The following is a 277028-nucleotide window of genomic DNA, read 5'->3' on the forward strand; positions in this document are numbered from 1 at the left end:
AGGCAGTAGCCAAGGAGCAAATGGCTCAGAAGTTCCCAGAACTGACGGAAGACACAGAGCCTCAGTTGGAAGAGGCTCTCGTGTGACACTCCCTTCTGTTTTGTCACCCCTCGCCACGCGGGCCACTCCTAGATAGCAGAGTGAAGCACTGAACTCAAAGCTAAAGGAAAACCCCGAGTCAGTGACGCTGAAAAGAGAGGCTCTTTCCGAGGGAACCACGGCAGTGCAACAGAGGCCAGAACAACAGGAAACAACTGCTCCAAAGAGCTGAGGGAAAGAAGTCGGTCCGGGGGTCTGCCCCCCAGAACACGGGGCTCAGGAGCAGGGCCGAGAAACGAGAGGTGGTGTGTCGGCTGTTTACATGCTGAAGAAGTGCTCAAGGGTGCTGGGGAGGGACAGCATAGAAGATACTAACTGCTGTGTATAAAGCAGATACACGGCACAGCACAGGGGGCCACATGCAATGCCTGGGAATAGCCTGTAACAGAAGAGAACCTGAAAAAGAACGTGTGTGTGCGTGACTGACTGAGTCACCGTGCTGTGCACCTGACACTAACACAGCACTGCACATCAGCTACACTCTGATAATAATTTTAAAAAGGAAAGAATAAAAAGAAAAGAGAAATCTGTCCTTTCTTGGAGAAAATTGTCCATGAGGAAGCGAGGACGGAAGGAGCAAAGCTGACAAGAACTCTGGTGAGCAGGCGGGCATCTGGAAGTGAGCGCCAGCTCTCAAAACAGGCAGTAGCAATGATGTCAACCTACCTGCGAGTTTTAAACAATAACCCAAAACACTCCACTAATGCACATACGTGTTACACTAACAACACACAAAACTAGTGTTGGGAGACGTTCAGAGCAGGGGAGGACAGTATTGAAGTTGAAATTAGAGCGCAGAGTCCAGACACGACGGAGCCCTCGACGGGAGAGGCGAGAAACACACAACCTCCAGCCCACAGAGCAGGTGAAGGTGTCGGGCAAGGACGCCAGGCTGAGCTGCTGGTAGCCGGTGGGGACCCGGCTTTCCACCAGCGTAGCAACACCTGTCAGAGAAAGCCCCACCCTAACTCCCCACCGCCCTGGGCAGAACTAACCACTGACTCCCTGCTCCGAAGTGCCTTGGAGCACCTCGGAGAGAAAGGGCAGAAATGTCTGGGAAATCTGTGTCAGCCACCTTCCAGGGAGCCCGGATGAGCAGCACAGGGCGGGGGCTGACCCCCATTTCTGTTCCCTCCCTCGGTGGCCGGCCCACCCCTCTCTTGGGGGCTGCCTAGGGCCCCCAGCACTCTCCACCCTGCTCAGGGACCCAGTGCCTGGGAATCAGAGGGGCTTCTGCTGCTTGGAGATGGAGACAGACTCTGAGGATGCTTCTCCCCCCAGCCCAGCCTTACGTGGGAGGGACTCTGCCTGCAGGCCCCCTTCTCTCCTTCCCTGGCCTGCTCCCCACCCTTGGCTGTCCCCTGGGGGCACTTTCTTCAGCACAAACCCTCCTCATCTCCCTCAGCTTCCTGCCTCACCCAGACAAGGCCAGGCCCTTGGACAGGGCTCAGGTATCCAGGCTCCTCTGGCCACTGTTGGACTTCACTCCAGCTCTTTTGTCCCTGCTCCCCCTCCGCCCCGTCCTCGCTTCCTTGTCTTTTCTCTGCGGAGCAAATCAGCTGCCACCTTCCAGGGCTGGGCTGGGAGCAAGGACGCCCAGAGTCGGCCACTGAGCAGTCAGGCCCTGGTTAAATCCTTCCAAGTCTCCGGATTTGTGTTCCTAATTCTTTCATGGGAATCGCACGGTCGCCTGACCCCCACAGGTGTTCCGTGATCGGCTACACAGAACAACAGACACAAATGCACTTTGGAAGAAGGAAAAGCCAACGTAGCGTCGGCATTCCATCTGGGGGAGGGACGTTCCCCAGCTCCCTCCCCCACTGCCCGTCGCGGGGGACGCAGGGGTGCTGGTCTGGCCCCCCTGTGGGGCTGGGTGCAGTAACAGCGTGCAGGAAGGATTAGCCGCGTGCCACCTAATTCCTGTTAATCAGGATTGCAGGCAGCTTGTGCTTGTAAGTAACGCTGAGCCGCTGCCCGGCCCCCAGGCCCCCAGGCTCCCAGCCCCCCTTTCCCTTCCCCCCCCCACCCTGCCGGCACTGTCATCCCCACGCCCACCCAGCTGAGTGTCCACCCCCTGCACGCTCCCTCCAGGGGCTGTTTCCCCGACGGCCCTTGGTCGGCATGTCTCTGTCCCTTGCTTCCACCTCGGCACTTGGGTGCTTCCGTCCCCTGCAAGTTCTCCCGTTTTCTTTAAACCTCACAGACCCATGCACGTGACTTCTGTTCTCGAAGCAGCAAACACCCTGACCCTCGGCTGACCGGCAGAGGCCAAATCCAAAAGCCCCCCTTCCCCGCTCCTGGGAAGGGCACCCCCCTCACACTCTCCCGACCTCACAGAACATTCTGACCCCGAGACGCCCTGCCCTCAGAGCTGAGGACAGACTCTCTGCTTCTCCTCCTCCACGTCCGCCTCCCCATGCTGAGTGTGTGACACAGAATCGAGCTTCCCACCCAAGGTCGAGGGGGTCCGGCCCTCATCCTGTGTGGGTTTGTATTCTAGTCCGCATCACGCTGGGTGTGCCATGTCAGTGCGTGCGTGTGTGCACCGGGCGTGCGCCCACCTTTCACGTGGAGAAGTGCCTACAAGGCAGCCATCACATCACTCCGTGTGGAGCCCCACATGCGGAAGTGTGGGGAGGTGATGTGGGGGGCGCGTGGCTGGCGTGAGCACAGACGTGTGTGCACAGATGTGTCAGAGCCGTGTTTTGCAGAAAGCTGTTGGTGGGGCAGGAAAATGACATTTGTAGAAACACATATTTAACCACAGAAATGAGCTGAGGTGGGAGAGATGTTCGAAGGTTGGGTTTCGGATGAAAAATGGACAGGAAGTTCTCTTGTGCTTCTTAGAAGGATCAGAACCCTCTCCCGTGATAGCCCCTTAATATGACTGATTCTGGGGCAGCGGCAAACATCCAGGGTTTGGCTTCCCCCCGAGAATTGGCTTTGTTTCCAAGAAGCTGGTAAGATAAAGAAAAAGCAGCTGTGCCCTGTCCCTTGGCCTCTCAGGCCCCAGGGACACACGCGCAGATCTCCTCCGGGTCCCCGACCACCACGCTGGCCCTCCCGCCTGAGGGGGCTCTCAGAGCCCGATCCCACCGCCCAGTCGCGACGGCTTGCAAAGGAGAGCGGGGAGCAAAGAGCAGCCTGGCCTGAGCGCCCCCCACAGTCTGGACCCCACTGCTGAGCCCACCCACGGCCCAGCCCCCTCTGGCCTGCTGTCCAGCCTGCCCGGCCGGCAGGGGCGCAAGTGTGGGAGCAGCGGGCCAGCCGTCCTGTCCTCCAGCCGCGCGGCACCACCTCGTGGCCACCCTAACCATCGCAGCTCCTCACGCCCACACCGGTCCACACTCAGCTTTAAAGGCCTGTGCTGACCGTCGGAGGGAGTTCAGGTCCGTGGAGCTTTTCCTGGTCTTCCCGATGGACAGCGCCCTGGTCCTCCCCCGGACCCTCCCTGGGGCCCCGGGCCCCTCTCTCGGGCAGTCCTCTCAGAACGTCCGAGGCCTCGCACCTGTATGCCACGCCCCTCGCAGGTGGACCGCTCCCCAGGCAGGGCTGCGCTGACACGCCAGGTAGCCCCACCTCGCTGGCGCCGGCCGCTCTGCATGTGGCGCAGAACCCGCAGGGAGTGACGTGGCTCGTCCTCCTCTTCACGTCACAGCAGAGAGGCGACTTCTCCCCTAAGTCCCCAGGAACCCCCGCCCACCCCCACCTCATGGTGCTTCGGGAACTTGGATTCTTTTGTCGCACTTAGTGCACCAGGTGGCAGCCGCCTCCTTACCTGCCGTTCTCACCCACGACGTGACAAACTCCTGGAGGAAAGATGAGCCTTTCGGTCGCCGTGGCCTAGACTCTCCAGGGCAAGTGGTGGCAGCTCAGCAGCTGGCGGGGGGCATGGATGGAAGCGGGGCCAGGGGGTGGGGGCCTTGAGAGATCCCTCAACACTCTGATACGTGCGCTGACCATGGAGTTCTGGGATGTTTTTGGAGGGAAATTAGCCCCAGCCACTTGAGAAGCAACACGGTGCTCTCGGCAGGGGCAGGGGTGGCTGGCCTTTGAAGGGACAATGTCTGCTCCCACGCGGTGGGGAATTTCGTGTTCCCCAGGCTCAGCCTGGCCCAGGACTTGGCAGGATCTCTGGGGCGGTCGTGTTCGTCACCCAGCCCGGGTGGGAGGGTGGACGGGTGGGAGGGGAACCGTTTTGGGAAAGATGTTGGGGAGTGTGTGTGTGTGTGATGAGTCAGGGCCACGGAGCCAGGAGCCTAATCTCTGCTCCCCTCTCTGTGGGGGCAGTTCTCACCCCTCAGAGGGGGTGGAGGGCCACCAACTGTCTTTGGAAAGTTTTCTTAGTCATAGCTTCTACCAAGTCAGCTGGAGCTTATGTAAGTGGGCCTTCGTTCTGCAGACGACAGGGCCCGATGGGTCAGAACGTCTGCCACCCCCACCCCAGCAGCACCTGCCTGTTCCAGCCCCTCGCACCCACCCGGTCAGGGGCTGCCCCTGCAGAAGTAGCACTCGGACGTCTGCGCCGACCAGGAAGGGGCTTAGGCCACCCTCCTGGGGCCACGGGGACGCCTGCCTTCAGCTCCTGCTGGCCCAGCACCAGGCAGGGCAGTGAAAGTAAAGGGGACCCCCAGAGCCCTCCGACTCCTGCACCCGCCTGAGTCGGAGCAGCGGGGACCCCAGGCGGGCCCCGTCTCCCCAGGGCGCTCGCTCTCCGGAGACACATACAGCTTGGGACTTCCTGTCTCCTCCAACCCCAGAGCCAACGTGTCCGTCGCGCCCTGAGTCCTGTCAGACACGGCCCCAGACAAGGCCTGCAGTGGCTGTAAACTGAGGGAGGGGAGGGGGAAGCAGGGGTGCCCTGGGGAGGCAGCGGAGTTCAGGGGCCTGTGGAGCGTTTGGGCCCTCCGCAGGCTTCCGCAGGGCGGCCGGGGGCGCTGGGAAAGCCTTGCCACCCTCTGCTCCTTGCTGGAAGGGAAGTGCTCTTCCTGTGCCTCAGGCCCAAGGGGCTGGGGCTGGAGCCTTGGGAGGAGGTGAGAAAATAAGGAGGGGTTTGTGTGGGGCCACACCGTCAGGCCCCCCCACAACCCGCACGCCCTCCAGGACAGGGGGAGTGACGTTAACCCAGGAAAGGGGATGAATTTCCTGACGGCCAGGGTGGCTGCTCTGGCCCAGTGGCCTGGGCGGCACCAAAGTTCTGGAAAGCACATTACAAACTCAGGCCTCTAGACAATGAGCACATCCTGGACAGAGTGAGGCCTGGCAGGAGCCTCCAGCCCCCTCCTCAGTGCGAGGGAGTTTCCTGGGGCCAGAGGCCGCTCTGAGGCCAGAAGGAAGGACCTCGAGGGGCCTGAGATTGGGTGAGACCAGCTGAGAAAGCGACTGGGGCCGGGTGGGGGTGGCTGTGAGATGGGGGCTCCCACGCTGGTGCCATACTGATCATACTGACCCCCAGATTCCTGGCCACGCTGCGAGGCACAGCTGCTGCAGGGGGCATGGGGACACCAGCTCCCCCTCTGCTCCGGGGCCCGGAGGCAGGGGGGACACACGACAGAACTTACTGGGGCCCCTTGAGTGAAAGCTGGGGAGCCCCCAGAAGGGAAGGCAGGGACAAGGGAGGATTGCAAAGGAGGGAGGAGGGCCTGAAGTTCCCTCGACACTGCCGGGTGCCAGCCGGCTGCAGCCTCGGTGAAATTCTGAAGGGAGCTCCCACTCCCCGTCCTGGGCTTGCGGTAAAACCAGGGTAGGATCTGTTTCTACCTGCATACTCTGAGCCCCCAGTCCTGGAATTTCGGGCCCTCCTGCCTTCTCTGCATCTTGGGGACACAGTCTGTTAGGCTACACAGGGCTTGGGGAGGGGGTCCCGGAGCCCAGACCCAGGGCGCTCCGCGCTCACTGTGACCCACGTCCACGCGGCGCGGTCCTGGCTGGGTCTGTGTGCAGGGTCAGCCTCCTCTGGCAGCCTTCCTTCCCGGGGAGGCAGCCGTCCCTGCGTCTCTCTGGCCCTCGGAGAAGCTCCAGAAGGCGGCGGGGTCCCTCACCGCTCCGCAGAGGAGAGAGACTAGACAACAGAGCTGAGGTTGCGCCTACAGACACGGGGGCCCGGCCCGCCTGAGCGCTCCCGTCCCCACGACGCGGCCACTTCCGGAGGGGAGGCGGGTGCTGGGCTTCCCTCTGGAGGGTGTGCGGTGAGGACCCCGGGAGAGGACGTGTGGACAGCCATCTCGGCTCTGAGCTCTCGCCAAATGTCAGCTCTGGTTTTCACACACGACCGACCTCACGTGTCTGATCCTGTCTGTCCCAGACAGACTGCGAGTCCCAGCAATGCCGGCCTCCTGCTTCCGGCACCAGGAGCAGCCCGTGCTCAGCCCCACGTCTTGCCCATAAACGTCCTCCCACCTCCTGCACAGCAGGCGCAGCCCCCACCACCGAGGCCTGGCGGGTGCCGCCTCCTTCCCAGAGCCTTCCCTGAGCTGCTACCCCGCCCGCCTCTCTGCCTCCTGATTGCCGTGCTTCCAGCCGGTGCCTTGAAGGGTACCGTTGGAGTCACAGAATGATGGAGCCTGCCTGCTGGAAGAGCCCTTACGGGGGACCCTGTCCGGTGCTTTTAATCAGGGTGATAGGTAAGTAGCAAAGGATGGACCAGCATCCTTGGCTGCTCCCTGCAGGCATCACGGATCTGCCTTTGAATCCTTCCCAGCACCGTGCCCCGGGCTGCTGGCACCGGCCCGTCAGAAGTTCTACTGCCGTCTCCAACCCCGACAGCCAGAAGTCACCTGCTTCGGGCCCCAAGGCCCTGGCCGTGGCCCTGCTCTCACCCTCGCTCCCATGCCACACCGCTCCCCCTCTGTCTTCGGCTCTTCTCTGCCCACCGTCCTGCCCTCCCGATGAGGAGCGCGATCAGCTTGTGAGGGTGCGAATGACGGTGTCACCTGCCCCTGCCAGGGCCGCACAGCCCTGCCTGCCTGCTGAGGGCGTGGCCGCGGGGCCCTCCCCATCTCCTCCACCTGTCTTCAGCGCCCAGGTGAAGGCGCAGGGGGACTGGGGCTAACGCAGCTCAGTCTTCGTGCTGGTCCAGCCCGCCCAGGCTCTGGGTCCTCCCCTCCGTCCTCAGCAGGCCAGAGCTCCCATCACCGAGAAGCCACAGACATGCTGGGCGTCGGGGCCCAGAGCGGGGCTCTTCCCTGGGCCGCTTGTGTGCGGAGGGGCCTCTGTCCCCATCCGCCCGAGGGGCTGTAGGGAGAAGCAGGGAGAGAGCAGATGCCCAGCCCTCCGGCCCCGAGGCCTGGGGAGGGGTGTCCTGAAGGGGGTCCCGTGCCTGCGGGCAGAGTGGGAGGCATGGAAGGAGGGGGCAAGGCTGATGCTCAGTTTGCTGGAGGTACTTTTGCCCCACCTGGACTCCTGGAGGCCAGACAGTCTTTCTCCACCCCATCAGAGGCCTCAGGGACCCCTGACCTAACCCAGGACCCCTCCCCAGTCCCTCCCGGTCCCACGGCCACCCGGGCCCCTCTCACGGCGCCCTGCTCACCTGCAGGTCTGCAGAGGCTCCGAGCTGAGCTCTGCTGTCACGTCACAACTTGGCTGAATTTTCTAAGACTTGGATCTCACGGTGTCATTCCTGCCTCAGACGCACCGTCACCTGGCAGGAGGAAGGCCAGCTCCTTGCTGGGGTTCTCATCCTCTGCACCATTTGCCTCTCAGGTTGCGTGACCCACCGTGTGGGGCATCCTGCGCTCTGAAAGGTGTTAGCGGCACCCCTGGTCTCTGTCAACCACACACCAGTCACCCCCACCCCCTGCCCCGGTATTGCCACCAGAATGTCTCCAGACACTGCAAAAATGTCCTCTGGGGGCACAGTCGACTGAGAACCACTGCTTAGCCGACGACATCAGTGAGTTAGTGCACATCAGGCCGACGACAGACCAGTGAGTTAGTGCACACCTCACTCTTCCTGTGGGCCAGTCTTCAGAGCATCCCTGTTGGGGTGGCCTGTGGTGTCCCCACTTCATAGACACCTAGGAGGTGCCCCCTGGGGAGGCATTCAGATCTGTCAAGAAAGCCAAAGGGTTTTCCCCGTGTTGGGAAAGAAGAGAGGGTGCTAACTCAAAACGTCTTCTCCTCGAGGCCAGGCTGCAGAGCCAGAGACAAGGCGGGATGTGAACACAGACCACCTGCTGGCAGACTCGACCTCCCCCCAAGTGCCGCTGCCTGCAGCCTGTCCTCCCGCCACCCACATGCACGCACCACCCGCGTGACCGCCTGCAGTCCCCAACCCCACACACGGTGCGCCCGGGCGCCCACCTGGGAGGTCTGCTGGTCACTCGATTCCTGGCAGCCGCGCTGCCCTCTGGTCTGCAGGAAAGGGTAGTGACCCACCGCCGGCGCGGTGCAGGCTCGGACACAGCTAACCGTGCGGGACTGACCAGTCTGGGGCTCTGCCCTCCGTGTTGATGAAGGTGCCTGTGGAGAGGATGGAGTGGGTGGGGGAAGATGGTGGCCCCTCTGAGAGCTGATGTCCGGTGTGCACTGGACACCAGGAGCTACGGTACCTCGGGGCAGGCAAGCTAGACACAGTGCCCCCTCCCGGCTGATGCAGCCTCTCAGGGCACCAGCACATGAGGCTGGGTTTTGGCTCCTCCCTGGGCCGGGGCCTTGGAGCTGGGAGGGAACCGCAGCCTCGAGGATGGGCCCGGGCAGAGCTCAGGGTGCCTGTCAGGTCACCACGGAGACCCCAAGCCAGCTCTCGGGCAGTCAGCTAGGAGGGGCGTGCAGGTGTCAACATGCATGTCCAGGTGGGAAGAGCGGCAGGTGACCAGGCCTGTGTGCTGTGACGTTGCGAGCGTCTGTATGCACATGCGCACGTCTGCACTGATGCCAGCACACGTGTGCACATGTATAGTCCTATCAACATAGAATCTGGGCCCAGGGACCCGTGGGCATTGTAGAACCCTAGAGAATGCAGTCGGCCCCCTGCCCTGCTCCCTTGTGGAGGGAGGGAGGGAAGGACAGTTTGGGAGGCCTTCACTGGAAGCCATGCTGGCCTGTCTTTGCAGGGCCAGCCTGGAGGCAGAGAATCAGAGAGCCCCTCTCCTCCTCCCCTCTTTTTGGGTGGAAGGGTTGGAGGTCACAGGAGCTCTGGGCCCCTGCCCAGCCTCTCCCAGCAGCTGCTGGCCCCACAAGCCCAGGCCCAAGCTGGCCCCGGGGGCCTGGATGGCTGCATGATTTGAGGTGGGGTCTCAGGGCCAAGGTGGTGGGTGGGAGAGGCGGACGGAGATGAGTCACAGACCCCCATTCTTGTTCCCTGAGGACGGTCGGAGCAGAGAGGGCCCTCCTGACGTGCTGTCGGGCTCTGGGGGGAGGGTGGCTGGGCAGAGAAGACGCAGAGGCCAGGGCCACTCCCCAGGGCAGGGGCCCGGGACGGTGCCCAGGGCTGCTGGGGCAGCGCGAGGCCATGTGGCCCAGGCTGGGGGCAGAGGCCACACGAAAACGCAGGGCTTCACACCAGCCCCTCGGAGACTCTGCGGGGGGGGGGGTGCAGGGGAGCGTCAGGGGCCTCTGCGGCCTGGGGCGCCCTCGCCCGCACACCGCACACTCACCAGAGGAGGGCGCCTGGCTGCACACCCCAGGCCCCACGTGTGCACTGTCCGGGGGCCCGGGGTTCGCCTCTCAGCACAGATCCGCCTCACACAGGCACACACAGCCCCACAGGCCTCAAATTCCTCTACATCTGAAAAAGACAAGGGGAAAAAAAGGCCAAGAGACAAGAGGAGATAAAAATAGCTGAAAACAAGCTCTTTGGATCAGAAAGTTCCCTTCTTAGTGAGTCGCCAGTTTTCCAGACTGAGCGCACGCACACACACGCACGCACACACACTCCCCATAAACACAAACATGCAATTGTGCCTCCAAGTCGCGCGAATCCCCACACAGACCCTCGGTCTCATGCTCTGTCCTCAGGGGTGAAATTGTCCTCCAGGGCGTTCTGCGGGCCTTTGGGGAGCGGTCTCATCAGGGGCTCAGCGGGCACGGGCCCCACCCCTGTCCCTGCAGACATCTGGTCACCTGGCCCCCCTGCCCAGCATCTCTGACTCCCCTGTGCTTCCTGGGCCCCCCTTGGAGCTCACACGGAGGGGCGGTCTCTCAGGCCCGCTGCTCCCCTCAGGAGGCCAGAGGCCCGAGGTCAGACAGCCCCCTGCCCAGGCTCTCCAGACCCACCACACCATGTGGGGGAGAGGAGGCAGTCTGGACGCCGTGCAGGATTCATGACCGCGTTCCGTCAGTTGCATTAGCGGCTGTGCGGGAGGACGTGCGTGCTCTGGCCTTAGACGAGGCAAGGCCGACAGAGGCGCCCATAGTGGAGACAGCACGGGGCCCCTCCCTTCCCCACCCTCTTGCTGACACCAGGGCTTTCTCTGCACAGCTACCCACTGTCTTCAGCGCTGCAGGTCGGCCCCGCCCCCCAGGCTCTCCAGACTCCTCCAGTGTAGACAGAGCACCGGGAGGCAGCCGTCTTCCAGGCCCCATGGCCTCTCTCCTTCTCTCCCTCCTTCCTTCTCCCCCTCCTCTCCTTCCTCCCTCCCCCTCCTCCTTCCCTCCTCCTCCCCCCCCTTCTTTCTCTCCCTCCCTTTATGTCCATCCTCTCTCCACCTCCACTGGGGTCTGTGAAACCCAAGTCTGTTTCATTCCAAACATCCAAGTAACTCAGGTTCTGAGGGGCCCTCCCACCTGTTCCAGGGGCATGGCCCCCTGTTCCTCTGAGCTCGGGGTCCCTAGAGCCTACGGGCCATCATGTCCCTGCACCTTTTCAGGAAACCGGGCAGTGGTGGGGCTCCAGTGGGAATGGGGCAGCCAGAGGGGACTCACCTAACGCTGCCAAGCAGACCTGGGCCAGTGGCTCAGGGCCTGGGCCTCGGGACACTCAAGTGTCCAGGACTATGCCATCTCCCCTGGGGCCCCTCTGGGACCCTGTGTCCTCTTCCTCAGCCCTTTGTGCCTGTGCGGCCGAGGCCTCACGGGGCCTGGGGTGGGCTCTGCATTTGGGCTGCGGCCTGGGGTCCGGGCCCACCTTCCGTGGGTTTGGTGAGTTCCCGCCGCTGGGCCTTTGTCTCTTCAACTGCTGAAGCGAATGATCCTCTCACCACCTACATCCCAGGGCATGTCTGTGTGCCTCAAACGGTGGAGCAGCCACCTGCATGCCAGCCCACGGCCCAGCTTTCCAGTGCCTCCTTCCCCTCAGAAGTGCAGCGGGAGGAGCCAACCCCTTCCCCGGGGGACTTCCTGGAGCCGGGGCCAAGCAGCAGGACCGTGTCTCCGGCCTCCCCCGGGCTGTGCCCACGAGGCCAGTGTTGAGTCTTGCCGACCTCTGTCCCTCCTGCCCGAGTCCCTGCGCAGCTCCGGCCCAGCCTGTGCTGGACGCGGGCAGAGAGGAAGCTATTTTTAGCTGCAGACAGAAGCAGCAGCTGTACCGTCAGGCTCCAAAGGAGGGTCCAGCCTGAGGGAGGGGAGGAAGGGGGAGCTTGGCTCCTGTCCCCCTCCTCAGAAGGCGCCCCACTCCAGGGAGAGCTGCCCTCCTGGTGCCCCCCCCCGGCGTATTATTCAGCAGGGGTGTGTGTGTGGGGGGGGGGTTCTTAGCAGCTGAGCTGCAGAGGAGGCAAAGTGGAACATGGAAGGAGGGTCAGGCCTGAGGTGGAGGGCCCGGGTCGGGAGTTAGAGCTGGTGTCCTGAGGCTGGGTCCATGCTGGTTCTCATCAGATTCAGAAATCTTCTCTCTCAACAGCCGAGAACTCGGACTCCAAGGTCCGGGGGCCCAGCCGCCCCTGCTCCCAGCCGCGCCCCCTTTCCATCTGCAAGCCCCCCAGGGTCTTGGGCAGTGGCAGGGGCAGGGGTGCGGGATGCCGCACAAAATGGGTCAGGAACTCTGGATTTACAGTTTGGATGGACGGCCGTGGTCTCCCCAGGGAGAGCAGACTCTCACAGCAGACTAAGGGTCCTGGGAACCGGCATCAAACCATAAACTAGCTCTCTCCTCTCTTGTATCAGGGCCTCCTGTACTGTAGCTCTTGTCATGGTTGCCCTCCGGGCAGGGTGGGCACGGGCAGAGAACTGCCCAGACCAATAAATTACTCACACTGTCATTTGCCCTGGGCTGCCCCAGGCCCTCGGGATCCCTCAGAGCGCACAAGGGGCCAGAAACGTAGCCTTGGGGAGCTTACATTCTGGAGCTTAGACGCTCTGTCCTATTGAAAAATACACACTCATCACCCAGGGGACAGCAGCCCGACCCCCTGACGTCTGTAAACGCTGCAAAGGGCGCAGCAGCCGGCTTCTCAGGAGCCTGACTCCTGACGTTTCCGGGCAAGGATCCTCAACCTTTCACGTCACGCACCTCTTTGTAGATGGATTAAAGCTGTGAACTTCCCTCTGGAAGAAAGGCCAGAGCACAGACGCTCAAGAGTCTGCCTACGATCTGAGGGCTTACGAACCGGGAAGTGACGTGAGACCGGGTGCTCAGAGCCTCCCTTTGAAGATTCGGAGGCAGCTGCTGGGCTGGCGGCGAGGACGACGCATCGTGCGTCTCCCAGCGAGGCTCGCAGCTGAATGTTAATCACAGCGTTCCGCCAGCGCGGATAGCGGAAGTGGGCCGCCGGGCGCAGGCTGTCCGGCCTTCGGAACAATCCCTAAATTCTACCGACCTAGAGGAAACACGTTTGCAAAAATCCTAGCGTGCTATAATCTTGGTGTAGCCATGAGTAGCTCTGGGGCCTGGAGGGGACAGTTCCTGGAATCACCCTGGCCTGGAGCCTCTGGCCCAGCCTCGCTTCAGCGGGGCTCAGGGGCTCAGGTCTGACAATGGGACTAGAGCCCCCAGGTGCCGGGTGGCAAGATCTGCTCAATCCAAGTCCTCCTTTGGAATCCATGCCGCCTTTTCCTCCCTCTCCGCAGGCCTCCTCGGCACTCCCGGCTGGCCGGAATTTAAATGTTGTTAGCTCTCATTGATGGGCCCAGGGCCTCTGCGGACTTGGGGGTGCAGTGGAGGTGCTGCAAAGCTGCGGGGGCCCAGGCGCACCTGTCTTTCTGTCCTGGGAGGAAGACCCCCTGAGGACCCCAGGAGAGGAGAACAGGGGGGCCCTGGTCCAGCATCTTAGTGGCAACGCGGGAAATGCCCTCGCCCGCGGGTGCTAGCCCCGGTCCACACTTGCTCACCGGTGCCCACACGCAGGTACATGCCTGCACACCCAACGCACCAGGCCATGTTCACGGGCCCCTGCACGAACCTGCCGGCAGAACGCCCTCCTCGCCGTGACCTAGCAGATGCACACAGTCCCTGCTCACCTGTCCGCAGGTGCTTCTCCCTGTCCTGCGTCTGCTTGGCGTGTAGGCCGTGTGCACGCTGTGCGGTGACCCCCAGCTCACGCGTACACTGCTCCTAACTCACCTGGGCCCCATGCAGGGCTACAACCCACCTGCCACAAATTGCCCCACCCTCCTCCCTCCACTCCTTCTTGGAGCAGCCATCCTGAAGAGGGACTGTGTCCTCCTGCCAGCTGGCCTCTTCCCTAGGCGCTGAGTATGGGAGCAAGGAGCCTGGGAGCCTGGCTCTCTGCTCAGCCGGCTCAAAATAAGTTACTCTGCTCATTTATCTTTGCACAACCTCACGTGCCTTGTGAGGCCACCAATCAATGATACTCAAACCCGGCCTCAGTTTCCTCATCCATGAAATGGACGAAAACACCGTCTGCTTTAACTTCATCCTGGCAATGTTACTGACAGGTAAGAAATTGGCCTGAGAAGTGTGATGCTCAGAGTACGTGGGCTTTGAGGGCCACTGGTTTCAAGTGTGAAGTCCAGTCTGAGAGCTGGCAGAGGACGAGTAGCACCTTCTGGTGTCGGTGGGTCCCGGAGCTGGTCTTGCCAGGGCCCCTGGTCCAGGGCTAAGGGAACCAAAGCAGAAATTTCACTCCTGGTCATCCTTCCCTCCTGCTACTTCGCCCTCATCTTTGCTCCTGTCCTCCCCAGACACATCCTGGCCACGGAGCCAAGGGCTCAAGAAGGGCCAGGAGGGCCTGGCATTGAGCCCAGCGTCTGCCCTGGCATGTGGGCTCCCATGGGCCTGGCTCCCAGCTCCCGAGGGCCTGTGCTGGGAGTGCTCCTCTCTGCTCCTGGGCCCGGGGCTGTGCCAAGCAGCCAAGTCCAGAGCAGGAGGCCCTGTGGTGTGAGCGTCTCAGACTGGCTGGGGCTGTTCCTGCAGCTGGGCTGTCCCCGCTCCAACAGCACCGTGACCTCCAAGATGGGTGTGGGAAGGCTGTATTTTCTCCTAGTCGGGGTCCCCAGGGCTCCAAGCCACGGGGGCTGGTGCAGGCTGGGGTAGCCCTAGAGGAGGGTGGGCAGGATGCTGGGACCAATGCAGGCTTTGGAAGGAGGCCAGCAGCAGGCCTCGAGCTGATTTTGTCCTCAGAAGGATGTGAGGGGTGAAGGGGCCACCTCGCAGGAGGGCTGTCTGGCCCTGGGGCTTAGAATCGTCTCAGGCCCGGCCCGAGCCTTTATGGCTACGGCTCAGGAATAGAGGGCAGCTCCTGTCTGCCCGCCACTCCTCCCTGCAGCACTGCTCAGAGAGGAAATTCCGCTGGGGCTCCTGGTGCTTTGCAGATCAGAGGAACATTTCTGGACTTGCTGTGGGGAAAGGGAGGCTGAGGCCGGGGTTCCAGGAAACGAGCTCCTGGCAGCTGGCCAGGGGCCTTGGGAGGACGAACATGGATGCGGTGGACGAGGCCCCAGTGAGCCTGCTGCAGGGCTGAGCCTGCGTGCCCCTCCTTCCTCCCTCCCTCCTCCGGCTCTGCAGCTTTCCGCAGGCGGCCTGGAAGCCTCGGCCGGCCGGGGTTGGAGCTGGGCTGACAGGGCTGGAAGCGAGCTGGTCTGGGGGTGGAGCCTGTCAGGTCCGCAGAGCTCCAGCTGGCTCCGCCCCTTCCCTCCCGGAGCTGAAAAGGATGACATCACCCGACCGAGGGCTCCAGCGGATGGGCTTCAATGGCAGGGAAGCCAGCACCGCAGCGCTCGAGGGCTTCCTGGGCTTGCCAGGCCCGGCTCTCTGCTCCTCTCCAGAACCCCGCTCAGCTCGGGGTGGGGGGGGGTCTCTGCTCCGGGGTCCCGAGCCAGCACCTGAATACTCAGACGTCCGAGTCTGGGACTCGGTTCTCCCACCAGAGATGGACCCATCCGTGGGCATCCCTCCTGAGCGCTCCCCAACCCTGCCCAGTGCGACTGCTCCTCCGGCACCGGTGCCTTGTGGTCCTGGGGCTCCACGGAGAGGGCCGGGTCCCTGGACCGGGTCCCTAGCCCCGGCCCGGCGGCAGCCAGCCGCAGCCAGCCCAGTCCCCCTGCCCACTGGGTGCTGGTGCTGCCTGCTTGCGAAGCATATGCTCGGCTGGTCGCTTGGTGTCTGCTGTTTACCCGTCTCTTCCCACTTAACTTCTGTTCCCGCCTGGCCCATCTGGCTCCTGGTACCTGTCTTTCATGCGTGCGCCTCCACGAGACGCTGCACCCTCACCCCGCTGCCCTGCCTCCTCCACTCCCTCCCTGGGCCTGGTGCACTCCGGGGCACTGCAGGGGCCCTTGACACTGGGTGTAGGGGTGGTGAGGGATGACCTTGGGGAGCGAGGTGGAGGCGGGTGGGGGAGGGCAGCATGAGTGGGGCTTTGGCCTGGGAGTTGGGCTGGGTCTGGTGGGAACCTCCTTCCCCCCAGGTCCTTCTGAGCTTCCTCACCAGAGGGCTTCCTTGGGCTGGGGGCCACCCAAATCAGAGCCACTAAGATACCTCTCTGTGTGCAGCAGCAGCAGGAAGGGGACCCGTGAGGAGCAGTGGGAGAGAATGAGGCCGGGGAGGCCCAAGGTCCTCCTGACCCAGAACCCAGGACACTCAGCTGCACCCGTCCTGCTGAGCAGGCGTGGCCCTGAGGTGGCAGGAGAATTGGAGAATCTGCAGGAAGGGGTGGGCCTCCCCCGGCCCCCAGAGCAATCCCACCCCAGCCCAGCGCAGACTGGGCACCAGACTCCATGCCCCAAGTCACCCCCGCCTGGCCTCCCCCAGCTCGCACACCCGTGCCGCGGCTCACACACCCCTCCGGCGCAGCCCACTTCCTCCCGGTTGAGCTGTGGCTGCTGGTGGCTTCCCTGGGACTTGCAGGGGCTGATAGAGCCTGGAGGAGGGCAGAGAAGGGGCAGGGCTCGTTCACCTGCCCTAGATCTGGGTCCCTCCTCCAGGCTAAGGCTGGCGGCCAGGAGGCTGCGCTGGGCCGGAGTCAACAAGGCTCCACCACGTGCTCCGGACATCGGCTGCTCCCTGGAAGCATCTGCTTCCCTCAGAAACCGCGGGGCTTGGCTGCCAGGCCTCGCCGCACGCCCGGCTGGCTCTGCTGCTCCATCTGCCCGCTCCGCCAGCTCCTGGCCCGTGCCCTCGGTCTCCTCACTCCTTCCTCCTGAGCCTCACTTGTCCTCCAGCCAGGTTCATGCCCAGTCCCAGGGCTCACGCCCCTTGGTCTCGGCCCATGCTCCCTCCTGCCCCTGGCTGTTTCGCCCGCGCTCAGATTCCCTCATACATATTCAGTGGCTCCTTGAGAACCTCTAGGTCATTCTCTGTGCCAAGAGCCCAGAGCTGCTTCAGGAATAAGGAGAAGCTCATGCTCTCACTGTACGTCCCTGTCTAGGTTAACCGCCTGGCCGGTGCAGGCAAGGCGGCTCACCCCTCCGCCCAAGCACACTCACCCATCGTCTGCCCACCTGGGGCCAGCGCTGTGAGGGGCACAGGCCGGGACACCGAGGTCAGCAGACAGGCAGCCTGAGCACCTGGGACGAGGCTCCCCTCGAAGGTCTGATGAGCTCCGTCCTGGACACAGACGTGGGTGCCCCGGGTCTGATCCTTTAGAGATTTACAGTCCTTTTACATCTGTCCTCCTGTCCCCTCATCTTGGGGGAGGTTCGGACCAGGAGGCCTCCCAGCACCACTAACCCTCGAAGAACAGCTGGATCCGCCGGGCTTGGGGTCTCAGCCCTGGACTGTGGCAGGTGAACAGACAGAAAGATCCAGAAAGACGTGGGAGTGGCTGTGCAGGGAGGAGGGGGTGAGACACTGAGCCTACCTGGGCACACGTCCCCCTGCCGGCCTTTCGTCTCCTTTGTCTGCCTTCCTGTCGCCCGGCCTGGAGATTCCTTCTCCGCCTGCCTCCAGGGTACCTGTCTGTCTTCCCCCCACACCCTTGGAGTCTGCCCCTCCTCTGCCCTGTCTCTCCTCTGTCTTTCTCCTTTCTTCACTTCTCTTCGCCCCGACCGCCTCCTCGTGAGCTCCTCAGCGTCCGTCTCTCCCTGACAGAGTAGCCCGTGCAGCCTCCAGGAGGCCGGACGTGGCCCAGGAGCAGGTCCAGGTGAGAATGGACGGCTGGGGTGGGGGCCATTCCTCCCCCATAGCTCCCGTCTCTGGTGTAAACCCCCAGGGTGCGCACCCTGCACCCCTCTTTTACGAGCCGTCAGCTGGGCCCTCACCCGACGTGCACCGGGCAGGCTGCTCCCCAGACGTGTGGACTCGCCTGGAGACCGTGGTGGGGCCCTGGGCAGCTGTGGAGCAGGCAGACCCCTCTGTTCCAGGGAAACACCTGACACCCCCCTGCCCACACAGCCTCCGTCAGCCAAGGAGAGCGGTTCTGCCCCGAGACCCCCACCGCAGCCTCCCCAGGGGCTTGTCTTCTATTCCACACCCCGTACCTCCTCGTTTTCACATGGGAGCTGGGCCAGCGTCCTGATGTTTTAATTTTTCTTCTTTATTTCTGTCCAGGAAAGAAAGCAAAACCCACTGTGTCTCAAACACTTGATCCACCCCCGCCTCCTCACCCCAGAGATTCCGTCGGTGTGGTCCTCGGGGGGGGGAGGGGCACCAGTGGCCCGTGGCCCTGTCATCGCCCCCCCCACCGCTGACCCCTGCTCTCACTCCCCTGCAGTGTAAGAAGATGGACTGAGAGCTGGGGACTGGGTTCTCCCGGCTACTTGCCCTGAAGCCGCAGGTGATGTGACATTTTAGGAGACCGGAGCGGCCGCAGCCGGGGAGAGGCCACCGCCCCTACCTCCCCATGTGGAAGTTCCTGAGGGAGGCTCTTGCACTGCAGGAGCTCGGGAAGTCTGGCTCCACGGTGGGTCTGGGCGGCCCTAAGTCCCCCTGAGCTCAGGTTCCTATCTGTGAAGGGGGAGCAGTCATAATCCTGTCTCCCTGTGTTTTTGAGACAGTTAAGTGAGTAAGTACCAGGGCAGGCTCTGTGTAAGTTACACCGAGCCCTGAGAGCTGTTACTGACGGAGTGGCATGGAGTGCTGAGATGGTGGGGCCGCAGGGGAGAAGGGGCCGCGGTGGGAGGGGGGCCACAGGCAGCTCTGGGCCCCTGAGCTGAGCAGGCCTCGGGGAAGGCAGGTGGCCATCACTTGTCTGGACAGGCTTGGCCAGTGCGTCACAGCCTTGAAGCCCCCCCTTGGCTGCAGAGGTCACACACCCTGGTCTGGAGGTGAGGCCCTGGCAGGGGGGCGGGGGGTGTATTGGAGCCGTGTAGCTGAGAAGGCAGGAGGCAGGCACAGAAACCATGATCTCTCTACGGAGTTAACAACTAACGTGGGTACAGCAAACACTAAGGGCATCGAGACACCCTCTGTCCGCCTGCCGTGCGTCGTGTTTTCGTGGGGCTGCGCGTGCCTCCCGGACAGCCCTTGTCGTCTTGGGTCACGGGTCTGCAGCAAGCCTGGCGGGCACATCCGCCGAGCACGTGGCACCCGACTGAGTGACCGGAAAAGGGCAGGAACAAAGACGGAGGGAAACAGAAGGAGAGGCGACTCGATGGCGTGTTGGGTGGGAGGCCTGAGCTCGGGGCTTCTGTGCTGATTGGGGCGCAATTTAAATTCGACTTCCTGCCTGTAAAGAAATCACACCAACAAACCAACTGCCTCACATGCTGTGTAGCTGGCAGGTGTGGGTAGGATGGGCCGGGGGTGGATGCACTGCTGGGTCGGGATTGGGGGAGGAATAGATTCAAGGAGCTGCAGAGCTGAGACAGCAGCACAGAACGTCAGGATGGGCCAGCTGGCCTAGCGACCACAGAAGGGGACACTGAGGCCCAGACACTCGAGATCATCCAGCGTGTTGGTGGCAGAATTGGGAACAGCACACAAGTCTTCTGAGCCCTCATCTCGAGCTCTTCCCAGGCCCCCAGACGGCCCCCTCAGAAAAGATTCCAGCAGGGGACATGAGGCCAAACACAGGCTGAGCTTGGTCTGGCATGGAAGGGGGACCAGACGGAGGCAGAGGGAGCCCATCCCAGAGGGAGGGGAACACTGAGGGCACCCCCACGGCGATCCTGGCCCAGCTGTGGATGTGAGGCCTTCCCAAGGAGGCAGAGGTACGGAGGAAAGCTTGGAGAGCCACGGCCTGCAGCTTGGGGTGGAGACCTTGTCTCCAGGCCCTCCTTTGCACTCAGGCTTGGTGAGGACCCCAGTCTCCCCGCTGCCCTGGTCTGGGGAGGAGATGGGGCGAGAGCCTGTCTCTGGCTTCTGCTTGTCGGCTGAGACTCCCGGTCTCCGGCTTGGATGGAGCCAGGATGGTGGGAAGAATGGGAAGAGAAGCAAAGGTCTCTGGACGATGACGGACCTTGTGTGAGGCGAGGGGCCCTGAGGAAGAGGAGGCCACGTGGACTCCCAGCCAAGGGGCCAAACCGGGGGTCTCCGTCTTCAACAGCCACGAGGAGCAGCGTTGTGTGTGGGAGGTCAGAGAACAGAACAGAAACCGGGCAGATTCGGAGCCAGAGATGCCTGGGCTGAAGTCCCGGGTCAGGTTACCGACCTCTGTGAGCGCCCCGTCTCACTCCATCATTTGGGATGTCACCACCAGCCCTGAAGGGGCCCTGTGAAGGTCAGACGAGTGAAGGCAGCAGAATCCCTGCAACACAGCAGTGGCCCCTGCAGCTCGCCCCCTCCTCCCATAATCCCCGAGGGCAGCGCCCGGCGGCGTCCGGGAGGGCTTGTTCGTGCAGCAGAGGGCCGCACGGCTCCTGTCCAGGGTCCTCTCCTGGAGTGGCCGCTGGGCCCCGAGCCCTGGGCACAGATGAGAGCCCCACACGGTCGTCTGCGTGTTTTCAAGGCAATGATGCAGAGTGCTGAGCGCAGTAGGTCCTGGGGTTCAGAAGAGACGGGGCTGCTGGCCGAGGCAGGGTCGGGGGAGCACTTTGGCCAGGAGGGCCCTGAGCCCCAGGGCTGGCTCTGAGGGGCTCGCCCTTGTCTGGACAAGTGAACAGATCCCAGCCTCACAGCCGTGTCCCTCTGCTCCCTGCGGACTTGCAGGCAGACAGGGCGAGTCCCAGGCTCGGCTCCACCTCTTCCTGGCGGCACAACATGGTCAGTGATCTGCCCTCTCTAAGCCTCGGCTTCCCGTCTGGGAAAGAGGACAGGGGCCCACTCAAATGAGTGACTGCAGTGGAGCCCAGCGTCCCCGCGTGTCCCGATTGGCTCTGCCGGATGTGCCCCACCCGCCGGCCACCGGCTCGCTTGGAGCACAGCCAGTAGGTCTCCCTCCTCGACGAGTCCTTGGGAAGGAGCCTGAGCTCCCCAGGAGGAGGGGCCGAGCCCCTGGAAGGGGACAAGCATCCTGTGTCCCAGGATTGGTCCTCTGCTTGGGGGCCCATCTCTGGTGGCTTGGCCTCCTGGGGACCCTGTCCTGCCCTCTGCCCTCTGCCCTCTGCCCTCTGCATCCAGCAGGCCCTTCACACCCCAATCAGCCACTTGGGGAGAAGAAGGAGCAAGCAGGGGCTGCGGAATCTGTCCAGGTGCGAAGAACAGTTTCCCAAGCCCGCCGTTGTCATGGCGGCCAGCTGGGAACACCGTTTCCAGGGCCCGAGGTGCTCAGGCCTGCATGGGGTGGGGGGGCTGCCCTCCTGGGCTGCGGCCCCCTTGCCTCCCCCTACCCGGCCTCCTGCTCCTTGGCAACCACTGTCACTATTGCCATGGCAACCACGCTTTGGCTTCTGCTGCGGGGGGGGGGGGGGCGGGGACAGTGTCCAGAGGAGACTGGGGGAGGAGGGAGTGTGTGCGTCAGACAAGGCATGAGGGTGACCACAGGCTCTTTCCTGATGATACGGAAATGTGGCTCTTGAACTTGGAGTCGGACGGTCACCCTGGACTTCTAAGAACATGTTTGTATGTTTTGGTGTATGTGGATTTTTCTGCGGAATGAGTGTATAGTTTTCATCTGACTGTCAGCGAAGGCTAAGGTCCCCAGTGGGTAAGATCCATAATTACACGGCCATTTGCTTTCAGAATCAGAATTATCTGAGGGACTGGCTGATCGGGAGGCTTGAGAGATGCGGACAGAGGAAGGGGTGAGTGCAGGTGAGGGGGCGGCAACGGCGTGCAGCCTGGGGACCCCAACAGCATCCCAAGACCCGCTGTCTGCCCCGCTGTGGGCCTCTGGGACTAGGGGCTGGAGTCCTCCTCCCGAGGCCACCCTAAACACCTGCCCTAAAACTCCGCCTGCAGCTCTGCCCGGGGTCACTACAGACCCCATGCCTGCTGTGCCCAGGCTCCGAGCGCGGTGGTCACACACACTGAGCACAGTGCCCGTCACCCCCACACCAACTGGGAGGAAATTCTCTTACTGCTGCCTTTTAGGGACGAGAATGTAGAAACAAGAGCCGTAGCAGCCAAGGTTATGGGTGAGGGGCAGCCGAGTGGAGGGTTAGGGCAGGGACCGGACCAGGGCACCCACCCGCCCCAGCCTGCGAGTCTGGCCCAGCCTCTGCTCTCTCTGCACAAGCAGGGTCCTGATGAGTCCTGCCTGGAAGGACAGGCACGAGAGTTAAAGAGGAGGCGAACCGCACCTACGGTCAGAAGAGCCAGAGTCAGAGTAGGGTCTGACCATGGCTCTGCCTGGTTCTGGAGCCCAGATGCCACCCCGTGGGGTTTTCTGGGCTCACCACTGTCACGCCGGGGCCGAGCCACGCCGGGTGCAGTCTCCACCCTCACTGGTGCTGCATTGTTGAGGAGGGTTCTTGTAGCCTGACCCACGCTGCAGAGAGGCACCCTCACTGGCACCCAGAGTCCTGCTGGCAGCTCAGGGCAGGGAGCCCGGTGTGGCACCCCAGGTGGGTAGGTGGCATGGTGCCTCCCGGTACCATGAGCCTGGGTCAGCTGCCAAGGTGTGGGTGCTTGGGAACTCCGCAGAGGGAGGGAGCAGGGGGCAGCAGGGGCCTGGTTGCCCCAGGCTTCCTTCGCAGGTAGAAGGGAGGCAGGTATTCACAGGAGGCCAGAGAGGGGAGTGGGGGGGGGGGCTGCGGGGGAGCCTGACACACCCTCTGGGGCCAGGCAGGCTGTGTGGCATCCTCTATAGGAAAGGTGATGGTGGAAATGGTGGCTTTATTCATCTCCGCTGAGGAGACACACAAGGTCCCATCGGATCTGCTAGTGGAGGGTTTGCAGTCCGCTGCGGGCCCCTGGGGGAGCAGATCCACGTACCCCTTCCCCCTGCACCGAAGGCACGGAGCTGAGAGCAGATGGTGAGGCGGGGGGGGGGGGGCTCAGCCTTGAGTCACCTGTCTGTCCGGCTTCCTTTCTGGGCTCTGGCAAGTGCAGAACTCACCAGCATCTTGGACAAACAGGCAGCTGGACGGCTGGAGGCGAGGGTCAGACAGCGGAGGTGACGCTGCGAGTGACTCGTGCGCAGTCAGGAGCCGTAATTGGAGGTGATTCATCTGCGGAGGAGAAACCCTGGGAGTCATCGCTGACTCAGGCTGAAGCTGCCTCACCTGCCGCACCACAGGCTGGTCGAGGAGGCTGGCGGAAGAGGGGACTGACTCAGAGGCACTTTAAAAAGCAGCGTTTCTTGGGCGGCTTTGATCACAGTTTCCCCTAATTTCCCACTGGTCATGCGAGGAGGCTGGGGGTCTTTTCTGAGGATGAGGGGCAGGGCCCAGCAGGGACACTGTCCGGGCCCCGGACAGGCAAAGCAGCGATGTGCCCACATCAGAAGTGGGGGTCCGGGGACGCCTGTGACGTGGGAGGCTGGCGGGCCGCACAGTTAAGGAGACCTGGCTGTGAACCCTCGCAGGGGACCAGCCTCTCTGAGCCGGTCTCCTCACCTGTAGGGAGAGAAGGGAACGCCCACTCGTGGGGACCGTGGGGACCGTGGGGACCGGCTGCAGAGCAGGGAGGGCAGGGGCAGCACCGCGCATGTGCCTTGAAAGAAGCAGCAGTGACTTTTCTTCAGACTCTCGTCCCCGTTCCAGACAGAAGTAAGGAAACCTGGCGTCTGGGACCAGGTTTACAGTAGCATCGTGGCCACAACGGAACCACGAGGTGGGTGACGCGAGATGCAAACTGCCCCAGAACACAATACATATTTAATGAAAGAGGCTGTGTTAACACCGGCAGCCACCCCTGGAGAAGGCTCGAGAGGTGCACGTGTCTTGAGACGGCCGGTTGGCTTCTGAGGAGACCTAGGTGGTCCTGCTTCTGTTTTGGGCTCGGGGTCTTAGAAACTGGAGGTCAGGAAACAGTGAGCACCCGGAGGGGCAGAAGGTGGAACGATCACGACGCCAGAGCCTGGAGGACTCGTCAGTGCTCCTCTCCGGCCGGGGCTGTGACAACTTACGCCTTGATAGAGGGCCTCATTCTTTCTTAACTTTTCTTTACCCCAGAGGAGAAGTAGGAAACCCCGGCCAGCAGGAAGGAACACGAGGGTCTGTGGGGCGGCCAGAACGCAGAGACGGATGACGTGAGCTGCAAACGGACAGAGTCAGGGAGGCCACTTCCTTGACCGCCCAGATGAGCCCAGGGCCCTGGTGAGGGGGTCAGGGCTCCGCAGGGCCCACGCAGAGATGCTCCCTGGTCTGGGGGTGTCTCTGGGCTCTGTCCTGCCTGAGACCACCCCTGACCACCTGACTGTCCTGGGCCCTGTCGCCATGAGCTGGCCTGTCCAGCAGGTGCCTGTAGCTCCCGACAGCCTTCCTCATTCCTCAGTGTTTGCTATGACCTTGGGAAGAGCACAGGTCACTCTCTGCAGGGCGGTCCCTTGGCAGGTCTGGGCCCCGGGCCTGTCTGAATTCTGGACAGACTGCATCCAGAGCACTCGACCAGCACAGAGCCCTCCAGGCAGGAAGCTGTAACCGTCAGACTGGAAGCCAAGCAACCAAGATCCCAGCGCTCACACCTGCTGGCAGGAGGGGCCTCCAGGGGCCCAGTTCTTCCCCCCAAAGCCCCCTCCTCACACACCTCTACCAGCGCAGAGAACACGGAACCCTCCCCACTTAAGTGCAGGACGGCAGCTGCTGGCCGGTTACTGCATGGACCACAGCGCTCACGCACAGACAGAGCTGCTGACTTGGGGAGGGCAGAGTGAGACGGAAGAGGAAGGTCTCGGAGCCAAGGTGGCTCCTCTGGGGAGAAGGTGGCTCCTCAGACGAGGGGTGAACGTGCTGTGTCTGCCCCATGCCGAGATGGGGAAGAGTCTGAATGGGGTTCCTCGCTGTGCCCCCAGCACGACGGAGCTGAAGGGAGACCAAGCCAGCCGCGGTGTGTCCCTCCGCCTGCCGGGGCTCAGAACACGCCTCCCTTGCTGGAAGGATCTCCACGTCCATCCTCTCCTTAAGTGCGATGTTGGGATGTTGGGTCTCTGTCCTTGTCCTCCTCGAATCCACTTATGGTGAATTTCTGCCACAACCAGACCTTTGATGAATCTGACCACAAGGCATTTAAGATGCAGTACTGTCCTCTGGGGGCAGGAGCCGACAGGACAGCAGGTGGGACACAGGCTCACACTTGGGTAGGGAGCTGGAGTGGCAGGTAGACTCAGAACATACCCTTGGGATTCCAGACAAGGGAGCTGGCACCTTCGAGAGGAAGTGGTCTGTGAAAGACCGTGCTCATAGGTGGAGGAACATGGCTAAACTCAGGTGGTCCGACTCCCGGGCCTCCCACTGCTGCTCGGGCCCATCTGGGCGGGGGCTCCACTGGTGACATGGCCCACAGTGCTGGTGGGTGTGCTCAACCCTTTGTCACCTCCACCCCCTCAGGCGTCCCTCCCAGGTGTTCTGAGGTCTGCCCTGGCCTAACAGCCTTGGGGCAGAGGGGGGACACCCAGAGGGGTGACACTTTGACATGGAGCCTGGATGAGCCCCCCCCGACTTTGCATGACTCAAAGCTCTGCGTGAAGTCATGCCTTCCCTGCACCCAGGGTGGCTCGTGGCTTTCCTGGTGGCGGCTGTCACTCCCTTACACTTGGACTAGTCATCGCCACCCTCCCACAGCTGATCCCAAGAGTGCTACCCCCCGCCCCCACGGTGCCTCCTCCTCCCCACGTGCTTCTCCACTCTGCACTCCGCACAGCTGCTCCCTACCCCCAGACATGCTCCCCCCCGGCTGGGAGCGCACAGGGGGCTCACTGCCCAGAAGTGGGGCCCCCTCCTCTGTGGACCAGACCCCCGCTGGCAGCGTGAGCAATTCTGCACATGATCAGCAAACGTCGGTTGCACACCTGCCCTGTACCGGGCACTACGCCAGACGCTGGGTGTGCATGTCGCATAAAACAGGGTCTCTGCCCCTGTGCACTGCTCAGGCAAGTGAGGAGGCCACCAAGTGAACCAGTGACGGACCCACGTGGGCCATAACGGATCCAGACGAAGGGAGTTCAAAACAAAGCGGGGGGGGGGGTCAGGCCAACCTGAGGTAGGAGAGGTCCAGAGAGGGTGGTGCTTGCTGGACCACTGGAGGGTCCCCGGGTAACCTGCACATGTCAGGCTGAGGGGAAGGGCCTCAGGGTAGGCTGCCCCTGCCCCATCCGGGAGAAGGAAAAGGCCATGAGCCCTGGGCAGGGGTCCAGCCTCCTGGAAATCTCTCCACCCAGCAGATGGCTGGGCTCCTGGTGACCGGCCTTTTCCGGGGGGAGGGTGTCATGAGGGAAGGGCCCTGCAGCAGAGAAGGTCAGCGACGCGGATGTGGGCCCTGCTCCGCTGTGCACCAGCTGTGTGAATGTGGCCAGTCACTGACCTTGACCTCACAAGAGACAAGAAGACTGAACCTGACAACCTCTCAGTCCCTTCCGGCCCCAGAACCACAGCTCCCTCCAACACACTCCAGAAAACCAAACAAAAGCAGGTAGGGGTCGGGGGCCCTAAGACCTCCTCCTAGGGCAGCAGATCCAGGGTCATTGAAGACGGCGATGAGGACTGGCCCTTCCTGGTGGGCAGACAGGGCGGGAGGGGAGGAGAGGGCTCGTCCCCTTGTCCGGCAGGGGATGAGCAAGAGGACACCGGGGAAAAATCCCGCCACTGACTGAGCTGCCAGCGGGAACCCCTCCTGTCACGACGTTTCACTCCAGCGCCTTCATGTCTATTATTGCACCAGTGGTTTGTTCCAAAAACAAGCTAAGCAGCAAAAGAATAACCGGCTCCCGGGGGAGAGGTCTCTTCCCCAGCCCCCTGCAAGCTGCCTCCCAGCTCCGGGCGCCCACTCTGGGGGGAGCAGGCAGGCGCGGCCGGCGTGGGGTGTGCAGCTCAGGGTTCTGTCTCGGCGTCTGCTCAGGACCCCAGGCCTTCTCAGTTCCCACTGCATGTTGTCCTCTGACGGACTGGAAACCTGGGTAAACGTGCTGTTCTCGGAGCTGTAGTTGGCTCAGCTCTGAACCGGGGAGGAACCCAGGGGAAGCGAAGACTGGGGTGCTGGCCAGGTGATGGGTTAGATCGCAGCCGTGCCCTCTGTCTGCCGCCGGCAGCTCTGAGCTGTGCCCCTTCGCCCAGGGCCATCGCAGGCCCCTCCTGCAGGCATCGCCCCCAAACCGCGGCTTCCACGGAAGGCCCGGCCTCGGGACGCCTTCCGTGTGGTTGAGATGGAAAAGCCTGGGGTTTAAAACACCCTCCCGACAGTCCTGTTGCTTGGCCTCCTCTGATCGAGCGGGCAGGCCGGGCGGGGGGGGGGGGGGCGTGGGCGGGGCGTGGGCGTGGGGCGGAGCGGCGGGGCGTGGGCGGGGCGTGGGCGGGAAGGCGGGGCGTGGGCGGGGCACGCGGGGACGGGAAGGCGGGGCGTGGGCGGGGCACGCGGGGACGGGAAGGCGGGGCGTGGGCGGGGCACGCGGGGAGGTCCAGTTCTGGTTCCATCGATTGTAGCTCCGCATATGCGCGCTTATATTCTCGTGATTTAAAAGATACGGCCCACCTGTAGTTCACGCCTTTCTAGGGAAAGAGCAGACTGACACACAGTAGGTTTTCAATAAACGCCGCATTTTGTAACTGCGGATGATCAGACCCCAGCTTCAGGACCTGTGGGTCTGCTAAAGCACTAGCTTTGCGAACCGTCAGAACACGGGGCTCAGAGTCTCGGGCAGCTTCCTTACAGACACGCGTGGCTCAAGTTACGACATTTAGTCTTCAAGACCCTTTAAGCCGCGTGTCCAAGTGGACGGTCTACACCTCTCGCCAGTCGGTCCTCACTTTTCGACTTGCCCGCGGCAGGTTGGTGGTCACGGGGCTCAGGTCAGAACACTGACCCCAAGTCACTTTCTCTCCAACACGCCCTGATTCTTGGTCAGCAGACGGAGGCGGCTGTTCCCCGACAGTTCGGAGACCTCTGTCACGAATCAGGAGACCGAGGCTCCGGAGGAGAAGGCAGCTTCACCAAGTTCAAACGCGCAGAGAAGGGCGTGCAGACATTCTAAGAGCACCAGGCTGCCGGGCCCTCCGGTTCTAGAGCGGACGGCCGCCCCCGAGCCCCGCTGTTGCCGAGTCGCCTTCCTGCCGGGGAGGAACACTGTCGTGGCCGCACCCTGCTGGCAGCAACGGGCCGCCGGACGCCGCTCTCCTGGGGTGTGTATTGTACCTGCAGGGGTGGGAGCCACCAAAGGGAAGGCCCTGCAAAGCAATGAAATGGCAGCGAGCTTCGAAGAGGGAAGAGGGCTTTCTGACCACCCAGAAGCCAGTCCTGCGCTTGCACGCTGTGTCACTAGCACCGACCTTCTGCCCCGACACCATGGAGCTGAACAGAAGAGCGGCTGAACAGCCGTCAAAGGAGAGGGAAATTAAGACACCAGCAAGGGAGGGAATAAGACAGCAGCCAGCAAAACAGACAGAAGCAAGATGTGTGTCCAGGTGGCGAGAGGCAGGGACACCTTTCTGTGACAACCGAGTCTGAGGTGACGGAGATGCTCAGAGAGGCCGGTGGCAGCAGCCCCGTCAACAGGGAGCGTCTGGTTAACGGGCACTTTATCCCGCCCCGTGACTTGGGGCCAGCCACATGGCTAACATGCTCCATGGTTCTGACTTTTTAACTTCAGCAAGAGAAGGCTGACCAGAGAAGAGGCCACAGGGAGGGCAGACCCACCCGCTGGACGCCCGCCGTTTGGCACATGGGAAAGCGGAGTCCTCGTAGGCGAGGGTGGACACGCGTGGAGCCCAGGCATGATGCTCTCTGACCAGGCTGTACACTCAAGCCTGAGCCGATAGACTTGCTCCAAGGACACAGAGGGGGGATTTCCAGATGATGAGGGCAACGCAGAACAGGCACTTGGCACAAAGGGGACAGGTGTCTGAGACCCTGCAGGCTTCCAGCCCAAGGGACTGCTATGTGTGGGGGTGGGGGTCCGCCCTCCTGCCATCTGCCTCGTGTCCAAATGCACACTGAGGACCCGGCAGGAGTGCCATGATGGGGTCTCCTGCGATCTGTCAGGAGCAGGAAAAAACACTGCACATCTTCCTCTGACATAATCTTCTCTCTTCCTTGGACAGGCGTCTGCACAGGTCCCCTTCCAGCCCCTCCAGGTCCCCAAATGGGCAGCTTTCTCAGAGGAAGGTCTTGGTTCTCCTCCCATATTTTCTTCTCTCTGTCCCCGCAGCCGCCACCCTCTCCTCTAACCCCCGCCAGGTGGGTTTTCTGAGAGCTCACATTCTCCCTGGCCGTGGTCTGCTCTTTGTGGGGTCAGAGGAGTCCAAGGCTGCCGTGAGCGACTGAGAGAACCGACTTGCCAGGCACCAGTGGGGCAATCTCACCGACCCCAGGACTCACCATTCAGAAAATCAAATGCTTCTCAAGCTGGTTAAGACCTCCAGCACGATACAGGGTCCGAGGCTGGAGGGGTCTTCAAGGTTTTCACCTCGACGCCTTCTCTGCCAGGAGAGGAGCCTGAAATCCAGACGCAATAACGGGTTTGTCACTTAAAGTCACTCCTTCCTTGATGTCCTCCCCCCAACGCACCTGCAGTTCACCCCACCCTCTCCTTGAGGTATAATGGCTGTGAGCTGTCTCTTCTCCTTCTCGGCTCCCGCAGGGGAAGCTGGTGTTAAGCTTGGTACGTGGAAGACCGTCCAGGCGCCTCTAAATCTCCTGAGACAGGGCGCGTTCTCCTAACATCAGCCAAGTCTGTCCAGCTATCTTCCACTTGTTTTGCTGCCGTGTTTCCTAAACGGTTTCAGTAAACAGAGAGGAAAGGGGTCCCAGCCTCGTGCATTTTCCATGGGTGTCAAACAGGCAAGGCCACAGCAAGGGTGGACTCCGCCTCCAGTCTAGTGCCCCTTGCTGAGCTGACGTATGAGAACTTCCCCACTCATAAGCCATCTGCGCAGCCCCCTAAAGTCAAATGAAGGTGGTTAGTCTTTTGGAGAAATGACTCTTTGCCTAATGACAGAAAAGTAATATCTCTAAAAGCTTTCTCTTTCATTTCATGCCAAGGCTCAGGTTGATTTATAGGGTAAAGCCAGCCTGGGCTTCTGGCACCCACACAAGGCAGAGAGGAAGGCTGGGACAAGAACAAGATGGAGACCCTCGTGGGCGGGGCTGTAGAGTGAAGATGCTGGGGGCGGGTTTCGGGGGAGCCCCCCGTTTTGTACTATGTGGTTCTCAACATGTGCCCATAAGCATCTTGAAAAGCATTTGAGAAACTGCTAAGAAGCCAAGCTAAAAATACCACGGAACAGCGCGACCAAGGAGAAACACAGAGGGGGTGTGAGCCCCCCTGAAGGGGTGGGACTGCAGCGCTGCGCCAGCCTGCAGCTCACACCTCGGGCTCTCACTGGAGGGAACGGAGCCGTCAGTCGGTCTGGCCAGCTGGGAGGAAGGCGTCTGTCTGGCTTTAGACCCTTTATGTTTGAATCGTCCAGTACGGTCGTGCATGAGAGTCTAGCAGGCATCCACCTCGTGCCCAGAATTAAACGTGTGGAACACACCACTTGTAGGGCACACGTGTGTGAGCTCCGACACCCCGTGCTGCCCTCCCCCTCGGCGACGACCATAGCCTGGCTGAGATGGCTCCCGGCTCTCTGTCCACCCCAGCTTCAGGGCCCTACTTCTTCTCACACTTAATCAGGCGTCTCTGACGAATATTTTCTCCTGCCTGCTTTTCTAGTTACGAACCGTCTGTTCCTAATTATTGGGAACATCTCGCCATCGGCACACCTCTCCCCACCCCCAGGGCTTCCGTCAGGGGTTTTATGATCTTGGGGCAGGAGGGTCCCTGCCCTTAACCTTTCCACTCCAGGTATCGCTGAATTTCATTAGCTTTCCCCCAAGTTTCTCTTCACTCGAGAAGCAAGGGTTGGGGAGCAGAGGAATGGCGAGCAGGGGGACAGCCATGCTGTCTTCCCGAGGGTCCTGTTCACCATGTTGATGACAAACGTGCAGAATCATGTACTTTTTCACATTTTAAAATAACAGTTGTTGCTTGAGCCAAAGACTTGACTTTGAGGAATCAGTAGTCTGAAGACAGTCATCATGATGCGGGCAACCATCCACAAGACAAAGAGCAAAGTTTAAAAAAGTAACAGGAGACATTAAGAATTTATATCATGCGCAGCTCAAGGTAAGTGCGTGTGTCACTCTGACATAATTTGTTTAATCTGTCCTGGCTGTTCCCTTAGGAAACCCTCCCTCCCTCATACCCTAAATTATTTTCAAAGACTGTTCCTTTCAGAGGACAGAGGTGCAGACCGTGTGGCCGCTGATTTGTCAGAGGTGCCCGTCAGACGCTGACTTGTCATTTGTGGGAGATGCACGGAGCGGGAGGTCATGAGGGGGCTCGGGAGAGCTGAGCACTATTGATGAGCTGTTGGGCAGGTTTTCAGAAATGCAGATTACCCGTTTTTGTTTGTTCAGCCTTGGCCCATTTGTATAATTTTCCTTTTGAGCCGTATGGGACGACCCCGTACACCGTGGGGGTGGTCCCCCTTACAAGCGGGCATCTAAGTTTTCCTTAGGGTAGGTAGGTTTTGCTTTATCTTGAAACTCTGAGGTGCTTCACATTTTGTGAGTGGAGAATTGCTGAGTTCACTGGGGGCTGGAATCCTGGGGCCAAGATCCCCGTGGGGCCCTGTGTGCCCCCAACCAAAGCGGGTACAGGGAAGGAACTGAGCAGACTCCCTCCCGCCCAGCATCCCAACTTTTTCTTGAAGATTTGCTCTTTGGGAGGTCCCTCTAAGAGCCAGAGTGCCTTGTCCATGAGTTGGACTGAGAGCTGAGCCCCGTGAAATTCCAGCACGCAGTCACTGCAGCAGGGGGCTCCGAGAGAAAACGGGCACACAGAAACCCGCCCAGCCTGAGGCGGTGTGTCGGGGTCCGCTGGGGGGTGAAGCCAGCCTGTGGGCCCTGCGTGTCTGCAGGTGGGGCTGGCCAGGGGGCAGTTCCGGGCTGGGACCACAGGGAACTGGGCAAGAGGGGCCGAGGAGGGAGGAGGGGACAATGGGCCGTGATCCCTGGAACAGAAGCACCGCGTCCTCCCTCACCAAGAGGGTACACCTCTGGGCCTCTCCTTGGCTGAAGAGGATGGTTTGAGGTGTTTATTTCAGCCAGTGAGCTGCTTCGAATGACTTCTCTGAGACTCATGTTCTTTTTCCTTCTGAAAACTGAAAACCGCCGCAAATACTCATGCCCTGGGCTCTGTGCTGGGTGCTGGGTTCTCCCATAAACACTTTTTGTGTGACTTCCTCAGCCCTTTTGTCAAGGAGGTCCCATTTTTCTCCTCCCTACAGATGAGGAAACTGTGTCTCAGAGAATAAGCATCTTATCCCACATCCAACAAAAAAAGAGCAGAAATAGGATGTAGACTCAGGACCACCTGACTGACTCCATTCGAGTGTGAATCCCACTGAGACGCCCTCCCCAGAAACCATCGTTTGGCCGAGTTCCCAGGAAGGAGGTTCTTCCACAGGAAGCACGTGGAGGTGCGAGTACGTCGGGACTGACGCAGCTGGAGGCCACGGTCGTGGGGGGGCACAGTTCTGGGTGGAGCAGCGCTCACTGAGCAAGTTCGCCAAGGACCACACTCTCCTTCCGACGGGGCCAAGGGGGACAGTGCTGCCAGCATCTCCAGTTTACAAAGGAGGAATCCAGCAGACAAGTTACATCAAGTAACTTCTAAAGGACATGCAGCGAAAAGATGCTCAGCTTCACTGATCATCAGGGAAACACAAATCAAGCCACAGAGAGGTGTCTCCTCACACCGGTCAGAACGGCCACTACCGAAAAGTCCACAAACAATAAACACTGGAGAGGACGTGGAGAAAAGGGAGCCCTCCTGCAGTGCTGGCAGGAGTGTAAATTGGTACAGCCACTGTGGAGGACAGTATGGAGGTTCCTTAAAAAGCTAAAAATAGACTTACCCTGTGATCCCGCAATCCCACTCCTGGGCATGTATCTGGAGAAAACTAATTCGAAAAGACACACGCCTCCCCCCCACCTAGTGCTCACAGCAGCACTACTTGCAACAGCCAAGACACGGAAGCACCTAAATGTCCACCGGCAGATGACTGGATAAAGGAGCTGCGGTGTATTTATATAATGGAATACTACTCAGCCTTAAAAAAGGATGAAATGCCATTTGCAGCAACATGGATGGACCTGGAGATTGTCCTACTGAGTGAAGTTAAGTCAGCTGGAGAAAGAAAAATACCACATGAAATCTGAAAAGTTATACAAATGAACTTATTTATAGAACAGAGATAGACTCACAGACATAGAAAACAAATGTATGGTTACCAAAGGAGCAGGGGAGGGATAAATCAGGAGTTTGCGATTAACAGATACACACTACTATACATAAAATAGATAGACAACAAGGACCTCCTGTAGAGCACAGGGAACTATATTCAATATGTTGTAATGGCCTCTAATGAAAAAGAATCTGAAAAATACATATGCACAGCTGAATCACTTTGCTGTACACCTGGAACTAACACAACATTGTAAATCAACTATATTTCAATTAAAAATAAAGTAATTAATTAAAAAATACAGGGCATGCAGAAGTGAGTGGTGGAGTTGGCCTCTGAACCAGGCAGCACTCACTACTCGAGGCGGCTGCACTGTCAGAGGCAGGTCTCCAGAGCTCACGTGTGGCCTTAGTGATCTTAGTACCTGGGGCAGATGTTTTAAATGGCTGCAAATTCTGTTTCCCCACCCCTCGAATAAGGGCACGTCCGTGATTGTTTAAACCAACAGATTCTGGGGAAAATGATGCCAGCTGACACCCAAGAAAGACCAGGGCATGGAGCAGCGTGGCTTCTGCCTTGTCCACCAGGCTGCTACTTCTTGGAGCCTGGGGTCCCTGTGTTCTCAGAAAACCAGGCCAATTGGGGAGGTGGCGTGCAGGTGCTCATGGGCAGGGGTCCGCCAGCGAGTGTCGCCTCAAATGTCGTGGCTTCAGTTGACATAAGGCCCTAAGGGAGACCCCTGCCGTCTCCGCTTCCCTGACCCCCAGAGAAGCTGTTTCCAGCTGCTGTGCTGGCGGGCGTGGTGGCTGCCTCTGGCTCTGGCTGCGTGTCCTTGCTGACCCCTGGGGCTCGGCCGCGCCTGCCACAGACGCCAGCTGGGTGGCCTCCTCTCTGTGTCACCTGTCCAGGCTTCTTGCCCGTTTTTCTTCTGGGGTGGCTGCCTGTTAAGTGTTCTTTAAATAGACATTTTCTAGCGTGAAGTTTTCTTAGGCTATGCGTGTATGTGCGTGCGTGTATATTCATGCCCTACGTCAGGGTAGGGGGGCCTTGGCCTGGCCATCGGGTAAGGGGGGAGAGGCTCAGGGACCCCCTCCCCGGAGGGGAAGATGCGCAGCCCCCCCTCCTGGGGGGGTCGTGCTGGGGGATCCAGTGCGCACGGAGATGGGATGGCTCTGCAACAGGGTGAGACCCCCCGGGGCGACACTGTCCACGCACACAAGTAGAGCAGAGCTGGGCGCTCCCTACAGCTCTCGGGACAGTGGCGAGGCCCCGAGTCTGCCTCGGGTGGGCGTTGAGTGACTAGAAAGGCAAGGACCCAGAGGCTAAGACCCTCCTGTGGGCCCCCCATGACTGGGGGTGCGGAGGCAGTGGAGTTGGGAAGGGCTGGGGTGGCTTCTCCAGGCAACTAAGACGTACCTGACAGACAGGGACGGCACACGCCCCTCTGCGGGCCGAGGGCTCCGGGAGATGCTGCTTCTCCGCCCTCGGGACTCTCAGCTCTTCCTTCCGCAGGGCCACTGTCTGCACAGTGTGACTTTGCAGACATTCGCCCTGACCCGCCTCGGGCCTGAAGGCGTGGGAGGCGGTTGAGAAGCTCCCCCAGGGGGTCTGTGGTCAGAGGTCCCTGCAGGCTTCCCGGATCTGATGACGTCACTTCCTGGCGACAAGGTCCCGGCTGCCCGTCCATCTCCGGTTGGCCTTTTCCGCCCACTTCTCCCTCGAGGGACAGAGCCCGGTTCTGAGCAGATCAGCCCTGACTTTGTTGAGCATCAGGGTAACCAAGTCAGCACAACCCATGATCTCTGTCCGAGTTCAGACGCACTCCCCAGGGAGCTGGGGGCCGGGTCACTCCTGCTCGGTGCCATCACCCGGGCGGAGGGCAGTGCCTGAGGCAGGTCCCGTCCCCCATCCTTCCTCACCTTCCTCTGCTTGGGAACTTCGGGACGGACCGGGAGGGGACAGAAGAGGCTTCGCTGCTGTCAGCCTCTCAGACAGCCCCCCATCCCCAAGGCAGCAGCAGCCCTGCCACTGCCTCTGGCCCCGTCACCGCTCCATCCTGCCTTCACTCCCTGCACCCGGGCAGGCTGCTAGTGGCCAGACCACTGCCTGCCTCCCTAGCAGGGGTGGAGAGTTGGTGGTTTCTGCGGCTTCTCTGATCTTGTCTCCGTGGACAGCTTTGTTCCTTCCTCTCTCTGTCTTTGGTCAGAGTTGCTGCCCAGTGTCCCCTCTGCAGCCTAAACTCAGCTCTCTCTCCAGCCATCTGTGTGGTCCTTGTCTCCAGTCTGGCCCCCAGTGATCCACACCTCCAGGACCCACATCCTTCGAGGTCCCCTCCCAATCCCCACCCTGACTGGACGGCCAGTCGGAAACTGCAGAGCTACAGAGGGCGGCTTCCAGGACAGCAGAGCGGGTATCTCGCCCTGCTCCCTCCTGGGAGAGCCTGTTGCCCTGTAGAGAGGTCCACCAGGGCGAACTCCTGCCAGAAATCAGGCGACCTTTCCGGACAGGAGACTGAGCCACCTGGAGGGGGTCCTCCTGCCCCAGGCAAGCCTGCAGGTGGCGTGGCCCAGGCTGACACCTGCCCACAGTCCCGTGGACTCCCCACGCCGGGACCCTGTAGCCAAGCTGCTCCTGGATTCCTCCTGGGTCCACAAGTGGTGTTGAGTGTTTAAAGCCACTGTTTCCGAGTGACTTGTTAGCAGCCGGTGACTGAGTTTCACCCTCCCAGCAATGTCTTTCCACGCAGTCAAGCCTGTTGCTAAATCAGAGTTCCTCTGTCCAATCAAGTCAAAGAAATGTTCTTCTCACTTACTTCAAGGGCCTCGCATAGTGCATAGTGTTTAAAATTTGGAGCTAATGCCAGTGTGACCGGCTGGATTGATTAAATCAACGGATTCCAGTGTCTGTCAAATAAGGGGAGATGGTGTTACTGCCGAAGTCAAAACACAGTGGAACTCGTTTGTGGATACCTTCATGTGATTGACGGGGAGGGGAAGTCCGGTTGCTACCCCTTATTGCTGGACTGACGTTCAGAATAACTGCTCTCCACTAAACCCACACCACCTGATGACGGTCGTGACCTGCAGGTGCACGTGGCATCGGAGGATGGCCAGTTATGAGTAACAGAGTGCCGCTGGTGGGCTCCGTCAAGGGCCCCCTCCCGTGAGTGGCTGCACCTGCACCTAGACCGTCACGCCGCCTCACTGTCTCGGGGGGGTCAGCCCTGGGCTGGTCCTCTGTTGTCTGGAGCGCGGCACCGTGGGGTCAGGGGTGCAGGTTCCCAGCCCTCACTCCTCTCATCTAGATGGATTGTGTGGCTTCCATCACAAAGGAGAGGAGATTCTAAGAAAGAGGGAGTGAAACTGGTACCAACCTAGGGCCTGGAACTCTGTAATCAATAGAAACTGATGGGAGGCCAGACGAGGAGTTTGGGCTCCTGCCGCCGTGAGGGGGCGAGAGCAGGAAATGGGTGCCCTGGTTCGCTCCCCGAGGTGGGCAGGCTGGTCCCTTAAGTGGGGTGAGGTCGGGTCTGCCCGCCGCCTGGCGGGGCCGTGTGCAGGGGCACACTCAGAGCCCCCTGCCACCTCAGCATTGGCCGCTGGTCTGTGGGCTTCACGTGTCTTACTGTCCGTCCGTGCCCCCGACGGCACACGGTGCAGTTATTTTCAGTCCCTCGCGGGTTCCTTGTGTTCTGTTCCTCCAGAAGGCGTTTGCCAGGCGCAAGCTCTGCAGGCCAGGGGCCCAGGTCCCAGCCTGTCTCAAAACCAGGATCCACTCTGCGGCAGACGCGTTACTTACAAAATTGCACTTCATCGTCAGAGCGACCTCGTGAGACGGGCTGTTCCTGCCTCTTCACAGATGGGAGCCAGGGCTCATACCCTTCAGCCACCCCCCACGTCCACAAAACGAGTACATCACGAGACCATCACTCTAATTCGGGGCTGCGGATTCCAATCTTCCCTCCGCCACTGTCCCCAGGGTCCACGGTGGGGAAGGTGACCTTGAATCTCCTCGACCAACTCCACCAGCTCCGCGAGGAGGCGGGCCTGAGAGGCCACGCCCCTGGTCCTGCGAGCTGGCTGTTAGCGTGCGACCCGGTCTTGGGCTCTGGTTTCTTTTTCTCTTCAGGCCACCAGGTGAGAGTGAGATGGACTGTGTTCGCCCCTACAGCTCCTGGAAAACCACTCAGCTCACGGGCACTCGATGGGTGGCTGACCAAGTTTACCCTCGTACTCCAAGGAATCCCCTTTGTTAAAAGAAACAAAAATATCGCCCTATTGAAATGGGGGCGGCAGCATTCTAACTTCCCTGATGCCCTTTGCACCGAGGGGCACTGGGCCGTGTGCGCCACGCAGCCGCCTGTCCCCGGAGGGGCTGCAGCAGACTCGGGGGCCCTTCTCTGATGACAGCGCTGGTTTAATTATAATCCCGAGTGTAAATCCCAGTTTGCTTACATCTCCAGGATGTTTCATTTCAAATGTGACTTTACAGCTCCTTCTCCTTCTCTCATTTCTCTTCGTGCCATAAAATATTTGCATATTTGAATGTCAGATTTTCCAAGTGCTGGAAGCAACAGGCTCTGCTATGTTCTCGAGCTATTTTGTGCAGCAGCGTCTGTCTTGTTTCAGCAGCCACCAGAACTGAGAAGTGACCCCAGAGCAGCCTGCCAGGAGGGAGCAAAGTGGGGTCCAAGGGGCTCCTCCTAAGACAGACCCCTCCAAGGCCGGGCCCCCAGCCCCAGGCGGCTTCAGAGCAGATGTTCCCCCAGCTTATTGTTATTTATTTATTTTTTCAGAAAGTCAGATTACCAAAAGAAATAACAACTGAATGACGGCCACAGAATGTATCTTTGAAACTTGCTAGACTAATTACAGAGGCTCCAGAATCACTTTAAAAGCGACACACTTTGTTTTGCAATATACATTCTTGTTGCCAATTTTTTCTTTTTTTATGATTTCAATCAGAATCCACCTCAAGCTGGATGGTGGGCTGCGGGAGAAGTGGAATTTGGACGGAATACTCTCACGAGGGCAGTGCGCTTCAAGGAATTTCCTGGCTTTTTTCTGTATGTGGAGTGATGTCAGGAAACCTTTCCTACAACATTTTCTCAGAGTTTTAAACAGCTTCCTTCTGAAATGATGCCTTTTGCTCAAGCAGTTATAATGGTAGCTGCCTCCACGTGCCGGGTGAAGCCGAGTGCAAGCTTCACGGCTCCCCGGGTGGTAGGCGTTCTGATTACCTGCAGGTATAGGTGAGCAACTGAGGCTCAGGGGGGCTGTTTTCCAAAGGACACAAGACGGAAAGTGGCGGAGACTGCGTTTGTCGTGTGCGCCGTGTTATTGTTATTTGTAAAGAAACCGTGGCAGCAAGATCTACTCATTTATCATCTTGATGTTTGAACGCTCCAACTCTGAAATTTCTAGAGGACTTCCTAATAATTTCCAGAAAATATGGTTTTCTGGTTAATATTTAATCAAGGAAATAGGATTCTGGCTTAAAACAGAGAAATGCAACTGCTCTGAAGTCACACCTGCTGGAAACATTTGTTCACGTGACAAAAATGTATTAAGTACCTACCGTGTGTCAGGGGCCGTGGTCATCGCTGGGGAAATGGTTGTGAGCCGGTAGAGCCATTCTGGAAATTCAGAATACAATACTGAGCGCGATGAGTGGGTCCAGACGGCCGCTTGGGGCTGTTCTGTCCGTCTCATCAGAGAGAATCTTTGACCCTAATCGGGGTTGTTCTTGGAATCCGATAGGGGAGCTAGTGAATCCAAGCCTTGCTCTTTCATTCATTTATTCATTCAGTTATTTATGTAATTTATGTTTATTTAGTAACTAGTATGTGCCAGCGATAAATCAGGTGAAGTTCCTGTTCTCACTGAGCCAAGAGGGGGACGATAAACATGAACAAATAAACATGCAAAAATACAGTCACGACTTAGCAAGTACTGGGGTTGGGGGACCTCTCGGAGGAATATTTGAGCCTGGGGGCTGCTCCATGTGATTGTGAAGATTGTAGGGGGGGTCTGGTGAGTGGCAGCCAAGGGCAGCCTGCTCCCCAGGCTGAGGGCCTGCAGGCCCAGCACAACCCAGGGTGGATGCCTCTTAATCACACTGTTGCCCACGGGCAGGTGGCCCAGAGGAGGTGCCGGCCAGGTGTATGGCAGGGTGACAGGTGCCTGGAGAACAGGGAGCAGGATGTAAAGACACTGAAGAAGGAGAGGTTGGAACACGCGTGGAGACCAGGAGGGCAGCGTGGACGCACTTGGAGCGGAGCCTGGCCAGCCACACCCGCCCTGGGACTCAGCCTCCAGGCAGTGAGAGCTGACCCCTCTCAGCCTCTCTTCCTTCATTAAAACAGAGGTTAATACTGTGTGTTTCAAGGGTTTTTTTAAAAAAAGGGTTGGTCAAAGTGACAGGTGTCAGATTCCCGTAAGCACCTCCCTCGGCGCTCTCTGCGCAGAGCGAAAGTAACGGCCGACATTCAGGGGCGCTTTCTGTGAGCTGGCGCGCTCCTGACGGGCATCGCGAGGAGTCCCACCTCACAGGCGAGGGGGCCAAGGCCCAGAGAAGCTGAACACCGAGGCCACCAGCTTCTAGGGGGAGGGGCCGGGGGAGGGCGGAGTGGAGCCCTGTGTCCAGGGATGGAGAGTGTGTGTGTGGTTGTGTGTGTGATTATGGTTGTGTGTGTGACTGTTGTGTATGGTGGCTGTGTGTGTGTGTGTGTGATCTCACCTGCTGGCCTCAGCCTGTTGATAACCAGCGCTGTGGCCGGACAGGCCCCTGTGGTTCTCATTAATGGCAAGATGCCCTCGGCACGTGCCCCTGGGGCTCCTGTCTGCACGTCTTGCGAGCAGAGGCGCTGACCCTCCTCCAGACGACCTCTGCCTGGACGTTTGTGGAGCAGGAGAACCTGGGTGGGGGAGACGGTCTCCGCCAAGTCCAGTCAGGGCAATGTCTCCCAGGACGAAGGGCAGGCAGCCGAGAGCCTACCATAAGGACCCCGGTTTCCTAACTAGAGGCTCCTCTCCGGGAACTCACCACCCGAGCGGCTGCCACCCGCCCTTTTCGTGCCGTCCCGTGGGAACCGGGGCTTGGGGCGCGAGCACTGATGCTCTGGCCACGGCTACTGCTGGGAGGGGTGATGTCCTCTGTCTCCAACCAGGGGCCTCGTGTCTTCCACCAGCATCCACAGGCCAGCAGCAGGCTACCTCCCGAGCTCGCTAGTGGGTAAGATCTCAGACCCTCCACGGTTCTTACCGATAGAAGCTTCCGCTGTCTATGGGAAGGTTCTTGTAAATAACCTGCTGCCGCCCTGAACCCCACGGGTCAGAACCGGAACCGTCACCCTCCCTCCTGCTTCTGCCCGTGTCTCTTCTGTCTCTCTCCCTACCACGTCCGGCTCCTCATCACGTCCATGGTGACTTCCTCTTTAAAATGTCACCACATCCACTGCTTCCTGCTCCGTGAGCATCCAGGACCCCCAGAGCTGGGCCACCATCAGGCTGTCCTTTCTCCTCCCAAGCAGGCCCGCGGTCACCCTCTCGCTTGGTCCTGTTTATGGCTCCAGACGGTGGACACTGTTTCCCCACGACTGCTTTCCTCCCGCACGTGGCCGCAGACGGTCACGAGCACTCTGCGCAACACTTGAGTGAATGTGACCTCACCACGGGCAATGTGATAGTCAGCGTCGTGTGTCGACCTGGCTGGGGCACAGGGTGCAGACAGGAGCCGGACATGGTTCTGCAGAACATCTGATGATTCCGTGAGGTGTCTGGGATGAGAGTAACATTAAAATCGGTGGACTTAGAGCAAAGCACATTGTCCTCCACAATGTGGGTGGGCCACGTCCGATCACTTGAAGGCCTGGCTAGAACAAAAGCCTGACTGCCCCTGGGCAAAGGAATTCTGCAGCAGACAGACTTGGACCTGAGCTGCAACATTGCCCCCTGGGCCTCCAGCCTGCCACCCCACCCTGAAGCTGTTGGACTTTCCAGCCTCCTCCATCACATGAGCCAATTCCTTAAAACAAACGTCTCCCCCTCTGTGTATACACACCTGGTTGGTCCTGTTTCTCAGGAGAGCTCTGACTAACACCAGTGAGAATTACTCCCGTTTTACAGACAAAGAAGTTGAGGCTCAGGTTGAATTGCATATTCCTTGTCGGTTAAAAGACTCAAATTCAGGTCTTCCCGGCTTCAAATCTCCCAGGCTCCTGTAAATGCCTGCTACCTCTGTCCCTTTTGGCTCTGAAGTTTTCAACGGTTTTTCACCTCTTTTGACATCACATCAAAATATAACTTCTCCTTAACGTTGAGGTTCTTCACGACATAACTTTGTTTTCGCCTTTCTGGTCAGGTAGTTTGCCTCGGCCTCTCGGGCACCTGGGCAGTTCCTGGGGAGGCAGCAGAGTTTACACCCTCAACTGAAGAGAAACAGGTCATCCAGCAGGTTAAAGGGATAATGAGAAGTTAAGGATATAAATCTGCTTTGCAAATAGATGAAAGGAAGATGCCTCTTGGACTAAACAGGAGTTTGACTATCAGATCCCACGCCAGTGGTCTTGTAACCGACGGAGAGTAAAGGGCTGGCTGTTGACTGGAGCCAGACGACGCCCGGGGGCCGGTCGTGTCCAGGAGGCTGTGCGGTCCTCAGCTGACCCACTGAGCTGGTGCCCGCTAGCTCGCCTGGCTCTTTACAGTTAAATGAACTGATGAAATAGAACTATCGCCTCAGCCCCCGTGGCTGCTCGGAGGCCACACCTGGCTGGCGAGTGGTCGCCACACCGACCACGTCTTGTTGACTGTCTCCGCCACCGCAGAAGGCCCTCTCGGGCAGCACTGAAGTGGAGGGGCCAGTTCCAGGTACAAACCTCACTGCGCCTGCCACACAGCTGGTTAGTGACCGAGAGAAGGCCAAGTTCACACGAGGCCTCCAGGACAGAGAGCGTAGGCCCTCCCATCAGGAGGATGAGGGAGGAATCCCTGTGACTGAATCTGGGGACTGCGATGCCTGTGGGCCAGAGGGAGCGGTCCCTCCGTCAGCTTGGGGGTGAAGAGCCGGGCATGTGGATGGTGCCGGGGCTGCGTGCAGAGATGGTCCCACCTGCATCCGTACCCGGGGGCCTGCCCTGGGGGGGCCTCAGCCAGAAGCTACTTCAGGCTGGAGCCCTGGGGAAGCCTTTGCTCCCAGCTGCCAGGTGGTTTCAACAAATGCGTTAAATACACTTGATAAAACTTTATAGATCAAATGAAAAGATGGAATATTAGAAAGACTGCGATCTGTACGGCAATTTACACTCTTCATTAGCGTGAGCTGCTGTCGTACAAACGAGCTACACCCCGACACAGAAAACTCACTCAGCGGGGCGTTCATAGGCCTGATGTGATTGTAAAGTACAGGAATCTCAAACCACGAGGGCACGTGGAAGTGCCGTCCCTGAGCAGGGTCGCCCCACCTGCAGACGCTGGAGGAGAGCCCTGGCTGCTGCTCCCGTTTCTCCCCAGCTGCTTTCCTCCCACAGCTCAGGAATTCCCCTTGAACAGTTCCAGCCTCGTGTCAACAGACCTAAGGCAAAAAGGTAAGTGTTCACCCTCCAGGGACAGCGCAGAGGCCAGATCCGCACCGGGAGGCGGGAGGCGGGGGGCGGGGGCACAGCGGAGCAGACTGAGCCCCGAGGTGACACCTGGGGATCCCCGCCTGCCTGGGGCTCCTGCCAGGAGAACAGCTCCAGGGCTGACCCCCGAGGCAGGCGAAATCCTGAGACAAAAGCCTTTGTCTTGGCACCTCCTTCCCCTGCCTGTTTTTCCTTTGTCCCCTGTTCTGATCAAATGGGTGAGTGGTAATCCTGCTGTTACCCTCCTCCCAGTTTGCATATTAATAACAACATTCACAGGTTTAACAAGAAGCTTCCAGAGACAGTGCTGAGCCAGAGGCAGGGAGCAGACACCTGAGTCCAGCCGGGGTGACCAGCTGGGGAGCGGTGGCCCCTCACCCACACGGCTGAGGCCTCTTATTGGGAACTTTGTCCTGTGTGACCCCCCGTCCTCTGCACACAGCCTGGAACTGGGCTCCCAAGGGTGCCATCGGATGAGAGATTTGCCAATGCGCCCAAGACTCAGCCGATCTGAAGTGCAGGTGGCCGGCAAGGAGACACTGGGATCAGGTTAGAGGTCACCAGTGGGGTGGTCTGCTGCTGGGCCTAAGCGGGTTTGTGCAAGAGGCAGGCTGGGGTTCCGGGAATCCGAGTTGGAGGAGGACAGTGAGGAATCAGGTCCAGACAGAGCAGGGGCTGCGGGAAGCGGGTCCTGTGGTGCTTCCATAGGGACAGCTGGCCCTCGAGGGCAGAGTCAGGGGGCAGGGCAGACTCAGTCAGCCCTGGGCTGGCGGGTGAGGGGCCCTGGGGCAGGTGGGGCCCGAAGGAGCCCCGGTGGGCCATCGGCTCCAGGAGTCAGCCACGGGGAGACTGCCAGGGTCTGGGTGGCTGGGGCTGGGCTGGCAGAGCAAGAGTAAGTGAGGGTCAGTCTGGGGCAGGGGCAGCAGCACTCTCGTGGGCTGAGGCCGAAACCCGTTCACACCCCCCCGCCGGGGGACACGCAGGGGCCAGGCTTTCCCCCAGGGACGCAGGGGCCGAGGCTGCTTTGCCCCACGAGTTCCAGAGCCCACGCTCCCTGGCATGGGGCCGGCAGGGAGCTTCGCGTCTTTCGGCTCCCAGCACAGAGTCCAGTCGCGGTCTGATCCATGTCTCTTGAGCTCCCGCTATGCTCTGGGAACTCAGGGGAAGGTGACACGATGATCCTGTCCTCACGAGAGTAGAGAGAAAATAATGAAGCTGGACGCGGTGGACACGGCCACTTCTTGGGATTCCTGGGAGCACAGCGGACGCGTCAGGGAGGAGGGACCACCTTGGACAGGGAGGCGACACCTGAAGGAACCGGCCATGCGGCCACCTGGGCCATTTTTGTCACAGTCTGAAAAAGGGCTATTTACCTGACATTTCATTTGTTTACAAACACAGCGGTAACAAAGTCCAAAAATACACATGTGTATCTTGCATTCACGCTCAATCATGACGCAGTTGGACAGTGGGCGTTTTTTTAACCCCCACCATCACCACCATCAGGTCTAGCTGAAGTGACCGAGCACGGGGGCAGGCGGGGGAGGGAGACGGCTCAGCAGAGAGATGGTGAGGACAAAGTTCCTAGGCAGCAGCGAGCTGGCCGTGTCTGAGGAGGGGAAGGAGGCCAGCGTGACTGTGGCTCTGGCGAGGGAGCTGCATGGTGGGGGCGGTTATGGGCAAAGAGGCTGGTGCATATCAGTCCAGAGTTTCCTAAAGGAGCACTGTTGGCACTGGGGGAGCAGCATGGGTTACAGGCGGCAGTTAGCATCTCTGGCCCTGGCCCACTGACTGTCCGTAGTGCGTCACCTCCCGGGTCTTTCTGACAACCCAGAACCTCCAGTGCCCTTCCATTCCCACACCCTGCCTCAGGAGCCACTGGAAGGTAAGTGTACCAGTCAGGCTTCCCCAGAGAAACAGCACTGGCAGGCGTGTATAAAGGAAGAGGTTTGCTGTAAGGAATTGGCTCGTGCAAGTACGGAGGCGGACAAGTCCCCGGATCAGCAGTCAGCAAGCTGGAGTCCCAGGGGAGCCGACATGTGAGTCCCAGTGAAGGATGGCAGGTTCAGGGCCTGGAAAGTGCAGATGTTTAGTTCAAGTTCAAAGGGAAAGACCACTGTCCCAGCTCAAGGCTGCCGTTAGGAGGCGTCCCCTCTTACCAAAAGGCACAGCCCTTTTGTTCTATTGAGACCTTCAGCTGATTGCATGAGCCCACCCACCTGGTGGAGGGCCACCTGCTTACTCAGTCTGCAGATTCAGATGTTAGTCTCATCCCCAAACCTCATGGACACGCCCAGAAAAGTGGTGTCCAAATACTGGGCACCCTGTGGCCAAGCCAGTCGACACAAAATGTGAGCATTAGAATCGTGGAGGGCCCTGCTGCTCCCCCTGCGCCGGGGCCCGAGTGGAGCTGCGCTTGCTGGGGTGAATCACGAGTGACTCCAGCAGAGGCCGCCTGGGGAAAGCAGGAGGTGACCGTCCCGAGGCATTAAAGGTGCTCCAGCACACCTCGTGGTGATCAGATGGGAAGAAGAGCTGTAACAACCGCTTTTACCAGCAAACCCACGGACGTGATCTCATTTCCCTCCCAGGCCCTGGAAGCTGCATTACTGTTGCTGTTTCACAGGCGAGAGGACAGCCTCAGGCGGGGGTTTGGCAAGCGCGCACACACAGCCGTGCTGCAGCCAGGGCTGGGCTGGCGCAGGTCTCCCGCGGCCGGTGGGCGCTCAGGGTGAGGGTGCGGCTGCGGGGGGCCACACGTGGGGAAGGCTGCAGAGGGCGAGGGACAGGCGTGCGGACACTGCGGGCAGGAGGACGTCTTCAAGGACGCGGAGGCTGCCGAGCTTCGGAGAAGTAGCAGAGCTGTCAGTGCCAGGGAGAGCCTGCTGGCGGTGGCAGCTGGGGTCAGGGTGACTCGGGGAGCAGAGACCAGACAGTGTGTGAGGAGCAGCCAAACCTGTCACCTGGAGCCTCGGAGGAGGCGGTCAGGGAGACAGAAGACGGAGTGGGGGGACACGGGCAGCGCTGTCTCGGCAGCCCTTCCCTGGGGATCCGCCACGGGGCCGTGCATGGAGAAATAGGGCAAGCTCAGGCCGCGCGGGCTCCCCAGCTTCTTTCATGAGTCACTTCATGTTGGATCCTGGGTGTCGACCCTGCCTGGCACCCACGGCATCTGATGCCTGCTTGCTGGGGGTGGGGGAGGGTTCACCGGGCAGTGGAGCAAAGAGGAGGGAGGGGTCGTCCCCGGGGCTCACTGCGTGGGGAAGGGGGCGGCTCACCACAGGCCTGCCCCGCCCGGGGACCTCAGCCAGCCATCCCAAGGGCAGGACTGTCTGTGTCTGGGAGCAGGTTCCTGGTCACAGCTGAAAGGAGCCACCCACAGCATAGGTGGGGAGGCAGGGGCCAGGGTGCAGACAGGCTGGTCACGTGCAGAACAGAAGGAAGAAAACCTGGAAATCTGGAGAATGGTGGACTTTTCTCCCTGCAGAGGCCTCAGGGCGGCCTGGGTGGTGGGGACACCGGCTGGGTCAGGCAGCCTGGAGTGAGGCTGGGTGGGACTCGGACCTGTGTGCCCTGCAGCATGGACCGCGGGGCTCGCTGGCGGCTGGCTCCTCCCTCTGCGCGTGGCCCTGGCTGCCGCACCCCCCACCTTTCTGAGCCCTGCTCGCAAGCGCGTACGTGAGCCCCCTTGTCTCCCCCACAGTGTCCATCTCCCCAGGCCCAGTTTTCCCGTTACAAAGCGTTAACAGAGCCGCAGTTGGATTGCGACCTGCTGCAGCCCCTCTGGGGAGTTTCTGACCAAGAAGCTGCACAGAGACGTCCAGGATTTTCTCCTCCATGGACCCCAGTCACCACTTCCTCTTCCCACCTCTAGAGGGGAAAGCGCGGCTCAGACAGGGACAGCCCAGACGTCTGCCTGGGCCAGGCTTCGGTCAGTCAGCGGACTGGGTTTTCTGAATCTCAGGGGTTGGGAGGCCCAGGGGCTCCCGGGGCCCACGGTCTATCCCACTGGGGAACGGTCCCCGGGTGCCGAGGCAGGAACGGCCCCTGCTCTGCGGTGAGGAGAGCGGTTCCTGTCCCGGTTTTCCCTCCTAGACTGGTGACTGGCAGACCTGACGCATCCCTTCCTTCCTCAGTCTGCCCCCAAAGTGCGGCAGGTGGGGCGGTAGCGGGGCCCCCAAACGGGGGCCCTGGGCAGGCTGAGCAGGTGGGTGTGGGGGACACAGGCCACCCTCACCTGTGACAAACCTGGGGGCCGGGGGGCCACTTTGAGGCCCCCCTGAAGTGCTGAGGTGTATCCACGTGAGGCCCCCCAGCTGGCGCGGGGTCCTCTGAGCCTTGAGGAGGACACAAAGGAACCTGGAAACCCAGCTGAACATCCCATTTGAGGCTCCTCTTGGCTTTAGATGCAGATCTGCAGAGGGGGGTCCAGGTGCGACTGCCGTCCTGATGGAATCTGTCGAGGTTCCTTTTCTGACCCCAGCCCTCACACGGGGCTCGAGGCCGCTGTGACTGATGGAAGGCTCCCTCGGAGAGGGGAGAGAGGACCCCAGACCCCTTGCACAAATCACGTCCCCATCAGTGGAAAAGAGCACTTGCCCGCCGCCTTCACAGGCTCCAGCGAGAGAAGCGAACGCGCCTCCGAGCGTCTCAGAAGCGCTGCCAGGGGTGCCGGCCTCTGCCCTGCTGCACGCACCTGCGCCTGCAGCCTCCTCTCCCGCTGACTGCATCAGCCCGCTCACCCATCAACTGCTTCTCCTCTTAAAAATTAATCGGTTATTCTGTGGAGGCATCACTGGCACGTAACGTTGTACTGGTTTCAGGGCACAGCCTAGTGGATTGATACTTGGCTACTTTGCAAAGTGATCAGTGCTGGAAGTGTGCTTCGCGTTTCACCGCACGTCTCTACAAAGAAGCTTTTTTCTTGTGACGGGAACTTCGAAGATTTACTCTCAGCCCCTTTCGGATGTGCAGCGCAGGGCCGTGCTGAACCTCACATCCCCAGGACTTGCTTGTTTTGTAGCTGGAACCTTGCGCCCTGGAGCCTCTCTGCCCTGCGCCGCCCCTGGCAACCACCAGCCCTCTTCCGCGTGTGTGAGCTGCTTGTTTCTGGAGTCTACAGTAAGTGCCCTCATGCGGCACTGTCTTCGTCTGCCTTACTTCATCTAGCACAGCGACCCGGAGGACCGTCCACGTTGCTGCGAACGGCAACATTTCTGTCTTCTCATGGCTGCATGGTATTATCCCGTCGTGCATGCCCCTCACCTTCTGTATCCACCCACAGGTGGACCCTCGGGGTGCTTCCATGTCTTGGCTCTTGCAAATAAAGCTGCAATAAACATGGGAATGCAGATGCGTTTTTGAAGGAGTGTTTCTGTTTCCTTTGGGTAAATTCTCAGAAGTGGAGCTGCTGAATCGTACAGCAACTTTATTTTCAAATTTCTGAGAAACCTCCATACTGTTTTCCACAGTGGCTGCACCAAGTTCCGAGCACACAAACAGTGCACGAGGGTCCGTTCTCCACGTCCTCGCCCACACGTTTTTCTTGATAAGCCCCTTTCGGTGATAAGGGTGAAGGAACCGTGGGCAGAAATAGCAGGGCCTCTTAACCTAGATTCCACAGGATGGACATGAGGCACTTCCCCAAAATGGGGAAGGAAGAGCTTCTTAATAGCAAACCGACGGGGAAAAAACTTAAGAGTATATTGTTTGATTTAACCTGCATAAAAAATGGGCCTCTCCAACTTGCTTTTTTTGATTAAATATAACAAACATTTTTTCCTTGTCAATAAAAAAAAACCCTTTGTTATCAGTTAAAAAAAACCAAACAAACCAATGGGGTATTATCAGAGCGTAGGCCCCGGTTCCTTTTCCCATGAAAAAGTCCCAGACAGGACCCCCCGAGATGCTCCCCGTCCTGCCTGACATCTGTCTGCTGGTCAGGAACACCCTTGTTGCTGAGGGGAGCCAGTGCCCACCTCCGCCACACCTGGCCTCCCACCGAGAGGACTTACCTGCCGGCCGAGTCTGAGGGGCCCGGGGGCTGGACTGGGAACAGTGGGAGGTGGGTGGAGGTCCCGATGGGACGCAGGGTGTCACCCTCGTTTGGACGGGCGCAGCTCTGTGCCGCTCTGCACTCGTGGGATGCTCACGGGGTCTGAGGTGCTGGGAAGCGGCCGCCGGTGGCTGGGGACCAAAGCTGTTCTACAAAGGATTAATCCAGGTCACCACCCAGCAGGGTGTTCATGGCCACTTCCCCAGATTCTAATGTTCTGTGTTTATTTTCTAACTGGATGTTTATTACTCTCTGCTCCGTCCTTTCTATGGTAAAGAGGGGCTGGGAGCTCGGAGCTCTGATGCCCTCGGAAACACCCAGTAAGAAGCCTCCGGGACAGCCCTCCGGTCCACTTCATTCCCTGCCCTGTCCCAGCAAGTCCCAAGTAGAGGAGGTGTGACTGCCTCTCGTCCTCCGACGTGACGTCCCAGGACCCAGACACTCTTCCCTTTTGTATGGTTTCCTTCTGAGCGGCACCTCCTTCAGTCTGCACAGCAGGGAAATTAAACCGGTAGACAGGAGATTGCCCCAAAACCCCAGCTGTTTTCTGTGCCTCCGGTTGACACAGACTGTGAGAAGCAGCCTTCCAGGAGCGGGAAGTGGCTGGTTCCCAGCTCCTGGCGGGTGACCAGGGAGGCTGCAGGCCCTCCAGTGCCTCCACCCTAAGGCCACTTTGTTCTGCCCTTGCCACCAGCCTTTACTGACTGTCTGCTGAGTGCACTGCGCTGGGTCTGGAACCTTTTGTTGGGGTGGGGCAGAAAGGGTTGGCTGTCTCTGCCCCCTCCTTTGGGCAGCTCCACCGTGATGACATGGGAAGTCCCCACAAGTCTAGGCCAGCATTCTGCTACTAGGGCCATGAGCCGAGCCGTAAAGCCGGCTCCGAAACTCTGGAAAGAACCCAAAATGCCCGTTAGAGGACTGTTATTACGTTGGTGCCTGTTGTAACGATGTAAGTCTGAGGTCTTAATAAAATCCAACATTTTCCAATTAGCTGTTGCTTAATTAGCATCATGAATATTCAGAACCTCACGCCCTGTCGCAGCCTCTCCCCTCCCCCCCAAGTCTCCCCCAGCCCAGCCTGCTCCATCAGACTGGACTCGTGACCTCTGGGGATGGGAGGTGGCAGCCGCAGAGCTCAGAGCCCCTGGCCCCCGGCAAAACCGGGAGCAGGCAGGACTTTTGGGGTCCCGGCGCTCCCAGGGCCGAGGGTTCAGGCTACCAGATCTCCTCACTTGGGAAAATGCAAAACAATTGTTTCCTTACTTGCCATGAAGCCTATGAAGACGGTCACTTCTGGAAAAGATCATCCTGTGCACTAGAATGCGTGGGCCCTGAAGCACAGGCTGTTGGAGCAATTGGAGGCCTGGCTGCTCCTGCTGCTGGTGGTTCCTCCCTCACTCCCTCCCTTCCTTCCTTCCTCACTCCCTCCCTTCCTCCCTTCCTCACTCCCTTCCTCCCTTCCTTCCTTCCTCCCTCCCTTCCTTCTTTCCTCCCTCCCTTCCTCCCTCCCTTCCTCCCTCCCTTCCTTCTTTCCTCCCTCCCTTCCTCCCTTCCTTCCTTCCATCCTCCCTCCCTTCCTCCCTTCCTTCCTTCCATCCTCCCTCCCTCCCTTCCTCCCTCCCTCCCTCCCTTCCTCCCTCCCTTCCTCCCTTCCTTCCTTCCATCCTCCCTCCCTCCCTTCCTCCCTCCCTCCCTCCCTTCCTCCCTCCCATCCTCCCTTTCTCCCTTCTTCTCCCCCTTTTTAAAAATTAGCCCCCGAGCCCCCTGGAACCTCAGTGTGAATACCAGACACAAACGGCCCAGCCCTGGTGACCGTGTGGTCCCGGGTGGGTGCGTTCTGACTTCTCCCCCGCCCTCCGGTCAGATCACCTCTGGGGTACCTTCTGGAATCTAAGGAGCACAGTGGGCAAACATTGATTTTTAGTCTTTCAAATTTGTTTCTGCAAAGAAAATGGAGGGCCGTGGAGGAGAGTTCTGTTGCCCAAGATCAAACAGGCCGTCGGAACCGAAGGAGGGACGGGGACTTGGCCTGGCAGCCACCTCGTCCACCATGCCTCCTAGGCCACTCAGCTTGGGTACCAGACAAGAGCGAGGGCATGGCCTCCCACTCCGATGGCCCCCTGTTAGAAAGAGGACCACAGGCCACGTCACCAGATCGGGGCTTAACACCTCAGTCAGCTTCAACCTTTCCAAGGAGTGGAATCTTGAACTAGTGGGTCTGGAAGGAGCTGGTGGGCACTAGGGAGGTGGTCTTGCCGGAGAGACCCCTGCCGCCCCGGCCGCTGCAGGAAGGTGACCTTGCCACAGACAATCTGCTTTTTGCAGGAACAACTTCCTTGTCCCACCCCCTCAGCCTAGAAAAACGCTTCATTTTGGGCGGCTCCTCGGAGCTCCGGTCTCTCTGCAGAAGGAGCGCAGCTGGCTCACGAGTTGCTGAATGGACAGCGACCCAGCGGGGTTCTGTCTTGACCACCCCTAACTGCACTAGCACTGTCTCCTTCCCCAGACCGCTGTGTGTGGGGGGAGGGGAGGAAAACCCTGCCGGGTCCTGGGTCCTCGGCCCCCAAGCCCCGCCCAGCAGCCTCTCGTGAGGAGGCCCGTGCGTGCGTGCGTGCTGCAGTGGCTGTAACTTGGGCTGAGCCTAGAGCTAATTTCCCAGGGGTGCATGCAGCTTCTTAATGTTGGCTGTCACCGGGATGTAAAATTGTGCTCCACCAGCCGCCCAGCTGACTTTATTCAGATACATCTAATGTGACAATTTTGTCAAAGCTCGTTTCAGAGAGCTGTTTTGACTGGGTGTTAACGCAGCCTTCCTAATCAGCCAGCCGCCACATCTGACCCCCACTCTAGGAGTGAGAGGGGAGGATTTCTCCGCAGGTAAAGATCTCCGTCCCCGGGGGTGACCCCTCGGTGGCAGAGGCAGATAGGACAGTGGGCTGAGCCCCAGATCACCTGGGTCCTGCCCTCCCTGGAGATCGGCAGCCTGTGGGCTCAGGAAGAGCCGGCTGACAGCTGAGCGGCGCAGGTGGAACAGCCCAGGGCTGGAGTCTGCTAATGAGGGTGCTGGGGGCCTTGGATGTGCTGTGAGAAGCCGCAGCCCAGAGCTGGGTCAGGAGTGAATCAGCTGGAGCCAGCATCTTCCCCGGCCGGGGCCTCCCAACTGCGCCAGGGCTGACAGACACACTTAGAGCCCCAGACGGCTCCCGGTGTGGCCATGTCCCCACCTCCCCATGCACCTGAGCTCTGGTTTCCTCACCCGCAAACCTGCGAGGCTGGAACACGATACTGCAGTGTATGGGCAGGAGACCCAGGAAGGCCGTGGCTCCTGGGCGGGCCTGGATCCGAGCCGGACGCCTCCGTCTGTGTGGACGTGGCTACGTCTCCTCTGCCTCCCCCGCTCGGTGGACGTCGTCTCTAACACCCGCCTGGCTCTCAAGCTCTCTGCGTAAGAGTGGGGGACTTGTCCTTTGCACTGGGTCCCACTGCAGAGTCCTGGGCAGCCGACTTAGCAGGAGGCGCTCAGCCGGGACTTTAATCTTCTGTAATTTGAACCAAGTTCTCTGACCAGTGGATCTCGTCTTCTGAGGGAAGCTGACCGTGAAGGGACCAGTGAGGACTCCGGAGCACCTGCCGCCTGCAGGCCCTCCCTGCAGCTCGTGCCTGCGTCACATCCGAGCTGAGGCCCCTGGGCCTGCGCCTCGTCCACTCACACTGCGAGGATGTGACGGAGCTCAGGCTGGGGCCACCGTCCAGCACCAGGTCCGGGCTTGTCCACTGCACCATCGCCAAAGTGAAGGCACCGGTTCAACAGCCCCCACGGCTCTGGCTCCGAAAACCGGCAGCTGCTGTGTGTGCAGGGTCCCGGGAAGCATGTGTATGTGTGTGGGGGTCTCCCTGCTGCCCTGGGCCGGCTTGCTGCGGGGTCAGAGGCTGGCACTCTCCTTGCCCGGATGTGGGACGTCCCACGTCGTCTGCGTCTCAAAGGGTCTCCTCTTCTCTCCAGGCTGCTGGTTATTGATGTTTATTTTTAACTTGCGTGTGATTAAGATGAATCAGAGCCCTTTCAGCTGCAGATGGTCCTAACGGGGGCGTGGGGGTTTTGGCCTGGTCCGCTTGGGGCTCCTCTCTGTCCCCGTCCGGGTGAACCGACTCTGGCCACTTCTGATGCCCTGTCCTGTTCCTGGGCCCCCCGGCAGGGCCACACGAGATTCTTTGATCCCGTCTGAACGCCCGGGTACCCTCTCTCCCCTTCCTCTGCGCCCCTGGGTACATCCATGCTGCTGCGGGCGCTGTGTCTTCACAAAGCAACAGTTAAAAATAAAACTCAGTAACCGCCAGATTATCAAGGGAGGATTAATTCAACTTTTGTAAATGCTAATGAGATCTGGAACCCTAGCCAGCGGTGCCCCTTCTGCCCGGCTCTGGGAGGGCTTAACGAGGCTCGCTGAGGTGGGGGGGCTGCCAGATTCTCACCCCTGTGGCCTGAGCCTGAAAGGCCGGTGCCCCCAGGATTTGGACTGCGTCTGACCCCTGGCATCTCCCTGCTGACGCGCTGGCTCAGGGCCCTGCTGGCAGTGTGACCAGAATGCCGCTTCCCTGGGAGCAGAATGGTCTCTTGGGTTAGGACCCGAGAGTCCGGACTGGGGGCTGTGTGGAAGGCTGAGTGCAGCCGCAGTGGGGCCGGGGAGGCTGCCCAAGGCTCCCTCTGTGAGCACGTGCTCACTCTCCCCTAAGAGTCTTGGCCTGAGTGTCTTGCCCACTTCCCAGCCCGGCCCCTGCCCCACCCTGCTGGCCCTTGCTGCCCTTCTGTTCTGCTCCACAGCACCCAGCATCTCCTAGGACCCCACACCGACCATCCCCAGGGGTTACTGTTTGGTCGAAGTCGCCTAGTCATGTGACGTGCTGGCCCCTGAGGGACCCCGGGCCACGCTCACTCGGGGAAAGTCGTGGAGAGTCAGGGTGTGTGTTTCCCTCTCTCTTCCTCGGCCCACAGTGTGAGGCGGGAACGAAGGACTTGTGAGGTGGGCCCGAGGGCAGGGAGCGCGCTCCGGCCACCCCTGGGAACGTTGCTCAGCAGACAGAGGAGGGGCCACCGGTGCAGAGAACAGGTCGGCAACTCACCAGACGTGCTCGGTGGAAGCCAGTCCTGGAGGCTGCGAACCCAGTGATTCCCTTTGTTGGACGTGTGGGAGGAGGCAGCACGTGGTCGCCAGGGGTGAGGGGCTGGTGAGGGCTTGAGTCGGAAGGGAGGAGGGAGTTCTGGGTGGCGGAGCTGCTCGGTGACCTGCTGGTGGTCCGATGGGTAAAAATTCAGAGAACTACTCACCAAAGGGAAAAAGAGCACGTTTCTGCTGCACAATCATTAGAGGGTAAGTAAGAGTATCTTTGAAAGGGGACGGGTGGCTTTATCCTGGGGCACGTGTCCTGGGATCGCCCACCATGGCCACCGCCCCGGCTGCTGGCGCTTGTGGCTGAGCGATGGGCGTGCCCCTCTGCGCACACCCAGACACGCCGTGGGGTCCGTGGGCCGGCCCGAGAGGACGGCGGGGCTTTGATACCAGCAGTGCCTCCTGGACAGACCATGTTGTCATAAGAAGGAAACACGCACACCGTGAAAGGTCTTTCTTTGCGAATCTCTCTCCTGGCCTCAGACCCAGCTGCGCGTTTCCCGCTGTTAACAGATCTCAGCTCCTTCCTCTCCTCTTCTCCCCGATGCTGCTGCGGCTGCGCTGCCTCAGCCTCCTGGCGGCCCTCGCTGCCCGACGGAGCGGTGGTCTCGGTCACCGCTGGGCCAGCCCGAGACACAGCCAGTAGGAGCAAGTGGGGTCCCATCCTAGAGGAAGGCGGGTCCTCCGTCTTTCTGCTCGGCAGGTCCCAACCGTCCCAGTCGCCGTGCTGGGCGAGGGCCCCTCCCAGGCTCACATCTGGCTCTTTTTCCTCCAAACCTGCTTCTTCCGCCAACCAAGTCAGGGCCACGGGAACCATCCCCAGGCCTCGCCTCTGCAGCCACTCCGCCTGGCTGTCCCCACCCTTGTGTCCCACCTGCGACCTCACTCAGATCTGCCCTTTCCTCTCTGTCCCCTGCCGTCACCTCACAGGTGGCACAGCCTGTCCCCGGGACCCCGGCCCTGGACTCCTGTGTCCCCATGTTCCGTCTCCGGGGTCTGCTTCCTCCGACCCCTCCCCGTCCCCTGACACCGCCGATGCCCCACTTGCCTTGCCACAGAGTTCCGAGGGAAGCCTCCCCGCGTCCACCTGCCTGTGGGACGGAAGTCAGCTCTTTCACAGAGCCCAGCGCACCCGCAGCGCTGGCCCCCCTCCTGCCTGGCTCCGGACCAGAGCCCTGAACGCAGCTTGCCCCTGAGGCCACCCTGGGAACGCACGGCGGCCGCCCGCCCTTGAGAAAGCCCGGCTTTGCCCCACCCCTGCTCCCTGCCAAGGGCCACGGAATTGACCCTGTCCCCCTCTGGGTCCTTGTTCCACGTTGTTCATCACAATGGGTCCCTGGTGCTGCTGCGGGGACCTGGGCTGAGTTTACAGAGGGCAGGACACAGGGCGGGACGGGCTTTTGTTTCTCCTAGAACCCCCGGCACCTGGCGGGGGCCTCCCTCGGCGGGGAGACTTTGATGCCTCCAGGTTTGTAGAATCCAGTTGAGTTCTGTTGCTCAGACACCATCATTTTCTGAGGTCTCAGCATGTGTGTGCACGTGTGTGCACGTGCCGTGCAAGCGTGTGTGTGTGCGCACACGTGTGCGTGTCTGCATGCGTGCGTGTGCATGCACGTGCATGTGCGTGTGTGGGCTGGAGCCGGAGCTGGGGAGTGAGAGGGCGAGCGTGTGAGCGTGCGAGGAGAGACAGCCCTTCCTCACTATCTGGCCCCAGCTCTCCCACGTCTGCCCTGTAAGCCCCCTGCTGTCCCCCAAGGTGTCGGGTGTCTGCTCACCTCCCTCCAGCTTTCCTGCTCCGACTCACAACAGCGCAGACAAAGGGAGGGCCGCGCCCAGACGACTGCCCCCTGGTGCTGCCTGCCAAGGCCCTGCGACCCTCAAACCCGCAGCCCGTAGGCGCCTGCCTGCTCCTCTTCAGGAGACAAGGTACATCCCTTCCTGACGTGTGTTTGCCTTCCCCCCAAAACACTCTGATGCTCACGTCTATGCCAGCTCTTGGGCGAGGGGGAGCCCCGGGAACTCTGATTCAGACGCATTCGGAATTTCCTGACAGAAACTATAAGGAAGTTCTCCCCACCTGACACAGGTCTGTGAGCCGGACGCCCCAGCCTCTCTGCAGAGCCAGCCTCTGCACATGTGTTCCGCCTGGAATGTTCTCCCCCTCCCCCCACAGGACTCACTGCTTTTCTTTGCTCAGGGCTCTGCTCACGATCCGTCTCCCCGCCAGCCTTCCCTGACCCCTTGCCCGACCGGCACCTTCACGGCTTCTCCGCGGCACCTGGTGGGGGTTTCTGCTTCACGCTGGGACCACCGAGCCTCTCACACACGTGTCGGATGATTTGTTTATTGCTTTCCCACCCTGGGACGTCAAATCTCCCGGAGACCAAAGATTTTGTCTGCCTCTGTTTACTCTGACAGCCCAGAGCCCAGATCAGCTAGTGGCGCCCATGACGGTCAGTTTTGTGTGTCCACCTGCCCAGGGCATGAGGCCAAACACCAACCTGGATGTTGCTGTGAAGCTGTTCTTAGATGAGATCAACATTTAAATCAGTGGATTTTGAGTAAAGCAGATTATTCTTTATCATGTAGGTGGCCTCATCCAGTTGGCTGAAGGAAGAGGAAAAGACTGAGGTCTTCGAGGAAGAGGGGGCCTGCCCACAGACGGCCCCGGACTCGAGCCGCACCGCCAGCCCCTGCCTGGGTCTCTGGCCCGCTGCCTGCCCGGCAGACTTTGGATTTGCGAGCTCCAGCCTCCTTGCAAAACCCCCTCTCCATATCTCCACGTCTCTATTTCCATGTCCATCCGTCCATCCCTCCCATTCACCTGTCTGTATTTCTGTACACTTCACACACGCCCTGTTGAATGAATGAATGAATCAATGAATGAGTGAACGAGGTGTGAGCCCCGAAGGGAGAGGCTTTATTGCATTTCTAAGGAAATATTGGAGACCCTGGGTCCCCCGAGGAAGTAGAACAAAGCAGCTGGAAGGAACTCTGCTGTGTGGACTTGGAAGGATGGGGTGACCTGACAGACTTGGGGGCAGAGGCTCCCCCCACGCAGGACTCTCTCAGATTCTTGAGTGAGGTCCACGTGGAGGTGGAGAGGGCCTTGGGTAACAGCGATGACCTAGAACCTATGTATTTTGACTCAAAGAAAATGAGGCATTTTGACATTTCTTGAACATCTATGTTGATGGGATGAGGTTTCCTGTTTTTCCAGGTTTTGAGTATCAGCTCACAGCGTGTCTGCGAGAAGCTGCGTCCATCCCTTCATTGGTCACGTGTTTCCTGAACACCTGCTGTGTCCCTGGGACCGTCACTGCTGGGGGTGTGTTGGTTGTCTCTGCTGCAGAACACGCCTCACCGAAACACAGTGGTTTAAAGTAACCACCCCGTTTATTATGCTGTTGGCCTCTGAGGATCAGGAGCTCCTGGGCGGCCGGCTGGGTGGTCCTGGCCTGCGGTCAGCCTGGGCTGCCACCACATGAAGGCTGGACTGGGGCCGGAGGCTCTGCCTCCCAGGGGCTCAGTCACACGGTTGCCAAGGACCCTCCACAGGGCTGCCCAGGTGTCCTCGCAGCACGGCAGGGCCTCGCCTGAAGGAGAGCCCATGGCAGGGGCCACACGCCCCAATGGCCCAGCACTGGACTCCCACGGCACCCCTTCCAGTGTTCTGTTGCTGGCGTGGGTCAGCCCTAAGGAGGTGACTATATAAGAGCCTGCAACCGGGGCCAGGTGCACCGAGGGCCACGGTGACGACTGCCCACCCTTACGCGAGCTCACAGGGCTGACTAAGCCGAGCCGGGCCCTGCAGTGCTCGCGTCCTGACTAACCTGGTGTGGGCCGGGCCCAGCGTGTGCCCGCGGCATCTCCAGATGACCCACCCACCCGCCGAGCCCTCCTTCCTGTTCCTGGGTCATCCTGCCACCGGTCCCGCCGTCTCCGCGGGACGCCAGCTTCCATGACAGTTCAGCACAGGACACGGTGCTGACGCCTGGGCATGTCCTGTGCCCTGGTCCCTCAGTAGGTGAGCACGGGGTGGAGGGACTCCTGAGAACGCGTGCAGGCCCCAGGCGAGGGGGCCGACCTGGAACAGGGCAGATGCAGGGAGTGACGTCCTCTCCAACAGCGCCACCAGGCCCGCCCACCCCTGGGCACGCGCCCCTGGGTCCTGGGGCCCCGTGGCTGCACTGTGTTCGTTTGCACCTCCTTCCTCTCGGTCAGCGAGTGAGTGCCCCCCGGGGGGCACTTGCCCTCTCTAAGTCCAGGCACCAGGGAGACCCAGCTCAGACCCTTGAAGGACTGGTCTGACTCCTCACAAGGGGTCGCGGACCCAGACCCCTCACCGCTGCGTCCCAGGCCTGACGAGCACCAGGTGGGGACTTGGCCTGAGCTGGGCCGGCCACGCAGAGGCTGAGCAGACACTGGTTAAAGGAGCCCGGAGAGCCTGACGGCGGGGCTGCGTCTGATCCCAGAGAGGCCCAGCCGAGCACCCCTGCCCCCTGGACCCCAGCAAACCGTCAGAACACTCATCTCTTCTGGGCCTTACTTCGTCTCCTTGACCTTTTTCCACCTGAGGGGGCGAAAGGGGCCAGTGGGTGGCAGGGACTGGTGGGTCCGAACTCTGGCGTTGGACGTTGTTTGCTTGGAACACAGACCCGAAAACTGCCCTCTTGTTACCAAACGAAGTCCATGTGCCCGCTGCACAGTGAGGCCAAACAAACCGAGACGTCGGAGCTCGGGGCAGAGAAAGGTTTGCCGCAGGAGGATGAGCAAGGAGGGTGCGCGGCTGTGCCCAGAAAGCCGGCAACTCCCTGACGGCGTTTGGCTGAGCCTTTGGAAAGGGGGGGGCGGCCTGCGCTCAGCTGCGCACGGTTCTCAGATGGCTTGGTGCTGCGGTAACAGGGGCCAACGGTGTCAGTCCTTGGGCACCAGTAGGTCGGGGGCCACGTGCTCACCGCCATCGGCAAGTGCTTCATTTCTTCCATTTGGCGGTGGTTTCAGCGTCTGAAAAACTCAGGGAATCTGCACGAGGTTCTGTGATCTGGATCCTCCAGGGAGGAGCTGCAGCAGAGGGTAGGGGCCCTGTCCCGGGAGGCCCCCCAGGCTCCTGCTCGGTGCGCACTGGCTTCACCTGCAGGGAGGGGTGCTGAGCCCACGCTGGCCCGAGGCGGGCAGGGTGCGGGCTCAGGGAGAGCAGGTGTGGAGCCCAGGACCCAGGTGGCACCTCGTCGCAGAGGAGAGAAGCCGGGCGGCGTGCACCGTTACCTTATGATTAACGTGTAATAACACAGTAGTCACCAGGCGCAGCTGTGTCCCTGCAACGCTAGGCTGGAAACCCCCCCCCCCCGGAAACGGCACCAGAGCCTCCGCGGCACGGGCAGTCAGCTTCTCACTGCTCGCTCAGGTGAGGGCGGGGACCCTGAAGACACAGGAGCCGCCCGTCAGGAAGGCTGACTGGCCCTGGGACCCTGGCTGGCAGCCCACGGAGGCGCCGGGGTTTCTCCGCTCCATTCACGTGTACGCAGGGAAGGCGATGGGTCTCCCTGCGCCGAGGACAAGGGCGGTTTGGGGCCAAGGGGCTGCAGGTGTGATCTCTCCCTGCCCAGCCCCATGGGAGTCCAGGGCCTAGGACCTTCTTTCTCTCCCACTGGTGACCCGTCCTGGCCCGGGGGCTCCTGGCAGCGGCCTTGGGAAGAAACGCTCTGATCTCACGGGGTCCTTGCTTGGCTTCCCTGTGCTCGCTGGTGAGGTGGGTGTAGACCGAAGACACCAGACTCTAGTCTGGGCTGCAGAGGCCGCTGTGGGTGTAGCCCCCTCCCTGGGCTCTGTCCTCCACGCGTGTCTCCGCAGGCACGCCCCAGGTTCGGGACGGGGGTGAGGACCACAGGATGAGGAGTGTAGGCTCCCTGGACAAGCACCGCCTTCTGTCATTGTGACTTGTGCGGAGGGCGGGACATTTCGCTTTCCAGGAGGCAGGGGGCCAGCGGCTTGACCTCTGCGTGGCCTCGGGGGCCACCAGGTCGTCTGCATTTCCAGTTTTCATCAATGCGTGCGACAATGGCTCAAGCGAGAAGTTTTCCGAGCGGAGCCAGCACGGGTCCTCCACCAGCCGCAGCACCTGGGGGTTGAAGAGGGAAGTGGGCGACGCTTCGCCAGAGGACGCGAGGGACACAAAGGGCAGAGGGCACAGTCCAGCCTGGGAGCCGGGCGGACCGCACGTGTGCACCTGCCCTGCCCCGGAGCTGCCCCCACTTCCAGCAGTTTCTCCCTCACCGTACGGGGAACGCGCTCGGTGCTGCAGGCTGGGACCCCTTCTCCACGGCCGGCCCGGCGCTTGCCCTGTAAACCAGAGCTCGTCTGTTTTCTGCCTCGCGATGCAGCCGAGGGAGCTGGGGCCACGGTCTGCTTGTCTCCTTAGGAATGGGCGTGGGACGCCCGCCGGGGACCCGGGGCTCCACCACGTGGCATCCAGGCTCCAGACCGAGTCCTGGGGACCTGCTGCTGCCACGTGCTCTTCTCGCCAGAGGAGTTGGTCCTTTGGGCCAGTTCCACTCTGAGAAGACTTACCACCTGCTTGCGCAGCTCTTCCTGCTGCGGTGACTCTGGTCTCCTAGAAGTCAGCTGTAGGGGGCGCGGGATTCCTAGCTTTGGAGGTGACAACATCAAGCAAACCAAGACTGGAGATTCCTCAAGGCAGGCAGCACCCAGTCCCTGGGACACAGAAGCCCGGACATCAGGTCGCCCTGGCGCCGGCGCTCCTTCCGGAGCGCGAGGATCCAGGCTGCCCTGCAGGGTCCCGGCTGTGTCCTCTCTCTGGCAAGGGCCAGCTCGGCTTGTTCCTTCTGGACTCAGCAGTGCTGGGGCCTGACCCAGGCGCTACCATCCCTGCTGGCTGTGTCTTTACAGGGCCGCCACCACGTTGCCGACTCTGTGCCTTCCTGTCCATCCCCGGCTTACGTAGGGGACAGACCCCCCGACAGGCTGGTCCAAAAGAGGGGGTGCCAGGCACTCCCTCGCCTCCTGGGAAGACGCTAAGATGGGGTGCCTGGGAAAACGTGCCCTCTTCCCCCCGCCGTGCCCTTCGGTGGCCCACGGCCCCCCCTCACTGTTCAGAATTCACCACAACCCAAACGACAGGCCTCTTGCGGCAGGTGATGAAAGTCACACCCTGCAGCCCGACAGCTGTGAGCTCAACTGCGTCTTTGTTACGACCACAGAGTCTTGCCCGCGTGGCTCAGGAGGAGGGCCACCGCGCTAGGAAGCTGCTGCCTTTCCCGTGAGCGCATCCTCCAGGAACCCGCAGTGCACTGTCGCCTGGTGCCTCTCACAGCCCCTATCTCGGGCTGCTGCGCCCACCCTGGCTGCTCTGCTGGAGCAGGGCTGCGGCCTCCCCTGCCTGGGGTGACCGGCTGCAACGCTGACCACACAGATGGCAAAAGGCCAGCCCTTTCCTCTAGGCGGGATTCATGCTTGGGGACGATGGGGAGGGGGCAAGCTCTCCTGGCTCCCTCCCCACCAACCCTACCTCCTGCACGTCTCTCAGGCTCCTCCTGGGGGCCCGCCCTCAGTAAATCCCCTGCACGAGAACCCCACCTCAGGCCCTGCGTCCAGGAAGCCCAGCCTGAGGTGGTTCCCCCGTGTGTGTGTGTGTGTGGAAGGGCTGGAACGGGACTCAGATGAATTCAGTCTGCTGAACACTCTCTGTGGAACACGTGGAGGGGCTGCGGGAGAGACTGGCACAGAGCAGAGGCCTGGATGGGACAGATCGGGCGACCTTGGGAAGGGCACACACACCGAGAGTCTGGAAGGACGAGTGATGCAGAGGAGTGCGGGCAAAGCAAAGGGGCGCGGGGGACTCGCCCACGCTTGTTGGGTGAGTGCTGGAGCCGGGGCCTGAGTCTGTCTGCCCACCTCCCAGGGCCCCCCTCCACATGCCCCGATCCCACGGTGGGGCAGAGCCCACGCGAGGCTGCATGGACACCGTGCCAGGGAAACGGTTTGCGCGCATTAAATACCTGTTGCCATGAGCCGAGTCCAAAACTGCCCTTAACCCAGCATCTCCTTGTTTGCCATGGTGCAGAGAAGGGCACTGTCTCCCCTTAGAGGCTCCAAGCACAGAGGGGGCAGTGCACAGACGCGGGGGCTCTCACTCTTGTTGGCAGGGCAGCAGATGCAGGTTCAGTGTTGAGGCCACTAGAACACCCCAGGACCACGCGGAATGTGGGCGCTGCATCTCGGAGGCTGCTGGGGGGCTGAGCCCACTGAGGTCAGAGCTGCTGCTGGCCCCGGAGAAGCCTCTGGACACCCGGAGACGGACCGTAGACGCCGGGGATCAGACGGTGAGATGGAGGGGCTGCGGTTCTTCCAGACGTAGAAGATGAAGAGTGAACACTGGGAACTCCTGCGAGACTGTGATCCCGAGGCCCAACGGCGGCCAAGGCCGCAGCGCCACCACCGGCACGCCGCTCATCTTCCAGACCCTGCGCAGCTGTGCGTGGTGGACGGGCTCTCGCCCATGCCCGGAACCACCGCATCAGGTGGTGCGGAGTGTTTCCAGCCGCTCCTATGGGGGTCGAGGAGGCGGGACGGCGAGGGGGGTCTCCTACAGGCTTCCTGCTCCCTCAGACGGACCCTCTACTGTCTTGTCTGCAGGTGACCATGAATGGCAGTGACAGCCAGTGGGGCGGGGGCCGCGGCCTCAGGGAGGGGCTGGGAGGCTCTGTGTAGGTGAGGGTGGCAGTGACCACGCAGAGGAGGTTTGGGCCACGTGGAGGTCATGAGCTCGGAGACTCGCACCTCACGTGCTAAGGGCCGGCTCTAGGCGGGGCCACGGTGTGGGGCCACGGTGCTCAGGCAAGCCCGGCCCTGAAACTCAAACCCCTCATCCGCCGCAACCCTGCCGTCTCATTCTGTTTGGGGGGAAGCTGAGCCCTCTGTCCCCTAGGAAATTAGTCAACAAAATGAGAGACAGAACCCAGGTCAGGCTTCCTCCAGAGGCTGAAAGCATCTTGGACTTTGTCAACATCGGCTCTTGCACAAGAGGGGGTCAAAATCACCTGCCCGTTCTTGCGAGGTCAGACTGCCCCGGGTCCTGGTCATCAGCCTCTGCGTGGCGTCTGCTCTCGGGAACTATGACCAGAAATGTGAACAGTGGTCCTTCCCGGAAGCAGCTGCAGTAGAAGGGCCAGCTGTTTATAATTGAAACGGCATTCTTCCTGCTTTGTGCGAATTGGTGGACATCCTGGCGAGGACGGTTTTGACTCTGTTTTGAGAGAATCTGAGAGCTGTTCACCCCGGGGGCTGGATGAGGGCTTGTCATTTCCCGAGTGTCCAGTGAACGGGCTTACCCGACAGTCAGTTTTTGAGAAAGTCGTTAAGGAAAGGCAGGCATTGAGAGGACGGGGTGGGGTGCCTCATAACACCTGGGAGCTTTTCTACTTCTCTGTTCTGTGCTCTGTGACTTGACCCAGAGGTGGACCTGGCCTAGGGGCCCAGGGGTAGGGGGTGCATGGGTGAGCGTGACCACGGTGGTGGGGCCATGCGGTCTGAGGCTTTGTGCATCTGCCTGGGCCGCCCCGAGTGGGGTCCCGCTCCGCCCCCCTCTGCTCCGCACCGGCCTTTCTCTTTCCATCCCGCATCTGAGCCTGGCCGGAGTGGGCTGGTGGCGTCGCTCTGCTTTGGCTTCTGGGAGGCTTGGCTCCTTGCTTCCTGGTGTCTGGGCCGCAGGTGCAGGTGTGTGCCAGGCTCCACTTAGGATGTGTTCAGCTAAGTCATGTCGGGCTTGGTCTGGTGAAGAAGGAGCAGGCTTTCTCCAACCCCGGCGGGATTAGCAGGCAGGCACATCCCGGAGCAGAGGGGGCCCCGTCCCACAACGCCCAAGAGCGGCTTCTGCCCGAGGTGTGCCGTACTGTGGGCTCAGCGCACTGGGACTCCGGCCCCTGAGTGTGCAGCCGGAGGGGCCGGTAAGGAGCCAGAGTCCCGCTCACCCTCGGCCAGAGCGTGCTTTCCATGGTTCCAAAGTGCCCCTTCTTCCAGCCAATGGCGAGTGCATGTGCCCCCTGGGAGTGTGTGTGTGTACACGGGTGCAGAGTACCCAGCAATGGGCCTCGGACTATGTGTGTCCACATGCAGACAGCTACGTGTGGCCCCTGCCTTTTGTGCACATTCTCATCCATGTGCCTTCCCGGGCACGCGTGTGTGCATGTGTGAGCACATATGTACAGTGTGTGCATGCGAGTGGTGTGTATGTGTGAGCACGTGTGTGCAGTGCGTGCATGTGAGAGCATGTCTGTGTGAGCGTGCGTGTGAGCACGTGCAAAGTCTGGGTGGGCGGGCCTGCTGGGCTTTGCCTCAGGCCGCTGGCTTCCTAGAGTCTGGATTGTTCTCCCAGTTCCGGGTCGATGGCGCTGATCCAGGAGGAGTGAAGGATCGATTGTAGTTTGGTTGGAGGGCTGGCGCCAGAGTGTGTCAGAGTCATTAGCAGCAGGAGCTAATGGGGGGCTGGGGGCCTGGGGGCAGACTGGGGCGAGCCGGAAAGGAGACCCACTCCAGGGGACCCGAGCGATTCTCCCTGGAACCCTGGAAGCCTGCGAGCCTTCCTTCCGCGCTGGGCTCAGGACGGGCTCTGGGGTGAGGACGCCGCTGGCAGCTTCCACGCAGTCCCCTCCGCACGCAGGCATCACTTGCATAACAGCAAAAACACATGTAACTCATTCGAAGCTTTCCAGCAGGTGGGCAGAGGGGCGGAGGTGCTGGGGGGCGTCTCCGGCCGCGAGTAAAGAGCGGGTGGGGTCACTTGAAGCCCAGGCTGGCCGGCTCACTCACTGTGCGGCCCCCTCACAGTGCCTCCAGCCGCCCCACTTGGGGGGCGTGCCCTAAAAGCCTTGTTCTTTGGAATTTAGAGGAGAACCTGCTGCATCCTTCTCATGCAGGAGGGGGTCCAGCTGAGTTGAGGGGGACATGACAGGAGACGGAAAAGGAGCCTTTGCCACATGGCCAATGGTGCCAGGCTCTCAGCCATTCCTATCAGACGCCTGGCTTCACGCTGCCAGCTTCAGGGGCACAAGGAAAGAACCCTGGCCCAGTGATTATCAGCCAGGGATGGGGGCCTCTGGGGAAGAGTCTGGGAAGAAGAGGAGGGTCGGGAGAAAACAGGTGGCGGTGGCGTGAGGGCTGTGAAGGACCTCCGCCCCTGCCAGCGACTAGTGTGTCTCAGGTGGAGCCACCTGAGGACGGGGACCTCCAAACAGACGGGGCTCTTCCTCAAGTCTGTGGAGCGATTCTTCTCTGAGAGGCCGAGAATTTCCTCCAGGATGAGTGAGGCTGAGGATCAAGGCATGTCTGGGGGCCTCCTTTTCCTGAAGTGCTTGGCAGACAGAGGTCCTGGTCTCTGTGTCCTACCCTCTGAGACAGGAAGCAGTGAACGGGGGCCCGGGACTCGGTGGGGTAAGTGAGCGGCCCACCTGGCTTCCGAGAGGAAGTTTGGCAAGGCTGGGGCTTGCACCACCGGCTCACAGCCTGCATTTCCAAGCAAGTCAGTGCTCCCTGCAGACCAGTTGGCTCCTGGCTGGAGGTTCACGGGCTGGAACCCAGAGCTTTGCCCCCCCGGGGGCTTCCTCTGAGGCATGGCAGGTGCAGTGCGGGGGCCTCCCGGGCTTTGGCTCCTGTGGTCCCCACAACAGCCCCCAGTGGCAGGTGACTTATCCGCTGTTGATAAGACCCAAAGGCAAGGAGTTGGGACTGGAATGTGTCTGACTGCATGCTGCTCTGGCTGCAGCTCAGGGAGGTCCAGGAGCACCCCTCACACCACTGACCACAGCAAAATGCCTCAGATCTGTCGCTGGCTTGTCAGACAGTAGAGAGGAGGAGGGGGAGGAGGAGAGCCGACAAAGGAGGCAGAAGTCCCAGGCCCCTGGTCCGAGACCCGCCTGGGGCCTCTGTTGGCAGGTGGAGGCGCTGTCCGCAGTGCTGACGCTGCAGCGGCCAGTCCTCAGACAAGGGACGCCCACGTTGCTCAGAAATTGGGATACTGTGCTGGCTGGGAGCACCTAGTCTCCTGGGCCAGGGCGGTGGGGGTGGGTACTGAGAATTCCCAGAGAAGCACAGAATGTGCACGTGTGTGCACACGTGATGTGCGGCTGGGCCACGTGTGCCTGGGCGCCGGCGTGTGTCTTGGCTGCATCCATATGTATCCCCGGGGTTCTGTGTGGGGCCGTGTGTGTGTGTGAAAGCGTGTGGGTGGGCAGGTCTGTACGCGGTGGCGCAGCACCTGTCTGCGCGGGCGGTGAGAGCGCGCGTGTCCCTGGGGTGTGCGGTGTGGGTGGGGTGAACTGCAGTGGCCGGGTGAGGAGTCTCATGGGCTGGGCTTCCTCTCTGCCCTGCCCTTAGCAGGTGCACAAGCACACCTGTCCCCAGGCACACAGGTAGCCCAGAGCATTGCGGGGCGCACTCAGATGTGTGTGCAAGCCTGCACACGCGCTGGAACAGGAGCACACACGTCCACACCTCTGAAGGCCCCGCTGGCTGGAGGGCCTGCCTCCGCCCTCTGTCTTCCCATCCTGACCTCAGCATCCGTCTTCTCTGAGCCCCCAGTCTTTGTCTCTCGGGAGTGGCTGCTCTTGGCCTGGGACTTGTGGAGACCCAGTCACTGGCTCCGCAGGACACAGAGGGGAGGGCCACACTTTTCCTCCAGAACCAAGACCTTTCTCATTAGTACCAGACCTGTTACAGGAGGCTCCTGCTGGCGCCACCTGCTGGTGGCCGTGACCCAGCATCTGTAACAGGTCGGGTTGGGGAGCTGGGCCCCTGGACACATGAACTGGGGGAAGCCTGGGCCTGCCTGGACGCCGGGCTCAGGGTGAGCCTGGGCAAGGCGGGTTTCACTGGCCAAAGCTCCCTGGGGCCTGACTTGGGGAAGAAGAGAGGGCGGTTCTAGGGCCACCACGCTGGGCGTCCTGTGATGGGAAGGCAGGAGCTCCTCGCGCCTGGGGACCACGGGTCTGGTGTGAGCCTCGAGGGGCAGGGACTGTGGCACCCACCTGCCCACGGGGCAGCTCAGGAGGACGTGGCCCCTGCGGATGTGGGTCCGACACGTGTGTGGTCGTCAGAAGCCATCCTGCCTCGTGAACATGCCCCGGCGTCCCCCGCGTCACGTGTGTGATTTTGCATGTGAGTGGTGTGTGCACTGTGTGTGTGTTTGTGGAGAGATGCGGGTTCCAGCCGTACGCACACGCCCTGTGATAAAGCGGTCTTCCCCTGCCGAAGCCCTCACCCGAGGCAGGGCCTGAGCCTGGGGCCACCCCAACGTTCCCCCCGGGAACTCCTGACCCACCCTCTGTACATGCTACCTAATTTTCAGTTCTCCTAACTTTCCCCTTCTCTCCCTTGGTGCCCTCTCCAACACCCACTCCACAGGGGGCGCTCGGGCTCCAATTCCGCGTGCAGAGGCCTCCCAGCCCATCAGCTCAGGGATCTGACGGCAGCAGAACCAGCCATGGACCCCCTTCCTGCCTGCCGAGGGCAGACAGCCTGCTGCTGCTGAGAGCAAACCACTGCTCCCTGCCCCCTCCACCCTCCAACCCCGCAGTGCTCTGCAGGGCGCACGCCTCAAAGAGCCTCCACAAAGGACAGCAGCCCAGGGCAGAGAAACAGAGAAGGGCCCTTTCTCCCCACAGCAAATGCTCCTTTCAAACAGCCCCCAGCCCTGGAGTGGCGCACAGACTTCGTGCCCCTCGTTAACCTTGGGAAGCGGCCAGGGGGGCAGCCGTCAAGGCAGCCTGTCCCTCCGGCCCCCCACCGCACATTCCTTCTATGGGCGCATTGTCCTGTGTCCCCCACGAGACCCTCTCAGTGCCCCACTGGCCTCCTCCCACTTCTGCCCTGGGCTTCCTTGGCACGTGACCCACCCCCCACCGCCCCGCCAAGGCCATGGGCTTTTCCTAGTGGGTTTCCTAGAAAGGGAGTGGGGAGGGAGCTTAGCTTCTAGGCCCTCAGCAGTCGACGCTCTGGGCGAACTCTCCTTCCCCACACAGCACCTATCACTGCTTCTCTCTCCCACCCAGCTCCCGGGGACACACGCCTCTCACGCACACAGCAGAACCTCCCGTGTAGCGGGGCCTTCCCGGGTTGGGCAGTCCTGTCTCCTGTGCAGACAAATCTTCACCAGCTCACATTTTTTCCTAGTTTCTAACCAGCTCCAAACAGACATCGGGCTGCAGGCAAGGTTAGAGGTCCAGCACCACCTTCTAATTTTAACCAGAGCAGCTGCAGCTCAGCTCTCCGCACTGGGCTCCGGGTACACCTTCTGTGCGCGGTGCCTCGCCAGCACCCGCCACGGACTGGCCACTGTGCCGGCCCCTCGGCTCTCTCTGCTCTTCTGGACAACCCTGTCGGCTGTTAACTGTCCTGCGATGGCAAGGACGTGCCTGCATTGTTCGTCCTGCCCCCAGTGCAGTGCCTGGTTCACAACAGGTGCTCAGCACACATTCGAGGATGCCAACTGCTGATTAAACAGGTGGATGTTTACAGAACACCCAGTGAAGCTTAGGGACACCGCACAACTTTCTTAAGGGTGCCCTGTCGGTGAGACGGGGCAGGCAGGGGTGGGACTCAGGCCTCCCTACTGCGAGTCCAGCAAGTGCTTCTTTACATCATATTTACCTTGTGTCCAAGCACCATGGAAACTTGTTGCTGTGGTACCCTCTGGCATGGATGCTTTTTCCAAGAATAAATCGGGTTCTGTCTCCAGGCTCCCCATACCACTCATAGCCAACAAGAGGAGAATCAGGAAGGGGAGGAGGGAGCAGTAGGGGTGAGGTCTCGGGGTGGGGGAGGGGCATGGGGCAGGGGTGAGGTGGGGGGCTGTTGAGGGAGAGGCAGCAGAGAATAAAGGAGACTGGAGGCGGGGAGGGCGGGGCGGCCGTCTCCAGCTGACCTCTGACCTCCGGCTCCTGTCTGGTCCCCAGCCCTCCACCGGCTTCCTGCACCTGGTGGAGCGATGCTCGTGCCAAGGCTGTGGGGAAGGGCGGGGGCGTGGGATAAGGATGCTCCGGGCATCTCCTCGAGCTCCCACACAAGGCCCTTTTGTGTAGGGGCCGAGAGGGAGGCCTGGGCGTCGGCCGTGTGCCAGAAACAGACCCGCTCAGGCCCTCCAGCTGTGGCTCCTCGCCCGCCCCGCCGGCCCCTGCCCGTCCAGCTGTGGGTCCAAAGCAGAAGCACAGCCTCCCCGCTCCCCCTCCCCTTAGCCCCTGGGTTTTCTCCAAGCCCAGAGGGGCCTTCCTCTCTGTCCTGTTCTCACCTCTGCCCTCCTCCCCTCCCTGACGAGCCCCAGGTGCACACTGTCACTCCTACCTGCCTGCTCCTCCTCCTTGCCTTCCCGGGGAGACCCCATCCCCCAGTGCGGCCCCCGCTGTCCCTGGGTCACGGACATGCCCGCTGTCACCTCGTCACCCCCACTGAACACCCACCGCCCGGCAGGCGCGGGGTCCGGATGGCAGGGAGCGAGGCAGCCCAGCACCGCCTGTCCCACAGGGCCTGTCTGTCGCTGGTCAAGCCCACTCCTCACTCCCACCACTCGGCTTCTGCAGGCTCGAGCCTGGGCCACGGCCTCTCCCAGGCCCCCCGTCGACAGGGTTTGCCAAGTGTCCCTCAAGTGCTCGGCCTGATCCTCCCACTGGACGCTAAGCTCTGGGGACAGCTGGTGGCCCGTCCCTCTTCTGCCCTCCTCCTCAAAGGTGCTCAGCGGCTGCTTGTTACTGGAGAAGCCTTCTTCCGGGGCCTCCTGAGCTCAGGTCCTTGACTCTCTGTTTTCTCCTCTCCAGACGGACTTGTTCTCAGGCTGGTTCCCCATAACTGCCTCGTCCTCTGCCCACATCAGCCTTTCGCCGATGTCAGTGGAAGCCATGACTCCGCGTGGCTCTGCGGAAGCATCTACGCGGTACTGGAATGCCTGGTTATCAGCAGTCTCTGGGGCGAGCCAGGTCCAGTTCCCTCCTGCACGACCCAGGAGGGGCACAGAACCCGGCTGCTGCGTGAGGCCGCCGGAGAGTCTGAGGCAGAGGCCTGGCTGTGAAAACCTTCAGATTCCTCCCCTGCAGACCTTCATTCCACTGCTGCCCACTGTCCTGTCTATAGGTGGACAGAGTATGACCCAGACCCCCACCTTGCTAGGTGGGCTCAGCAGGGCCTGGCTCCTGGCTGTCCTGAAAGCCGAGTGTGCGAGTGGGACTGCAGCTGTCCCTCTGCTCTGGTGCCTCGTTACTGGACCTCAGGCCCTGGGCAGGCAGGGCCGACGCAGGGGGGGGTCAGTCCTAGGGGTCCCGTGAGTCACATTTCCTTGTGAGGGATGAGGGGTTTCTGAGGAGGGGAGGCTGTGTGTTCCTGCAGGCACTTCACAGGGACGGCTGTCATCCGGGCTCCTGAGCGCTGCAGGGTGGATCTGATGCAAAGCAGGGACCTCTTTTCTGTGTTCTTGGACTAAGCCACAAAACCACGGAACGTGTCTTGTTTGAGATTGTTCAGAGCTGGCTGGGAAAGCCAAGAAGAAGGAGGGGGGTTGGTAAGGCTGGGGGCTGGCATCTGGTTTTCAGACAAAATCATCCTACATCGTGGGCCCACGGTCTCTTGGGCAAGATTGTGTTCCCTTTCCAGCCAGACAAGAAATGAATACAGTTTGGTTAAAATTCCAAGAACTGGCTTATCAATTGATTTCTATGAAAGATGCCTCAACATGTCTTTAAGAACTCTGATGTAAGGCTCAGCACGAGAGGATTCTGCTCTGCAGACACATGGCCCGGCTGTGGGCGACGGTCACCATCCACCCTGCACGCGTGGGCTGGCCGTGCGCTGTGCAGCAGTGTCGTGCTTGGAGATGGTAGGGTCCTGGCGGACCCTCTCCCAGGCTTGCGGAGTCATCTGGAGGCGCTGTCGTAAAATCACCCTCCATCTCCAGGCCAGGTACCACCACCGTGTAACCAAGACAGCCTGTGGGGGAAACCGTGACCGAGTAGGGGAACACTGGATGTGCTGGGAAATTTGAATCATAACAAGGTTTGAGTTTTCATAAGAGAAGTCTTCAGCATGTATGACTGAAGCACCGAAGGCCGACACAACATTGTAAACTGCCTGCACGTCAATAAAAAAATTACATATACAAAAACAAGTCTCCAGGGATTTATTTTTGGGCAAAGTGCACTGTTACAATGGCTCTTCAGGCCCAGAAGACATCTGACCGGGACGGCAAGGTGCCTGCGAAGCTCTGTGAGCATTTTGAGCTGAGATGGAACATTCTCCCGATAAGAAGATTTAGAATCCTGCACGGCTTTCCTTCACTTCTCCTGCATGAGATTTTAAGATGAGATATTTATACTTTGGAAATCCAATTTCCTTTGTTTATTTTCTTCTCTCTTCCCAAGTTCCTTTAAAACATGCTGACTGGTCTCTGGCACAACGAGAGAAAAGAGGGTGAAAGGATTTGCTTCACAAACGGGCTAGGCGTGTAACGTGTGCGCCCACATCCCTGGGTGCCTGGGACCAGGGGCGGCAGCCGCGTGCCTAGGACCCAGATGCCATCGGGCTACAAGCCCTGTCTTTCCGGGGCTCTCCTCTAGAGTTCACTTTCTGCCTAGAGTTTGGAGACTGTTTTCGTGGTACATCGTGTCATCCCACAATGGCTGCAACATCGCCTCCCGTCCTCCAAGCGGACACGGCTCCCGCTGAGAGGTGGGGGTCTCTGTTCTCTGCCTTGGAATCTGGGCAGCGCTCTGGCTCTGGTGGAAGTGCTGCTACGTGCCTACCGGGGCTCGGACACAAAGGGGGACATGCCTTCCTCCACGTTCTGTGGCGATGCTCTTGGAACCCCGCCACCATGCTGGGAGGAAGCCCGAGCCTCCTGCGGAGAAGCCACATGGAGAGGAGCTCCGGTTCTCACGGCCAGCGGCGCTTGCTGGCCGTGTGAGTGAGCCATCCCGAAGGCACAGTGCCCACCCCCAGCTGGCCAGATGTCACATGAATTAGACACGCTCTGTCCCCACCAGCCCCGGCCCAGGTCACAGATCTGTGAGCAGGTAAATGACTGTTTAAGTCACCCTGTTCTGGGTTGTTTATACGGCAGGATAACGAACAAGGCTCCCTAATTACAGAAACACTGAACCCCCTCTTTGGTGCCCATGCGGGTAGGCTGCTTCGACCTGGAGCTGCTCTCTTCCTCATAAGCAGCTGTTCCGACGACTGTCCCAGCCTGGATTCTACAAAGAGGTCTGGACCTCCGGGGAAGGTGGAAGTGGCAGAGCGTGAACTACTGGCTCTGAGTCCCGCCTCTCAGTGGGTATGAGGCAGGCGTAAGTCTCTGTCTCCTCTCCTCCTCGACTCGAAGGCTCTGCCAGCCCTGGTCCTCCAGGGGTCCAGGGTGGGTGGCTAGATGTGCTTTTACATGGAGTGACCGGCAAGACTAGGATTCTGGATTTTCAAAAAGCAAGAGGGATGACACATACACCCTTGCTGACGCATACACCTGCACTTACTAGAGCCGGTGACGACCAGTCAGGTACCCTGGGAGCGGCTCCCGGGATGGGCTCCCCTTCTTCCCCCTCTGGGACAGGTGAGGTCCATGCCTGTTTTGGAGATGTCACTGGATGTGTCCATGACCGGAAGGGGCTGCCATCCTTCCTGGGTCCAGAGGTGGCCATATGCCAAGAGGGGAAGACTTAACGGGTCTCGTTCCTCACGATGACCCAATACCGTATGTCTCCTTTCAGCTGCTGTGAAACCAAACTGAGACGTGTCTGATGGTGTTACTGCTTTTCCCTTCGTATCTCCAGTTTTTTTCCTTTCCACTGCATTTCCCATAGACTTTTCTGGAAGAAATGAGTCTCCTTTTTAGATCACTCTTTTGAACCCCTTCCGAACCCAACTCATGCTCTTAAGCTCTTTGTGTGTTTTTTTTCCTTCTAACCTGGCAGTGTTAACTCTCCCCGGCAGAAACCACCACACCAACCACTGCCCCAAGTGGGACAGCACAGGGGCCAGCATTATGGCCCTGGCAGTGGGAGCGGCCCCCTTCCTGGTCCTGAAGGCCTCCAGAGGAGCATTCCTCCTGCACAGGTGCTCCCCTCCTCTGCCGTGTTTACACCTAACAAGGGCTCCAGACGGGGGCATCAAGCATTTTCCTTCAGGCCGGTTAGCTGCTAGGAGGTTTTGGAAGGAGAACCTCGTGATGGCCAGTTCTGCAAGGGTCCCAGAAAGGCTGAGCACCCCAGGACCCCCGGAAAGTATGCAAATGTGTGTGCGTCTATGTTGAGGGTGGAGCTGTTGTTCTGGGACATACTAGTGGGGACCAGCCCACCAATGGGGGCCTGGAGCTTCCAACTCACTTCACATCCCCAAGAGAGGCATCCTGGCAGAGTGAGAGACCTTGAAGTGATGGCTCAGGGCGAGATGCTCCTGCACCCTGAGTTATGCCTGGTCACCGGAGTGGATGGGAGGGGCACGAGGTCATTTAAGCGTTCCTGTCCTCCAGATTACACCCAGAGGCTAAAACTCTACCAGTGCATTTGCTGCTCTGTCTGTGGGGCGCAGGGGATCCCAGCTTTCCATCCCCTAGTTGGCGTGTTCGTGGGTTCGTGTTTCAGGGAAGGCTGTTCCTCCCTGGTTCAGGCCACTCTTGATGCATGGGGTGTGTGTGTGTGTTTTCTCAGAAGCAAGTCTCCTTCTTTTCTTTCTTTTTTGGGGGTGGGGGTGGGGAGATTCCTGTCCCAGAGCCAGTGCTTTGTGCCCAGTGTATGTTTCTGGAGGGTGAAATTCCTGAGTCCCCTCTGCTGCCCTCTGTCCTCCCGCCTTGGCCAACAGCCCATGGGAGGGAGCTGTGCCATGGTCACTACCGCTCTCACTCCTTGAAAGAACAAACATCTTCACTGCAGCCTCAGAACGCTGGTGTGAGGTGACTGTAGTAGATGTTTCCATGACATTCGTTTATTTCTTCTGCAGCTACAACTGCACTGGGGGAAGGGATGAGGAGAGGCTAGACTGGAGGGGCTGGGAATTCCAAGACCTTCCCAGTTCCTCCTCGTCTTCTTCCGCAGCAATAAGAAGCCCACCTTCCTCTTCCCCTGGGTAGCTCCACCCCAGACCCCTACACTGCTTGCTCCCCAAATCCATCCTGCTTTTGAGCTGCAGAGGTGGGGCCCGGCTCCGAGGCAGGCAGGGAGGGGTGAAGGTGGGGGGAGGAAACTTGTGCTTGAGGAGGCGGCCTTTTTAGGAGAAGAAAAAACACTTTCACTGCTCAAAGTTGAGATTTAGTGCCGATGAGCGATCGTGACCCGCACTGGGGGTGGCAGTGCGCACACGTGTGCTCCCGAGGGGGTCTGTGACACTCCCTGCAGCTGAGCCAATGACTCACCCCAAATCTTAGCGACTTTTAGAGGTCATTTTAGTCATCCCCCTGCCTTCGGGCTGGATGGAGCTTAACTTAAGCTCACGTTTGGGTGGAAGGGGGTGCGTTGGGGGGGGCAGTGGCCGCGTGTGGAAGAGGGGCGGGGTGGAGGCAGCGCTTGACCTCTTTGAAAAGATCTCCAGCGAAGGACGTTCCCAGCTTCCCCAGGCTGCCGTTCCCGGGTTTCCCCATCCCTGAATCAGCACTGGTCTCCCGGGACGGCTTTTTGCCGGATGAAACCGGATGCCGGGTTCTAGAGGTGGGCGGGGCCGTCGTCCCCTCAGGCCCGCAGGGTAGCCGAGACCCTGGGGTCCCGCTAGCCAGCCCGGCGGCCACACTCCCTCCCCCAGAACTTGCCATGCAGCGGGAGCAGGGAGCCGCGCGCAGCGGAGACGCGGCAGCGCCTTCTCCCCGGCAATGCGCATGACTCTGCGGCTCTGGGCTCGCCACACGTCAACGCACCTTGAATGGGCTCGCCCCCCTCGCCGCGACGGGCAGGCGTCCCGGCCAATCGGCCCCCGGGCTCTCGGGCCGCGCCCAATGGGCGGGTGGCGGGGGCGGGCCCGGGGCGGTGCGGCCGGGCTTCTCCGCGGCGCTGGCTGCGCTCCGCCCGGGCTCCAGTGCAGGTGCCGCTGCGCCGGGCGGGAGGCTGTGCGCCGAGCCGAGCGGAGCCGCGGAGGGATGGGGAGCGGGCCGCCCGGACTGCAGGAGCCGCAGGAGCCGCAGGAGCCGCGGAAGCACCGGCGCGGGGCGTAGGCGGCGCGGGGCACTTTGCGATAGGATGAGGCTCCTGGCTGGCGCGCGGTAGTACTATGATTTGGTATGTGGCCACTTTGATAGCAAGTGTGATCAGCGCCCGAGGTCTTGCGGCTCAAGGTGAGTTGAAGTGCAGCGTCCCTCCCCTGCGCCTCCCGGCGCTCCCGGCTCCGTCCTCCCGCCGAGCCCGCGCCTTCCCGGCTGCGCGCTGCGGACGTCGCGGGGAGGGCGGGGGCCGCGGTCGCAGCCGGCTGGGAGGGCCTGAGCCCGGGTTGCCGGCGCTCTGGAAAGGACGCCTCGGGATCCGGGCCACTTCGCCCACCTTCGGCCCCGGGGCTTGGCGCAGGGTGCCGCGCCCGGAGCCCTTCGCGGGCGCAGCTGCCGCCTCCTGCGCTGGGGAGGCGGCGGCTTTCGTAACTCTGCCGCCGGGGAGTTTGCGGGTCTTCGGGCGGCTGTAGCACGCTGGAGCCCCGCGGAGCGCCACCGCTCCGCAGGCGAGTCCGTGCGAGGCTCGGCAACCGCGGCTCGCGGTCGGGGCTTCCGGCTCCAGCTCGCGTCCCCCTGGACCACACATCTTGGCAGCTGGAGGTCGGATCCCCCTCGCAGGGCGGCGGCGCGCGCGAGAAGAGCTGGTTCAGCGCGGGGTCCCTCGGCCCGCCCTGCCCGCGCCAGTCTCCGCCGCACCTGAGCCCGGCCGGCAAAACTTCCTCGGGAGCGTGCCGCAGCCGCGCCGGCCCCACTTGCCCTCGGGCCACGCGGCATAGCTGGCCCGGGGCGAGGGCGGAGGAGAGGCTCCCCCTTGCCGCGTCTCGGGCCCGAAGGAGGTGTTGCTCTTTCCATTCTCTCGGTCTGAGCTGGGAAAGAGGCAAGAGGGAAACCAGCGAGTTGGGTGATGCGCGCGTGAGCGCGCGGGCTTTTGCTTTGGAGACGGCACGGCGACCTGCACGCCTCTGTGTGGCACCCTGGCTCGGCCCTTGTATGGAAGTAGGAGCGGAGCCTGGAGGTGCCAGGACCCTGAGCTCACGGTTCTCAGCGCGCAGACACGGCTCAGCTGCGGCAGGTTCACGAGGCCGCGAGGGATGGCTTCCGGGGAGAACCGCTCGTGGTGGACGTCAGCAGGGAGGACCCGCAGGGAGAGAACCCGCTCCCAGCGGCGCTGGCTCAGAAGGGTCCTCGCCTCACCTTGTCTGGGGCTGTGTAGGGGGAGAGGAAGTGATTTTGGAAAGTTTCTGGAATGGAATAGTCTCCCTGCCATCTGAGGGTCGTGAAAACAGAACCAGAGGAAGGTGAAGGGAAGGGTGATTTTGTTAAATGGTACGTGACCTGGGTGGTTTAAAAACTCTCCATCAGATGGAGAAACTGAGATCAGAGTGGCCACAGAAGCTGGGGGAGTGGGGGTGGGTGTGCACTGGGCTGAGTTGTGCTGGAGAATCTGCCTCCAGCCGCAGCCTCCCCCTTCCTCTGTTCCCTTGTAGTCTTCCAATGCCTTCATCTTCCTCCCCTCCAGTTTTTGGTATGTTCCTGCTATGGGACTGTCGCTGGAAGCACAAAGGGATGTGCTGGGATCTTTGAATAAAGAAGAGACACTGAAGGGAGGCTCTGAAGTGGCCCCCAGACCTGAGAAGTCAGGGTGAGGCGAATTGTCTTTCTGCAAGTTTTAAGAGCAGAATAAAGGAAATGGGTGTATGTTACAGCAGCTCACGAAAGGTCCAGGCAGAGGAAGGACTTCCCAGCATCGAAGGGAATGCCTTCTTTCTGGGTATGAGGAGCCCTTCTGCCTGGGTGGCTTGCCGTGAACCTCTGCCTGCCACCCCTGTGGGTCTTAGGGGTCTTTGTAGCCCGAAGGGGCTCTGTGTGTGGTGGTGAAGGACCTGAGTCCAGTCACATGACTGGACTCAGGTCCTGGCTCTGCCACTTGCTGGCCTGTGACCTTGGACATGCTGTTTAGCCTCTCGGATTGTCACTTGCCTCATTGGGGGTTAATAGCTTGTAGGGTTTTTTGTGAGTATTAGTGCTGTAAAGAAAGGGGTTCTGTAGTGAGAGCTCGACAACTGCTAACATGATGGTGGTGGTTTCACTGTTTGGGGAGTTCCAGGCCCCTTCCCAGTTTCTTTCCCTTGGGCCGGTCAGGGCACTGGGGGCTGGGAATGCCTTGGGGGAACGTTCAGATGGTTACCTGTGTGGGGAACCAAGTTTGCTTTCATGAGCTGACCTTGCCCAGGGTGCTGGCTGCTTGGAAATCCTTGGAAAGGTCTGTGACACCCGAGCGTTGTCAGTGGCTTCCCTTGTGGGAAGGATGCAGGGAACCCAGGAGACTAGCAGCCAAACTGCAGCCTCCGAAGGCGGGGTACAGGCTGCCTGCTCACAGGAGAAGCGCCAGCCGCGTTCGGACACTGCTGCTTGGAGTGAGAGCTCAGCTGTTTTCCGCCTGGCAGAGGTGACTTCCGGGAGATTCCTGAGGGGAGGGACTTTGCGATGCCGGAATTGGGGTTTGGCTGAGCAGGGGCTGCTCCAGCAGAGGGATGAAGCGTTGGGACAGAGGGAGAGGTGGGCTTTAAACACTTGTGTCCGGGGGTGGTAGAGCGGTTGGGAGGGTGTGCGTGCAGGAGAGCCTAGGAGGCAGTGATCCCAGACGTTTGCTGAACAGTCTGGGGAGGACCCTGGGCCTCCTGTAGACCACAGATTTTGTACCTGGATTGTCGCAGGCCCCAGTGTCCTCTAATGAAGTAGGGTTCTGACTCCAGTCCTGCTGGTAGCTGGACCAGTGCCCTCTACTCTCTGCCTGGCCGCGAGCCTCCCTCCTTCCCTTTGGCAGTGATGACGGGAGGGAGGAGGTTTAGGCCTGGAGGTTGCTGGGGAGACCGCAGGCAGCCTCTCAGCTGAGAAGAACTTGGCCCAGCGGTGGCCAAGGGGCACCTGTGTGTCCCCAACACACCCGCCGGAGGCAGCACACGCCCACCCGGGAGAGGTGAGGGGGGTGTGTGGGAGAAAGCAGCTTCCAGCGGCTGGCCCCAGGCACAGCGGGTGCTGGGCTGGGAGCTGCCAGGTCCCGAGGCCCGTGGTTTCACATCTGCGGCTCTGAGACAGGAAGCTGGGGTCTGGTTCCCGAGGAGCCAAGGCTGCCTGGGAGGGAGATACTGCAAGCCTGCAGGGCTCTGATGCCCTCTGTCCTGGCTCTGAGCCCTGCTGGTCTTCCCTCTGCGCGCCCCTGCCCCCAGTCAGGGCAAGGCTCTGCTCCTCTCCTCCCTCAGATCTACCCTCCTCAGGCCTGGGAGGCGCTGCCCTCACAGGCTCGTGGGCTGAGCACTGAGGGGGGACACGGGCTCCAGAGGGAGTCAGGCCTGAGGCCGGTTGCTGTCTCTTATCCCTGAAGGTCTCCGTCTGCCCTGCACATCCCAGGCTGCACCCAGGGTCTCAGGGAGACCAGCTTGGGTAGAGCAGCTTGTGTGGAGAATGGGTCTGACTTGTGGAAAGAGCTGTCTCTGGTGCGAGGTGCTGGAGGGGCCAGCACACGCCTGTACATGTGTGTGCGTGTGTGCATGCATGTGTTTGCATGTGCACGTGAATGCAGCAGACGGGGGACCCTGAGTCTCCAGCTCGAGGTGGGGCATCACCCCGGTCCGAGTGCTGAGGGCCGTGGGTGGCAATGAGACTAGACTTGGAGCAGACGCCTGGCTTTCCCTGTGCCCTGCTCTGTATCTGAGCCTGGGCAGCACCTAAGCTCCCAAAGTTGCAGACTGAGGCCAGGGCACGAGTGGAAGGGCATCTGGGCTCCCTGAGAGAAGGCCTCCATGAGGGGCATGCACACACAGGCAGAGGCCCAAGGATGCAGAAGACAGGTCTGCGTCGCCGAGGTGGGCTCCGGCCACGGCTGTCCGTCAGCCCAGACTCCTGAGTGGGGAAGGGCCGGGTCCCTGGGGAGGTGGGAGAGGGTGCCGGGGTGCCGAGGCGGCTGTCGCCTGGCCCGCCGGGCGCTGCCCGAGGCTGCTGACCTACTTTCCTTAGGAGTCTTCCTGCTCTTCTGTCCTCTTGCGCGTGAACGAGCAGGAGACAGCGAGCAGAGGTGGGGCCCCGGAAGGGTTGTGGAGAACAGTTCTCCGTGGGCCAGGGCTTTGCGCAAGGTGCCAGCCAGCCTGCCTGTCCTCCTGAGGAGAGCGGGGACTCGGAGGTCCCCTCAGCACGTGCCTTTACCTGGGTGCCCCCCAGCTCCCTCCTGGCTGCCCCCCCGCCCCGTGAGGTGAGCCACTGCCCTCATTCCCGAGGCCCCACTCTGAGTAAACACATGCTTCGATCCCCTACTGGCTTCTGTCTCTCTGGTACCTTATTTGCGCCCCCCCCGCCCCACTGCACTCGCACCTGCTGGGACACAGGGTCCAGGCCTGCGCCCAGGTGGTGGGCAGGGTGGGTGAGGCTCTGCCTTTCTGCCGAGCAGAGCGGAGGTTGAATTACTGGCTGCTTCCTGCCAGCGGCTCCTGGGGAAAGGGCTGTTGGAAACACAATCTAGCCGAGAGCAAATTAAGGTTGCTAATGGCATTGCTGCCTCTGCCTCGTGGGCTGCTGGGCCTGGAGGGTCAGGAAGCAGAGGGGCCCACAGAGGAGGGCCTCGTGGTTCCACACCCTCCCCCAGGGCCGGGCTGTTGTTTCCCTGCTCACCGGACCTCTGACTTCTGGCCCAGAAGGGTTTGATGGGGAGACGGAGGAAGGTGGGGACTTTCCTGAGGACCAGCCTAGGCTGGGTGTGGGCTGGCTGGAGGCAGAATGCCGGGTGACCTCTGACCCACCTGTCTTCTGAAAGGAGAGCCAGGGTGTGGCCCGCTGTGGACAGGCTGGGCTGTGTCTCCTTCTCACACTCCGCTGTGGACGAGGGCTCGGGGCCTGCCCTCCACTCCCTCCGCACCCCTCTGGGTCTGCGCCTCCCGGGTGGGGGTGGGGGTGTCCGTGGGCGTGGGCTCCCTGGAGTCTCCTGGAACCCCCTGGCTTGCCAGGGAGAGGATGGGGAACTCGGGGGCTGTGCCTTTTTTGGACTCAGCGGGGATTATTTTTAGGCTGGCAGATGGAGGTGGCGGTGGCTGTCGCTGGTATTATTAGACAACAGGCCTGTGGTTTGGGAGTCTGGTGCCCAGAGGCTGGGGGGTGGGGAGGGAAGGAGGAGGCTCCGTAAGGGCTTGTACTCACAGCAGGGAGGCTGCTCCCCCGTGGGCCTGCCTGCCCACCGCTGCCGCCGGACCCAGCCAGAGCCGGCCAGCCGGCTGCCTTCTGAAACACAGGCCGTCCCTGTGTCCCTCTTGGGTTCCAGGCTGCGGGGCTCTGGCTGTGCAGAGTGTGCCGTGTGGGGGACTGGCCCCCGACTCAGCCAGGAAAGGGAAGGGGCTGCTTCTTGGGTCAGTGTGGGGGCCCCCCCACCCCGTGCTGGGCCTGTGGCCGCCGGCGGGCGCAGTGAGCGTGCAGAGGGGGCCACGGCAGCCGGAACCTGCCCCGTCCGCTGCTGAGGGTGCGGCCTAGCCGGTTTGCTCACCTGGGCGGTGGAGATGGTGGTGCCTCTGCCAGGCGGGCATTAAATGGACTTGTGCCACATGCCTGGCTCGGACCTGGTGCCTCGTAGGGGTGGAGAGGAAGTCACCACATGCCTGGCGGCTGGTGCACTCCCTGCCTGGCTCCCAGGGCTCTGAGGCCTCATCCATCCCGTCTCCTGCCCCTGGTGGGGCCGGGGAAGAGCTCCAGCCTGGCCTGCCAGCCTTAGATGCCTCGTGATCCTGTGCTCACAGGGAACTTGGGCTCGGCCACCCACTGAGCACCACCTGGCCCAGAGAGCAGGAGGCGTGTACCCTGTGGGCCTCCCGAAAGGTCAGCCAGACCGCGGGGCACCTCTCGCTCCTCACCCTCCCGCTCCCTCCCTCCTGGACCCACTGGGAGCAGCCCCAAGGTGCAGATTTGCTCTGCCCAGCACTGCTGGTTCCTGCCTTCCCTAATCCCTCCTGGGCTCTGGCTCAGCTTGCAGATTCGGTGGGCTTCTGTGGTGGGGGAGGGTCGGCAGCCCCCCCTCAGGTCACCATCGTCCCTGCCTTCCCCCCTCCCTCAGCCCCTCTTCCCTTCAGAGCCAGCCTGGCTGGGGAGGAGCCTGCTGCTCCCTGGTTCTGTCCCCTCCTGGTTCTGGGTCCTTCGAAGCCCTGAAGCCCTGTGTCTCTGTGTCCCAGGCGAAGTCCTCTGCCCTGAGCCTTCGCGTTTGCTCTGTCTGTCTCTCGCCCTGGCTGGGCTCTGCCTCGGTCCTGACACACCCGGCTCCTCCCTGTCTCCTCTCTTGCCCCCAGTACCTTGCCACTCTGGCCTTGGGTGGTGTCCTTCCTCCTGGGTCTCTCTCCTCCAGTAGCCCCCATCCCCTCTTCGCTGCCAGCCTGTTTACTTTTTTTTTTTTTTTGCAGTGAGCTTTTCTGGAGAAAGTGTTTTATTAGACATATTTTGGCTCAGAAAGACTCCGGCTGGAGGGGAAGTGCTCGTGGGTGATGGAGTGAGAAGACTCATTGTGTGTGTGTGTGTGTGTGTGTGTGCTTGCGTGCACGAGGAGCCAGGGAAGCTGATAAATATTTGAGGACTTGGAGAACCAGGGGGCTGACCTGAGTGAGGGGCTGGCCACCCCTCTGCCTCCTTCCTGGGGATGCTCCTCTTTCTGTCTTGCCTGCTGTCTCCCCAGCTGCTCGTCCTTGGTGAGAGGGGTCCTTGGGAAGAGATGAGGGTGGGGTGCAGACGGGAGCGAGGCTGTGGGAACCCAGGTCAGACCGATGGCCGTGGGGCCCCAGAGCCAGCCCCGCTGTGAGAGGTGGGCCAGCACCGCTCTGTCCCGCCTGAGGGCCACAGCCCTGGTTGGAGGTCCTTCTGTGGACGGTCTCTCCCCCAAGGTGACCGGCCCTGTGTGTCCTCCTCTTCTACAAAATCTGTGCTGCACATGCTCACACATGCATGCACGCAAGCACTCATGTACACATCCCTGTGCACATGGACACACACGTGCACACACAAGCACACATTTACACATCCCTGTGCACATGCACACACATGCACACAAGCACGCGTGTACACATCCCGTACACGTGAGCACACAAGCACACGTGCACACATCCCTGTGCATGTGCATGCAAGCACATGTGTACAGGTCCCTGTACACACACACGCAAGCACACGTGTATACATCCCTGTGCACACGCACACACATGCACACGAGCACACATGTACACATCCCTGTGCCATTGCATACACGTATGCGCACACAAGTACACATCCCTGTGCATGTGCGTGCAAGCACATGTGTACAAATCCCCGTACACATGGACACACATACACATCCCTGTGCACACACACATGCACACATGCACGCAAGCACGCGTACACATCCCTGTGCACATGCGCACACACATGCAAGCACACACGTACATGTCCATGTGCACATGTACACATGTACGGGCACACAAGCACACGTGCACACATCCCTGTGCATGCACATGCAAGCACACGTGCACACATCCCTGTGCATGCTCATGCAAGCACACGTGTAGAAATCCCCGTACACATGCATACATACACATCCCTGTGCACACACACATGCACACATGTACACACCCCTGTGCACATGCACACACGCACGCAAGCACACGCGTACACATCCCTGTGCACATGCACACATATATGCACACACAAGCACATGTGCACACATCCTTGGACGCATGCACACACGTTACTTTCCCTACTCTTTGCCCTGGGCGCAGGATCAATGTGTGGGTGCGGGAGGTGGGCTCTGTCCCTGTCTTCTGCCCCTGGGGCTGTGGGGGTGGCGGCTGCAGCTCTGCAGACTTTCCCTAAGGGGCTGGGATTCGAACTTCGCCTAAAGCAGGGCTGGGAGGGTTGGGAACCTGCTGGGGCCTCAGGCAGGTGAGGCCAACACTCTGCTCTGCTCCAAAAATACTCTGTGATCTTAGCTCTTTCTCTAGAAAACAGTGATGTCACCGGTAGCCAATCAGCTTCAGTAAGGGTTGCCTCCTCCTCCTCCTCCTCCTCCTTCCGCAATTTGCAGGGTGGAGAGGGAGCCAGAGCGGGAGGGAGAGAGGGAGAGACGCACAGAGACACACGGACAGACAGACACGCAGAGACGGAGGGCCGCGGAAGAGCAGGCACAGCCCCTCCCCACACAGGAGGAGCGAGCCCCTGTGTCCCCCAACACACACACAGACACAGAGCAGGGAGAGACAGGCAGGTAGATGGGATCAGCCATGTGGAGGGGGAGCTAGAGAGACAGACAGACAGACAGACATGCAGAAGGAGCCAGAAACAGAGAGAGAGACGGTGGGGCCAGGCAGGAGCTCACAGGGTCAGGGGTGTGGTCAGAGGCAGGCCCAGGGGCACGGGACAGTCAAGATGCGTGCTTCTGTCTTGGGTGTCCCCCTTGTCCCCGGCTTTCAGCCCCTGGAGCAGCAGCTGTCCCGGGTGCTGCCTGCAGGGGCCCAGCGAGGACTTAGGGGTGGGGGTTTGGGGACCCCGAGGGAAGGCAGGATGGAGGGGCCTCCCAGCCATCCCCTTCGGTGGGAAGTAAGCCAGACAAGGTGACTTCGTGGGCGTGGATGCCTGGTGTGGGAGTGAAAGTCAGGCTGGGGTGGGCCTGCAGGCCCCGTTTAGGGGTCCAGGAGCTGCTGCCGAGGCGCAGGAGGTGGTGCCTGGGTTAACCTCTCCTCGGTGGGGGTGGCTGGGGTGGGGGTGGGTCTCTCCCCGCCTGGTCCTGTCCCTTCCAGGAGGACAGCTGTGCCCTAGCCAGCCTGTGCTCTGTCCTCTGCCAGAGGTGGGGTGTCCCCGCCACCGTCCTGTCCTGATGGTGATGCCTGGGGCTTCTCAGCCTGGCAGGCTTGTGGCTTGGAAGCTGCAGGGCTGGTGGCCCCTCCTCTCTCCCCTCTGCGGCAGGCGCAGCAGACGGACGGACAGACAGTCGGATGAGGAGGGCAGAGGCCGGCTCAGGCGGGTGGTTTTCCCCCGTGCTGCCCTGAGCAGCCTCTGCTCAGCTTGTGAGGGATTCCCCGCTTCTGCATGGAGTGGTCTTGTTTTGTGCTGCAAGCGCCAGGCTGAGCTGGGGGTGGGGTGTGGGAGGCTGGCGGGCTCTGCGGCTTCTGCAGCTCTAGCGGGGAGCATCCGGCACAGGCGGATGTCCCATGTCTACCCGCGGCGACAGCACCCGGCCACAGTGTCCATGGAGGGTCTGTGACCCCCCACTTTTCCGGTGGCCACACCTGTCAGACTTGGCAGGGGTGTCAGGGGAGGGGTGGCCCCCGGGGCTGCGGGCAGGGTCTCCTGTCACTCCTTTCCCGAGTCCCACCCCTCTGTCCCGCAGGTGCCCACGGCCTGCGAGAGGAGCCCGAGTTCGTGACAGCCAGGGCCGGCGAGAGTGTGGTCCTGCGATGCGACGTGGTCCACCCGGTGACGGGGCAGCCCCCGCCCTATGTCGTGGAGTGGTTCAAGTTCGGGGTGCCCATCCCCATCTTCATCAAGTTTGGCTACTACCCACCCCACGTGGACCCTGAGTATGCAGGTAAGGTCTGCACCATCCGCCCTGCCGTCCCACCTGGCCCTGGGGGCCCCGCACCGTCCCTCCTGCTTGTGTCTTGTGGCCTCCCGTCTTTCCTGCCGGGTCTGTTCCTGTGTTTTCCGGTCTCTGCACTGTCCTCCATCCTTTGCGCCTTGGTAGGTTTTAATTAAGTGGTGGGAGGAGCCAGAAGAGGAGAGGGGCAGATGGAAAGCCTTCTGAACAGCCGTGCTGGCTGCCTGGCTGAGGCCGGAGGAAGAGCAGGAGGAGGAGGAGGGAGGCCCAAGGAGCCCCCAGCCAGGGGGAGAGGAAGCCTGCCGGGAGGGTGGCTCCGCAGAAGCGGCTGCCGCAGGTTCACCCTGTCCGGCTGCGCCCACTCCCTCCCTCTGCCCTGGAGCTGGGGCCTCGCCTGCCGGCCCGCCCGTCCGTCCGTGAGCCCCTGGGCACGAGGAAGTGTCCGTGCCGCTCTGGCCTCCCTCCTCCTGGCTGCTGTCTTGCTCTGCAGTTACTCCTGCCAGCGGGGCCTCAGTGTGAGTCAGCGCCGGGGCCTGGCCACCAGGGAGGAGGGCGCGGGCCGGTGTGCGCGTGTGAGTGTGCACGAGCATTTGCAGGTGTGAGTGTGTGTGTGTTAGGCTTTAAAGGAAGAGAGGAGGCTGGCCGGATGCTGCTTTTAGCCCTACCTCTGCCTCCCGGGGTCTGCGTTGGTCTTTGCTGGAGAGCTCGTCTCCCTGCCCTCTCCCGGTCCCTCTCCCTCCTAAGCCCGTCTCTGCTGCGGCTGGTTCTGGCTGTCTGCTTTCAGGCAGACTGCTGGTGTCAAGGGCACAAGGAGGGAAGCAGTGACACTGGGCGAGGGCTGGGCTGAGGTGGAGGCCGAGGGGAGGGGGACCTCTGGGGCTGCTCTGGGGAAGGGAGGCTGTGCCCATCTGTCTGCTCTGCTCCTGCCTCCTGATGGGAAGGGGCGGCGTCGTGGGTGGCTGGGCCTGGCTCTGGCTACGTGAGCTCTCTGCTCTCCCTGGCCTGGCGGCAGGACTTGGGGGGACCCCAGCACCCTGGTCCCCAGGCTGCCTTTCCTCTGCCCCCTGCCAGGAGGCCAGGCAGAGAGGGTGCTGGCGTGGCAGTCTTGGGGACCAGCTGGGATGGGGGTGCCCAGAGTCCCTCCATCCTCTGTCTCCCTCCCCACCAGCCCTGCACTCCTCCTGCCTCTCCTTTGCCGCCAGAGCTGGAGCTGCCCAAGGTGGGCTGGGGTTGCGAGGGGCACTCTGCCCCTGGCCCTGAGTTCCCTTCGTCCCCTCTGCTGCAGGCCGGGCGAGTCTCCACGACAAAGCGTCCCTGCGGCTGGAGCAGGTGCGCGCGGAGGACCAGGGCTGGTACGAGTGCAAGGTGCTCCTGCTGGACCAGCAGTACGACACCTTCCACAACGGCAGCTGGGTGCACCTCACCATCAACGGTGCGTGAGTGCATTCTTCCTCCCGGCGCCCGAAACCCCCTGGGCCTGTTCCGAGCCCCTGCTGCAGAGGGGGGCCTCAGCTGGGCAGCCCATCACGTATCAGCTCCACTCCCCCAGCCCTCGCTGGTACCCCCGGGATCTCTGGGGTCCGTGGGTGCGGGAGGTGAGCAGCTCCCTGGGCACAAGGGCGGTTTGCTGTGGGTGGTGGCGCCAGAGCTCCTTGGAGGGAGAGTAGGTGGGTCTTTGCAGGCAAAATCGTAACAGCTGGTACGTCTCCCAGCCTCGGAAGACCCTCCCGGGGGAGGGGGTCCCTGGACGTCCCACTTGGCAGTCTCCTCATTAAAGGACGGAGCATTCAGGTCCCTTGTTAGGGGCATCCCTTGAGTGACCTGTTGGGTAAAATGGGAAACCACTGAGACCAGCCCAGAACCCAGACTGGTTCCTGCTGGTACCAGCTTTGCTGTCTGCTAAAACCTGGGCGTCCTGGGAGGACTAACCCTTCCCACGCGGCTGGCTTCGTACAGCGCAGGGGGGTGCACTGTGCGGTATGTCCCTGCCTGTCACGTGTCTGGTGGGGCCCTGGGAGTCCTCACTTGGAAGGGGATGTTCTGGAGGAGCCAGGACATGCTGGGACCCGGAGAGAATCGCAGGGAAGTGGTTCCCACGGTGGGAGGGGAGCAGGGTTTCTCGTGTTGTTTTTTTCCTGACCACACAGTTACTCTCTGTCTGATTCGTGACACAGCGTGCTCAGACACCACGTGCTGCAGACGCATGCTGGCTGTCGAGGCTTCTTGGATGTGCCCCGCACAGCCTGGTCCTTCTGGGTTTGGTGTCTGTGGCCGTAGATGTGCTGGTTGGGAGAGGAATCGCTGTTGTTCCTGGCAGGGAAGCTTTTCTCCACATTGACGGGCCCAGACGGACAGCTGTCGGCCCTGCCTTGTGGGCTCGGGTCAGGCCGGGCTCCCCCTGCCTTGAGAGCACCTCCAGGGACCCGGAGGAACAGACAGGCTTGGCCACAGCACGGTCTCCGGGAAGAGCAAACGTTGAGCTGGTGGCCCTGGGTCTGTGGTCCAGGCTGCCTGCCCCTGCGGACGTTCCTGCCAGTCGGTCCCCAGAGACCGACTGCAGGCTTATTTTAAATCTGGGTGGCTGCCCCGCCACCCGCAAGCTTTTGAGTCACCTCCTCCTGGTGCCAGCTGTTGTGTGTGCCAGGAACGAAAACTTGCCTTAATACGAACCCAAGCACAACGTAATTAGGAAGGGGCGTCTGCTGCCGAGAGCTTGACTGACTGGGCGCCGAGCCAAGAGCCCATGCCGCCTTCTCCAGCGCCTGTTTCTGAGCCGGCTGGCGGCCCCCTGCCCGTCCGTCCCCGTCTCATCACCCCGCGGGGGCCGGTCCAGCGGGCTGGGATGGAGCATGCAGCCCATGCTCCGCTGGGAACCGCGTGTTCCGTCACATCTTGGCTGCTGCTTGCACATCGTGGGTGCTTGCTGTAGGAGCCCCGATCGCTCGGGGAGGAGCACGTGGAGACCTGATGAGACTTGGTTTATTTTGTGACCCCACCGTGTCAGCTGCCCAACCTGGGCAACCTCGTCACCTCTCTGGGCACCACTTTCCTCTTTCCAAAAATGGTGGCTGTTTGCAGGGCTCTCGTGAAGGTGGAGGGAGACACTTTGGGGGAAACTGTCTTATGCCGTGGTCTGGAGCACTGGCTACACATGGGCCACTGTGTGGCGCCCCCTCCCCTTGAGAGAAAAAGAAGTCAGGGGGCAGTGCAGCCGCAGGGGTGTGGTCGCACAGGAGGGGCCTCGGGCTCGGAGAGGTGGACGGCGGTGGTTGGGGACCCTTGGAAAGCCACCCATCATCACCCCTTCCAAACTCACTCCTAGACGTCCACTCAGTGGCAGACCCTGCGGACACAGCAGCAGGAGTGACCAAGGCCCAGCTCCTAAGGACACTTCTAGAGGCAGTGACATCCAGAGACCATCTCAGTACAGACGGGGCACGTGAGGGAGCGGGTGCTTCTCTGAGGAAGTTCGCCCTGGGCAGAGAGCCGACAGGGAGAAGTCAGCCAGGGCCAGGGGCGGAGGCAGGAAGGGTGTTCCAGGGCAGAGGGAACAGCATGCCCGGAAGACCAGAGGAAGGAGCGCATTCAGGCACCGTGGCGGGTGGTTCGTGTGGAAGGGCCAGGCTTAGCACTGGGGCTTATCTGCCGGTACCCTCCCTCCCCAGGAGCCTCCCTCCCAAAGGGTGGACACCGCAGGCACCTCCCAAGGTGAGAGCGTGCGCGCTTTCCCCCCCACCCCTCCCCCCGAGTCCTGAGGCTCCTTCCAGCGTCAGTGTTTCCATTATCGGAGGGCAGAGCCTGGAGCTCCAACATCTCCTTGCTTCCAAACTAGAATGTTTAACATCACGTTTCTGACGGGAATTATCCTGGGAAAATGAACGGCCGGAGAAAAATTAGAATCACAGAGTGTCTCAGTCTCCTTCTGTGTTTTCTTGAAGACCCGTTGGAAACAAACCCAGTTACCTCTTTATTGCATGTAAAGTACCCGAGAGGCCCGAGTCAAACCTCGCTTCAAGTCGGTGGGTTACTTGGAGGAGAGGCCAGCCTGTTTCCGACCTGCACGATTAATTACAGGGCACTTGTGAAAAAGAATTAAGCCTGGAAATGCAGCTGGCAAGCTCACGCTTAATCCAGTAAATAATCGGGAGTCAAACCATTATTTTCCTGAAAACTCGAAATTGTTCAAAGTGCTTTCCTGATTAGCACCTAAACAACAAAGTAATTATGTAATCAGTAATTAATTTGTCACTTCAGGACGTAATTTAATTTACTGTCTTTTCTTTGAGCTTGACACCAGAGGTGCCAGCGGCTGGGGGTGCCAGAGCTGCATCTCGAGGGCAGGCTTGGCGGGCGCTGCGGGGACGGGCGCCCCGGCCGGACGGGAGGGGCCTGGCGCTCGGAAGCCGGGTTCCCTGTGCATGGATTGGGAATGAGATTTACCGTTACTTTTGGAGTGTTAGACGCTGGAGGAGGATTGGCTTTCTCCAGGCTGTTGTGTGTGGTGACGCGTGCTTCTCAAGCCACCTGGTCCTCAGGCTCTGGCGCCCTCTTTGCGGCACCCTGACTGAGGGCGTGGAAGGTTGTCAGAGAAAGACATCTTGCCCTGGTCTCATCTTCAGTTTTTGTTCACGTTCGTGTTGTGTTTGCACGTGTGTGTGCATGTACATGCACGTGGGGATGTGTGTACATGTGTGAAGGTGCGTGTGTGTGCACATCTCATTCGCTGTGTTCATCTGTCCCCTGGACAAACATTTGCTGAGACTCCACCACATGCTAGGCACTGGGCTGAAGCCTGGGCACAGTGGGGTTTACGGGAACCATTGCTGCTCTCAGGAGACTTGGTGATGACCTTTGAACAGTCTAAGGGGACAGAGACGCAGCAAGAGCTGCCTTGGACTGGCTGACCAGGTGAGGCAGAGGCCACAATTCAGCAAAGACACACAGTGGAGCCGACAGGGTGAGATCTGGGTCCAGCCCCAGGAAGGGAGGACAGCGGATGCAGAGGTCCCAGGAGTAGATGTTCTTGGCATGTCTGAGGAAGACGAGAGCTGGTGTGGCTGGAACAGAGCTGAGGGATGCGTGACGGAAGGTGAGGGTGGAGCCCAGCGGGGGGCTGTGCCGAGGTGAGGTGGTGGAGGGGACAGAGGGCTCAAACCTGCAGCATCTCCGGGGGCGGGATGGGGCTGTCTCGGAGGGAGGCCCTCTCAGGGCTTCTCCCTGGGGCCTCGGAAGCCCGGGCAGCTGGCAGTAATGGCACAGTGACTAGCGTGCTGTGTGCTTACACTTTGTAGGATCTTTTCGCAGACTTTATCCCACTAACTCCTTATGTCAGTGTGGATCTAGGGGTTTAGATAAAGCTCAGGGAGGCTGAGCAACTTGCCCCGGTCACACAGCTGGTGGCAGGCTGGCCTTGAGCTTGAGACGGGTCGGAATGGACACCCACCTCGGAAGACTCCAGCATGACCGTCCGCGGGGTTAGGACTGACCAGATGGCTTCGCCAAGCAGTGCAGACAAATGAGTCTGTGTTAAAAGCTGATTATCCAGACAGAGTGGAATTTCAGTGAAAACTCCAATGCAGGTGGGGGCAGCCTGGCCCGGTCATCAGACAGTTCAGAAAGGAGCAGCCTGAGGAGGGGGCTGTGTGCCTTGTCTGTGTGGGGCAGTCGGGGGGAGGGTGGGTGACTTTCTCTGCAGAGTCGTCTCTGCGTGTCCCCTGGCCTGGGGTCTGCGTTAGGCCTGATGGGGCTGGGAACCGTGGGCCTGGCTGGCCGGTCACGGAAGGAGGGGCGTCTGGAAGATGGTGGAGGGGGAGGACTGCAGGGTGAGGGGCCATCTGCGGAGCTGGCGGCAGGTGAACTCCAAGGAGGCTTGAGAGAGCCGGCCGGGGTCCCACTACGTCCCCGGTAGGGAGCACGCTGGCCTTGTTCTGGTGCCGGACAAAGTACTTTACTGGGCATCAGGCAGATACAGTGGGGAAAGTTGAGAGTCTGGACCTGGCCAGACTGGCTCTGAGCTCCAGGTCTCCCTCCCGAAAGGTGGGCGGGCAGAGTCCCCTTTCTCCTTCTAGAAGTGCTGGACGCCCAGGTGGGGCCTGGTGTGGGGGCCCGTGCACAGGGTGGCCGCTGACCCCTCTGTACCCTGTGTCTTGCAGCTCCTCCCACCTTTACAGAAACACCCCCTCAGTACATTGAGGCCAAGGAGGGCAGCAGTGTGACCATGACCTGCACAGCTTTTGGGAACCCCAAGCCCATTGTCACCTGGCTCAAGGAGGGGACACTCCTCGGTGCTAGCGGCAAGTACCAGGTGAGTGCGGGTTGGCCGTGAGGCCGCGGCACCCGTCCCTCCTGACCAGCCAGCGCCTGTGTTGCTGGAGTGGCGTGTGGGCCGCGGGGCCATCTCCGCCTGGGGTGGTGCTGGCTGCCCCGGGCTGAGTACTGAGCCCGGCTCTCCTCGGCCCCAGGTGAGTGACGGCAGCCTGACAGTGACATCGGTCAGTCGGGAGGACAGAGGTGCCTACACCTGTCGTGCGTACAGTATCCAAGGGGAGGCCATGCACACCACCCACCTGCTCGTCCAAGGTGAGGCGTTGCCCGGGGCATGTGGCTTCGCCGGGTATGCGTGGGGAGGTGGGCAGCCCGTAAGCAGCTGGGTGGGGGCTCCTCCCTGAATTGTGTGCCTCACGGCCACAGCTCCCGTGGTGGCCCACGGCCGGGCTGGCAAGAGGCCCCGTGCTGAGCAGGTTTCAGTGTCTCTAAATGTGCAGGTGGCGTCCTGGCATGACCCTCTCCCCTGGGGGAGGAGTCCCCGCCAGGTCTCCATCCTCTGGCCTCGGTAAATAAACACAGGAATTCATTTTGAACCCCAGAGGTTTAAGTAACACTGTGGGGCTCGGCCAAGCTGGATCTGCAGGGTAGCACCCGAGATGCCCGTCTGCCCTGCCCGGCCGAGGCCCCCATCCACCCCCGCCTGCGGGAGGAGAGGGAGGTGGTGGTGAGGTGCCTCCCTCCCTGCGACTCCAGGAGAGCACCCCCTCTCTGGAGAGGGGGGCCGGCAGCGCCGCGCTGCTGGGATGGCTCCCTGCCCCGCCTGCTGTCCCCCGCCTGCCCTCTTCACCTCTGTCCGTCAGCACACAAGCCTCTCCTGCAGAGGCCAGACTGTCCCTTGCTCTGGGTGTAGAGGGCGCTTCTCCCCCGTGGCTGTGTGCTGCGCAGGGCCTGCTGCAGAGAAGGGAGGACTGTGTGTGCATGCGTGTGTGTGTGTGGAGGGTGAGGTGGCTGCTTGGGGACCTGGGATTTACAGGGGTGGGCGTCCACCGCGGGCTGAGGGTCATGTGGCCACACCTCCGGCCACTTGCATCCCTGGGACCCGTGGAAGAGGGAGAACCTGAACGCAGGCAGGGGTGGGTGTGTCTCCATGACGACCGCCTGGGACCGGTGCCCCTGCCTGCCCGCCCGCCCGCCCAGGGCTCAGGACTTCCTGGGAGCCCAGAGTGGTCATCCCCTCCCGGTGACGCCATGCTTGTTCCTGTTCCCCCAGGGCCACCCTTCATAGTGTCCCCTCCTGAGAACATCACTGTCAACATATCCCAGGATGCTCTGCTCACCTGCCGGGCGGAGGCCTACCCCGGCAACCTCACCTACACCTGGTACTGGCAGGACGAGAACGTCTACTTCCAGAAGTGAGTGCCCTGCACTGCCCCTCGGGGCCCCCAGCCGGGTGCTGGGGGGTGGGGCTCTGAGTAGGGGCTGCCCTTGGGCCCTGGGAGCTGGGGGGTGCAGCCCATGGGGCCTGCGTGTTAGCGCTGGTGTCTGCCCAGAGGGCCTGGGGATCGAGGAGGCTCTCGTCTCTCCTCACCCGCGGGGCGGACTCGCTGCTCGCTCATCTCATGGACGACTCCGCGTCCTGTGTCCCCGCAGTGACCTGAAGCTCAGAGTGCGCATCCTGATCGACGGGACGTTGATCATCTTCCGGGTGAAGCCGGAGGACGCAGGGAAGTACACCTGCGTCCCAAGCAACAGCCTGGGGCGCTCCCCCTCGGCTTCTGCGTACCTGACCGTGCAGTGTGAGTCAGGGCGAGGCCGGGGGGCTGGCCGGGCTGATCAGCTGGGGTCTTTGAAGGGCCGCGCGGCTGCCCGTGACCACTGACCCTTTCCAGCAGCCTCACTCAGCCGGGCTTGAGGGCGGGCGGCCTCCTGGACGCTGGGTCCTTGTGCCGGGTGCTGCCGGCCCCTCCGTCTGCCCTTCAGCGTGTGTGCGAGGGCACGCAGACTCCACCCTGGGGGTTAGCTCCTCTGTCTCCCCACCTGGACGGGCGTGCGGGCGAGGGGGACAGACCCTCTCCTGCGGTGATGGATCGGTTCCTGGGCCCCTCGCGGCTTCCCCGCCCCACCGCTCCAGGCCTCCAGGGACCCCAGAGCAGGAGCCACTCTGGGGCCAGAGCTTTTGTGCCCTCTCACCCAGCTTGCCAGTCCTGAGGGCCGCTGCGCGGTCACTGCTGCCCCTCCCCTGCGGGCTGGTGGCTGTGGGAGAGCAGATGAGTGATGAGGGTTAATCTCTTCCCCTTGTCTGCCAGGCTCCGTCACTCAGGCAACAAAGGCCCCTCCCGAGGTGGTAGGTGACAGGCTCTGTGTCACGTGAGGGCTTGTGTGGCAGAAACTCGCGCCCCCGCAGCGTGGAGAGCGGTCTAGAGAGGGGTGGCCGGGGCAGCATCTGAGCTGAGGACATTAGATCAGCCAGTGACCCCCGGAGGTGGCTGGTCTCTGCCGCCGCCAGGCGGGGCTGGGTGTCCGTGCTGCTCTGCTGATGCCCTGGTGGCAGTGGGGCGGGCCGGGCCGGGCCCTGATGTTGCCGGTGGGGCCAAGGCATCCTCTGTCCACTTCTGCTGTCAGCGGCTGAGGAGGGCTTGCAGCTTGCCCTCTTCTAGGTCCCAGGTTCTTAAAAGCTGTCTGTGAGGCACCAGAAACGCCCAGGACATCGGGTCTGTCACTCTCAGGCCTGCAGGAGGAGAAGGCATGTCAGGAAGCTCTTATAAGCGACTTACCCTGGGCCCCGGCTGTGCGGGATGTGCCGGAGCTGAGGGAAGGGAAGGCTCCTTTCGGAGCAGGTGCTGTCTGCTTGTCACCTGCATGAAGGGGGCAGTGGGGGTGGGGCCAGTAGGGGGTGGGGCTCCAGGAACAGTGATTCGCAGGTTGAAGGCCCCTCCTCCAGGCTGCCTGCCTTGCTTCTGCAGGGGGGAGGGGAGTGTGGTTCCTGCCTCCCTCCGCCGGTGCCCTCACCCACAGCCACTTGTCCTTCCCTCCTTCCTGCCTTCCGAGAGAATGGGGGGGGGCGGTGAGATTTTTCAGGTGGGTGGGACAAGGATCTTTGTTTCTGCTTAGAAGCAGTATTCAGAATATTTCCCATTCATAAACCCTTTGAAAACCTTGGAGGAAAAAAACCCCTCTGCCACACAGAAGTGAAGTAGGAAGCTCTGTCTAAATATATAACTCGGCCTGGTGTTTACGTAACGCTGTTCCCCGAAGGGCTCCAGGCGCAAGGCAGAGAGCAGCCCGTTCACCCCACCACCTCCCTGGCTGTCTGGATCCTTCTCCCCGGAGGCCCTGGGGGAGCCCGGGGATCATGGAGGTGACACTCGCCCACGTCCCTGAGGTCCGGGTGGGCCGGGCACCGGGAAGCGCAGAGAGGGGAGAAGCCTGGCGGTTCTGGCCCTGGCCTTCATGCAGAGAACCGTGTTCCCCGTGGGCTGAGGCTGTGGTGGGGGGGAGTCCCGCAGAGACTTGGGAAGGTGTCGTCCGATGTTGGTTTTGAGGTTTGGACTCGAGGGGCTGAGGGGGTGGATGCTGATGGTGAGGTCCACGGGAAAGGGCACTTGAGGAGTGCTGAGGGTGGGCCCAGCGGGCGCGGGCTCGGTGGCCTCCCGCATTCAGGCAGGAGCTCTTCAGAGTGTGGCAGGCTGGGTGGGCAGACGGAGGACGTCTGCAGTCGGCCCCAGGAGGGGCCGGGCTTCACCAGGCAGGCACCTGGCCCTGCATCGAGTGTGAGGACACAGGCAGCGAGCGAGTGGGCTGGGCGGGTGTCCCCGGGGGCCCCTGGGCTGGGTGGCGGCCGGCCCCCACCCAGATTTCTCACCTCTGCTCCCCCCAACCACGCTGCCTGCGCAGACCCAGCCCGTGTCCTCAACATGCCCCCCGTGATCTACGTGCCCGTGGGCATCCACGGCTACATCCGCTGCCCTGTGGACGCAGAGCCGCCGGCCACCGTGGTCAAGTGGAACAAGGACGGCCGCCCCCTGCAGGTCGAGAAGGTGCTGGAGGGACGCCCCGCCCCCCAGACTCTGGGAAAGCAAAGAGCTGCTCTGCGGGGGTCTGAGTCCGGCAGGGTCAAGGCCCTTCTCCAGGGCCCTGAGATGCCCCCGCCCTGGCCCGCCCGTGCCCTGCCCGGCCCGCCCACAGCGGGCACGCAGCCGCTCAGCGCAGGCCTGGCTGGCGGGCTGGGCCTGAGCGTCAGCCCCTGACTGCGGCTCTGCTCTGCCTTCTGTGCTCCGGCAGAACCTGGGCTGGACCTTGCTGGAGGACGGCTCCATTCGGATTGAGGAGGCCACAGAGGAGGCTCTTGGCACGTACACCTGTGTGCCTTACAACACCTTGGGGACCATGGGCCAGTCTGCTCCTGCGAGGCTTGTCCTGAAGGTGAGGCCGGGGCTGCGAGGGGCAGCTGTGGGGGCCGGTGCCTGAGATGCCCAGCGTCACGGCGGGTCCCGCTCTCCTAGGACCCCCCGTACTTTACGGTGCTACCGGGCTGGGAGTACAGGCAGGAAGCCGGCCGGGAGCTGCTCATCCCCTGCGCAGCTGCAGGGGACCCCTTCCCTGTCATCACGTGGAGAAAGGTACCTCTGAGCTCTGGGCACCCCGGGAGCAGGGGACAGGGCCTGGCCCAGCAACGGCTCTGTTCTGACGGGGCGGGGGCCAAGCAGTGAGGTGACTTCCGGAGGCCTGGGTGCCCTGAGCAGGGCAGCGGAGGGGTGCAGGCTGAGGCCTGGCACTGCCCCGTCCCTTCCCGGGCCCTGAGTGTCGGTGGCTTCCCTCCTTCCCTGCCCGACCTGGCTCCTCCCTGCCGCCCTCTCCCGCCCTCCTTCCTGCCCCCGTTTGGCCAAGGTAGGGAAGCCCAGCAGAAGCAAGCACAACGTCCTGCCCAGCGGGAGCCTCCAGTTCCGTGCGCTGAGTAAGGAGGACCACGGGGAGTGGGAGTGTGTCGCCACCAACGTGGTCACCAGCATCACTGCCAGCACCCACCTGACCGTCATCGGTACGGGGCGCAGGCGGGCGGGCTGCGGTCTGGGTGCCGGGCTGTCTGCTCCATGGGGGCCTCTCCCAGGTCTGTGCTGGGCCCCGCTACCTGGGGCTCAGGGCGTGTGTGTCCGTTTTCTCTGCCTGAGGCGTGTGCCCAGGACGTCAGCCTCTGGGGACGGACAGCCCAGCTGTCACAGCAGCCTTAGACTCAGTACCAAGTGGTGCATCGCCGCATACAGCTTCCGAGCTGGGGCTGGAGCTCCCTCGGCGCAGGCGCGTGGAGACCGAGGCTGGCCTGGGTGGGACGCCGTGCCCAGCGTCACGGCGCTGCAAATCGACAGGCGGGCCCAGGACTCAGACCCTCGCCGCAGTCGCTGGCGGTGTGCTGGGCTGCCTCTCACGCTGGGTGTGGGTCTCATGAGGCCGGGGAGCTGCTTGGGGCGGGGCCTGTGGCTTTGTCCGTGGCCACAGGAGTGTTCTGTGCTCCCCAGATGAGCGCAGGCCTCGGCCTGGGTTGACTGCCAGCTCCTGGCTTCCCTTTGGCCCTTAATGCTCCTGCCGCCTCCGGCTGGAGGGACGGGTGTCCTGCTCCAACTCTGCTACCCCGCGGGGCCAGGGCGCCGCTGCTCGGAGCACCCTGGTCCCCATCACCCCACGCGGGGCCCCGTGCTTGCCTCGCGCAGCTCCGTGGGCGCAGTTCTCCATCTGAGCGGTGTCCCCTTGGTCTCCAGGCACCAGCCCCCACGCCCCAGGCAGTGTCCGGGTCCAGGTCTCCATGACAGCTGCCAACGTGTCCTGGGAGCCGGGCTACGACGGAGGTTTTGAGCAGACATTCTCTGTTTGGTACGGACCTCTGTGAGTCGCCCCTGCACGCCTCGCTCTCTGCTCCCCTCCCCAACCCGACCCAGTCAGTCCCCGGGGAGGGGGCGGGGTGCAGGTTAGGAGAGGCGAGAGGCGGAGGCTCTTTGCCTGCCCAGCCTGGACGGTGAGGTGTGTTGACACAGTGAGACCCAGTGGAGGCTTCTGGGCGGGGGTGGGGTGGGGGTAGGCCCCTGAGGGATGGCGGGAGTGGACGGGGCAGTGCCTGAAGGGCCCCTCGCCCTGCGCCCCACCCGCCTCCGCTGACCTGCCCCCGCCAGTGTCCTCGGCTCGCTCCTCTTCTGCTTTCCTGCCCTCTCCTGATCTTCCCGGGCGCCGTGACACAGCCCAGCGGGAAGCGCAGACTCTAATTTTCATTCTGTCCCTTCCTCAGTGGCTCTAGGAGCCAGTGTGAGGTGGCACTCACTCACCTTCCCAGCTTTGTCTTCACGTGTGCACCCTCTCTCTCTGGCTGTGTGTCTGTTACTTTTGTATCTAGGTATTAATCAGTTGAGCCAGATGCAGTGATTTGAGATCTTTGTCCAGACCTTGGGGTAGGCAGGCATCTCAGCAATGCCTGAGTCAGACTGAGGACAGGAGGCGAGGGAAGGCTGGAGAGAGCCTCAGCTGAGGTTCACCCGTCCCCTTAGGGTTTCCCTGTCCCACATCCCCATCCCAAGCCAGGAACTGGCCACCTGCATCGTGGGTGACATCCTTGGGGGGGCGGGGGGTGGACCCTCACCTCAGCTCCTTTCCAGACCTGTCCTATCTGGGTGTGTATTCCAGCCAGGCCTGGGGAGGAGGAAACAGTCCAGGGGCTCCTGGGGTTCAGGGGGAGCCTGCACACACTTCTCAGTGGTGGGGGTGTCGAGAGGGACCCGGCCCATTTCCCAGACTGATCATCGAGGCATTGAGTTCTGGACACTCTCTGGACTGGGTGGTGAGCTTGGGGGGCTCGGGGTTGAAGCAGAGGACCATCCACCCCCGTCTGTTCCCCGAGGCAGGTGGCTGTGTGGCCAGGCAGGGCGCGTGGCGTGGCCGGGCTGCCCTGGGAGGTCTGGGTGCAGACTGGGTCCCTCCCGGCTGCGCGCTGCCCCGTCTGCAGCTGCTCTGCTTGCTGGCACCCTCTGCTCGCCTACTGTGGTGCCGGGGCAGAAGGGCAGTCGCAAGGCGGGAGGTCTCCTTTCCTCCTCCCTTTCTGCCCTGACGTCTGGCGCTGGCTTCTCTGTGCTGTGCTTCCCTGTCTCAGCTCCAGTTCCTGGGTGTGGGCAGCCGTGAGCCTGAAAACCCGGAGGGTCGGCGGCCACCGAGGGCTGCCTGGCCAGTCCAGTGGGACAATGTCCCCTCCCTGTGGTGGTACCACGACACTGCACTGGTGTGGGGCTTCATGGCTGGTGCGGGGTTAGGTGGGCCGCAGAGTGAGGGATGACCCTCACCCCTGGTTCCAGTGCCGCCTTCCTTAATTGCCACTTCTAGCTCGGAAGGCCTTGGGGGTCCTGGCCCCCTCCGTGGGGAAGCCTGGTCGTCCTCATCACATACCCTGGACCTCCTGAACGACTCAGGCCTGGCTGGACGGGGCGAGCCCCCAGACCACCCCAGGCCCCAGTCCTGGCCATCCCCCAGAGGCCAGGAGCGGAGGGCCCCCGGGCTCCCTGGTCCTGCCCGTGCTCATCCTCACTTCCCACGCTGGCACCTGCCTTGTCCCCAGTGTCCTCACTGCCAAGGCAGTGCCACTCTGGGCTGTGACCAAGGTGAGATTCTCCCAGAATGCAGTTGGTAACTTGACCACTGTCTCGAGCATCACTGATAACCAAGGGTCCCTTTTAGTAGAGGAGGTACCAGCTATGGCAGGTGACCCACAAGGTTGGGCACAGCCAAAGCTGGGTAGCTCAGCTGCCCTGGTCATGACCTGCTGCGGTCCTCGAACCTGGGAAGGCTGCGTTGCCCCAGCACCTCCAGGACCTGTGTGCTCTCTCGTGTCTCCAGTGTGACCCCCCCGCCCCCTTGTCCCTGGTCCTCTCTTGGGCAGGATGAAGCGGGCGCAGTTTGGGCCCCATGACTGGCTGTCGCTGCCTGTGCCTCTGGGACCCAGCTGGCTACTTGTGGATGCCCTGGAGCCCGAGACCGCGTACCAGTTCAGCGTCCTGGCCCAGAACAAGCTGGGAGCGAGCGCCTTCAGTGAGGTGGTCACTGTGAACACTCTAGGTGAGGCCGGGTGGCGACGTTCCTGCGGGAGCCGGGAAAGGTGGTCACGGGGCTGCCGGCGTTTCCTGCCCACTGTATGCAGGCGCCTTGCTAAGTTCCTCACACGGCTGACCCTGGCCTCCCAGTGAGGATCCGTCCTTCTGTTCCACGGGGTTTGCGGACCAGAGTGCCCAGGCCCACCTTAGAGCGCTTTGGGCCCGATCCCTGCGGTGTCCCCACATGGACAGAAGAGCTCGAGGTTCCTCCCTCCCGGTTGGCCATGTGCTAGCATTTTCCTTGGCTTCACAGGGGCCTGGGGACCCTTCCTCCTCCTCCTGTGCACCTGCTGATCCCTACCTCTGGCCTTGGCCTCACTTGGTGGCAGGCGTGGGGCCGAGTCTTCCTTCCGGACACCGGCCGCTCACTCCCTCCGCCTGTCTGTGGTGGTTTGTCCCCTTCCAGTGGCCAGAGGGGGCAGCTGTGAAAGGCGGCCCCAGGCCAGCCTCGACCCGACCCTTTAGTGCCACCAGGGGGCAGCGGTAACCATGCCACTCACCCCAGCACAGAGCTCCCTGCACAGGGCCCAAGAGGAACTGAGGAGACAGCAGTGTGCTGTGGGAAGGTGTTCCTACCTCCTTGGAAGAGAACTAAAAATATGTTTTGTAGTATCTTTTTAAAGACACTGTGTTACTAAAAAGATAATTACATTTTCTTCCTCCTCCTTCCCAGTGATTCCCATTCGTTTTCCATTTGAGGGACTCAATTCATAGGATCAGAAAGCTCTGGGCCCACTTGCTCTGCCTCCGGCCCTTGGGTCAGGAGGGCTCTTTATGCGACACTTGTCCCTGAAATGACTGTGCACTGGAGCAAGGGGACATGGCCATCGCCCTGGGGACACCTGCTGGGTTGGAGGGCAGCGTGAGGGGAGGTGTGCAGCGGCCTCAGTCTCCCTCGCTGTTGTCCCCCCTCCCCCTGCTGCAGCATTCCCTGTCACAACTCCAGAACCCCTGGTGCTGGTTACCCCACCGAGGTGCCTCACAGCCAACCGGACCCAGCAGGGCGTGCTCCTGTCTTGGCTCCCCCCTGCCAATCACAGCTTTCCCATCGACCGCTACATCATGGAGTTCCGTGTGGGAGAGCGCTGGGAGACGCTGGAGGACGCCATCCCCGGCACCGACGGCGACTTCTTCGCCAGGGACCTGTCACAGGTGAGGTGCCTGGCTTTCCCTTGCTGCTCTTCTTGGTTCTGGAGGGGATGTGAGTCTAGAGTCACTGGAAGCTCTGAGTGACCCGGCTCAGGTGTGTGAGGTCAGGCCGTGCACTGTGCCACACATCCACTCCTGTTCTCCCAGATCCACTGCCAAGGTCAGGACCCTCAGATCCCGGCAGCCTCGGCCCCACCGATGCAGGGCCAGCTCTGGCCTTGGGGGGATTCCGGCTGCCGACACAAGCCAGGGACGCCGGGTGCGCGATTAGCCTAGCTGGGTCACCAGACGCTGGCCTCAGCCACCTGCTGGAGTCTGACGGGGGCGGGGCAGAGAGCGTCCCAGAAGGATTGACCTGTGCCTTTGCCCAGGGAGGGGCTCCTCCTTTACCAGTTCTGAGCGCCTGGAGGAGAGCACGTTGTCTTTTCCCCAGCTGACCACCCTTCAGCCTTGCCATCCCTCCAGCAGCTCATGTCACGGATGCCAACAGTCTCGCCCGGCTTCCTTCCCTGGATGCCCTAGAGCTGGGACTGGCTCACGGCGGCTCCTGAGAGCCGGTGTGTGCGTTTCTTCTCAGCTCTGCTTTCTGTGACCCCATGTGCGTAGCCTGAAATCAGCCATGGTAATTGGCAAACGCTCCAAGCCAGGACTCTGTAAAACCAGAGCCCTGGTTGTTAAACACTCGGGGCACAGCACGGCTGCGGGTGTCCAATTCCGTGTGGGATGCCTGCGGAGGTGGGAGGGGGGTGTTGTGGTGGGCTGGTGTCTGTCTCGGGCCCCCTGGCTGACGGGGTGCTGTCCTTGGGGCCGCAGGACACGTGGTACGAGTTCCGCGTCCTGGCTGTCATGCAGGATCTGGTCAGCGAGCCCAGCAACATCGCCGGCGTCTCTAGCACAGGTACCCTGGGGTGGGCTCCTCCTGCGGCTAGAGCCGTGCATGGGAAGAGGCTGAGCTGGAAGGAGAGAGCACGTCCTAGCCTTCTTAAGCCCGTCAGATCCGTGCTCTGCTCCACGGTGGGCAGGCTTTCTCCACCTGTTCCTGTCGGGACCTCAGAGAGAGACCCGGCTGAGCTTCCCCTTGGAGTAGTCAGAGAACTGAAGTCTTTTTGCTGCAAAGTCTGTTCCTCCACCGCCATCCTCTGTTGTCGGGCGGGCTGGGGGAGGGGTGGATTGGAGCAAAGGGCCGGTAAGCAGGTCAGCGAGTCCTTACTGACGCCTCCTGTAAGACAGTGTCGTAACTATGGAGGTTTCCTTTGGAAAATTGCTGTTTGGTGTTTTCCTCCACTCCCTCCTCTCACTAGATCTTTTTAGGCTAAATAAAGCCGGCTCCCTAGCATTTTCTCCCCTTCTCTCTCTTCTCTTGGCGCTGGTCCCATTTCTACACGTCTTTCTCCAGCTCCAGCCCCTGATGGGTCCCTCCCTCAGACGTGGTTCCCTCGGTTTGGGAAGAGGCTCTTAGTGAGTCAGCAGCGTCATGTTTCCTTAGGCGCTGCTCGCACAGAGACCCCCCGGGGCCGATTGGCAAGAGCTTGGCCAAGCAGCTGTGTGTGGGGCTCGCGGAGATACTAGGCAGCGGAGCCGGGTGGGCAGATGGGGAGGGCAGGCGAGAGAGCACGGGGGGGAGCGCAGTGTGACTTCTGTCTCGGGTATTAGGCACCGTGGGGCTGGTTTATTTTTTCTACACAAAGTACTTGCTGTAGGCAGCAGAACCGAGCATGCTTCCATCCTGGCTTCCCTCCAGGGAGGAGAGCTGCAGCCAAGGCCAGAACGGAGGACCAGAGCATTCTGTGGGCACCTCTTGTGAACTGCTCTGCCTTCAGCAGCTTTATGTCTGGTCTTTGAAAGGAAACATCCGTAGTCGGAAGACTCCTCGTGGTGAACGGGGATGCAGCTACCTTAGCATTCCCTGTCTTTGAGTCTCCCGTTTCCAAAGGCTGAGCATGTGTTTTCTGCTCAACCAGTCAGCACGACGTGGATCATTTTAACCCACTGTTACCATTGACGTGGTGATGGATTCTGGCCAAATCTATCAGAACTTGTAGGCTTCCCCTCTGATGAACCTGAAGAGAGGCGCTTGCTAACACACTGTCTTAGTTGGGCCAGTTCAGCCTGGCTCTGTCACTCATGAGCCCCGCAGACTTGGCACACGGCAAGGCTCGCTCCTGCCTGGAGAACACAGACACTGTTTGACGCACCTGCCAGCTCCAGCACTGTTCCCGGGTGGCCGGGACATGCCAGTCTCCCCTGCAGAAGCCCCTGCCATAGTGTGATGACTTAGGATGGGCCTGGATTCTGAAGCAGGAACCCCTCCCCTGCAGAGTTTCCCTTCGGGGTCCTTGCTCTGTAGAGAGTGCAGGTGGGGGTCGGAATGGCCATGTGGACACTTAGGCTCTGACGGGCAGTGTCCACTCAGCAAGTTATGATGTTTTCATGGGGAGAGTGTGCTGGCTGGTTATGGGCAGACGGCACCAGATGAGCACAGATCGTCCCCGGAGCCATCGGCCCACAGGGATGAGGCACAGGTGGCGTTTCTTCCTCATGAGCCAGGCAGCGATGCCTTGGCTCCCGGGAGCCCCTCTTCTTCCTCTCCCTGCCATTCACACTTCTTCAGTGACAGGGCCTGAGCCTTCCAGATGCTGCCGCCTGGGGTGGGGTCAGCACAGGTGGGGTGGGGGTGGGGAGGGAGGGAGGAGCTCACTAATGCTCCCCCAACCCCGCCCAGACATCTTCCCACAGCCGGACCTCACCGAAGACGGGCTGGCTCGGCCAGTGTTGGCCGGAATCGTGGCCACCATCTGCTTCCTGGCCGCGGCCATCCTGTTCAGCACCCTGGCCGCGTGCTTTGTCAACAAGCAGCGCAAGCGGAAGCTCAAGCGCAAGAAAGGTGGGTGTCCGGCCGGCCCCCACCCCATGCAGCCCATCCCTTCCAGTGCCCCCACCCTGCACAGCCCGCCCCCTCCTCTCACCCGCCCCCACCAGTTTCAGACAATCTCCATCTGGAGAAATGCCCATTTTCCTCAGGGTCCCCTTGAAAATAGGGACACGGGGACCCTGTGAGCAGAGCTGCCAGTGGGACTTGCTTTGAAAGTGGAAGGAAGGGTGGTGGGGAGCCTGGAGGGACGGGACGGAGGGTGCAGGCGGCCCGCTGCGGGCACAGGGCCCTGCCCCCAGACGTGCTCACACCGAGGGGGCTGCTTCCCTCGCGGCTGTGCCCCCGGCCCTGCTGACCCCGGGTGGCTGTGTCTTCGCGGCCTCAGCAGGCTCCCTCTGCTCCCTTCTCCAGACCCTCCGCTCTCCATCACGCACTGCAGGAAGAGCCTGGAGTCTCCGTAAGTGGCCCCGACCGGGAGGACAGGGCTGCTGTCCGGGGTGCATGGGTGGTGGTGGGAGGCCTCGCTCGGCCTCGTGCCGTGTTTCTGAGCTGTTTCCTCTTAACTCGTGTGCATGGTGGTCTTACGTTGTCCACACAGTGGAGGCAGCCGCAGGGCGGACGATCCAAAAGAGTGGATGAACGTCTCTTTAGCGTTGGGATGTATTTCGGTGACGCTTCCATCCTAACAGATTTGACGGAATGTATTTTGCTTAAGTTAATATTAAAACAAGCTTGCATTTATTGGGCAACCTGGGACTGAGGCTGCAGGTGTGACTAGAGGGAGGTGGCAAATGGTACAGCCGGCAGAACCAGTGGAGAGAAATGGGCGTCCATTCAGAAAAAGGGCAGCGTCCAGACAGTGGAAAGTGGGCCAGAGCATTTCTCCAGAGCCCTGTGGCCCCTGTGCCCCTCCTCTGCTGCCCTCCTCGTGCTTGTGGGGCTGTCCGAAGGGGTACAGAAAGAAGCAGTGCCCCGTGTCCCCCTCATGCCCCTGCTCTCTTCCTGTCCCCCAGCTTGTCCTCCGGCAAGGTCAGCCCCGAGAGCACCCGCACACTCCGGGCCCCGTCCGAGTCCTCCGATGACCAGGGCCAGCCGGCGGCCAAGAGGATGCTCAGCCCCGCGCGTGAAAAGGAGCTGTCCTTGTACAAGAAAACAAAGAGGGCCATTGGCAGCAGGAAGTACAGTGTGGCCAAGGCTGAGGCCGAGGCCGAGGCCACCACGCCCATCGAGCTCATCAGCAGGGGCCCTGACGGCCGCTTTGTGATGGACCCCTCGGAGATGGAGCCCTCCGCCAAGACCCGGCGCATCGAGGGCTTCCCCTTTGCGGAGGAGACCGACATGTACCCCGAGTTCCGCCAGTCGGATGAGGAGAACGATGACCCGCTGGTGCCTGCCTCTGTGGCCGCCCTCAAGTCCCAGCTGACCCCCCTGTCGTCCAGCCAGGAATCCTACCTGCCACCACCAGCATACAGCCCTCGGTTCCAGCCTCGTGGCCTGGAGGGCCCTGGTGGCCTGGAGGGCCGGCTGCAGGCCACCGGCCAAGCCAGGCCGCCCGCCCCGCGGCCCTTCCACCACGGCCAGTATTATGGGTACCTCAGCAGCAGCAGCCCTGGGGAGGTGGAGCCGCCCCCCTTCTACATGCCAGAGGTGGGCAGCCCCCTGAGCTCCGTCATGTCCTCCCCGCCCCTGCACGCCGAGGGGCCTTTTGGCCACCCCACCATCCCTGAGGAGAACGGGGAGAACGCTTCCAACAGCACGCTGCCCTTGACTCAGACGCCCACGGGCGGGCGCTCCCCGGAGCCCTGGGGCCGGCCGGAGTTCCCCTTCGGGGGCCTGGAGACCCCGGCCATGATGTTTCCCCACCAGCTGCACCCCTGCGACGTGCCTGAGGGTCTGCAGCCCGCGGCCGGCCTCCCCCGAGGACTGCCGCCTGCCCCGCTGCAGGTGCCCGCAGCCTACCCCGGCATCCTGTCTTTGGAGGCGCCCAAGGGCTGGGCTGGCAAGTCACCTGGCAGAGGCCCCGCCCCAGTGCCCCCCGCCGCCAAGTGGCAGGACAGGCCTGTGCAGCCTCTGGTGAGCCAAGGTCAGCTGAGACATACCAGCCAAGGCATGGGCATACCCGTGTTGCCTTACCCCGAGCCGGCTGAGCCGGGGGCACACGGCGGCCCCAGCACGCTGGGCCTGGACACTCGGTGGTACGAACCCCAGCCCCGGCCTCGGCCCAGCCCCCGGCAGGCCAGGCGCGCCGAGCCCAGTTTACATCAAGTGGTGCTACAGCCCTCCCGGCTCTCGCCTCTGACCCAAAGCCCCCTCAGCTCCCGCACCGGCTCCCCCGAGCTGGCCGCCCGGGCCCGGCCTCGCCCCGGCCTCCTGCAGCAGGCCGAGATGTCGGAGATCACCCTTCAGCCACCGGCTGCCGTCAGCTTCTCTCGCAAGTCCACGCCGTCCACGGGCTCCCCATCTCAGAGCAGCCGCAGTGGCAGCCCCAGCTACCGGCCCACCATGGGCTTCACCACTCTGGCCACGGGCTACCCCTCCCCTCCGCCGGGCCCTGCAGGGCCCACGGACAACCTGGATGTATTTGGACAGACGCCTCCCCCTCGAAGGATAGGGGAGGAGCTGCTCAGACCGGAGCCCCCCCCGCCACCGTTAACTACTTCAGGGTGAGTGTGAGCTGGCCTCTCCTGCCCACCTCCACCTGGTCATCTTCCTCCGCCTTCCTCCCCTGCCCTCACCCCTTCCACCCACCTGAATGACAGGGCTGGTTCCGACATGCTGCAGCACCCCTTCGGGAGGAGAGCGCTGGTCTTGGCATTGGCAGGGTGTGTTCACAGGCTGGGGGTGGGGCTTACCTGCCCAGGTACCCTGCCAGGGGCATGAGGGGTCTTCTCCACCTGGCCCAGAGCTCTCAGGAGGCCCCCACGGTGCCTGGGGGAGAGGACACACACAGACAAGGGGCAGGCTGCAGTGTGACCAAGTGAGTGGTCATCCGGTGCATCTTGCAGTGGAGAGCCCATGTCCCTGGGACCCTGGTTTTGGGTGGTTCCAGGCTTTGCCCAGAGACCTAGAACCCAGCTTCCTTTTCTTTCCTGGACCCTCCTCTTTGCAAGCAGGACCCTGGAGCCTGACTTCCCCAGACCACCAGGCTCCTGTTCCCAGCCTCCTGCCCTTAGCAGCCTAGTGTGTGCTGGGCCCCCCACAGCCTCTCCAGGGGCCGCGTCCTGGAGGCTGGGTGCAAAATCTCAGGCCTGTGAAAAGGGCCTGAGCCATATACCCCATCCCAACCTGTGTGCCTCGCAGGAAGCTGCAGACAGACAGACAGACAGACAAGTCCCTGCAATCAGCCGGCCTGAGCGAGCCCTCTGTAAACTGTAGCAGCTGGTGTTCCAGGTACCAATCAGCCTGGACGCCTGCCTGTGCCTTCTCTCTGGTTTTTCTCCCACCCTCCTCATCTCTCCTCCCCACTCCTCCTCCCCTTCCTTCCTCAGTCTGCCCTTCTCCGTCTGTCTTTCTTCCTTCGCCATCTTCTTTGGGTTGGCCTGACTTGCTTGGAAGAGCCTGCCCCCCCGCCTTCTCTGGTTCCGTCCTTTGGTCTCTCTTCTGGATGTGGCCGCCTGTGCAGGGAAGCAGAGTCCAGAGGAGGCTGGCCTGGTGGTAGGCAGACGGGAGGTGGCTGAGAGGAGGGAGCCCAGCGCCCTTCCCCTGTCCCCTTCACCCCCGCCCTCTCTGGTACCTGGAAGCAGAAGCCTCACCTCCCACCCCCACCGGCTCAGGTGGGGATGAGGCCGGGCAGTGGAGTTGCGCTCTGGCCGGGGCCGCGCGCTGTCTGAGCAGGAGATGCTGGGGGCCGCAGCCCTGTCGTCTGTGCTTTGTGCAGCCCTCATCTGCTCCGTCCCATCGTGCGTCTGGTGCTCTGTCTCTCTCTCCTGCCCCCACCCCATTCTCTGGCCTCGCTTGTCGGCTCTCTGGTCCCTGTCTCCTCCCCTCCCCTCTGGGTGTGCGTGGGTGGTTCCCCCGCGCCTGTGTTGGTAACTGCTTTGTTTCTGATTGATCTCAGCTATCTGGGCAGTGTTGTCGAGACAAGCCTCTCTTCAGCTCAATAGGTAAGGGAGCTCCGGCTGGGCGGGCGGGGGGTGGACAGGCGGACGGGCTTCGGCAGGGCCATCGCTTCCTCGACAGGGGAATCCAGACCACAGCCCCTCGCCCCTCTGTGGGGCGGCCGCGCTGACTCTCCGTGGCTTCTGGGTTCCCCACCTCATGCTGCTGCCTCAGCCCCAGGCCCTGCTCGGCACCGCCCGGCTGCAGCTTCTGGCCCTCCCCGAGCCTCCCTGTGGTGCTCCATTCAGACACCTCGCCACCCTGCTGCCCAGAGCTCCCCTCAGGAGCCCGCGGGCCTGCATGCACCCCGAGGGACCTAGAATGCCTACGGCCGCTTTGCACCTCGCACCTGGGAAACCTGTCGGGGCCACACGCTGTCCAGGAAACCCCTCTGGCCTGTTTTCCCAGCAGCCTCATAGAGACCCTTGCCCCCTCACCCCAGGAAGCACATCCTCCCTGGGGGCTGTCCCTTTCTGTCCTCCCGGCACCTTGCTGATACTCTGTCCTCTCAGGAGCCCGACTGGGGCTGCGGCCAGGCCCCTTCCCCTCCTGCCGGCCTTCCTCAGGACCAGTGGTGGGGGGCAGGGCAAGGTCAGCGGTCACGAGACTGGGCGAGGGCCTCACCTGCAGGCCGTGCGGGGGCCATGGCTCTGGGCAAGGGGTCCTGGAGGCACTCTACTGGAGGAGAGGACAGCCTGGGGCAAGAGGAAGTTGCGCTGGCCAGAGGCTGAGCCAGCACTGCTTTCCTTCCTCCTCTTTCCGCCTGGCGACTCCTCTTCCAGGCAGAGGTCTCAGGCCTGACTCTAGAGGGGCCCCAGGTCTCCTAGAGAGGCTTCCGAGGCTTGCTCACTCTCGTGGTAGCTAAGATGCTGCTTTTTGCCACGGACGCCATTCCCGTGCTTCTGGGAACGTGCAGATGCAGGCACTGGGCACCCGGCAGGGCAGGGCCTCTGGGTGCTCTGGCTTCCCAGGTTGAAGCCTCTGCTTCACTTCCCCACCTGGAGACATCGGGAGCTGACTGTCCTAGTTCAGGACTGCCAGTCTCCTTTGGTCATTACAATGGCCTCCCATAAACATTTCTTCATGGTCAGCAGTTGTAAGAGTGTCCGTAGGCAAGAGGCCCTCAGGACTGTGAGGCGGGCTGGGTGCCACGCTGCGGCCCAGAGACCAGCGTGGTGACAAGTGCACCTGCTCTCGGGGCCTCTGACGGCCTGCTGGGTGACAGTGACTGGACTGCCCGCCACCTTCTGCCTCCTCCCTGCCTGCCAGTTGTGACCCCTCTGCCGCCCCTGGAGGAGCGGTGGCTTCAGGGCCAGCTCTCATTCCACTCCCGACAAGTGCCTGGGCCCCGTTCTCATTTGTGACCCCTCCCCAGTGTCCCCACCCCCAGACCTTGGGGCTGAGCGTCCTCTCACTGCTGTGGCAAACGAGAAACCAGGGGTGCGGGGCAGGAGCACTGTTTCCGCCCGCCTGGCCAGCACCCACCTCGGGACTCAGTCCTCCACAGCCCAAGGGTCGGCCTCGCCGTGCTGCCTGGAGAGAGCTCTGAGCGGGGCTGCGGGGCCCTGGGCCGGGCTCCTGCTCAGATGCTGCCCTTGAGCTGCGCATCTGCACGTGTCCCACTCCGTCTTGTTGAGAAGGTGTGACTCGTCCTGTCCACGTCTGTTCTTGCTCTGTTCCTGTTTCCTCGCTTTCTCCTGTCCCTTGCCCCCACCTGTAGCCGCCTCTCCTCCCGTGCCCTCTTCCAGCCCCGCCCAGAGCGCAGCTGAGAGCCAGCGGCACAGCGTCCTCGTTTCCTGTCTGGTGCCCTGTCCTTGCATCCCCTCTGCTCCTTCATACTGACCCGGGCCTCTGTGATGGGGAGTGTGCTGGGGCCCCTTTTCTCGGAAACCATGCGGAGGCGGTCCTGCTGGTAAAAGCCTCTCCCGAGCCCTGAGGCCACTTGGTCTGTGGGCTGCCCGCCAGAGAGGGGCCTCTTGTGGGCATGGCTGGTGGGCGCTGAGCTCCCGGCGCCAGGCTGTCTGTTGTGGTAGAGAAGGGATTCACCACGTCCTGCCACTCCTTGTACGCAAGGGTCTCCTAGGCCTTGGCGCCCGGCCTGTAGGCAGACGGGCATCATCTGCGCTCAGGAGATGCGGAGAGATGCAAGGTGCTTCAGCCGCTGCGCAGCCCACTGGCTGGGGCCCAGTGGCAGCTCCTAGGGCAGAAGAGCAGGTGACGTCCGGAGGGTTCTGACGGTCCTGTCCTGTGGTTCGCCTCCTTTCTGAACCTGGCTGTGTCTTTCCTCCCCTACTCTGAGTGAGCACAGAGATGCACAGCTGAGGCCTCTGGGGCTAAATGGTTGTGATTTGGATTTTGTATGAATTTTATGACAAATGAGAGAAAAAGAGCGTGAAGGTAGATTCCAGGCCGGTTTTGGTAGGTCTGAGCCACAGGGAAACACCCGTGGGACAGAGCGCTGGGGCTCACAGGGAACAACACACGGAGGGTCTGCTGGCCTGTAAGGCCTTCGCCTTTCAGCAACCCTGGCGCTTTCTGGGGGAAGGCAGCCCGAGTTTGCTGAGTTCCTGTGCGTTTTGGAAGAACTGAGGCTAACTGGAAAGAACGGGCCTCAGCGCCCTGGAGGCCCAGGTTGGTTCCGTCCCTGTAGGGCAGCCGGCTGGGCAGCTGGGCTACCTGCCCCGTCGTCCCAGGGACAGGCTGGAGCTGCTCTCCCAGGCTCCCGCTGTCCGGGAGTCAGCACCAGACGCTCATGGCCTGAAGAGCACCCCGGCTGGGCTTGGCCTTGACAGGGGACATGGCCCCCTGCTCAGGGAAGGGAGGCGCTTTGATTCCAGTCTGCTGGACGTTTTCAGGTGGCTTTTCTGCATCATTAGCTGAAAATGAAGAGCCGTTCTGCCCCCTTCCCCCACCTCGCGTCCTTCCAGGCCCTCGCTTTTCTCTCTCTCCCCGTCCTGGGACAGTGTCCCGTGCCTTCAGGAGCCTTCCTCCATCACGTGTGTCTGAGCACGGAGCCAGAAGGGAAGCAGGGACAGCAGGTGTCCTGGAAGGGCTGGTCTTGGCTGTCTGCCCAGGGGAACTGGCTCACCCGCCTCGGGGTGAGGGATGCGCGTTGCCGTTCGGGGATCGCTGCCTGCGGACGTGACTTCAGCCAGCATTACCCTCCTGTCCGCCCCCCGGCTCTGCCTCCGCGCAGTCGGTGACTGAGGCAGCGAGCGCGTCCAGGGCAGGTTGATGGCTCAGGTGAACGTGGAAGCCGCGTTCTCCCTCCACGTGGTGTCCGTGCCTGTTCTCATTAGGAAGAAGCTGGACAAGTTTACCTAATGTTGCGGATTGTGGCTCTCGTGGGAACTGGGTTACTAGACAAACTGCCTACCCTCTCTAACTTCAGTTTCTCCATCTGGGAAAGGGGGGTCACTGTAGTACTTACCTCTTAGGGTTGTTGTAAAGATTAAAGAAAACTATCGCAGGGAACACAGGTCAGCGCCTGGCACGGCGGGTGGGAAATAACTGCTTCCTGGTGAGAACGACCACAGCAGTGTCGTGTCGGCCGTAGGAACAACCTCGTCCCCGAGGTCTCAGCTGGCCTGGGGTCCCGGGGGACTGGGAGGCACCCAGTACCAGACTCTCGTGTCCTGTGCTGTTAACGTGCTGGTGCCTGAGCCCCCCTGCCTGTCTCAGGCCCCCTCAGATCGCACATCGCTCGACATCTCTCAGGTGTACTGTCTTCCGGAAGAGGCTGGCCAGGACCGGAGGCAGACGGACTGAGCCCCGGGTTCGTTCTGACTTCCCCTTTAGGCAGCATGGAGGAGCCCGAGCCCAGGATGAGAGGGGGCGAGCACGCTGCAGCAGCACTGGGAGGTCGTGCTCCCTGGCGCCCCAGCCGCCTCTGTCCTGTGTCTGCCTCCCAGGCTTCCCTCCAGCCACCGCTGGGCGGGATCTGTGTGGGCAGACTGCGGAGTCCGTGAGAGCAGAGTAGGGGGCTGGCACTGGGGTCTCTGAGGGTGGAAGGCCTGACGTCCAGTGGTGAGCCGGGCCACTTCTGAGACTGGGCACGTCGGTGGGCCCCTAGCTCTGTGGTGTCAGGGCTGTGGAGAGCCGAGACGTCTCTGACCTGAACTGGGGAGGAGCTTCTCGGGACCTTACGGGCTCATGGGCGATGGAACGATGACACCCCTCGTAGGAGACAGCGGCTGCTTGACTGTCAGCTAACGTAGGAAAGCCCCAGGACCAGAGGCTCACCTGCAGTTAGTCCGTGCCTCTTCCTTCCTCGTCACCCAGAGGTGCCTGACACTGGGGAGATGTGGCTGTAGTTTACCTCAGACTGCTTGCTCCCCTGGCAGGTCTGGCTGTCCTGCTCCTTTACTCAGGAGTCGCCCAAACTGACTGTGCTGGAGATGGAAGAGGGCGACAGGGGCTGAGGAAGAGGGACTCGCCCTGGCCAGCGCGGTCCTGCAGTGTCCCTGCTTCTCCGATGGCGTGCTAACGGCAGCACTGCGGGAAGGAGTGGCTCTTCTCTCTTTCCCTTTATTCCTCAGGCTCCAAGTCTGGCTTACTTTGAGAAGAAAAGCATTGATAACAGGTCTTCTAGATTTCTTCTTTTATGACTCTTGAAAAACCCTCTCCAGTAAGCACAGATCGGCACAGATGCCCACCCTCCCAGCTCTTGGGTCCCTGTCACGTGGGCTGCACAGGGCCCAGTTACGTTGTCGCCCTTGTCCTAACTGTGCACCTGGTCTCAGGAAGACGGCGCTGTCCGCTTCCCTGGTAGGGGGAAGACACACCGACATCTGTGGTCTCCTCTCCTGCAGGCCTCTGTTTCTGTCGGATCTTAGGCTATGGAGGTCTACCAGATACGTGCTACAGATGTTAAGGGCTGGGCCAGGCTGCCCGATGTGGATACTCTGAGCATCGTGATCCGCTCCCACCCTCTCCTGTGCTCTTACAGGACTGATGAAACCCGAGCCCCGTCTGCTGCTCAAGTGTTGGCACATAACAGCTGTTTGTCATGCTGGCCACCAGGGTCTGCCTGCATCTTGGAGGTGGGAGGGAAGAGCCCTGTGAAGCTCCGTCTTCCTGGGCCCTGCGTTCCCATCTGGCCCGGCCCTGTCTTTCCTGAGGACGGTTAGTGGGGCTGGAGCTGCTCTCTTCCCTTCCTAATCTGCCCTTTAACTTTTCATTTCAAGGTTTTGACTGTGATGATTTCTGACAACTTCAGACATTGAAGCTGCTTCCTCCTCTGACCTTACTTGCCCCAACCTGAGTGACATGTGCTGGGCTCACCATTAAAGCCTGTCTCTCCTTTCCTAGGTCTTCTGATGGCTCCACAGATGGGTTTCCACCTGAGGCAGGCTCCTGCTGCTGGAGCTCCCCACTGGGTTTCTCTCTTCCAGGAGCAGTAGGAAGGCAGGTGCTGGGGAGCCGTCATGGGCACCTGGGACTCCGTGGAGCTGTGCTCTGTCTCCTCCGGGTCAGCTGCTTGGCTTTCTTCCAGAAATTCTTCAAAAGCTCCCTCTTCCAGGAGCTGACCTGTGCCTCTCCAACATTCCCTTCCAGGACACAAACACCTGCGCCCGGGAATGCTGCTGTCCCTGAGAGGCTGGAGGCTCTGAAATACCAACGGATAAAGAAGCCCAAAAAGTCATCCAAGGGCTCCTCGAAGTCAAAGAGACGATCCGGTAAACGCCCAGGAGCCCCCGCTCCTCCCTCCCACCTTGACCCGCCATTATTAGGGGCTGGTCTGGCTAAGGACCCCAGCTCTGGGTTTTCTGTAGCATCAATCCACCAGTGTATCCTGTTCTTTGCTTCTCTTTAACGTGAATGATCAAGTGATACGGAAACCTAATTCTCATGTCAGAGAGGAGAAGGAAGAGGTTAAAATCTCTGATCATCCTCCTGGTTCTGTTTCCTCCCACCTGGGAACCACCCTTCTGTGTGTCCGCCTTTAGAGAATGTATTGCATCGTTTTAGGCAGCACTCATCCTTCCCAGTCCGCTGTCTGCCTTGGAGGTGTCCCTGTCTCCTTGTTATTTCCTCGCTAACATTTTAGGCCTCGAGTTGGACATGGGAATTCTGGGGTCCTAGTTAGTGTTAAGGGGACACTGTGGCCTGGACTCAGCCTCTGTGGGCTGGCCAGGCTTTTCTCCATGAGACACAGTGGAACTGCCTTATCCACGGAAGTGTGTGGTGTTTATCCAGCAGCGATAGGTAGCTTCTAGGATAGTGCAAAAATAATTCAGGCCTTTTTCACACTTAGAAAATCCCCTGGTATTTATCACGTGCTTTCTTTTTCCAGTGATTTAGGAGTGCTGTGACAGGCTTCCTGGCCAGTCTTTCGTGTCTACCAGTGGGCGCCTTTCCTTGCTGGCCAGGTGATGGGAGAGTGTCCGTGAAGCCCTGGGTCTCGGGGCGGCAGCACTGGCTCTCCCTCAGCCTTCAGGCGGCACTGTTGTCCTCTGAGCTTGTAGAGGGGGGTACTGAGGGCGAGAAAAAGATGAACTTTTTAGGCTTTGGCTGAGAAATAGCCCAAAGCTGAAATTTCAACCCACCTGCCTACCTACCTACCTACTTACCTACCACATGTGTTACCCTTTTTTTTCTTGAAAAAAGTCCCATCCAATGCCTATGTTCTCCCGTTCTGTTTGCAGTGGGCCTGTTCCCTGTCAAGTGGTCACAGCTCCCAAATGTCCCCATCTTTAGCCCAGATCCCTTCCATGAGCTCCAGTCTCCTTTCCAGCTGCCCATTGAACATGCCTGTGATGCTTTATAAGCCTTATGGTGTCCAGAATGGAGTGACTGACCATCTCTCCAGACCTGCTTTCCCTGGCTCTTCCCGGGGCTCGCAGGCAGCGTGGCTCCTGCCTGCTGGCGGCTCAGGCTGCTTCAGCCTTGTTTCTGCTCTTGCTCTCACATCTTATGTCCGGCCACGTGGTAAGGCCTGTCAGCTCAACTTTTTCTTTTTTTTAACTTTATTAAAAAATTTTTTTTGGCGGGTGAGAGGCAATTAGGTTTGTTTACTTATTTATGTGTATGTATATATAAGCGGAGGCACTGGGGACTGAACCTAGGACCTCGTGCATGCTAAGCACGCACCCTACGCCTGAGCCTCCTCCCATGTCGGCTCGACTTCTAAAACAGCCTGAATCTGACCACTTTCTTTCTGTCTCAGCTGCCAAACTACTTTCTGAGTCACTCCCATCTCCCATCTTGACCAGTAGCCTCCGAAGTGGTCCTCTTGCCTCACTCATGGCTCCTACAGCGAATCTGATATACAGCGAACAGAGTGACCTTTAGAGAATTTCATAACTTCTTATTTCTTTTTTAAGATTTACTGAGTTATAGTCATACATCCTCTCTCTTTCAGTCACTGGAGCATACACTCACACACTTCTGATTAAAACCTTCCAGAAGCTTCCCCCCGCAGCCAGGACAGACTCCTGCCTGCCCTGCCTGCCTCGCTGCCTCTGCCCGCTCTGTGCTACCTTGACGGGCCTCCTTCAGTCTCACGTTTGCCCTTGGCTGAGGGCTTTCCCACTGGCCATCCCTTCTGCTGGGGACGCTGTTCCCCCGGGTCTGTGGAAGGCTCACAACTCAAGACTCAGTCGCGTGTTACTGCTCTGGAGAGCAGGAGGAGCGCCTCGATCATTTGCTGTCTCAGGATCCCATTTTGTCTTTCGCAGTACCTGAAAATCTTCTGTCTGTAGTTTTTAAGTCTTTACAGTTTGTTTCTTCCTCCCCATCCCCACGCTAAAGCATAATCTTTTAGAAAGCCATGGCTTTACCTGTGTGTCCCCAGAAGGACCATGAGGCACAAAGGTGGCCCTGGCAGTCCAGGTAGGGCCAGACCTGACTCTAACGCAGATGCATAAAATCTTGTGATGTCGAACACTGCTGGGGGGAGGGGACAGGGGGAGTGTGCACAGTCCGATCCCAGTACCTAGAATGATGCCTGGTACCCAGGAGGCACTAAAAGAGACGTCTGGATATTTCTTTGATAAAAAGAAAAGAAAAAATATTAGGTAAAAGATACTAAATACGTACATTCAGTATTAAGTACAAGATGAAAGAGAGAGGTTGCTTGACTAGGTCTGTGAACCTGCAGGAGGTGCAGCCACACCTGTGCCACTTGCTGGACTCTTGCTAGACTAGAACTGGGGCGGGCCAGGCGGCTGGTGGCCCTTGCTGGTTTCTCTGCTGCACTCTCCCTCCGGTCTCCGGGGCAGTTGGGTGACTCCTGTGTGGTACTGGAGACTGAGGACGGGGGAGTGTGCGAGGCTTCCTTCTCCCTTTCACTGCTGTCTTCTCTTTTCACGTGCGTGTGCACCTGCTCCTTCCTAGACGGTTCTGCCTCCCAGGCTCAGCGGCTTCCAGACCCTCAGGTCCTGTGGCCCGATGAAGCTGTCTGCCTCCGGAGGAAGAAGAGACACTCCCGGCCTGACCCCTTCGCCCGCCTCTCGGACTTGTGTCACCGCCAGCTTCCGGAGGACCAGACAGCAATTCTCAGCAGCGTGGAGCATGATGACCCTGGCCATGCCACTCTGCTGTGATGCCACCACTGGAGTGTCCCCCGTGTGAGCATGCTGGCTGAGGGTCAAGGGTAGGATGCTGGGCGACGGGTGTGTGGGGCCTCGTCCTGCCCTACCGGTGGAGGGTGGCCTGGCCTTTAGTTTCCAGGGCTGCTGAGACCCTGGTTCTGCCGTTCGCCCTCTGGCCTGAGCTGGCGTCTCCTCTGCATCTGGCCTGCTGGCCGCATGTCCGGGACAGAGGCTGGGGCAGACGAGTAGCAGTGGGTGGAGCAGGGGAAGTGAACTGGGGACAGGAGAGACCTGCCTCCTCCTCCACCCCACTGCCCTCGGTTGATTTTCCCACCTCCTCAAGTGTCTCTGGAGTGAAGAAGTGGAAGCAGAGGCTTTCACTGCTCTTCAGTTTCAGTTTCCAAGTCGTGGAGGGGCTGGACTTGCCGTCTTCCAGACTCTTCTTGTAGAGATACAGATGCACGTCGTGTGTAGCTGGTGGGTTTCCCTCTGTATATATACATGTACGTGGAAGCGAAGTGCTTTTATTTCTGTGGTCAGTGAGGGGCCGAGAGGGCAGCAGGCGTGTGGGCTCGCAGCAGGACTGGGGGAGCTGGGGGGCGCTGGCGCCTGTCTCGGGCACGACCCCTGACACAGGACTCATGGCTCCTCAGCTGTGTGACCCGTCCGTCTCTCTCTCCCCCACCCGGAGCAGAGGCAGGGGCTGGCTGCTCTGGGGGCTCAGCGGTGAGTTACCACAGACCTAAGCGCAGCCTTTATTTTTTGGTCCTGGGTGAGACGGGCACCTACCTACCTACCTACCTTCCTTCCTTCCTTCCTTCCTTCCTTCCTTCCTTCCTTCCTTCCTTCCGCGGTTTGGCTGGGAAGTGGAAACTGCTTAGCATCGGGGCTGGGAGGCGGCCCTGTGCGCAGACGCGAGCTCGCCAGCTGCTCTGGTCCAGCCGGGCCGGGCCCTGAGGCCGAGGGCTCCCGCTGCAGAGCCATCTGTGTGGAGCGCTGGGGCTCTGCTGTAGCCCAGCCTGGCGGGCACACTCTGGAGCGCGGTTCCAAAGCTCTGACTGGATTCCTCCATTCCTTCTGTGAGCGCTGATCCCCCAGACTGACTGACTGCCATGTGTGGGAGCCTGCCCGCGCCCTCCTCCTTGTTCCCTGCAGGCCCCCGCGGACCCAGGCTCCCATAGGATGGGACCAGAGCGTGCGTTCTGGGGGTGCTCCAGGCCCCCCTTCCCCAGCTCTGTTTACGCGCACTGGCTGAGGCCTGGGAGTGGAGGTGGAGGCGTGGAGGTGGGAGTCAGGCTGTCCCTTCTCTGCTGAGTTCTGTCCTAGTTCAGACTGTCAGCTCCCAGAAGCTTCTGCGAGGTCATCTTACATCACTGAAGATGTGTCTCTCTCCTGATAAGGCGACGGTGCTGCCCACGATGGCAGGGGCCTGAATGTGGATGGGGTGCGTCTGGCCTCCTTCTCTCCTAGTTCAGGAGCCTGCTCTTCTGGCCACCCGAGGATCATGGTGGCTGTCAGATTCCTCAGAGTCCTTCCTTCTTGGTGCTGCTGTCCTGGTGGGTTTGGGGACATCCCTGTCCCCAGTTACCTGCTTAGACGCTGGCCCAGTCAAAACAGTGGAGGCTCCAGAGGGTCTCAGCCTGATGACCTCGGCAAGGTGGCCCCAGAGCGAGGAGTGGCTCCTCCCAGGTGCCTCTTCATCGTCCCAGGGATGGTCCTCTGCCCTGCAGACCCTGCCAGCACTTCCTCTCTCTAGCGCAGCGAGTGGGGGCCAGTTCTGCCCTTGGGTTCTGTCTCACAAGTCACACACCACAGCTCCTCTCCAAACACAACACGTCATGGAGAGAGGGGCGTTGGGGCAGCGTCCGAGGCTGGCCTTGCCCACTGCCCTGTGCCCCAGGGGAACCTGCACCAGCCCACTTGGCTGGGCTCCCCAGTCCACTCTGCCACTGGGTGGCAGCTCCAGCCAAAGGGCGACTCTGTCTCCTTTCTAGAGGCAGCACTACCTCTGCCACCGTGCCCGACATGTGACTCACAGGCACTCGGGCCCAAGGGGCTGGTCGTGGCCTTGTGCGTACTCTCTCGGTTGCTGCTTCTAGCGCAGAGCAGGGCTGTGGTGGGGCGTCAGGGCGGTGGTCTTCAGGATGAACTAGACACGATTTCCGAGGCTGTGCTGGGACTGCAGGTCCTGAGGTTGCCAGAGAAGAGGAGACGCTGTGGGGGCCCTGCAGCCTTAGGGTGTCGCACAGGGCCGGGGGCCGTGCTTCCCCGGGACCCTCCTGTGAGCCATCTCCACTGGTAACAAAGGTGCTGACCCTTCCTCCCTTCCTCCAGCTGCGCCCTGTACCTCAGCACATCAGACCAGGTGGTTGGAGCTGTGCTTTTTGCTGGTCGCTGGGTGGCAGCTGTACTGGGCGTCCCCAAGGGCTTCCTCCTGGGGACAGTGTCTGTGGAGCCGGCGGTCTTCCTGCACCCCAGGGAGCTGGTGCAGTCCTTCCTTCAAGGACTGCTATGGAAACTGGCAGAACAAGTCCCCTCTGTCCCTGAGATGGAGGCAGGGGTGTCACAGGCACACACTTGGGTGCTGGCTGTGTGCATGTGTGGGTGCGATGGTGCATGTGTGCACGGCGGCGGTGCAGCCATCCCTAGGGACCATGAGTCCTCTGTACTCGGCCGTGACAGCTGCAGTGCCGGCTCTGAAGCTGCTGCCTCCGGGAGATCCCGTGTCTCCGGACTGGCCCCCGGGTGGCCTGGTAGCTGTGCTCGTGCGTCTCAGACTTCTGTCTGCCCCTTCGTCCTCCATCCTGCCTGGAGATGGCAGCTGTTTCTGGTGAGGTACCTCGCAGACCAGGGGGAGGGTAAAGGGATTCCAGACGGGGTCTGAGGCTGCTGTTGTTAGGGAAGAACAAGCAGTAAGGCGAAGGCGGGTCCTGCTTCTTGACTTGCTACTGGCTGACCGGGTGAGGTCAAGCGGGGGTGGTCATGCGTGGCCCCACCGGCACGTGGTGATGAACTCTGCTCTGGAGCTCCCAGTCTCCCCACCAGCTTTCCTAGATACGCGCGTCTGTGAGGCCTCTGAGACTCTGCTTTCTCTGCGGGAAGGGTCTGCGCCCCCTGAGGAGGGGCGTGTATCTCATGTTCATGCTGGTGGGGATGTCTTGAGCAGGGGTGGATTGGGGTGAGTCATTATTAATATTTTTCAGTGCTCTGTTTTCGATGTGGAACCTAAAATATTTGAGTTGAACTGATTTGGCTGTTTTCCTGTGCCCTTTTCATGCAGAGGAAACCTGGCAGGAGTCAGATGTGCGATTTCCTGACTAGGGATTTTTTTTTTTCTTCCCTTTTTTGCAAGGTTAACAAAATAGCTTCAGGGAAGAAACAGACTTCACAGAGCATCGGGGCGACTGTGCCACTTCCCAGGACCAGAATCCAGGGCTGAAGTGTGCGTGGCTGGAGCTGTTTCTTGCAGTTTTGTTAGAAAAAACCTTTGTGGGCCTGGGTGGGCCTGGGAGGAGTTATACGTAAAGTACGTTACTATGCAGAGAAACACGGAAAGAAACGCTAATGGTTCGTCTTGGCTTGCTTTGCTTGCATGTAAAGGAGCTTTGAGGGACACTGCTGTGTTGGGGGCGAGCAACAGGAAGGCAGAGGTGGGCGGGCACCTGGGGCTCCCCTGAGTGCGTTCCCCCACTCCGTCTGCCTTTCTGTCTTCTCCCAAATAAAGGGAGGGAGGCTGGAGGCTCGGAGCTCCAGGAGCCTGCATTGGGCCCTGCAAGGGCCCAGGGGTGTGTTAACGTCCAGGTCCAGACTGAATGAGGTAACTGTTGGGGGTGTTTCAGGAAGGGGTAGAGGGTCGGAGGCTGGAGACGAGGTCAGCTGCTTTGCCAGGTAGTCTGTAAGGCCAGATGGGGAGGAGATAGCCAGGTGGCCCTGGAGTGGAGGGGGTGGTGCTGGGACAGGCAGCAAGACCAAGGCCACCATTCTCTTTGGGCACGTGGTGACTTTTTTACCACTCGGGGCAGCGTCCAGGTTGGGGACAGTCCCAGGAAAAGAGAGAGACTGCCTGGAGTGGGGTAGGCTGGCAGCAGAGGCAGTGAAGACCACTTTGGGGGCAGGTGTGGGGGTGATGTAGTCACTGCAAAAAGACCGTAGGGGTGGGTCCTGGCGCTGCATCCTGAAGGGGCCTTCCTTCTTAGCGACACCTCCTTGCTCTTTCTAGAATTAGCCTTTGACATTCAGTGCCCAGACCAAGTGTGGATGTGTCCTCTGTGATGTCTGTTTCTGGGGGCTCCTCAGGCCCAAAACAGGACACTTGTCTGGAGGTCGTGAATTCTTGTCTGTTCTTCTAAGCAGAAGGGGCAGGTGACCTCTCCTTCCTCATCCATGATCTGAAACTGGTCCTGAGACACTGTCACTGGGGAGGGAGTGGAGGGTCTGGGGCTTGGCTGCACCTTCCTCCTGGGGGCAGGGGAGGCTGCTTCAGGCCACGGACCTACACGGAGGCTCTGTACCTGAAGCTTTCATCCCCACCGTGTCTCTTTTTGTGAGGTGGACATCAGAGGATGAAAGGCTCACCCTGGAATCAGACCAGCCATTCCCCTGTCCTCTCTGATGTCTCCAAATCTGCCTCCTTTAAGATCAAGAGGCAGAAGTAAAAATCTCTCCTTTAGAAGAAGTGGATAAACCAAGGATCAAAGCCCAGAGTGGACTTCAGCACTCTGGAGCAACTGGACGCTTGTTTAGGGGTGACCGTGACCACCCACCTCTGACTGGCAGTGAACCCACGCTGGTCCAGTGCTTCATTTCTGAGCCCCCGTCTGTGCGTTTAAATTAGTCTTTCATGAGCAAACAGAATATCCGTACCAGTTACTCTGTGTGCTGGGTCACTGACAGGGTAAGAGTTCTTGTGACCCCACTTGAAGCTGATGGAATACTTGTCAGCAGGCCGAGTCTGATCCAGAGACCACCCCGCCCCGCCCCTCAATGCCCAGTGGTTTCTACCCTGGCTGCCCACGCCTCCCAGAAGAGCCTGGGCACCCTGGCTGTTAAAATACCCAGCTAGAACAGCAACCAGTAACTGAAATCACTTGGATGTTCTCTTCTGCGGTGGGTCCGTAGGTTTCTGAGGGCTGATGGCAGTTATCAGCTTCGGACCACTGGCTGGGAGAGCTCGCCTGGGGAGCTAGGGGGAAGTGGGCCTGTCCTCAGTTCCTGTCCCTGGTTCCTTGTCATCGTTCCCACCCCACTAGATGGCGGCATGAGTGGCTGCTGGGCCTGGTGCTCTTTTGGGTCTTGAAGGAATGTGCTGCACCAACCCCTCCCCTCCCTGGCACGGGACTCCCCGGATTCACTCTAGGAGCGAGGGTGTGCGCTCACTTCCATCCCGCAGATACACCAGTCACTTCCCTTTCCTTCCTACCCGACTTCTTCATGGCTGCGGGATCTTGACCCTATGCATGGTTTACGGTGGGGAAGGGAACCTGGGAAGGGGGAAGGGTTGGGCTGGGGAGGGGGATTTGCATTTCCAGCCGTAGAAACACTGCAAGCATGCTTTTGGGCAACGTGGGGTCTTCACGTGCAGAAGGAAGGGGCAAGTGCCGACTCTCCTCGTACTGGAGATGAGGACGTAGGGGCTTTTTGCTTCCTTTTGGCGGAGGGCATCAAAAAGACCTTGGTTCTGGCAGGGGGAGTAGACCTCCTCACGGCCGTCTTGTAGTCCTTGGAAGGGAAACTGTCACTCTATCAACAAATATTTCTACTGCCTCCTGAAAACAATGGGGGTCGGCAGTGAGCAGACTGAGTCCTGGCTGGGGCAGAGAAATGGGTTTGTCCCACCTGCCTTCCACAGTCACCAGGTTATCTTCCTGGCCTCCAGCCCCAGCCAGCTGTCTAGTCCCTGTTCCTTCCCTGGGCTCAGGAAGTAAGAGTGTGTATGTGCCCACACACACGCATGTGCTGTGCGACGTTTGTGTGGTGTGTGGTGTGAGTGGGGTGTGCACTTGTGTGTGTGGTATGTGTGCTGTGTATGGTATGTGGTATGTGTACGTGTGTGTGTGTATAAGATTTGTAGGGACATGCTAATTTGCCTGAGTAGCCTCAGGCTAGGAGACCCTCTTTTTGGTTGACTCTTTCTTTGCGAGGCAACTCCTATTTTGGTAGGAGGGTGAAATTAGTAATACACCATCTTTAGTGTATTTTTATGGAGACTGTATATAAAATCATATAAATATATATAATGTGTTCTATTTTAAGGAGAGAGGGGAACTTACATAGGGGGATGGGTGGGTGAAGGGGTCGGACGCAGTAGTCATGCCTGGGAGGCTTCAGGCAGTGGGACCCCTAGGGAGGGGGAAACGGGAGGGCAGGAGATGGAGCCGCGCCAGAGGAGCGGGGCTCGTGCCCTTGGCACACACGTAAATAGACAGAAAACCTATATGAAGTCTATCTATCTAGCTTATCTCTCTATCTGTATCAAGTCATAGTTCGCTTTATTTTTGTACCTGTGCTTAGAGACGTTCGTAGCAGGACCACCCGGGGTGGCCTGGGATTCCAGCTCACACTCTGATGCCCACCCCATCCTTCCTCCATGCCCTGTCCTTTGAGACACTCTCTGTCCAGAGTTGCTTGGGTCTTTCTGATGGAAATGTGTACATATGAAAATGTACGAAGTAGCAAAGCAAACAATCCTCTTGCAGAAAGGACAAGAGAGCCGAGGGCTGCGGGGAGCTCCTGGACCTGACAGCCCCAACAGCCAAGGTCCACAGCACGTCTTGTTACGGGGAGGGGCGCTGTGGCCTGAGTTTTGGTGCAGGTGCTCACACAGGCAGCAGGAGAGCTCAGATTCTGAGTGTGCCCCACACTGCCCACATGGGCACCCTCGGTGGTGTCCAGGTCCTTGGAGGGACTCTGGCTCAGCAGCACTGGGGAGGAGAAGGCTGAGATCACCTGGGGGGCTGACAGTGGTACCTGGCCTGCTCTGCAGCGCCTTGACTCAGGCACCCTACAAGGTGCAGCATCTCAACAGAGTTTTGTGAGGTGGACGGCATGGGCTTAGTCTTGGGGAAGAACACCCTGGTCATTCTTTGCTGCAGATTCTGGGAACCACTGTGGCTGTGGTATCTGGTGTAAATACACCATGCATGATTTTTCCAGTTACAATTTTAATTGGAAATAGGCGGCATTGGAAATGGAAAGGCCTAATCCTGGGACACTGAGTGGAGGTGGGGGAGTGAGAGGAGAAGTTGGGGCACCACAGAAAGGATGGGGCCGGGGCGACCTCCTCTGGCGTCTGGCCTGGGACCTTCAGAACTGAACGCTGTGCTGGAAGAGTCTGACCCGGAACTGGAGAGTCTGGGGAACACGCACTCGCTTGTTTTGAGCAGGAAGTTCCGTGTGCCCTGAAGCGTACCTCCGTGAGAACCGCAGACCTCACATACGCTGCAAGGGCCTCAGCGCTCCTCCCTGGGTGCTAGCTCTTTCCCTGACTTGGCCGAGAGCTCAGAGCGATGTGTTTGAAGCTGGTGCAGGCAGCCAGGAGAGACTTGTGGCTGCAGTCTCTCTGCCCACGTCCTGCTCATTAACCAAAAAAAGGCAATACTAACCCCTCTTCCCCAACCAGAGAGTCATGCTAGCTAAGAGCTTTTGTCTTAGGGAGTTTGGTCAGTAGAGGCACTCAGGTTCCTCAGCCATGCGAAGGGCTCTCTTTACATTTTGGGGGATTATGAGGAGAGTAGGGGTTGGGGTGGAGCTTGAGTTTGACTCCGAACCCTCCTGCCCCCACAGTGCAGACTTGAAGGGGCCCTTGCATTCACTCGGGCACTGTCCTTGAGTCCCTGGCACACCTGCTCAGGACATTTCTCATTTCCCAAGGTCACTGAAGGAAAATGGGCTCTGTCCACGCAGCACTGGGGGCCCCGACACTGGGTCCAGCTGGCCGTGCGCCTGTCCTTGGCAGGCAACTAATCTCTCCTGCAGTCTTCTCCGGAGGCCAAAAGAGGTCTTCTTGTAAGACTTGGCAGGGAGGCTGAGCAAGAGGAAAAGCAGCACACTCCATGTCCCTTCCTGGCCTGCAGCCTCTTCCAGACTGCCAAGGCCTCCACACCCAGAGGGCTTCACAGCGTGGCTCTCTGGGCTCCTGGAGTGATCCTCTCTTTCTCTACGGGCCCTGCCCCACCTCCAGTACACATGTGACCAGCATCACAGGCCCCTCATGGGGTTAGTACCCCCATTGGGTCTCAGGTTACTCTAAAACTCTGCCTCCTTCCATGTGACACCCAAGGCTTGGTCCTTAACTTCAAGGTACATGAGACCAAAAGATTCACTGACCCGTGTACTCCCACCCCATCCCTCAGTCTCCAAGTGGGCTCTTCATTTACAGGAAGAAAAGTGAAGGCGAGGGACATAGCCCTTACCTTGAAATTTCAGAGCCTGGATGGGACGTAATGCTTCTCTCTACCCTTTCTGCGATCCTGGCCCTGAGCCTCAGAACGACGGTGAAAGGGTGGCATCCATGGGGAAGAAAACAGATAGACCAGTGAGCCCCAACTTCTCTGAAGAGCCAGCCTTTCACAAAGGCACCTGGGGCAGAATGGACTGCGATCTGACCACATGGGGAGTAAGCAAAACTTGCCGTCTTTGATCCTCTCAGTTAAGGGGACAGGAGGTGGGATGGGTGCTCTAACTGGGTCTTTGAGGCCCGAGGCCACTGCCAGGAACATGAGCTGTTCCATGTGCTTGTGCCACGCATCTCGTCCTCATGTGGAAGGGATATTGAGTTCTGGTGCTTTTCTCTCTGGTAGGTGGTGGGGGGATCTACAGAGCTGTTTCAGTTTTGTACCTCTGTGTGCTTTATGGAGCAAGAGTTTGGGGCAGAGAGACTCATGGGGAGTTGCTCACCAGGGACCCGTGTGGGCCATGTCCTTTCCCCCGGTCATCAACCAGCAGCTTGGGGAAGAGGGGTTTGTCCACTGCTCTTTGGCCTTCCCCTCCTCTCTGCTGTAGGTGTTCGGGCAACATCACAGTGGGAGGCAGGGGAGCTGGAGAACCCACACAGCACACACCCTGTCCGTAAGGGATGGGGCCCAGTACTAGCGCATGGGGTCTCTCCGGTGCTGCTGTGCCCGGGGCCTGGGAGGGAGTGCTCTGTGTGGTGGTCTTGACTGCCGGGACCTGGCAGACCGAGTGGCCGGCTTAGGGAAGAACAGCAGTTTAAGGCTTATCCACCAATCTCAAAATGTCTTAACGCCTCATTCAGACTCCATTTCTGAACCACTGTCTGTGGGGCCAGAGGGAGGGCACGAGTAGGGTGTGCCCTCACCACCTGCCTCTCCTCTTCTGCGGACACTGACCTGAGGGACGACATCAGCTTAATGTCAGCGATGCCCGGTCCCTCTCGTCTCCAACTTTTTCTCTTCCACCAGGAGAGACTTATCACCCTGCGTATGATTCTTCCATCGCACACCTGGAAGCAAGGTGTAAGGACTTCTTTCCCCATTTCTCCCAGTAGTCTGTAGACAGAGAGAGGGCAGGGCAACCGGCGGTCGCAGCGCCGCTTCCAGAGACACGCCAGCTCCGTGCCTCTGGACGCCGTGCCTCTGGACGCCGTGCCTCTGGGCGCCTGTGTGTTAGCTCTTTTTTGAGGACTCAGTGTTGTCATGGGAGCTCATGCTCTCATAGCATACCCTCTCCATCTTTAGCTTTCTTTGAGGGTAGCCCTGACCATGCCAGGTCTTCTTGTGAAGCCCCTTCAAACCTCGTTCCATTTCTTGAATGTCGAGTCCTACAACGCCACTGCGCTAGGGTGCTTTATGGTGCTGTTCTTGAAGAGGCCAGCTGGGCTGAACCTCCTCTGTCCCACTGGGTCCTTAAATCTTGCTGTATTTTGTCTTCTATTTGATTTTTCCCTTAGGGGCTTGGGGTGGGAGACATAGGGGTGGGCTTTTGTGTTCTGTCTCTTCTGTATGTATGGACTGGTTGAAGTCAGTTATCACAGGCAGCTGACTTCATGGTTTGGTTGGCTGACTTCGGTTAACTAGTCAAAACAAACCAACAAGTTAAGTTGTACAGCTGCACACAGAACATTTGAGTGTGGATCTGACTGGCAACTAGAGGCTTACTTTTTGAACTTCAGGTATGTAACTCAAAAGTAAATAAAAACACTATTTTTTCAGTAAGCTTTTTTTTCCTTCTAAGAGACAACTTAGCAATCAGACGAGAAGAACGTTTATCCGGTGCTGTACCAAAGCCTTATACGAACACATCCTACACTCTGTATAACCTGTCTCTGCTGAGCGCCCTGCTCTGTCTCCCTCTTCTCAAAAGCCTGCGAATGCCAGCGTGTGCCAAGCCTCGGTCTGGGTCTCAGGGACCCCTTGGAGCAGAGGATGTTGGTGAAGATGGGACACCATTCTGCTTCCTGAGTGGACTCTGGAAAGACACCAGGCGTGTGTTTGTGCACGTGTGGGGGCTAGGGGTGTGCGTGGATGTACGTGTGTGGCTGTGTTACAGGTACACGACGCCAAAGTGAACGCACTAACTGGGGGCCTGACAGGGAGACCCAGGCTGGCTCTGGGAGTGGGCTGGCTGTAGAGAGGGGAGGGCATCCTCCCTGTCTCCTGTCTCCTTCCCTGTCCTCTCCATCAGGGAATGGAGGTTGATGGAAAAGGCTGCACTCTCAACCAAGTGCTTTTTCCTCCTCCAGAGGAATCTCCGAAGTCTAGGCGTTTATAAGGAGCCTGTCCAAGAGGCGGGCGCCCCCAGCCACTGACTCACAGTCTCACAGACTGCCAGGGCGGGGAGGGGCCTCCCTCCGCCCCAGCTCCGGCCTGCTTTCTCGGGGGAAGTGCATTCTGCAGGGCCCTCTGACCGCCCAGCCTGGGCCTGGGCCTGTTCTAGCAGCTGCCCCTCGGGGCTCCCTGCCCCCTTCTTGCCACTCCACAGAGAAGACCGGGCTGGAGGTGCCCCTCCACCACGCCTGCTCTGTGGCCTGAGCAATAACGCCTGCCCCGCCTACCACAGACAGTAACCTTTTGGCCTTAGATTCTTGCCAGTTGAAAGCCGAGTGACACCCCAAACCCAGTTAGGAGAGGACCCGCGGCCTGGCTTGGCATTCCCAGGCTCGCTGGATACTAACCAGTGCATCGCCAGTAACACTGCATGTTCACATAGGAGTTAAAGAGCAAAATGAGTGAATGCAGAGCTGGGGAAACAGGCAAACGGAGAAAAAGGGCCCAGCAGGCCACCAGCTGTGGAGCCAGAGGTGCGCCGGGCATGCTGCAAGTTGGACTAGCAAGGCTTAGGGCTGAACTGCTTCTCATGTAACATTACTCTGCTTCAGAAATGTTTTGTATTTTGATATAAATAAACATTTGCTAAAAAAGTTCATTTTCTAATTCTTATTTATACCTAGGAGGTACTTTCTGATGGCATCTAATCTCACCTCTGGCTTTTGGTCTCCCTAATCAACCCCAGGTTTTGAACTCGGGGCTCAACAGGGTTCCAGGAGAACTAGAGGCTGGAGAGTAAGGAACTAGTCTTCGTTCCCTGAGCACCTAGTCCTGAGGGTGGTCTGTGAGTCACTGTCCCATTCACCTGGGGTCCATCATGAACAAGTGGTTAATAGGGGTCTTGCTCTCTTAGGCTTATATTCTAGCAGGAGGGAGACAGAAAAAGGCAACTCTCACCGTAGGAAAACTGCACAGACACTGAGATGAAAAGAGCTTTGGAAAGACCCGAGCGCAGGATGCGGGGCAGGTGGGGTGAGAGGGAGGTGGCGGGTGCAGTTTGAATCGGAGCTGGGAGTGGGCCTCACCAGGAGAAGACAGCCCCTGAGCAAAAGCTGAACGGGGCCACGTAACATCATCAAGTTCTTTAACCTGGTAGACTTGTCACCATGCCTGAATCCCTGAGAGAGGCAGCAGATACACTGACTCCTCAGTTGTATGATGAAGACAGCTGGGTTGACTGTGTTGGACTAGGGAGTCCCAACCCTTACAGGCTGGCCCACAGCAGCACTTCCTACAAGAGTTGGGGTGTGGTGACAGTCCTGTGATGTCCTCTCACTTGAATGGCTGTCGTCTCTGAGTGGGTTTGCTGGATTTTGCTGCCTGGATCAGCAGCCCGGGTGTGCGCCCCTCACCACACACCGCTTCTGTTCCCTGATAATCCTTGTCCATTACGTTCTATATTGGCAACACTCTGGCAATCGATCATCTCCTACTGTACTTGTTTTTAGCTTCATTTGGTCTTTAGGGTGGAAGGCACATACCAAAATATGATATTCCTATGCTCATGGTTCCAAGAGAGGAAGACAGCCAACTCACTGGCCAGACAGAAAACAGGTCCATCTGCAAACTTTAAAACAGCTACCATGGTGTAAAAGGTCTGCGTATAAAACTCCTGAGAAGTCGTGAACCGGGGCTGTTGTGCTGGCAGAGCCCCTGAGTGTCTGCAGGGCTTTCTTTGCCTCAGCGAACAGTCTCATTTCTCTGGTTTCGCTTTCCTGTTTCCTCTGTCCTTCCTTTTTCTGACTGGGCCTTACTGAAAATCTCTTTGTTGTTTCATATAGTTGGTCTTAATTTTCAAAAGCAGATACTTGGAGTGTTTTTGGTCTCCAGTTTACATACTAATGAGAGTGGGCAACGTTGCCAAACCCGCCTGCGAGAGCCTACCTGTCCAGCTCCTTTGCACCAGGCTGTGAGCCGGGACAGTCCCCTGAATTACTCATGGCTGTGGATGTGGACAGAAGTGAACCTTTTTGGTTAGATCCGTCAGCTCTGTGGCAAAGCTAAGTTAAAAAAGAAATTAAGTAGTGAAGAGAAACAGTTTGGGTCAGGAGGTCCTTCCCTGTGTTAAACTGTGTTAAGAGCCTTTAGTTATTTATTAAAACATTTTTTTAATTTAAGTATTGTCAGTTTACGATGTGTCAATTTCTGGTGTACAGCATAATAGCTCAGTCGTATACACACATACATACATTCCTTTTCATTATAGGTTACTATAAGGTATTGAATATAGTTCCCTGTGCTCTACAGTACAAACTTGTTTATCTATTTTATATACAGTAGTCAGTATCTGCAAATCTCAAACTCCCAATTTATCCCTTCCCCCCCCTTCCCTGGCCTTGTAACCATAAGTTTGTTTTCTATGTAACAGTAACAATTCTCTTCTTTTTTTAAAAAACAACCTTATTGAGGTATAATTGATGTACAAAAAGTGAACATACTTAATGTATACAGTTTGATCAGTTTGGACATATGTGACTCCATCACTTCCAAAAGTTTTCTTGTGTCTCTGTGTGTGTGTGCGTGTGTGTGCGGTAAGAACACTTAACACGAGACCTACCCTCTTAACACACAGCATTGGGACGACAGGCCTTCTGCAGCCCAGCAGACCCCATCTTGCATAGCTGAAACTCCACATCAACTGAGCAGCTCCCCTTCCCCTGCCCCTGTAACCACCATCCTGTGCTGTGCCTTCATGTGGGTCAGATATTTGGGAGCAGCTTCCACGGATGGTTCTGGCTTAGGGTCTCTTATGGAGCTGCCGCCAAGCTCTTAGCTGGGGCTACAGTCATGAAGGCTTTCCTGGGGCTGGAGGATCTGCTTTCAGCATGGCTCGCAAGTTGATCCTGCTTTTGGTGGAAGGCCAGGGCCTCTCCATGTAACTTCTCCGCAGGACTGCCTGGATGTTCTCCAGGTTCCCCCAAATCAAGCAACTGGAAAGACTGAAGCAGAGGCTGTAATGTCTTTTATAAACCAGCCTTGTGTTCATACAGTCCAGCCATATTCAGAGTGGGAGCAGACTGGATGAGGGCAGGAGTACCAGGAGGGTACGGTGGCATTTTCAAGGCCAGTGTGTATGTGTGTGTATGCTTTTTTAGTAAGAAGGAAGGAGAAATAAGGGGATTTTATAATTTCTGCTTCTGGGCTGGATGACAGCAGCCCAATTTTAAAAAGCCAGATATGTGGCACGAGTGTATCTGAAAGACTTTGGAGATGATATAAGCAATGAGGAAGAAGAAAACTGGATCCCAGAGAGAATGGGGCCCCTCTGAGGAAAGCTGATCACTGCCAGTGATTTTCTTCTCTGGAGGCAGTTACTGATTCCAGGCCCAGCCTTATGCTCAGTCTTGGCCGCACAGAGGGACCTTACTGGGAGAGCAGAAATCAGGAAGCTTCAGGATCACACAGAGCTGGTGTGACAGACTGGAAACTCAGGGGACTCCAAACGCATGGGAGGTTCTTCCTATAGAATGTTTTTCTGAGACTGAGGCTGTGCATCGGAGGCTGGGGAGCTAGGCCAAGGACTGGAAAAGGCAGAGTAAAGGACTCTGTATCTCATGGCACTAAGGAGACCAAGTCCTGCTAGAGACAGGGGCCTCTGCAAACACACACACTGCCTTTTCCTCAAGATACCTGCCTGATTTTGAAACTGCACAGGGGAGGTAGTCTAAAAAGCTAAACTTAAAATCTTCAAAGGGGAAAACTGAATTTTTAGCAGAGAGATACACTTCAGAGCAGACTGGACATGGCAGAAGACAGGGTTAGGGAACTGGAAGCTAGGATAATAAATATCCAAACTGAAGTGCAGAGACAAAAGAAGAAGAGGAAAAGAAAAGAATGGAGCAAAACAAACAAAAAGGTTTAATATACATATAAATGGAATCCCAGACAGAGAAGAGAGAAAAAGTGGGCAGAAGCAGAGAAAAGATCTTGTCAGAAACTTCCTAAACTGGTAAAAGGTATCCCACAGACTCAAGATGCTCAATGAATCATGAGGAAGAGAAATACAAAGGAAAACATGCCAGGCACATTATAGTCAACCTGCTGAAAACCAAAGAAAAAGAAAAATCTTAAAAAGTAGGAAAAAATCATCTTCAAAGAGGCAACAGTAAGACTTATGACAGCCGTTTCCACGCAAACAATGGAAAACAGAAGACAGTGGAGATACCTTCAGAGTGTTGAAAGGAACAAGCAACCTGTAAGTTAGTAAACAATGAAATGGCTTAAAATATTTGATCAAGAATAAAATAAGGGGAGGATAATAAAGATAATATAAGTAGAAAAACAAGATAATAATCTTAAAACTATCTAAAATATATTAATGCTTACATTGGCTTAAAATGGACTAAATGATCAATAGACATTGTCAGACTGGATAAAAAAACTACAACTGTATGCTCTTTATGAGAGCATATTATATAAGTAAACAAGAAGATGGGAAGTAATAAAATTAAAAAATATATGCCACATAAGTCCTAACAAAAAGAGAGCTGTTATAGCTGTATTAAAATCAATTTTAAAGTAAGAAATACTATTCTTAATCAGTAGAGCTATTTAATGATGATCAAGTAACAGTTCAATGGCAATATACATCAATGCTAAAGTCATATGTACTTAATGACATACTTCCAAAATTGATGAAGTCAAAATTGACAGAACTAAAAGAAAAAGTAAATGCATATAGTTGGAGATCTTAGCACACTTTTCTCAGTACCTTATAGAACAAATAACGAAAAAATTAGTAAAGATACAAAGGGAACAACATGATCCATTAACTTGAACTAATGACATATGTAGACCTCTGCACTTGACATCTGCAGTGTACATATTCTTTTTCAGTGCTAACAAAATAGACTATGTACTAGGCCAGAACACCAATCTTAGTTAATATCAAAAGACGGAAGTCAGAGGAGTCCTCTGACTACAGTGGAATTAAATTATAAATTAGTAACTAGAATATCTCCCAAAGTTCTTCCTTCTGAGGCGAGCTGATCATTTTGACCACTTATATAAAATGGATACATTCCTTGATAAATAACAGTATTAAAACTTACACAGCAGAAAAATAAATCTGAATAATCATACATACATATATATATATATAAGTTAATTTTGTAATTTAAAACTATCCAGTAAAGGAAACTCCTGGTCCAGACAGATGCATTCACAGATGAATTCCTCCCAACACATAAGGAAGAAATAATATAAATCTTATATTAATTCTTCCAGAGAACAGAAATAGTGAACACTCCGCAATTTATTTTATGAGTTCAGCATAACATTAATACCAGTATCTGACAAGGAAATACAAGAAAGAAAAACTGCAGACGAATATCCCTTATGGTCATAGATGCAAAAGATCTAATGAGGCTAACATACGTATAATGTGTATGTGTGTATGTAAATCCTGAACAAGTGGGTTTGTCGCAAATTTCAATGGTGGTTTAGCATTTGAAAATCCATCAATGTAATTCACTGTAATAACAGAATCAAAGAAAGCTCATATAATCATTTCTACAGACGCAGAAGAAAATTGGTAAAGTTCAACACCTTTTCATAACAAAACTCTCAGCAAACTAGGCAGAGAAGAAACTGTATTTAACTCGATGAAGGGAATCTACTGAAGACAGTACGTATTTGAGGGTGAAAGAGTGAACACTTTCCCTTTAAGTTTAGAAACATGGCAAAGATTGTTTATACCATTTCTATTCAACATTTTACTGAAGGACTTATCTAGAGCAAGAGGGCGAGGAAAAAAAACTATAATTAAAAAGGAAGAAAAATGATCATTATTCACTTATGACATGATTGCATATGTAGAAAATCCAAAAGCACCTGCAAATAATCATTAATAAGTGGTTTTCACAAGGTTACTAAATACCTGAACAATATAAAATTTTTATTTACTATTAACTAAACAATTGAAATATAATGGAACTGAAATAAGAAATACAATTGAAAGTAGCAATAAAAAAAATCAACTACCTAGAGATAAATCTAATGAGATATGCAAGCTTTCTACACTGAAAACTGTAAAACACTGTTGGTGGAATGAAAGACTTCAAGTGGAAGGATACAGCATGTTCAAGGATGGAAATCTCGTTTAAAAAAGCCATTTCTTTCCAATTTGAGCTACAGAATCAATAAAACGCTAATCAAAATTTCAACAGTTTTTTTGTGATAATTAACAATTTGATTTTAAATATATACGGAAATGCAAAAGACCTAGGACAACCAACATAATCACAAAGAAAACTAGAAAAGCAGGATTTACATGACTAGATATCAGGACCAATGATAAAATAAAAATTAGCAAGTGTGCTATTGATGTAAAAAATAGACAGATTAACAGAACAGAGAAGAGAACCCAGAAGTAGCTCTACGATGCACTGCCATCTGTTGATGACAAAGGCACTACTTCAATTCACTGGAAAAGGATTATCTGAATGAAAAAAATAAATGACTTTTTTGAGTTAAGCACTTCTATTTATTAAAACACAATAAGAACGCAAAAAGTGAGAAGAAATTTGTAATGTGTATATACAACTAACAGAAGACTCCTTCCACGACGTGTAAAGAATTCCCACAAATCGCTAAGGGAATACAGAAAACTCAGGAGCACCCTGGGCAAAAGACCCGCAAAGGCAGCTAAAGAAATGCATGCAGGCGGCAAATAAGCATGTGAAAGGCACTCGACCTGACTAACAGTCAGAGGAATGCAAATGAAACAACACCAGATGTGGCTAAAATGTATAAAAAGAGTAAAATGCCAAATATTCCAGAGCATATGAATGAACTGGAAACTGCCGGAAAACTTCGTCAGTGCCCGCTAAAATTGAACACACCCATACTCACATGCAGCAACCACACCCTTACGTTACACTTAATATACATATACACCCAAACATATATACACCATGAGATCAGCATGTTCCCAGCAGCACTATTCCTCTTTTCCACAACTGTCAACCACCCAAGTGCCCATCAGTAGAAGACTGGATGAACCATGGTATATTCACATAACAGAATGGCATTCAGAATGCTAACGAAAGTTCTACAACAACACACAGCAATGAGATAAACATCCGAACATAAAGTTTAGCAAAATAAGTCACATAAAACACACAGTGATCATATAATTTATATGCAATACAAAAAACCCAAAAACACAGGCAAAACTAACCTATACTATTAGGAGTCAAGACAAAGGTTACCCTTAAAGGTAATCTTTGAGGGTTACCCTTTGGTTAATGTGTGCAGACTTTTGAGGTAATGTCATTTCCCCTGAGCTTGATGCTGTTTACACAAATGTGTCAAGCTTGTGAAGGTTCTTTGAAAGGCACACTTGTATGATATCTATACTTCTATGTATGTTGTACTGCAAGATAAAAATGTTTTACATATGGGATGGGATGTTTACAATTGCAGTTAATTTCCAAGTTCAAAATTAAAATAAAATAAAATGATAAAAAGATACCCCAAGCCACTGCAACCAAAACCAAAAAAAGTCAGAATTACAACTTGAATATTGGATTTAGGGATAGAAAAAGAAAATGAGAGAGAGGTCAATACTTTCATAACAAAAATGGGAGTGTAACGACCTCTGAAAATTTGTACTTCTATAAAAGCAACAAAAAATGGCAACAATTCTCCTAACACCTTCAGAACTCCAGAAATGAATCAAAGGCTGGCTACAGCAATAAAAAGTGGTATGGTACTGCCATAAGAACAGACAGTCCAGTCCAATGAAACAGAACTGAGAATTTAAAAATAAACCTGTACATCCACGGCCAATTGCTTTTTTTTCATTGAGTTATAGTCAGCTTACAATGTTGTATCAATTTCCAGTGTAGAGCACAATTTTTCTGTCATACAAGAACATACACATATCCATTCTCACATTGTTTTTCGCTGTGACCTACCACAAGATCTTGTATATATTTCCCTGGGCTACACAGTATGAACTTGTTTATCTATTCTATACATACCTGTCAGTGTCTACAAATCTCAAACTCCCAGTCTGTCCCTTCCCAACCCCCGCCCCCACAAGTTTGTATTCTATGTCTGTGAGTCTGTTTGTTTTATATTTAAGTTCATTTGTCTCCTTCTTCCTCCTTCTCCTTCTTCTTCAGATTCCACATATGAGTGACTCATACGGTATTTTTCTCTTTCTGACTAACTTCACTTAGAATGACATTCTCCAGGGTCATCCATGTTGTTGCAAATGGCATTATGTTGTCATTTTTATGGCTATACAGTATTCCACTGTGTACCACCACTTCTTTATCCAGTCATCTGTTGATGGACATTTAGGTTGTTTCCATGTCTTGGATATTGTAAATAGTGCTGCTATGAACATTTTTAGATTTCACATATGAGTGATATCATATTGTATTTATCTTTCTCTTTCTGGCTTACTTCGCTTAGAATGATCTCTATGTCCATCCATGTTGCTGCAAATGGCATTATTTTATTCTTTTTTATGGCCAAGTAGTATTCAATTGTATATATATACCACAACTTTTTTATCCGGTCATCTGTTGAGGGACATTTAAGTTGTTTCCATGTCTTGGCTATTGTAAATAGTGCTGCTGTGAACACTGGGGTGCAGGTGTCTTTTGGAATTAGGGTTCCTTCTGGATATATGCCCAGAAGTGGGATTGCTGGGTCACATGATAAGTCTATTTTTAATCTTTAGAGGAATCTTCATACTGTCTTCCACAATGGCTACACCAAACTGCATTTCCACCAACACTGTAGGATAGCCAATCGATTTCGGGCAAGGATGGCAACACAGTAAATGGGTTTGAAAAGTCTCTTTAATGAACAGCGCTCAGAACAACTGGATATCCCCATGCAAAAGAATGTCAGTGGGCCACCTACCCTAAACATATACAAAAATTACCTTAAAATAGATCAATAATCTAAATATAAGAGCTAAAACCGCAGAACTTTTGGAAGAAACTTAGTAATAAATCTTCCTGACCTTAGGTTTGGCAATGAATTCTTAGATATGACACCCAAGACATGACTAAAAGAAGAAAAAAAACAGATAAACTGAAACTTTAAAACTGAAAACCTTTGTGCTTTAAAGGACATAATCAGAAAAGTGAAAAGACAACCACAGAATGGGAGAATATTGTTGCAAATAGTAAATGTAAAGGGGGTTTGCATTCAAAATGTATAAAGAACTCTTACACCTCAATAACAAAAAGACAAATGTCCCACTTAAAATACAAGAAAAAGACTTTAGTAAGCGTTTATCCAAAGTTACATACTTGCCCAATAGATACCTGAAAAGATGCTCAATGTAACTGGTCATTAGAGGAAGGCATTTCAAAGCCACAGTGATGCACCCTTCACGCCCACCGAGATAGCCAGAACAACAGAACACACAAAAATCTAATTAAGTGTAAAATGACGTGTCCCCGGAGAGGTGGGGAACCGGAACCTTCACGCGGTGCTGGCGGGGATGTAGACCAGGGCGGCCGCGGTGGGATCAGCTTCCCCAAAAGCGCAGCGGAGGGTCATGACCCGCCCCGCAGCTCACTGAACACCACCGCCCGCACAGACCCAAACAGATCCATCAGAGGGAATGGTCAACAGTAAGTAACTACTGCTGTGGAGCCCACTGGGAAAATACCAAATTTGGATAACCTGTATCTTAAGTCAAAATAATTCTGAGATGAGAAGCAAGGTCGGAGGTAAATAAACAAAATCGTAAAAGAACCAGCAAAACATGCGAAGTCATCTCAAATCAGAGACCAAGCAGAGCAGGTAACTGGAAACACAGGTGAGAGAGACGCTGGATACACACATCTTCGCACACAGTCTTCACCACCGAAACCCCAAAACCTGAAAACCAGCAGTGCCGCAGACGGCGTCGGGGTTCCGCTCCAGACGCCGTCGGGGTTCCGCTCCAGACGCCACGCAGGAGGGCCCGAGCTCCCGCCCCAGCGGACCCGGAGCCTCGGAGAAGCCGGACGAGGCTGCGGGCTCCCAGGGGCCTGCAGGCCGGACAGTCCCGCCCCGAGTCCCCGCCCCCGGGCGGGCCCTCACCCCCGGGAGCGAGGCCGCGCCCCCACGACCGCAGCTCTGAGAACCCGGGGCACCGCTGACTCACCGGAGACGACGGCCGTCCTGTCAGCAGACGCTCCGGGCGGGCGCGGCCTCCTGAGGGGCGGGCTTGCGTCAGAGACTCCTGGGGTCCGGACGGCGGCGGGGTCCGGGGTGACACGGGAGCGCTGGGCCTGGCCGGCTCCGTCTCCGCTCCAGGGCGCGGCCTCCAGGGACACACTGGACGGGGGTCTAAGGCTCGGGGTTCTGTCTGGGCCCAGATAGACATCTGGGAGGTTTACATCCGGGCCCCCGGTTTACGTCCGGGGGTTTACGGCGGAGGTTTACGACTTGGGGGGTTGGTTATGACCTCAGGGGGTTTACGACTGGGGTTTAGTCTGGGCCCCTAGTTTACGTCTGGGGGTTTACGGCAGGGGTTTACGACCTGGGTGGGTTTACGACCTGGGGGGGGTTTACGACATGTGGGGTTTACAACTCGGGGGTTTAGGGCTGAGGGATTAGTCTGGGCCCGGCTTCTGTGGCCACCGCCAGGGGCCGCCTCTATGGTCTGGCTCTGGCGGCCCCTGCGCTCCGGGCCCTGGTTCCCACGGAGGGTGACCGGTGGGAAGGAGTTCTTCAGCGGCCCCGCCCGTGGGGCACAGGAGAGGCCGCAGACCCGGCAGCCTGATCTTCGTGGGCGAGAGGCCTCCGAGCTGCGGCCTGGGGGGCGAGCACACTGAAAGGCCGAAGGTAACCTCTGTCCCCTCCCTCCGCGCGGCCTCCGCACCGCTGTCTGTGTGGACGGTCGGCCCTCAGCAGCGCAGGTGTGAGGAGTGCGGGTCCACCTGCACCGCAGTTTTCGCGTAGCCGCGGGCTGCGGTGGTGCCGCGTCTTCCCGGGACGGGGGAGGCGTGAATCTGACGCACAGCTCGTGACAGGACACGGGAAACCACTCGGACCCGGATCGTAGGTGTAAAGCATAGAAGAATCAAAACCAAAAAGCCGTCTAGTAGTTCTGCCCGAACTGGGCTGTTGTCTTTCCGGTTGACCTTGACCACAGGCCGCAGTGCTGGGAGACCTTCCTCCACTGTGGGCAGCCGCCCAGTTTCCTCTCGCTGTTTAGGACCCGTCACCCCAGCCAGCACGGAAACTCCCTCCTTTGCTTGTTGATTCCGAGGCGTGAGGAGCCCAAGGTGGCCGGGTGGCAGTGTTAACTACCATTTCAGTGGGATCGTTGTGTTTCCTGGTGGAAGCTTCCCTCCGTTTGGAACTAAGGTCTCTAGACCGAAAAAGCATAGGGTCACGGGGACAGGGAGACAACATTTTGCTCCTGGGTCACTGGGGGTGATGGTGAGCGGTGGCCCTGCCGTTTCCAGCCCTTGGTTCACGGACCCAGGAACCCTGGTTATGGGAGGAGTAACACAGTACACGGGACACTGATGTGCACCACAGTATTCCTGGAGAGCGTTGCCCCAGCCCTGCAAGGTACTGCCACCTAGTTGGTGCGGGAATCGAGGCTTTAAGGCCATTCCGTGTTCTACCAACTCAGCTGCTTGGAGGGGTGTGGGAGGGTGGTGAGGTGAGTGAACTCAGGAGAACAGGCGCAGTGCTGCCCTCACCTGCCCGGTGGCCCTGGGTAGGAGGCAGTGCTGTGCAGACACCCTGACCCCTGACAGTAGGTGAGGCGCCCTGAGTCCGCACGTGGTAGTCGGGGAGAAGCGCTGTCTGGAGGGAGGGTAAGTCCATGTCCAGAGCCAGTGTCTATTCCAGTGAGAACAAAGCATTGTCCCCTGTGTAATGGAAGTAGGCAGTGCCGTCAACCTGCCAAGACAAGTGGCTGACCACCCCCCGCCCTGCCAGGGAAGGGCACTTCTGTGGGACAATGTTGGTCCTGGCAGACCAGGCCCTCGGCAGTGGCTGTAGTCAGGTCGGCCTTGGTGGGTGAAGTCTGCGTTGCTCAGCCCATGTGTCACCTCCATCCCTGCTGCCATGGTCCCTTGTCCATGCATCCACTGGACGATGACAGGCTGGATGGGGTCCAAAGAACGGGTTATCTTACCCTCTTGATTAACAAAATCCTCCTCTGCTGGGGTCACCCTTTGGTGAGTGCTCACATGGGACCCAAATGTCTTTGTGTGTTGTGCCCATGTAGAGAGCTCTGTCCACGTACCTCTTCCCCAGGCCTCCTTGTCACCAGTTTTCCAATCATGTTCCTTCTGAGTCCCTGACTACCCAGCCAAAACACTGGCACAGCTGCTGAGTTAGTACAGTCTCGGGCCTGGCCCCTTCGCCTTCCAGGCAGAGTGCACGAGCAGGCGCACTGCTGCAGGTGCTTCCGCTGGAAGGCCTGCCTTCACCCTGTCCTTCAGGGGCGTGCAGAGAGGGCTGAAGCTGCCCCTTCCAGGTGGTGCCTGCATGTCATGCAGGACCGTCTGTGATCAGGCCTGAGTCTTCTCTTGGACAGCTGATCGCAGGGAGCGCTCTGTGAGGCTACGGGTGTGTGCGGCGAGGGAAAGCAGTGCCACAGGAGTGGGGCCATGGCATTTGAGCCCTGTAACTCTTTTGTGCCTTCAGGACCCGCCTGGACCTGTTCTCAACGACACCACTTCCATTTTGATGATGAGGTGCTGCTGTGCACACCCAGCTACATAGCTTGTGGGTCAGACAATACCGGGTTCCTGAGGAGCTCAGGTCACGTGGTAACTTGGTAGCCCCTGGTTAAGCACTCAGTCTCTGGTAGGGCCTAGTAGTAAACCAAAAGCTGTGTATCAAAAGGGGGGTGGCTATCCACTGACGATGGCAAAGCTTGGCTCCCAAATCCTAATGGTTCCCACTGTGACTCACCTGTAGGGGCTGCCAGAGGTTCCAGGTAGCGTCCCTGTCTGCCACCAACACTGAGCAACTGAGAGGATCCTTACATTGCTTCCCTAACCTGCAGAGTAAAGGCTATTGTGGTGGGAATGGCCAGGTGGAAGCTGCGAGGACTGCCTCTATGCAGAGAGCAAAGCGAAAGCGCCACATTTCTGGAGGAGTGCGGGGTTGATGACGCCATTAGGACCTGAAAGACCCAGGAGCAGCGTTTCCCACCACGTGCACATCGACCTGCCTCTGGTCTGTGCCGAGGACAGCAGGACTGGGAGAACGGCAGTGGGTGATTGCCAGCTTGATCGGGTGGTGACCCCAACTCAGCTGCTGTTCCAGATGTGGCTTCATTGCTTGAGCAAAGTAGCACATTCCCTTGTACGTGACATGTAGAAATTTGTCTGGCAGGTGCTTTGTTCTCAACACCTGTGAGTGAAACCACCAGCAGTGGTTCTGCCACCTGGGCCACATGGCCATTCAGAAAACTCGTCCTTACGCCAAACAACCAGACTGTTAACACCTTTTCTGACTCCTTAAGCTATCTTATTAAGTGATAATTTCTGCTCGGTGGAACCATATGAACACATCTGTCCAGGTCTGGCTTCAGGTTCCTTCCCTCACTATCTTACACCCTTGTTATTCACCCACACACATTCCCAGATTCACATATGTAAAAACTGGGGAAGGCATGTTGTTTTGGAGAGTAGTGTGACTTTCCATGGGTCACACTTTGTCCCTCACCTGTTAAGGACCGCCAGCACTTGAGTGCAGTTACAAATGCAGTTATAAATGTAGAAGCCAGGAGGGGCAATGGGCTGTGTCCTGCTAGGCAAGTAGCCTGGGGTAGGCCGTCACAGTCTCCTCAGGCAGAGCGGGATTAGTGTCTTCAGGCTGGGTGGAAGGACTGCTTCTGCTGGCAGAGAAGATCAGCAGGTGTTTAGGAGCTCAGTGTTGCCAGCTTCATCAGGGCCTGCCCATCTGTCCCCATTCCAATTTTCAGGATCCCATTACTTCTCAGTTAGTACCTTCACGTTACCAGCAGTCACCTTGTAAGGCTGGAAATTCAACTTGTGCTGTAATTTAGTCACTTGCAGGATGAGACTCTGGCACCATGACAGGAGATGAAGGTTTCTTTCAGGGCAGCCGTGGACACTTTGAGGTCATTTATGCAGTGCTTAGACTGGGAACCTGAGTCCCTAGGCTCATCCTTTTCTTTCTCCGCTTTGTCTGCTGTAGTTAGGAGCAACCAGCAAACTCATTATACTTGTCAGTTTGACAGAAACTTTCCAAAGTATCAAATACAAGGTCACCCAGAACCTTACCTCTTACAAGTATTTGATTAGAGATGTCCAGTGGCTGTATTTTGTGTGTCTCTATTGCTGTACCTTGTCATGGACTGTCGGTGCTGTCTCTACTACTGGGGAACCAATTCCAGAACCCTCAGAGTCAGTTCAGAAAACTTGTCCTTCAGATTCTGTTCTTCTGGGGCTATTCTTGGTACTAAGCTCTGATTACTAGGCTTCTCTAGAGAAATGGAATTAATAGGATATCTGTATCGTCTTTACATCTATATTATCTATTTGTCTTTCTGTCTATCTGTCTATTTATCTATCTAACTAGAGGGATTTATTTTAAGGAATTGACTCATGTGATTGCAGGGGGGGCTGGCATATCCAAAATCTGCAGGGCAGGCCAGCAGTTTGGAAACTTGGGCATAATTTCTACATTGCACTCTTGAAGCAGAATTTACTTCCAAAGCAAGCAAAAGGAAAGGGAAAAAAAGAGATTAGATTAGAAATCAATGAAATAGAAAACCAAAGAGGAAAAAAAAATAGGGAAATTCAATGTAAATGAATAGTAGTCTTTGAAAAGATTAACAAACAAAAACATTCAGCTAAGATAAGCAAGAAAAAACAGAGAAGACACAAATTGCCAAAATCACAATTGAAAGCAACTTCACCACTGAAAAAGGTTCTGTGTGAATATTGTGAAGGGCTTTATGCTAATAAATTAGGCAACTTAGAAAAAATTGATTTATAGCTTTGAAACAATGCCTATCAAAATCCCAGCAAGATTAAAAAAAAGTAATTGGCAAGCTAATTTTAAATTTTACATGGAAATTCAAAGGACCTTGAATAGCCAGAAAACTTTTGAGGAAAAAAGAGGACTTTTACTACTTCATCTGAAAACTTACTGTAAAGCTAACGATTACCTAGACAATGTGGTGCTGCTGTAGGGATAAGCATGGAGGTCAATGCAGCGAAGTTGAGGCACAGAAATAAATTCTTATGGTCAATTGAATTTTCAGCAAAGCTGCCAAAGAAATTAAGTGGGAAAAGGATAGTCTTTTTAGCAGATGATACGGGTGTAATTATGTATTGATATGCAAAAAGGTATATTCAGATCCTTCCTGATGCTATACACACAAAAATGGCTCAAAATGTATCATAGGCCTAAATGTGAGAACTAAAATGATAAAGCTTATGGAAGAAAACATAGGAAGAAAGTCTTTATGACCTTGGAGTTCTTAGATCTGATATCAAAAGCATACTGCATCAAAAAAGTAGAATTTGATTTTATCAAAATCAAAGGCTTTTTCCTCTGAAAAATACTAATAAAATGAAGACAAGCCACAGAATGAGAGAAGATATTTGTAAATCATATATTTGATAAAAAAACTTGCATTCAGAATATACTAAGAACTTAAAACAAAAAAGAAAACAAACAACCTAATTTAAAAAATTGAATAGATATTACACCAAGTGAAATGTATGTGGATAATAAGCACATTTGAAGATTATCGACATTATAAGTTAGCAAGAAAATACAAACTAAAACCAAATGACAAACCTCTTTTTTTTTTTAACATTTTTTTATTGAGCAGTAGTCAGTTTACAGTGTTGTGTCAAATTCCAGTGTAGAGCACAATTTTTCAGTTACACATGAACAAACATATATTCATTGTCACATTTTTTTATACACCGACTAGAATAGCCATGATTTAAAAAGACAGACAACATGAGTGTTGTGAGGACACGGAGAAACTCAAATCTTCTCATGTTGCTGGTGGGAACGTAAACTTCTACAGCCTCTTTTGAGAGAGTTTGATGTTTCTTAAGAAGTTAAATATATACCGAATATTTAAATATTTAATATTATCCACCTTTTGTGATCTCTTTTAAAAAATACAAGAGGTGGGAACATATCCCAACTCATTCTGTGAGGCCAGTGTTACCTTGATACCAAACCAGACAAGACCATCTAAGAAAATAAAACTACAGACCAGTATCTCTTACAAATCTTTAACAAACTGCTAGCAAACTGAATCCTGCACATATAAAAAGAAGTATGTACAAGTGGAATTATCCCAAGAGGACAAGATTCATTTAACACCTGAAAATCAAAAACTAATGTGACATACATAAGACAGATTAACAAGGTCCTGCTGTACAGCACAGAGAACTATATTCAATATCTCGCAGTAACCTATAATGAAAAAGAACATGAAAATGAATATATGTACATGTATGTATGACTGAAACTGTGCTGTGCACCAGAAATTGATACAACATTGTAAACTGTACTTCTATTCAAAAAATGGTTAAAAAAACTAATATAATACACAATATTAATAGAATGAAAGACAAAAACCACATGATCATCTCAAATCCAGAAAAAACATTTGGCATCTTGTAATAACCTATAATGGAAAAGAATCTGAAAAGATATCTATGTATCTGTATATCTGTATATAACTGAATCATTTTGCTGTAAACCTGAAACTAACACAACATTGTAAATCAACTATACTTTGATAAAAATTAATAAATCGTATAGAAAAAAGAAGCATTTGGCAAAACCCAATGCTTTTTGTTGAGGAAAGCACTCAATCTAGAAATAAGAAGAAAACTTCCTCAACCTGATGAAAGGCATCTACAAAACCCCCTAACTGAACACCATACTTAGTGATAAAAGACAGTGCTTTTCTTTTAAAATCAGGAGCAAGAAAATATCTGCTGTATCCAGTTCTATCTAATGATACACAGCCAGGGAGTTCCACAAGAAAAGGAAAGAAAAGGCATCCAGAATGGAAAGGAAGGGAAATCATCTCTATTTATGGAAGACATGATCTTGTAGGTAGAAAATTCTCAGAAAACCACTAAAAACTATTACAATGATTTCAGCAAAGGTGCAGGATGCAAGATTAATATTAAAAATCGAAATAGACATGACAAATTCAAAAATGAAATTAAGAAAAGAATTCCATTTACAATAGCATCAAAAAGAATCAAGTGCTTAGGAATAAACTTAATGAATGAAATGTAAGACTTGTACATTGAAAACTACAAAACTTTGTTGAAAGAAACTAAAGAAGATACAAATAAGCAGAAAAACACGCTGTGCTCTTGGGATGGAAGACTTGTTGTGAACATAATACTCTCCAGATTGATCAACAGTTTCAGTGCAATCCCTGTCAAAATGCCAGGAGGCTTTTTTTTTTCTTTTTGCAAAACTTGACAGGCTGATCCTAAAATTCATACGGCAATGCAACGAACTCGCAGTAGCCAAGACAGTCTTCAAAAAGGAGAACAAAATTGGAGACTCACACTTCCCATGTCAAAGCATACTAGAAAGCGACAGTAATCAAGACAGTGTGGCACTGGCATAAGGACAGACAGGTATAAACTCAGTGGAAAGGAACTGACCGTCTACAAGTGAACCCTTACATTTATAGTTAATTAACTTTTGACGAGGGTACCAAGACAATTCAATGGAGAAAGTAACTCTTTTCAACAAATGGGGCTGGGACAGCTGGATTCCATATGCAAAAGAATAAATTTGGACACCCCCCATGCCATAAATAACTAAAAATGGATCATAAATGTATTTGTAAAAGCTACAACTGTTCAACTCTTAGAAGAATATAGGAGTAAGTTTTCATGACCATGGGCTGGCTAGTCAACAGTTCCCTGGATGTGACACCAAAAGCACAAGCAACAGAAGTAAAAATAGATAAACTGGAAAGTCCAATTCATCATTTGTGTGATAAATGATGACTTTATTCATCATTTTGTTCTTCAAATGGTACAATCAAGAGAGTGAAAAGACAACCCAGAAAGGGAGGAAGTATTTGCTAAGCATGTATCTGAGAAGACGCCTGTACACAGAATATGTAAGGAGCTCTTCCAACCCAGTAATAAAAAGACAAATAGTTCAATTATAAAATGGCAAAGGATTTAAATATACTTTTCTCCGAAGAAGATATACCATTGGCCAGTAGCACCAGAAAAGATGCTGAACATCATTAATCATCAGGGAAATGCAAATCGAAACGACAGTGAGATGCACTTCACAGTCACTAGAATGGCTGGTATCAGAGTGACACGTGATAACAACGTTGGCAAAGACGTGGAGAAATTGGAAGTCTCACGTCTTCATGTGGGGATGTGAAGTGATGCTGCCTCTGGAAAAGGTTTTGACAGCTCCTCAGAAACAGAGTTAACACCGTTAACTACTTAAGTGCAAACTGAACTCTTCTTGGTTATCATTTTATCTCCAGTCACCTGTCTCAACTTTAAAGAGTGACAACACCAAGTGCTGGGAGAAACATGCAGTAGCTATTACTCTCATACATTACTTACAGGAAGTAGTTGATGTGCTCAGTGTGTGTGAAGCCTGCGGCCGCGCAAGTCCCCTCTTTGGTGTGTGTGCAGAAGATCCTGTGCCTGTGTCACGCAGAAGACAGGTACAAGGATGTTCACAGCAGCGTTAAACGCCTCAAACTGGACGCAACACAAAAGTCCATCGGTTGTGAGTCTGATATGTGATTCGTGTTACGGTAACACAGTGGGATACTAGGCAGAATATTTACGGGGATAAGAGGTCAAAATGCTGGTCCCTTGTGGGTCTGGGGCCTGCTGGGGTCCTGGGGATGTTCTGTATCTTGATCTGGGTAATGGTTAAACAAATATACGTGTGTATGTGTGCGCGTGCACGTGTCTTTTCTGAGCTGTGCATGTATTTATATATTTTACTGTATGCATTTCATAATAGTAATAAAAAAGTGAGAATAGGTTTATGTATCTTTCATTTTGGAAACAAACACAGATGTGCAGCGTAGAAACCTATGAAAATCTTACTTCTGAATAATAAGGTTGAAGAGAGGGACAGAGATAGAACTTCTCTGAGTTTATCCTTTCATGTAGTTTTAACTTTTGAATAATATTAATGTTTTAAATATTCAAAAAATAAAATACCAGTAAGGATGGAAAGAGTTTTTAGGAGACACTGGCCCTGCTGCGCACAGCAGAGGCGCTGGTGAGTGATTTCATCTAGTTTTAGAACTTCAGTTGGAGTCCGGTTAAAAAGCTTTTAAGAAGCCTTGGGCTAGAACAGAAGAGCTGGTTCTGTTTCTCCTGGTGTTCTCTTCCTGTGCTTGGGCAGTCACGGGGCTCACGTCCTGACACCCTGGAGCCACCGCACAGGGTCACCCCTGATCTCTAGGTCACCACATGGAGCACAGCTACCCTGAACTTACGTGTATGTTGAGTGAGAAACACGCTCTCACGTGGGGACCTGTTTGTCCCCTCAGCATGGCCTGGCACACCCTGACCACTAGAGAGGCTGTGAAACGGAGGCGATTTGTTGAGAGTGGGGAGACAGAGTGGCTGTTGTAGGGGAGCTGGGAGAGTGAGGTGAAGGTTTTCTACACGCTTGAGAAGAAGGGGCATGAGAACATTTGTAGCCTGCTAGAGCTAGAAGAGAACTAGACACAGGAGCCTACTCTTTTCATTTTGAAGACAAACAGGGACGACTGGGTCAAGGTCACACGACAAGTTAGTGGTGGAGACAGGATTACAACCCTCACCTCTGGGACCCTGCGAACAGCCTCAGGGTTAGGCTGCAGGTACTTCTGAGAGCAGCTAAACGTGTGCGTTGGATGTTCTGAACTTCAGTTCCCTGCGAAGGCTCTCCGAGCCCCGGGCTTGTGTGCCCCCAACTCGGAGGTCGCAGCTCATCCCCTTCCCACTTCCGCTTCGCTGCCCTTTCAACTGGCAGCTCCCCATGCGAGACTCAATAATCAGGAGGCGTCTTTCACGAGGAATGGCACGTTCACGTCTCACGCTCTACCTCTCGTTGTTTGGGTTGTTTTCTATGATGTGAGGCACCTGTGTAAACAAAGTAGACACGAAAATGAAGAAAATGTCCTTGCTAGGGATTTTGCTCCTCTGCCTTTGAGGTTTTCTGGGCGGAGAAGCCCTTTCTGTCCCTTTGTGTAAGAGGAAGAGTAAGACATGCCTGTGGCATGGTTTGAACAAATGTCTGGAGGGCCCAGGTCATTTTGTTTACAGATTTACTGTTTTGACTGACAAGTTCTCCGTATGCTTCAGCACTGCTCAAGACCAGATGGCCAGCAGTCAGCCACCCCGCGTAACTTCTGTCTGTGATTGTGGTGTGTCCCTTTGTGTCTTCCTGGGGCTCGTGTCCTGACCTCCCACCCCCAGCTCTCCCTATCTGAGCTGTGGCCATCAGTCACTATGGTGGACACTTCCTAACCTCTCTGGCCCTGGAGATTGAAGGAGGTCATTGTCACATCATCATTGGCTAGCCAATCAGGTGGGCGCCTCCCTCCAATGACTGCCTGGTTTCAGAGGAGCACTCGGGCAGCTTCAATGGAAGGAGGGAGCCACAAAGGAGGCCTGGCATAAGTCCAAGGATGATCATTACAACATGGATTGTGTACATTTTTGCCCGGAAAGGTGCCGGGTTCCCCTTCCCCCCAAAAGTCAGTTCGGTAAGTGGGGGTGCTGGTAGCCAGGTGGACAGTTTCTCAGGTGTCCTCTCCCCTCTGAGCCCCAGCTGCACTTCCAGGTTGAAGGTCTTACAAGGTTGACTGGCTAAGAAGGGAGGAGGGGCTGGCCTCTGTGTATGCTGAGCACATCGACTTGCCACTTTGTTGCAGGACGTGGAAGTGGTGGAGAGCGAGGCTGTGTCTGTAGTGCAGCACTGGCTGAAGAAGGTGAGGAAGGTTCCTCCCTGACATCCTAGAGGGCTGGTCTCCCCTTTCCCTGGAACTGGGAAACCCAAGTTCACGCCCAGTAGGCTGACCAGAGCTGTGTCCAGTCCACCAAGCATCCTGGAGGACATGGCATGTCTCCTTGCGAAAGACGTGCGGGAATCGCCGTGCTTCTCTAGCACACGGGGTGGGGGGCTTCAGATGCATGGCCCCACCAGGGGTGTCTCAGGACATTGGGAGAGGGCCCAGGACTTAGTGAGTTCCCTGGAATTCCACGAGCTTACTGCAGGAGCTGTGTGATACATGTGTGTGTGGATGTGTGTGTTGTGATGGAGAGGAAGAAAGGGAAGAGGAAGAGGGAGAGGAGGGAGAACTGGGGACCAGAGAGAGAAACTGCTCACCTTTCAGACTGAAGAAGAGGCTTCCAAGGACATAAAGGAGAAGATGTCCGCCAGCTGCCCTCCTGCGCACGGCCAAGATGTGCACGTGACCAGAGATGTGGTAATGGGGCCTTCACGGAGACGTCCTCCTGGGGGTGGTGGACAAGGGAGGGGAGATGGGGTCCTGCTGCAGAGGGCCCTGGCAAGGGGGCGGAGCCTGCCCAGCCCGGGCTGCGCCCTGGTCACGGTGGCCTTGCTGGGCAGTAACCGCTGGGCCCTGCCTGGATTTCCTTCCCAGGTGAAGCACCACCTCTCAAAGTCTGATTTGTTAAAAAGCCAGAGTCAGGAGGTCCTGGAGGAAAGAACAAGGATCCAGTTCATAAGATGGAGGTAAAGTATCTCATTTGCCCCGAGCCAGGCAGTGGGGACTCAGGGCCGGCGCAGACCCACAGCCGTCCTTCTCCAGAGATGGGGACTTACGGGGAGTTACTCTGGGGTCTTAAGGGAATGTTTTTGCTGTCTTGAAAGCCCAGTTCCCTCCTAAAGTTTAAAATGACTGGAGGTTTTGGAAGAATGGGCTAGCTTACCACGTCTTAAACGCTCTGAATAAATTTCAGACTTCTGTTATTTCTGCATTTGATTTGTTCAGAAGTGGCTGCTCTTTAAAGAGCTGAAAGAAAATAAGCTCTTAAAATGCAAAACCCAAAGCCCTCACTTTCCGCTGAGGTGAGAAGAGGTTTCTGAGAGCCCGAGGCTAGAGTCCCGTGCTGCCTGGGGAGGGGCTGCGCCAGCCTCCTGCCCCGGCAGGCTACAGGCTACGTGGAGAGGCCAGGCCCAGAGCCGCGAGCCACGAGCCGGGAGCCGGCGGCTCACTCCCTCGCAGGGCACAAGCCTTCCCATCTCCTTCCGGGATGCGTGTTCCATTGGGTCTCTCTTCCCAGGAGGGTCGTTGTGGGACTGCACTGGGCTCCCCCAGGCTGTGAAGGAGCCCCCTGGTCTCCGGTGGCCCCATTGCAGCTTTGCTGTCTTCTCTAGAGGAAGATATATTTATCCAAAATGTGTTTTTGCTTCAGGATACACAGGTTTTTTTGCATTTACTCCTTCAGGTGGCATTAGCATTTTAAAAGAAGACTCAAATACCCAGGGATTGCATAAGAGGAAGGCAGTTACATAAGAGGACTGGTGGAATTCCAGACCTGGCGGCGGGTTGTGGGGGGGAGTACTTTTTGGTTGAGAAACCTTCCAGGGTCCCCAAATCATAAGCGTGGGTGACTGTTGTCCAGCCGCCGCCCTGCATGTGGGAGGCCTCTCCACGCCTGACACAGCTGCACTGCAAACTCCGGTGTTGCAGTTCCTTGGCTTGGAAACATGGACACGGTCCTCCGGTATTTAAAGCTTAGCTGTGTAGTGTCGCTGGGTGAAAGCTTTGGAGCCAAGGGACAAGGGACCACAGTCAGTTATCTTCGTACAAGTTTTCACTCGGTTTTCTGTGGAGAGCTTAAACCGATACCCGATGTCTGGCTCTTTCCACGACCCACTGGTTTTGGGACCCTCCTGATAGTTTCATGAGGTACGAGCTCAGGGTTGCAGACCCCCATCCAGCACCGCCCAATAGTCATTTACGTGGTAGACGCTTACGGCCGCCCGATGTTTCCTAGGCTCCCGGAAGAGAGAGGAGCATAAACGCAGCCCCTTTCAAAGGATAGAAGTGAACTGAGAGAAAGAGTGTCTGGATGCAGAGGGACGTGTTGCGGAGGCCATGAGGGACACCTCTGTGAGCACAGTGTGGGGCCAGGCTGCATAAGCTCTCAGCTTTGCTGCCCAGGCCTCGACGTGCTCCTGGAAGGACGTCACCTGGGCTGACCCGTGTCTGGGCGGGGCCTTCCACAGGTGGCAAGAGCCTGGCAGCCTGGCTGCCCTGTCTGGCCTCGGGGCCAGTGTTGTGGCCTCTTCTCCCTTTCCCCTCGGGCCTCCATCTTTCCTTCTCCGTCTCTGGGCACCGACCAGCTCCACCTTATGTGAGCCGTGTTCCTGAGCACGTTTATCTCCCCTGGGCTGGGCTGGGCTGTGGGTCCTCGCAGGCAGTGTCCATGCCGAATTCACACGGAAAACCCCAGACACCTCGAACAAGGTGCTACCCTGAAGGCACTTTCGATAGACACAAGACATAAGAATGTGGGGTGCAGTGGGCACAGGAGTGGGTGCAGGGGGCTCGGGAAGGGGTGTCCAGGGGGCATGGGAGGGGGGTGCAGTGGGCACAGGAAGGGATGTCCAGGGGGCATGGGAGGGGGTCCACGGGCACAGGATGGGGGATGGGCCGGCTGCTTTCGCTGGAGTGGAGGATCTGTTAGGGGAGAACGGGATGTGGAGCTTGAAGGGTGGGAAGTAGACCGAGAAGAGAAAGGGACAAGGCCGGAACAGGGAGATAAACACAGCAGCGAGGACCTGCAGCTTCTTTGAGAAAGGTCTAGAAGGGTCTCTGAACCGTTGTGAGTGTGGCACAGTGCTGACCATAAAGAGCTGGTAATTAAGCTAGAGCTGAATCCAAGGCTTCGAGACCCGCTGTGCAGCTCCAGTAAAGGTGCTTAACCTCTGTCTCCTCGACTCTCCTGAGGACCACTTGCTGCCAGGATGGCTGGGTGGCTCGGGGCACTTGGTTAGTAAAGAGAGCACTTCGTGTTGCTGGTACAGGTGGGTGAGGGACCAGCTCCAGGTTCACGCGGCGGGGTCAGAACTGTGGCCCGCAGGGCTCTGGTGCCAGTCAGTAGGGAAGGCACGCGGGGCCCCAGTGTATGAATGGTGCTTTGCAGCCACACCCGCATCTTCCAAGTGCCCAGTGAGGTGAGAAATGACGTCATGCGAGATCGGATAGAGCAGGTGAGACGCAGGTAAGCAGTCTGGGGCGAGGTGATCGGTGTCCTGAGCGGGCGGGTGGGGTGGGGCTCCCCAGCTCCAGCCCAGACCTGGACCTGGCCCAGCCTGGAGCCCTCTGGGCTGAGGGCCTCTTCCAGGGACTTAGCTCCTGGGCCTGGAGGCAATGGCCCCTGCTCTGGGTCTGCTCTGGGGGCTCTGCTGCCTTGCAGCCCCCCCATCCCCTGTAGCCTATGCCCCCCACCTCCATCCCCTGCAGCACCCCACCTCCATCCGCTGCAGCCTGTGCCCCCCCACCTCCATCCCCTGCAGCCTGTGCCATCTTACGGATGAGACATCTCAGGAGCTTCATGACAGAAATTCCTGTTCAGACTGCTGAGAGCGACAGGTGAGAGGGCTGGCAGGTGAGGAGAGGAGGCCTCTGGGTGGGAGACGTGCACTGGGTGGGGAGCAGAGCATGCCAGCAGGGCCTCCCCAGGCCAGGGCGGGTCAGGGAGAAGGCAGCAGCTGGGGCTCCTTCGATGCCTCTCAAACTTCAGAAGGGACTTGGAGTCGAGTTCAGACTTGTGTCTCTGGGGCTGCGCTGTGGGGTCACAGACCAGTGCTTCCAGGTGGTCCCAGGCGCAAGGGTCTCCGGGGTCTTGTGGTCCGGGCTGTAGTGGGCCTGCAGCCCCGCCTTGCCAGCACTCTGGGGCGTGGCCACCGCTGGTCTGCTGACCCCATTTTGAACCACGAGGTGACACAGCGCTGAAGTACGGTGTGAGGGCGCACAGACTTTGACCCTCCCTGCCACCAGTTAGGGCTGTGACTCTGGCTCACGTGCCTCCTTAGCACACACGTGGTACCAGTGGTCATAGCGGTGGCTATTTGTGCAGCTCTGGAAGGCAGCAGGCCAACAGGTGATGCCTCTGCAGGACGCAACCACCCAGGGAAGGTACTGCGCCCCTGCTGGGTGGAGAGACAGCGCTGGTGACATGGGGGTGACAGGGCCCACCAGCACTCTGGGAGGAGGGCCACAGAGGTGTATGCTGGCTTGCATTGAGCACTTACGGCATGTGGCCTCCGCACGAGGCGCTCTGTCAGGGTTTCTCACTCGATCAGCTGACTGTAAGAGGAGGGCGATGTGCCGTGCATCCCACCCGCAGCAGAGGTCAGCCGCCTGGGGCAGATGCTGGCTTCCGCCCAGCTCCGTCGTGGGTGCCTGCTTCATGCCCCAGTTTCCTCAGACTTCAGGGCGGTGCCTTAAGGCCCACGTGGGCCATCCCCTGGCAGATGCCGCGTCGGTGGTTTGCCAATGTCAGTAGGGACACGGAGTCCGAGGTGCCTGCAGGGACCTCTGGTTGAAGGAGCAGAGCCAGGCCGCTGTCTCCGCTCTGCCTGACGCCCCCTGCCCCTGGGAGGGTGTCTGTGCTCTCTGCATCCAGCTCTGTGACGTGAGAACAGTGGCCTTAGGAGGCAGCGCCAGCCCTCCCATTGGCCATCCCAGTTCCACGACGCGCCCCTGGGCGTTTCCCTGCTTCCCAGGTTGATGTCCTTCAGGGTCAAGGGGCAGCCTGTGTTGGAAGGACGTCCACCCCTCCTTGACCCGAGGAGCAACCACCCTGGGCAGAGAGAATCCAGCGGGCGAGCCCTTCCTTGTGACAGTGGCAGCACTGGAGTCTTCCTGCTGAACTGCTGATAAAGAGACACTATTTAACCACCATCCTGGCCTCTGGTGTGAGTGCTTTGCCGCCGTGCATTCATCGGAACCCAAGCCCCTGATGGGCTCATCTCTGGGGAAGCGGGCTCGCAGCCTCATGGGGAGACAGGCATGCCGCTGTGCCGGCTTGGCTCCTGGAGCATTAAGGGCGGGGCCGGCGGGGCCGGAGGACTTCCTGGGGGAAGTGTGGTGTCTGTTTCCCTCAAGTGCTTTGTCTGCATTTACTCCCCCTTTGGAAGTGCGCTTCCTGTGCTTATGCAGATCCAAGGTCCTGACCTGTAGCCTTTCCCTTCCTCTGAAGGACTGTTCACGTTCCTTCAAGGCAGGTCTGCTGGCGGCAGTGGTTTTGTTTGGGGAGGTGTTTCTGCTTCACTTCTGGAGGACAGTTCTGGAGGATGCAGAAGCGTAGGTTTCCCCCTTTCAACACCTGAGTCCCTCGCCCCGCTCCCTCCTTGCTGCGGGGCTTCTGGAGGGCGGGCGGGGTGGTTTCATCCTGCTCCTCCCTGGCGTCCGGGGGTTTGGTCTTTGGCTTTCTGCAGTCTGAGCGCGACCTGCGCTGGTGGATGTGTTGGCGCTCCTCCTGCTTGGTGCTCTGCGTTTCCTGGCTGCTGTCTGGGGTCTGGCAGTGGTCGGGAGAGTCCTCAGTACTGCCACTCCAGTTCGTTGCTGTTGGTTGTGTTGTTCCCCCGTTACGCACACGTTACGCCTGGGTCGCTGTCCCACGGTTCTTGGGTACTTTTTCCTCTTCTTTTCGTTCTTTTTTCCCTCTTTGCCTTCTCCTGGGAAATTCCTGCTGACGTTTTCTGACGCACGGATTCGCCCCCTGTCCCCTTCGAGCCCTTGCTGCCTGCCAGAGGCCCTCCTCCGTCTCAGCGTTCGGTGCCGCTGGCGGGCCCCTTCCTCTGCCTGCACCGCCATGTGTTCTTGTGTGTTGTTCCCTTTTCCGCTGGAGCCCTTAGCGTGCTGATCAAGGTTGTTTCAAATTCCCAGTCTGGTAGTTCCAGCTCCTCTGCCGCATCCAGGTCTGGCCCCGGCGCTTGCGCTGTCTCTTCAGACTGTGCTTTTTACCTTCATCACACCTTTGTTGAAAGCAGGCGAGATGTGCCAGGTAGAGGAGCTGAGGCAGAGGGGCCGCCTTCTTGCTCTTCGGCGTGAGGTTCTGTCTGACTTGAGGTCAGGCTGTGTTTACTCCCTTCAGTAGCTGTGGTGTCAGAGGCTGAAGTTTCCTTTCATGTCCTTTCTTTTATCTTTGGGTTTCCCTAGTGATTCCTCCTTAAGTGGGGCCTGAGACTCGCAGTTCTTCGAGCTGCAATCCCCTTCTGACGTGGTGCTGAGGTGTGAGGGGCTGGGGCAGTGTCCTGTCAGCCTCTGACCAGGGCTCAGCCTCGGTGAGCCTGTGCCCTGGCCTGTGCCCTTCACACGGATGTTTCAGCGCCTCCCCCGCCCCCACCTGCGGAGAGACAGGAGGCGGGAGGGGCTGCAGTTGGTAATTTCCCTTCCCCCAGCTAGGTGGGCTCTGGCAAGGTGGTGTTCCTTCAGGACAGGCCTTTGTTAAGGAAACCAGTGCTCTAGACATATTTCAAAATGGCTGCTTCCCCCTCCTCTTGCTAGGAGACGGGTGGATTTTCTCTGATCGTCACTGTGAGAACCTGATGCGGCTCCTGGAGGGGAAACTCAGGCAGTGTGGGAGCCTCCCTGAGACCAGCCCCTGACTTGTTAACTCAGCCTGTCCACACGGAGTTCCATCGACTGGAGTCTCCTGGCCCGGGTTCCTGGAGGTCTGCTCTGCACGCTGGGAGTCTGTCCACCTGCCTGTCTCTCTGACTTCCGGGTCAGCACCTCAGTTCTCTGGCGGATCTGGGAAGGGTTCTTGCTCTCCCGTTCGTTCAGCTTTTTTTCTTATTGTGAGAGTGAGTGAGGACTTCCCAGCTCTTCACTTACAGTCCAGAGCCTGGAGGTCTCGTTCACGTGTTTATCAAGTGGTGACTAGAGCAACAGCCAGTGTTTACTGAGACTGACCACGTGCCAGGGACTGACTCAGCACTTACTCCAAGCAGGCCTTTGATCATCAGCGAGGAGACAGCATGTGACCACGAGGTGGGCACCCTGACCAGAGTCGCATGTGGCCGAGGAGTAACGGAGCCGGCCTGGCCTCTGGCTCCAGGCCTCCCTTCTCAGCTGCTCGGTCACCCTGTGTGCGGGCCCTGGGCTGGGCTGGAGAAGACAGCAGTAGACAAAGCACTGTCCCTGCCTGGTGGAACTTGCGTGTTGACAGGGGGGGCAAGTCTCCATTTGCACAGCTGCCGTGAAGGAGAGGTGCTGTGTCCGGGGGACTTGCCGTAGCCGGAGATGAGCACTGGCGTTTACTGTGGGTTATTTAAATCATCACCCCATTTTACGGGTGAAGAACTGGAAGCCTTGAGAGGTTAAGTAGCTCTCCTGACGTCACAAAGCCATTAGCTGGCACGGCTGGGACTGGAATCCAGGCAGCCTCAGGCCACACCACTGAGCTGCTGCGCTGGGCCCAGGGGTCATTTTGGTGGGTGGTGGTAGTGGTGACCTTGGCCAGCAGGGCAGTGTAGAGGGGAGGGCAGAGGCAGGACGGGTCCTTGCCCACCAGCCCCACTTCTAGTCCCTGCACGTCCCTCCCCGTCGTCCCCTCCCTCTGCCTGCTTATCCAGTGGAGGAGGCAGGGGGTGGGGGTGGCCGTAGGACTGGCCAGGCAGGGCCCTGAGACCGGAGGGGGGAGTGGGGCGACAGGAAACGGGAGAGCCTACCCTGGCTGGAGGGGGCAGAAGAGGGGTACAGAGGAGGCGGTTGAGAGGGGCCTGGGTCAGGCTGCATGGGGTGTGGGCCCCGTCCCAGCAGAGGTGGGCAGTGCAGGGCTGTTACCTGCAGAGCCAGGCTGTGGTGTGGGATGGATCTGAGACAGGACAGAGGTGACCTGGTGACAGTGGTACCTGTAGAACCGGGGGAAGAGAGGTGGGGTGCAACTGGCGGTGGCACTGCTCAGGCAGGGTCTCAAGAGGTAGGTCCAGTTTGGGTCTGGATGTGGCCTTGTCCAGCAGGTGGGTGGACGGACAGGGCTGGGCTGGCGGGTGGGGTCAGGGAGGAGGGGTGACCCGTGATGGGGAAGGAGGGAGGGACAAGGTTGGCAGGCAGCCCTGGGGGCTTTGCCCTCCTGACCCCTCCTTATGCTGCTGGGAAGGTGTGAAGCAGGCTCAGCTGGCCTGATATCCTGGCCTCAGGGCTCCAGGGTCACAGCCCAGTGAAGGGAGAGCGCCCACTCCGTGGTCCAAATGGGCGCCAATTTTGCCAGAAGCCACCAGATGGTGCCACTTCCCTGCAGAAACAGGTTCCCTGAAGGTGAACAGCCTCCACTTTGAGTCAGCCTGTGGGACGACGCAGGGCTGGGACTTTGTCCCCATTTGGGAAGCGTGACCAGGTGTCAGGCCTTGGAGCACGTTCGTTTAAGGATGAGCACAGCTCACACCCACACACGCAAGCGTGCAGGGCTCTTCACTCAAGTCAGATGGACCGAGCTGGGCGCGAGGATGCCGGGGGAACATCCTGTCACGTCCTCAGGGGCTCGGGGAGCTGGGGGGCTGATGGCAAACACACAATGCCGCGCTGTGTACAAGGTGGCCGGAAGCACATGGACGGCAGAGCAGAGGCAGCGGCGTTTCTCTGCTTGAGAGAACGCGCGACTTTCAGCAGAGGTGACACTTAGCAGAGGCTTCTCTGGGCTTCAGCCATGAGGAAGGGCCTTCTCTGCAAAGGGACTCCCACACGGGAAGGCGTGGAGGCCTTCAGGGACCTGGGCCTCACCCTGAATGTCTGGAATGCAGGGCAGGGTGGGGAGCCTAGCAGGAGAGGAGGCTGGGAGGCGGGGCCCCACAGGTGGGCGCAGAACAGCCCCATGGAGCTGCCAGGGGCCCAGGGAGGGGAGACCTGTACCCAGTTCCAGCTTCAGCTGCTGGCCGAGGGGAGCCATAGCCCTCAGGGAGGGAAGGAGGCTGCGTTTCTGGGCTCTGGCCCACGAGGCGATGGTAAGCTCACCGCTATCAACTCCTGGAGTTTGGGGAGCGAGGGACCTACGTTGGTATTGTAGCTGCAGCTCCTCCAAACCGAGGGTGGAGACGGAATCATTAAGTGGCTCAAATAGAGTTTTGTTCTGTGAGTGATTAACCCCAGGAGTGGAATTTGGGAACAAATACGCCTCCTCTACCTGTATTACAGGGGGACTGAGCCACGGTAGATTAAAATAAAATCACTGGCAAATTTGGGACCAGTCAGCTGTGACCAAGCCATCTGTGTAGTTAAATGGAGCTGAAAGAGCTAATCAAGGCTTTGTGGGTCATGGATCCTTCCGGGCGGCCGGGGGCGGGGGCTGGGCGCGCTGGCGCACGTGGGAGTCTCACCTGGGACTTCGTGGTGGTGGCGGTGCTGGCAGTGTGTGTGTGAGCTTCATTCTGGACAGAGACTGGACCTGGACCCAGCCTCGGCCTCTGGTGTCTCAAAAGACAGACTGGTCTCTGCGAGCAGAGCCTCCAGAGTCTGTTACCCAGAGTTCGGTGCGAGGGGCCCTCCAGTGAGCGGCCCAGCATTGTGGGGGCCCCAGGACGGAGGCCCAGCCACGCCCTGGGTGTCCACCTCACAGGAGGGTGTCGCACACCTAGCCGAACCGGGACATGAACGTGGGGCGCTGGTCTCAGAGGCCTGGGCGCCAGTGGGGGTAGGGGGAGAGGTGTGGAGACGCAGGGAGGGGTCTGCAGGCGCGTTGAGCAAGCTCTGAGAGCACCCTAGGGCACTGGGCTGCAAGCCCGCAGCCTGGAGGCTGGAGTGGGAGCTGGCCGCACCCAGGCCCCACTCAGGGATCCACGGCTCACTGCCCGCGCTGCCCCCGCGGCCCCGCTGTATCCGCACTCTCCCCGCGCGCGGACACCGGCCTGTGTCCTTGAGTTCCGGCCCCTGGGCGGATGCACACCTGGCGCGCTGGGCGCTGCGGCCCGGGGGGCCACGGGAGCCCCGGGCGCCCAAGCACTGGACAGGCGCTCGCGCACGCGCAAGGGCGGGTGGGCCTGGGCTCCCCGCCCCCGCTGCCCTCCTGCCGCGCCCTGGCCCCGCCTCCGGTCGCCACAGGAGGGTGCGGCCCAAGGCCGGCGGACACAGGGCCCTGGCCAGTGGGCCTGGCTGGCGTGGTGAGGCCGTGGGGCCTTCGAGGGGAAGGTCTCGCGAAGGGCAGCGGGAGACAAGGTATCAGAACCAGCAACTGCCTGCAGCCGTCGGCGCGGCCGCTGCAGAGCCGTCCGTCGTCTCTGCCTTCTCCGTGCTCGGCGGAGGGCGGCAGGCACAGACGCTCCACGCACCTGCGGGAGGAAGGCGGCGGGTCTCGGGTGAGCGCGGCCCCGCGGCTCGCGTCTCCGTTTTCCTGTGCGCCCCTCGGTGCCTGGGCGCCTCCACCCTTGCCGGGCCGTCGTTCGGGGTGCGCCGCACAGGGCTCCTCTTCGTGGGCGGGCCTGGGGGCCGAGGACAGAGGACTTGGTCCCGAGAGGATCGGCCAGGTGTGAGAGCGCCCCTCGGGGGAGCCGGAGGCGCCTGCCTGCCGGGCGGACGCGGGGGAGGCTGGGGCGGTGCGGGGCGCCGTGGGCGTGTTTTCGCTGATCCACTGGGGGCGTGTGCTGTGTGCTTTTTCTGGGCGGGGACGTGGCGTACCTGCTGGACCCAGGCTGCTCCAGCTTTCGAGCGTGACCCTGGGCAAGCTGCCTGCCCTCCTGTGACCCAGCTCCCTGGCGTCCTTGGGGAGGTCAAGTAGAGGCCCCGTCCTAGCACCCCCTTTCTGTCGGCGAGGGGCTGTGGCTGCGTTCTCGGCCGCAGCATATCTCCCCGGCCCCCGCCCGGCTTTGCGAGCTGCTGAGGAACCCTCAGCCACCGCCCTCCACGGTGGCAGAAGATCCTGGGTGCGTGTAAAGGGGCTGGGGTCCCGGACAAACCTTCGGTAAAAATGAAACACTCGGGGAGCGCTCGGAAGCCAGTGTGTGAGGGTGTGTCCTCGGAGCCTGTGCTCCGTCAGGTCAGGTCGGCGCCTCCTGAGTGGGTGGCGTTTGCCTGGAAGAGCCAGTCCCAGCTCTGCAGGCTCTGAAGACCTGCTGCCTTGGGGACTAGCCCGCACCCTGGGGTGGGGCCTTCTCCGGGCCTGCGCGCCAGCTGAGGAAGGCAGCTCCGCTGGGTCTGCGGAGAGAGGCCCCCAGCCTGGTCTGGACCAGGCAGGAGGGCGCCGTGGCGTCCTGTGGCCAGCAGATGGTGCTGTTGACCCAGGGTCGCCAGCTGGCCGTCCCTAGATGGTGCCTCAGATCTCAGGTGTTTCCACTGCCGCAGGGCAGCCGCCAGCACCCCCCCGCCCACTCAGGACCCCTCGCTTTGGGGACAGGCAGAGGACAGATGGCCCTAGTTTTGGGGAGAGGCCGGTTGCTCTCTCTGGCTGCAGGCAGAGGCTGGGGCAGTGAAGTCACCATCCTAGTCCACAAAGCCCAGCGCCTGCCTGCATGTCCCGCGGGGCTTCCAGGACCCCCGTACTGGGGGGAGGAAGGGGGTACGCGGGTGTCAGCTGGCAGGGGAAGGAGCAGCGCTGTGAACAGAGCTGGGGCTGCAGGGCTCCTTTCTGCGACCGAAGTCCTGTGTCCACGTTGTGCAGAGCTGGTGGGCTCTGAAGCCCAGCACAGTGTGAAGGGCATTCCTGAGCACCCCCGGTTTGCTTTGCCGGGTGGGCTGCATTTTCTCTGGCTCGCGCAGTGGTTCTGAGACAGCCGTCCTCGGGCCTTTTCTTCCTGGGTGGGGGCTCCCAGGTCAGCAGGCGGAGGGCGTGCTGCTCACAGCAGCCACCTCCTCTAGCTGGTCTCTGGGGACATCAGTTACCCGGGACCTCCTGCAGGCGTCCTGCTCTGCTTTGGTCCGAGAGTTAACAAAGGGAGAGAGGCAGCGGCAGAAGCAAGTCACAGAATGGGGTTTGCCCCAGGGTTGCTTCAACGTGAGCCCCTACACGGCCCCTTCTCCCTTTCCTGGCCCCTCACCTTTGATCCGGCTCATCCAGGGCCGCGTAGGTTCCTGGCTTTTCCTGAGTTTTCCCTGCGGGGAGTTGGCTCCGCCTCCTTCAGGGGAGAGGCCCGATTGTCAGCCTGGGGGTGGGCGTGGGGGTGTGGGTTTCCCCACCCGGGTCTCCTGCCTTTGGGACCAGTGAGGCCTCTCGAAGCAGAAGGGGCAGCGAGGGCGCCTTCCTTGTGTTCGCACCGTTTGTCTGGGCTCCCTTTTATCGGGGCCTTGCCTGCTCTCCAGGGACCCAGGATGGGGTCGGGGAGGAGGAGGTGGGACAGCAGAACCGCGTGGGTCCCTGCTCTGCCTGCTCTGGCTGTGTGACCGTGGTTCAGCACTTAACTTCTCGAGAGGTGGGCTTCGCCCTCTGTTAGGTAAGAGGGTCCCTGTCCCAGTGTTGTCGTGGTGTGAGCTAAGCAGAGCTGGTTCCCAGTTGGCTCCTGTCCCCCTAACGCCCCCATCGCCAAAGTTCCGGAGCCTGTGGGCAAAGCAGTCCGTGGGTGCAGACCCTGCTCGGCCCTCTGGGGATGGGACTCCTGAAGCCACTGGTTGTGGCCGCGTGGTTGGGGCAGGGAAGGATGCTGTGCTTTGACGGGCACTTTCCCTCCTGCTCTTCGGGCCTGGCAGGACCTCAGTGCCCTGCTCGTCCTGGCTCTGTCCTGCCCTCCGAGGCCTGTTCTTTGTTCTGTGCTGGGTTTGCTCACGGGCTCCAGTCTCCCGGCCTTGGGAGCCGCATGGGGGCACTCCGCAAAGTGCCTCAGGGACTCCGCCTCGTATCGACGGTGGCCTTGGGCTCATGGGTGAAGGGGGAGTAACAGTGTCGACTTGGCAGGGACAGAGCAAAGGCACGTGTAGGTGTGGTGGTGAAGGAAAGGAAGCTAGGTAGCTCGTTGGAGGAGTGGGGAGAAGGCTTGGGAAGTGTTGTCAGGGACCAAGTGTAAGTTCCCAGTGGGCAGAAAGGCAGGTTTTCCTTTCCACGACAGGAGAGGAGAACCCCCAGATCTGAGACCTTCCCTGCTTGGATCTTGGGTTCTTCTGGCTGAAACGCGCCCACCTACCCCCTGTTCTGAACGTTCCCCAAATGCCACGTTCCCTGTGGAATGTTTCCTCTTTTCTCCTTGCTCCTAACTTGCCAAAAGGATCATGTTTCTTTCCACATCCCATTGTACCTCTGTTTAGCATCATTTCTTTTCACGTATTTTTAATAGTTTTTTTTTTCTCACTTACGAGCCTGTCAAACTTGCTAGGTGGTAAGACTTTAGGGCAGGAGGTGCCCCACAAGGTGAGCTGCCTCAGTGCAGCCTCGCCGACCCCGTGGAGACGCAGGCCCGCTCGCCCGCTCTGTCCCCAGACCCTGGCTCACTAACACCCTGTCTGATCTTGCGTCTCTCCATGGCCGCCCCCCATCCTGTCCATGTCCACACCTGACTGGCAGACCGTGGGCCTCCTCCCTGAGTCGGGTCCCGCTGCGGTGTGAGTCCCAGAAGGCACCCCAGTGGCGGAAGCGTCTTGCCCAGGGCCGCTTGGGGGATGGTCTCCATGGTGACGGCAGCTTCCTTTGGGGTTGCTGTTTGCGCTGTTGCTGCACACCAGGGGCCTTTAGGAACATGGAGGCTGACAGACAGGCGGGCGGGGGCAGCTTTCACAGACGTCCTCCTTTTACGGCCCCTCACCCTCTCTTCATGTCCCTTGCCTCCGCTGGCCCTCCCCCTTCATGCCCGGGTGCGGGGAGAACAGGCACAGGGAGAAGGCAGAAGTCCCCAAAGAGGGCCCTTGCGGAGGGTCACTTGGTCCCCTGAGTACAGGCCAGTCCCTGCCGTCCTCCCACCCTCGGTAGCCCCAAGTGCAGCCGGCTGTGAATGAGGGGCTGTAGGATCGGCCTCCTCGTTCCCAGCGGGACATCTGTGACCCTGGGCGTCCTCTTCGAGTTGCACTTACGCAGAATTAAAGTTTTCCTGTGCTGGAAGGGGCAGCAGGCTTGAAGTCCCAGCTTGTTTCTTCCTGGGCGTGTAATCAAGGGCCAGAGTCTCAGTCTCCCTGAGACTCATTTAAAGAATTAGAAAACACCTGCTCTGTCTGTCCTGCAGGTGATGGGAGGTGACGTGGAAGACCCGTGACCGTGCCTGCCCGAGACAAGGATGGTCGTGCTCCCAGCGGCCTCCCCAGCGGCCAGCAGGTGCCTGACCCGCGGCAGGTATTCGCTGATGAGCGAAGGCCACAGGGAAGGGCCTGCGCGGGGCGTGAGCCGTGAGCCTGGCAGGTGACGGCAGGGAGCACTGGAGCTCGGAGTGGCGTTTCTCAGGAGACGCTGGGCACAGCAGGGTGAGTCCCACAGTCAGTAAACCAGGCTCCGTCCCTGTTACCGCGGTGCCGGTGCGGACTGGCGTTACAGCGGAGAGACGGAGAGCCAGAGAGCCAGACGAGCTCTGCGGGGTGATGCCGAGGAGCGGGGTCCCAAGGCGGGGGTGGTAGCGAGTAACAGAACACAGATCAGCCGTGGCTGGGCAGCCAGGCCACGTGGTCACCTCACGCCATGGCCACCTGTGTTGTGATGACATCAGGGCTGCACCCTGTCCTTCCTGTGTCCCTGCTGTGCCCGCGGCGCGCTGTGCCTCCCCACCATGCAGATGGCGGCTGCAGCCAGGGTGCCATGGCAGCACACAACGGCATTCCAGGCAGAGGGGCAGAGGGGAGCGCGTGGCCTTCTCTGGGGGCAGCTCTGTGTGTGTGTCCGGGAGGAGATGGTTCGCTCAAGGCCTGGCAATGTCCCCTTCCGTCTCGTGGCGGGTAATGGTACAGGAAGATTGCATTTCCGTGGTTGCCTCGGAGCAGCAGGGTTTCGTCAGCGCGCCTGGGCACGCAGCTGCCCCAACGAAAACGAGGTTCTGTTCCGGGAAGGAAGAAAGGAGGCGGCTGCTGGTGGCAGCAGGTATGCCTCTGACGGGACGGGGCAGAGCAGCATGGCCTGGCCACGGCCGCTCTGTGCGCAGTGGGGACGGCGCCGGGAGAGGGGTCTGCTCCCTGCACCGCTGGGCACCCGCCATCCACCTGCGCAGGAGCCCCGGCCGGCATGGGGTGAAGGTGCTCTGGTTCCTGTTGTGCTGTTAGCTTCTCTGAGTCTTCAAGGTTTTATTTTTATTCTGTTTTTCAAAGGATCATTCTATCTGTGGTGCCTAACCTGGGGTTAACACTGACGATGACAGTCACAGTCTTAGTCACACATGATGGCCACTCAGCCTTTGTCCTCAGTGTGACTGTGTCCTTACTTCTCTAAACAACCTTGGGTCGTTGGTGCCATCGGTGTCCACACTGCTTCTCGGGTGAGGAGACAGATGCTGAGAGGTTAGGAAGCTGGTGTGTGATTGTCCGGATCACACACGCGGGAGCCAGGAGTTCAGCTCTGTTGTCTGGCCCCCACCTGCTCGTCTCCCGCTAAACATCCTGCCTCTAAGTAGTTGAGGTCACCGTGAGGGCCAGGTGTGGCGACGGCAGTGCCGGCTGCCCCTGTGTGTTGAGCTCGCTCTGTTTGCCGGTGCCCTCGCGGGCCCTGGCTGTGGCGGTGGTGGAAGAAGTCGAGGGAGAGAGACAGAGATGACCGGAGGTCTGGTGGTGCTCCACGCTTTGAAGGAAAGACAAGCAGAGAGGGAGGGAGGATGACCACAGGCTTCTCCTTTATGTCACGTGGCCCCGCATGGCCTGGCCGAGGACTCTGGAGCCGAGCACGGACTGCGTGAGGTGAGGAGGTGGGCTTGGCCTGTCCAGGCAGCAGGTGTATGGCTGGAGCCGAGTGGGCAGCAGAGGGCGGCATCCATGGGGAGGTGGATGAGGCCGCACAGCTGGTGTGGAGAGTGGGGCTGGCCGGCCCAGCAGGGACCGTGAGGGATTCTGGGCCAGGTGAGCTGGGCCTCAGCTCCGACTGCGACTCTGCTGCTTTCTTCCGAAGGTGAAGGATTAAGGAGAAGGACACGCCCAGCTTTGCATCTTAAAAGATCTCTTGGCGGCTCTGTGACTCAGTTTCCTCATCTGTCAAATGAGGACGGTGACAGCTGTGCTGCCAAACCTTGGACGCGTTTGTCTAGATGGAACGAAGTCTTTGCTAAGCCGTGAGGCACAGGTGCGAGTGGCTGTCGCAGGGGCCGGGCTCTGGCCTGACGTCGCGTGGTTCCGTTCTGAAGGCCAGTGGCCGCATGACTGTCTCAGAACTGGAGGAGCACTCTTCTCAGCATTGTTCCACTTAATCTTTACGCCCAGCCTAGAGGGGTTGAAAAGACTGTCATTGCCAGTGTCCGAGAAGGAAGCTGAGGCTCGAAGAAGCCTGAGGGGTGCACGCACGGCTGGACGAGGTGGGGGCGGGTTTTCCAGCAGCGCCTTCTGAGGCGGGATTCCGTTCCCAAGAAGAGGCTGCTGGCATTTGTGGAGTGGGCTGTGGGAAGGTGGGGCACGAGCTCAAGGAATGGATTCGAAATCTGACCGTATGTGGGTGGACGTGGACTGGCTTAGCGTGACAACTGTTGTTATGGTCACACACGCAGTCCCTGGAGAACAATGCAGCTTCTACGCAGCACAGACTGATGCAGATGCTGGCTGTAACATGGAAGGCTTAGCAAGATAAGGTGGCCGTAACACACCAGCTGATGGCAATTAAACGCCGAAGACAAAAGAACAGTGTGGTTCAGCTAAGACCCGAGAGCCTGGCTCTAATCCTGACCGTGGCCACTGAGAAAGACGGTGACACAGGATGTGGAAGGGGCGAGGGAGGTGCTCCCACCAGCGAGAAATGCCCCACAGGCCCTCAGGACCGTGCTCGGGGGCCGGGAGGGGCCACGCAGCCTCTAGGAATCTCACCCCGCGTGCCACTGGTCTACGCTCTGACGCTCTGAAGCTCTTTGAAAACTGAAGTCCCTGGGGCTTTGGCTTTGGTTTTGGAAGTGTCAGAGGGCTGGAGAATTCTGTGAGGGCCCAGCCCACAATGCGAAGCCTAGCAAAGAACATCCCCCAGAGGCCACTGAAGGCTGCCCTCGCCTCCACGCAAGAGGCTCCTCCACGAGAGGCCCCGAGCGTGCGGCCCGTCCTCAGAGACTGCGGGGGAGGGCCTTCTGCCGCCTCGATGACTCCTGCCTCCCCAGAGGTTCTCTGCCGGCACGGAGACTCGCTGGGTCCTCTTGTCCAGGCCTCATCTCCCGTCCTGGCTCCAGTGGTTCTCAGAAAAGCCCACGGATGCTGAGTTTGCATGCTTGCGGGGAAGGGACAGGGGTCCGGAGTCTGGGTGAAGAGCAGAGGAGGGAGGGAGGGAGAGGGGGCGGCGCAGGGCTGCTCTCCTGGCAGCTCAGGGCCGCGGAGGTGGGAGGCGTCCCTGGTGGGCCTTTGTCAGCATTGCCATGCAATATCCCTGCCGGCTTTGTCTCTGCTTTGCATTTTATCAATACCTCCAGCGGACCCTGCTGCCCCTTCCTGTGGGCTTATTAATATTGCCCTCTGATCTATGGGTGGCTTTATATTCCAGCCCCATCCCGGCTTCTCCATACTCAGACACCATATTTAATTAGATTTTCTCCCTGGCGCAGGCAAACAGAAATTGAACTCCTGGTATATCTCTATTGCTCTGGAGCCCGTGCCTGACAGAAGTAGACAGCTCTCTTTCCCTCTCTGGCTTCCTCCGCCTCGTCCCCTCCAGTCCTGCCTCTGACATTAACATTCCGACACAGGCCCGTTTCTCGGTTCCGTCGCTGGCCCGAAGCTCTGAAATGCCTCCTCACGTCGTCACCTGCAGCCACTCAGGTGAGCCATGTGCTGAAGGCTTCGCGGCTCCCACTGTCTGATCTTCCTCCGGACTTTGGGCAGACCTGGGTGTTGACAGGTGGAGGGGGTGGAGCGGGCAGGGACCGTCCCGATCTGTATGCAAAGCTGACGAGTGGTTCAGCCTGAAAACAAGGAGACAGATTAGACATCCTTCCAAGGGGACGACTTCACCACTTACAAGGAGAAAACCACTTACTCTGTTACAGTTTTTCCATCTGTAAAAAGGAAAACAAAGCAGAATTGGCTTTTATTGCGGTTACGATGCATGAAGATGTCTAATTTCACTCTCTGTCAACCAGATGTGAAGGCGGGGAGGGGGTTAAGACGAGACATGGAGTGGAGAGGTCCCACGATGGCAGGGGAGGAGGCGCTGAGTGATCCTCCTCTCACAGACACACCCGCATCACTCCAGTCTACAGAGCAGCTACCAGCGAGAAAGAGCGGAGCCTACCAGAAGAGATCTGCAACTAAAGACATAAAAAAGGAGCCAGCGAGATGGGCAGAGTCATGGGTGAAGCCAAGACCCTCACCCCAGGCGGGTTCCCCGTGAACAGAAGAGTGATTACAGTTGCAGAGGTTCTTGTCCCCAGAAGAATAAAGGGTTCAAACCCCACACAGGCTCCCCAGCCCAGGGGTCCTGCGCCGGAAGACGAGCCCCCAGAACGTTTAGCTTGAAGGCCAGTGGGGCTCACTTTCAGGAGGCCCAGAGGGCTGTGGGAAACAGAGACTCCACTCTCAGGGTGCACACAAAATCTCACGTGTGCCGGGACCCAGGGCAGAAGCGGTGATTTGAAAGGGGCCTGGGTCAGACTGACCTACTGATCTTGGGGAGCCTCTGGGAGGAGGCAGGAGGCACCTGGGGACACAGACGCTCGTCAGAGCCTTTTTTGGGAGCTCATTTTGCCATGTGGACACTGGTGCTGATAAACACCCCTTTGGAATCCTCCCTCTAGGTTATTAGCCTCAGAACCAGCCTGCGCTTGCCAACCAGCCTGTAGGCACCAGTACTCAGGTACCAGAACTCCCCAGAACCGGTGCTCAGGGATGCCTTAGGCCAAGCAACTAATGCGATGCGGACACAGCCCCACCTTCCAGCAGGCAGGCTGCTTTAAGTCTCCCTGAGCCCGCAACTGCCCGCGGACAAGGCTTTGTTCACGAGAGTGCTCAGTACCTGGCCCCACATACCAGTGTGCAGTCACTAGACCCAGGACCCCCAGAGCCCTGCAGCCAGAGACCCTGGGACCCAGCTCCACCCACCAGTGGGCAGGCCCCAGCCCCAGAACCCCTGGCCCCACCCACCGGCAAGCCTGCTGTAGCTCCTGGACCAGCCTCACCTACCAGTGAGCTGACACCAGCCCCAGGAAGACCCAGCCCAGCATCCCCTGCAGACGTGGCCCGCCCACCAGCAGGCCGACACAAGCTTTGGGACACCCTGGACCCTGCAGCCAGCTGTGTCAGTATCCGGCTCCACCCACCAGTGTCTGACATCAGCTCTGGGACGCCTTGGCCCTCCAGCGAGACCCCAGGACCCCGCTCTGCCCAGCCAGTGGACTGGCACTAGCCCCAGGACCTGACCTCAGCCACTGGTCGGCAGGCACCAGCCCCGGGATCTCCTGGGCTCTGCCTCTGCCCAGCAGTGAGCCAGCACTGGCCCCAGGGACCCCAGGGTTCTGCAGCCGACCACCTCTTGGCCTCACCCTGCCAGCCAGCAGCCTCCGCACACACCAGGGCTTGGCAACCAGCTGGACCGGGGCCAGCCTCGCCTATCAGACTGCCCATGGTAGTCAGCCCACCGCAACAGGAGGGCACGTGCAGCCCACCTGGGGGCAGCCCTGGAGCACGTGGCTCAGGTGATGAGAGGGGAGTGTGCGGCTGGGACGCACAGGACGTCCCCTGCAAAAGGCCACTTCTCCAACGTCGGGCAATGCAACCACCCTACCAGGTACACAGACACAAAACCGCAAGTTAGGCAAAATGAGGCAACAGGAGCATGTTCCAAAAGAAGGAACAAGATAAACCCCGGAAGAACTGAGTGAGTGAAGGTGTGCGATCTACCTGAGAAAGAGTCCAAGGTAATGATGGTAAAGATGATCAGAGAACGTGGGAGGAGAATGATGAACCGACTGAGAAGCTGGACGTTTTTAACAAGTAGTTATAAAATATACAGAGCAACCAGATAAAAAAGAACACGATAACTGAAGTGAAAAACACACTGGAAGGACTCAACAGTAGACTCAGTGGTGCAGAGGGATGAATCAGCTGGAAGACACAGAAGTGGAAGTCACTGAAGCTCAACAGACAAAAGAGAAAAAGGATAAAAAGAAATAAGGGCAGTGTGAGAGACCCCTAGGACAACACCAGATGCGTAACGTTCACATTATAGGCGTCCCAGAAGCAGAAGAGAGAGAACGGGGCAGAGAACATATTTGAAGACAGCGTAGCTGAAAACTTCCCTAACCTGGGAAAGGAAACAGACATCCAGGTCCAGGCAGCGCGGAGAGTCCCAAACAGGATCAACCCAAGGAGAGCCACACGGAGACACGTAATTAAAATGGCAAAAACTAAAGATAAAGGGAGAAAATTTGAAGCAGCAAGAGAAAAGCAACACGTTTCTTCAGGAGAACTCCCAAGGGCTGTCAGTTGACTTCTCAGCGAAATTGCAGGACAGCAGGGAGTGGCATGATGTAATTACAGCGATGCGAGGGAAAAGCCGACAGCCAAGAATACTCTGCCCCGCAGGGCTTTCGGTCAGATTAGACGGAGAGGTGGAAAGACAAGCAGAAGTTGAGAGGGTTCGGCACCACCAAGACAGCTTTACAAGAAATACGAAAGCGACTCCTCTAAGGGAAAAAGAAAAGGCCACACTAGATATGTGGAAAAGCTGATTATATAGCAAAGGGGGTGAAGCGACCACATGCAAGGGCTGGCAGGAAGGTCAGAGACCAAAGCAGTAGAGTCACCTGCGTCCACAGTTGGCAGCTAAGGGGTGCACGGAGCAGCTGGGTGTGAAGTGTGATGTCAAGCCGGTCGTCGTGAGGGGAGGGGAGTCCAAACGCAGGGCTGTTAAAAAGTGTTTGAACTTAAGAAATCAGCAACTTCAAGTAACCACATATGCATGATGTATACACATGTCACACGCATATGCCTACCTCGTGGCAACCAGAAACCAGAGGTCTATAATAGACAGATTCGCCAAACAGAGAAAGGAATGTAAGCATTACACTGAAGATAGTCACCAAATCGCAAGGGAAGAGACCAAAAGAAGAAGAAAGGAGAAAAAAAGAGAAGCATGAAGACAACCCCCAGATACGTACAAGTCAGTAATTACTTGAAGTGTCGCCGGACTGAACGCTCCAATCGAAAGACACAGAGTGGTCGGATGGATACAAAGCAAGACCCACGTGTCAGCTGCCTGCAGGAGACTTACCTCAGACCTAACGGCGCATGGACTCGCAGTGAGGGGATGGAAAAGGCGTTCCACGCAGGGGAAGTCAGAAGAAAGCTGGGGTCACACATGATGTCACTCACATGTGGAATCTTAAAAAAAAAAAAAGAGGACACTAATGAACTCACCTACGAAACAGAAACGGACTCGCAGACACAGTAAACAATCTTACGGTTACTGGGGACACGGGGTGGGAAGGGACAAATTTGGGAGTTTGAGATTTGCAAATATTAGCCACTACGTGTAAAAATAGATAAAAACCAACTTTCTTTTCTATAGCAGAGGGAACTTTATTCAGTATCTTGAACAACCTTTAGTAAAAAAGAGTATGAAAACCAATATACGTACGTATATGCATGACTGGGACATTGTGCTGCACACCAGAAATTGACACATTGTAACTGACTGTACTTCAATGAAAAAAACACAAAAAAAGCTGGAATAGCATTACTTACATCAAACAAAATAGACTTTAAAACAAAGACTATAACAGGAAACGAGGACATTACATAATGTCCAAGGGATCAATCCAAGAAGATACAGAAATTATAAATATAGATTCACCCAACATAGGACCACCTAAACACATAAAGCAAATGTTAACAAACAAAGGGAGGAATTGACGGTAACACAGTAAGAGTAGGGACTTTAACACCCTACAGAGATCAATGGACAGAACCCTCCAGACAGAAAATCAGTAAGGAAACCCTGGCCTTAAATGACACATTAGACCTGGGGGACTTAATAGATACACACAGACCATTCTGTTTGAAAGCAGCTGAATGTGCGTTCTTTTCAAGTGCACGTGGAAGGCTCTCGGGTAGATCACGTGCTAGGCCCCAGGTTCACAGCAGCATCGTTTACAGCAGCCAAGATACGGAAGCGGCCCGTGTGTGATGTCCTCAGGGTCCATCCACAAGCACATTCTGAGCCGCGCGCACCCTCCCTGACCTTCTCAGTTCTCTGTCCAGATGTTGGCTTCTGGCGGGCTTTCCCTGAACCCCCTGCTGCAGCATCTCTGATCTCAGACCCCTCTTGCTCTTTCTCCTGTCGCACTTGTCCTCACCGCCTTCACACGACGTGTGTTGGTCCCTCGCCTTCATGCTTACCGTCTGTCTCTATGTGTGCACTCCACGGGGGCAGCACGGTTTGCCTGCTTGGTTCCGTGAGCTGCTCTCAGTGCCCGGAGCAGCGCTGGGCATGCATGTGCGCTCAGGGGATGCCTGCTGAGAGATGAGTTGAGGGTGTCCGGTCCCACGTGCGGGACTGGGCAGTGGGCCAGCTCTCGGGCTGAACCTGTGTTGTGGGGAAGTGGACCGGTCTGGGGCACCCAGGTCCTGTGGAGTTCCAGCTCAGGGATTTACCCCGTCTGGGGCCTGAGGGGAGATAAGTGACTCCAGCTTTCCTCGTAGGACAATGTGGGTGATAACAGCCCTCCCCCGACTGGAACGTTGGAGGGTTAACAGGATGCACGAGAAACACCCCCTGAGGGCCCGGCACGTGGCCCTGCTGTCGGACGCCGGGTCTCTCTCACCCCGTGGTTGGTGGCACTGATGCTCACTCAGGGAGCTTGGGCTGCCTTTTCTCATGTGGTTTGGCTGTTGCTGTGTTGTGAATTGGACCCTTTATCTCAGAGGACACGAAGTGATGCCTCCACAAGTATGAGGGCAGAAGATGGCTTTTGCAGTAAAATACTCAGTTTTTATCTACTTTGTTCTTCTTGGCTCCTTGGACAGTTACCGAGTCATGTGCACAACTCTGAGACCCCTGGACTGGCCGACCGTGAACCTGGTCTCCAGGTCCTGCTCCCCCACCCGGCTGACCACCTCAGTCCTTGGGCCCTGCCGCGTGTCTTGCCTCACTTCTGTATTTGTGAAGTAAGAGAGTTTCTTTCTTTGTAGGTTGTGAGGAGAATTCTGACCTTTGGGGCGTTACAGGGTTGTAACAGAGATGAAGCCAAAGGGCTTTGAAGAGCGACAGCCCATTAATAGTTTTTATTAAACAAAGGGAACCAGGTGAGTCTCCTGATCCTGTTCTCTGTGGTTCAGCCAGAAACACATTTCTCCCCAGTTACCCTCCAGTGCTCAGGTCTCTAGATTGTGCAGGCTGTGTTCGCCAAACTCCCATGTCTCTCCCGGTGCCGCCTGGGCCAGATTCTCCTTTGGCCTCAGGAAGGGCTTTCCCTGAGCCTCGGGTCTTCACCTGTGACCTGCGGGAGAACCCGTGCCAGGCCGGCCTGCTCCTGCCCGCCCGTCTGTCTGGGAGGGATGTGTGGGTGTGTGTTGAGGGTGCAGGGACACGGGGCGGGTCAAAGGGCGAAAAGTTGCTGCCTGACCCCACTCTCCCTCCTGTCCCTCCTGCACATGGGAACTAACTCGGGTCGGGGGGACAGGACCAGACAGGGATACCCTGAGTGGTGGTGAGTTGGTTTATGAGGCGAGCAGACAGCGGAGGAGCGAGATGGCGTCACAGTGTGTCTGATCTCACGTGCTGATGGATTTCTGCGGCTCAGCACAGAGATCTGCCTGGGCTTGGCTCAGGGTCCCCCAGAGGGCCCGGAGAGGCCGTGAGGAGAGCAGCCCGAGGCTTGGGGCCGGGGTGGGACGCTGCCCTGCAGTTCCCGGCCACTGTCCACCGTCTGCCCGTCCTGGGGAGAGGCCAGGGTGGGGAGCGTGTGGTCCTGCAGGGGCAGCGGAGGCCTGGGCTGGGCGTGGGGCTGCTGTGGGCACCGTCCCTCTGCGCCCTCAGCATAGCTGGCTGCAGGCCGAGGCTTGGCCCTCGTCAGCCCACCCTCCCCGCCCACAACTGTAAGGCATCTTTTAACCCCTGGAGGGCTCACCTCTTGACTTTGGCCAGAGGTCATCCAGGTCTGGGCCTTGTCCTCAGTTCTTAGCTCTTCCCACCTCCTTCCCCTTCTCCCTGCAACTGTGTGTGTGTTCATGGAGGGGCTGGACTTCCTCTGTAGCTGGGCAGTTAGCATAATGCTTGTTTAAGGCATCCTGAGAATGTTCAGAAACCCAGATAACCGTACTTTTCACCTCATCAGCTGCCTGAAACTCCACACTTTACTTTTTGGGCTGAAGTCACTCATAGGACACATGGCTGAAGCCTCTGTCTGCTCCAGAGGGTCTGCTCAAGGACATGCGTCTGGATGGACCCCAGGGTGCCTGGCGGCCTCCGTCCATCTGCTCCGACAGATCCCGGGAGCAGGCCGGGTCTCACAGTGTGCAGCGCAGAACGACGCTCAGAACCAGAGTTGGAGACTCTAGTCTCAGAGGACGGGAGAGAACGGGGGTGGAGCAGCGGGGTGTGGACAGGGCGGATCTGAGTTCTGGCAGACTTTCCAGGTTCAGGTCTGAAGACCGCAGAGCACATTTCTCCGGGAGCACGGGGCACTGGAGGCGACTGAAGCGGCTGACGCGGAGTCTAGCGCTGAGAGCGGTTCCTGGCTGCGTTTGTTTTCTCTTTTCCTGTTTGCCATGGGAGTCGCCACAAACGTCGTGGCTTAGAGCGCACATTTGTTACCTGGCAGGCCAGTGGGTCAGAGTCCTGCGCGGGGCAAGGTGTCAGCAGGGCTGTGCTCCTTCCGGGGGGCCGCTTTCTGTGCCCTGGCTCTTCCGGCGCCTCAAGTCCTGGGGCTCCCGGCCCCTCAAGTCCTGGGGCTCCCAGCCCTTCCTGTGTCTGCAGAGCCAGCCTGTGGCGTCCCTCTGGCCTCCTCCCACTGTTAGCCCCTTTCTGACCACAGCTGACTGTTTCAAGGGCGTACGGGTGGCACAGGCTGAGCCACATGTCCCCTGGCTGGGGCACGTGGATTGGGGGTTCACTAGCTGGTGTGGTGCATCGTGGGCGCGGGGAGCCAGCAGGGCAGCCTGGTCGCTGCAGGGCACAGACGGGGAGGACGGGGCACTGCGCGCCTGCAGAGCGGGGGCTGCCCTTTCCTGGGGCCTCTGACAGACTCCTGGCTTCTGTAACGAGTTCCCTTTGTGCCCACTGTCAGCGGGTCTCATTTGTCGTAAACCACCGTTGACTGCGACAGAAGCAACATGGAGGAGGGCCCGTGGTACTTCAGGAGGGAGCAGTTACCAGGCCGATTGCACGTTGTGACCGTGGCTGTGACAGTCCTTACTCCACGTAGATCAGGAACGGAGAGTGCACCCCAACATACGGACAGTGGTTGTCTCTGGAAGAGGGGCAGTGTGGGTAATTCCTAACTTTCTTGTGCTCTTAGTATTTCAGTTTTGTGTGCCAGCTCTGGGCCCGGGGGGTTCTGCTGTCTGCCCTGACTCCTTTTGGAGGCTCACTGGCCAGATTGGAGGCTGGCTTTTACCCCTGGGTGCCTATTGAATTCTTTAGCTTTTGTTCCAACCTTGACCTTCTGGCCTGTCCACATCTTCTTCCCAGGAGCCACTTGGTTTGGATTTGTTCATTTCTCAGAGCAGAGATGATGGTCTTACCCCAGCCCCAGGAGTGTCCCCGCCTGTTCCCGCCTGTGCCCCAGAAGCTCGGTGTTAACAGAGCTCTAGCAGTCATGTCGCAAAAGCAGCAAACCCACAGTAGGGGGGACCAGGCCCGGAGAAACAGGCCCTCCCCTGGCACTCCCTGGGGGCCCAGCCAGGCCCTCCCCTGGCGCTCCCCGTGGGCCCAGCCAGGCCCTCCCCTGGCGCTCCCCGTGGGCCCAGCCAGGCCCTCCCCTGGCGCTCCCCGTGGGCCCAGCCAGGCCCTCCCCTGGCGCTCCCCGTGGGCCCAGCCAGGCCCTCCCCTGGCACTCCCCAGGCCCAGCCAGGTCCTCCCCTGGCACTCCCCGTGGGCCCAGCCAGGCCCTCCCCTGGCGCTCCCCGTGGGCCCAGCCAGGCCCTCCCCTGGCGCTCCCCGTGGGCCCAGCCAGGCCCTCCCCTGGCACTCCCCAGGCCCAGCCAGGTCCTCCCCTGGCACTCCCTGTGGGCCCAGCCAGGCCCTCCCCTGGCGCTCCCTGGTGGCCCAGCCAGGCCCTCCCCTGGTGCTCCCCATGGGCCCAGCCAGGCCCTCCCCTGGCGCTCCCCGGGCCCAGCCAGACCTTCTTCTAGGAGGAGGATTTGGGATGTTTGCCAAGATAAAGTTGTCCCGGCTCTGTGTACAATGCTGTTGGTTGGGGCTCATATTCTGAAAATGCTGATGACATTCTCATTTTATTGTTTGTTTTAATTATCATCCTCTTACTGCCTTGCAGCAATGTTCTCTCTCCCCTGCAGGAATGTGAGCCCAAACACAGCTGCATCCTTGGGTTATGTGAGACCCACGGGGCCCAGAAGGAGTGATCAGACTGCAGGCAGGAAATGAGTCTGACCTGCAGTCTGCACGGGCCCTGGATTTGGGCAGTGTCTCCGTCAGTAGAACAGGTACCCCCCGGGGAGCACCGAACCTGGGGGCCAGTGTGGCTGGTGGGTGCTCCGGGGCGACAGTGTCCACCCCCGGGATGACTGGCCTCGAGCCGGGGTAGAGATGTGTTTTCAGTCTTCTTTTTGGGAGACAGGGGATTTATTTATGAAACTAGAAGTCACAGCTATGCAGGAATCCATGGTTCACAGTGGCAGACGTAACTCTGTTGCTTCAGTGCTGTCTGTGCTTCCTTGTGAGGCATCTTACGTGATTTGTGGTGATGTTGCATCATGTAGCAGGATGGGTGAGCACCTGCGGCTTCCACCTTCTTGTGACTTTGCAGGTCCTAGGGGTGCGCGGCCTCACCGGGCAGGCAGACCCGCACAGTCCCAGGGCTTTGTGATGCGCGTGGCAGTGCTCACAAAGCACAGATGTCGTTGGTAACAGCAGTTACTCGCTTTGGAACAAACCAGAGAAGTCAGTATGATTCCCACGCCGCCTCCTGTTCCTCCCTCAGCAGCCAAGGCTTGCAGAAGTGACGTGCTTTATCTAAGGTCACAGCATCGTGGGGCCTGCAGTGAAACTCAGGACTCTGGCTCCGAGGCTCGTGTTTTTTTCTTTAAACACAGGAACAATGGAACCAAAATCCAGCCCAACCCAACCCAACCTAATACAGGGCAAAATAGCGCAGCCCAACCCAACTCAACACAGCACAGTCCAGCCCAGCGCGGTCCACACGACGAGAAACAGCACGAGGTCCTGCTGCCTGGAGGACAGGAGGGAGCTCTTCCCACCCGCACAGCAGCAGGTGTCCCCGTGCTTGTCTTCCAGTTCCTCTTGGACTTACTCTCCTTAGGGTGTTGGGCTCTGACGTTTTAAGGAGAGAGACGTCACTTAGGGCATCGCAGTCCTCTGAAGATCCGAAGGTAGATGTTCAGGGTGCATCCTGAGGAGGCTTCGGGCAAGCGTCCTGTGTCTCGTGCTGTGGAGTTTCTGTTCGGCGTTTGCCTTCGCTCCCGCGGGTGGTCTCCTGTCCTTCTGATCCCCCCTCTGCTCACGAGCCCCCAGACCCTCCTGCTGCTGGGGAGATGCAGCCACACGCACTGCCCTGGCTTCAGGGCTGCATGCTAAAGGCTTTCCTCACCTCTCCCTGTGGATCCTTGGAAATCTCATTGTCTCATCAGAGGGCGGAATCCAGCGAATCCTTTACGTTGGGTTTCTGGGGGCCGAGAGCTTTCTGAGCTGGACACCGAGAGGCTGGACATCCTCAGTCTCTAAGGGCTCAGGAGTGGGCCCGACAGTCGGCAGGACGGCTTCCCTGCCGTGTCGGTTCGTGTTTCAGCCGAGGACCCTCCTCAGTGCAGGCGGGGGCCTCTGTCAGAAGCAGGCTCAGCGTGGCAGCTGTCCCAGCCTGGCTCCGTGCCCTCCCCTCCCTCCTCGTGGGCCTTTCTGTGGGGCTGGGCCGTCGTGGGGCTCATCAGGTGCACCTCCTTCACTGGGCCCTACTGTATGAGATGGGTCTCAGCTGGAGGCAGCGATGTGGGGGGAGAAAGGGCTGATTGAATTTGGTTTGGGACCGGCTCCAAGTCCCGCAAGGCTTGCTAATGCTTGGGGTGATTTCCTTGTCACTCTGAAGTTGCTTGTCTTTCTCCCGGAGGCGGAGGCTGCTGCCGGGGGTGGAGGACTTAACGCTGGAGGCTGCCCGAGAGATGGGAATGAGGTCAACGCCACGTCTAGAGCTTACGCTGTCTGCGCGCGTGCGTGTGTGCGTGTGAGCGTGGCGGCCATTGGCTCCTTCTCCCTCCCGTAGGGGAGGTCACAGTGCCGAGGAGTCGCCCAGGGCGTGGCTAGGCGTCTGGCCAGTGACAGAGGCGCCATGTGACACTGGGAGAGGGGCTCCTGGGGGAAGCGGAATGTGCTGGCAGGAGCCGAGGGTGCACTGGAGGGACGTGCAGGGCAGGGCTGGCGATAGGTTCAGAGGGACCCTTGGTGAAGCTGGAGGAGCCAGAGTGAGCACACCTGCAGCTGGATCTGTTGGCGTCCCTTACGCAGGGCCCCTGCCGGCTCTGCACTGCGTAGTTTCTAGGTTGTGATGGAGAAGTGATCCCCTCGGAACTCTCCAGTTAGTGACCCTGTGGAGGGAGGAGAGACCGAGGCTCCGAGGAGCCCCCAGGTGCTGGGGACAGGTGCGCAGTCGGGAGGAGGCTATGACGTGTGTGACGCGTGCATTAGGTGGGAGGAAGCTCAGGTGGCTTCTGAGGGCCTTTGCAGTCTAGGGTTGAGTTTCTTCTGCAAGGACAAGCCAGACACAGCATGCGTTCATTCACTTGTTTCTTCAGCAGTGATGTCAGTAATCCACGCCCGGGGTACAGTGGGAGGGGGTCAGCAGCGCCCCTGCACGTGTGGAGCCTAGCGTTCAGCACACGTCGAAGGGGCAGTTGGTGTGGCATGCAGACCTGGGCAGACCCGCCCCTCCGGGCGGTGCAGCTGTGGCTTCTCAGAGCAAGTGCTGTCTGATCGACGCCGACAGTAATTGGCCAGACGACAGGCTGGGGGGACGTGCGTGCAGGCAGGTCCTGACACGAGGAGGAGGACGGCATTTTCAGGGTCAGAGAGGGTCCGGGCGGCTGGGAGGAAGTGTGGAGGACGCGGGGCAGCGAGGGGCACAGAGGCTGAGTCGTGTCTGCTTCGCCACGGCTCATCTTCATGCTGAAGAGGGAGCTTATTAAAGGTTTTAAGAAGGGCCTGGGACTCTACCAGCCTCGGGTCAAAGGAGAAGGCTTTCCCGAGGGCCTCGGTGCACTCGAGGTTCCCTCGGGTGAACAGCCTCAAAGAACAGCTCCCGCAGAAGACTAGGTGAGACAGGGCGGGGTCACACAGGTGAAGGGTGGCGGTGACGAATGGGAAAAAGTGGGCAGACAGGGAGAGGCACCAGGTTGTGGTGGGTGAGACGGGAGGAAGGGGAAGGACTGCCAGGGTTCCTTCTTTTTTTCTTTTTTTCTTTTTTGAGGGTGAAAGTTACTTTCTTTTCTTTTTCAAAATTGAAAAATAGTCGATTTACAATATTGTGTTAGTTTCTGGGGTACAGCAAAGTGATTCAGCTACACACACACATAAATATCTGTTCTTTCTTATATTTTTTTCATTATTGGCTATTACAGCCTATTGAATACAGTTCTCTGTGCTCTGCAGGAGGTCCTTGTTTATCTGTTTTATATACGGTGGTGTGTATCTGTTAATCCCAAACTCTTAATTTATCCCCTGCCTTTCCCCTTTGGTAACTGTAAGTTTGTTTTCTGTGTCTGTGAGTCTGTTTCTGTTTTGTAAATAAGTTCGTTTGTGTCATCTTTTTAGATTCTACATATAAGTGATATCATGGGGTATCTATCTTTCTCTGTCTGAGTCACTTAGTATGATAATCTGTAGGTCCATTCATGTTGCTGCAAGTGACATTAGTTCATTCTTTTTTTATGGCTGAGTAGTATTCCACTGTATAAATATACCACAACCTCCTTATCCAGTCATCTGTCAGTGGACACTTAGGTTGTTTCCACGTCTTGGCGACTGTAAATAGTGCTGCTGTGAACACTGGTGTGCAGGCGTCTTTTTGAATTAGAGCTTCCTCTGGATATTATGCCCAGGGGTGGGATTGCTGATCATGTGGTAACTATTCTTAGGTTTTTTAAGGAGCCTCCATAGTGTCCTCCATAATGGCTGCACCAATTCATCTTCCCACCAGCAGTGCAGGAGGCTCCCTTTTCTCCACTCTCTCTCCAGCATTTGTTATTTGTAGACCTTTTCATGGTGGCCATTCTGACTGGTGCGAGGTGATTCCTCATGGTAGTTTTGATTTGCATCTCTCTGATAATTAGTGACGGCGAGCATGTTTCCATGTGCCTGTTGGCCATCTGGATGTCTTCTCTGGAGAAATGTCTGCTTAGGTCTTCTGCCCATTTTTGAATTGGGTTGTTCGTTTATTTGTTATTGAGTTGTATGAGCTGTATGTATATTTTGGAAATTAACCCCTTGTCAGTTGCATCATTTGCAAATATTTTCTCCCATTCCATAGATTATTTTTTAATTTGTTGATGGTTTCCTTCGCTGTTTAAAAACGTGTAAGTTAAATCAGGTCCCGTGTGCTTATTTTTGCTCTTGTCTCTTCCGGCTGGAGCAGCTGGATGGGTAGTTTGCTGCTTACTGACATGAGTGGCTTGGGGGCAGCCATAATGCGTCCAGGCTGGGGGCTGGCTACCCAGAGGTCGGCGTAGGGTCTTGACTGGCCTCTTTCTCGTCATGTGTAGGGAGTCTTGGCCCAGAGTGGATGACTGTCCATCTTCCCGTCTTCTGTACATGGATGCTTTTCCATCGGGCTCTCTCTTGTTCGTCAAGTCTGCTGTCCGTGCGTTAGTTTGAAGTGAGGAATCTCTGTTTTCAATTCTTCAGGTGGTCACGCAGGGAGTCGTGTGGGGAAGGCAAGACGGATGCTTCGGTCCCGTCCTCAGTCCTGATTTCCGGGTGGGCTTCTGTTGTAGCTCCATTGCTTTCCTCCCCATTTAAACCGGGTTGATGGGCTGGACAGGGAAGTTTATGGCTTTACCCAGATCCCTCTCGAGATCCTGTCTTGCCCACAAGCTCCCAGCAGGGTCCTCACTGACCGCGTTGCTCTTCTCCCAGCAGAAGCTGCTTGAATTGGAAGTGGGCACTTGACCCGAGGCCAGCTGACCATCGCAGGGGTCAGTCGGGTTCTCTCGGGAGTCTGAACTAGGAGCACAGGGAAGGCTCAGTGTAGGATTTGAGCTGAACAGTCTGTGGACTTGGGACTGGGGTGCCTTGGGGACCAGGCAGGTACGTGAGTATATAGACGAGCCTTGGTGACAAGAGACAAGAGGGACATGGACGCCAGGTCGCGACGAAAGACCAGCGGAGGGCAGGCGCGAAGAGACCGGCGACCGTTCTTGTTTCAGTGTTGAAGGGACCTTACTTCTTTTGTCCTCACGTGTCACCTGCAGCCCACAGAGGACGGGACTTCTACCTTCTCCCCTTGAAGGAGCAAGCTGGGGATGGGGTCTCCGTGCCTTGTTTCTGTTTGCCTGAAGAATTCCAGACATGCAGCCGAATAAAGAGGACAACAGAATGTGCTCTCACCGACCAGATTTACCAGATCTTCGAATTTCCTCTTTTGCTGTGCTTCACTGAGGCTCCCTACACTTCTCTCCAATTCCATTCTGTCCCTCCCTCCGCAGAGGTACCCATTGCTGTAAATTTGTTGTTTGTAAGATAATTTCACTGTGTTCAATGTGCACGTTGACATCATAAAGGTTTTTGGGGGACTTGATATTAAGCTTTTTACACTTGGTTTTATTCAGAAAAAAATTCTGTCATACTCTTTTCACTTAATGCCATTTGTCATTAACACGTCTCATGTGTTTGGATTTGTCCACGTTACAAACAGCAGGCCTGGTTTTTCATTTGCGCTGCCGTAGAGTGTTCTGCTGCCTGACTGTGTTCCAAGTTCCCCATTCTTCAAAGCTGAGGGTCTTCCAAGTGGTTCTGCTGTCTTTTTCCAATTACAAAACGGTGTTAAATGGATTTTCTCAGGCTGGACTCCTGATGAACACCTCTGGGGCTTCTCAGGGACTGTGCTCAGAGCTGCAGTCACTAGATCTTGGGGCCTTGCACGCCTTCGACGTAACTAGATGCAGCTGGACTGCTCACTGCGGCTGCATGTCCCCACCGCTCCACGTTCTCACCAACACCTTGGTGTCATTAGACTTTTGTCTTTGCCAGTAGATGGGTGTGAAGTGACAGTTGCAGTTGCACTTTACGTTTCTACGATTACTAATGAGGTTGGCTGCATTTTCACACGTTGGCCGTTTCAGCTTTTTCCCGCGTGAATTGCCTGTGTATTTTAGTTGCCAGGCTCTTTCCCCCGCCCCGAGGATTGCTTGCCGTTTGCTTGTTTGGCTGCAGCTACCATTTGCTCTGGGTAGGAGTCCTGGTTGGCTGTACGTCTCACACAAGTCTTTTCTTTATGTGGGATTTGTCTTTTCAGTTCGTATGTGGCAACTTTTCATGTTCACAGGTTTTCAGTTTTAGTGTGAAATTTATAAGCCTTCTTTGTGGATAGTGCTTTTCCGTGTCTTAAGAAATCCCTTCCTACCCTGAGGTCATGAAGACTTTAATTTTCTTCTGAAGGTTTTTGAAGGCTTGTTTTGCGTGTGTGTTTTAGATCCTTGTGGGGTGCACCTTTGGTCTGAGCGAGGAGCGTGCTTTTGGCTCTTCCACGTGCGCGCCCAGTTGTCTCGCTTCACTGCCTTGTTGTCCCGTGCTAACCTCTCACTCCAGCTTTCATTACACCCGCGGTCCTGGCTTGGGCCCTCTACTTAAGTTTTCTCCACCTCTGCAGCAGTGTTGCATTATTTTAGTTTTAGCTTTGGGTTTTCTTAACGTCTGGTGTAATGATTACATCCACTTTGTTCTTCCTAAAAAGTTTTAGTCAACTTTCTGTCTTTTGATTTTTTTATACACATTTTAGAATTAGTTTGTCGTGGTTCTTGAAGATCCTTGTCTGATTTTTACTGAAGTTACACAGAATATGTAGATTAGTTTGAGGGGAATGATCCGTTTCATATTATCTTCCCACTGATGACACACCTCAATGTTTTCTTTAACATCTTTCAATAACATTTTATTATTTTCTTCAGAAATGCAGTATGCAGCTTTTGTTATTATTACTTCTTTATACCATAATTATTTTTCTATTATTTTATCTACTTTCTGAACAATTTAAATATTATTTTAAAACTCTCTTTGCTTGTATGTAGGAGCACGACTGAGTTTTAGAAATTAATTACACCTCAATCTTGCTGAACTTTCTTATTGGTTCTACTTCTTTGTTTTCTATTTATTAATTTTGTTTTTGTTTTTTAAATTATTTTGTTTTTAAAGAAAAGCTTTGTGTGTTGCCTTGTTATCTTCCTACGTTTCTGGTATTTGGTTATTTCTCAATCTTTGTTTTCTAGTAAGTGTTTTTTAAGGCTATACATTTACCTCTAAGTGCATTTTTAACTGTATCCTAGAAATATTAATACACTGTATCTTTAATGTTCAATTCTAAATATTTTGTCAGTTCAGTAGTGATTCACTATATCCAAGAGGCTATTTAAGAGCACATTGAAATGTCTGGCTCATGTTTATCTTGGACTATCTTGGTCTGTCCCTTTATCATTCATTTTCATATAAATACAATTTGTTCTATAATATTGATAACTTCTAAGGTTTCTGAGATGTTCTCTGCCCTGGTTCAAGCTCAGTTTTCGTGAATCCTTCATGGACGTTCTCTGTTTGCTGGTGCAGTGTTCCATGAATCATGTCTGTGTGGTCAGACTTGTTTACTTTGTTGATTGAGTCTTGAATATCTTTATTACCTTCAGCTACTTGCTTAACTTTTTTGGATAGAAATATTCTAAAATATCCAAGTATGACTGTAAAACATTCATTTTCTTAATGTAATTTTGTCAGTTTAAAAATATATTTTGAGGCTGAGTTATTATTTGCATAAAATAACAATTTTTGTGGTTAATTATTCTGGAGACTCTGTATTATCATTAAAATAATGGCATTCTACTTCCTTTCCTTTGACGTAAAGGTTAGTTGTGTGACTTGGTTAGGGCAGTGGAGTTGAGTGGACATGAGAAACACCACTTTCAAACAGAAGGTTTAAAAGCCAGAACGTGACTCACGATGCCCTTTTCCTTCCTTCTGCTGTGGGACCAGCAGAGTTTTAGGTAGAGGTGAACCCATCAGCCAGGGTCCAAGGGTGAATGCGTTACAAGGCAGCGCTGCTCCTAGCCTGTGCTGGTATGTTGCTGAGTGGGAAATAACCCTTTTTTGAGTGAGTCACTGAGATCTTTTGGGTTGTTTGTTACTGCAGCCTAACGTAACCAGTCATGACTAATGCTTCCAGCTTACTCCTACGAATGCCTCTGCCTGAAGGTTGATTTTGTCTGTCATGACTACAGCCACTCCGGCTTCCTCTGAAATAGTGTTTTCCTGATGTATCCTTTTGAACCTTCCCTTCAGCCTTCTTGAGTCTTGTAATTTTGGTGTGTCTCCTGTAAGCCGTATTTAGCTATATTTTGGTTTCATTTCATTCTGCGATGCTCTGGCCACTAAAATTTATAGCTTTACTGATGTGTTTCTTCCGTCTCATTTTGTGGTCTCTGCTTTGCATGCTTTTCCCTCCTGCCTTCGCCCTCTCTTGTCACCCGTGACCTGGTGCAGTGGGCGGAGTGACAGCCTCCAGAACAGGCACACGCACTCCCTGGTCCCTGGGGCCAGGAATGTTTGCATGGCAGAAGGTGAGTGTTACCTTCTGTGTGTGGTTAAGTTAAAGGTCTTTGGAGAAGATGCTTCTCCCGTGTTATCCTGCTGGACCCCAAGCGCAGTTGTGTGCGCTTTGTCAGACAGACACACAGGAGAGAAGGAGGTGCAGGTTGGAATGACGGAGCCGCTAATCAAGGAACGCCGACGGCCCCCAGAGGCAAAGAGCAGTTTCTCCCCGGAGCCTCCAGAGGGAATGTGGACTTGCTGACACCTTTATTTATGGCTTCCAGCCCCCAGAACCATGAGGTAATACATTTCTGCTGTTTTAAACCATCCGGTTTGTGGTAATTTGTCACAACAGTCACACAAAACTAATACAACACGACATAATGCTGTTCTTTCTCCATCGGGCCATTGTGAGGACTAAACAAGGCTGTACAGATAAAGCAGTTATCAGTGCCCAGCCCACACTGAATGCTCAGAATTTTTAGCCATTATTCTAATTGTTACCATCTCACTAACATTAATATGTCTTATCTCTAGTTCCCTGGAAGAGCCTGGGATGGAGACTTTTATCCAACTTGTTTACCGAAGGGGTAAAACCGTAAGAGAGTGAGGGACGTGAGGTTTAGAGTCTCGCCACTGGACGAGCTGAAGTCGAGTCTTAGGCTGATCCTGTGAGAATCTGTGGACCTGGAGTTTTCCCACCTTGAGGCAACTGAGATAAACTGCTCTGTTCCTGCATTAGTCAGTCACTGGGTGGGGCAACAGGGGACGGGGCGGCAGGGGGAGCTGAGGTGTGGAGGTGGTGCAGCCTCCTCGTTGCTTCAGGGTGAGCCAGCGCTCCCATCCGAGGGCAGACCTCCGGAGAAGGGGGCAGCTGTGGGCCGCGGGCATCGGTTCTCACAGCAGCCCAGGTAGGGACGTGTGACCGGGATACCACCAGTGTCTACTATATGGTAGAAGCTGAACGACAATGGGGTAATGTCTTCAAAGTGCTAAAGAAAAGTTACCTGTCAACTCAGAGTTTTAGCCCCAATTCAAGTATTATTCAAGTGCTAGAAAAAAACACAATAGCATTTTCACACAGCAGAGTTTTTCCATCCATAGGCCATCACAAAGAATATATTAAAGGATGTATTTTAGTGAACATAAAAGTGAATCCAGCAATGAACAGATGAAATTGAAATTAAAAACTCGTTACTGTTTACATTAGCACCCCCACCCCCACCGAAAGGAAAGTTCTCAGGTATAAATCTAGCAAAATATGTGCGGGACCTCCACGGGGAAAACTACGAAACTCTGATGAAGGGCACCCAAGCAGAACTAGGTAAACGGAGAGACATCCTGTTTATGAGTAGGAGGACTCGTGTTGTCAATCACTGATCTATAGATTCAGTGCAATCCCAGTTGAAATGCTAGCAAGTTTCCTTGTGGATATCAATAAGCTGATTCTGTAGTTTGTGTGGAGAGGCAAAAAGGCAATACAAGGAGCAAAGGCAGGCTTTGCAACTAATGGTGCTGCAACAGCTAGACATCCACATGCAAAAAATGAATCTAGACACAGGCCTTGTACCCGTCACAAAAATTAATTCAGAACAGACCAGAGACCTAAGTGTGAAGCACAAACTGCAGACCCCCTAGCAGATGAGTGGAGGTGGCGGTTGTTCTACAACGCTCAAGGCACAGCCCACGAGAGATGGTTGATAAGCTGGACCTCATTACAGTCAAAAACGTCTGCTCTGTGAAAGACGACGTCAGGGGAATGAGAAGGCAAGTCACAGACGGGGACAGAATGTTTTCACGAGACACATCTGATGAGCAATAGGAATCTTCATTCATTACTGGGGGAAATGCAGAATGGTGCAGCTGCTTTGGAAGATGTTTTGGAAGTTTCTTGTAAAACCAAACGGCCTCTTACCATGCTGGCCGGCAGTCACACTCCTTGGTATTTCCCCCAAGGAACTGAAAACTGTGTCCACCCAGCAAATGCATGTGGATGCTCATGACAGCTTTATTTGTAATTGCCGAAAGTAGAAGCAACCGGGATGTCCTTCAGTAGGCGAATGAATACATAAATTATGTACATCCAGACAATGGAATGGTACTCAGTTCCAAAAAAAAAAACGAGAACTATCAAGCTATGAAAAATCATGGAGGAGCATGAATGCAGACTACGAAGTGCAAAGGCCACGTGCTGTGTGATTCCAGCTACATGGCATTCTAGGAAAGGCAAAACTATGGAGGCAGTAGAAAGCTCAGTGGTTGCCAGAGGCTGGGGGCGGGGAAGGATGGAGAGGTGGAGCACAGGGGACTTTTAGGGCAGTTTTGGGACAGGGAGACGGCTCTGTATGAGACTGTGAAGATGGGTAGATACCATTGTACATTTAGCAAAACCCAAGGAATGTGCAACACCAAGGGTGAACCCCAGCCTAAACTGTGGATCTGAGGTGATAATGACATGTCAGTGTAGAGTCACTGACTGTGACAAACGTGCCGTCTGGTGGGGGAGGTTGATGGGCGGGTGGTTGTGTGTGTCGGGGGGGAGGGGACACATGGGAAATCTGTACTTCCAGCTCAATTTTGCTGTGAACTCAAGACTGCTCTAGAGATAGTTTATTAATTAAAAATGAGTAAATCCAAGAAGAATGAGTGGGATAGAAGATACAAGGGGGAACACGGCAGAGAGGCAAGATTTGAAGAGATAGTAAGTGATGCTTTTCTAAAATTTTTCTAAGAAAAAAATGAACGTTCACATTGAAAATATGTTCCAAAACAGGGCGGAGTGAGTACAAATATGAATCCGCATCTAGATACTTCACAGTGAAATAGCCACATACCAAGGATGAAAAGAAAAAATACAATTTGAATTTCTCATCTAAAGAGAGAAATCAGACTACTTCCAAAGGAATCGAATTAGAGTGAGAGCTTACTCGTTATCAAGTCTTTGTTATGAGAGCAGGGATTCAGAGACGAACAAAAAGTGTGTGTCTGTGTGTGTGTGTTGGTGTGTGTTGGTGTGTGGGTGTGTGTGGGCGGGTGTCTGTCTCTGTGTGGGTGTGTCTCTGGGTGTGTGTGTCTCTGTGTCTGTGTGTGGGTGTGTGTGTGGGTGTATGTCTCTGGGTGTGTGGGTGTGTCTGTGTATGTCTGTGTGTGGTTGGGTGTCTGTGTGTCTCTGTGTGGGTGTGTGGGGCGTGCAGTAGGGCCAGCGTGAGGTGGAGACAAGAGTTGAGAGAATGGGGGGCAGTTCGTGGTCAGTTGGGAGCTCACCTGCAGATGAGCTGAGTGAGGACGAGGCATTGAGGAGCCCGAAGGAACAACAGGAATGATCAGGTGGTCAGGTGTGGCCGGGGACCAACGTGGGGTGGTGATGACCTGGCCAGCTGTGTGGCCCACTGGTGAGGAATGCTGGGTGCTTCCTGCTCTGGACCGCCATCCAGGCCCCTGGTGCAGGAATTCTTAAGGTGCTACCTTCTTGGCAGGATGCAAAATAGAATGGGTATGTGTGCGTGTAGATCTTGGCGGGAAAAGGCGGGGGCGGAGGTGGAGGAGCAGCAGCAGTGGAGGCAGGGCCTGGGGGTTGAAGTCACGGGAGCGTCGAGCATCCTTGACATTGGTTCGTTCATCCCTGTGACTTCTTCGTTCAGCAGTTGATTGTGGTGGACAGAATTCTAAGATGACCCCTCAGTCTTCCCAGCCTCTGGGGTGCCCGTACATTTCCCAGTTACTGAAACGTTAATCTGGTTGCTGCTGTGAAGGGTTGCAAATGTAATTAAGGTCCCAGATCAGTAGACCTTAAGGTAGGGGGTTATGCAGGTGGGTCTTGAGGCCTGTGGAAGAACTCAGAGACTTGAAGTGGACGCACAGCCCAGTTGGACACAGAAGAAATTGTTGCCCACTTGAAGATGGAGGGGCCTGTGGAAAGGGATGTGGGTAGCCTCTGGGAGCGTGACAGCCACAAGGAAACCGGGGCCACAGCCCTGTAGCTGCAGGGCGCTGACTTCTGCCGACCGCTTGGCTGAGCTCAGTAGCAGACGGTACCCAGCCCCACAGGACGGCCGTGGGTGGCAGCACCTGGCTTTCACGTGGTCAGACCCAGTCTTCTGCCCTCCAGAGCCTTTGAGACCGCAAGCCGAGGTGGTTCTGCTCCACTCGGTGTGGTCATTTGTCCACAGAACAGGAAACTGATGCGGTGATGAAGAGAGAAACCAACTTCAGCTTGGCCGGGGCCCCAGGGGTCAGGTCTGCCTCCTGACTCAGCCTCTCGTCCTCTAAGCTCTGGAGCGGCTTCGGGTCGTGCGCCTGCTCTCGGCCACTTCCAGCAGGTTCTGGAAACGAGGATTCAGACCCGATTAGCGAATGAATGTCTTCCTATTGTCTGATCTTTCCTTTTAGTCTCAGAACAGAGGCACACGCTGTTTCTCCACTGATCCTTCTAATAAGTGTGCCGACCTGAAACAATTGACCTTAAAACATAAAAATAAGTAACCAGCTCCCAGAGCCCTAGCAGGCAGCATTAGCATTCTCCGGTCTCCCTGGCTGTGTCCGGGGAGTCTCAGAGAAATGAATCTCGTTATTAGTCTGCTGCCTGTGATTGCTCCTGACGGCTGCCCGCTCCCGGCCCCAGCGGCCGAGCTTGGGGCAGGTGTCACGAGACGGCGCCCAGAGCCTGCAGCGTGGAGCCCTGAGCAGGCTGTCTGGGCTCCCCCAGTCAGAGGAGCCTCCCTCCAACTCTGTGTTTCCAGGACTTTTTCAGCAGACAGCTGGCAGGCCATTGTCATGAGTGGTGACAGGGCACACCGCTCAAGCCTTCAGACCTCTTTCTGTTGTGAGGTGCGTCCTTCCACAGAGGAGCACTTGCAACGTGAGGCCACAGTTCTTGAAAACCGTAAAGCAAACAGCAGTGTAGAAAGAAAGGCAGACCTTGCCGGCAGCCCGGGAAACCCCGAGTCCCGTCCCGCCCCGCCCCGCCCACAACGGGACGGAGGCTCGCTGTCCTGACACCCGGCGGGTACTCCCTCGGGCCTGCCTGGGTGGGAGCTGGCCCGCCCTGCCCGGGTGCAGACTGCAGGGGGCGTGTGCGCTTTTGTGTCCTGCTGCTTTACTCAGTGCTGCGTTTTTGAGATTCATCCGTATTATTTATCATGAAACTGGTGTGTTCATTTTCATTGCTGATTGGTGTTCCATTTTCCAAGTGCACCACCGTTTGCTTATCCTTATCCTGATGGCTGTTTAATGTAGGTAGTTCTTAGCATCTGGCTGCTTAATCCACGCTCTTGTGGACATTCTGGGACACGTGCACCTGGTAGGGGTTTATCTAGGGTCGGTACCGAAGCTCAGGATTGGACAGATGCAGTGCGTGTGCATCTTCAGTCTTCCTAGATAGTGTCAGACTGCTTTCCAGTTGGGATCCAAGTGCACTGCCATAAACAGTAGGTACAATTTCCAAATTCTGAGCGTTTTTGCCAGCAGTTGGTATATTAATTTTCTATTGCTCCAAAACAAATTGCCATGAACTTGGTGGCTGAAAACAACTTAAACTCATTCCCTTACAGTTTTCATTAGCCAGAGTCCGGGAACAGATTACCAGGTCCTCTGATTAATTTTTGATTGTCTGAGGTTAAACATGTTTCGTATGTTTACCAGTGACTGGCATTTCGTGAGGCATTTGTTTCATATACTCCTCATTTGCAGATATTTCTGTGACCTGATTGAGCAATATTCTCTAATAATGAAATTGTATGATGTAATGTTTTTTAAGTGCTTATTGTTTGTCAGCCATTTACACACATTACCTCTTTAAATATACTTAGTGTTTGGAATGGGTAGTGTTAATTTCTCCGTTTTACAGATGATGAAACCGAAGCTCAGACGAGGTAAGTGACCTGACAGAGTCCTATGGGAATCAGTGCTTTGGTCTCTGAACCAGCTCAGCGTGACTCCAGGCCCCACGTTCTCAAACCCAAAGGAGATCTAGCATGCTGATTCAAGGGACAAGGAGACTTGCTCTTGCCAGATCAGAGGGTCAAGTGGTTTCTTACTCCTTTTATGGTGAAAATGATTGCTTTTGTGGGTGAAAGGGTGACTGTCTCGTCTGCAGCTCTGTTCCTTCCAGTGGCGCCCAGCAGGCTTCTGTCCCCTTCGGTCCATCCCCTGCACCGTTGCTAGTTCATCTCTGGTCTCTGGGTTCATCACCCCAAAGCCTGTGGGAACAGCTGGGAATATGGTATCTGAGTCCTTTCTCCTGTCTTTGAAAGTCTGACTCCAAACTCCTTCCCAGCCTCGTGTTCCACAGATGCTCTTCTGGCCCTTGGACAGGGTTCGAGCACACAGATCCCAGTGCTCAGACCACTGCCCCTGGTTGTAAACTCTGTCTCACTTTCTTTTTCTTCCAAATTCTGCTGAGCCCTCAAGGCTCGCTTCAATGTGTAACTTCTAGATGAATCACCACTTACCTTCTCTGTCCCAAGAGACCTGATCCTCTGTCTTCTAAGTTCCTGCAGCATTTACAATTTTTACCATTTGACCTCTAGTCCGACCCTTCATTATGACGCCACTAAAATTGTCACCTGCCTCAGTAAAATCAGGCACTCACTGCGAGTTAGCGCATCTCCTGAATCTTCCCCAGTTTATACCTTATTTGAACTTTTGAAGCATCTAATACTATTAAGAGAGGAATTGTTCTTGAAATTTCCTTCTCTGTCAGTTTCTGTGACATCTTTATTTCTTGTTTTCCTCTTGATTCAGATTGTCTTTTTACCCGCACCTTGAAGTCTGTTGGTTGAGGTTCTGTCTTTGGCTCTTTTCTCCTTTGCCCTGGACTTCTGCGTTGCTCCTATGTGCTGTGACCTCGTTGGACTCTCTTCCACTGGTCCATTAGCTCCTTGAGGTCAAGGATGGCAGCTTTTCAAAAGAGGGAATAAAGCCTCCCCAGAGCTTCTACGGTGGACCATCAGTTACAGCAACAAAGAGAAATTTCCAGGCAGGTTCTGTCACCAGTGTGAGCGACTCCATAATTTATGGGAAAACAGATGGAGGAAAATATTAGGAAGAAATGAGTTTGATGGCTCGTCCACAAAGCTGTAAAGGCGAACACCTGGCAAACGTGTTTGGTCGAAATGGAGTGCAACTCTACTCAGGTATGGGCGGTGCACAGTGACTTCCTTCCAAAGAGTACGGCACGAAGAGAGGGACACAGTGAGCAACTGCATTAGAGAAACCTGAAAGCACTACTGCAGTCAGGTGGCCCAGGTGAACGTCAGGAGTGGTATGTGGTATTAACAGTGTGCAGCCCTGGTACAGGGGGCGTGGTGGGTGTGCCCCCTCCCCCATCTCTCTCCCCACCACTCCAGTATAATCATGAGAAAAACACGAAACAAACACAAATTCAGGGACGTTTTACAAAATACTCGTCGAAACTGTCAAGGCCATCAGAAGCAAGGGAAGTCTGAGAAAGCTGTCGCAGCCGAGAGGAGTCCAAGGAGATTTCATGAATCCATGTCACGTGGTATCCTGGATAAGATCCTAGAACAGAAAAAGAACGTCGGGTGAAAACTGAGGAAATCTGAATAAAGTATAAACTTTAGTTAATAATAATGTATCAGTGTTGGTTCATTAATTGTGACAAGTGTGCCATACCATTGTAAGATGTTAACAGGGAAACCTGGGTGTGGCGTGTACCAAAACTCTCTGCACTGTCTGCTTAATTTTTCTGTGTATTGAAGCTGTTCTAAAATGAACAGTTTCTTTTAAAAAAGGCAAACAAGGGGACAGCATCTTGTCTTCAGTACATCCCAGGGCTGACCCCAGAGATGGACAGCCTGCGCTGCTCATGGGTCCCCGTGGCTGCTCTGGCACTGCGGTGGCTGAGGTGGTGGCCACGGAGGGAGGTCCGTGGGTGACTCGGACAGGCGCTGTCACCAATGGACCGGGGTAGAGGCACAGTGTCCTCTGGGGAAGACCCTCTTGGGAGTTTCTCTTTTGACTTGGGGTGTGTCTGTGTGGGGAAAGCTAGTTGTCCTCAAATATTTGAAATAAATGTTTAGAAAGCTCTCATGCCTTTAGTCCTATTCATGCATTTCAGATCGCCTCAGATCTATTCTGGTCCATTGCTTCTAAGATAACAAGAGCGCTATCTCTGACTTGGCTCCCAAAACCAGACACAGAAAGTTAAATCAGATAACTCACATTTGGACACGGATTTTCTGTCCTCAACATGTTTCCACATCTCATTTGGTCTTCATCAGGATACCCTGTGTATGAATTCATTCACTAAAAATACTCCGCCACCCGGGAACTGTCCGCGGTGCTGGAGAAGCTCCACCCAGGCACTGTCCGTGGTGCTGGAGGAGCCACGGAGAACGGCACCTGCTGTCCTCGGTCCCAGTCGAAGCTGGGAAGTGGAGGCCCCGGCAAATTACAAGGTTTCTGAAAGTTCCTCTTTTGGTGAATGAAGGAGGTGGAGCGCTCTCACTCCAGGCTTATAATCTGCCCATTACAGCGCCTTGCTGCGAGACCTTGCTGCGAGACCTCGCTGCGTGACCTGCTGAACGCTGAAGGTCGGTGGAAGCGTGCTCTTATTGCCACGTGCAATTTGCAAGGTTTGTCTTTTCCCGAAAGAGAAGCATGGAGGAGCACCAGGGAGAACGTCTGAAGCAATGCTTAGCTTTCCCTTTCAAGTTCTTTAATTTTGAATGGCCCAGGCTCCAGGGAGGACTTCCGAGGAACGACCTGACCGCCAGGCCTGGGGGATCCAACAACCTTTGCAGCTGTCCAGGCTTCTCAGACTCTGATGTCGACGTGCTTTCCCGGAGCGCAGGCAGTGGGCAGAGGGCAGGCAGGAGGTGTGCGGATCCGCCCAGCTCACACCCTTACTGCTTTCCCTGTGCCCCGGGCCAGCGCCAGCCGCAGGGGTCTCCGCCCGACCCTGCGAACTTTCCTCGGAAGAAAGCAAAGGTTAACTGAGATCACACAGCCAGGTGGATGCCTGGATTCGCTTTCCCTGGGGTAATTGTGGAACTCCATCAGATAAAAGTCAGCATATGTCGTAAAAGGCTCTGTGTGTCACTGCTTGACAGTTGCTAACAATGTGCTCATGTAACAGCTGTCAAAGGCAGTGCTAGAGAATGAGTAATATGTTGATTTATGTATATCAGATCTGTCCTGCGCTCTGTGCTGGAGCAGACCAGGCTCTGTGGGTGGAGACTCGGGGAGGGTGCGGAGGAAGGAAGGAAAGTCCCTCATCTTCAGAAGCGCCGGGAAGGCAGGGCTGAAGCCTGCAGCAGCTGCTACTTTCCAAGGTCCTTTGGGGAAAAATTGCCAAGGGGACATCTGTGCCCTTCCTGCCACAGTGGGAGGAGTAAGATCCAAGCCTCCTAAGGCGGCGGGGGCTGCTGACAGTCTCCCGTGTGCTCCTTGGCCTCCGGACGGCTCTGAGGACGGCACCAGGGGCCCCATTCTGGTGGCTTTTGGGAAGGTGTTTTTCATGAAGTAACCGCTTTGGGTTTCATCACAGGGCATTTTCTTAAAGACCAACTCAGTTCTCTTATTTGTTTTGTAAGAATCTCCTGTTATTTACAGAGTGCATTGAAAGTGGAAGTGAAGTAGGTTTTTCTTTGCGTCTGAAGTGCTGTCTCCATTTTCTGTGTTGTTTTCTCTTGACACCGTTCGAAGGATCTGCTTGTCTCTCAAAGAGCCTGATTAGTGCGAAGGGGAGGTCTGTTTGGTGAGCCTTTGGACTCTCCACTGGGCTCCGGACTCACCAGCAGCTCCTCTCTCTGGCCCCATTCTCCTGCCTTTTCTGAACTGTTTGCTCAGGCATAATATTCTCCTTCTCTGAATGGTAACAAGTGTCTTACTAAGAGAACTGGACCCAAAGCACAAAGCCAGCCCCTGAAAGCGAACAGCAAATCCAAACTCTGAAATAATCACTACTTAACTTGTAGTTTGGGGGGGTCTTTCACTAGTAAACACAAACAAATATTCTACTTACTTGTTGGTATTTGTTGGGACAAAAATAGAAACTCCCTCCTCATTTCTGTAGCCTCCTGAATGGCGCCCCCACAGTGAGGTGGGGGACGGACTCCAGAGCACACTTGCCTTTTGTTTACAGTGGGAAACGCTGATCAACGAAGCAGATCTGAGGGCTCTTCCTGTGGATCTGAGGGTGTGAGCAGATGGGGCATCTGTCCTCTCTTAAAAGGCCGTGGCACCGATTGTGTTGGCCAAGGCACACTCCTGCCCCTCTGCTCACACCTACACCAGCTGGCAAGAACCATGATGGGGGTCCGGTGTCCCGGGTGCCATCTTTCCCACACCCAGTCCCTGGATGCTGCCTGCATGGAGCACGTCTGTGTCAGGCAGGTGTGCCTCCAGCTCCAGATCTGATGAGCTCCCAGGGGCTTGCACATCATATCCAGGCAGAGCCAGACTCCCATGACAGAGCCAGCTTCCAGCAATCCAGTTAATGGAGACAGCCGCTTGCAAACCCCTCCTGATCACTACAATGCTGTAGGAACAGTTGACTGCTCACCCAGTTAATGAAAGTTCATGGGCACTGCACATTTATTCGGCCAAGGATTTAGAGAGAAGTGAAGATTCACAGTAGACCAATGGTAATTCATGTAGCCAGTTCGAAGTTTTAATCTGCAAAAGTGGGTGTTCTTTCCCCAGAGATGTGTGATGGCGTGAATGGCGTCAAGCAAGTCGCTCTGGGACCTGTTAGCCCTTCAGTGATCCTGGTCTCCTGGAAGCCTGCGTCTTGTTGGGACAGCTGAATCTCTATTTAACCCATCAGCCATAATGATTACAGAACTCAATTTATGTCAATTTGATTACAGTTGGTATGAAGACAATCTGAGCTAGGCATGAAGGAATTTCAAGAGCAGTTACAAAGAATCTACTGTATCAATCTTTTAAAAAATTATCTTTCCTTACTAGCGACCAGCAAAATATTTTCGATAAGAAAATTCTACTAGTTTAAGTCTGAAAGGTAACATGGGGTGGTGGAGAGAACATGGAATTTAGAATCAAAGATTTAGAGTGCAGGGTTATTAAGCTGCATGATCTGGAGCAGGTTACCTGACATCTTGGAAGCTTGGCTTCTTAAGTGTGTTAAATGGCAATAATAATTCTAGCTGCCTTACGAAATTGTGGTAAGATTTAGTTAGATAATGAGTCCTTCAAAGTGCTCTTCAAAGTAAGTTTAAGTTTTCTGTGTCTTCTCTCTCCTGAGACACATTCGCCATGTTTGAACATTTCTAAATCAATATGTTTCTTGTAACGGATGTGTACATTCAGCGGTAGTGCTTTCCTTTTCCCCTGGAAGGTTATTAAATTGTTGGCGTGTCTTGCAATCAGTGACTTTTTAGAGACACGAGCATATGATAGCTCAATAAAGAGAGATCAGATTTGTTACTTTTCATTTGAGTATTTAGAGTCAACTGTTCATATAATGCAGTTGCCACTTGTTAAGTGCATTTCATTGTTTGTAACGAAATACTACCTAAGTGTTAGTGCTTTTCTACAAAATTTCCATTTCCACTGAATTACATTTGATTTCATAGTTGGAACGACACTTGGTTGTCAACATGGCTGCCGCCAGGGAGTCCCGGAGTGGTGACTTCTGGAATCTGCTGTGCCGCAGGGTCTTCTTTATTGATGGAGGGAAGCTGGATGATTTGGGGCAGAAAGTCCCATTTCTGCACCGAGCTGGCAAAGTCTGAGAGGCGGCAGAGGAGGAGCTCTGTGAGGTGAAAAGCTGTGCTGCTGCTGAGAGGCGAGGCTACGCGGACACCAGGATGCAGTCTGCTTCCTTCTAGACTGATTTTTACTAACGAAGGCAGACTCTTCTTTGTACCTGATTGTGCCATTTTATTTTCAAACTCACACACACTGTGTTGACAGTCTTACTCTCTCTGAATTTTCTGCAGGTTTTTGTTGTCTTTTGTGAGGCTATTCCAGTGAGGGAAGAAGTTAAATGGAATTTATGGTGATACAATTACCTGGCTAGAGAGTAACTATTTCTAAAATAAATAAAACTTTAAAGACAACAAAACTGAGAAGGTGCAGGTGTCCACTGAGGCCTTCTCATCTCCCCTTGGGAGGTGTGGAAACACATCCCACTTACAGCAGGCCCTTCCTAAGGCCCTCTGTGGCTTCCCCAGGTCCTCATTGTCCGGATGGAGTAGCTGGAATGAAACTGCACACCTGGCGGGGGCCCTGAACGTACTCGTCAGTCAGATGCACAGAAGGCCCTGCTCCGGGGGTTTCAGTCACAGGCAGGGTTTCAGCAATGAGAAGTTTGATTCTGATCTCCTGGGTAGAGTCCCTGCAGTCCTCGTGTCATGATCGCGAATTCCAACCGCTCCCTCCTTTTGGAACTTGAAAAATGCATTAACAAAGTTGGCCCAGAGTGAAGCTGAGATGACTTGACAATGAAGCCATAAACGCTGTTAGGAGCCACGTTCAGAATTCATCGGCTCCCGCCAGGGCCTCGTGGTGTCTGCAGTGCAGATCCGGGGTTATGCCTTCATTATTAGCGCAGGGAGACAATTAGCGTTAAAATACAGATTTCTGGATAACAAGAGCAAATCATAAGGAAATACACAAACAGGGCCAGCTCGGGCGACTCACTCCGGCAGTGCTTTGTTCAGAGCCGGGGGGTCTCTGCCTCAAGGACGCAGGCGTTCCGGACGCCAGGCTGCCTGTGCCTTGGCCCCGGGTCTTAGGACGGGGCCGTGGGCGTGTCTTCTCGGGACCGTGGGCTCAGGGCCTGTGCCCAAGATCGAGGCACGTGCGTTGTTTGATGTGTCCCACTTTGTACTTCAGGGGCGTCAGTTAGACCCAGCCCGGCTGATGCAGGCTGTGGCCTTGGGCAAATTTCTAAGCCTCTCCGGGAGCTAAGACTCGAAGGCTCCACACCCGGGATTATCACCCTCACTGGCTTGTTGGGAAGACCAAGAGAAAGTGTGTGAACTTTCTGAAGTTGCTTCCTTCCCCGAGACGGCCTCGTTGAGTCGGTGCCCCCCGACCACTGTCCCTCCAGCCCTTCGTCCCAGTCTGAGCTCTAAAGGACCGACCTCTGCTGCCCACGGCCAGCTGTCTGGGGGAGCAGTCGGACGTCTGGGACTGGGGATCACCTGGGCCCCTCCCCGCGGTGGTAACAGCGACTCTCCCGGAGGCCGTCGGCCCATCCACTCCGAGCGGAGCACCTCTGAGGGCCTCCTGGAAGCCGCTGCCTCCCTGGACGGGGATTCAGGGGCGCGGGCTTCCGGCAGCCCCGACCCGCGCTGTCTCAGCTGTTGTGCCTGTCCCGGGGCTTCGGTTCTGTTCTTGCGTTGGGGAGCTGCAGTCAGCGGTGCCCCCACCGTGGCTGCCTTAGAGTCGCCAGGGCAGTTTGGAAAGGCCCCCTTCAGCCCAAAGAAACTGGGATCCTGGGGTGGGGTCTGGAGTTGATATTTTTCAAAAAGCCCTGCCAGGTCATTCTGACGTGCAGCCAGGGCCGAGGGCCGCTTGCAGGGGTTGCTGGTCTCCGAGCCGTGCTGCTCTGGCCCGGAGAGGAGCTGGTGTCTGGGCTCGGAGGCCCCGCCGTCCTCAACAGGGGGGCCGAGTCTCAGTCAGGGCTTCTCTCCTGGAGGTTTTGTTAAAAGAAAGCTCTGCTGCTTCAGTCCAAGTCAGAACCTTTAGTGGTAAGAACGGCAAAAACTTCTTCTACCTACAGTCCAGCAAAACCCGTTAAACCGAAAAATTAAGGGACTCAGTCGTCTGTGATGTTTTTTGGCTCATGAACTGACTCAGTTTACCCTGAGCATTACTGTTTTTTTCCCTCCCACTTTTCATAGTGGAGGCTGACGTATCACTCTGTGTTTTACGTGGAGAGCCTTAATAAGCAAGAAAATAATGAGGTTTTGTTTACTTAATCATTATTAAAGTCACCGGCGTGGTCTACCGACATCTAACACGTTAAACCCCACCCTGCTGTATGCGCTCACCAGCCGTTCACATAGACCAGTCGAATAAAGCATCGGAAATGTGTAACAGATGGCCCTTTATCATGTGCCAACTGGAAATAAGGTGGTATTTACACAGAAGCTGCATATCCGTGTATCTTACATGTGAATAGAGGTTCCTCATCTTTCAGTTACAGCTTCTGAGCATCCGTTCATCGATGCCTCCCTTTAGGAAGGACTTCCTGTTGGGTATCTGCTTTGTGCAAGATTCTGTGCTGCGGGAGATTGTGTGTGTATGTGTGTGTGTGAGAAATAAGGATATATGTTTCTAGGTAAACACAGGAAAATATTTATACTCGTAGAAAGCATGTGCCTGCAATTGTGAAAGACGCCAATTTATTTCCAGATGCTCTGGTCTCAGATTCTTGTCAACTGGATAAGGAGAAATAATTTTCAAAACTGCCTTGGAAAAAAGGTTTCAGAAGACTTTGACTTTGTCCACTTGGTTAGTTCAAGACACCTGAGATACGTTTGGTTACGAAAGAATGAAAATCAAATGAAAATGCAAATATATGTAGAACATATCCGAAACAGATGATGACAAATGAATAATAAAAAAATATAAAATCAGGGTCTGATGTTACAGAAGCGCGTGCCAGCTAATCCGGAAAAATGTGTCTGTTGGGAGGAGGGGGGCCGAGGCTGGGTCTCCCAGACCCCAGCTGTCTCCCGGGTGAGCTCGGACACATCACCGCTTTCAGCCTTAGGCATATTTTAAAAATACTGATGCCTGGACCCCTGACTCAGACCAGTTGAACCCGACTCTCTGGGCGAGGGTCTAGGTGTCAGTAACGGAGATCTGCCTGGCTACGTGTCAGATGCAGCCTGAGTGGACGACGGCTGAGGTGCCGATGCCTTCTGTCCCGGGCACGCTCTCCCCGGAGCTCGGCTGGGATGCACAGTATTTTTGCAAGAAGCAGGCAAGTTCTGCCATGAATTTTTCTGTTGTGGGAGGTTAGCTGGTTTATAATTGGCTCTCATTGGCTCTCCCAGCAGCTGAAATGGTCTTTGCCTTAGCTGGGGGAGAGATGTGGCCCGACCTTTGGGAACATCAAAGGAGTCACTCCTGCAGGCTCACAGCCCTGCGGGGGGTGCCAAGAGGAAACAGCGTTTGCTGAGTCAGATTTTCATCTTTCCGCAGATCAGCGGTGGCAGTGGACTTGCAGAGTAGGGGGTGGCTGGGGAGCAGGCAGAACCTGGACTTGAAGTCTGCGCCTGCCTGGAACTTCTCCACCGCCAAGCAGAGCCGGGGAGGCTTGCTCCCGTTGGCGGTGCGGCCAGGCTCCGCTCACGTGTGTCTGAGTGTGAGCGTGCAGGGGTTCGACACGTGTTACATGCCGGGCGATTAGCACGGCCTCTGAGGCACCTGGGTTCTCTCAGACCTGTGCCCACTCTCCTCTCTTAACGACTCCTCGCGCCAAATGCATGGCGCCGTTTCTCCTTCCGTGAACGAGCCTGGTCTCTCTGTGTCTCTGGTCTGCGTCCTCCTCTGCCCCGGCAGCGCTGTGTGGACAGGGACTCGGCTCTCCTGTCAGACACGGGAGGGCTGCACACGCAGAGGGAGTGGAGCGTGTGATGAGGCAGAGCTGAGACGGGCCGTGATCTTCACGTGGCCTGCAGGCCAAGTCAGGACTGAGAGACGCAGAGACGGGAGGGAGCAGACGTGAGGACGGTTACACTGTAGGTGCGGTGGCTGGGGCGGGGGGTGGTCTTACCCCTTCTCTTGGGTGGGCCTGGGGAGGTGGAGGAAGGCGCTAAGCCTGGGCTGGGACCCCAGCGGGAGGGGACAAGCATCAGGGCTCATGTGATATGCTGGTGATCCCGAGTGGCCGGGGGCGGTGGGGGGGAAGGGAGGGGCAAGGCCAGTGGTGTCCTGTCTGAAGGCAAGTGCAGGATCAAGACGGAAAAAGCATATTTGCAATTGAATCAGGCAATGGGAACAAAGCCTGGGGTGGGCTGTGGTGTAGAGGAGTGGGGTGAGAGGTGGCACTGCCCAGAAGAGCCCCAGCCCCGAGCAGCCCAGATGCGGAATCCTCGTGTCACTGAGCAGAGGTCAGAGCGCGGGTTTGGGGTTGGATGGCTTGGGTTCAGCTCTCACCCAGCCACACGCCGACTATGGGTCCTTGGGCAGGACCTCTGGGAGCGGGTGGGATGCTGCTGGGCAGAGTCTGCCATGGGGCAGGAGGATCTGGGATGGGCAGGCTCAGGAGCCGGAGGTGAGGGACCCTGGCTCTCTGCTTAGCCATCCTCTTGGGTCTGGCCCACCCACGCGCGGCCCCCCTCTTGTTTGCACGAGGTCGCCGTCTTTCTCGAGACCAGCAGCAGAAGGGAGTGGCTCCATCTCTTGTGTCTTCACCCCGAGCTGGCTGAGAGCAGCCGTACTCTTCTCCTAGGACTGCTGGACGTGCGGACCACGGTGCACACCTGGAGGCTTAGAACAACAGACGTTTTTTGCCGCACGGTTCTGGAGACCAGAGCCTAAAGTCAGGGTACCAGCAGGCCTCTGTCCAGGCACCCCCTCTGTCCTTGCTGCTGGTGGCCCCTTCCCTGGGACAGCAGAGCTCCAGTCTGCATGTGGGGTCCTCCCTGCCCTATGTCTCTGTGCCCAGATCTGCCCTCTAATCAGGACACCAGTCACCTGGGATTAAACCCTAATGACCTGGTTTTAGCTCGACTGCTTCTGTGAAGACTCAGACTCCAACAAGGTCGCATTCTGAGCTACTGGGAGCTGGGATTTCAACATAACTCTTTTTGGGGAACACAGTTCAAGCCCTAACAAAGCGCACCCCTGAATGGAACGCTGCAGAGGAGAGACTTACAGCTGGCTTGCGTCGGCCGGGGTGGGGCTGGACACGGCGGAACTGTCTGTGCACACGCCCTACTCTCAGGTTCGGGGAGGGCCCCGGACCCAGCCCCCGCAGAGATGAGGCCCCGGAGCCTGGCCTTGGTGCATGTGTGACCTGGAGTGAGGTGCTCAGCCTGTGGAACCTTCAGCTGGAGCAGCTGTGAGAACAGCAGGCAGATGGGCGGCTCTGGAAGCTGCAGAGCCCAGCACGGAGCTGGCCCACACGCGGCCGGTGGGCGGCCCGTCACTGCTGGTGGTGGTGCTGTTAACACCTTGCTTCTGGCCCTGCTGCGGGGGCTCGCTAGTAAAGCCGGTAAGCAGTGTCACCGGGGAACAGGGCAAGTGACAGCTTTAGAATCTCTGAGTTAAGGACCTTGGGACATTCACGGAGCACCCCTGGCAAAGGTGCAGGCCCGGAGCTCTGGAGAATGCTGGGGACTGGAGGCTCTGTGCCCGGGTGACCGACATCTGTGAGTGCAAACCAGTGACCCAGGGCCAGGCGGGGAGCAGGAAGGGGCGGATGATGTGGACAAGCCCGGGTGCTGCTGTGTGCAGGCTGGGGCCGGCTGGAAGGAAATCAGGGACCCGGAGGGAGGTCCTGACAGCCCTGTCTCATTTGATGGTGCACAGAGGAAAACGCCATAACTGAGCGGAGGGGTCGCTGGGCAACGTGGGGGGCTGGCGTCCAGTCCCTGTGAAGGGCTGACTGAGCCGTCCCTCTGCCTCGAGGCATCCAAGGAGTGGAGGAGAAAACAGAGCCGAGGGGAGGGGCTCGGGTCCCATGCGCTGAGCCCTGAGCAGGAGCTGGGGTCTGGGGCAACGCCCAGGGCAGGGGCAGGAGCACAGGGCCGTGTGCTTTGCAGCACAGGGAGGGGTGCTGAGATGCGGCCGGTGAGGGGTCCAGGCTGGGCCGGATCCTGAGGGAGGTGCAGGGTGGGGATCTGGCTTTGGGCCCCACGCCCTGGAGGGGGAGGAAGCCCCCGGGGCTCTCAGAGGGTGTCGGGGCATCATGTCCGGTTCTGCCCCAGCAGACACGGTCCAGCGTCGGGGGCTGAGGACGCTGCGGTGGTTCTGGCCCACACGGATGCAGCCACAGAGACACACAGAAGGCTAAAATTGTAGATGCACATTTGGGGCTGGGGGTGGAGAGATGACGGCTTTGGAGGAATGTGCTGTAAGAATTCTGGGCTTTCTTCCTGTAGCCTGGACCAAGCTGAAGGCTCCGCAAATGTTAGAAACCGAAAAGAAATGGTTTCCAACCTTGTTGTAATACTTGGAGTGGGAAAAGGAGTGCGCGCTGTAACCACTTGGTGGTTTATCTTCATTTCCGGGCTTCAGCGTCACACTTCTGCGAGGAGCCTCGGCTTGTCGTTGGTTTACTTCTCCACCATCTCTTCTGGGGAATGATCCCCGGGAAGCAGGGACGGGGTCTGGGTCAACACACTCGTGCTGTCCAGCAGCGTTTGCAGCTGAAGATAATTCAGTGTGTTCCTTTTGGGTTGTGCAGAGATTGAGCAGGCTTTCCTTTATTCATGGAAATCGTTTCTGGCAGGGAAACAGCATTCACGTGTCAGTACGTCCACGTCCTGCAAGTGAGGACCGCGGGGCAGTGAAGGAGCTGGCACCGCAGCCCAGGGTTCCTGGGCTCCTGGGTCTGCACCAGCATCCCCTCCCGAGACAGCCGCTCCTAGACTTCGCTGCACGGTGGAGTCACGCGGACGGTTCTAAGTAATACAAATGCCCAGTGGCCACCCCCGTTGGTGGTGTTAGTGCCACTGAGGCTCATTGTCTTTACAAGCCCCTCAGCTGGTTCTGATGTGCTGCGAAGTTTGGGAGTCACCGTCCTGAGAGCTTCTCTGTGACAGGTCAAGTGAATAATGTCACTCATCTTTCAAAACACAAGTAACGAGACATATTAAAAGTCTGTACGGTACTGACTTGTGAACCGGTATCGTAAGTGGGGAGTCACAAATGTTACCACATCAGATAGTGGGGCTAGCACAGAACAGAGCAAACCAGTGTCTCAAACAGAGCCTACAACAGACCAAACCCCCGGGACGTAAGGACATAAACGTTCACAGAAATAACGAATGTTCAAAAATGAGAAATGAAGGAAGACTCCTGGGTTGCTGAGAAAGGGACCTGCTACTTAGTCGGAAATCAGATTAGATTTGGGGGATGTTGGACCCCCTCTTCACTGCCCACGGTTACGCTGGTCACCGGGGAGGACTGGTGGGTCCAGATCCGCTGGAAGTGGGGCTTGCTACCCCCTGCGCCCGGGCTGGGCAACTCGCCCAGGTGAGTCCCTGGCAGCTCCGAACACCTCAGGTCCACCGCAGGGGCCAGAGCTCTCGGGGGGACGGCAGGGCCACAGGGGCGAGGGGACGGGCCAAGGCAGCTGCCGGTGGGGAGGGATCCGGGCAGGGAGCAGGAGGAGGAAGGCCCTCAGGTGGAAGCCCGAAGGCGGTTCCAACCCTCCTGCCACAGTGACTGATTCCTCGTGGACCGTGGGGCTCAGTGTTGGAGCGTGAACCCTCGGAAAAACAGAAAGCCGTTTAGGTAGCCATTTGTCTGCCTTTTGAATGAGGATGGTCTTTCTCAGTGCTGGAGTGGTGGGAAACATCGCAGAGAAACAGATCAATTCCTGCCGACACACCATTCGGGGCTGTCAGGTTATTGAAGATTCTTAAGCAGGAGATAATGCACGTTGGTGGGGCGTGAACTGAAGCAGCCCTTCTGTGTGTGAATCTGGCAATTTGTTTCAAGAGCTTTCACGTGTTCATCCTTTGACTCAATAACTCTGCTCTTAGAAACCAGAGAATGTAATCAATGACAGGGTCAAAGATTTAAGTCCAAAGATGTTCATTCTGGGTTATTCATCATAATGAGGACACTGGAAGCACCCAAATGCCCGGCAACAGGAAGATGATTAAACGGGCGAGGGGGACCCCGTCCTACAGGACGGTTGTGTTTTACCTGCGGTGGACCTTTTGAATACTTTCCGATGGGGCAGATGCTTGCAAAAGTTAAGTGAAAAATATAGGACACGAAAATAAATTCGCCACATGGTTAGAGTGGTGCAGACAATTTTATTTATACTGCACGCGGTTGGGACTGTGAGCGATCTCCACTTTTCAAAAGCAGGAATTAGGCTTCATGTGTTACTGCTAACTGAGTCTTTATTAATAACGGTTTTTAAAAGCGCCTCTTCTTGGTTGAGGTCTCAGCGTCACGGGCCCTCAGAATGCCAGCCTGGGGCGCTGGGGCCGGAGGGAAGGCACCTCCAGGCCGCGTGCGAGAGAAGAGGGTTGCATTGTCCTCGCCGGGCCCGAGGTCTCGGCGACACCGAGCCGGGGAGGAGGGCTGTTGTCCTCGCCTCTGTGCGAGCAGACGTGCCGTAATGACACAGAGCGACTCTGAGAGAGCAGACAACACTGAAGTGGGCATTCAGCCAGCTAGACATAAACTTCCTCAGGACTGGAGGTCTTGCTGGAGGCCTGGTGTAGGCCGTGTCTGGGAGGAGAACTTTGGGAAGAGGCCAGTGAGAGCGACGGGGGGACAGGGAACTGGCGGGTGAGGACGCAGTCAGAGCTGCAGGAGCGAATCCATTGCCGGATCCACGACTGGCTGGTGTGCACCTGCCGTGTGCACCTGCCCAGGGGCGGCTCACCCACGCTCAGGCCCCCGCATGCAGGCTGCTCGGCCGCCGTCAGGGGGGCACCAAATAGCCCCAGTGGGTCCTCCCCACAGAAGGCCAGGCCTGGAGGGCTGGGCCTTGTTCAGATTCAGGTATGACCACAGCACAACCTAGTGATGTTGGAAAGGAGAGGCATAGCCAGAGATGGGAGTGCAGGGAGAGGCTGAGACGCAACGGACTCAGGTGCAGAGCGCAGGTCCCGGAACAAACGCTTCCTCCACAGTTAGGCTTTGCACTCAGTCTTTGCTCTTTTACCCTTTTTTCAAAAGTAAGTTTTTTTCCCTTGAGTATTTTTTTTTCTAAGGAAAGAAAATTCCTGGAAACAAAAGCATATTTACTCGGATTGGTACATGGCCTTGATGCATCGCTGGTTGACATTAAGAATATTCAGGGACATTTTATTTCTCCTTTGTGGAGATATGTCCCTTTTTAGAGTTTTGATATTCTTTATTAAAAAAAAAAGCCGGGAAAGCTGTGCCAGCAGCCCCTCCCGTTGTGGTAAGGTCTCTGTATTCCCAGTGCAGCACTGAGCAGTACTGAACAGCGACCTTGAAAGATTAAGGAAAGAATAACGGCTCTTACGTGCTTTCCGTGTTCCCGCAGAACGGCGCTGCCCTCTTTACGTTACGCTGCCGAGGCCAGGCCCGCTTGAGGTGTCCGGATTGTTAGATGGTCCCTGGTGTGAGTGATGCAGGACTGAAGCTTCCATGACAGGAGGCGTGAGGTGGGCCTTTGTGTGATGTGCGGAGACGGTTCAGAAACACATAATCGAACAGCCGGTGTCTGATGCGTCTCTGGCTGCCCCTGCTGGGGTTTCTTCATCGCACTTGGGGAAAGTGTGGCCTATTGGCTGCGCAGTTCGGCCACGAGGGAGGTGCTGCTCCAGGCCAAGGGCATCTTCCGGAGAACTGGGACCGGTTTGGACTTGGCGACTAGAAAGGGGACGTGGTTCGTGTCTCAGTGTCTCGTTTGCCTCTCCCCCGGACTCCCGCAGGCACGAGGACCTGCGTCAGCCAGGGGACAGCAGGGAGGAGGGAGGGGGTAGGGATCAATCTGTTCTGATGTCTGTCTCACTGATCTTGGAGCAGGGAGATGGTGTCACCTCTGAGCCCATGTGTTCTTGAATGGAGAGCGCGTCCTATTAAAGAATTAGTCTTCAGCATTCTGTCAGTTAGGGCCTCCAGATCTGGCTGAGTAATTAAATGCCAGCTGACAGTAAATACCAAACTGCTTGGGCGCCACAGTGAGGTACAGACAAGTGCGTCTGTGTGATTGCTTTGGTAATTTGCTTTTTAATCTTTAATACCAATTAAATGCAGGGGAGCCGCAGGATGAGTGTTGCCCAGATGACACAGCCCATCGCCGACGCCCTGAGCGTCCAGCACTGGTTTCTGGGCTCCTGTGACTGGCCAGGTCCTGGGGGACGGGGGGTCTGACCGGCAGTGACCGGTGGCCCCTGTGCGGCCAGCAGGCGGAGAAGCCCCCGCCCTCAAGGCCTGTGTCACTTGCCTTCCTGGTACTTGCCCCCTCGGTTTCCCCAGCATCGCAGTGTGTCCAGTTTAAGGCCTGATTTTTTTTAACCTTCTTGCTTTGGGGCAAGAGTGGGGGAGGAGGAAGGGCAGCAGCGCTCACTGGGCACCTGCCAGGTGCTGTTCTGAAGCCGAGGCTGCTCTGTGGTGGCTCCTGCCAAGACACCAGACCACAGGCTCCTGGCCCCGAGACCAACCCCAGAGGAGCTGAAGGGCGGGTGTCCTCAAGCAAGGGTGCCCTCCTGGCCACCCCAGGGGCCTTTGGCAGCATCTGGAGGCCTGTGCGATGTGTGGGCGGTGAGTTGTTTATTATCTAAGGAGTGTCTCCTGTTACTCTTGCTTCTCTGGGGTCGACAGAAGGTAAACTCTTGACCGAGGTGGTGGTTTGAGGAGCAGCGGGCGGCTGACCGCAGTTGACCGTCCCTGAAGTCGTCCAGCGTGGACGTCATTCACCAGAGCCGGTTTGGCTGGCGTTCCTGGGGCTCCGGCTCCCCGCACCCGTGTCTGGTGGAGGAGCTGAAGCCCTCGGGGGTCACTAGCCAGAGAAGGGAGGCGTTCGAGAAGTGTACTTGTTTGCAAAGAACGGTGGTGTGGTGCTTTTCAGATTTCATCTGAAGCAGAAGTCTTAAAACATGGAGACCAAGACTTTATTTTTAAAAAAAATGTAAGGAGGGAAGTGATTTGGTTTATTTATTTATTTTTAATGGAGGGACGGGGGATTGAACCCAGGACCTCGTGCATGCTAAGCACACACTCTACCCCGACCTATACTCTCCCCCTAGACCAAAATTTTAAAATGAGCCTAATAAATACACTAAAAGAGGCAAAGAGACTTAAAACAAGAACCAGAAAGCATAAAATGGACAAAGCAAAACTCTAGGTGTAAAATATGTAACAGTGGAATAATGTGGGGCTATTTAGCAAAAAGCATGGAAAGAGCCGAGGAATGAGTTAGTGACTGGGAATCCCAGATTTAGGAAATTTCTGGGGAAAAAAGACAAAGAATTACCAAAGCTAAGAGAGATGGGAAAAAGAATTAGCAGAGTGACAGTCCAGTCCCTAGGGGTACCGCAGAGGAGATCAAAGGACTGGAGAAATAAAAATAGAAAAGAGACACTCCTCGGGGAAGCGATGGATACCAAAAAAAAAAAAAGAAAAAAAAGGAGAAAGATGACAGGAGCTCACGTAGGGCCAAAGGGGAGGGATAAGGCAAGACCCAGGCCTTGTTCATCACAGAGGGAAGTGGTGACTTTTCAGCGGGGGACCTAGAAGACACCCCCCCTTAACCTAGTGACGCGTCCATAGTGTTTACTCCGGACCCGGTGCAGTAAGAAGGTTCCGTCACCTCCATGGTACTCTTCCCAACCTCAGCCTGATCATTAGAGGGCACCCAAGTTGAGGGCGGCCTACAAAATGCCTGGCTAGTTGTCTTCAGAAGTGTCAGGGTCACGAGGACAGTGGGAGACACAGATGGAAGGAGACCGTGGAGGCAGGGCAGCGGTGGGTCCTGGGTTGGATCGGAACAAGGAGTGAACATTAGACGAAGAGTTAACGACAGGTGAGCGATGCCCGTGGTTTACGTACCAATACTGCATCATTGTTAACAGATCAGTTTTGTCAATTTTGCTAGGTTCCTGGACCGTGTTGCCTTTGGGGGGAACTAGGTAAAGGGAACAGACAGTTTTCTTTGCTATCTTGGTAATTCTTCTGCGAATCTAACATGCTTTCAAAATAACAAGCCGAAGGAACGCTGACTCTTCATCTCCAGGGTTGGAGCATTTGGTGACACGCTCATTATCGGAGGAGAGCCCCAGTGCTCCATGTTCTCCCCAGCACGTGGTCTGGACTTCTTTGCAGTTTTGGGCGTTCTGATGGGTGAGAGGGCGTCTCGCTGTGGTCCTGGCTGGCGATGCCCTGCCGTGCTTGCTTCAGGGCATCTTTTCACGCGCTTCCTCGACATCCACTTAACGAAGTGTCTGCTCAGATGTTCTGCCTGTTTTGGGATTCCTTTTGTGCGTGCTTTGAGGATTCGTTATATTTTCTGGAAACACACCAGAAATGTGATGTGCAGATATTTTCTCTGACTTTTTTTTTTGTGGTAAATCCCTAAACTTCTAAAGGAAAGATAGAATGCAGTTTGGGCTACCTTGGGCTGGGCAGAAAGTTTTCTAATGTAACACACCGAAAGCACAATCCATAAAGTGAAAAATTAAGAAGCGAGACTCCATTGAAATCAAAGTCTAACGTGTTCTTCTGGTCTTAGTGTTTGGGGTAATGCTGGCTGCAGATAACTTGCAAGCGTTTAGTTCTCTTCTGCTTCCCGGTAGAGGTTGTGTAGAAATTGGTACTATCTTTTCCTTAAATGTTTGGTAGAATTTGCCAGTGAAACAACACGGGCCTGGAGTTTCCTTTTTTGGGAAGTTTTAACTACAGATTTAATTTCACGAATGGACAGAGGGCTGTTCAGGTTGTCTGTTCCTTGTTGAGTGAGCCTTGGTGGGTTACGTCTTTCAAAGAGTCACTCCGTTTCATCTGCGACGTCAGATCTGCTGGTGTGAAGTTGTTCCTAACATTCTCTCAGCATCACTTCAGTGACTCTGCAGGCGGCGACGGTGGCCCCGCTTTCACTCCTGGTGTCGGTAATTTGTGTCTTTTCTCTTTCTCTGATTGGTCAGTCTGACTGGACAGGTATTGATTTTATTGATTTTGTCCCTAAAATCCAGTCTGGGGTTTTACTGATATTCCTCTATTGTTTCCGTTTTCAGTTTCATCGATTTCAGCTGAGAACTGTATTTTCTCTTTCAGTCTTGCTTTGGGTCTGACCGGCCCTTCTTCAGCTGGAATCCTGGGTGATCTGAGGTCTTTATTCTTTTCCAGTATAAGTGTTTAATGCTATAAACTTCCCCCGAAGCACTGCTTTAGCTGGACCTTGCAGATTATGATATTCTGTGCTTTCGTTTTCATTCCACTTTAAATATCAGAAACATTTTCCTGGAGACTTCCTCATTGCCTGGTAGGTTATTAGAAGTGTGTTGTTTAGTTTCCCTATATTTGGATATTTTCCGGTGATCTATTATTGATTTCTGGCTTAATTTCTTTGTGGTCTCAGACTGTACTTCGTATAGTTTCTATTCCTTTAATTTTTTAAAGCATCATTTTATGTCCAAGAATGCAGTGCCTTTTGGTGAATGTTCCATGTAGATTTTAGAAGAGTGTGGGCAGTGTGTCAGTTTGGTCAGTTTTGGTTTATGATGTTGTTCTGGAGTTTCATATCCATAGCGGTCTTACGCCTTCTGGTTCTCTTAATTAATTAGAGAGTGATGAGGATGCACTGCAGTCGTGGATTTGGTTACTTCTGTTTCAGTTACGTGAGCTTTTACTTCCTGTATTTTGAAGCTCTGTTGCTGGCTACGTACATAGTTAGAATGATTACTTCTTTGAGAACTGAACCCTTTGTAATTGAGCCATGTCCCGATTTACCCCAATAACATTCCTTGTTTGTGAGTCTGTCTTGGTATGAAAACAGCCACCCTGGCCTTCTTTTGGTTAGCGTTTGCCTGGTGTGCAGTGAAGAGTTAACAGGGCCGGCCCGAGGCTGCTCTCCTTGGAAAAGCCACTCTTGGCTCAAGTGGGAATTTGGGTTTTGCAGCTCTTCCCACTGTTTCCTTGCTGGTAAGGGAGGCTCGCTATGCCTAGGTGTTTGCACGAGCAGTGTGGTTCAAGCCGTACACCTGCCTCTGTCCGGGAGCTGGGACTTTGTACACGCAGGCAGAGGCGCCTGCACGACCAGCCCCGGCTAAACCTTCAGTTCTGAGTCTGTGGGGCGGCGCTGGGCAGAACTGCAGGCGTGTTGCTGCACTTTGTGGGGGGCAGTGGGTAGAGCGTGCCGGGGAAGGAGGGAGCGTACGGTGGCCTGACGTGGGTTCCCCTGGACTCCACCTCCGTCTCTTCCTCGTGACCGTGCATCCCCACCACCCACCGTGACAAGCCTTAGCTGTGGGTGCAACAGGGTCCCTCAGCTAGGCTGAGTCCCTGAGTCCTTCCAGCAAGCCTCCGACGTGGTGGCGTCTTGGGGACTAGGCCACGTGCTCCATCGTTTTCACCCTTTATTGTTGCCTGTACACTGTTTTCTTTTGAGCAACCTTTTGTCTGGAGATAAATGTAGATTTACATGCAGTTTGTAAGAAATAATACAGAGAGGCACCGTGTATTCTTCCCCAGGTTCCCCCCATGATAGCGTCTTCTAGAGCTACAGAGCAGCATCGCAGCCAGGGTGCTGGTGCGGACACAGGCGACACACAGAGCAGCCCGTCACCACAGACCTCCTGATGCCAGCCTTTCCTAGCCACGCCCACTCCCCTCCTGTGACCACCTCCTCCTTAACCCCTGGGGACCACCGGCCTGCTCTCCGTTGCTGTAACATTTGTCATTTCAAAGCCGTTACGTAAATGGCATCATCCAGTACGTGAGACTGACTCCTGAGACTGGCTGCTGCTTCTCACGCAGTGTATGTGTTCGTGGTCTGCCCCTTTGTTGCTGGGTGGTCCTCCCTGATGTGGGCAGGGGGCCCGCCCTGTTTTCTCAGGTGTCGGGGGCATCTGGGTTGTCTGCGGGTGGGGACTGTTACGGAAAATACTCCTGCACAGGTGCTTGTGCAGACACGAGTCCTTGCTTCTCTGGGGTGAATGCCGGAGAACAAACGCTGAGTCATGTGGTAGCAGCATGTTTAGTTTTTCCAGAAACTACCAAGCGTTTCCAGGGTGGTGGTACTGCTTCACGTTTCCTCCAGCGGTGAGTACGTGAGTGACGCAGCTTCTCTGCATTCTCACTAGTGTGTGGCATGGTCACTTTTTATTCTTTTTAAAACTTGAAGTACGGTCAGTCACAGTGTGTCCGTTTCTGGTGCACAGCATGGTGTTCCGGTCATACAGGTGTGCACGTGTTTGTCTTCACAGTCTTGTCATTGTAAGTTACTATAAGATATTGAATATAGCTCCCTGTGCTCTACAGAAGAAAACTTGTTGTCTGTTTATTTTGTGTATGGTAGTCAGTGCCTGCAAATCCTGAACTCCCAGTTCTGTACGCCCAGTGTCTGGAAGGAATGTGAGACACTTTTGAGGACAGCTGTAGGAACTTCCTGGTTCTTTGACCCGGATTTGAGCCAGGATTTTATGACTTGTCTCTGTCATTTCTTCTTGCTTTGTTTCATTTTGTTTTTGTTTTTTGTTTTTTATTGAAGTATAGTGAGGAGTTGTCCCTGCTATTCATTTTGGCCGTTCTGACGGTGTCTAATGTAGGACTAACTCCTCGTGGTTTCCAGCTGGGTCGACCTGGTGGTTGGCCACGCTGAACAGCTTTTTAAGTGCTTCTTTGCAGCATCCTCTTCAGTGAGCGATCTCGTCACTTTTGGGGGCCCCTTTTCTACTTGGATTGTTTGCTTTTTCACTGTTGAATTTTGAGTTCTTTATATATTCTAGGTACTAGTCCTTTGTCAGATACGTGGTTTTCAAGTGTTTTCTCTCCGTCTGTAGCTTATCCTTTATGCTTACTAACAGGACCTTTTACAGAGCAAGTTGACTAGCTTTCCAGGCCTGCTTTCTTTGTTCTCTCTCTCTGGGATCCCAGCAACCAAACGTTAGATTTCTTATTATGGTTCCACAGATCACCGAGTCTTTCTTTTTCTCTCAGTCTGTTTCGTCTTTGTTGCTCAGATTGAGTGACTTCCATTGTTCTGTCTTCCAATTTGTTTGTTCTTTCCTCTGTCTTTTATATTATATTCTTAAACCTGCCCACTGAACCTTCCCCCTGGTTATCCTGTTTTTTAAGTTCTGAACTTTCCATCTGGTTCTTCTTCGTATCTCCAAGTTCTCTGCCAAGACTTTCCATTTCTTTGCTGAGGCTTCCTGTTTTTTCATTTGTTTAACTGGCTTTGCGGTTGCTTGCTGAAGCATTTTTACTGCGGTCGCTTCGAGGTCTTTGTCAGACAATTCTGACATCTCTGTCATCTCAGTGTGGGTCTCCGTTGATCATCTTTTTAAACGCAGTTTGAGGTTTTCCTGGTTTTTATATGATGGTGATTTGTTAATTGATTATTATGTTATGAGACTCTGGATCTTATTTAAACCTGTTTTAACTGGCTTTTTCTGACACTGCTTCAAAGGGGAAAGAGACAGTTGCTGCATTACTGCTGCCGAGTGTGGGCAGATGTCCAGGTTTGCCATCCAGCCTCCACGGACTCTCCAGACAGGACTGTTCATCATGGCTGGGCCGGCGTGGAGTTCTGCTCCCCGCGGGGCCTCCGCCGACGCTTCAGTGGACATGGCCTCGTCACTGCTGGGTCTTCAGACACCACCCCAGTGAAGATGGGCAGCGAGGCCTGTGACTGAGGGGTCGGAGTGGAAGCCAGGCTCCCCACACGGGAGGAGCCAGTCCTGACTCCCTGCTTGGTCTCGAGACCAGCTCAGCAGGCTTTAGGTGGCTTTGCACAGCCCGGGAGGGAGGAAGTCTGGGCTCCCCACTGGCCCTTTGCACAGCCACACCTCTTCTGTGATGCTTGCTTGGAGCGGAGCACGTGCTCCGAAGCACTCTGTCTCGCTGGCTGCCCTTCCTGTCCCAGGGAGCAGGTGTCTGCTGGGGCCGGTCCTGTCTGCACCTGTTGGCGTCCGAGGTTGCTGGCCTCTTCAGCTCTAAGTCTGGGACCCATCAAGCTGGAGGGAAACCTGGGGAGCATGCCGCAGGGGTCTTCGTGGTTCTCCAGGTACCTCGTGGTCTGCTTCCTCTCCACCAGTCAGAGTTTTCTAATGTTCACTTTACTTACAGTTTCCAGGGCTGAGTGAGAGGAAGAGGGAGAAAGTAATGTAAACATGATGGATTTTGGGCAGGAGATCAGGGAACCTAAGAGTAAGCTAAAATTCCTGTTTAATTTGGGGGGAAATAATATTTTTTAAAAAGGTAAGAGTAGATTAAAATACAAAAAAGGTGGGCTAAACTAAAAAAGTAAATAATATGGTAGGAATGGGTTCAAACATATTAATATTGCAATAAAGATAAATAGACTAAACTCACCATTCATAAGGTAAGCCTTGATATATTGGATTAGGAAATATCCAGATAGAGGCATAACTGCAGAATTTCCCTCTGGTTCAAATTTTCCTGGTAGAAGGTTCTTTTTACTGACCAATCTTTACAGGACGTAGACATTTCCTAGTGCAACATTTTCTTTCCAATGTTGTAATGGGAAAAACTGTATTTATACCCACCAAGCTCAACTCAATTTTAGCAAAAACGATTTCAGGGAAAATAACAAGTTATGTTCTAAATACAATTGGTGAAATCATGTGTAGAGATCTCGGAAATCTTGACAAGTGTTAGCAAGGAGGATGTTGTCTTGGAGTTTGCTGAAAGGCGTCTCGGAGCCATTCTCAGTTGAGCAGTTCTCTGCCATTGTGCACTTGTTCTCAACGTGCTTCCAAAGTGCTTTCATACTTAGCTTCATGTTGTAAAACACGTCCTCAAGAAAGTTGAGAAAATGTGGAAGAAAATTGCAAAAAGGGAAGCGAAGTGAGGAAGAAAAATGGTAGAGATGCCGCTGCACGGGAGGACACGTTCGTTACTGCCGCGCTGACTTCTGGTGGTTGAGAAGGAGCATTTAAAATATTTTATGATCTAGTAAGTTTGCTACTGACATGCGGGTAGTTTGCCGTGCTTGTGTATGTTCTAGGAAACAGACTGGGGGTTTTGACTGAAGTGTGGTGGATTATTGGAAAAATAAAATATAGCCGATGAGGCGTCTGATTATTCTCTTCAGGTAAGAAGCCTGAATGTCAGGAGCAAACTGTGGTCCTTGGATGGGTGTTACCGATGCAAAGATGGAACGCGGAAAGCTGCATGAAGGCACATCAGTTAGGGCGGCCACCTCAAGATGAGATACACAGACTTCAAGACATTTCTAAGAAGGGTGTGGAGAGTCACTGCGTAATGAAACTGTCCATTTCCCCAAGAGGATGTGGCCATCCTGTGTGCATCTAATAAAAATCCTTCAGAATCGATTCAGTAAAAATTGACGGAGCTGTGGGAAGAAATTGGTAAGTCCACCTTCCTAGTGGGAGGTTTCTGCATACGTCTGTTCATAATTGGTAGGTCAGGTGGGGAAGAAGCAGCAGCAAGTATGTGATTTCAGCCAGACAGTTAATGAGTTCGGAATAGGACGCTGTATTGTCTCTGCCTTACTGTTTCCAAAGGGTTGCTCTGCCTCTTCTCGAATATTCTCAGGCGTTGAGATTTCAACATCTCCTTCCTTGGTGAGAAAACTCCTCCGTGTCTTGTGTCTCTGCCTTGTCCCCCTGTGGTTCACATCCACTGTTCCTTAATTCTGCTCCATTAGATCATGTAGGAAAAGACAGTTTCCCTGCACGTGATGTGGACCAACACGTTTGGAGCTAACATTTTTGTAGGGTATGAGGGAAGCGTCTAAGCATGTGCTTTTTCACATCCAGTTGTCCCAGAGCCATTTGTTGGAGAGAGTCCTTCCCCCAGCGAATTTCCTTGGCACTGGTGTCAAAACCACTAGGTTATAAACATAAGGTTTGCTTCTGTTTACTTCTGTTCCATTGTTCTGTGTTCCTCCCGGATGCAAGTACCACGCTATCTTGATAACTGAGGCTTTATGCAAATTTTGAAATCTGGAAACGTGAGTGCTCCAACTTTGTTGTTTTTTGAAAGTCTTGCTTTGGACTTGCTAGATGTTTTGCATTGCTATGTGAATTTTATAATCTGTCAGTTTCTGCAACAAAGGCTGCTGGAAGTGGGGTGGCTGGTCACCCAGCAGTAGGGACCTGAGCGGTTCTGTCACTCAGAGTCAGTTTATCCTGTGCTGATGTCCAGGCCGCTCCCCATGAACTGCTTCAAAGACGTCTCTCCTACCTCACACGTGGGTTTCTTTCCCTTTCTCTCCTTTTTTTTTTTCCCTGTTTGGCCTCATATGAGGTATTTCACGTTTTTTGTCTATTATGTTTTATATGATGGAGTTTTGCTCTTAATTTCGGCCAGTCAGTTATCAATTGTATCACCCAGTTCCTCTAGGGCCTCTCAGCTGGGAGTCATTTACGGACTCAGTAGCCACACTTCTGCGGGACATTAGGCAAGAACAGAATAGAATTGTTGAGCAGACCAGGAGAGAGGCCTGGGCCCAGGGTGGGCCGTAAAGTCCAATCTCCGGGTGACTCGGGCTGACTGCCTAAAACGATCCTGTAGAAATTGTACAGAACTACTGGGAGCGACATTGTACCCGCGGGGGCAGCTGAGGGCTACGGAGGACGCTCTCTGTCTCTGCAGGAGCGGAAGGCCACCCCTCCTGCTGATGGAGGAAGGAGACGGGCCTGGGCCCTGCAGCCTCCCCTCAAGATAACGCAGGGCGAGGGCTCCAAGGAAAGGGGCACGTCTTTCCTGGAAACGTGCGGGGCCTCAGAGGACGGAGCTGCACCCTGGGGGAGAGCCGGTGGGAAGCTGACGCTCCCGGTGGGAGAAAGGCCCGGCTCCCCGAGCGAGAAAGACCGCCTGGGAGACGCAGGCTGTCTTTTCGTAGCTGAAATTATATTAAGGGAAAAAGACATTCAAGAGAGAGAAACCGACCTGTGCAACAGTGAGAGGAGAGAATTAATGCCGACTCTGCCCTGGCTGGACGCCGGGCACGTTGGCAAGAGAAAGATGGCGATGTGGACAATTAGGAATAATGAAGACCTTGAGGAGCCGGCTGCCAGCAGAAACGGGAGATACCTGGGAAGTGAGACAGAAAATCTGAGCCTGTGACGAGCTTGCTTCTGTGCTGTCACTGAGCCTCACCCTGCCCCTGCCTCGCTCGCCCATTTGCAGTGAGAGCATCCCGCAGACTCCGTCTCCTGGACGGGCCTCCTCACACCTCACTTGCGGGGTTGCCTCTGCAGGGTGGAGAGGGGCGGCGATTACTGAGAAGCGCAGGGGCGGGGGAGAGGACATCTGGGTGTCTCACCGGCAGTGCGCTCTCATGAGACCCTCACCGCGGGCACCCTCATCCACAAGGTTATCTGACCAGCATCCTTCCCCCGCTGGTGGTACCACACCCACAGCCCCTCCTGTGGGGGACTGCCCCTTCTCCGTCCCACGTGCTTTTGGTGGGGCTGACAAAGTCCACCCTGCTTTGCCGAGTGTAGGGGGGACTCTTAACCCAAGCCCGGGGAGCCTGCAGCGGATGACCTTCCTCAGACTGAGGGAAGGCGAGGACGCAGGGGTGGTCGGGTGGGGCCGTGTCGGAGCCACACCAGCCACACGCCAGGTCACTGCGCTGCCTCCTGGGCCTCCCAGGGCTTGGTTTAGGGGCGATGCCGGCATCCTTCCAGTGAAGGCTTTTTCTCTTAAACTTAAGGCAACAAATGTCTATTTGGTAGTTTTTAACCAAGGCAGGTTGTGGGGCGTCAGAGAAGAGGACGTCCCAGTGACGGAGAGAGAAAGCCTCGGGTGGAGACACAGGAGGCGGCCACGGCTGTCGAGGTCCCGGCCCGCGTGTTGGTGCTGGTGTCACCGTGGGCCCTGCAGCGATCGCTTTTCTGCTCTGAGCCGTGGCTTCCGCGTGGGTAGTCCCAGCTCAGCGGCTGTCTTCCAGGGGTATTTTTAGAGTAAATAAAACGCTGTGAAGTGCTTTGATGATTTTAGGAGAACGATTAAAAATTAATCCACGATGGCTTGCAAATCTGGGCCCAGCCCCCCCGCCGGCCCCCCTGGCGTCTCAGAGAGTCCGATGGTCACTCCGGTGAGAACCAGGCTTCCCTGCGTTCCTTACTCTGTGACGCGCGTCCCACCGAATGGCCATTGTGGGCTAGAAAGGAAGGAAAGGGCACAGAGACAAAACCCCTTTGCAGCCAGTTAGTTATTCTGCTTGTTTGAGAGGGAAGTGGGCGGGGACCTTTAAAACCAAATAACGAAAATTTTTAAAGGAACGAAGCCGGCACATTTCCATAGAGCAAACGTGCTGGACGGGGAAGAAGCAGAAGGAGCCTGAAACTTCTCCAAATCTGCATGTTCTTAAATAGGGGATGAGAAAAGCAAACACTCCAACACAAATAATTGCAGTATTTTAATTGCATTTCTTCAGGGCTTATACGCTAAAAAAAAAAACATATGGAAGATGAAGTCAGAGCGAGTAAGCGGCAAGGAGCCTGCCAGACCCCACTCTCCCTGGAGCTGTGTGAGGACGGAGAGGGCGGAGCAGGGTCGCTCACCGGTTTGATCACAGGCGTGGCTTCAAGAAGGGATTCCAGCTCCTCCTCTGTTCTCCGTGCGTCTGTCTGTCACTAACCCCCCTGCCCGCTCACTCCCTGGCCCAGCCCCCGGCCTGCCGTAGGGTGTTTAATAAGCACCTTCCAGGCATCTCACAGGTCCCCTGGGTCACAGATGGGCAGGGATGGGCGGGCGCAGGGACAGACGGGAAGGAAGGACCGTGAGACACCAGGCTCTGCTGGGTCCACCTCACCTGCTCACTGCAAGCTGCCCAGCGAAGCCGCAGCCATGGGAGAGCCACCCCCGGGAGGGTCGCGGCTGCGGAGGCGCTGTCTGCCCTGCTGGTGGTGTGAGCCTGGGAGCCGGGGAAGCAGGGCTGTGGGGGCGGGGGCGGGGCAGCGATTACGAGAAAACCTGAGAGGACAAGGACGTCACTGCACATCTTCCAGTTCATTTTAAAGCATGACGAGTTGCTGGACCTCACACTCCCCTCCCTGCACAGACGCAGACCCGGCGTCTAGGCACCAAGTCCGCACAAGAGCACCTCCAGGTGCTGGCTGTTTTCACAGGAGTGTGTCTCCCCCCCCCACCCAGCCTGAGCCGGGACCGTCTTCTGTGCGGAGTGGAGCGTTCAGCCCGGGCTTGGACGTGAGCGCCCCTGCCGGCTTCGTCCTCTCTGTGCCCGTGGCGCCAGCAGCCCCCTCTCTGCTTTACTGTCCGAAGTCCTTTTCCTCCTGACTGTCTCTTACTCCTTCATTGTCTGAAGTCCTCAAGTCCTATGGGTTTTGAAAGTTGCTCTGAACCCACTATGTTCTTTCCTTTCCGCTTCTGCTGTGTGTTCTGGCTCCACACCGGGGTCACCGCCATCCTCTCTCTCCGATCCCCCCCACCCCGCTATCTCCCCCCGCTCCCCGCTTAGTCTTCTTGAGAAGAAGTTTATTGCACCTGGCGCTCCCTGCTGCTGGTCAGTGAGGCCGGTCTATGCAGCCAGTGCTGGTTCCAGACGTCCCTGACGTCTGCGGGGTTGTGCCTGCCCTTCCCCTGACCTGCGGCCCGTCTTCTCCGGCTTTGTTGACCCCCATCCCCACCACAGGGCACACGGTGCCAGGGCCGTCCCAGCCAGTGCTGGCATTCAGGCTCCACGATGTCCTCTTTTACCTGGTAGCCTAGCGATCTGTCCCAGCCACAGCATCCTCTGATCTCGACGGCACATCCTCTGATCTTGGCGGCGCGTCCTCTAGTCTTGGCGGCGCATCCTCTGATATCGGAGGCGCATCCTTTGGTCTTGGCGGTGGGTATTTTTGTGTTGGGATTTAACGTCCATGGTCAGGCACAGGTGCCTGGTCATTTCCTGCGGTTTCTTCCCGGACACAGCCGTGCCCCTCTCATGAGCAGGGACCAGCCGTGTGGCACTGCAGCCCTGCAGCAGCCTGTGTTTTGCTCCCTTCTTCTGGGCGGGTGTCAGGTGGTGAGTGATCTTGCAGCCGCCCCATCCCCTAGATCCATCTGCCAGTGAGACGCAAGGTCAGGCCCTGTGCCACCACTTACCAGAAGTCATGCAGCAATGATGGGGATGTTTACACGGCAGGTGTCATGAAGGTTCAGGGATGGTCTGTGCACTGTCCCCAGGACAGTTCTTGGCCCCTCAGTTACCCACACATGTTAGTTCTCATCCCTCTGGGGACAGCAGAGCTTTTCCTTGGGCAGCTGCGGTCGGATGCTCCCCACTCGCTACCTGCACAGTGTTGTCTGATGAGGACAGAGGAACGCAGAAAACCACACGGCCTAGGTTCCAGTTTTACTTGGAGCTGAGATCACAGGACTCCAGGGGCCCACTCCTTGGTCGAAGCACGTGGTACGTGGAACCTGATGGAGCCATCTGGTTGCGGTCCGCGACGCGGTCCCTCCCGGTCGAGGCTGTGGAGTGGCTCTTGGATGAGCTCCCGCCCTGTTCACGGCTTTCTTGCCTGCTCGCTTGCGTGTGATCACGGAGCATGGAGTGGCCCTCGTGAACCTGGAGTCCGTGCCAGGCTGAGGAGGCAGTATGGCAGATTGAAGGGGGAGCGTGGGGGGCTCTGGGCGGTGGGGGGGTGTCTCTGCTTCTGTGCAGCAGAGCAGAGTCGCCCTCTGTCTTTGCACCTCCCGCGTCTCTTCCTCCTGCCTTTGCACCTCCCGCGTCTCTTCCTCCTGCCTTTGCCCCGCTCACCCCACCCACCCCATCCTGGAGGCCCGGGTCAGCAGGAGCCTCGGGGACCCTGTGTGGCCCTGGCGGGGGGAGCGGCCAGAGAGGAGGGTGTGGGTCTGGGTGTGGAAGGGGGGTTACGGCGTGTGGGAGTGTGGATGAGAGAGCGAGTGGGGGCCCAGAAGGGAGAAAGGGGCGGGGGGGAGGCGTGTGTGTGTGTGTGTGGGCACTTTAATCTAGGAGCAGACCCTCGTCCCGACATTGGAATTAAGGGCCAAAGGGCAGGAGGCTGACAAGGACTCAGCAGGAGCTGAACAGCCAACCGGAGACCAGTGTGACGCTGCCCCGGGGCAGTGGGAGAGCCGGGGTGCCCCCACCTCCCACACCAGAGACGGCTCGTCTCCAGGAGTGCCCGCTTCCCCCCGGGCCTCTGCCCCTCCCTTGGGGACGGGAGGTGGAGAGAGACTGAGCATGCCGCCCCTGTCATTGGGGTGCTGGGGAAGGGCGCCCTGAGGGAGCCGTTAGGACAAGTGGCCCCATCGCTCAGGAGCGCTTGTCCCCAAGCTCTCCTCCGGAGCGTGGCCCCACAGGGCTCTCCGTGCAGCTCTGTCCTCCAGGGTCCTCAGAGACACAACCTTGACCTTCTCACCAGCCACACCTCCCTCGGGGGCGCCTTCCCTGCAGATGAGGGGCTGGTTGGACAGGCAGAGGGCACCTCACTCGCCTGCAAGGCTCCCAGGGGTCAGGAGACCACTCAGGTGAGCCTCTGAGGCTGGACGGGAGCCTGGCACCTGTGGATCTGGTGTCATGAGGACTGCTGCTCCTCCTCACAGCTTTGAAATCACTCTGTTTCTCAAGGAAGTTCTTTTCCCAGGAAACCCACTATTAATGCAAGGACGGTTCTGAGGAAAAGAGACTCTGTGGTTGCACTTTGAGGAGCTGAAGGTTCACCCAGCCTGGTCGTCTTCTGGGTTGGAGGTCGCCTCAGTGTCCCTGGGAAAGGCCGAGGTGCAGAGACTGAAGAGCTGACGGGGCTGAACTGGAGTCGCGAGGGTGACATGGGGTCACGCACCTGGGGGCCAGGCTTCCAGATATGGGGCTGACGGCGCGCTTGGCCAGCACAGAGCCCGATGACCTGGCCAGACCTCTTCTCTGGAACCTTCTGTAGTTTCCTGGGATGACCAGGAGGCTTGCCCCCTGCCCCTTGCTGTCAGCTCTGGAGACATTTGAATAATGAATTCTGTTTAAGACTAAAACCCTCGAAGTTCCATCTGTAACAAGACTCAAAATAATTACAGCTGATGATTGCCTGGCACACTCAGCCAGAAAAAACAGAACAGCTTTTGGCCGCCAGCAATTACAAGCAGCACCGGCTTCAGCACAGACAGAACTTTTAAATGAATACATGAATACATTGCTGAAGATCAGAAGGCGAGAGCGACTGTTAGAGCTAGGGTGGGGGTGGGGGAAATGAGTTGGCAAAAACCGAGTGACTTCACCCACCCAGGGAGAAGGGGGTGGGCCTCCCCTACGCCGCTGCCCACCCTGGCACGCTGTGAAACAGCAGCGCCGGCCCGGAGGCGTGTCCCAGGGCCCACGCCGCGGGGCTCCCGCGCCCTGGAAGGCAGTGAGATGCAGGAGCTTGCTTGTCGTGGGTGTGGTTTGGAGTCATGGAACACGGCGCTTCGCTCCTCGCCTGGCGCAGAGAGAGGCTGTGAGCTCTGGAATCGGGGAACCCTGGGCTGCGGTGCCGGTTTTGCTACCTCCGTTACCTTGCTCAGCCTCTGAGCCTGAGCCTCAGGTTTCCCCCTGTGAGTGCCCGCCTCGCGTGTCCTCCCGGGACTGACCAGGATGGTGCCTGTGAGCCCCGGGTGCCGCCTGGAGCAGTCAGTGCTCCTCCGTGTTCAGCGGTCTCCATCCTTCCTTCTCCGCCCGCCTGGGAAGGCTCCTCGCTCCCTCCCCACTGGTTTCATCTCACACCTTTCATCCTTTCTTGCATCGAACCTACCTGACCTCACCTGTTGGTTTAGAGGAACCAGGGTGTTCAAGGCTCTGTGAGAAGAAAATGTGGCCAGTCATTTGGTTCGAGACTTTTAGAGATGAAACCGCCAGGACTTCTGAGCCGCGGTGGAGGGGCAGGGCGACTGCCTTCTGTCCTGACTTCTCAAAATGTGCAGGTTTACTTTGATTTCCCAGCCTGATTCTCACATCTGCCTTTGACGGCTAATTCCAACCAGGATTAGAAGTAAAAGCCTGAAGCTCCTGGGGACTTTAAAGTGAGTAGGTGAGCCTCAGAGTCCTGGTAATCAGGCCACGGGAGTGGAGCTCTTCACCCTCACTTGCGGACGGCACGACGTGGGGCAGGCGCTCCTCACCAGCCTCTGCGGCTCAGCCGCCCGCGCCCACCTGGGACTTGGGGCAGGGCGGAAAGGCAGCCTCCTGCAGCCACCGGAGCGGGGTTCAGGGACCAGCCTCCCTGCTTTCCAGGGCATCGTCTTGGCAAACCCAGGGCAGCCGCTTCTCCCCCACCGAGCAGGGTGCCCGGCTCACCCACCTCGTCTGGCCCTGCCCTCCCTTACCTCCCGCTCTCTTTCAAGTGTCTGCACAGGGATCTGCTGTGCCCCATGAACTCTCCCCTGTGATCCCAAACGAGGCATCTTTAAGGGACCCTGGTTCTGTGCCATCCTGATGCCACCCGAGGTCAGCGCTCTCTCAGCCCTGACAGGTGACTTTGGCTTTGGGCTCCAGCGCGTCTCAGCCGTGGGGGAGCCGTGCCGAGTCTGGCCCTTTCTCTGCCCACATTTGGGCTGCCTCGTCGCTCCTTCGTGCTGGCCCTCAGTGGAGCGAAGGTAGGTGGACGGTGGCAGAGAAACCATTCTTTACAGCAGTGAGGTCAGCACACATGGTGAGAGCAATGTGGACCTGGAGTTGGGGACGCCTGACGTGGAACAGCGTTGGGCTCTCTGTGGTCCGGTGGGGCTGCCCTGGGGCTCGGACTCCGTGGGTCAGTGCGTGCAGAGGTGACACACGCCTCAGAGCACATCGCCCAGGCTTCCTGCTCCCCGTGGGGACGTGGGGATTTAGGAGACAGGGCTACGTCCAGGCCAATCTTGGGCTCGCGAAGCACTGTGTGTGACTAACGGTGCAGCCTGGGGGCCGGTACGGTCCCAAAGCTCTGTCTAGGCCAGTAGATACTGGGGTCCAGCCGATTTATTTATTTTTTATTTTTAAAATAAAACAGTTTAGTTTTGTTTTTCCCTTAACAGAGGCCCTGGGAGAGGAAGCAGGACCTCGTGCACGCCGAGCACGTCTCTGCCAGAGCTGTGCACCCCCACGCCCCAGGCTCTCGCCCCTTTAGGCCAAGGCTGGTTGTCCGTGCACAAGAGGACACTGCTCACAAATGGTAACCCTCTGCGGTGCTGAGCAGCTTGCTTTGTCTTCCGGAGCCTTGGTTTCTCTGTTCTGACTTTGACACCAGCTGGACTGCATTAGAATCTGTCTGCCTAAGATTCACTGCTTTGTGTTGTCTGCCTGTGTCTGTCCGTCCACAGCTTGCCTGTTCTTCAGGTGCACGTGAGGCTGAGCCTGTGTCACAGATAATCTGCAAACGGTTATTGAGTGTTGAATAATCACCACGGAGATGAACGGGGACGGCACGTGATGCACACATTCTGGGGCTCGGTGGGGTGGGGGTTGCCTTCTACCCGTCCTGGTTCCTACGACAGGATCTTCCATGCGGCGTGCGAGTTCCTCAGTAAATACCCACAAACTGGCTTGTAAATAAGCCTAATTCCCTCGTGACAACAAGGAGTGTTGCGAATTGTCAGTGGGATCAGTGACTGGAAGAGGGTTCTGGGTTAGCCTGGGTGATGTGAGCACAGGGTTTCGTTTTGGTTCCTCCCCCGAAGTCCTCAAAGTGACAATAAAGGATTAAAAAAAACCCCCAGAAATACCAATAAACACAAAGAGATTAAGAGAAGGGACAACAGCACATGAGAGACGACTGTAAGTATTAGGAGCTGGAGGCAGATGGGAGAGACGCACCTGCCTTCAAACAGACGAGCTGAAACTTAAGCTCGAGTGTGAGAGTGTGTGTGAGTGAGTGTGTGAGTGTGTCATGACGCACACAAAAAGCAGACTGGAGGAAGTCTTGGCCTTGGCTTTGAGGCGCAGGCTGAGCGGAGACGGCTGGACTGACCCCAGGTGACCTGCCCCAGCCCCCCTGTGACTACCCCGTCACCCCAGCAGGGACGGGAGCTCTGCAGGGTAAGGAGGGTGGGACATTGTTCTGAAAACAACACAGGGCTAAGTCAAAGTCTGCACGCTAACCAGTGAGCCTCCCGCCCCTTCTCACAGCCTCCTCCCCAAACCAGGCGCCCGCCCTCCAAGCAGGAGGCGGTTGAGTCCTCCCTGGGGAAACTGATGGGCGGCTAGCAGGAGATTTTCGGATACCGAGTACTGCCCGGTCCAAGGCAAGCCCGCGTGAGCACACGTCCATCACGTCTTGGCCGAGGGTTCGAGCTGTCCTCCTCTGGGACTCAGCGGAGCAGCGTCGTCAGGCACCGTCGCGGCGGAAGGAAGTGGCGTGGATCCTGCCGAGCAGGGGTGGCAGTGGGGACGGAGGGCTTGGACGGCTGCTTGTTTACTCTCTAGGCCTTTTTGTCTCAAAGTGATGTGTGTGTCTTCTGTTTAAAAAAACAAACCCGAAGGTAACAGTGTCTTGTGTAGCAGTGGATTGTAAGTGGACCAAACGTGAGCCTGAGTTCTGACTCTGATCACTAGCTCACTGGGTGCTCAGGTTCTTCCGAGGAGTCTCACGTCTCCACCGACAGCACGAGGGTGCAGGGCCCGTCCGTGTCATCCCAGGTTCTCGCTGAGACGGGCCAGGCCCGCGGGGGAGCGGCCGGTGCGTCTGGTTGATGTCGATACTTTGGGTTGCGGGTCCTGGGGACCCCCTGAGGCTCCCTGCTCCACCGGGGGGCTGTGGGCGGGGAATCTCGTTAACACGCAGCGAAAGCTCTTCTCCCCAGTATAGCTTGACTTCTAAAAAATTCATACATGTGATTGAAGGAATTAAGTGCAACTGTGGCTTTCAGAGCGGCTCCTGTGAGGGAGGGAGGCTGTGAAATTGCTCTCATCTGCCTGGTCTTCAGTCTTCAAATTTATATGCGCAATTGAGTTGGAAATTAAAGCGCACTTTTAAGGTGGGTGTGGGCGTCTAACATGGCGCCACGTTAACCGTTTTAAATTTATAAATGTAATTAGAATGGGATTACTTTGGAATTAAGGAATATGGGCAGGAGAAGCTGCGTGCTTTTTCTCGGGGACGTGCTGACTTCCCCGTCCCATGATCTGAGTTTGTGGTGTGTGTATTGGCACCAAGGTCTCACCTCCCGGGGAACCGGGAGCCGGGATTTTCCGCGCTGAAACAGTAGAGGTCCCCGCCTCACCTGCCGCCACCCTCCCTGCCTGTCTTTCCACGCCGTGGACACGGGCCACCTTGCACAGGGCTTTGGAGGTGGACAAGTTGGACACTCGTGAGCCCTGGGGATGTTGCTCTACCTGAGCGACACTGTGGTGGGATCCAGAGGTGACACTTTCCGACTCCTGGGGCTCCGCAGGGGTGGGCTTTCTGGAATGAAGGGGACGGGAGCTGAGGGCCCCCTAGTGCAGGTGCCGGAAGGAGCGGGGACGCCTCTCGGCGCCATCCCCACGCCCAGCACTTTTTCTGGCGGGCGCTCCGCGCGTACCAGAGGCATTGCTGCTCGTCAGGAGGGTGCAGGGCTGGGGCAGAGGCTGGCGGGAAACATGGGCGGCTCCAGACAGCACGTTCTGGAGAATTAGAGTGTCACTGCTGCTCCTCTTTCCCGACTCCTCTGACTTTGTCAGGAAAGTCTTAACAGATGTTTGGTTTTGACTGGTTCCTTTGAGACCACCGGGTCTCCTGACCGTTTGGTTGGGACGAGTCTGAATCGCGGGAGAACGCCCGTGGCTCTGGGGAGTTCCAGGGGGAAGGTGCAGCCCGCCTGAGACGAGGGGAGATGCGGACGCACGAGTGCATGAGCTCAGCTCGGCATGCTCCGTCCCCGTCTGTCATGCCTCCTCCAAGGCCCGAGCTTGTCCGTGTTCTGTCCCCCTCCCCCCACTGCCCTCACCGGCCCCACGTCCGCCCAGAGCGGTCTTGGTGTGGGTGGGTGAGCGGCTTTGGGCAGCTCCCGCCGGGTCCGCAGGCGTCCTCCTGGTGGCTCTCCGGGGCCAGGCACAAGCCGCGTCTCCACTACGCTGAGCCGGGGAGGGGAGGGCACACCGCATGCGCCTGTCCTCTGAGCCCCTTTGTCATTCATCCTTGTCATTTCCAGATGTCTTTGACCCAGGACCCCCTTCTCCTCCCCCCAGTACATTTGCATGCTCACTGAGGCGAGAAATTACATGATTTCAAGATTACCCGGGTCCTGTTTCCGGCCCTGGGCCCACTGAGCAGGGCGTCCCTTTGCAGTTTGCCGGGACTCAGAGTCCACCTCGGGTCCCACGCTGCTCCAGCCCCCGGCGCCTCTCTGTCTGTCTGGAGTTGTCCACGCGGCTAAGACCCCTCACCCAGGGCAGGTCCAAGGACAGCCATCAGGCGCCTGCGCAGGGAGTTGTGGTGGGTGAGGGACTGAGACTGAGTGAAACAAGTCATTAGAAAAATTCCGTTTGAAGAGTTCAGAAGGAGCAGTTAAGCGTCACTGTTTGGTAAGAAAGCTAGTCTTGCTGGTAAAGAGGCAACACACGCGAGAGGGATCAGCGACGGCTGGGCCTGTGCCGCTGGACGTGGGCAGGAGCCTCCCCGACAAGTGAAAGGCGGTGGGACTGAGATCAAGGACTTTGGGGTGAAAAGAAAAGATTAATGAGCAAAGGACGGGCTTCCTCCCCTCTTTTCTGAAAAAGGGAAAAGCGTGCTGTAATTACTGGCCAAGAGAAGTGCACACTCTGGTACCCGGACCGGAGGGCGAAGTGGCCGCCCCGGGTTGCAGGGAGGCCGGGGGTCCGGGTTGCAGCGCCAGCCGGGCTCCCCTTGCCCGCACTTCTGTGCTCCAATCTTCACCGGACTTGGTGAGTTTCTCATCTGTCTTTTTTCTTCACCCCAGTTCCTCAGTCGTTCATGGCTTCTGCAAATCTGTGGTGACTTGAAGGACAAAGTCCATCAGTCCCTGAGTCAGGACTTATTAGGGATTTAGTCCAAGGATGAGAGAAGCCACTTACTATAAATCTTACTAAATTAACCTAACTGAGGGGAAGGCCGGAATGTGTTGTCTGATTTAGTGGACTTCATTTGTGACCATCTTCACCGATTTTCAGTTCAGTTAGTGAGAACTGACTGCTCCCCAGTCAGTGCCTGACCCTGCTCCGGGAGGCTCTTGTGCAGACGCTGAGAAGCCACAGGACAGGTCCTTGTCACTCTGGGCCTCACCTTTCTGGATGCTAGGCAGCCACGGTCAGAAACGTGTGGTCCTGAGTCTGCTCTCGAGCCCAGTGGGTCAGTGGTCCCACCAAAGGTGCACCCCCAAGGGTCAGGAGAGCTCGCTTTTGTCCACGGCTCCTTGAACCGCAGACGCCCCTCGTGTGGTCGGGGAGGCTTGCATGTGGCCCGGAGCGACCTTGCGGGAGGAGGTCACTTCCGGCTGCCAGGCCTGGGCCTCTGCCCCCAGGAGGCCTTCTCTGATCTGAGACGGTGGAGTTTGGAACCGAGCCAGACTCTGCCGTGGGTGTGCTCCCTGCCGTCCACAGGCCCCGGGAAGTGCTTTACAGGGAACAGACAGTAACGCGTAAGGAAACACAAAGGTGCCCTAGAGTGACTTGTGGTGGTGTGACGGGGCACGGGGCACGTCAGAGGGACGTTCTCCGAAGACAGTGTTCAGGGCGGAAGAGACCCGGTGCCAAGGCCTCGAGACACCCCTGCCCCCGGGATGCTGAAGGGACTGAAGGGGCTGGAGCCCGGTGGGGGCGGGGAGGGGCACGGGTGTCGGGAAAGGGCGGGGGTCTCGGGGCCAGACTGCGAAGAGCTATTAGGTAAGCGGTTGTTACTCCCAGGGCGACGGGAGGGCCCCGGAGGAGTAAGGAGGGGACCAGTGTCATCTGACTTGTGCTTCCGAAGCGCTCTGACGCCCTTCCTGAGAGTGAGTTAGAAGCAGGGCCTGGAGGGTGAGGCCAGAGAGGCCAGCTCGGGGTAGCTCTGCGGTCCCGGGAGAGGTCTTGGGCGGCGGCGGGTAAGATGTCTGGCCATCCCGTGTTCCTGTGGTGGGGACATCAGACGTTGGGGATGAAACACTCAGGCTTTCTGGGGAAGTCTTTTTACTCACTTCCGTCAGCTTCCGTATCTGTAAATTGTCCGTGTTAGACCTGAATCGCCCTTCCCAGCTCGAGTGTGAACACGGGCCCCTGCTTCTGGCTTGGCCATGCACAGCGTCCCCCAGCCCGTGAGCCGCAGAATCAGGAGGTTGCTGGTTACCGTGCCTGTGCCTGCGGCTCAGGACTTAAACCAGCTCGGTTCTCCGGCGCCAGTCCACCTCTTATCTCGTTTATACTGTTTATTTGCCCAGAATACCTCTCTCCACCAGCTTCTTCCCCAGTGTTGATGTGGAGGTAGGTTTCAGCCTAAACCAAATAACCCTTCGTAGCCAATGGGTGAGGTTCTGCTGCGACATCGTAGGGAAAACTGGCGGCCGAGTGGAAGCCAGTCCCGGATGAGGCTGGAGTCCACGCCAGGGACAGTCAGTCACGGCCTTGTCCCTTCTGGGCCGGAGCGACTTGAGGGCAGTGTCCGTGTCTGCGTCTGGTGCCGATTCGAGCCTCCCTGCAGGTGCTGAACACCTGTTCCTCGTTACCATGGAGACTGACAAGCCGGGGACCCCCTCCTGCACAGGACACGTCGGGGGGCTCGCGGCTGCGCTGGCACCAGCGCACCCACCATGGCCGTGGGCAGGAGCGCTCCCGACCGGAGCTCCAGCCCCGGGAGCTGCAGGCTCTGCTGGTGCTTTTTAACTGGGCGGCCCATTCTCAGCAAACACATCAAACTCTTAACGGAGTTTTTGAAAGTAAGCCTCCTATTTGAAGTGAGAAGGAAAGAGATGGACAGTTTTTATTCAGTTTCTCTTCTCTAAGAGAGACTCCTGGTCTGGGGTGGGGCAGTCGAGTGCAGTCGGAGTGGGCGATACGATTCCTTAGAGCGAGCAGCGGCCCCATCGGGGGACCGGCTGGTGCAGCCCGTCTGCCCCGAGCTGCGCGGAGAGACTCTTCCCAGCCAGGGGGGCGGCGCTGTGGTTGCCGTAGTCGTGATCAGACGCGTGGCCCGAGGTCTGGCATCCTTTAGGAAAAACAGATGATTGATCAGCGCTGCGAAGGCAACCGTCCCTGCCCTTTAGGTCTCCGTAGCGACTCTGAACGTTTAATCAGTCCGTCTGCGTGTGAAGGGTTTGTCCTCCCCCGGTCCGGGTCGCCCGTGATTTCTGGATGGATTGATCAAGCGTGCCTTTTTATGGACTGCTGCCCTGGACTGCGGATGCGAGGACGCCGTTTGGAGTTGGCGTCCCGTCCCTTGGCACGTGCTCACCGGGCTGCGGTGACAGGCAGATGGGCGGAGGCTGTGCCTGTGGGGGCGGGGCGGGGTGGGGGCCATCTGGGATCCTGGCACACCTCGCGGGCGTCAGTCACGTCTGTCTGCAGCTGGGAAGCAGCATGTGGAACCCCAAACTTGACGCAGCTCAGAAGAGGATTTGACTCCTTGCTGACAGCTGTTTGTGGCTGTGAGGGGTTCCGGCTGGGAGGCCTAGGATGGGGAGGGTGGCCGGCGGTGCCCCTGCAGCCATGGGGTTCACAGGCCCCGCGGGGCCTGGTGGTCCAGAAGGAGGTGCTTCTCAGCCCTTAGTGCTGGGGGGCGTCTGCCTGTGGAATCGGGGTGGGGTCTGTGTGGTGTGCGGGGACTGGCCTGGCCTCTGTGCTCCCGGGTGTGGGAGACGGGGTGGGGGGCAGACCCGCACAGACCCGCACGCCCAAGCCGTGGCTCGTCTGTCAGAGGAGGGGCCTCGATGGAAGTGGAGCGGGGCGCGGACCTCCAAGGTGCTCTCTGCTGCTGTTAGTCGCTGGGGGCTGTGGGCAGGTGGTGACTGCAACGGGCCCGATGGGGCACCTGTGGCCTGCTTAGGGAATGTCCACACTTTGGGTCTTATTCGGAGACAATGCCAAGGGTAACCAGCCTGAGAGACACTGAGGCCCACAGAGACCTCCAGGGGGGCGCGCGGTGGGTGTCCGAGCCTCTCGCGCCCCCTGGCTTGGTCCTTAGACGGTGCTGCTCGGGAAGGAAGACCTTCCTTTATCAGAGCCGATGCATATTCATCAAGCGCTCGTTACGTGTCTGGGCTCACGCGAAGGACACGAGGGTGAGGCCTGAAAGACATGTCTTGGCTCAGAGGAGCAGCAGGTGTCTGCCGGAGCTGTCCTCCCACAGGCAGGAGCTGCCGTGGACCTCACCGCACGGCTTGTGCTGGACTTTCCTTTGGTCGGGGTGAAGAGGAGGACTCCATGGTGTCCCCGGAACTGCAGGTCAAGCGGGAAGGCCACGTAAAGGCAAGGTTATCAGGAGTTGAAGGCCAGCAGTCAGACCCAGGAGCTGGCAGAAGAGCGGGCCTGGCTGGTAGAGTCCGGATCTCGCTCGTGCCTCTGGGGCCAGGCTCAGCCCGTCCAAACCGGCGGGAGCCACAGCGAGCAGATGGCGAGGCGGCTCCTGCTTCCCGGCCTTGCTCAGCCCCGGCAGCGCAGCAGATGGCCCCTCACAGCCAACCGAGGCCAAGCCAGGGTGCACGGGGCCTCCCTCACCCGGCTGTGCCCCGTGCCCGGGAGGGGGACGCGGGCTGGGGGGCGCGGTTCTCGGGGCTGATCGTTGCGCTGGGTGGGAGAGGGGACGGGTGAGGGTCATGGGAGGGGAGGCCCGCTCTCCTGAGTGACAGCTGGCAGGCAGCTGCGGGGAGGCCCCTTGTGGAACAGCCACAGTGACGGCTGTTTATTGAATTGCTGTGGATTTTCTAAAAGCAACGCGAGCATCCGAAATTGCTGCAAATTACCAAGGGCTTTCCTGATGTTGGGTGAAAATACTGTGAACGTTTAAGGACGTGCTCGGCAAAGGGTTGTGGTGTGGTTGCGGGGAGCGGTCGCTTCGAGAGCGCACACGCGGGCCGTCCGTGCAGATACACGGGGCTCGCAGAGTGGCTGCGGCACCAGAGGCTGGGCCTGGCCGATTCGGGGAGGCGCCCTCCGCCTCTTTCAGTTCTTGCTTCCTTTCTCTCGAGCCTGAGCTTCCCAGCCAGCCCGGCCGCCGCCTGCCCTGCCCAGGGGCCCGTCCAGCCACGTCGCACCTGGTGAGCCGGAGCCAGCTCGGGTCTACCTGGGCGGCTGGCCTTCTGGTTCGGAGATGGAGGCAAGTGCAGGGGGAGGAGCTGGTTGTTGTTTTTCAGGCGACAAAGCCTGAAGTATTTATTGAAAAGATATTTGTTCAGCAGTTGTGAACTCATGGGTTCCAGCCCCATCCCTATGTGTCAGGAAAAGCCGGACACGGCAGCGTGTCTGATGGCCTCGTGGGGCTGCGCCACAGCCCACCCAGGCAGCACCAGCGCCACAGCCCGCTGTCCTCGCACAACGGCCGCTTTCCTGGCTCCCCATCCCGAGGGCGAGGAGTCCGGCAGGGCTCAGCAGGGGCCCCCTCTGCTCTGCCGAATGTCTGTTTCCCCCTCATTGCCTCGCTCTCCCCGTGGACACTCGGCTTCATTACATGGCCACACTGAGCTCGTTTTAAATCATCTTCCTTAACCATCTCCAGTGCGGCCACTTTCTCAGTGTCCCCGTGGCTCCCCGTCACTGTCCAGGAGCCAGAGTCTGGAAGAAAACAAGCCCAGAGTTTAGACGAGGACCCGATTCCAGTTTGGCCGTCAGCTTCCTCCGCGTCCCCGAGCCTGGCTTCTTCACGCTCAGCCTCATTTCTTCCCGTCCCTGGGGCTTTGCAGTTTTGCTCAGTTTCCTCCCCCACTAAGGTCATATTCTTTGGACAGAAACGAACCATAACTTTTGGTCCTGATGGAAGAGTATTTATAGACTCGGAGGTCTGTGTCTTCCAGCCTTGTACGGAGAAGCACGGGAGACCTGGGCCTCTGAGAATTAAATTACACCCCAGCTTAAAAATCAAAGGCATCACTATTTAGGGGCCAAATGGACTTTGAGTTAAATCAGTTCAAAGCATCAGAAAAATCTTTAGAAATATTTGAAGGGCACAGCAGGGGTCTGGGTTTGCGTTTCTCAACCTGTGTCATTTGATGTTTTGCTTCCACGCGGAGCGTGTGAGGAATTCCATTGCCTCCTGGCAGTTACGTGCATTCAGGAACCCTACTCTCCTTGGTGGTTTGCAACAAAATTCCAAGCAGGGAGGCTTTGCCGCCCATCTGGAGGAAGTTACTGAGGCTCACACCATCACCTTCACGCCTCAGCGTGGAATTCTTTTGGTCCTGGGATGGCCTCACTGAAAACCAGAAAGAGTGATGTCATTTTCGAAGCCAGTGTGGGAGTGCTTCGGAGGCCTGCCCAGGCTGGGGAGCCGGGTACTGAGGTTCCCAAAGCCTAGGAGTTTAGGAGGGAAGGTCCAGTACTTTCAGGTTGGAGCAGATGCTTCCCAGATCAGCACAGCTGGACGAAAAGCAACAGAGAGTAGAGTCGGGCAGAGAGGCAGGGGAGTGGCGTGGGGATAGGGCAAGTTGGAAGGAAAGAGGAGACCAGAGCGCACACTTCCTCGCCACAGCACAGTGGCCAGCTGTGATGGGACCGCACCAGGGTGACGCAGGTGGAGAAGAGGGCCGGCAGGGGCTGGGAGCCCAGGTGTCTTCCCTGGAGAGCGGTTATGAGCAGGAATCACAGCAAGAGGCAAGCTCCTGCTGCAGCAGACGGACTTGGTCAGCAGCCTTACAGATCTGTGCTCCGGGACCCACCTGATGATCTTTGAGTCCTTGGCCAGGACACAGCCCTGACCAGCCGTCCTGGCAAAGCACATTGTAGAGGAGGCCTTTTTGAAGCATGGCTTCTCTGGGTGAAGGCGGAACTCTGGAATGAAACTTAAATTTCCTAGGATGTCCTTCCACTCCAGGTCTAGGAATCTCTGCTGCTGGAGGGCTGCATTTGGAAAGGGGGTCACAGGATCGACCATATATGTGACCTGCATCTCTCCGAGAGCCCATTTTCCCATCTTTATAAAGTTAGGAGATGAGTATTTTGATCCCTTAGGTTCCTTTTATCCTCTAAGTTTCCAGATTCAATTTCTTATGCTCCATGTCAAATATTTTGCGGAAAAAAAATCAGGGGAAGACAATTGTGCAATGAATGTCCTGCGTGCAAAGCTCAAAGATGTGTGTCATTGGGAAAGACCATCCATGTATCCATCCATCCATTCATCCACCCATCCACCCAACTATCAAATCATCCATCTACCTATCCGGTTACCCATCCACCCATTTATTTAACCATCTATCTGTCCATCTATCCATCCATCCATCCAGTCATTCATCCATTCATTTAACCATCCACCCGTCAGTTTACTGGTACCTTCAGTTATTCATTCACATCATCAACGAGCATCACCCAGCCTTTACGACGCAGCCAACTGCATGGCGTTTGGAGCCCTGTGGGGCAAGGACTGTGTTCTGCATATTGATGCTGTATCTATTCCCCATGCCTGGCAGATCATAAATGCTTAAAGATTTGCCCGATGAATGAGTGGAAAGTGACTACACTACCTGTTTCACAAGCACACCTGGCTGGGGAGCGGGTCCCTTCACTCTAGTCCATTTCCCTAATTTTTTGGCAGTTGGCAATACTTTAGCGCTAAATAAATGTCTGTTAAAGGAAGGAAAGAATCTCTGTGCAGCTGTGGTTGTTGTGTTTACGTGTTTTGGCCAAATGCTCACGCACCATCTCCGCAGGCAGTGTGGAGAAGTGGGTAGGTGTGACGGGTCGGGGCAGGGGACCTACATTATCCTCCTCACCGTCTCTAGCAAGCTGTGCCAGCTTAGATCAACCACGCAGCCTGCCTGGGCCTCCCCGTTCTCATCCGCGAAGTGAGACGTCTCGCTTGGTTCCCGCCAGCTTTGAAGTGTGTGATGAGAGCATGAGGAAAGCAGGTGCAGGCAGAGAGCCCCTGAAAACGACAGCTGTGGTCACAGCAGGGGCAAGCGCTCACCTTCTCCATGTCAACATTAGGGATTGAGTATCCTTTGAATATTCAGGAAATGCTTTTGAATCGTAACAGTACAATACTTGGGAAGCCTTCACCTGATGGACACTTTGGTAGGGGTCTCTGTGTGACAGGCACTGTGTCACATGCTCCTTAATGAATTTCATCTTCATGACAACTAAATGAGGTCGGTTCCAGCACGGGCCCCACTTCCATGGCAGGTGAGTGGCTCAGAGGGGTGAAGTCAGGTCCCGGTGGTCACCCGCCAGTAACGGGAGAGCCAGTGCTGGAGCTGGGTGCTCGGGCTCTGACGCCCGCGCTGTTACCCATCTGCTGTGCTGTGGTGTGCGTGACAACCGTGTTAGACTCTACGGTGGTGAAAATGGAACCTGAACCTCGGTCTCCACCACGAGGTGCTCACAGTCTAACTGGGAGCATGAAATATTTAGAGAGTGAGCGAGTGGGCAGTGAAGCCGCGATGGGAGGCTGAGGTCGCGGGAGGACTGCATGGTGCGTCATGGGTACCTCGCTTGTATATGACGCTTAATGCCTCTCGAGGCATTTTTACATCCACCATCTCATTTGCGCCACATAAAAGCGATCATTATTTATCGAGGGCCTGCTGTGTGCCAGGCACTGGGCTGGGTGCCCGCTTGTGTGATCCCCACCATGCCTCGCAGCAGACCTGTTCCACAGGCACCATTCTGTGTTAGTGCCAAAACCCCCATCCAGCTCGTTTGTGTAACACAAAGCGGAGGCGTCAGGGCTGGCGTCAGGCACACCCGGTTCCAGGGGCGCAGACAGTGCCTTTGGGGCTGGGTCTCTCTCCTCCCTCCTCGTCCGTGTCCCCTCCTGTCCTGGCTCTGCTTTCCTCTGCGTTGCCCTCGCTCTCGGATGAGTTCTGTCCTCGGGTGGCCTCAGACACCCCCAAGCTGAGGTCATCCTCCTGCCAGGGATCCCGGCAGAGAGAGGACCTCCCTTCTCAGCAGGTCCAACTGAGGTCCTGAAATTGAGCCCCGTGTGTGGGGCTGTCCCTGAACCGTGGCTGGAGGGATGGCCCACGTCCATGCCGTGAGACCAACCCCGTAACTGTGGGAAGGAACTGACCCAGCAGACCCTACGAGGAAAGCCAAGGCAACGTTTCTAGAACAAGGGAGGATGGGTGCTGGGCAGACACCAAGCTGAGAAAGCCCACAGCTGTTACTTCTGCGTTTTATGGGGAAACGGGCTCCGAGAGGGGCGCGTGGAGAGCGGGCTGTGTGCGCGGCGTGTCTGCTGCTTCTCATCCACTGTCTAGATGCGAGAGCCGAGGCACAGACTGGCTGAACGCCTTCTTGATCTATTCAGATGGAGGAAGCCTTCTAGGATTCAGGGCAGCGCTCCCTGCAGAGTGGCCCTGGACAAAGTCCTGCAACAGACGCCCCCCACGTCCGAGGGAGGCTATTCAGGGTGAAAAATCTGCCCAGTTGGCACCGCGTCCTCTTTCAAAACCTGCAGCTCCCGCTTTTGAGCCACAGCTTCTGGTTGGAAACCCACACGGGCCCTAAATTTGGAGGAAAACATGAATGGTTCCTGGCGGGCGGCCTCTTTCATAAGTAGGTTTTCAAAGCGTGGTGGTGGGTGGAGGCACCGGGCCCAGGGAGCCGGGGGCTTCGGCTGTGAGTTGCTGGTGGACACCGCCAACGCCACGGCACCCGCCAGCCTCACAGGCAGCACACAGCTTGCTTGCTTTGCTCTGGTTTTTGGGGAGAAGCAGACTCGGTCAGGGACTGGCATTCAAGACCGGTTTCAGCGAGAATCTGCAGGCGGTGCTGTGCGTGGGACGTTGTGGCTGCAGGCGTCAGACGGGCCTCTGTGGAATGTTTGTTCTGTTGTTACCAGCTGCGGTGGCCCTGCTGTCTTGGCTGAGCCCTCTGTGGCCATTTCCCATCTGTAGGTGGGGCCCCAGGGCAGGAGGCAGCTGTCCTCAGACAGGGGTCAGACCCAGTTATGGAAAAGGCCCCTCACCGAGGCCAAGGTTCTCCAGCTGAGGAGGAGGTGGACAAGCACCAGTTGTAAGCAGCGGTCCTGGAGAAAGTACGTGCTGGCCCGAGGCTCACCCCCGCACTCCCGGCCTGCCGCTCAAAGACCCGAGCTCACAGCACCGGGACCGGGCGGGCGTTCAGACCTGCACACCCCCAGCCGTGTGCACTGGAGCAGAGCTCGTCCATCCTGAGCCTCAGTTCTGGGCCGTCCTTGTGACGGCGAAACCAGGCAGCGTGTGCACGGGCTCACTGAGTGCTCGGTCCTGTTGCTCAGAGACTGGTAACGTGACCCTCGGTGACTTGAGGCCTCCAGGTCACTGTCCCGCCCGACAGGCCCAGGGGAACCCACTGTGTCCTTGGGGGACAAGACCCACTGCTCGCTCGGGCCCCCTTGTGCCCCCGGGCCCTGCTCCTGCTCCTGGCCCCGCTCCTTGCGTGCTCGGTCCGCTGCGCTGGGGTCTGACCTCTGTCCAGACTGTCAGTCCTGGTCTGTCTCTTATCCCTGTGATCACCGCAGCCCCCACCCCCGCCCCCGGCCTCTGTCTGGTCCAAAGAGCTGTCTGGGGCCCGTCAGGTGATAAGGGAGTTCCCGGTTCCCTCCGCGTCACTCCCCAGCCTGTCCCCCAGAGGGCCCCCCTCAGCGTCTCCTCCCCCTTCAGGTCTCTCCTGCTTGTCCGTGGGCTTCCCATCCCCTCCTCCAAGTCTCACCCCACCCTCCCCAAGCACCCGCTCTGCCGCCCCAGCCTCTCTTGTAAGATGTCCCGCCTGCAGGAAAGAGGAGGGTTCACGCTCCTCCAGCCCCTCTGGGGACCCCAGGCCCGGCGTCGACACTGGGAAGGCAGCACGGCGTGTTTTCTTTGCTGGTTCTCCCCTGGAAGGCTGCCCTCCCCTCCCAAATCTCCTCTGCACACCCCACCGCAAGCCCGGCAGGTCGCCGACCCCATGACCTTGGGCGTCACCAGGGTCAGCCTCTCTGCTCTGCCTGTGCTGATCAGGCAGGCCCGGGTCCTGGCCTCAGGGTGGGCGCTGGGTGAGGAGACCTGGGCCGTGGCCCGGAACCTCAGCCCCCTCATCTGTCCTGGGGGGCCCGTACCTGAGCTGAAGAGGGGCAGTGAGGACGTACTCTGGACAGAATCTAAAACGCCCTGCAAACACGGAGTATCACAGATGGCAGGGTTTTTTATTGTGGAAAAGACGCAAAACAGCACTGACCATTTCACTCCCATTAAAGTGTGTGGTCGGACATGAAGTACATCAGAGTGTGGCGCACCTGCTCCGCCGTCCAGTTCCCAGACATTCCGCCACACCAAGCACAGCCCACACCCATCAGCAGTCACTCCCCGCGCCTCCCCCAGCCCTGGGGGAGGCAAGGACCCCTGGGGGTGAGCCAGTCTTCTGCCTTCTGTCTCTGTGGATTTGTCTCCTCTGGACGCCCCACTTAAGTGGAGTCACGCAATCTGTGGCCTCCCGTGTCTGGCTTCTGGCACTTAGTGTAGTGTTTTCCAGGTTCATCAGTGGTGTAGCACGAATCAGTGCTTCTTCCCTTTTTAATGACAGAATAATACTCCACTCGGTGGCTGTGTAATATTTTGCTTATAAAAATGGTCGTTTCAATGTGAAATCTCATCTAGAGACTGGTAGTGATAATGGGGCGGACGGTTTGAAACTAGGGAACAGGGGTGCTTCATTTGAAGATAGGAGGCCTGGGGGGCGGTACTGAGACCGGGAGCTGTGGGGAGCCGGACTCCTTCCCTGCCTCCTGCTGCAAGACCAGGACCACCAGGAGGTAATTTTGGACCCGCTCCGGGTGGGCCTGAGAACACCTGTAGGACGTCTTCTCACGGGCTGACCCTGGAGAGGGTGCCTTGGGGAGACTTGGAGCCGCTGAGAACGGAGACCTGACAGGGGAGAAGCTGTCAGGCTGGAATGAGAGCAGCGGCTGCATCTGCCGGGAGCTGGTCACAAGAGCTTGAGTGTGCAGCTTCCTCTCCGCCCGCTGCCACCTCCCTTGTCTCCCTGGGGTCACCTCCTAGGCTCCCGGGCCCACTCTCGTCCTGACCTGCTCCCTGTTGCTACTGCATGTTTGCCCTGTGACTTGCTGTTAGATCAGTTCCAGTTTGGATGTGGCCACTCCCAGAGAGCCTTCCCCGACCCCATAACCCACCAGGTGTCCCATGTGGCGTCTCTCCTCCCTGTCCCCACAGACCCCTGCACTTCCATCCTCGCTCCAGGACGTGAGCGCCTCTCTGCAGGTTTGTGTCTGGGCAGAACCACGTGTTCTTCGAGGCAGGACCGGCTAGGCCTTGTTCCGCGGGCGCTCGGCTTCGTGGGCCAGAGCCTGGCACGTGCTGGTGGTCTGCTGGGTGAGTGAGAGAGTGGATGGACTGGACTGGACGCAGGTGAAGCTCGGCAGCGCTGAGCTCACATTCCAACAAACCACAACCTGGAGGAGGAGCCTGTGGGAGAAAGGAGGCCTCCACGTCTGAGGGGCTCTCCGGGGAGTCTGACCACTGACACGCTGTGTGTAGGGGGACTGGAGCCAGTGTGGGGGGTGGACCAGGAGACCTCTGAACCCTTTTCGGCTCAAACCTTCCAGGACTGAATGACTCGACAGCTCCCGCCCTCTGCCTGGGCCATTTCTCATGCCCGCTGAGCCCCCGTGGGGCCAAGGGCCACACAGACGCTGATCAGGGGTCTTCGGCCTGGCGGGTGCTGCTCTTCACGGATTTAATCTAGCAACGCACTGCCCTCGTGGCCTTTTCCTCAATCACTCCTCCCAACGTGGTAGCCAGAGCTGGCGGTGGGGGCGGAGGCAGGGGAGGAGGTCGAGGAGCATCTGATGGCTTGGGAAGCTCCGTGGGGCCAGGAGGAGGTAGGAGCTGTGAGCCGCAGGCTGAAGCTGGGCCTGGTGTGTGTTGGGGGGTGAGGCTGAGAACAGAGCTGTGGGCAGAGTGCTCGGTACCCCCCTCCTGGGGGAGCTCTGCCAGTTCAAAATTCCAGACACTTCTTCCACCAGCCTCCCCAGACTCCTCCCCTGGCTCTTCCTGAAGGCGGCAAGATCGACCCCTTGGGAGCAGCACTCACTCAAGGGGTCGCATCAGAGAGGGCTGCCTGCTCAGTCCCCTCCACGTGGGTGGGACGGCACCCACGCACCCCCTTACAGAAGGGGACCCCGAGGCCCGGGAGTGTGCTGCCCGCCCCTCTGGCCAGCTATTTCGGCTCCTCTCTGTGGTCAGAGGCAAAGTGAGAAAGTCGGAGCCGGGTGGAAGGAGGGGTGGGTAGACGTGGACCCCCGTCCCCCTGGGGTTCCCTGCTGTGGGCCCGGAGCCCCGTCGGTGGTGCTTTTCGGGAGTATGTTCACTTTGGTTTCCTTCTGGAACGTTACTGGCGGTTCCCCCAGGAGTGAAGCCTCGTGGGCCCTTGTGTCCGCGACCCTTTTACGCTGGAACCCGAAGTGTGTTCGGTGAGCGACTTCGTTTGATGCGCGGCAGCCCTTTCATCACCGCAGCGCCGACGCGCACCCCCCGCCTTCCGAAGTCACCCCCTTCCTAACCTGCTCCCTTTGGACCACAAGAAGCTAGAAATGCGGTCAGAAGCGGAGATGCGCACAGACACAGGTCCGCGCAAAGGAGCGCAGGGAGTGGGACACGTTAACCCCCGCACGAGTTGGCTGAGCCCAGAGATGGGGACGAAGTGTGTCTCGGACGCAGCAGGACACGGGCCCCTGGCCCGTGGCCGCCCATCGCATGTGGGCGGGGACGGAGCCCTCCCGCCCCTGTGCCAAGTCGCAGTCCCCCGTTCGCTGATCTTCCGGCGGGGCTTTCGCCCACGAGGCGGAGCAGACGGTCTAAGGAGCCGGATCCCCTTCCCACCACAGCCGCGGTGGGGAGGCCGAACCACCGAAGGCGGAAGCTGAGGGCGGGGCCTGCCTGCCTCCCTCCGCGCCCTCACCTGCAGCACCCGCCCCGTGCGCACATCCCCGCAGCGCGCACATCCCGACCCTTTCCCCACTTCCAGTGCACAACCCCATCTCTGCCCTTCTTTCCGGTAATTCCAGTGGCCTGCAAAGGAGGCCTTTTGGAGAAAAAGGCATTTTCGCTGTTGGAAAAGTGTGATGACTGAGGTGGCAGTTGGATTAAGTGGGCGGAGGGTGGGTGCTTTCCAGCCCTGGAGCCTTTGATGCAAGGAACATTGCCCAGAAACTGCGAGTGCAGGGAGGAGGGGGATGGGGCAGGCGCAGCCGGAAAGGGCAGCCCTCTGGCCCTTCTGACCTCCCCGGTGCAGGAGAACCCGCGCCCTCCCGCTTCTCCATTCCCTGTCCTAGGAGCCTTGCGCTGTGGACAGGTCTGGGGAGGTCGGGCGCCCCCTTCTCTGGACAAATGCATCGTGAGAGGTGCTTGGCAGGGGGCTCCCCACACTGCTTAGCTCTTTAAAAGGCAGTCTTGCCTTGGAGCACGTAGGTAATGAAGCATCGCAGGGGGCCTGCGGCTCCAATAAGATGGAAGGAACTGAGCTAGAGGGTTAGTGAACCTGGCAGGATTAGTTCACAACGTGGCATGATGCTTGGAATCGCCTCCCACCCCCGTGCCAGGAATCCTAAACACGGGAGGCTCTCAGGAGCAGTGCTGGCGGGGGAGGAGGGCGCCCGGTGAGGCTGAGCTGGGGAGGACCACCCTGCTGCAGAGAGGAGCCAGGCCGAGGGGAGACGCCACTTTCCTTCTGCACATGGCGCAGAACGCTGAGCTGAAATGTAACCCGCACGGGGACCCTGCTCTGTCCCGCCTGCCCCACGGGCTGCCACACTTGGTGACACAGGTGCCTCAGGCCCCAGACAGACGCCCAAGTTGAATTTGCACGCACTTGGCTTCCCGATTTGACCCTAATTGAAGTGTCTCCTGGGTCACACAAGGAGGAGAGAGAACAGAAAGGACTTGGGGCATCATCTAAATTGGGTTGTGCCCCTGCCCCCACCAGGCTCCACGCCGGGTGCTGCAGGAGAGATGTGAACAAGGCGCGTCCTCTGCCCCTGAGCTGCTCACAGCCCCGAGAGGGAGGAGCAGGCGGCTGCTCCAGCGCGGGCCACGGGCTCCCCCGCGACAGGCACCCGTCCAGTGTGCTTCGCCATGGGCTGGGAAGGGCCTGGGAGGCCTTCACCACAGATCAGCTTCTCGCTCCTGCCCCTGCAAGGGCGGCTGTGTGCCACCAGGCAGGGTCAGAGGGTACCGGCCTCAGAGGGGCCTCAGACACCTGGTGACCCCCAGACGTGGGTTCACCCTGGGTACGTGGGACAGATACAGACCCCAGGCCCATGCTTGAGACTCACGGAAGGGAAGTTTACGCAGCGCTGGTGAACCTGCGTTTAGCCAGCGTTTCAGGTGGCTCTGTAATTAGCAGAGGTGGCACCTTGGCCTCCAAGGTGGGGGCGCTCCTTCTCTGGGAGGCTGTTTGTGGCGCCTCCCAGAGCGGGGACCCTGCTGCATGTACATGCTGTGCTGGAGCAGAGTCCTCTGTGGGTCTAGATGCACCCACAGGAAGGGGAGAGCCGGGGGCTCAGCCACTTTCCACGGCTCTGTGGGCTCGGGAGGGCTGCACCCCCGTTCCCGCCCCCACCCCTGCTCCAAACTGCAGTGTGCTTTGTCTCCGGAAGGTCACACTGTCTTGCATGGCAGCTGGCAGAATGCCAGACAAACTGGTGGGTGCCTGGCGCACTAAATGCGATGGCAGTGCCAGAGGGAACACAGGCCTGCCTCAGGAAGTTGCCAGAGTCTTGTTTCTGGGACAGGGCCACGGAGCAGGAGCAGGAGCAGGAGCGTGCGGCTTGGGGCACCGTTGCTCTCCCTCCTGACAGCACAGGACACCTCTGCAGTCCTGGGGCGATGCCCTTCGTGACCTCTTTGACTTGCTCGGCAAGGAGCTGCTGGACCCGCTGGCCTGTGGCCCTGGCTTGAGCCACCTTGTATTTAGTGTGAGAAGAGAACTCCGGTTCCACAGAGTGTGTCCCGTTACATCCAAGCCGGGAAGCCTTCCTGCTTTCCCAAGGCAAGCGGTTCTGAGTTTCTAAATCTCGGCCTGGGTCCCCCCAGCCCCCCTCCTCCGGCCACACGTCTCCTGCTGTGCTTGCTGCTCCCACAGCCCCTCCCTGACCCCCCCAGGCTCTCCGATGTGGGGAAGGAGGCATTGCAGGTAATGTCTTCACTCGGCAGGTGGCAGGTGAGGTAAAAGGCTCAGACAGGCGAAGTGACTTTTGCGCTGACACTCACCATGGATGTGGTGAGTAGGGGACCCACACCCAGGTATCTGGTTCTGAGTCCTCCCCTTCTAAATCTGGCCCGGCCAGTTGCATCACCCCAGGTTCATCCCCACTCTGCACCTTTGCAAGCGTCTTCCCCTCTGGGCGGCCTGCCTTTTCTTCAGCTGTCCATTCTTCAGAGCACAACTTGAAGCTTCTCCAAGAGACCTTCCCCAGTGCGCCTCCATCCTCTCCGCACTCGAGTGACTGTCTTTAGTGCTTAATCATGTCCCGTCGTGTTGTTTGCTAATTGTCTGCTGTGTGTGAATGTTCCCGGTGCCTCTTGTTCCATGGCGGGGGTCATTTCACACACGTTCCTTGATCGTGGCACCCAGCCCAACGCTAAGCACAGAGTTTAAAACTTTCCCTGGAAATCCGCAGGGAGAAAGCCGGAGGCACGCGTTTCCCTGAGGGAGTGAACGACAGTGACCCCCGTTAGCGTGTCTCAGAGCGCTGGCTTCTCCCGTGTTAGTGCAGAGACAGAGCTGTCTGGCTCAGGAGACATCCAGCTGTTCAGAGCAGCTGGGAGCCAAGGAAGAGTTATTTTGGGCTGAGTTATTTCTTGCTTCTTGAGCCCTTCCACACAACAGTGCCTGGGGTGGCGCTGCCCGATGACGGGGACTCCCGTCGTTCCCGCGACACTGAGACAGAAGAGCCACGGCGGTGCAGGCCACGGACGCGCGGGGAAGGGCGGGGGAGCAAGCAGGCTCAGCCTGGTCCCCGCCGCTGCCTCTGTCCAGCACCTGTTCCCGGCGTCGGGGGCCAGCCGCCGTCGTCCCAGACTGTGCTGCTTCCAAGCCTGCTTTCATGCACGTGGGGCCTGCTGTTTGCTAGTTCCTTACTGTCTCTGCCCTTAGGGACGTCACAGGTTCACGGGGATGCAGAAAATAAATAAATAAGTAAATAAATAAACCTAATTACCTCCATAAAAAAAAGGCAGAAATAGAGCAGAGTGCGGAGGGACAGAGTGGGGACCCCTTCCCAGTAACCATGTGCCCTGCAGGCTGAGGTGGGGGAGGGAGGAGCCTAGTGGCCACGACGGGAGCTGTTCTGGATGGAGAGGTGTGGGGGTGAGTGATGCTGATGTCGGAGGAAGCCCAAGGACCTTCTCCTGGTGAGGACCAGGTCTCCTTGGAAGGGTCGGTCTGAGCAGCCCAGAGACTGGTGCCTGTAGGAAGGAGCAGTTCCCTTGAGAGAGAGGCGGACAACATGCAGACAGAGACAGACAGACTCTCCCAAGGTGCTGCTCTTGCGTGGAGCACGGAGTTTGGGGTGGGCTGCCTCGTGCCACGCCGCCTGTTTGCACTGGCATCAGCGACATGTCAGCAGAGCACAGGCCCCTGTCACGTGGGATCCCATGGAGGCCCATCTCCTGGTGAGGGGAGAGGGTCTGGACACCTGCTTTGTGCCGTGCCAACTTCGCATGTTGACCCTGCCATTTGGACCGGAAGCATCACAGTGGACCCTGCCGTTTGGGTGCCCTGTTTGCACAGAATGAGGAGCTGGCCTCCGGGGTCTCCACGGTCCTGACAGTCCAGCTGGCTGAGGTACCCTTTCTCCCTGGGTCATAAAGCCAGTGAGAGCAGACGGCTCTTGGAGCAGCGGTGTCCAGAGACCCTGGCTGCTGGCCTGGGTGCGGGGCGGCTGGCGTGGGAGTCTCCAGACCCTGGGGAAGGGGCGCCAAGTCACACAGATGCCGAAGCCAAGCACCCTGACCGCCCCTCCCGCCTGTGCCGGGCGGGACGGTCCCCTGAGCCGGCATCCTCGGGGCTGGAGGACGCTGTTCACTGTGCACCCAGCAAGGAGGGACGCGATGGTGACTCAGCAGGAGGGACTGAGGCCGACCCATCCCGTCCCGTTTGGTTCTCCTGGCGGCTCATCCGGGTGTCTGCGACAAGCCCAGGCCCAGCAGGCCAGGCTCCCCTCCGCCCACCCCAGACGTGCAGGGCGGGCAGCAGCCAGAAGGAGGGGGAGGCAGGGAGCGTTCCTGACAGCCCTGCCCAGAGCTGGGGGCTTGAGGTGTTTCTTGCTTTCCCAGCAGCTCCTGTTTGGAAGCACCTGCCTCTTCCCTCCTCCTGGGCCCTGCAGGTTTGCTCCCCCGCCGCATGCAGCCTGCATGCTAATGGAGCCGCTGCCTGAGAAGAAGGCTTCTTTCTGACAGATTCTTTAAGAATAGACGTAGGTTTTGAAAAACTCAAGATGGCATTGCCTGTAATTATAAAGTAATTGGTGTAATTGAGAGCTCAGGGTCTTATGCAAATCACCCTCCTGTTTTTAACTTTACATCAAGACTATTTTTATTTTTAAATGCAAAAAAACCCAACAGCCCACATGTGCATCTGGGTTTGACACGCGTGCATTCCGGCCTGCGCCCTACGTGTGAGAAACACAGCCATGTCTGTGGGGGAGGACCGGGCCTTTGACTGATGCTCGGACCACTCTGGCCCTTGTGCGTCTTGGAGAAAGTCACCAGACTTCTCTCAGCCTCTGTTTCCTTCGTCTGTAGGACAGGGCTGACCAGGGGAGCGTCCCAGGGTCGTGAGAACTAAATAATATGGATGCGTGAGTGTTGTAAACTCTAAAGTGCATTCACGAGTATTCTGACCCCACCCCGTTACTTCTCTTCTTGGGGAAGGGCGTGTGTAGGCGGGAAGAGCTGGGATCTGAAGCCTGCGGTTCACGTCCCGCTTTTTGTCTATAGATGGATGAGTGACCTTGTTGTTTCTCTTGTGTACAAAGGAGGGTAGGTGGGGGTCAGGTGGTCCAGAGATAAGAAGATGCAGCCTGGAAAGCCACGAGAGGCCAGGTCTCCCCTGCTGTGTCTGGAGGGAGCGTGGTCCTGCCTGGTTTTGGACTCTGGCCCCCACAGCTGCGTTAAAGTCAACTCCCATTATTCTAAGCCACCAGGTTTGTGGTTGTTTGTGACAGGAGCCACAGGGACTATTCTCACGCCTGAACAGGGTGTGGGGTGTCTCCTGTTGGAAGATTCCACCCAAGCTGAAATCCCAGCAGCTACCACCCTGCTCAGAGAGGCCTTAGTGAAGAGAAAACTGAGTGGATCGAGTCACTGGTTAAACAAGTAATTCAACAGCACCTTCTCAGGGTCCATCCATGTTGCTGCAAATGGCATAATTTCATTCTGTTTTATGGCTGAGGAATATTCCACTGTACTATGTCTTTTTTATCCATTCATCTGTGATACGACATATTTTTATCGAAAGGCAAGAACACGTGCTACTTGGGGCACTCCAGCAAGCTTTTAAAATAGCACTTACATCCTCAGCACGATGAAGGGTGCATGTGTTAACATCGTACTCAAAGGTAAAAGACGGGAAATTTTTGAAGTGGAAAAGACTGAAAAATACATGAAATATATCTATTTTCACTACTTCTACTCAACATAGTATTAGAAATTCTATCCAGAACAATTAAGCAAGAAAAGAAATAAAATGCATCCAAATTGGAAAGGAAGAAGAAAAATTATCTCTGTTCACAGATAACATGATCTTTTTACATGTAGAAAACCCATGAATGTATGTATGTATATGCATGACTGGACATTGTGCTGTACACCAGAAACTGACACATTGTAACTGACTGTACTTCAATTAAAATTTTAAAAAATTATAAAAGAAAACCCATAAAGTTTTTCCAAATGGCTGTTAGAAGGAATAAATGAATTCAGTAAAGTTACAGGATACAAAATCAACACAAAAAATTAATTGCATATCTCTACACTAAAAATAAAAAATCTGAAAAAATTAAGGAAATAATTCCATTTTTAATAGTATCAAAATGAACAAAATACTCAAGAATAAACTTAACCAAGGAGCTGAGAGATTTCTGCACTGAAAACCACAAAACAATGCTGAAATACATGAATGAGGACATAAGTAAATGAAAAGACATCCCATGTTCATGGACTGGAAGACAATATTAAGATGTCAACACCACTCCAAGCAAATCCCAGCTTGTTTGCAGAAGTAGAAAAATCTTTCCTAAAATTCATATGAAATCTCAAGCGACCCTAAATGGCCAAAAACAGTCTTGGAAAAAAAAAAAAACTGGAAAACTCACACTTCTGGATTTCAAAACTTACTGCAGAGCCGCAATAATCAAAACAGTGTGAGGCTGACGTAGAGATGGAATAGAGAGCCCAGAAATGAGCCTTTACACATGTGGCCGGTTGACTCTCAGCAAGGACGCTGGGACCACTGAATGGGGAAGGACAGTGTTTTTCACCAGCTGGTGCCGGGAAAAGTGGACCTTTACTGTATACAAAAATGAACTCAGAATGGATCAAAGACCTCAGTGTAAAAGGACTACATTTCTAAAATTCTTAGAAGAACACACAGGGGAAACCTTCACGGCGCTGAACTTGGCAGTGATTTCTTGAGTATGACACCAAGAACTTAGGCAACAAAAGAAAAAAAAATCGATAAACTCTGTTTCATCAAAGGTAAAAAAACCTTTTTCCATCACAGGACACCAACAACGGAGTGAAAAGGCAACCCACAGAGTGGGAGAAAATGTTTTCCGTTCCTACAGATGACCAATGATTTACATGCAGGACATAAAAAGAACTCCTGCAGCCGAACAACAGAAAACCAAACAACTCAAGTAAAATATGGACAAAGGAACTGAACAGACATTTCTCCAAAGAAGATAAACAAACAGCCAATAAACAAAATAAACTCTGCTCAGCACCACTAGTCATCAGGGCAATGGCAATTAAAACAGCAGTGAAATACCACTTCGTGCCCAAAAGGATGGGTATTGTCAGAAACCCAGAAAATGACAAGGGCTGGCCAGGATGTGGAGAAGCTGGAGTCCTCGTGTGCTTCTGGTGAGAATGCCGGATGGTGCAGCTGCTGCAGAAAACAGTAATGGTTCCTCAAAAAATTAAATACAGAATTTCCGTATGATCTAGCAACCCCGCTTTGAGGTGTGTCTGCCTAAGAACTGAAAGCAGAGAACAGAACATGGTGGCATTATTCACAGTAGTCGAAAGATGGAAACAGCCCAATGTTCCTTGACAGATGAGTGGACTCGCAGAATGTGTCATGTGCAGACAATGGCATATTATTCAGCCTTAAAAGGGGAGGAAGTGTTGATACGTGCAGTTACATGGATGGCTCTTGTGAACCTGATTCTGAGCGAAATAAGCCAAACACAACAGGATGAATATTGCGTGGTTCCACTTACAGGAATTACCCGAAACAGCCTAGCTGCAGAGACAGGCAGCAGAGTGGGGGTGGCTGGGAGCTGGAGGAGGGACACGTTGAGGAGGGGCTGGTGTTTAATGGGGACACAGTTCCAGGAGGTGATGAAAGATCTTGGAGATGGATGGAGGTTATGGTTGCAAAACAAAGAGAACATACTTCATGTCAGCGACCTGTACGCTTCAAGTGGTTAAAGTGTGTGCATCTCTCATCACCATAAAAAAGACATCACTTAGACCCCTTTTCCTCCTTCAAGGACAAGCAGATGCAGAGTGGACCTGACGCGACGTCACCACGCAGCACCTACCACAAACCACGTGGGGACTTTGCAGGCCATATCGCTGGTCGTCAGCAAGGGAATGAGGCACCTGTCTTGGTCGGGAAGGACCTGGGGCTTGACTGTCGAACCCACAAGGGGAGGCTGTAGGGCTGACGGCAGGGCTGCTGACCTCAGGGGGACCAGGCTGAGGTGGTGAAGTGATGTGTTCCTGTAACGGGGAACATAGGTGAGGGCCCTGCAGGACCCCCAGCTCCCGAGAGGGGCCTGCACATTGCCAGGCTGAGCTCTCATAGAAACCACCCAGACGTGACTGACAGCCTCTGTGCGCGGGGCATGGTGCTGGCGAGGCTCATTCCTTCAAGGAGCTTATAGGTCTACTGGAGAAACCAGGGGAACGCCTTCTGGTTCAGGACAACAAGGGCCGGGCTGCGAAGATGCCTGTGGCTGACTGTCAGCGCAGAGGAAGGGGTGCTGGTCCTCCAGGAGCGCACGGCAGTGAGGCCCGGGGCTGGGTGTGCGGGGGCAGAAGCAGGTGGTGTGGCCGGAGCGAGGGGCTTCTTTCTCCCCCTGCTCTCCTTGCCTGCGGAGCTTGGGCTTCTGGTATACCTGCCCCGGGACCTACGGGGAAGTTGGAGTTTGGACCGTCTCAGAAAGGCTGGCCCTGAAGCAGGAGGACAGTCTGCCGTGGGCCGACTCCTGCCACCTGTCCTGGGTCTGACAGCCCGTGGCCGGTAGGGTCTGGGTCAGCCAGGACTGTTCTCCTAAACACTTAGCCTGGACGCCGCTGTGCAGGCCGGCCAGAGGAGCCAGCACTGGTGTGGGATCCTTGCAGAGAACTTTTCACTCATTTATTAGTTCATCAGACATTTAATGAGAGGTGGGCGACATAATTCCTGCCTCGTGGCATGAGAAGGGATTGTCTGCAGGGTGTTTACGGCCGTCGAGGGCTGCAGTACCAGCCATGATGGTACCTTGCTGCAGTGGCCTTTGCTTCTGCATGGTCACCAGGGAGTGCTCTGTGGGGACTGGGAAACGGCTAACGCTTAATTCCAAAAGGGGGAGGAATGAACCCGTATTTCTCATATGCTTGTGTGATGAATTTTACGCACATTTCCCTGAAATTGTGGGTGTTTATATTTTGATTCTCTGAAATTACTTTATTTCTCTACCTCGAATCTATTTAGGTAATTAATTAATCTGTGTCGTAAATGTCACAGCTGAGCGCTAGTCTTATTTCAATTTCCTCAATGAAAACAGTTTACCTGCTCAGTGAGACAAAGAACTTGATTACCATCTTCTGAGAATCTTTTTTTTTTCTTTTTCCTAATGTCCCTTTCAAGGTGCAATGGTTCTGTGACAGTGCAGCTCTGGTCCGTGCGCAGCGGCCTCCTGCACCACGGCCCTGCGGGGGAGGGTGGTGGCGTGTCCCCAGCCCTGCGCGGCGCCTTTAGTGGGCTTCCTCCCTGGCTCTGCTCTGTTTCTCTCCCTTGTTTCTGAACTCCTGCTCACGCTCTTTCTTCCTGCTGTGTGTCTCCAGCCTTCCCAGGGCCACCCGGGGCCATGCCGTGGCACCACGAGGGCCGTGCGCGTGGTCCTGGTGTGCCGGAACACGTGTGAGGAGCTCCAGCCCGGCGTCACACCAGAGTGGGAAAAACAGACACGTCTCCTGGTTACTGTCAAAACTATGGCACCCAGTCCTGCCACTTAACAACCTCCTTGGCAGGCTCTTGGCACCCCCAGGATGGCACGCAGAAGCACCTCACCCTGCTCACAAGCTGCTGATGGCGTCCAAGTGCTGTGGAATTCAGTCTCAGCCCCCGAGGAGCCCGCCCAAGGCCTTTGGGACCCCACTCTGACCGCCTGTGGGTCGGCTCTTCCTCTGGCTGCCTGGGGTCCCGCGCTGCAGGGCCCCGCGCCTGTCCGACTGGCCCACGAGCCCCGGCCTCTGGGCTGTTGCTCTGAGTCTTGCCATGAGATGCCCGTGAAGTGCCCTCCCCGGCCACTCGAGGGCCAGCTCGAACGCCACTCCAGCCGCAGAAGGTCTTCTTGATGTCCTCCCGCCCGGAATAAATTCAAGCAAAGGTGAAACGAAGGACACGGGCCCCGTGTCGGTGAGACGTGGAGAAACGGGCCCCCCATCACCCTGACGGCGTAACGGGTCGGCTGTGGGGTTCGGCTCCAAAGGCAGGTGGCAACTCTGGACCCAGGAGCGCTGCGTCTGAGAACTCGTTCTAAGGAGGCAGCCGGGAAGGGGCGGACGTTAGAGCAAGTGCGAGGCCATCCGTCACGGGGCCTTTACAGTCGTGAAAACCTGGAAGGACTCTCAGCGCCCCCCACCCCCACCCCAGGGACTTGGTTAAGCGAGTCGCGGTCACGTGTGTGTGCTGGAGTCGTGGTGTGGAGAAGTGGCTGCTGGCTTAGGAGAGCGTTGGTGATGTTTTTGTAGGAGAAGCAAACAGGATCTAGACCTGAGTGGAGCAGGCGGGGGAGGGAGACAGATGTTTGCGCCCAGAGGCATCGGGTTTGAGGCCAGGTCACGTCTACACGGTTCTCTCCGGCCGCCCAGCCGGGGGCTGACCTCACGGTCGGGTCCTCCTGTGAACGCCTTCCCTCCCGTCTCCTCATGCCCGTCGCCAGCTTTCCTGGCGACGCCCGGGGTGGAGAGGGCCCCACCCTCACAACGGCCCTTCTTACGCGTCAGCTCTGTGAGCCTGCCCCCGGCACACGCTCACTTGCCCCGTTCCTCCTCCAGGGGCCGCCGTTTCCTGCCTTTTCGTGCCGTTGCTGGCTCTCCTCCCAGCTCCCCAGCGCCAGGCTCAGGGGGGCTGCCTCCCCTCGGCCCGCGGGTTTGGCGGGTCTGACCCGCGTGGGCCCCACGGTGTCGCTTTCTTGTTCCTACGTCTGACCGTTGGGCGTCGTCCCGGCCACTCCTAACGCCCTTGAGGGCTCTGGTTCCAGTGACTTGGGAGACACGCGCGGGGAGCTCCGCATGGTGTGTTCTGGGGCCTTTGCAGTTTTTTTTGTTGTCGCTCTTGAATTCTTTGTGGGCATTTTATCTGACATTCTGGCGAGTGTTCGTTTGACCCCAGAGCGTGACGGAGACCACCTGTGCCTCCTGCCACCTCCCCCCCAGGGCTCCTCCTCACCTCGCTCGTCTCGGTCAGAAGCAGAGGTTCCCCCACAGCTCAGAGACCCCTGACCTGCAGGGGGCAGGGCCCCTGCCCAGGCTGCATGCTCCGCCTTGCCTGTCCCGGTGGGAGGGTGATAGTGGGGGTCCCCGGGTGGGAACCGTGCACAGCGAGGGCAGGATGGAGCAGGCTGAAGCATTCTTGAAGTTTGGAGCCGGCAGACCTGGGATCAGACCCTAACTGCTAGGTGCCTCCTCCCCATGGGCCAGCAGGCACCTGGACGCAGGTGTCCGGGCAAGGCCACTTTCCAGCAGTGGCGGGGAGGTTCCTGGGGCTCCTGGAGAACTCCTGTCCGTTGGTGGCTGGCCCAGAGCAGAGCGGCTGAGAGGTGACAGCAGATGAGGGCAGGACCCGGCTCTCAGGACTGCAGCCCGGGGGGCCTCGCCAGGTGTCCATGTGCCCCCGCTGGTCTCTGGGCCCCGAGCTGGGCCGCTCTCCAGCCCTGCCTCGAAGGGCAGGCTGGGCCCGCGCTGCCTGGGGTCCGCCTCTGGCGCCGGTGGCAGGAGCCCTCAGAACCGGGGAGGCTAATCCTGTTCTGAGTTACTCAAAGGAGCTTTGCATGGTCGGAACTAGAGGCTTTGAAACTTCTTAAGGCTGCCTTTGAAAGACCACCGCTACTTTCAGAAGTGGCAGTTTTGTTTGAAAGACAGATTTGAACCGCCGTCTTTAAAGTTCTGGGTGGGACAGTCAAAAATAGATGGTGGCCGAGCTTCACCAGCCTGTCCTGCCTCAGGACGGTCTTAACGTAATTCCCGAGCTGAAGACTGCGGGCCCACACTCTGCTCCCTCACACTCCCACCCCCTCCCTCCCACGGCCCCTCCCCGCCCCCCAAACCCCAGGGTGACTGGCAGCCTCAGGGGAACGGCCCTGACTCTGCCCTGAGCCCCGGGTGAGCTGTGTCGCGGGGAGGGGGTGGGGAGAGAAACGTCCATCGAGGCTGGGCTGTGAGGGAGGAGGCTGCAGCCCTCGTGATCCCGGGGGCCGGTGGTCCTGTGCCCCTGGGATGGGGGGGCAGGCGGCACTGGCCGTGCCATCCTCGCCCAAATGCACCGGGAGCTGGCGCCCGGCCTGGCTTCGTGGGGAGGGTCCCGAGCAGTCGAGCTGTCGTCGTCCCGGTTTATGGGATTTACGGGATGAGGGTGACTCTCGCCTGCAGTCATGTCCCCTCTTCTGGTCTCGGCCATGCTGTTCGGCGAGGGTGCTTGTCCCTGAACCCAGACCGTCCGGCACCCAAGCCCGCTCTCTTGGCTGGAACAGGGGCTGTTTTCTGCAGAGGACCAGATGGGAAGTGTTTCAGGCCGTGCGGACCTTGTCGAGAGTCTGTGGAAGGGCCGGCCCGCGCCTCGGCGGGGTGGAAGCCAAGCAGACAACGCACGACGTTCAGGGAAGCACGTGGCAGCAGAGGGACACGGATGCACCCCAGCTGCTCATTCAGGGACCGGCCGCCTGGCCTCTCCTGCAGAGTGGGGGTGGCAACGTCTCCCTGGGCGCCGCTGTAGGAGGACCTGACGAGGCAGTGTGTGTGGGAGACTCACCCGGTGTCTGGCGCGCGATTCCCTCTCAGTAAATGGGGCTTTTCCCCTCCTACCTCAGGGCAGCCCCCAGGGCGGGAGGCCCTCGGTGTAGAGCTGATAGGCACGGGCACTCAGACAGCAGTCTGAGCGTGCGAGAGGCCTCCGCGGTGGTGCCGTCACAGCTGGGCTTCACGGAAACCTTCAGAGAGAGACCCGCCGGGTCGTGCGGCTCCCGCGGCTTTCGGATGAGAGGGCGGAGGCTTAGAGCATAAGGATCGCAGGAGACGCCCGCCCCTCCTCCCCCCGTGAGGGTCTTATCCCTGGATCCCACATGTCCTAAACGCCAGGCCCAGCTGGCACCTTCCCCCGTGGCTGTTTCTCTTCTGAAACTTGGGGCAGTGAAGCCACTTCCTTCCTAAGGTGGAGACCCCAGTGATCGGATGTTAGCAGATCTCATCTCGTAGCCTCAGGGTCAAGCCGATTGACCGCCCTGGAGGCCCTCTGCTTCCTAACGGAGGCACGCAAGGGCCCCCCGGGCAGTCGGGCCAGCTCGTCCCTCCCTGGCTTGCGTTGGCCTTTCTCTGCTCCCCCGCCCTCCTGTGGTCAGCAGCTCAGGTCTGCTGCGCCTGACCCTTCGTATGCGTCCTTGAGCACCGGGACGGCGAGGACAGCCCACGGAAGGCGGCCAGGGCGCATCTGGAGGAGCGGGCAGGGGTGCTGAGCAGGTGGCCTGCCGCTTCCTGACCAGCAGGCACACGGCGGGCCCAGTGCCGCCTCGGCGACCCTGCTGCGAGACAGGCGCTGTGCTCTGACTCAGGGAGAGTGGGTGGGGCCCGGGCAGAGCCCGCCCTGGACCACTGACTCTGCCTTTCTTGTTCTGAGGTGGTGGCCGCGGCGGCAATAGGATGGCTGAGTGGGTAGCCGGCAAGCGGCCCCCGTCTCTTCCCAGCTCGCCGGTGGAGAAAGCGGCGCAGCTTGCAGCGCGGCCGCATCCCCAGTACAGCGCGGCCCTGCCTGCTGCTCGCCGTCCGTTCTTTGCCGTGTGGGTCCAGGGGCCTGTTTTGTTACCTATGGTGAGTCCTTGCTGGCCGGTGTCTCGGTCCTCTGATGCCTCAGTTTCCACGATTTGAAAGAGGAATAATGCTGTTCGAGACGCCCCGGAGCTCAGTAAGTTAACGAGTGAGAGAGTGTCCCGTGGGCTGTGGGAGGCCACGCTAAGTCCTGGGTGTGTGTGTCAAGCCTGCGTATTTACAGGGACACTGGTGGGAAAAGCCACAGCCTCAGGGACACGAGGCTGCAAGTGTGGGTGTGCTGGGCCTCCCAGGCACACGCACACACCTTGGGTTTCCAGCTTCGGAGTTGCTGTTGGACCCACAGTCTTTCCCGTTGGGAACTTTCTCATCTCATCTCCACCAGCCCTACACACTGAGAGACAGACGTGGCAATTCCAGTTCACCGTGCGGGGCCAGGGTGACCACAGCGTTTCGTCTGCTGCTGCCAGAGGCCACTGCCGGCCACCCGGGGTGTGTGTGTGTGTGTGTGTGTGTGTGTGTGTGTGAGAGAGAGAGACACCGTTACGAGGTAGGATTCACACAGCATAGAATGAACCCTTTGGAAGTGTACAATTCCACGGTTTCCAGCTTATTCACAACATGATGTACGACCTCACCGCTCTCTAATTACAGAGGTCTTTCATCGCCCAAAAAAGAAACTCCATCCTCGTCGCAGTCGTGGAACAGAGAGGAGCAAATCTGGCTCCGTCCTGGATCTGCTCCTTCGGCTCTAACCCTGGGCTCTGTTTCCTGGGCTCAGGCCTGCTGGTTCCGCACCTTTTGTGAAAGAAGGCAGCCCAGAGCCTGAAACACACAGGACAGCCTCTTCTCAAGGCTCTGACCTTTAAGGGTGTAACACTGTTGCATTCACATAAAGTAAAAATTTGCAGGATAGAAAATAACGTTTGTCTTGCTGGAGGTTTGCAGGGACACCATGACCTGCCGCACGTGGATGGCGGCGGGAACAAAGGACTGCGACACCAAGAAGTTTGCCACAGCCAAGCACACCTCCTCCCCCTTTTAGTAAAAAAGGAGCCTGCATTCTGAGCTGGGGAGGATGGTTCTCCAGGACATTAGTCTGCCATCTCCCAGGTCTGCTGGCTTTCCGAATAAAGTCATTGTTCCTTGCCCCAACACCTCGTCTCCCGATTTACTGGCCTGTTGTGCGGCGAGCAGAACGGGTTTGGACTTGGTAAAGTCACACCCTAATCGTCCCTTCTCCCAGCCCGACAACCACTGGCCTACTTTCTGCCTGGATGGGTGGCCTGTCCTGGACGTTTCATGTGTGTGGAATCACGCAGTGTGTGGCTTTGGTGACCGACTTTCCACTCAGCATCACATTCACGAGGTCCACCCAGGTAGCAGCAGGTGTCAGAACTTCACTCCTTTTCGTGGCGAAATAATATTCCATTGTGTGGATGGACTGCATTTTGTTAATCTGTTCGTTTAGACATTTGAGTTGTTCCCATGTTTTCCTGTTTTGAATACTGTTGCTGTGAGCTTATGTGTGCAGAGTTTTGTGTGGACTCATCATTTCAGTTTTGTTGAGTACAAACCTAGAAGGGGAATTACGGGGTCACATGGCAACTCTATGCTTATCTTTTTGGAAACTGGCAGATTGTTCTCGAAAGTGGTGGCAGCACTTTACCGCTCCGCCAGCAACGTGCGGGGGTCCCAGCGAAGAAGAGGGCTCCCCTCTCACGTCCTCATCCGACTCCTGTTATTACCTGACCTTTTTGTTCTAACCATCCTAGCAGGTGTGATGGATTTTTCTAATGACCAGTAATGTTCGGCATATTGTGTGATGGGCTTGTTAGCCCTTTGTGCATCTTCTTTGAAAAAACGTTCTCAGACCCTTTACCCATTTTTTAGTTGAGTTATTTGTCTTTTTTATTGTTGAGATGGAACAGTTCTTTAGACTATTTTGTATGTAAGTCCCAAATCAAATGTCATTTGCAAATATCTCCCATTTTGTGGGTTTTCTTTTAACTTTCTTGTTGGGATCATTTGAATTCCTCTTTTGTTTTGTTTGTTTTTTAGGGGGAGAGGCAATTAGGTTTTTGTTTACTTTTAGTAGAAGAACTGGGGATTGAACCCAGGTTCTCGTGCATGCTGGGCACGCACTCTACCACTGAGCTGCACCCTCCCCGCTGCTGGGATCATCTGAAGCACAACCGTTTAAAATTTTTATTTTGTTTTGTTTTAGTTTATTATTATTGTTTTTGGTGCTGTTGGTGCTATAGCTCAGAGCCCATCAGCTAAGGCAGGGTCACTATGTTTTCTTCTAAGGGTTTTTATAATTTCAGCTCTTACGTTTAGGTCTTTTATCCCCTTTTACTTCAGTGTGTGGTGTGAGGTAGGGACCCCCTTTCATTCCTTTTCACCTGAATATTCAGTCGCCCCAACACCATTTGTTGAAAAGAATATTTTTTCCCCAATGAGTTCTCTTGGAGTTCTTTAAGAAAAAGGTACCCATTTATTTCTGGACTCTCAATTCTGTTTTATTGCTCTGTACGTGTATCCTCACGCCAGCACCACACAGTCTTTATTACTGTTGCGTTTGTAGTAACTTTGTGAACCAGGAGTGAGTCTTCCAACTTTGTTGTTCTTCTTCAAGATTTTTTGGCTATTTTGGGTCTCTTGCATTTCTGTGTGAATTTTAGGAGCAGTGTGTCAACTTTGCAAAAAAGGCAGCTGAGGTTTTCCTGGGGATTACACTGAATCTGTAAATCAGTTTGAGGAGTATTGCCGTGTTATGAGTATTCACTCTTCCTTTCCCTGAACATGGAATATGTTTCCATTTATTTATATCTTGTTTCATTCCTTTCCAAAGTATTTTGTAGTTTTCAGTGTATGAATCTCAAACTTATTTTCTTAAATTTATTTCTAAGTATTTTATTGCTGCGGATGTTACTGTGAATGGAAATTTTTTAAGTTTCACTTTTGGGCTGTACATTGCGAGTGTATAGAAACACAGCCTGCGAGTCCCACGTCCGCAGGAGCAGAGGGCTGCCTGTGTTCCGCCATTTTGCATAAAGGACTTGAGCGTCTGCTGGGGTTCTGGAACCGGCCTCCTGAGGATACCGAGGGGTGGCTGTACAATTGTTTTCCTGTATTTGATCTCATGTCTTGCAATTTGCTGAACTCGTGCGTTAGATTTTTAGCAGATTCTTTGCGGCTCTTTAATATACAGGATCGCATTGTCTGTGAATGGGGATAGTTTTATTTTTTCCTTTTCTAACTTGCGTGCCTTTTATGTGTTTGTCTCACCCAGTTTCCTTGGCTGGAAACCCTAGTACAATCTGAAAAAAAGCTAAAGGGAGGTTGTCCATCTTAGGGGGAAAGCACTTGGCCTTCCACCTTTAAGTATGATACTAGCTGTGGGCTTTTCGTCTGTCACGTTATCAGGCTGAGGAAGTTATCTTGTGTTCTTACTTTGCTGGATGTTTTCATCATTAAAAGTTGTCCAATTTTGCCAAATGCTTTTTGTGAATCTGTGAGATGATCATTTGGTTTCTGTCCTTGATTCTACATTCATTGATTTTAATATATAAACTAAACCAAACTTGCACTCCTGGGATAAAAGTCACTTGGTCATAGTAAGTAATCTTTTTTTCATGTTACTCGATTCAGTTTGCTAGCATTTTGTTGAGGATCTTTGTGTCTCCATGAGGATACTGAGTTGTAGTTTTACTATCTTGAGATGTCTTTGTCTGGTTTTGGTACCAGGATAGTAATGGCCTTGCAGAATGAGCTGGGGGGTGCCTCCTCCTCTTCTGTTTTTGGGAGAGTTTGTGAAAGATCGATGCTCATTCTACTTTAAGTGTTTGGTAGAATTGACCAGTGAATTGACCAGGAAGCTTTTGATCACTAATTCAGCCTCTTTGCTTGTAGGTTATTCAGCTTTTCTGTTTACTTTTGAGTTAGTTTTGGTAGTTTGTGTGCTTTTAGGAGTTCATCCATCTCATTTAGGTTACCTATTTGCTGACATACAATTATTTATAAAATCTTCCTCATCGTCCCTTTTATTCCTGTAAGTTTTGTAGTGACATCTCTTCTGTCATTCATGCTTTTAGTAATTTGAGTCTTTTCTCTTTTTGGTGTCAGTTTTGTCAAAAGTTACCAGATCTTTTCAAGGAGTTAACGTTTGCTTTTGTTAATAACTTTCTTCACCCATTTTCCGTTCTCTGTTTTGTGTATTTCATGCTCCTCCTTGATATTTTCTTCCTCCTCCTTGCTTTGAGTCTCACTTGTGCCTTTTTTTCTGTTTTCTTAGGGAAGGAGATTTGGTTACTGACTTGAGATCCCTCTTCTAAAAAAATACATGCATTTAAAGCTGTAGCTTTCCCTCCAAGCCCTGCTTTCACCACAGCCCTTAAGTTTTGGGATGTTGTGTCTTTATCTTCTTCGTCTCCAAGCATTTTCTAATTTCCACTGTGATGTCTTCTTTGGGTAATTAGTTAATTAGGCTGTTGTTTAGTTTCAACATATGTATGAGTTTCCTGAATTTCCTTCTGACATTTATTTCTAATTTCATTTCAGTGATCTAAGAACATACTTGGCATGGTTTCAATTCTTTTAAGAATCTACCGGGGCTTGTGTCATGACCTGACGTGGGATCTCCCGGGGAAGCCTCCGCGTGTACCTGAGGGGAACGTACAGTCTGCTGTGTGGGGTGGATTGGTCTCTGGGCGTCTGTGGGTCTAACGGGTTTATAGTGTTGTTTGAATCTTCTGTTTCTTCATTGGTCTTTTGCCTTATTCTTTCTGTACATTATTGAAAGTGGAATATTCAGAGCTTCAACTTTTATTATTGAATTGTCGGTTCCTCCCTTTACTTCTGTCAATTTTTGTTTCATGCGTTTTGGGGCTTCATGAGGGCAGGCTTCATGCCGTCTGCGGCTCCCTGGAACGCCAGTCCACGTTTTGGATGCACGTTGTCGTGTTCTTCTGGGCAGGGGGCTTGCCTTGCAGGTTTCGTCAGGCCCTCGAGGTCCCACAACCCTGAGTGGCGGGGGTGTTGCTAAGCCTGGCTGTTTGCTGGCAGGTGCACCCCAGGTGCCAGGTTCCCACCTCCGACGCGCGTGGTGGTGCCTTGGGTTTCGTCACCCGTGAGGCTGTCCCTCAGGTGTGGGTGAGTGAGGACGGGCAGGTACAGAACTCATGGTGCCCAGCCATGCTTTCCGTCAGCAGAGAGCCTTTCTCTGTTAAAAGAGTCACAGAACAGACAAGTGGGAAAGGATATGATGAGAAAGAAACGTGAGCACTGAGGAAACCTGACAGTATTTATAAACCACCAGTAACTGCGGTGCCGTTGGCACCTCCGGGGGGAGCAAACGTGGCACCTCCTGGTGTGATCCCGGGCTAGGCACCCACCCAGGAAGGTGACCTGCAGCGAGAGGTCAGCAGGCTGCTTCTCTACAGGGGCAGACAGTAAATATTTCCAGCTTTGTACGTACAGCGTCATAATGGCTCCGCTTTGCTGTTGTGGCCCAAGAGCGACTGAAGACGTTACATAAATGGATCGATGTGGCCGAGCTCCAGGGAAGCTTTGCTTGTGGACACTAAAAGTGGAATTCTGTATACTTGGCACATGCCACGAAATCCTTTTCAGCTTTTGATTTCTTTTCAAGCATTTTCAAAGTGTAAAGGCCGTTCTTCGCCCGACCTTCACGGTCACACAGAAGCAGGCGTGCTTGCATCTGGCAGGTGGGCTCCAGTTCCCGACCCCTGAACTGGGGTCATCTGGAAGCTTCGGATCTTGGAATCCAAGCTGAAGAATCCAGCCACTGCCCGGTTTTCTCCCCTGGCCTCGGCTGCAGAGCCCAGAGAGCAGTGAGGCAGCGACGGTAATGGTTGAGCTTTTGTGTCAGGTGTGCTTGTAACTCGACGAGAGCTTGCTCCTTGTTAAGCGTCCCTGAATGACGTGCCCGGCTGGTGTGTGGAGCTTTTCAGCTCCCAGAGGGCTTGTGCGTGACAGTCTCGTTTCATTTTGTTAGAAATCACTTAAAATTTATTTTATTCACAAGAGTAGAAGATGAAACTATCCTTATTTGTTTAAAACAAAAAAATCAAACGCAGAAGAAGTGAGTTTCCACAGGTCCTTTCTCAGATCCACTGTTGGCGCCCAAGAAAATTGTTTCGAGTTTGGTATGGATTCTTCCCAAATTCTTCCCACGTGTTTGTAGCATTTTCACATGGAGTTGAGGCTTCCGGGCTTTTTCTTTCTCGCTTGCTCACGTGGTGACGTGTGCATATCCTCCAGCTTGCGTTTTGTTACTTTACAGAAGTCTGTCGTGAAGCCCGTCCCACGTCCGTGCTCGTGAAATGCCTGTTTCGTCATGACTCGCGCAGCCTGGTCCGCAGTCTGCACGCACCGCGGCTTGTTCACTTTTTTCTTGGTTGATGATCGTTTTGGTTGTGTCTCATTTTCCTGTTACAAACAATGCTGCAGTGAACGCTAACCCACGTGCGTGGGGTGTCTGGGTGGAGGGTTATCCACGTGTGGAGTTTTAATAAATGCCATCTAGCTCCCCTCCAGAAAGAATAAACGGTCTGCACCTCCACCGGCAGCAGCGTGCGCGTCCCTGTCACCCTGTGACGTCAGCGTGTTCTTTCTGCCGCTCGTATGAGCACAAAGGGGCACCTCCTTGACGTGACTTGCACCTTCTCCCCTGCTTGTCAGGCTCCGCCGGTGTCGCCTTCAGTTGTGCGGGCGTGTGCCTGCGGCTGTAGTGAGCGTCTTTCCTCTTTGGCCACTTCTTTTTGTGTCCAGTGTATGAAAATCGACTTTTAACCGTAAAATTAAGGATTTCTGATTAATGAGGTAAACCGTAGGTAACTTTATCTGAAGAGTGAAAGATTGAGAGCAGATATTTGTAAAAGAATCGATGAGATTTATATATAATGTGCACAAGTCAACCAGAAAAAAATACTGGGGGGCCTAATAGAGAAATGAACGAAGGACATGGGCGTAGTTCACGGGGGGGGGTCCAAATAGTCAGCAGTTTCAGGAAGGTATTTCTCCATCGTATGGGGAGTTAGAGAAGTGCAAAGAAAAACTACAGGTGGCTACAGAGTTGGGCCTGTTAGCTTAGCAGAAATTTAAAAGTTAAATGATGCCGAGGACGTAAGGAGGTGGGAAATCATGCGTTTTCAGCAGGACTCGACTGCTGGCCTGCTGCAGCCGTTCTGGTGGTCGGCTGGGACTGGGTGGCCCTCCTTGGTGCGTACCCTCGAGAAAGTCACTCGTGCGTCTGTAAAGGTGCGGATTCTGCAGTCGCTGCAGCCTCCTTGGAGGGGGCGGGGCAGCACAGCCTCGGGGTCCGTCTCCTGGTCAGCGGAGAGGCCGTTGTGACGGGCGTCAGGGGCTTTGCACGGCGGCCCTGGGTGGGGAGGAGCCTGTAAGACGGGACAGCTCCGTGCACGCTTACAGCATTACTGTGAACAACCCTCACGTGCGTCCCCTAGACAGCGGCTGCCTGTGAGGAGGGGGGGACTGGAGGGGGACCCGGGGTAAGAGGGAGTCTCGTGCAGGTCAGCGATGATGATGGACCAGCAGCAAGGAGTCTGCTTAACTCAATCCTGTGCATCTGGGTTCCCGGCGGGCGTAGTCTTACTTACTGCATGATCACAAACACACCATCCTGTAACCATCTGTAACATTCCTACGACTTGCTTTCCAGATGTAGCTTCTTTATCTGTTGGAGTTTGTGTTTCCTCTGTGCTTCAGTCAGAGATGGAGCAGACGCTTCTCACCGATGGTCAGTGGTTTCCACACCGTTACAGAATCTGTGCCTCCCTCACTAGCTTGACTCGTGACCTTTATCCGATACAAACTTCCCATGTGGACATGGGCTCCTTGATTCATTTGGGTATTTTTGTGGCATTTCCGTACTGTTCTAATCACACAGCTTTATAAAATGTCTGTACGTCCTGTCGGGCAAATCTCCACCCCTGGTTTTCATTTCACCATTTTGTCAGCCATTTTTACACTTTTTCAATCAGCTTACAAATACCATGAGAAGTTCACGGGCGTTTTGAGGCGGCCGGGCCTGTTAGGTCTGTCGACTAGGGCGGGCGTCGTGACAGCGAGCCTGCCTTCCCGTCCAGGAACGCGGCCCGTGCCTCTCCCCCCGCTGGGCCCCCTGCTCTTCAGTAAAGCTGTGGAGTCGCATTCGTGTGGGTCTGACACGCCTCCCCCGAGTCTCAGTCGTAAGTACTTCATGGACTGTTCCTCACTGTTAACACGAACGTCCCTGTGACAGTTTGCTCGTCTGGTTCTGCGGGGAGTTCGGAAGCTTTTGATGCTGGTCTTGCCATCCTGGTGAACTGCTGTCATCGATTCTAAGAGTGGTGAGACTGGTTCTCGTGGGCGTGAGGCAGACAGTGTATATTTAACAGGTAGCAGTTTTCTTCTCTTCCGGTACTTGTTCTCATTGTGTGTGTAGGACCCTGTCACAGAGCCGCTCGGCAGGGTTGAAAATGAGCTGCTTTGCTTTCATGAGGGGATCTTCTGGCAGAAGTTCCTTGTTTGGTTAAGGGTGACGAAGCTTCCTTCTACTCTTAATTTTCTAATTTCTGATGGTTTTTAAGTCAAGAATGGGCATCCAGGTTTGCCAGCGTTTCCTTTGCATCTATTGTAGTGACAGTGATGGTGTGTGTTTTCTCATTTATGACATGTTTTGATTTTCTCAAAAACTCAGCGAGGCAGGTGTTAATAGTCCCGTTCACAGAGGAAGAAGCCGAACAGCCGGGACGTTGGGAAGGGGGCTGGCGTGGGCGCGGCGGTGCGGACCCCGGGCGGTTGCTCCTGCACTCCCTGCGCGCAGGCGTCCTGCCCGCCAGGCTGCAGGGGCCAGAGGCTCACTCAGGTTTGTGAGACGAGGGTGGGGACGCGAAATTCCTGAGATTCCACGGTGTCGACTGTACGTCTGAGGATGTAGCCCAGGAACACGAGGGGTGTGTGAGGTTTGTGAGCAAGGCCGTTTGTCGCATCGTGAAGGACGAAGAGGGGAAGACAGAAGAAGCCAGTAAGAAGTGAGCCGTCGTCCATCACGCGGCCGCTGAGTGAAGCTCCGTGCTCTTGTTAAACTGTTTCTGGAAATTGCTAGTGACGAGACGTATTTTCATGATAACATAGTAGGTGGGTTAAACACGGCAAATCTATTACATTCTAGAAAGCCTCCAGGACAAATACTGGTGAGAGGACGGAGCTGGTTGGAGGGCCAGGAGGAGGGAAGCTCCTGGGGTGGGTTTTGGAGATAAGCCAGGCTCACTTGGCCCGGCCTCCCGGGAGGGTCGTTTGCTCAAATGTGTCAAGGTTATTTAAGGGCTGTGGCGCGCGCACCTTGCACTCCTGCCGTGAAGTGCCTGGTGTGTGTGGTGCCCCAGTGCACCCGGCCTTGCTCGAGCCAGAAGTTCTGCAGCATCAGCCCCTCCCTCTCCTGGTGTCTCTGTCTGTCTGTCTTTGTCTGTCTCTCCCTCTGTCTCTCTATCTCTGTCTCTATCTCTCTGTCTCTGTCTGTCTCTCTCGCCCTCTCTCTCTCAGGAGTCCTCTGCTCTGTCACCTCCCCTGCCCTCCTGCCAATGGCCGCAGTCAAGCTGTCACTGCTGGCTCTGTCCAGCGAGCCCGACACCCGTTGTTGTAATAATCCTCTAGGCAGGTGGATGAGGCGGCTCTCTGGGAAGCCCCCTCCCTGGGAAGGAATTAGTGGCCCCTTAGATTAACAAGGAGCTCTTCCCGCCTCCCCCAAGAGAGGGATCGGGCGCCCTGGAGAAAGCAGAGACGGTATTTGGACTCAGGACCCAGCCACGGTCCACTGCAAGCCGCGGTCCAGGGTCCCCTGCCCACATGCTACCTTCCTGCGTGACGCCTACCAGCTGCTTTCTTCCTCCGCTTTTGCGAAAGCGCCCGTCACTTGGTCTGAGTCTAAGCAAGAGAATGGGGGGGGTACAAGTAGCAAGTGCCTCTGCCGGCTGACGGTCGGCCTGAGAGGTCGTCCCTTTCCAGCCTGGCTCGTGTTTCTGCCCCCGCGTCCTTCCTGCTGGGGCGTGGCTCGACCCCCCGCAAGGCCGGTCAGCGTCCCTCAGCGTGTTAACGTAGCTCTTACTGCGCGCCAGGGGCGTGATGGGGGCTTTGCGAGGGTCGTGATATTTAACCCACAACAGCCTGTCATTTGCTGCAGTTATCACCGCCCCCATTTTAGAGACGAGGACACTGAGACTTAGGACAAGGAACTTGGCTGAGACCCCATAGCCAGTAGCAGCTGAGCACAGCGGCTGAGCGGACGTCAGCCAAGTACGTCCCACCTGCCAGCACGCCGCCTGCAGTAGCTCGTGTGTCTCCCGGCGCCCTGTGAAACAGGGCGTGTTGTCACCACGAGAGAGCCCAGGAGGCTGAGACTCGGGTGGCGGGTGACTTGCCCAGGTCTGCTCAGTGGGTGGCGGAGTGGCTTTGTGCCCGCGTCAAGGGCCCCTAGGACGCTTGCCATCACGCTCGATTTCAGCAGATGTCTGTTTGGTGTCAGTTACTCAGCGGGAACCACACTGGGTTCTTGGGGTCACAGGTGGGATGAGGCCACACCGTCAGGGAATGCTGGGTCTGGAGAGAAGCAGCCATGAAACGCAGTCCCGACGCAAGCTAGTGGGCACAGAGGATGTGCACAGAAGACTCCTAGGGGAGGTGGGGTTCGATTTCAGTCTGAGGAGGGGATTGGATTCGGTTGATACGTGGTCGTGGGTGATGCGTTCACGCAGGGGCGCGGGGGGAGCTGAGGGCAGCAGGGCGGAGCTGTGCCGGCGCCAGGCCGCTGGCAGGTGGGAGAGGATGGAGGGTCAGTGAGGTGATGGATGCGGGGAGGGCCGGCGGGCGAAACGGAGCAAGTCAGCAGCATCCTGGCCACGGGAGACGTGAGATGCCAGGAGAAGGCGCGTGGGCTTTATCTGGGAGAGAGTCAGCCGCTGATGGGACTTCCAAGTCGGGGGAGCGACGGAGTCAGAGTGGAGACGAGGGCGAGGAGGAGTGCGGCTGCGCCTGCAGCCTCCTGGACCCGAGGAGACGAGGTCCCAACAGACTCTGCATGGCTTCCACCCCCCGCCAACGATTTTGGTCCAGGAAGCTGGGCCTCCCTGGGGTCGGACGGATGGGCTGTTGACAGGCAGACCCTCTCGGTCTACACCCGGATTCTGAGAGCCGGGACGGCGTGCCTCCCAGTGGACCGCTGGCTCGGGGGGCGACGGAGAGGCAGCAGGTGAGGTGGAGCTGCGCTCGGCTCGTCTAGGGCTTGGTGACAGGTTTTAAATCTGCAGTTTCATGGTTTGGTTACAGTAGGGTTGGTTCATGAGATGACTGGGTCGTTAGGGGAGACTCGGAAATCCCTGCGGAGCCCGAGGACCACAGCTGCTCTGAGTCCCCTTTGCGGCCCCGGTGGGGGCGGGTTTCTCCGGGACAGGCTGGCGTTGCTCGCCCCAAGCCACCGAAGTGTCCAGGTCCGGGGTCCTTAGCCGTGGTGGGAAGGGCGTTGCCGGGATGGGCAGCGTGGTTAACGGGCAAAGTGGTGGCGGCAGTGGGTGGGGAGGGTCAGAGGGGAGAAGGAAGGGATCCAGCTGGACTGGGTCTGAGCGAGCTGTCTGGAAGGAGGGTTTTCAGACCAGCGCTTTGCGATGGCATCCTCTGGGCAAGAAAGCTGAGAAACACACGAGATGAATTTTTACAGAAAGGTTTTGATTTCAATCGTCTCTAGAAAGCAGGAGACCCCGGAAATGTCGTGTGTTACTCTGAGCCATTTCTCCGTCTGCTGTTTGAGAACCGTGGACTAACTGGTTGACCCCCAAAGGGCTCTCCCTGAAGAGCGTCTAAGAAAGGGGACGTCCAGGGGTGGGGGTGGAGCTCAGCGGGAGAGCAAGCGCTTAGTGTGCCAGGGTCCTGGGTCCCATGCCCCGTGCCTCCGTCAGAAAAACGGGGGTAGTCAGAGTGTGAGCTGTGTGAAGGGTGAAGGTGGGCGTGGGCGTTCCTCAGTCCTGGACCTGAAACTGGGAGCTAGATGGCCAAGCTACTGGTGTGAGAACTGCCATCTGAAAGTAGGCTTTTATTTTTCGCAAGTCATGCATGTGCATGGAACAAAAGTTTAAATGGGCCAAAGGATACGTAGACTGCGAAGTGCATCTTCCTCCTCCTCCCCTCTTCTGGGGTCTCATTCCTGCCCCGCGGGCAGAAGCTGTCACCCGCTTCGTGTGTTCCCTTCCAGAGACCGTCCATGCACTCACTGTGGGGGCTACGTGCTTGTGTGCCCGGAGTTTCCCAAACACAGCACAGGATGCTCTCTGTGTTATTTCGAACCTTGCGTGTCAGGGGTGCCATTCTGAAATACCATCCACTGCAGAGTGAGTTCTTTGATTGGGTTTGTCGTCAGACTGTTCGTGAAGTTCCCTCGCCCCTTGGAATACTTACAAGCTCTGGGCTTGGATGGTATCAGCAAACTCTGACCCTTCAGCTTCAGTTTTTCTGGACGGATGTGTTCTGTCCTAGCGACCAGAACTGATTGTTTGGGTTCATAGCTGAGGATTTTTCACTCGTGGATGAACGGAGGGAGACCACGGAGGAGAAAGCCGGGATGGGAGGCTGTGCACATAGTCACCCGCTGCTGTGACAGGCACGTGGTCCAGCAGGGCAGAGGGCACGACGTGGGAGACAGGACACCAGCACGCTCGCTGCAGAGAGCCGCGTGAGGGGTGCCGCTGCTGAAGCTTCGAGAGGAGCGCGTGCTTATAAATCTCACTCGGCGGATCAGGCGGAGAGGCTGCAGAATCCTGGGCGGTTGTCCTTGTCTGGACTGCCTCCTCCCGCCGGACACTCAGATCCCTGGGCGCGCACAGCGTGGCGGGGCTGCGAGTGCCCGGCGTCCGTCCTGGCGCCGGTGGGGCTTGTGCTGGGGGTGGCAAGGCCCATTCTGCGCTCTCAGCAGTAACGCACCTGCCCTGCACTTCCTCCGGGCTCTCTGCTCAGCAAAACACCCAGTTTTAGAGAAGTAATTACGAGAATTACGCAGGCTTTAGAATATTAATTATGCTCCTTGTGGGACGTAATGCCGCTCCTCGTGCTGTTTCTCTCCCGGTGGCTGACATCTTTCTGTACTTGAAAAGAGCTTTCCTGTTCGTAGGGAACATATTTTTTCTACCCACCCTGATAACTTTCTGTTTCCTGAGATGAGGTGGCATCTGGAATTTGTGGTGTCCTCGACAGACTTTTGGGTTTTCCAAGATCATCTTCTCATGAGTCAAGTTGCAAATTCCCATTTATTTCCTAGGTGTTTGCAATCACTAATGTTAATTCTCGTCCGCTGTCCGGGCTGCCAGCCACATCTGCTCGGGGACAGCACAGGAACTGGCCTGCTGTGCCCTGGCATGACCCACGGCTGTGTGTGGAGCGTGGCTGCCCCTGGCTTGCACCAAGGACCCTGGAAAGCTACATGGCTAAACATATAAAATGAAAGGTCTTTACAAGTCATTGAATCATTTTTCCAGATTAGATTTCCAAATGTCAAAAGGAACAGCAGCTCATTAAAACTGCAGCCGTAAAATCCTCCAACACCACATGTAGAAAAGTGATTACAGAGCAAGCGTGATTAATTAGGTGTGAAAATTTAGGACCAGCGTGGTAATAAATGGTGGCGCTTACCCAGCAGCCCGCTTCCCTTCCGCCGTGTTTCGCTGAACGGCCAGTTTTCCACTTGTCTGTTGCACGGAGGTCACGTTTCAGAGCCGGTGAAGTTGGCGTCTGAACCGCGGAGCCCACAGAAGGCCTCGCAGGAGCTGCAGACAGAGTTCCAACTCGGCTTCCTCGTCGTCTTTCTCTGTGGCCTCCAGGCGTTACTGACTCTCCCTGAGTCTCATTTTTCTCCATTTGTGGAAGACGAGTTCCTGTTCCTACCTGTGGACCAAGGCACTGAATCGAAGCGGTTTCATAAAAAAACAAGCTTTGCTCCCGTGTGGGCTCTGAGCCTGTGGGGCTGAGGCCCTGTCGTGTGGAAGCCCTGTGTTCACTGTCCAGCGTGGCTTAGAAATCGGATGATGTAGCGACGATCAAGCTGCTCTTTTGGATGAAGTGAAATTGCATCCATGACAGCGCGTAGCCTGAGGCTTCGGACGTAGGATGTGGACGGTGTCAGTGACCTCTGGGGGTGTCACCGTCATCTGAATGGGGAGGGGAGGTTACCAGTTCCAAAGAGTGAGGACAGGAAACAGGACACTCTGGGGACAGATCTACTCTGGTGAGCACGTCGCCTTCTGACGATTCGGCAGGCGAGGTGTGCTGTGCTTCAGGGTCAGAAACAGCCTTCACCGTCGTAAATATGGTGCTGATCAGCCCCAAACTTTCAGTGACTTCCGGCTGGCTACGAGATCAGGCCACTTTCCTCGGCCCGCGAGGATTCTGCACCCGGTTCTGACATGAGGTGGATTTCCACGGCACCGAGCGGTGCCCCGGCACCAGGTGGGCGTCCCACAGGTTGACTCAGTTCTGACACCGTCTGCCCAGGGGTAGCATCGGATCCCACAAGTGAGGTGTCTAGTCTTGTAGGCCTGTCCGCACCTCAGAGGCCAGTCTCCAGCTCAGGTTGGCACCTGCAGTTCTGACCAAACGGCTAGAAACCAGAGGGGCCCACCACCCCCTCCTTGGGTTCCATTAACCTGTGGGAGGGGTTCCTAGAACTCGGGGAAGCAGTTTGCTCACTAGATGACCGATTTACTGCAAAGGACGTGAAAGGACAGGAAACAGCAGCCAGATGAAGAGACAGAGGGCTGGATCCCATGCAAAGACCTCTGTCCCCTGGAGGCTGGGCCTGGCGTGGCGGCCCTGGGGAAGTTCTGGTCCCCCGTCTGGAAGCTCACCAAGCCCTGCCCTTTGGGGTTTTTATGGGGGCTCACGACGTGGGCGTAATCGATTCAATCATAAGCCCTTGGCGATTGATTCAACCTCTATCCCCTCTTCTGCCCCAGAAATCAGAGGGTGGGGCTCAAAGTTCCAACCCTTTATCCAGGGTTGGTTCCCCTGGCAACCAGCTCCCCTCCTCAGCCGCTTTCCAAAAGCCACCTCATTAACAAAACAAAAGACGAATTCCAAGGGTTTGGGAGCTCTGGGTCAGAAATGCAGATGAAGACAAAATGTACGTTTCTGATAAACCTCACCTCACAGCCTGCTCCTCCAGGGACCCAGCCTCCTCTCACCACTTACCTTCGTGCATCCGGACCAGCCACATTCTACTGCTCCTTGCGAATGTCCCAGCACGCCCCCCTTCCAAGCCTTTGCCACTCGTGCTGACCCTGTCCCTGTCACTGTGCTGGATTCTGGGGGCACAACCTGGATGCACCCCGTCCGTGACCTCCGGCGGCTCTTCGTCTTACAAGGGCAGACCCATGAAGAGACAGTCATAGCCCTGTGGAATGACCACAGTCTCGGGGGCTCATGGCTTCCTCAGCCTCCTGTGGCCTTTACCCCCACCTCACATCACCTCGCACTCAGGCTGACCACAGCCAGCATCCTGCGTGTGCCTGGAAAGGCTCCGTCTCCAGACTTCCCCTGGGGAAAGGTCACGCTGCTTCCTGGCCAGTTTCCCTTCGCTGCGATCTCCACTCCACTGCTCCTAGGTCTCACAGGTCCTAGGTCCCACCTGTTTGCCTTCTCCCTCCCACTCACGCCCTCTCTCCGTCGAGCCTGGACCGCGTGAACCGTCCTTTAAGTGTCAGTGGCTCCCCGGACAGCATCCTAAGCTCTCTCACTCCACCTCCCGGACCCTGGGTAATCCCGCCGTCCACCTTCTCTGCTGCTGTTCCCTCCCTTCGCGTGGTGCTGAGGACCTCGCCGGGCAAACGCCTCCAAAAATTCATGCCTCTTTCCACTCATCTGGGCCCCTGGTGCGGCCTGGAAGCCCTACATGTGCTGCTTGGTAGCTGTCAGGTGGCTGTTTCAGAACTTCTCTCTCCTGCAGTGGACAGATCACAAGGGGCTTTGTACTTCACGTTAAGGACACTGGGTCTTGGTCCCAAGAAAGGCGTAGCTGGCAGAGCCTCCGAGATGTGCGTGTGTGCGTGCATATGTATGTGTGTGCGCGTGTATATGCGTGTGCACGTGTGTGCGTGTGTGTGTGAGACTGAGCCTGGGTCTTTGTGGCAGGTGCTGAGAGGTGAGTCTGCGGGACAGGACGTGTTGGGGAGGCAGGGCTGAGAAGGTCCTGGGCCAGGACTTGGCAGGAGTGACAGGAAGGAGGGGACAGATTTGAGACACACCTAGTGAGTGAAGCCGGCAAACTCCAGTGGAGGCAGGAAATGTGAGAGGAGGTGACGTTTTAGGGAAAACTGATGGTTTTCATTTTCAGCGTGTTGACTTTTGGTTGCCTGTGGGATTGAAATGGAGTTTTGATATATGAGTCTGAAGCTCAGGGGATGAGGCCAAGCCTAGAAATATAGATTTAGGAGCCACTGGCATATAGATGGTAATTAAAATCCTGCGGAAGGCTGTGGTTACCGGCGAGCATGTGGAGTGAGAAAAGCGGTGGGTGGGGGACAGAACCCTGTGAGGCGGCAGCTTCCACGGAGCAGATGGAGGAAGTCGAGCCCGCGAGGGGCCGGAGAGGGGCCCGTCCAAGGCGTGAGGAGAAGCCAGGGTGTGGGCCAAGGGCTCCTCTGAAGGAGGACGTGATTAATACATCGCACGGAGCAAAGGGATCCAGTAAGGCTAGGACTGAAGAGGCCCATTGCAGTTGACATTTAAGAGCTCCTCGGTGGCATTTTCTGAGAACATGTTCAGCTGGAGGTGGGAGCAGAAGCCAGATTACTGAGCTCTGGGGAGGGAGGGAGGGGATTCAGCAAGTGTCGATTCCTCTGAGAAACAGCAGAGGGGCAGGGCTGGGGTAGACCAGATGGCCGCTTCCTCGATGGCGCTGGGCGGTCTGGATGGCTCTGGGGAGGCTGCTCCTCCACTGAGAGGCCCGGCCCCCCAGGCTCCACATGGTACGGACGTCGCAGGACAGTTGACTTTAGCTCTCCCACGGGAATCTCTGAGACCTCCCGGGGACTTTGCCTCTCTCGTCTGAGCTCCCACACCGCACTGTGTCCTCTTACGGCCGTTCTCTGTTTCCCTCCAAGCCCCACACTGTGGTCGTTTATCTGCACGTTCATTCCTCGTCCGACTGCAAGCGCCTCAGGGATACGCTGTGCTTGTCCAGCGTTTGTTTTTCGGCATTCCACAGCCTCTACCTTAGGGGGGAATGGAAGCTGTGAGACCCGCAGGAGCTCAGCAAGTCGTTACTGGAGGCACAGATACATGTATCTGAACACCGGTCACGATCACCCAGAAATACTGTGCAACTGTGGTTTGCATGGGGTTTTGTTAATGGAACCAGTTAACAGAGGTGCCCTGCAGGTCGTGGTGCAACCCCTTCTGCTAACAAGGCCTCTGGACGGGGCTTCCACTGCACGTGGTTCTTGCAAAGCCGAGGCTGCGTTTCTCACAGAGATGACGGCTCCCCCCACCCGGGGTGTGGCTTCTTTGCGTCGTTAGGAGGAAGGGCCAACAGGAAAGACCTGTGTCTGTCCTCTCGTCTCTTTGATGAGAACAAACTGTACAAAACCAGCGCTCACAGCTCTGGCTCAGGGAGTCCTAGGATTTATAGAAACACGTTTACAAAAGTACCCCTTCCCGTTTCTGTGTCATTTTAAAGGCTAATGGTTGCCAAGTCTGGGGCATTTTCACGTCTGTCCTTAGGTGGAGAATTACCTGAGTGGGGGTGTTCTCACCGTGCTGTTTTAGAGCCCCCTGCCCACGAGGGTGACACTCAAACTGTTTTCTTCTAAAAAGAGAGCATTTTTGGGAGACTGCACACCTGAGAATTTCGGTGCGTTTGTCTGCTTCGCAAAGACAGCCCCGTGCTGGACGTCTGTTACCCCAAGAAGGAGGCAGCGGGGCTTTGGATCGTAGCTTTCTTGGGACGAGCTGTCTGCGCAAAGGTTCCCTACAGACAGCCACCCACTAGGGCCTCGCTGGTGGCGTGGAAAATTCCCCTCACCTCCGAGTGTTTCCAAGGGAGAGGCGGACGGAGCAGCAGCTTCAGGGGCGCCAGACCTGTTCATTTTCACTTTGCTCCTGACCCCACAAGCGAAGCAGCCCGCGTAAGACCCACGTGGGCCTATGCTTGGGGTGGGGGACCATGAGAGTCCCCACGAGAGTCCGTGCTCTGGGGGGGACCCTGTGAGCCCCCTGTGGGTCTGTGCTCTGGGGACCCCGAGCTCCATTTGTTTCCGGGACCGGAGGACGCCCTCCGGGGCTGCTGCAGTCGGGCGCTGGGTCTCCAGGGGCAGCAAACGCGAGGTGGGGGTGGCTGGCTGCTTCCTCGTTATTACCCTGGAAACAGCTCAGGTATCCATGGGCCAGCAGAAGCATCTTTGTGTAGGATAAAGTGGACACTTCTTGTGCTTAATGAGACCCTTGGAGTGTCTCTTCCAATTACCTTTCTGGGGGAAAAGAATAGGACACACCAGCGTGATGGAGAAGCAGCCGAGCGTCCACTCAGAAGTCCAGTGCATCCGGTCTCACTGCTCTGCCTGCCGGCGCCCTAATCAGACTCTTGTTTCAAAGTCCTGTGTGCGCACCTCGCATTGGAAGGGCCAGTCCACGACGTTCATTTGGGTTACTGTGTCTTTTACTGAGTTTCCTTTTCAAAGAAGTTTATGCAGATCAGCAGAGGACGCAGCTTCTGCTGGAAGGCCGCTGGGGGACGCGAGGAAGGGCGCTTGCTGGATGAAAGGTGTTTTAAGGTTGCGAATGCAAACGAGGGAGGCAGGGCTGACCCGGGGAGGGGAGGGTGTTTCCTAAAGCAGTTGTGACAGAGTCTCACATGGACGCACAGGGGATGTCGGGAAGCCCCTGGCCGCCTTTCATTCCAGACGGCCGCTGGTGCTTGTGGAGAAGTCCCCAGCCGCCAGCCACGCCGTGGCTCTCACGGTGGGAGCCTAATTCCAGTGCAGACAAGGATGGCAGGGCCCAGCTTCCTGATTAGGTTAATATGTATTGATATTTCTCCTGGTGTTTTGACTGCCTCGGCTGTTTAAATTCCGTCTTGTCACAACAAAATACAAAAGAGGCTGCTATGACATTGATTTTTTAAAGAACCCTGCCTCCGAAGAATAGTGTGTTTTTTGTTTTGTGTATATATGTGTGTGTATATGTGTGTGTGTGTGTGTGTTTGTACTCCAGGGTTGACAGTTGGGAAGGCAGAAATGTTGCAATTGTGGCACAAATAATTATGTTAAATTGTTGAGCATAAATTATCAAGGGAAATACAGTTTGATTGTAAGCATAAATCAATTTGATGCGCCACAAAATTGCCACCATCAGAGTTTGCTGAGGTGACTTATTTCTGGCAGCGGTGAACACAGTGAGGTTCTGAAAACAGAAACGCTGGCGTCTGAGGACTCCGGAAAAACCCGGGCTTACTCATTTGTGGGGAGGAAGCATGGTATGAGGAGGGGTGTGTGCACGTGAAGGAACGCGCTTTTCACCCTCTTTAACCCGAGACCAGCGCGTGTCCACGTCCCGTCGGCAAAGCCTCAGCCGAACCCCTTCGTTTAGTGGAAACTGCGACAGCTCCGCTCCCAAGTCGGAACCACGTTCAGCTGGGAGCGCCCAGCGTCTCCCTGCGCCGTGAACCGGCCTCATCGTGGCTCAGGAAGCCTGCTGTTCCCGCAGACGGCAGCAGGCGGTCGCCTGGCCGGCGCCCCTCACCCGGGCGGAAGGCCAGAGTATCCGCCAAGCAGAGCGCCAGCCTCCGCGTTTGCTGCTTGGGGTTTGGGGTGGGTGTTGGGGAGGAGGGGCTTTCAGGTCTGAATACAGACGTGTCTGATTAGGTGTTTTCACTGCTCAGGACAAAGCCACGGGGCTTCTCTCGGGAAGCCCTAGTCAGAGGTGCCGGAAAGTGGGTTTTCCGGTCCGGCGCGTGGCCTGCCCCGCCCTCCCGCTGTGCGCAGACGGCGTCCTTGTGGGGCTGTCGGGGCTGTCGGGGCAGCCGCCCGCGGAGCCCTCCCCCCGCGCTCTCTTGTTCTGGGCTTGGACTTGGCTGGGACAGTCGAAGCACGCGGCGTTGCTTTGGAGGGTCTGCCGGCTGGACTGCAGGGAGGAGAAGCAGCAGAGACCAGCAGGGACCGCGAAGGAATAGCCCCGTTCTCCTCAGCTGGGACACAGGGCTTTAGAGGAGCCCAGGCTGATGAAGCTGAAGAACTGAAGCTCACCGCCAACGGCGCTCAGACGCCACCCTTTCCTTCCGCGGGTGGCCACGCGCCCTGGGACGTAGGGTGGCCCCGATGCTGAGAGCTCGGCTCCGGGCGGACTGCTGGCGCTGGTCCTTCGGGCAAAGTAGTGAACCTCTTCCTCTTCCGAGTCCCCATCAGGAAGGTGGGGACAATGCCAGAGCCCATCTCAGAGGTCCACTGGGTGAAATGAGACAACATGGAGAGACCTGTCAGAGGACGTGGCACACGGGAGACACAGACGTGCCTGGTCGTTTTTCATCTGTGTGTGGACGGAGCAGAATGTCCTCGCACGGCATTCAGGAAGGAGCCACAATCATAACTTCACGTCTAAGTTCACTTCTTCCTTTTAATTTGGAGAGGAGCGTTCCAGTACTCATCTGGAAAATGCTTTCTTAACTCCTTTTATTTCCCCACCTCTGACTGGAGTAGGCATTTTAGTCAAATTCCTGGAAATTTTACAGAACTCTCCAAACTGAATGAGAATGTTAAAATGTCCCCAGAAGAAGACGGCATGCAGGTCTCTGGGAAATCGTCAATACTGGGAGTAAAACTCACTCCAAAGCAGTCTGAATTAAGGCAGCTGTTTAAAAATGCTTTTTAAGAAAAAATACATGTAAATAGTAAATCCAAGTTGAAGCAAATGGAAAATCTGTAACTGTTATTTGCAGATAACGTGACTTTCTGCAAAGAGAGGCCAACAGAATTAAACCGTTGTAACTAAAACAGGCCAGCAAAGTTACGAGATACAAGTTAACTTCAAAGGAGCAAATACGTTCTTGCATACAATTAACCAGAATATTTAGGAAATGTAAGATACCACTTGCAACAGCCCAAAATGAAAGTGAAATACAGAGTAATTAGCAAAGACTACGCTAGGTATTTATGGAAAAACGTAAAATCTACTGATGTGTACATGCACGCAGCTCAGATGCTGTGTGGTGAACCATCTCGTGCTTTTGTTGTTTCTTTAAAAGAGAAAATACAGGAGGTCCTTATTGAGACACAGTTCTTGAGTTTATCCGTTCAGCCAGATTTCTCTGCTGGTCTTTTCTCTCTACATTTTAATAACTCAAATACAACTTTAACTTCTATGTGACATCCTGATTTTACTATATGGAGTCGGAAGTAGTCCTTTGATTTATTCAGTGATACTAACGATAGAGTGGCGATCCAGTGTGCTTCAGATCAGTACGCCTGCGGTGGCTGCATTTCACACTTCCCATATGCTCATTAACTGTGATAAAGAAGTCAGTATCCTAAACTAGTCTATAAATGCGATACGTTTCCAATGAGTACTAGCTGGTTTTGAAAAAAGAACTCAATAAACTTTTTCTAAAATTTATACAACAGGAAAATGGTCCAGGTACAGCTAAGTCAACTTTGTGAAAGAGAGGTGTTGCTCTCCTGTGTGTTAAGATGCGTCGTAAAGGCACAGGAATTCAAATATGTGGGCACCAGTAAGAGAACAGACAGGCCAAAGGACCAAAACAGGCACCTCAGAGACAGACCGAGGTTTATTTAATGTATTTTACAGGTGGTGCTAAAAAAATCAGTCAGGAAGAGACTGTCTCTTTATTTGATGTAATTGGGGAAAGTACTGCATGGAGGAAAATAAAACTGGATTCCTCGCTGGAACCCTGTACAAAGGTGGCCTCCAGATTAACTGAAGGCCTATGTACAAAAGGCAAAGCTTTACAGGTGATAGAAAGAGATGGTAGGAAAGTCTGTGACCCAGGGCTGGGGCGGCCTTTTCTAAATGCTCAAGCTTCGTAAAGTGCACGGAGGCACGTGAAGGCCAAGTCTGATCGCGGTGAGATTAAGATGTCCGTTCGCCAAGGGGCATCGCACATGAAGTCGGCAGCAGCAGACTGAGAGGTAGCACGTGTGATGGCAAACGGACCAGCGTGAATACCCAGACACCCCTGCAGCTCAGCGAGAGAACACAGGACCCCCGACAGGAAAATGGGATACAGACGGGAAATTTGCACAGGAGGAACCCAAATGAGACCAAACAAGCACACACAGAGATGCTCCAAATCACCTGACGTTGGAGAAATAAAATCAAAGCCCCACTTAATTGTCAGTAACTAGGAAGCTGAGTAGTAAGTCGGCGTGGGTGGGGACGTGGGGAGATGGAGCCCCACTGTGCTCTGCTCAGACTGAGTGTCCATGTGCCCCAGGCCCAGCATTCCTCCTGGGTCTACATCCCAGAAGAGTTTTCTGGGCCAGTCTGGGCACATGCGCAAGGATGTTCACTGCAGCGTTGTCCACGGTGGTGGAGAGGGGAGGCAAACGGAGCGAGTGTCAGCAGAGGAGTGGGAGGAGAGGAGCCGCCCAGAACTACAAGGACACACTGATGTAGAGCAGACAGGAGTGCTCAGTGAGTGTGGCTGAATCCTAAAGTCATGGAGCTCAGTGTAGAGGGAGACCGGGTGAGTCACGTGTGAAGCAGCGTAAGTGTGTGCAGATCAAGTGACGTGATCTACACATGCATATAAAGGGGTGTGTGTGTGTGTGTGCAAACGTCTCTCTGTCTCCACCTGTCTGTCTCTCACGTATCTCGAAGGTGTTTAAGTGGTTGCCTGGGGAGGGGGACACAGGGTGCAGATGAGCACCCATGGGGCCGTGCCTGAGCCCGTGGGGTGGCGTGTCCACGTGTAAGGCTGAGGTTAGTTCAGGTCTCTGCACTTGAGGTGAGCACGCGTGAGCGTTTATCCACATACATGTGCACGCACACACAGCTGGGGGTGAAGAACCAAAGGGTTTAGGAACCAGCCTCCTCACACCCTCACCAGGCCCCCCTTAAGGACCACCCATCAAGGCTCGCTCACCTGCAGCAGCAAAGCCCCGGCGTCAGGGGACGACCCCTTGCTTCTGCAAGCACAGCTCTCTCCTGCGCCGAGGTGACGTAACTCTGTCTTTGGCATGCAGCCACTTGTCCGCAAGTGGAGTATCCATTCATTCCTCTCCCCCAGAGCAGTTTGGGAATTTCACTTGGCTTCATGGTGATAAAATTCACCCCACCTGGGAGCATGGTAAGCAACTTCTGTTTCATTTTCTGAGTTCATGTGTCGAAGCAGAAGGCAAGTTGTCCTCCAGATTTCTGCAGATGCTAAAATGCCAAGATGAAGAACTGCGGGGAAAAAGCAGCTCACATGCCTCAGATACCAGACAACAGCAAGGCTTCAAAAACTGTCTCCAGATCTTCAGAAAATCTTTAACTTCGTCAGGGGATGAATCGATCTGCAGATGCTATTGACAGCTATTTAAGCTGGAGCGTGGGGCATCTTGATTGGGAAAGGCGAATTAAAGAGACAGCCAATCAACCCTTTACGCACTATTTAATCTATCGTCACAGACCTTTTAGGTTTGTATTACACTTTCTAGGAACTTAATTATTAGAGGTCACTATTTTTTTTTCAATTTTTTGGGGGGTTAGGTAATTAGGTTTACTTATTTTTAGAGAAGGTGCTGGGGATTGAACCCAGGACCTTGTGCATGCTAGGCACGCGCTCTACCACTGAGCTGTACCCTCTCCCGAGGTCACTGTTTTTTAAATCACATTTTATCCATTAAAAAACCTTATATATATATACAAAAAAAAAAAAAACCCAAAAAACAGCAAAACCAGAACTGGAGTAAGTCACTCTCCAGTGTGAGATGCATTCAGCTCCCTGGGAACCAGGATATTCTAGATCCGTGCAGGGACCGCGTGCTGTGTCTCTCCTCTCGTGCCTCGTGCTGAGTCCTGAATAATTAGACACGTGCACTAAAATGGAAATTGTGCTCAGAAGGGTAAGGACTTCCAGAGGAGCAGAATTTTGCTTGGAAGTGTTTCCTGCACACGTGATTTGTATTCGTTATTTTCATCGTCTTCGTTCATTCATTTGTTCTTGAATCCATTCTTTCCCTCGTGAAATAGTGAATCCTATTCCACGCCAGGGGCTGTTGGGGTCCCTGCCAGGAGCCTTCGACGTCGCCCTCACTGGCCTCCATGTCCACGGCGGGTTCCGTGTCTGCATTCACCTCCGCAGCGCCCGTGCCAGCGCCCGCAGCAGCCCGGGGACCCGGGGACCAGGCCGCGCGTGCAGGCCCGGGTGCAGGGAGCTGCAGGGAGCTGCAGGGGGCGCCCTCCGACAGTCCCACTGGGATGTGGCCTGTTCTCCTGTCTAGGCGTTTGGAAAGGTCCCTTCTACACTCCCCATCTGCATCTCTGTCTCCTGCTCTTGACTCAGAACTCCGGGACACAGGTGGAGTGTGATGTTTCTGGCCCTCTGCTACAGTGTTTCTCAGCATCTGAACAGTGAGTGGCGTGGTTACTTTGTGCGGGCGCCGCCCTAAGAACTTCACAGGCGTTTGATCGTCTCAGCCTCCCCACGACCCTCTGAGGAAGGGCGAATGCCACCCCCCCCGTCTCTCAGGTGCTAAACAGTGAGCCAAAACCTGCTTCCAGATCTGCAGAACATCTTCAACTTCCTCAAAGGAGAAGCCAGTGCTCGGCGCTGCTGATGGTTGCCGTCACAGCAGTTACCTTTCCCTCTCACGGGTAAGACGGCGGAAGCCTAAGAGTTCCGGTAGCGCGTTCGCGGCTGCACAGCCCGCCGGGAGCGAGGCTGTGATTCCATCTCAGGATGTGGCTCTAGGAGCTCCTCCAGCTGAGTCTCCGTCCCCCTAGACGGACCTTGCGGTCTGAGATGACGTCATGAAGGGTCCCAGCGAGGATTCACTGCTCCAGCAGGTGGATGCCCCGAGACAGTGTCCTGAACCAGCTGTCCTGGATTCTGGCGGCAGTGAGAGGGAGGAGGTCGGCGAGGAGAGGGGTAAGGGTGGGGATGGAGGAGGCAGACCGCAGGGATGAGGGGACTGAAGAAGGGGTGCAGGTCGGCGGCCATTAGTGAGGGTCACGGGGAGAGGCTGGTACTAATCTGGATAACGGGCTCACAAGCGTGGGACTGAGCGAGGCACCCGAGCCGCGGAGATGCCCCCTTGCCCTTTTATTTTGCCCCTCTGTCTGAG

At 56.8% G+C, this 277028-nt stretch overlaps 2 protein-coding genes and 8 long non-coding RNA genes across 13 annotated transcripts; 6 read left to right on the forward strand and 4 right to left on the reverse strand.

Annotated features, from left to right (window-relative positions):
• The first annotated feature begins 21191 nt into the window (after window positions 1-21191).
• On the forward strand, window positions 21192-23547 carry LOC140691127 (uncharacterized). Its single transcript, XR_012066613.1, has 3 exons — window positions 21192-21310; window positions 21431-21492; window positions 22742-23547. It is a non-coding gene; the product is annotated as an uncharacterized lncRNA (long non-coding RNA).
• Window positions 22506-34670, reverse strand: LOC140691126 (uncharacterized). The gene is made up of 3 exons (XR_012066612.1): window positions 34489-34670; window positions 29159-29275; window positions 22506-22860 (listed from the first exon to the last, which is right to left on the reverse strand). It is a non-coding gene; the product is annotated as an uncharacterized lncRNA (long non-coding RNA).
• LOC140691160 (uncharacterized) lies at window positions 30738-33373 on the forward strand. The gene is made up of 2 exons (XR_012066667.1): window positions 30738-30947; window positions 32113-33373. It is a non-coding gene; the product is annotated as an uncharacterized lncRNA (long non-coding RNA).
• Window positions 34671-75038: 40368 nt separating the features above from the next.
• Window positions 75039-115822, forward strand: IGSF9B (immunoglobulin superfamily member 9B). The gene is made up of 20 exons (XM_072953749.1): window positions 75039-75218; window positions 84463-84660; window positions 85955-86101; window positions 90822-90973; window positions 91131-91248; window positions 92207-92348; window positions 92587-92732; window positions 94831-94973; window positions 95218-95358; window positions 95439-95555; window positions 95824-95974; window positions 96690-96813; window positions 98846-99021; window positions 99982-100208; window positions 101019-101103; window positions 102928-103089; window positions 103489-103534; window positions 104091-105740; window positions 112732-112853; window positions 115513-115822. The coding sequence occupies exons 1-20, from the start codon at window positions 75155-75157 to the stop codon at window positions 115719-115721; spliced, it is 4320 nt and encodes a 1439-aa protein (XP_072809850.1). The 5' UTR covers window positions 75039-75154; the 3' UTR covers window positions 115722-115822.
• On the reverse strand, window positions 103807-110901 carry LOC140691063 (uncharacterized). Of its 2 annotated transcripts, none has more exons than XR_012066511.1 (3): window positions 110606-110901; window positions 105826-106005; window positions 103807-104216 (listed from the first exon to the last, which is right to left on the reverse strand). It is a non-coding gene; the product is annotated as an uncharacterized lncRNA (long non-coding RNA). The 2 variants fall into 2 exon arrangements; XR_012066510.1 differs by lacking the exon at window positions 110606-110901 and adding an exon at window positions 106811-107199.
• Window positions 115823-122849: 7027 nt separating the features above from the next.
• LOC140691061 (uncharacterized) lies at window positions 122850-136719 on the reverse strand. The gene is made up of 2 exons (XR_012066508.1): window positions 136614-136719; window positions 122850-124183 (listed from the first exon to the last, which is right to left on the reverse strand). It is a non-coding gene; the product is annotated as an uncharacterized lncRNA (long non-coding RNA).
• Window positions 136720-136894: 175 nt separating this feature from the next.
• On the forward strand, window positions 136895-139931 carry LOC140691060 (uncharacterized). Its single transcript, XR_012066506.1, has 3 exons — window positions 136895-137296; window positions 139121-139237; window positions 139397-139931. It is a non-coding gene; the product is annotated as an uncharacterized lncRNA (long non-coding RNA).
• Window positions 139932-147035: 7104 nt separating this feature from the next.
• Window positions 147036-152378, forward strand: SPATA19 (spermatogenesis associated 19). 3 transcript variants are annotated; one of them, XM_072953746.1, is made up of 7 exons: window positions 147036-147203; window positions 147372-147428; window positions 147834-147926; window positions 148104-148195; window positions 150616-150693; window positions 150989-151080; window positions 152201-152378. In XM_072953746.1, the coding sequence occupies exons 1-6, from the start codon at window positions 147126-147128 to the stop codon at window positions 151053-151055; spliced, it is 465 nt and encodes a 154-aa protein (XP_072809847.1). In that variant the 5' UTR covers window positions 147036-147125; the 3' UTR covers window positions 151056-151080; window positions 152201-152378. The 3 variants fall into 3 exon arrangements, with proteins under 3 accessions (XP_072809847.1, XP_072809849.1, XP_015101080.1); XM_072953748.1 differs by lacking the exon at window positions 152201-152378 and adding an exon at window positions 151508-151840 and having other exon boundaries at window positions 150989-151064; XM_015245594.3 differs by having other exon boundaries at window positions 147037-147203; window positions 150989-151064.
• Window positions 152379-157707: 5329 nt separating this feature from the next.
• LOC140691062 (uncharacterized) lies at window positions 157708-212514 on the forward strand. Its single transcript, XR_012066509.1, has 3 exons — window positions 157708-157771; window positions 161552-161786; window positions 212276-212514. It is a non-coding gene; the product is annotated as an uncharacterized lncRNA (long non-coding RNA).
• LOC140691059 (uncharacterized) lies at window positions 164980-174459 on the reverse strand. The gene is made up of 3 exons (XR_012066505.1): window positions 174107-174459; window positions 168691-168800; window positions 164980-165385 (listed from the first exon to the last, which is right to left on the reverse strand). It is a non-coding gene; the product is annotated as an uncharacterized lncRNA (long non-coding RNA).
• Window positions 212515-277028: the final 64514 nt, after the last annotated feature.

Source organism: Vicugna pacos, chromosome 33 (assembly GCF_048564905.1).
Source record: "Vicugna pacos chromosome 33, VicPac4, whole genome shotgun sequence".
Taxonomy (NCBI): Eukaryota; Metazoa; Chordata; class Mammalia; order Artiodactyla; family Camelidae; genus Vicugna; species Vicugna pacos.

Excerpts from the sequence above, each read along its gene's own strand:
- IGSF9B (XM_072953749.1), top strand. The coding sequence starts at position 75,155 with ATGATTTGGTATGTGGCCACTTTGATAGCAAGTGTGATCAGCGCCCGA. Across the intron at positions 92,349-92,586 it reads GAGAACGTCTACTTCCAGAA|TGACCTGAAGCTCAGAGTGC; the intron begins GTGAGTGCCCTG and ends GTGTCCCCGCAG. Across the intron at positions 100,209-101,018 it reads TCGCCAGGGACCTGTCACAG|GACACGTGGTACGAGTTCCG; the intron begins GTGAGGTGCCTG and ends TTGGGGCCGCAG.
- SPATA19 (XM_072953746.1), top strand. The coding sequence starts at position 147,126 with ATGATCATTACAACATGGATTGTGTACATTTTTGCCCGGAAAGGTGCC. Across the intron at positions 147,429-147,833 it reads TGCAGCACTGGCTGAAGAAG|ACTGAAGAAGAGGCTTCCAA; the intron begins GTGAGGAAGGTT and ends CTCACCTTTCAG. Across the intron at positions 147,927-148,103 it reads TGCACGTGACCAGAGATGTG|GTGAAGCACCACCTCTCAAA; the intron begins GTAATGGGGCCT and ends TTTCCTTCCCAG.